Source organism: Macrotis lagotis, chromosome 8 (assembly GCF_037893015.1).
Source record: "Macrotis lagotis isolate mMagLag1 chromosome 8, bilby.v1.9.chrom.fasta, whole genome shotgun sequence".
Classification (NCBI taxonomy): Eukaryota; Metazoa; Chordata; class Mammalia; order Peramelemorphia; family Peramelidae; genus Macrotis; species Macrotis lagotis.
Window position 1 is genome coordinate 192,352,722 of NC_133665.1, and position 269,025 is coordinate 192,621,746.

A 269,025-nucleotide genomic window follows, 5' to 3' on the forward strand; every position below is an offset into this window, starting at 1 on the left:
ATTTTCCTCCCCTCTTTACTTTCTTTCCTCTCTTCTTTTTCTCTTTCTTTCTTTCTTTCTTTCTTTCTTTCTTTCTTTCTTTTCTTTCTTTCTTTCTTTCTTTCCTTCTTTCATTTCTTCCTTCCTTCCTTCCTTTCCTTTCTTCCTTCTTTCCTTCCTTCCTTTCCTTTCTTTCCTTTCCTTCCTTCCTTCTTTCCTCCCTTCCTTCTTTCCCTCCTTCCTTCCTTCTTTCCTTCCTTCTTTCTTTCCTTCCTTCCTTTCCTTCCCTCTTTCTTCCATTCCTTCTTCCCTTCCTGTTTTCCTTCCTTCCTTCCTTCTTTCTTTCCTTCCTTCCTTTTTTCTTTCTTTCTTTCTTTCTTTCTTTCTTTCCTTCTTTCCTTCTTCCCTTCCTTCTTTCCTTCTTTCTTTCCTTCCTTCTTCCTTTCCTTTCTTCCTTCTTTCCTTTCCTTCCTTTCCTTCTCTTCCTCCTTTCCTTCCTTCCTTCCTTCTTTCTTTCCTTCCTTCTTTCCTCCCTTCCTTCTTTCCCTCCTTCCTTCTTTCCTTCCTTCCTTTCCTTCCTTCTTTCCTTCTTTCTTTCCTTCCTCCCTTCCTTCTTTCCCTCCTTCCTTCTTTCCTTCCCTTCCTTTCCTTCCTTCTTTCTTCCATTCCTTCTTTTCCCTTCCTTCTTTCCTTCCTTCCTTCTTTCTTCTTTCTTTCTTTCCTTCCTTCCTTTTCTCTTTCTTTCCCTTTCTTTCTTTCTTTCTTTCTTTCTTTCTTTCTTTCTTCCCTTCCTTCTTTCCTTCTTTCCTTCTTCCCTTCCTTCTTTCCTTCTTTCTTTCCTTCCTTCTTTCCCCTCTTTCCTGCCTTCCTTCTTTCTCTTTCTTTCTTTCTTTCTTTCTTTTTCTTTCTTTCTTTCTTTCTTTCTCTTTCTTTCTTTCTTTCTTTCTTTCTTTCTTTCTTTCTTTCTTTCTTTCCTTCCTTCCTTCCTTCCTTCCTTCCTTCCTTTTCTCTTTTTCCTTCTTTATCTTTCTTTCCTTCTTTCTTTCTCTTCTTTCTTTCTTTCTCTTCTTTCTTTCTTTCTTTCTTTCTTTCTTTCTTTCTTTCTTTCTTTCTTTCTTTCTCTCTTCCTCCCTTCTCTCTTTTCTTCTTTCTTTATTAAATTCTTTATCATTATTCTTTAGCTCTATTTTTATCTACTTAATTACAATGTAAGAGTATGAGGTTCTTCTGCTTCTGTAATTTTTTTTCTCCTTGAGAAATAGTGTTACATGCAGAGCTTCAGAAGAGATTGATAATTTGGGGGAATTACTATCTATAATTGACAAAAAGTGATCCCATGTGACTTTAGGAGACCTAAGGGTCTCTTCCAATTGAACTATGTTGAAGTTCATCCCAGGAGAAGTGGATCTAAATTGTAAATCCTATGAAAATTAGCCCTGAATGAACCTAAATGAACTTCACTCTGATTGAAAGGAAATTAAGTGGAAGACCAGTGAGAAGGTTAATGAAAATTGAATTGGAGGATTAGCCCATTATGGCTGCTATTGACTGAATAAAAAAAATTATTATATACTTATACTAATAAGAAACATTTATATCAAATGTTTAAAATTTGCACATCATTTTACTTGTATGATTTCATTAGCTCCCCAAAATGACCCTGAGAAATTGGTTTCTACTTTTATTTCCATTGTGCAGATGGGGAATTTGAGGCTGGGAAAGGTTATATTCTTTGCTCAGGATCCCAGAGACAGTTATAACTTTCCAATCTTGGTTGCCATATTTCAGTTGTCTTCTTTCTCTGCCTTCACAGACCCCCTTCACCTTTTGGGAAGTTCCTTATCCCATTCTGCTTTTCAACTAATTTCCTTTGCTGTGCAGTCTTCTCCATCTAGAATGTTCTCTCTGAGAGCAGGAACTTTTATTTGAGCACTTAGCATTGTGATTGGGCACATAATAGATGTCTAATAAATCCTTTGTGAATTGAGTAGTTAGCTAAGGTAGCACTGAGCATATTTTCATGGACTTATCATTCTAAAAGAATTCCCCTTGGAGGGCAATCCCATCCAGGAAAGAGTGTTTTGGTGTAAGAAGTCATGGGGATTGTGAGCAGGTGCAGAGCAGTTGCCAGAAACAATTGTAGATTCAATTATAACACTGGGTGGAAGGAGGCAAGTGTAGGATAAGGGGCAGCCTAGAGTACAGAAGGCAAAGAGGACAAAAGGGAAGGTGGAGATGATGATGTCTGTCCCTGGGACTGAGCATCAGTCCCAATGGCTTAGCCCTTCCCAGGGATGCTTTCTGGTGGTATGGTTGGTGGACATAGGTCACCAGGGTTCATTAACATCTTGAAAGACCCTAACCAAGACTTCAGGAAGAGCCAATTTTTCAGTTGATAGGATTTTGAGAGACCCTTCTGCAAAGTCAGAATATACAATTTTAATATCTATATAGACAATGAAAGTTAGGCTTCCAGTCTTCCCAACCACTGAGAAAGAATATTCCATTAGCCTCATAGACTAATATTTAGTTAGTCTGTGAAAAAATATTCTTGTTTTATTTGGGGCCATTATCTATTTTACAATTTGTACCATCTCTCTTATGCTTCCTTGTATTCTCAGCCAATGCCCTCAGCCTGATGCAGGCCCTCATCACCTCTCACCTGGACCATGACAATAGCTGTTGGAAGTGAGGGGGGATCTCCTTATCCCAATGCTTCCACCCTCCAAGTCATCCTCTACTCAGCTATCAAAGTGATCTTCTTAATGTGGAGAGCTGACCATATCACCTTCCTATGCAATAATGCCAGTGACTCCCTATCCTCTTCAGGATAAAATAAGACTTTTTTTGCTTGACTTTTAAACCCCTTCCTACCATTCCAGAATTCTTCCATCTTTGCCTCCTCACACCCCCTCTGTGATCCAAGGACAATGACTTTCTTGGAGGCTGTTCCTAGGACAAGATACAGCCATCTGGAGACTATCCCCTTGTCTGGAAGGCTTCCTTCCACCTTGATGCCTCTTGGCTCCCTTCAAAACCCAGTCAAAATCCCAACTTCTTCAGGAAGCCTTTCCCCATCCCCCTTCATCCCAACGCCTGTTGATTATTTTCTTCTTAGCCCATGTCTGGCTTGTCTGTACACATTGTCTTCCTCATTAAGCTTCCTCAAGGACAAGGACTGTCTTTTGTCCTCCTTTGTTTCTATAGCCCTTGGCAGAGTACAGGCAAATAAAAAGTGTTCAACAAACATTACTGACCCACTGAGAGCTTCTAATTGATGAGATTGGCTCATCTGCTGCCCATAATGATGCTGCTTATTGCAGATGATAGGCAAATAAGAAGTAAGTGCTCATGAAGGTCAGGTCGGGAGCTGGGACAAGACATAGAAATGATGAGACTTTTGTGATTTGCAAGGCATTTACAAAAGAGTAAAATAAGTTCCTCTCAAAAGTCCCCTCCTTGTGCATTGGGGAAATTGATGGGAATGACTGCTGGCTCTCAAGTCAGAAGACCTGGCTTCAAATGCTGTTCTGATGCTTCCTCTTAAACCTGGGTGACACTGAGTAAGGCATTTGGCCTCCTTGGGCCTCAGTTTCCAAATCTGTAAAATGAGAATTGTATTCTTATACTAACTGCTTTAAGAGGTTTTGTGAGGAAAATGCTTTCAGCCTGTGTCATTCCATAGATACATGGGTTCTTAGCTCTAGATAAGACCCTTGGCCATGGGCACCTGTAGAAATTCATGTTATCAAGGACATGGGAGACTAGATAGAGGAGTATGTGATTGAATCTTAGTAAATTCATCAACACCATTAGAAAATCTACTCATCATGGATTGTGGGTTACAGTCGCAGCCCATGCAATGGAATGGATGACTTATTTATACAATTGTTGAGGGTTCCGTGGCAGTCAGTCACTGCCCATCACCATCTTCGTATCCCAGAATGCTGCCTCATTCTATATTGATAAGGAAGTTTTAGAGTAGAGGGAGAGAAGACTGCTCATAATCAACACGAATCGGTTTTCCAAGATATCATCTCTTTGGGACTGAAAGTGGGATTGACATTATTACGTGAGTGGGATGGCAATTTCAGACTCTGAAATACAGAATCTCAGAGATCATCTGCACCTATCAGTCTGGACAGAAGACATTCTCAACAGAGAATTTTTTGATGTCTACTCTAAGACTTTGAATGGTGGCTGGGATGGGAAGGATTCAGTTACCTCTGAAAATTCAAATGCTTTTTTCTGACACCAAGCCTCAAGGTGCTTCTCTGTCCTCCCCTGTTTACTCCTCAGAGAGCCAAGTAGAATCAGTCCCTTCCCTCTTCCACTTGGCAGTGATTCAGATGCTTGGAGACAGCCATTTCATCCCCTGCTACACCTCTTCTCCAGGTTATGAGTCCCCATTTTTCTCTAACCAAACTTCTGTTGCATATTCCTTCATGATCAGCCTCTTACTGTTCTGGCTATCCTATTAGTAATAAGAGCTAGCATTATGTGACACTTGGAGGTTGGCAAATCACTATATATCTACAAATTTTATCTTTACAACAACCTTGAGAGATGGAACCCATTATTATACTCATTGTACAAATGAGAAAACTGAGACAAACAGAGGTTGTCCAGTGTCACAAAACAAGCAAGGGGTTGGATTTGAATTCATCTTCTTGACTCTTGGTCCAGTGCTCTATACAGTGGTCATGTGGATGTTTCTTCTTTGCTCTCTCTAGCATCCCAGTCTATTGCCACCTAACCCAATGCCAAGTGATCCTGTGACCAGGGCACCTTATGAACTTTCTTATCAATTCTGGGAACTCTATGTTTCAACTTAATGTAGTTCAATCTATCTCATTTTCCAAATTACTTTTGACATATAGCAGTTAAAGTAAATCTATAAAACTGGCTTTATCTTATATTCAGCACACACACACACACACACACATATACTGCTGCCTTCATTGGCAAAGAATTGAAGGCTTTCCTACTCATTAATTCATTTTAAATTGCCCTGTGACACTTGGGTTGCCCCAAATTTCTAAATACACACATTGATTTGACTAAAGCAAAAATGTGGATTTCTCTTAGATCTACCAAATCCTTCACCTTTGAATTCCCTTGTCTTCTCAAATACTTGCCTGGATAGGCCAAGGCTGAGAACTGCTACTGGGTAAAGCCAATTCTGGTTGGCCTCTTGACAAATCACTCATCCTTCTAGGGTAAATCAAAGTTGGTGCAGCCAGAATCCCAGTGAGTCAGATTACTGGGGATTGGGCCTTTCTCTCAGAACCATATCAGAGAAATGGAGTAGTCAAAGAGCAGGACAGGGAGCATGAAGATTTGACCCAGATGTTCCCAGGAAAGACTGTCTTGGCTGAGCCTTCTTCCTCTGTAGAGTTTGCCAGCCTGCAGCTGAAAAGAAAAGGCTCAGGATGATGGCAAGGGAGAGACGTCAGTGCAGCAGAGGAGTTGTCTTGACAAGCATCTTAGTAAAGTATGAGCTTGGAAGGAATGTTGTGAGGGAAGGGGAAAAGAAGAGAGCACTTAGAATTTACTGTGTGCTAAGTATTTTATAAAGATGATCTCATTTTATGCCTACAGCAACCCTGGAAGTTGGATGTTCTTGTGATTCCCATTTGAGGAAACTGAGGCAGACAGAAGTTGTGACCCACCCAGGGTCCCACAGCTAGAAAGAATCTGAGATTTAATGTGAACTTATGTCTTCCTCACTCCAGGTTCCTTCTTCATGGTCATTGCACAAGAGGGATTAGCCTTGTCTGGTTTGGTCCCAGAGGAAAGAATTGGGAGCAATGGGGGAAGTGGCTTGGAGGTTGATTCAGCTCATTGTCAGGAAATGAATCTATATTGAACGGGCAGGTTGTGGAAGTACAAGGTGGTGGGGAATAAGGTCAATTGTTGAACTGGAAGACCTTGGAGATTTGATGACTCTATCATCATTTTGCTTTCCTAGGGCATTTGGAGGTTATTAAGGGCACAGGAGTAAGAGAGCTGAGAGACACATAGGCTGTTCTGAGTTCCCAGTCTTCCTTAGGGCAGACCCCTTGGGCCTCATATTTTGAAATGCTTATGCTGGGTTCAGTCAAGGTTACTTTTCTCCATGCTTTATCTTCTCTTCTCTCTAAATCTGATTCCCAACATGGGTTTGGCTGCCAAAAATGGGAAATATTTTTCTCTGTGCAGACTCTCCAGCTAAAATGGTGCCTTTTCTCCTTTGCTTTTTTACCTAATCTATATGTGTATACAATTAGCTGCATCAACATCCAACTAGTTTGTTTCTACCGAGCAGAACCTCTTCCCTCCCTGCCTGCCCACCCCACTCTCCTTGCAGATGCGTGGAAGGGTTTCTTTCATCCCTTCCTTTGAGATTCAAAGCCACTGGGACCACATTTCCACATTTCTAGTCTAATCTAAGCACTTTAAATGCAAGCTAACGACTTGTTTTTTAAACAAATTCTCTTGTCAGCAAAGCTTCAAATTTCTCTGGGTTTGGGGAATACTAGAGCCGAATGCTTTCTTTTGGAATGAAAACATATTGACTGGTTTCAAGGCAACTCTAAGGAAAGATGAGGATGCAAGATTGTAGGAACTGGAAATGATGCCCAGATTGGAAGTGCTCACGAGCTGTTACCACATCAACTTTATGGAGTTCCGCTTTTCTTCCCCCAAATCTTAGCTATGCTAACTTTCATTCATTGCTTTTGTGTAAAAACTTGTTTAGTTGGTTTCCCCTATCATCTCATAAAAGAAACTAGTGGAAGCAAAAAAAAATTGTAGATGTGAATAGTGTCCATGGAAGGTACTGGCATGAACAAATGCTTGGGAAACTAATTTTTAAATTGTGTTATTATTATGATTTCCCTTTTTGTGGAAAGAACACAATGACCACAAGAACTCAACCTTACTACAGCATTCTCCCTTCCTACTGCCATGACTACCCAGCGATCATTCAGTAATGATGGATGGTTTTACAAGAATGGGTTTATGTGGGATCAAGAATTCCCAGGGGCACTTTCCATGTGTGACCATCACAATGAGGTGAATGGGGTGAGCTTGATGGAATGCCAAAAGGTCTTATGAAGGCAAACTCCTTGAGGCTTCTGGCTGAGGTTGGAATTAATGCCACCTTTAGTAGAGGAGGGGTTCCTGAGGGTATAGCATCTGAAGACCCCTTCATTTGACCTCAGAAGTTTCTTTTAGCCACTGGTCATTCAGGGGTCTTTCCCCTACATCATATAGTTCCTACTGAGGAAATGAAAAAAAATTAACTTTCCTTCAAGTCTGCATATTTAACTCTCAAGCCTAAATAGAAAGAGGCCAACTTAAATATCCTTAATCCTAGTTACCTATATGACATCTATCTAAACATTGTTGGAGTTCATTTGACTGGTTTAAGATTTCATTTTCCCAAGTAGTTCCTCAAAGTACAGTGTTTCTCTGTATTTGTATATCTGTAAGTGGGTGGGGGAGGAGACTGAGGTAGGAGGGAGGGGCTCAGGGCTTTGGGAGGTCTGTGGATTCTGTTCTTTCTCTATGTGATGTCACTGACGTTACTTGTTGGGATCCATGCTGAGTTAACCTCATTGGCCTTTTCCCCAGGAATTGATGCGCTTACACTTGGTGGGTCATTATGCTGCTGCACCTGTGTAGTGTAAAGGTCAGTGTGTTTTTCTGATTCTAAGAAACCATCCATGTCATTCCATTATAAGTCAATGACTCACTACCATTCATAATGGAATGCACCATGACCCCTGGTCTTGACGGCAGGTCTTGCCATTCAGGATCCATCCAGTCACCCCCTCCAACATCTGTGATTTGGCTTGCATGCTAAGCCCCCTCCCCATGACATACAGAGGGGTCCTCATCACCATGAGCAATTACATTCTATTCAGTTGAAGCCGACAAGTGTTGATTAAAAACTACTTACTCTTTGCCAGGCACTGGAGACTCAAAAGACAAATTGAGCCATCCCCTGCCCTCAAGGTAGTTGCATTCAGGCATGAGTCTTGGTTACCTTGACACTTGGGAGTTTTCCTTCTAAGGAGGAAAACCAAAACGTCATGGGTCTTCAAGGGTCCTGAGACTCATGTTGAGGCAGACCAGGAGTCACATCTGGTCAAAGATACTGACTAGTCATGTGCTTCCTGGCCCCCAGGATGGTCAGTCACACCCACTGAAGCACCAGAGTTCTTCTTTACCTGGTTGGTCCTCCCCACCTCTCTCTCCCAGGCCTCCTCCTTGCAACCCTTGAAAGGGCTAAAGGGCAGCAGGCCTCCTATGCCCTCCTGGTCTCTAACTTCCACCTAGGCAGTCCTTGATACCTTTTTATTAAAGTCATCTATCCAGACAGACTGCTCACTGACATGAATTTAGATGCCACAGAGCACTGGGGTCTGAGTCTGGAAGACCATCAATTTAGGTGAGACCCTCCCAGACTATCTATCTATCTATATGTATATATATATATATGTATATATATATATATATATATATATATATATATATATATATATATATATATGTAGCTCAGCCATAGATTCTCTCTATTTAGGATAAGAGCATTTAAAATGTGCATAGAAATATACTAAGCTATTTCCAAGGGAGGAAAGGAGTACTGGAAGCCTGGGGAAAACGATGTGTGTTGGGGGGGGGGTTGGGGGGGTTGTTCAAGGAAGGTTCCATAGAGAAGGTGACATTGGTGTTGGACTTTAAAGAATAGGTAGGAATTCAACACATGAAAAAAGAGAAGGCAGACCTTGGACAAAGAGTCCAGAGGTGGGGAAAATACAGAGAATCCTGAGAACAAAAGCAGTAGGGTCTAGATGGAGCAGGAAGGATGTGTGTAGGACAGCAGCATAATCATGACTCAGTTTCTCTGGGCTTCAATTTCATTTTCTATAAAATGAGGGAAGGGGGATAACCTCTAATTCCTTCTCAGTTTTAACTCCATGATCCTATGAACCAACCAAAAAAGCCCAAAACTTGGGCAGAGGAGTGATGACAACCTAACTATGTAGAATAAAGAAAAGTCTAACAGTGGTATAGATTAAAAGAGGAAGACTATGTAGGTCAGAGGGTCTATCTGGAGTCTATTTTGTAAGAAATAAAGAGATTGTAAAATCATAGAAAGTCAGAAATGGAAGGGAACTCAGAGATTATAGTCTGGTCTGTGTCTACCAGGACATTTATATCACTGGTGACTAATCATCCAGCTTCCTTTTAAGGAGAAACACCTCCCTACTTCCTAAGCTGAGTTATGACCCTGACAGGAAGACTTTTCCATCTATTAAGTCCAATCTTCCTTTTCTATAACTTCTGTGCATTTGCCACCATTAAGGATTTCCAAATGGATCCGACACTGGTCCATTGGTTTGATGAATTTTCAAGTTATTTCATATCTCATCAAATAAATACCAACTGTCTATATTATATGAAGGAACCAGCCAAACCTTCATTTATACTGTAATGGTGATTCTTTCAATCCAAAATTATTACAGGAGTTTGGACATGGGAGGGAAAGGGCCCACACGAAGTGTGGTCTGGCATACAGTAGGTACTTAATTAATACTATTGATAGAGACAAGAATATGGAAGCAGAGTGGGTTAGGTCTTGATTAACTGGGTAAGTAGTGTAAGATAGGGCCAAGTCTTTGAATGTGGGATACAGGGTGGTACCACTGAAAAGCCTAGAACTATCCCTTAGTGATGGCCTTTCAGAAAGCCAGGCACTAGTCCTCTCTGCTAACATGGGCTCCTTTTTTGATAAAATGAGTACCTCTACATGTCAAGCTTATGAGAAAGTCACACAGATCTATTGGAGACCCTTACCTTCTGTCAAAGTCTAAGGCAATCCAGGGGAATATGTTACCTTTTTATACCTATCTATAGAAGATAGCCAGATAATTCAAACTCTAGGTAAAACCCATTTTTTCCAGCTTAATTTTTCTTAGAAACAAATTGAAATGTTCAAATAATATTACCTTTTCTTAGGACATTGAGGTGTCCAAAATATTTTTCTTAAGGGAGAGTTGAATAGCACAGTGATTAATATTAACATTTTGTAGATAGAGAAATGAAAGCTCAGAGCAATTCTTAAGCATCTTGGTTATGTCCACAAAGCGGGACTTAAACCCCAATCTCTGAATTTTTAAGTCCAATACTTTTTTGTCCATATTCCATAACATCCTTTTCAACTAGAATTCTTTTTTTTAAGTTTTTTTTTTTTGCAAGGCAAATAGGGTTAAGTGGCTTGCCCAAGGCCACACAACTAGGTAATTATCAAATGTCTGAGACGGGATTTGAACCCAGGTACTCCTGACTCCAAGGCCGGTGCTTTATCTACTACGCCACCTAGCCACCCCTCAACTAAAACTCTTAATCAGCGCCAGCTTTTGCCCTTTCATTTTAACCCTAAATATAGAGAATTATTCTTCAGAATGCCCAGTGGAACTATTTCACATTTAACTGAGAGCACAGCACTGCCAGACCGCCTCCTTTATATGCAGAAGATCTCTGGTCCTTCAGTAAATTCATTTTGTTCCCTTAAAGCTTTCTTCCTCCTCTCCCTATGGTTCATCTGAATCTTTAAGTCCTGATGGATGAGCTCTTAAAGTTGTCCTTACAGTAGTATGTCATAATCTGGGCCATAGCTATTCTTCCACTTTGTTTTTCTAGAATGGACAATTAGAGTGAACACTGATGAATGCCGTTCCAGAGTATACACCACGCTCAAGGGCTCGATGAAATCGTTTCAGTGCCATTGACCAATAGAGGAATCTGAGAGACTTCACCAGTTCTGGATATCTCTTTTTGATAGACTCTTCACAGTTCATGAATTTTACCCAGTTGACCCATTGGGGAAATGTTGGTATCACGAGTGGCATTCCTCAGTGGAAATGATTGATCAGTGATTGTCTCCTGTATTTCAATGAATACTCACCTACAAAACAGCAGTAGACATTTCCCCTCAGTCTAAAGGAAAGGAATACTTAGGGACTTGAGTTTGTGATCTATGAAGATGACAAAGTCTCATCCTCTCCTGTCCCAAGGCAGTTAAGTGTAAAGAATGAAATGATGGACCGCAACATTTTCATATTCTCATTTTCATGGAGAGTAGATGTTCCATGCCTTTTTAGAACATTGATCTTCCTATTTAGCACTGAATCAAAAAGCTGGACACATTCTAAAATGACCCAAAATGTCAAAGACTGAAGTGATGTAAGAGGAAATTAGCACCCATTTTCCTTGGTTGACTTGATGTCTTCCTGATGAGAATTGGGATTTTTTTTAGGGCTTATAGCATCTCCCTTTTGTCCAGTCCCAAGAATAATCCCCCCTTTTGATTCCTCATACCACCAATGATCCATTTGGTATTTATGGTACTAGGGTCTCATGGTTCTAAGTGGATCAGCTTCTCAATATCAGGGCTTTGAGGAACCTATGGACTTGGTTCCCAGCACCAGAGTTTCAAGACTGCCTTAAACTCAGTGATGTCACTAAAAAAATAGAAACTTCAACTCACTGAGCTATTCTGGTTCTCCCTCCATGGCAATGGGACCAATATTACAGAGGTAGCAGGCTCAGTTATTAGTAATGCAGAACAGAACAAGAGCCCCAGGATCCAGATCAAGGACCTAAGCAATGAATAATTCCTAACTTTGTTCAGCGAGAGAAACTATTTATCCATTTTCAATTTAAAAACCCTCCTACTGTTTTCAAGGTAAAGATTTTGATTGGGTGTCCTTGAACATTTGGTTCCTTCTTTGCCAAGAAAAGAGAAAGACACATGTGTTGTCCCTGAAGCTCATCCTCAGTCTTTCTCTCAGAGAATAAGGGGAGAAATTCTTGGTGCTGAGCTACCTACAGCTGGGCAACCAAGATGGTATAAGCATTGTCCCAGGCAAGCTTCTTCCTATGGACAGACACATGATGATACCCACACTGTGGAATCTAACAGCATGTTTGAGCAGGGCTTACTTTAAGTACAGTATGTGATTTTACTGGAGGGAAAAAATGTGGCATTATTATTAAATGCATTAGTGTATGTGTGCATTGCCCCCCCCCCCCCAGAAACACACTCTTCTTATTTGGCAGCATTAGACAGAGTCCAAGACTTTTTTTTGGTCAGAAATTCCCTTGGCCGTCTTTTTTCCTCTCATTAGTATTTACACGTCATCATGATGACCCAGAAAAAAAATCACATACTGTACATCAGTTGCTATCATCTGACAAAATAATTGCCCATCAGCATGTGTGGGTGCATGACTGACATTCATTCAATTGTGATTTCCTGATAATGGCATTTCTTCTTATCAGTTAAGGAAAAAACAATGAAGGGTCACCACTGAAGTGGTATTTTCACGTATGTCACTAAGACGGTGCTGTGCAGGGGAGTGCCACTGGGGCTACCCTGTTCCTTTCATGGAAGATTTGTTAGCAAGGTTATTATTAGTTTAAAAATAACATTGTGAAAAGTGACTTTCTGGGGATAAAGGAAGATGGGGGGAGGAATACAACATTTTCAGATAATTTTCATAGAGAAAGCTCAGTTTTCTCTATCTCCATGTGAAAGGTGTTCAATTAAAGCAAACTTTGATACTGATCAGTATGAGAGCCAACCAGTGTGCTGAAATTAGCCCGATTTCTCAGTTAGCTAAGGTTATTCGTATAAGCATCGAAGACATACGGTCCTGGCTCTTGTCTGTTGTCAATGCAGCATCTAAAACGTTCATTTCTCTCCTCTACTCAGTACTACCCCTGGAGAGCCAGCAGAATGATTTTCTGGGATCCTCATCCCTCATTTTCTCTCTATGAATGGGGGGGCCATCAATATTCTCCTTTCACACACAGTTTATAAATTATGTCCTAATTTGTGGGGATTATGGGAAGACTGAATCCTTAGTCTTGAGTATCTCTTCTTCCCTGCCTGGACTTGTGCTAACCCTCTTTTCAGGCCCCTTTTGCCATAGTTGGTGCTTCTCATTTAGTGATTCTCCAGCCTCTTGGATATTCATGATGATGGTCCAAGGAGTTCAAGCAACAATGACCAGTAAATCTGGCAATGATTATCAAGACTCTTGAACACCAAATTAAATTACCCTAGGAGTTCACAGCATATTATCGTTGTTTAAAGGGGTTTGTGAAATGGAAAACACTGGGAGCTGCTGGTGTAGGCCTATAGTTGCCTTTAGCCCATTTCCCTTAAGTCCATATTATTTCATTTGATCTTTACAACAACCCTTGGGTTAGAGCTATTATGATCACCATTTTACATATAAGGAAACTGAAACAAAAAGAGGTTAAATGACTTGTCCAAGGTCACAAAGCTAGTGTTAAAGCCAAATTTGAACTCATCTTTCGGACTCCAAGGGACAAATAGGTGGAAAGGTGGCACAGCAAACAGAATGTTGGACTTGAGTCAAGAAGACCTGAGTTTAAATCTGTCATCAGACATTTATTAATTATGTGACCTTGGTCAAGTCTCTTAATCCTGTTTTCTTCATTTTTTGTCAACTGTAAAATGAGGATATGGCAACTGTCCAGCATCTTTGCCCAAAACAAATCTCAAATTGGGTCACAAAGAGTTAGTTATTATTGAAATGAGTGAACAAAACTTTCTGGTTCCAGGTCAGGGACTATCAATAGTGGTGCCCCACCCCCTAGGCTGGTCAGTGTAGATATATTCTGTTGTCTTTATGCAGATTTTCTCCAAACTTCCCAGTATCCAAATACCAAAACCCTCTGCCATCTACCATGAAAATGGCAAGGATGGTCAGTCCTACACCCTCGTTCTGATGTGAGACCTTGGCAATTCTACATTGCATAAATTTTTCAGCAAAGTTTGATCTACTGTGCAAGACCATACAGGATGCCTTTATCTTCATTAAATGCCATCTAATTTTTCAGAATGGAACTGTATTTTGAAGGTCAGTTGGGACTACATGTATCCTTCCTGGTGGCAGTGGGGAAAAGGAAGAGTTGAGGCATTCTCATAACAGTCCATAGAGACCATATGCTTATTTCTTTAGAATTTCTCACACCTGCCCTTCTTCAGAAGCACCTTCCTCTTCATGATTCTGCATATTGAGAACCAGACAATGCATTCTATGTTAGGGTCAGACTAGCTCTTTAGGCAGCTGTGTTGCATAATTCCATATCTGGGGGAGAATTCTAGACAAAACATCCTGATAGGATTTCAGGGAATTATGAAAATGCTGATAGAGACAGATAGTCCGACAGGCAGATAGGTAGCAGACAGACTGATAGACAAACACAGATAGATAGATAGACAGAAAAACAAAAACAGAAAAGTATAGCATGGATGAGGAAAAAAGAAAATTAATAAGAGTCTAGGGAAAAAAACATGCCATCACAGCCCAACATCATTATCTTCTAGAATGCCATTGTTAAAAACTTTTTGAGATTTCCTGTAATTTCACAACTTTGAGAATAAATAAATAATGGACATGGCTAGTGGAGACTTGACCTGAAGTCAACAGTATGGGTTCACATGGTACCCCTGTCTCAGTCCAGTCAGCCGGCCTTGAGAGCCCAGGAAAGCATCTCCCATATCTTTGCTTTGGGTTCTTCTCTAAGACTAGAGGTTGCAGACAAGCACTGACCTATGTCAGTAGAGAGTCACTGTACTGGTTCCTTCCTACATGAGTGAAATCATAGGTCTCAAACCTCTTTCTCCCTCTCCCAAAAGAAAGTGTGAAGAAGAATAGTCCTTTGTGACTTTCCTTCAAGAACTAAACAAAAGGCCTCTGACTCCCTATCCAAACCAAGTTCATGCTACTTTGTACTGAGCCTGGACTCAGGAAGCTCTGAGTTCAAATTCAGTCTCAGACTAACTTTGTATTCATAGGCAAGTTACTTAATCTGTATTTGCCTCAGGTTTTTCATCTGAAAATAGTGATAATAATAGCAGCTTCCTCCCAAGGTTGTTGAAAAGATCAAATAAGGTAATAATCGTAAGCATTTTGCACATTTTGAAGCAATAAATAGATATAAACTATTATTATTTTTATTACTAGTAAAAAAGTTGCTATGAGACAACTGCCACATAAATGATGTATTTATGTAATGCATTAAACTTTATTGATACATATGGAGGCATCAGACATCCATACACTACTGAATTAATATGGAGGCTTTGGGGTGCAGTGAAAAGAACACTGATCCAGGAATCGAGGCCCTGGGTTCCAGTCCCACCTTTGCAGTTAACTACCAAGAATGCCCTTGACTAAGTTACTTATTTCTCTGAACTTCAGCTTCTTCATTTGTAAAATGAGCTGAAATTGGGTACTTTGGTGATATCATTACAGTTCTATGGGTTTTTGTTCTCCCTTAAGTCTCAGAAAGTCTCAAGGGGGTGGGTGGGGGAGTTTACAGGAGTTATTTTTTCCATTTTATACATGAGAAAACTGAGACCCAGGGAGGTTCACGTACTTGCTCATGGTCATATATCTAACGTCAGATAGATGTCAGTCCAAAGTCTTCTTGATCTAAGTTGGGTTCACTAACCATCTTGCTACATGGCCTCTACATACAGCTTTTAGGTGCCCTCTCTCATGGTCCCTTCCAAATCTAAATCTATGGTCTTACAATTCTATGTAGACCCAGTCTCCATGTTTATTTAGATTTCAATCAACACTAAGGCTGAAGGGACTGATTTTCTGAATTCTTAAAAGTAAATCATTAGTTTTCTTTTAAAGGGCCAAGTCTTCTATGGGTTTTGATAATTAACAATTCTTGGCTACTCTGCACAGCCATATGGAGGTCCAGTCTTTTCAGCTAAGAGACCTGCTCCTGCTTAATTGACTATTTTTAGAAAACATTTATTGAGCAATGGATTTATTACTGAACAGATGGAGCAAAATGCCCAGGACTCAATATTCACAAAATCCCAATGCAAAGAGAAGAAACAAATGGTGGTTCAGTGTGTTACCATCTATGAGTGCCATACTTGAGGTAGGGAGTCTATAAAGGAAAGAACCTCTGAAATATCTAAAAGTCTTTTGCAGGAAAATGACTCCTGTGTGTGTGTGTGTGTGTGTGTGTGTGTGTGTGTGTGTGTGTGTGTGTGGTGGAAGAATTGCTTGGTTTTTGCCTCCCTTAGCAGAAAGACATTGCCAGATTCTTGTTTTCTTGTTGGCTTCATCACTCTGAGCAGGTTCTTGATGTTAACAGCCATCCAGGCCATGTGAAGTACCACAATGAATACTCGAGCTCTCTTTAGCCAAGAATCCCATGCCTCAGTTCATCAGCTTTACTCAACAAACAAAAGACAAAAGTCAGCCAGTTCTTGCCCTCAAGTAGCTTACATTGTAAGGGGAAATAACACACAAATATGTATATACAAAGGCACCAAAGATGCCAAGAAGGAATGGAGTTGACTGAAGTTTCTGCTCCCTACTCTTCCCCAGCCTTTTACTAGCTCTGCTACCAAATGGAGAAAGAAAAAGCCTCCCCTGATAAACATCAGAAAAAGAGGAATCACAGCTTCTCCGGTTCACAGATGGGATGACTGTCCCTTAATAATTCAAAACAAGCTTTAAGTAGATGCTTAAGGAGAAAGTGAGCCTGATTCTGTCTCAGAATTTACCTCAGTAAGATTTATCTTGGGGCTCAAGGACCATACCTTGCCTCAGCCATCCAGTTCAGGAGGAGTAGGGAGAGGAGAGGAGAGGAATATTTCTGGGAAGGATTGGATTTTCTGTTCTAAATAAATTCTGGTTTTGTGGCCAGTATTTGCATCTCTCCCCTGATTGGCAGGTTCTAACTAGAGTCCACCCTGCTTTGCTCAATAGTTTAGTCAACTCTATGTGACCCCATGGATTTGAGATTTTCTTGGGAAAGATACATTAGAGTGGTTTGCTAGTACCTTCACCAGTGTGTTTTCATTTTAGAGATGAGGAACTGAGGCAAATAGAGATTGATAGGGGATAAGTGACTTGCCCAAGGTCTGGATTTGAACTCAGATCTTCTGATCTGCTCTATTCACTGAACCTATTATTTAAGCATCTGCTATATGCATGACCCTGTCTTAAGTGCTGGGGATACAGAAGCAAAAAACCAATAAAACACAAGCACACACAGAGCCTATGAATTCAAGGAGTTATTGAAGGAAAAACCATCGTCACAGTATGTGCAAGTTGAGGGAGTCGGGGACAAGTTGGGCAAAAGCCATCAGGACTAATGAGAAAAGGCTTTCTTTGAGAGGTGCTTCATAAGCCTTGAAAGATCCCAGAGCTCTGAACGGGCAGGGGGAGGAGGGAGGGCATTGCAGGCATGAGGGACAGCCTTGGCAAATGCCCTGAAGCAAGAGATGAGACCCAAGAAGTGCCTAAACTGCAGCTTCGCATTCCCACTTGAGACCCTGAGGCTGATGGAGGAGAAATATCTTTCTTGTTTTTTTAATATTAGAAAAGTATTGTTTGTGCCTGTCTGATTTTTCTGGGGGCTCCCTCAGCAGTGTGAGCCCCAATCAGACGCAGATTCCCTCCAGCTGTTCAATGTGACTTCACTGTTAAATTTCAATTCACCAAGATAAGAGCAACCTCAGCTCATCCCTCTATTCCTCCTCTAGTTCCTTGCCTTAGTCATACAGAGGGTGTGGATACCCCCAGGGGTCCCTCCCACCCCCCAGGTGGGTCCTGCCTTTAACCTGCTTCTTTCTCCCTGACTCTTCTATGCCCAGGAGGTGGGCAAGACTGTAAAAGTTTGGTCCATACTCCCCTCCAAGCCGGATTCTGAGCCCAGTCATTTCCTATGTTTCTCTCTCTCTCTCTCTCTCTCTCTCTCTCTCTCTCTCTCTCTCTCTCTCTCTCTCTCTCTCTCTCTCTCTCTCTCTCTCTCTCTCTCAGGCATCCTTTCCTAGACCTTTGTTTTTCAGACTGTCCTTAAGCAACTATCTCTCAGGACAAAGTTTAATCTGTGAACCTTGCAGGCTTGTGAAATAAAACTTCCTGAACTTTCACTCCTCCAGGGCTAGTCTCCAGTTTTTCAAGGAGGGTTCCAAGAGCTCACTCCCCATCCACAAGGCTAGGGGGACTTTGAACTTTACCAAATTCATTCCAGGGCTTCAAGTCCAGACTTGGATTTGTTGGTCCCATTCAGAGTACTGTTACTGGCTTTTTTACTTCCCAGGCTCTCCTGGTCTTCAGAGAAAGTTCCAGAAAGTGGAACTTGGGTTTCCTTCCAGCAGTTCCGATTGTTTGGTAGGCAGAGGCAGCCCTCAGAGGATCCTGTGATGGGCACAGGCTTTAGAAGCCAAGCCCAGCCCTGCCATATATGCCTAATATGACGACTGGTCTTCGGTGTGCCCTCCTCTGGAATGCTGCTTTCAAGAAGCCAGTTGGAGATTAAAAGCCCCAAATTGTGTTCTTCCTTCACACTTCTCAGTTTCTGGCATGTGAACAGAGAATTTCATGACTCTCAACTTTAAAGCTAATGCTAAATCTTACTATTTCCACTTTCACAGCAGCAGTGCTCCCTTTTCTCCTTCACATTCCAGCTTCCTATACTTGGCTCCCCTCCATCAAGCCTGCTATCCCTCATAGACTGTCATGCAGCAGTCATAGTCTTCCGGCTTTCTTCCCATAAAAATATTCCCATTCTCCCATGGGAGAGTCTAGTGTTCCATTCCCATGCTGTTGTACTGATCACCACTGCTCCCATGCCAGGAATATTCTCTCCTCCATCTCTTAGAGTCCCTGGCTTCCTTCTGAACTCCCTATCCACAGAAGCCTTTCTCTGGTGGCTCCAGTGGCTGGTGTCTTCCCTCAGCTTCCCTTCCTCTATTCTCCAGGAATTTGTCTATACCCTCCCATGTTCAAGGTTCCAGATTAGAAAGTAAGCTCCTTGAGGGTAGGGACTGTTTTCACAGTTTTTTTTTTTATATCCACTGAGGATATGGGGAAAACAGGACTTCAGAAATCCTCCTTGGCTGATTAATTCCATTGGGCGCGTCCATTTGCAGTCACGGTTCCTGATGATCCTGTCACTGGATTCAGAAGAGGTTCAGCAGCAGACACCTAACTCTTCAGCTAATCCATCTCTTCCATCTCTAGGATCTCCTCAACTTTTCAAGCCCCTGCAGCTGAGAACCCTCAGATCGCCTGCCTTCCAGGTAGCAGGGATGACAGGCTTTGTCATCACACCCACCTGATACTGGTTTTCTCAATCCAAGAAGAGGTTTAAATTCACTTCCCATTGTTCTTTTCTTTAGACTAACTGGGGTCTGTCGATTTGTTTAGATCTTGCTTGTTCTGGCCAATACATTACGCATTACCCCCAATTATCTTTTATCTGAAATCCTAATCAACATACCTTAGCCAAAATCAGTGCTAAGACTGTTAAACTCCACAGGGCTAGTGTAGACAAGGCTCAGTGTAAACAAAAAAAAATTGTTTCGATTGGTCAATTTACTGGGGGAAATCCTTCAACAGTGCAGTGGTTGGAGGTTTGGAGTCTGGTCCTAGATTCAAATCCTGGCCTGGCTCTATCACTTCCCCATGTGCAAGTCCCACTCTGACCTGTGAAAGGAAAGGATGCTTCCAGCATTCCGCAGTAGAGGACTGCAAAGGCGAATGGATGGCTGGGTTGTTGAACTCAGAGATGGATGAGCATTTCAAAGAGGGGGCTAACCAGTTCAAAGAGGAACTATCCAAAGGGGCCAAGCCAAGGCCCCAAGCAATTCACAACCAATTAATGCCTCCTGATTAATATTATGATAGGAAATATTGGGCTAATGTATAATGAATGGGGAAATAAGGAATGTTGAGCAGGTCATTTTGGAAATAGTTGCCAAGGGAGCAATCCCTCAGAAGGAAGAGAACCGTGGTAGAAAGAAAGGTTTCCACATAGGAGAGCCCTCATGACACCTGTCTTCCTCTGATTCCTTCATCTTATCCTGAACCTGAACCCCTTCCTTCCTTCCTTGCTCCCTCCTATCTTCCCTCCCTCCTGCTTTTCCTTCTTTCCTTCCTATTGTTCTTTTTCTTCCTTCCTTCATCTCCCCTTTTTTCTCCCCCTAACCCCCTCTCTCCCTGAGACTGGCAGTACAACAATCATTCATTGTCCTGATTCTACTGCTGATCAGCACGGGAGCTTTGACTTGCTCCAATTTTAGCCTGGGCTGGTTCCACCCTCCTTTGGCAAGCTGGGAGCCCCGCTCACCACATGGGGGTTGGACTAGTCCAGACATCTGATCTCACAACCCCTGCAGCTGAGAACTCTCAGATTGCCCCCACCTTCCCAGTAGAGGGATTACAGGCTTTGCCATCACATCCACCTGATACTGGTTTTCTCAATCCAAGAAGAGGGTTAAATTCACTTCTCATCTTTCTTTTCTTCAGACTTGACTCCTAATTGGGGTCTTTCAATTTGTTTAGATCCTGCTTGTTCTGTCCAATACATTGCACATTACTGCCAATTATCTCTTATCTGAAATCCTAATCAACATACCTTAGCCAAATCAGCACTAAATTATTAAACTCCACAGGGACAGACATCAGTTCCTGGAGCTCTCCATTAAAGACCATCTTCCAAACTGGTTTCAGCCCCTTCATGATGACCCTTCTGGTCCAGTCTTTCTACCAGTTCACAAAATTGGAACAACTGGAAGGGCCATAAATGTAGTCATCACCTAGATGAAAGGACGCTTCACTCTAAATACCTACCAAGTGGTGATCCAGCTCCAGCTTGAGCCCCTCTAAGGGGAGGGACTCTTCCCCTCCTGAAGATGCCTATTGGTTGTGGGATTTCCTTCATTGTTAGGAAGGTTTGCCTGACATGAAACCAAAATGGGGATCTCTACAGCTTTTCCATTCAAGCTAGGGCAGCTAGGTGGTGCAGTGGAGAGTACTGCTCTTGGAGTCAGGAGGGTGGGAGTTCAAATTCAGCCTCAGACACTTGCCATTTACTAACTGTGTGACCTTGTGCAAGTCACTTAGCTCTGCTTGCCCCACATCCAGGGCCACCTCCAGTCATCCTGATTCCTATCTGGCCACTGTACCCAGATGGCTCCGGAGCAGAAAGTGAGGTTGGTGACTTAGCACAGCCCCACCCCCCCACCCCGACTCAAATCCAATCCCTGTGCTTGTCATGGCCTCACCTCCCTGGTGTTGTGGCCTTCTTCGAAAATGAAGCACAAACATTATTATTCAAGTTCCAGGTGGAGTCCTCTGGCACCACATGGAAGAAACCCAATTCCTTAATCCCCAATCCATCTAAGTTTACTTCTAGATCACGTCTTTTCTTGTTATAAGAGCCTTTGTTGCATGCTTTGCTAAAACTCAGTTTAACACTATCTAGGAGAGTCTCCAATCTACCATACTATATGGTAAGATTGTCAAAAAGGAAATAGAGTTATCCTGGCAGATGTTCCCTAAGAAACATGCTGGCTTGGGGACCATTGTTTCCACCCGTCTCTTGGATAATCATTTCCATCGTTTCTCCAGGGATAAAAATCCAACTCACTGACCTCTGATTTTAGACCTGATTGACTTCTCTTCCTTTTAAAAATCTGGAACAGTATTTGCTCTTCTCCCATTTTGATGGCACTTCTTGCTCTCTCTACATTCTCAAAACCCACTGATAGTGACTCAGAAATGGCATTGGCCAATTTTTTTTCCAGTGCCAGGAATATGTGGTTCATCTTGGCTTAGGGACTTGAATTCATTTAGAGCAGCTAGCTGTTTATATATTATCTCTTTCTTCATTATGGGTTTTCACTCCCTATTGGCCATATTTGTATTCTTTTTCAATCCAAAGCTAGTTCTCCTTGGCAGAGAACATAGAAGCAGTAGAAGAGGTGAGTCACTCTACTTTCTCTTGGCAGTCTGTGACCATGGTCCCATCTCTCCTGAGCGCTGATGATAGCTAGTTCTTCTTTGATCTTTCTTTTTTCCTCTATATAGCTCAAGCCCACTGACTCTCCTGGTTCTTGTTAGTTGGTCCTGAGCTTTAGAATGGTGACAGCATTCTGAGACACTGTGCATTCTCTTTCCTGTATTTACTTCAGTCATGTAGACATGTCTCTTTAAAGCTAAGTTGGATTGTGAGCTCTCCTTGCAACCACACTGATTTCTTTAAACAGCTATCCCTTTGCTACTTCAGTAAAATTGTCTCTTTTTATCTTAAGAATGTCAGTCTTTGAAAGTTTCCCATCCTTTCTGGGGAGCCTTTTTCTGTAGAATTTAGGTCATAGGATCCTACCTGCACATTCTCTGAAATAATCTCTCCCCACAATCTAGGACACATGTCACAATATGTTCACCTTTATTTTCTGCAGTCACAAATTTTAAGGGGGGGGGGGTAAGATCAAGATCAAGCTTGTGCCCTGACCTTTCAGGGGAAAGGACTGAAAACTGGCAGTCCAAGTAGGAGTTTTTCAACCCTAATTTTAGGGTTTTTTTGCAAGGCAATGGGAGGTTAAATGAGTTGCCTAAAGCCACACAGCTAGGTAATTATTAAGTGTCTGAAGCCACATTTGAACTCAGGTCCTCCCGACTCCTGGGCTGGTGCTCTTTTCACTGTGCCACCTAGCTGCCCCCAAGTAGGGGGTTTTTGCAACAGCCAGTTGGAAGGCCGTGCAGAGCTGGGCTTAGGTCATGTAAAGAGAAAAGAAGGGAAGAAAGAGTAAATGTTGCAAGGAGTTAGATACAACAGGACTTAGAAATTGATTGGATATGGAACATAGAGGAGAAGAAAGAATCAATTATGATGCCAACCTGAGTGCCTGGAAGGATAGTCTCCCAAGGTTCCATAGAAACTGGCATATTTGGAGGAAAAGTAGTTTTATAAGTGAAGGGCATGACATTTGTTTTGTATGAATCAAGTTCTAGGTGCCTCTTGGACATTCAGATATAATATCGAGGAATCATCTATATGGGGGTGATAATTAAATCCATGGATATAGATGAAAACTGAGAGAAGGGATATATTTAAAAGAGAAGAGGGCTTGAAACAGAGCCTTGATGAAAGATGTGAATATTCTTGTATTTAATAATTAATAAACTAAATGATTAATAAATTAAAGAGCACATAAAAAGGCAAAGGGGCAAGATACAGATGCCAAATCAACAAAAGAGACCGAGGGGTGGTCAGGAAGGTAAGAGCAAAAGGAGAAGAGAAGGGTGTTCCAAAAATTCTGCAAAAAAAGACAATGTTCAGTATCAGGGAGGATTCAACAACACTAGTCTAGAGAAGTCCAGAAAGTTGAGAACTGGGAAAAAGCCATTAGCAAGCATTTCTGACCTTGAGGAGAGCAGTTTCAATGGAATGGTGAGTCAGAAATCAGACTGCAAAGAACTGAAAAGTGAGTGAGAAGAGAGGAAGTAGAGACAAGGCATGAATAGAGTGTTTATCTCCAAGTATTTGTTTATCAAAACAAGATATATAATCATAATAACTTGAGAGGATGGGGGGAACAAATGAAGTATTGTTTTCTAAATATGGGAGCACCTGACCATGTTAGTAGGTAGCAGGGAAGGAACCAACATAGATGAAAAGGCTAAAGACTAGAAAGAATAGGAATCTTTAAGGAGCAATCTTCAGGAAAAGGACAGGGAAACTTGTGAATAAGGGCACAGGTAGACATTTCACTTTGGGGGTAAGAAGGACCGCCTCCTTGTCACAGACTAGAGCAAAGGAGGAGAGAAAGGGGAAGCATTTGAAAGAGTCTTGAGGAGTGGGAGATTGGCAGCACCAAAGCTCACACATGGTAGATTTTCCCCGTGCCCCTTCTAGATGGGCTGCATGCTTGGCTAGGAGCCCACCATTGAAATATATTTAAGTCATGAATACTGTTCTCAGGCACTGTCCATTTCCAAATCTGCCTTTCTATTTTAAATCTTGATCATGAATGGGCAGCAGTCAGGAAAATATCACCTCTTTCCCTTGGGCCTCAGTTTCCTAATGAGGACTTCATAATTTTTGGAAGACACTTCATCCTTGGCCACACTCTCCAGGGCTAGGTGTCTCTTTCCTGTGACCTTGGCCAGACACCATGAGTCAGGAGGAAGAACTGGCAGGTCCCTTGTTCCCACTAGACCTTCTGGATTCTCTTTTGTAGCATTATCCAGCAAACTGTCCTTGGTTGAGGTTTACTCCATCTTTATTACCTGGCACTAAGACTATTGCTAAAATGGAATAGGGATTTTTAATCTTTTTTTGTGGTCCAGATCCCTCTGGCTAGTTAATGAATTCTAGGGACTCCTTAGAATAATATCTATAAGGACATTAAATAATTATGCAATATTTAAGAGAAATTGGTATCATAAAATAGCTCTCAAACTATCTTTAAAAAACAAACAAATTAGAGGCAGCTGGGTGGTGCAGTGGATAGAGTACCAGCCCTGGAGTCAGGAGGATCTGAGTCCAAATCTGGCCTCAGACACTTAATAATTACCTATCATGTATATCAGAGGCATTCCCTGGGTACACTCAGAAAGTCACCAGTGCATGTCCCATTCCCATGGGATATGTTTCCAAGCAGAGCCATGTCCCTAGACCATCAAGAGCACCCTGAACAATGTCCTTTTGAGCCCCAAGAGGATGAACCTACCTTCTCCAGAGGAAACTCATTATGCTTTGGAGAGCACTAATGATGAGAATCTTTCTGCCTCTGGGGCCAAGGAGGATAAACTTAACCCCTCTTGCATAGGTCAACAGTGGAATGGGCAGCACAGTGGAGTGGATGAGGTGTCACCTTGGAATCTGGCAGACATTGGCTCAACTCTCCCCTCAGTTACTTCCCAGCAGTCTTCTTGATTGACGATCCCTCCTTTCTAAAATGAGGGTATTGAACTCAGTGGTGATGAAGGGCTTTTCCAGCTCCAGATCTTTGACACTGTGAACCTTGCCTCCTAACTCCTAAGTCCAGGAGATTCATAACAGTTGTATACAAAGTCAGATCCCCAGAATCAGACACATCTAGAAATACAGGCTACATTTGCCTGGAAATGATTTGTTCAAAGGTCACAGATGTTATCTCTCTCCTTCTTCCTTTTTGATAACTGGAAGCTTAGGTCTTCTGGTGAAGAGACTCAGTAGACTTTTCTAAAGTTCCCCAAGTCAGTTAAATGTATACAGTTCCTCATAATATCTAGGACCAGCTATAAAACCTTCTGTTGATCATTTTTGCTTGCCATGTCTATCTTCTTAGGCATTGCTCCTGTTCCTTCACTCTAAGTCAGCAACACTGGCCTCTGTGCTGTTTGTTCCTCTTTTGAGACACTCCAACTCCAATCTCCAGGTTTGTTTGTTTTCTTAAAGGACTCGATGTTCCTATTCGTGCTAGTGGAAGTGGCTCCTCATTTCCAGTCTTGACCAGACGTGGACACTTTGACCTGCTCTGTTTCTGACCTCAGCTGCTTCTCCTCTTAGGCAGTCTGGTACCCTCACCCTATGAATGCCAAACTTACTACAGACACCTGGTTATCTTATTTCATAGCAATTCTCAAGTTCACAAGATTCACCAACCTCTGCTCCCAGAGACTTGTGTCCCCATATCTGGAATGTTTTCACTCTTCATCTCTCGCTCTTGAAATCTCCGCTCATGTGGTTTCTTCAGGAATCCCTTTCTGATACCCAGTAATATACTTCCCCAACTACCTTGTATTCATCTTTTCACCTTGTAGACAATAGGTTTATGCTCATTCATCTGTGTACACGTTTTCTCCTTGGAGTGGGTTCTAAGCTTTGTGAAGTCGGGTTCTTTTTCTGTCTTTAATGTTTGGACAAACACTCTCATTGGTAAATAAAAGGACTGGATTGGACAGGTGCTAAGAACTCTTTCAGCTTAAAGCCCCATTGCCTTTGGGTCACTCTCCGTTTCTGCTCCTGGTGTGGAATCTGTCCACCTGTAGCTTGTACAAGGCCGTTCACATAAACTGAACACAATAGCTGTCATCCGCTGGTTCGCTCCATGTAAATCTTCTAAATCTAAAGCATGCTCATTCTTCATCTTTTGTAGCATAAGCAGCTATCGCTGGGACTTTGTCATCTCCCAAAGGAATGTCTCAGTTTACCATTTGATGTTTCTGGTTGTGTTGGCCTGTCTTGGATTGAGGAATGGGCTATTCTTGGGGAACTCCCCATTGTCTCCATCGACAGATGAAACATCCATGAAGGGACAAATCTTTCTTATTCTGTCTCCTCTGAGTCCAAGTCATGCTCTGGACTAAACAAAAGAATTTTCCCAATTAAATGGAGAAATGGTAGACTATTAGAAATGTCACCAAACTGCCTTCCAGAGTGCCACATTTTTCTTGGCCTTTCCTAAGCCTCACCTTTTCCTCCTCCATCTCATTCATTTTTTTCTGCTTTCCAACAAATATGGATCTTGTTTTCCCATGTGCATGGCGCCATTTCTAATGAAGTAGAATGATGAGAAAGATGAGGATGAAGAAAATAATATTATCACTCTAGAGTGGACAAACCATTTCCCTCCCTATCACCTAAGAGATATATAATGAAGATATCTTAAGCCCCACTTAACAAATGGAAAACAGACATAGAGGGGAAGGGGAACAGTGAGGGGGAAAGAGAAAGGGAAGAGAAACAGCAAGGGAATAAGCAGTATTAAGGGCTGATTATAGACTGGCATTATCCCCAATTTACAAATGGGAAAACTGAGGCAACAGATAGCAAGTGACTTGCCCAGGATCACACAATTATGAAATGTCTCAGGCCATATTTTACTGAGGTCTTTCTGATTCCAGACCTTGCCTGCTACCTACTGTGCCACCTAACTTAACTATGATAAATTAAGAGACTTGTTAAAGGTGACATATTTTCTAATATCTAGGTCAGGACTTGAACCCAGGTTCTATAATAGTGAAGCTCCTACCCTTTCCTCTCTATAATTATATAATTAAGCTTCATCTAGCACTCTGGGAATATGGGATAGCCACTCCACAACATGTTGATTCAGTTGAATCCAGCTCCCCTCATTTCCTAGGATCTACAATACATCATGAAGTATGTGCAATGCCTAGCTGTAGCTACTGTGTGAGATTCAGGAGTTCAGTCAAGGTCAAGATCAACAAAGAAGAAGCTGTCAGTAGCTTGGCAAGATGACCCTGAGGGGCTACTAAGAGCAGGTGGTGTTTGAAGGCTCAGAAGAGTAATGGCATTGACAGAAGGAGCTCGTGTCTGTTTCCAGGAGGATGAGACAAGGAAGGGGTAACTTAAGGCATGTTAGGAGGGATGTAGGAGTATTAGGAAAAACATGTATCTGGCCATAAACTTGAAAAGGCATGGAAATGAAATATTAAATCAAGCTTGTTCAGTGGTCTTTGATGCAGGTCTTCAAAAGACAACTAGGGCCATCTTGCTCGTAACTCATGCTTTCTCCCTAATTCCCTCATTTCAGCCATGTGTATGGAGGTTATGAGACTGTCACCCTCTACCTTGCACAGACCATACCTGCAGGATATGATATGGCTCTTGGCTGACTCAAATTTAGGAAAGACAATGTCAAGATGCAGAATGTCCAGGAGTTCAACCAGCAAGGGAATGGGTTGGAAGGAAGGCCATGACAGTGAGGATTAATAGGACCCATGGAGATGCAGCCTGAAAAAGAGAAGACACCAGAAGTCAATGGGAGCTGCCTTCAAGTACTTAAAGTGCAGCCCTATGGAGGAAGGATCAGGCACCATCTGTTTTATAGAAGTTTCAAAGTGGTAAATTCAAGTTTGATGTCCTGACAATGAACAGAATCCTAGAGTGAAATGGGCTACCCCAGCATCAAGGGCTGAAAGGGGCCCCTTTGGAGCTATGTCCAGTCTCCAGCCCTCTTTTCTGATTAGAAGATCCCTCACCTGGCACCACTCAGGCCATCCTCATTTCATTTATGGCTTCACTAATCACCCTCTGGGTTCTTCTATCTCAATGGCAAATTTACTCTTGTGCAGATGAAACTCCTTCCATTTCCCTTTCTAGTTTCTCTTTATGTACTAACTTCCCCCATTAGAACACAAGCTTCTTGAAGGTACCAAATGGCTTTTCCCCCCATTTGTGTTCAGATGCTTAGCACACAGTAAGCACCTGCTCAGTGCTCAGTCTCTCTGTCTCTCTGATGATCTGTGGAGCTTTCTGCCTACTTAAGTCCTCTCATTTCACAGCAAAGGAGACCAAAGCCGAGGTAGATTCAATCACTTGTCCAAGACCACATAGCTGGGGAATGTCAGAGGTGGGATTTGAGCCCATCATTCAGTGTGATACCTAGAGAAGCAGGAAGACCTGGGTACAAACTGCCTCTGACATAGGTTTGTGATCCTGGTAAGTCCCTTCATCTCTCAGTGCTCTGGGAAATTTTCTAAGAATGCAAGTTCATAGAGGGTTCCTCATTAGTAGAGAAGCTTCCTCACATGGATGCTCCCAATCACAGGGGAAATCCCAAGTATGATCCTGCTCAGTGACTTCCTCTGGCTCCAGAAACAATTTTCTTTTCCACTGAGAGACCTTGCCCCCTCTAAGGACATCTTCAATCAAGAACACTTACTGAGTCATGGAAGTGATGGGATTGTTTTTTGCTAAGGATTGGACCACTAATGTCCCCTTCTGCTTTGAATTACCTTTCTTTATCTGTAGACTGAAGATAATAATAGCACCTCCTTCCCAGGGTTCTTATGAATGTCTAATGAGATCATATTTGTAAAGTGATTTATAAATGCTGTTTATTGGGAAGAAGGGCATCGTGGGGGAAAATAGTTACTGGGGTGGGTAGGAATGGCCTCTGGTAAGAGCTGGTGTTTTAGTTGAACTTTAGAAGAAACTCAAGATTTCTCTGAGGCACAGGTGAGGAGGCAGGACATTCTTGGCCCAGCATTTGTAAAGGTGTGGGGATGATAGGTCAAAGGTGTGTGAGATGGCACACTGCAGTGTGTGCAGGGCAGTAATGGACACTAAGCCTGGAAAGGAAGATTGATACAAGGTTAGGAGAGCTTTCAGGGTCACACAGAGAAGTTCGTCACTGATCACGGAGGTACTAGGGAGTCCCAGAGCTTCAGGAACAGGGGAAAACCTGGCATAGGTTCTGAACTGCTAGAACAAGAGGCAAGTCCCAATGGTGGGAGAGGCAGGAATTAGAGCACAGTGTGAACACATCTGATGGAATTCCAAAACAGCATCTGCTCCTGATGCTGGGAGGGATGCAGGCCTGAAGACCTGGGACCTATAAAACCAGACTTCTCCTGTCTCCTCCTGGAGATGAGGCATCTCTCAGGCCCCATATCCTACCCCAGCTTTGACAAGACTGACACCTTTCTGGAACTGAGGCCATGAGAAGGCCCCAAGAATCTTATCCAACACATGTTTCCAAATGATGCCATTTATAATAAAGGAATTAATCACTTTTTCCAATTTCAGATTTGTCTTCAGAGTCTTAAGCTAGGGATCAGCAGGATCTCTGACCATGGTCCTGATATTGAAAACCCATCTCTAGAAGTTCTGCAATTCCCTAGTCCAGAATACCTTCAGAGATGTAGGCCAGAAGAACAGACAGAACTGGAACATTCCATGGTCCAGAGGAAGACCTCCAGGATAACCTGGAACTGTTGACCAGAACTGACTGAGTTCCAGCTAGGTGACCTGGTCAACTCTGGTCTTGTTGGTATATCTAAGTTTCCTCATAGGAAAGTGATATTTAGATCATTGAGAAAGTCTCAGATCATGAACATTAGTTATGATCTCTGGTTTGGAAATGGACCAGGGACATTCTTTGATCCTTTTGCCTCTGGCATTGGTACATCCAAGAGAAGAGCAGAAGATCCCTAATGGGTTGTCAAGGATTAAGCCATCATTGACACTGGGATATAATCAACACTGCCTAGCCCTGTAGTCCATGTGCTCTCTTAAAACTCATGCTAGAGTTAAGACGACCTAAGTTCAAATTCTGTCTTATGCATTTACTAGCTATATGACCCTGAACAAGTCACTTACCTCTGACTGCCTCAGTTTCCTCAGCTGGGATAATAATAGCGTCACCCTCCCAGGGAATGAGATATTATTTATAAAATGATTTAGACAATCATCGGTGTTCTTCATAAACAATTGCTTCCTCCCTCCCTCCTTCTCTTCCTTTCTTCCTTCTTGTAGCCTAGTTCATGAAGCACACACAATATAGCACAGACATGTGGAAGAGGCCAGCTCTGTCTAGCTTCCCCAAAGCCACACAAAACTTCATCCTGGCTCTATCACTTAATACGGTCTATCAGTGAAGTCAGTTCTGGATACTAAATGCATGCTGAAAACAGAAACTAGTCTGGCCAGAGCTGGTCAGGTTATTAGAGGTTGGACTGGCCAGGTTATTAGAGACTGGGCTGAGCAGGTTATTAGAAGCTGGACTGATCAAGGCAATAGAGGCTGGACTGGCCAGGTTACTTGAAACTGCTCATGGGCATCTCAGAGGCTGCCATTCTTATCAGGCATCTCAGCACTAGCTGCTGTTTTCTAGCTCCACCGACCCATTTTCCCATCTTGCTGCTTGGAGCAGCAGTTTCCCCTTCTTGATCTCTGTCTTCGCTTCTCTTTCCCTGGGGTGAGGAAAAAAAACGGGGCAGTCTGGCCTTCTTCCACATCCCTGGAAGAAGCAGACTCACAGGAGCAAGGGCACAAAGATCCATCCACGGCTATTTACTGACCAGTTTCCTTAGTACTAGCCCTTCTGCCCCTTTTAAGTCCTGGACCCCAGACTGAATGTCCTCTTCTTAAGGTTTTCTCCTTCATGACTTTCTTTTGAAAGGTTTGATGGGTCAGTGGTCACCCCGTCCCAAACACCTCTCTCAGATCTTTGTTCTTTCAAGGGTCTTCTAAGAGGGGAAACCCTCCCTCTCTTCCTGCTTCTTCCTTTCTTCATGTGCTTCTTCCACTTCCCTAACATCTCAGCTCAAATCCCACACTCTGCAAGAAGCTTTTCCCACTATCTAACAATGCCAGAGTCTTCCATCTGGGTGCCTCCAATGAATGCTCTATCTCTCCTGTTTACACAATCCTGTGGTCATTGGCTCCTTCATTAGAAATAATCTCCTGGAGGTAGTCAGGGACCTTGGTTTGTTTTCCTTTGCCTATATCCTCAGAATTTTTTTTAGTATTTTGCAAGGCAAATGGGGTTAAGTGGCTTGCCCAAGGCCACACAGCTAGGTAATGATTAAGTGTCTGAGTCCAGATTTGAACCCAGGTACACCTGACTCCAGGGCCGGTGCTTTATCCACTGCACCACCTAGCTGCCCATATCCTCAGAATTTAGCAGAACCGAGCCCATAGTAGATGCTTAATAAATATCTGTTGACTTGATTCCTCAGCTTAGTCCAGAGTCTGACATTTCAAAGTTCTCTCTCCTGGGGTTTCTTCTTACCCTTGGACTGCCCTACTCCCAGCTAGGAAGCTCCCTCCCCCCCTTGTCACAGTTAGATTGTCTCAGATCCCACTGTCCCTGAGAGAGGAACTTATTTGGTCCTGTAAGACCTATAGCTGCATTAATCTGAGCGATAATTATTTCACAGGGAGAAAATGCTTTTCCAGAATAGGAAGGACTTCACAGCCCATTGGGCCTAAATGCCTTATTTCACAAATGAGGAAACTGAGGCCCAACATCATACAGGTAATAGACTTCAAAGCTGAATGATGTAGTCCTGCTCTTTGTACAGATCCAGAAGTGGAAGGGGGCTTTTCCCAATGCTTTGGAAGATTGACAGTGTTCTGATAGGCCCAGAATGAACTGACTGAGGCTAACAGTCAAGACAGGTGCTCCTTGGAACACACAGATAGGTCTCCCCAGACACCAGTCAGAGCATGGCTCTTATAGACTTATCGGCTTCCCACCCGCATCCCTCCACCTCCACTCCACTCGGCTACAGTGATCAGGGAAGAAGTGACAGCTGGGCTGTAACCGTCGAGGTCCTAGAATTTTTGGCACAGATACAGAAGAGAAGGAAGGACAATGCCTGGAAGGAGCCATGTCAAGGACACAGCTGCTACTGCCCCTGGGATGCATCCTCAGCATCGCCCAGTCCCTTGGTGTGCTCTGCCTCCAGCAGCCTGCAACCCACCCCTGATCTCAAAACCAATCAGACTTAGGAGTGATCCCAGGGTCCTTATCCCAGCCCATTCCTGTACAGGAATCCCACTGCCAAATTCTTAGTCTCACCTAAAGACCTGCAAGCATAGGGGTCTCTCCATTTTCAGAGGTAGTCTTTGGGATAGCATAAACACAAATACATGGAAAATGGAACAACAAAGCACTCCACGCCTCCCCCCCCCCACAAACACTTGAATTTCCCAGCTGGGTCACATGTTTAGGAATAGTTTATATTGCATGTCATTTAGAGATAATAATTCACTTTATTGCAACAGCCCCAAAGGACAACCTAAGGATTCCAGCCCCTCTGTGATCTTGCTCTTCTTCCCATTTCACTGATGAGGTAAATGGGATTGGTATCCAGTGTCCCATAGTTAAATATAGGAACAAGGAATCGAGCCCAGGTTTTTGCCAATGCTGAGGTCAGCACCCATTCTATCATATCACGCTGCCTTTCTCGAAGGCATCTCATCTGGCTCTTATTTTCCTTCTGGAATTAATGAGCTGATTTGGAGGGCCTGACCCAGAGGCCCAGGCAGCAGCCCTTGAAGGAAAGAGGGTGAGTATCCTCCACCCATGAAGCAGCTACTGCAGCCTCCCTTCCCAGAGCCATTACCCTAACACCTTGATTGTGCCCGAATTGTTTCTACCCCACTTATTTTCATAGACTTTGGCCTCAAATCTTCCAATCTCACTTAATTTGTTGCCTAATTGAGCATGGGACAGTGAGTTATGGTGCTTGGGATCCCTGTGGGGTTTTTATGCCACCAGAGAGCAAAGGGACCCTAGGTAGGGTGTCCATATGAGATGTGATAGGCTGTCTTTGCAAGCATGCTGATGGAATATTTATCAATTATATACTAGCAACTCCAGGTATAGGAAATGGAACTGAAGGTCAGAGGGAGAAAGAAGAGAAAAGGACAAAGTCACACCCGAGATGAAGGCTCGGCTGATCTGCATCCACCCCTTTTTTCTTGCTGACCCCGTGGGGCACTCTAGCCTGCTAATGAGGATTGGCTCCAAGGAGAAAGCCTGGCTTCTCCGAAGCTGTTTCCCATCATTGCTGCCATAAATACTCCTGGTTCCCCAGCTCAGTGAGTTCTCAGAACCAAAGATAGAAGGAGGAGCTTTAAGCTCCTCATTGTTTTTGGTTTACAGCTTACAGCTGCCTTGCCTATCTGTGGCCAGCAGCTGCTCCACTTTAGCCAACGTGGTCTTGTTGCCCAGTGAGCTTGTGGGCGATCTGGTTATGATTTGTCATTTATTCCAAGAGAGAAACCTGAGAGGCAATTTTGAGCAACTCAGTCTGTTGATCTCTATTTTGTTAAGCACCTGCTATATGCTGGGCACTATGCTAGGCACTGAGATAACTGAAGAGGCTGGAGAGGGGCCCAGAAGAAATGTAACCTGTCTCATGAGGGGCAACATGGCCTGCTGGGGAGAATTCTGGACTTGGGATCATAAAGGGCTGAGTTCCATTCCCGTGTCTGACTCTTACTAACTCGGTGACCCTGAGCAAGGGAGGGCATGTTCAATACCTCAGTTTCCCCAACTGTAAAATGGGCAGAATAATAGCATTTTCTTCACAGAACTGATGAGAGATTCAACTGTAATAAAAGTAGTTGAATAAACTGGTCAATACTAAAATCCAGTTATTCTGAGGTTATGGCTCAGTCACTACCACACCTAGCCCAGTAGTATGATTGAGGCTGTGAACATGGAGACTCTTTCTGATAAGATGAAGGTAGGTTCCCAGAGAGCACGTTTAGAGCAGCTTGTAAATAAAAATCAGGTAAATGAAGCATCATACAGAAGGCCTCTTAGGAGGTGCCAATAACCAAGTGACTGGCATCATTGGCAATGGGAGGACCATGTTATAGATGGGTTGCTAATGAAGGAACTAAGACCCAGGGAATCTAAAGACCTATTCAAGGTAATTCAGGAAGATTTTTGTCAACTGCAAAATTTAAATCAGATAGTCTCACTTTAGAGTCAGTGCTCTCTCCCATGTAACCTGCTTTACCCTGAGAAATCAGCCCTTACTTAGCATGGAGAGATTGGGATCACTACGTTACATCACAAAAGACTATAAATAGCAAAATCATTAAATTCAGTTTTTAGACAGTTAATTCAGCTTCTTTTAGTTTCGTGGTTGTTTTAGAGGGGAGTTTCCTGAACTTCTTATTTCATGAGGATAGGGAACTCCCAAGGAAGAAAATCCCTCCACAGATGCAGAGCAACTCATCTTTAACTTAGAGTGATGCCTAGGGGACTGAGAAAATTAAAGGCTTTGCCCAGCATCACACAGCCAGATGTATGAAAAGCAGGACTTAAACCTCAGATTTTCTATCTCTGTCCAATGCTTGTTTTATTCAGTTGGCTCATCTCTCACCTGAGTACCCTCTCTCCAGCCTCTGGTCATGATGCTGATGAGATGACTGAACAAAACTCCACAAAAGGAACCTTTATTTAAACAACTGGCAAACTCAAAGGGCCCAGCATCCTAACAGTCACCTGAGAGGAGATTGTATAGAAATCTGGAAACTTCCAACATTTAATAATTTATGTTTTTTTTCTTTTTAAAAACACCTATCAGCTTTCAGAAAATAGTAACAAAGTCCTTCTAGAAGTGGCTGCTTCCTCCAATTTTGTGACTGACACTGGTATATATGGTTGTAATTAGAGCACTGATCATTTCTTTGGTCCTATTTTCTTCACTTCAAGCTTGGTGTCAGTGTCCTCATACTTCTTCATACTAATCATTTCTTCTAGGACAGTATCATATTTAGAGACATTCCTTCATGGTAGATAGAGCATCACCTGTAGAATCAAGAAGACCTGAGTTCAAATTCTATCTCAGACATTTACTAGCTGTGGGAACACAAGTTCCTTCATTTCTCCTCAGTTTTCTTCTCTCTAAAATGAGAAACTTAGACTCTGTGGTCTCTAAGTTATTTTCCAGCTCGAAATCTCTGATCCTATCATCTATGAACCTGAACCATTGCTCAGTGATTGGAGGCTCTTATGAATGTTTGTGGAATAAATAGTCTTTTTGCCCCCTCTCATTAGCATCCTTGAGGTACCCTAGTGGTGTAATCACTATGTCAAATGCTATTAGCAGTTTTAGGGTTCCACTAATATGTGACAAGATGTCTTTTCTAAAAGAAGTGACAATCTCCCCGCAGAAGTGTAAGAGTGTGCATATTTTTCCTCAGTCTTTCAGCAGTGAATTTGATTGCTTTGAAATATTGTTTTCCAATTTATTAGGTGCATGGTGGTAACTTGGAATTATTTTCATTTGGGTTTTTCCAATTGATGAAGAGTGTGAAGAATTTTCCAGGTGATGATGGATCATTTGTGATTCTTCTTTAGAAAAATACTCTTTGACAATTTAAACTTCTAAAATAATTCTTAAAGATTTTGCATTAATTCCTTACCAGTTTGGGGTGTCAAACTTCTACCAGGAATATATATCATGATTTCCAATTTTTTATTTTCTCTTTTTATATATTAGGAACAATACAAAGTTTTATGCATTTCTTGTCAAATCCATCTTTTTTGGCACATAATTTCTTCTATTTATAAACACTTAAGAATGTATTGCCTCTCAAGTCATGACAGATATAATGTTATCTGTTATTTATGTTTAGGTAATTGATTCACTTTGCATGTATGGAGATACATGTAGCAAGTAATAACTCTTGCCCCATTTTTTCACTGTAGTATTGTTCAATTTTTCCAATTATGTTTTATTCCTGGTTTATGATGTTTAACTTATCAGATATGAATCTATTGTGCTCACTTGTTTCTACTTTGAGGTTAACCAACATATTCTATTGATTTGTTTTTCTATCTGATGTCAAGTATTTTACTAATCATTACATCATCACATAATTTAAGATGTAGATGGAAAATTCCTTTTCCTCCTTTTATTTCAAAATTTCCTTTGATATTCTTTTTCTTAGGTTTTTTTGGCAAGGCAAATGGGGTTAAGTGACTTGCCCAAGGCCACACAGCTACGTAATTAATGTGTCTAAGGCTGGATTTGAACTCAGGTCTTCCTGACTCCAGGGCTATCCACTGTGCCACCTAGCTGCCCTCCTTTAATATTCTTGACCATTTGTTTTCCCACTAAATTCGATCATTCTAAATCTGGGTGGCTTTCTGTTTAATTGATCATCATTAAGCATATATGGGTATTTGCATCATATTAGGATCTTCACTGATTTGGCTTAACTAGCTTCACATCTTGACTCACTAATTATTTGATTTTTCTTACTTTAAAAAGTGATTCATTACTGTTTTCAGGTCAATCTTTGGCACAAGATGGCATGTGGGCTGCTCTGTGGTAATTGGTTTAGGGAGTGCATGAGATCCCAGATTGACACACAGGACTAATTCATTTATAGCAATCAGAAATGGAAGTCCAAAGGATAGAATTTGCAAGGGTTTCATAGGAGGGGGCATTTAGGAAGCCAATCATGCTTTTTTTCCATCAACAGGACAATATTAACATCTACCAGAAAGGTTGTACCATTGACCACTGGAGCAGGAAGACAGCAGCTGCAGCCAGTAGCTCTAATCAATACACCAGCTTTTCCCCCATCCGTTGGCTTCCAGTATCCAAATGTGTGAGCCTAGATAGCTGGACCAGTGCTTCTAGCCCAGGCTCATTCTCTAGAGTTAACTATGTTGCCAGGAGAAAGAGATATAAGTGAAAAACTAATTTAGCTCCAGAAGGTCTGGTCATCTAGAGGACTCTGTATTGGTGCTTGTATTTGAAATCCCCTATTTTGTGGGTGCCCTAGAGGGAGCCTCATGTAGTTGTCTGTGCTGACCATGGTTGAATATCTTAGGATAGAAGAGACTCCAAAAGATCTGGTAGAAATCCTGTTAGATCACAAGGACGGGGATGTCTGAATCCTTCTCAATCCCTTCAGAACCTTTCCATATTCTCTTTGGCACACTTGTGTTAGAGTTCATGGGTGCTTGCAAACAGAAGTCAAAGGATCTTGGAAAACATTTTTTCTTTAGGAAACTGAACATGGTGGAGGAGAGGGAGGGAAGATGGGAAATTCCTCTCCAATATGAAAAGTGAAGGTATATAAGATCCCTGAATTTAGGGTGGGGGAACTTGAGGGAAAACTAGAAGATTGGAGTCACGTGGATCTTCACTTTTCCCTTTGTAGCCAATGGAATCAAGTGTATATACTTGGCTCCTTCAATGACTCATCCGTATTTCCTCCAACAGTGCCAATAATATGGCGACCAGACCTTGTCCTGTGTGACTCTTGGACATGATGTCTCATGAAAGCTCCATAGGTGGGCTGCCCAGTGTGAACGACTTCCCTTTAGGATTTCTGACATTCCATAGGTACCATTGGCCTGCATGAGCTATCTCACAGTATTCTCTCATTCTCACAATTTAATCAAGTCTTTACATTCCTTGCTGTCCAACAGAGCTCTTTGAAAATATCTTTTATTTCATATTGGTAATATGCCATGTACATGTCACATGTATATGCACCATTGAAGTCTCTTCAGTGACTCATAGCTTAAAATCATCAGAGAATATGCTCTATAGCATCCATAGGAGAGTGCTGGAGTATTGATATTGTGGTGGTTGTAAGGAGAAACTTCAAGTCAATGAAAGCCTTTCCCTTACTACTATGTGAATAGTTAAGGACCCACTTCATTTGAAGACTCCAGTGTCCACTGAAGATGTGTGTTGATATCTCAGCTCTATGGACAATGCCTTCAGCTCCAGAGAATAGGATCATGAGAATCCTTTTTCATCCACTTGGCTGGTCTTGAGTGACTCGTAAGATGAACCTTTTTTGAACAATGATAGCTCTCAATTGAGAAACTTCAAAACTGCAAGGGCTTGTTGCACTCAGTACAAAATTACCTGCAGATGTGACTGTCTGGCTCTCCCTATTTAGAACCCACGTTCTTTTTCTTGTCTATAGTGATCCTGCTCCACGGCACTGACAAACCATTTTCTCTATTACGCATGTTTTTTCTTCACAATGTATTTGAGGACAGAGGATGCCAGTTATCTGTATTATGATAATAATAGTAATAATCATAATATTAACATTTATAAGGCACTTTAAGACTTGCAAATCACTTTACATCTAATATCTCATTTGATCTTCACAACTACTCTGGGAGATGAGGGTTATTTTCAATCCTCATTTTACCGATGAAGAAATTGTGAGAGAGATTAAGTGATTTGTCCAGTATCACACAGATAGTAAAATGTCTGACTCACTGGGAAAGGAGAACATTCAACTCAGTGTTTTTCTTTATTTAATTAAGTGCTTTTTATAGTCAATGAACACACCGGATGGTGGGATCTTGTTTTTTTCAAACTCCATTGTTTTTCTTTTGTTTATAGTATTAATAATCTCTTCAATTTTCCCCAAGCTGTTGACAGTCTTATCTTTTTCAGCTATATTAAGATCTAATCCCTCTAATTCCTAAAAATTAGTTTCTCCCTTCTTCTCTGAAGATTTGGTTAAATTTTACAAATTGATCCATTCTTGCTTTCAACAATGCCATTTCTTTCTCTAATATATAGTGTTGTTAAAATTTGCTTCAAATGACCTTCATTTTGGCAGGTAATGGAATACCTTGTGGAGAAACCTCAGTTGCTTTGATTCATATTTATTTTATTATGAATGATTGGGAACACTTTTTCCTGGGGTTCTTAATAGTTCATAGTTCTTCCTTTGAGGCTTGTTTACTCCAAGCCTTTGCTCACTTGTCCATTACAGACTGGAAAAGCACAGTTTAGGACACTTCAGAACTAAGGATGCGTAGGATACCAGTCTCTTGGGGCAAACAACCAAAGAAAGATGGGAAACTCTCAGGAGTTACTAAGAAACAAAGAATGCTGATGAAGAAGAAAAATGGGAATGGCTTGAATCCACTGATGTAGATGCATAGAGAACTCACCAACCATTTTAGAGTTTCAGATTTTTTAAGGTATAACAAATGGAAGCAAGGATAGGTAGCAGAGAATGAATACAAAACTATGATGTGATGCTGAATGGAGCCTTACAAAGCCAATCATAAGAAAAGGCTTTAGACTATTACTACCATCTTCTCATGGACCCAGGGTCATTTTGTATATTGTCTTGTTTTCTGAGTTTCCATGGGCAAAGAATTAATGACTAAGTGGTCAGCACATTGCGTCTTCAGCTGGTCTGGGTCTTGGAAAGCAGTGTCTACCATCCCTGGGACTATACTTGGAGAACCTTCCAGAGTCCACCATGGTGGGCATAGCCTTCCAATCTGAGACCCACACCCATGTCATGGGAGTTCTGTGTCAATCGCTTCCACTGCTCATAGCTTCTTCCCTTCTAATCCATTTTCAACAACATTGATAAGGTGCCTACTATGAGCCAGGCTCTCTGCTTGATCATCAGATTTCTCTTCCAGTGCCATCTTCTTCAATGTTGGAAAGTTCTCAGTTACTGAATGGAACCAAAATAAGTGGATACATATTCTGATCTCTTGCCTCACCTATCCAAGTGAGTTCCTATTATTTAATCCTCAGCAATGATTCCAGGCCAGCCAAGGAAGAACAGGAGGAAATGGACCTTTATTAAGCACCTACTGTATACCAGCTACTTTATAGATATTATTCCTTTTGATCCTTACAATAACCTGCTAAAGTGTAGTTAGTAGATTCATGTTACAGTTGAGGAAACTGAGGTGGACTTCATTGAAATGACTTGCCTGGAGTCATCCAGCCAGTAAGCATTTGAAACTGGTTTTGAAGTGTTTTCCTGACTCTGATCCCGGTGCTCTCTGTGGTATTGCAGCCCCTATCAGCCTAAATGAAAAATCATTGAATTTTAGAATCTGAAGAGACCTCCATAGCCACCATCTATTCCAACCACATTAAAAGAAGTTCCTTCTATGATATACTCAACAAGCGGTCATCTGCATTGTATCCAACAAATGGTCAGCCATATTTTGCCAGAAAAGTCCACCAGTTCTCCAGGCAGGACAACACTTTGGGACCATTCAGATTGTTAGGAAGATCTTACAGAAGACAAGCATCAAAGTGTCTCCTTCCACCTACCACTCATGGCTCCTGGATCAATAGAATAAGGCAAATGATCATTCTTCCTCATGAGAGTTCTTTATAGAGTTCTTTAGAGATCATAGACTCAGAGGTAGAAGAGACCTTTTCAGCCACTGATTGTTACTGCTGTCATTTACAGATGGGAAACTGAGGCCAAAGAGAATGTGTGACATGTCCTGGGTCACACAAGTTATATATGTGTGTGAACCAGGATTCAAACCCAAGTCTTCCTGACTCTGTGTCTTGAACTGTCTCCATTGACCACATGCCCCTGAATCTTCCTTTTTTTCAGGCTGAACATAGAGTTCATTCGCCTGCTTCCCATATGAGAATGCCTCTAGGCGCTTTGTTGTGCTGGTTACCTTCTCCAAATATTCTTGGTTCATCAATACCCATCTTACACCGTGGGGCCCAGAATGAAGCACAATGCTCCTTGCCAGCCTAGGCCAGACAATGGGTCCCACCAGCAGTCCCAGCTATTGCCCTCATTCCCCTGCAGGAGTCCTGGGGGACAGAACTTGTTCCTGCTTCTTTTCATCATCATAGGCTCCTTTCCAGTGACCATTTTATCCATACAAAATCCCACTCTGGGCAAAACTCTAGTATCCCTACCCTAGGTGTGTGACTCTACTTCCAACTCTGAGGTTTTCCTGGTGCTGTGATTATGTGAACCAATGGAGTGAGTGTCCACTGGACACATGAGGCCTCCATTGAAATAGGCTCCAGTGACTGTTTTCTGGATCAATGGAATTTTAAGTATTAAAGGTGGAGGGAGGAATTCTAATTCCAGAGCTTTGTGTTACTTAAGTTTTGGAGGGCACCACCTCAGCTCTGCACAGAAGTACAGAAGTCTTACTTTGTGTCTGAGGTGCCTTCTGCACTCTCTCAGGGGGGTAGTTTGCTTCCTATTGGTGGCGGGGGGGGATAAAATTCTCCATCTTTGGTGCACTATAGACTCTTAGATTGAAGTTGATCTCACTTGGTAGACAGCCCAGCATAACAGGTAGAATCTGGACTTGAAATCAGAAAGTTCTAGGTTTAAATCTCCCCAGTCACTAGCTATGTGACCCTGGATCAATCACTTACTTCTCTAGGAATCAGTTTCCTCATCCAAGGAGTGGGAATAATAATACCTGAGGAACCTGGTGCATAGAGCTTTTTACAAGGATCAAATGCGCTAATGTCTACAAAGGACTCTGGGAGCCCTCAAGCCCTAGATAAATGTCAGCTATTCTTCTTGTGGGCTCTTGTACACATTCCAACCCTCCATGTGTCAGGTTCCATTTTTAAAATTTATTATAATCCCTGTATGTCAAACAGTTTTTATTTGTACAACTTATGCTTCACCATGAAGACAAACATGCCCCGCCAGCAGCAATCTCTATCAAGGTAAAGGAAGAGCTTTTAAATCCCAGTTGCCAGGGAAAAGGGAAGCAGAAACAATGCTGGGGCATTACAAGAGGGATGGGAAGGGAAATAGCTGGTCTGGCCCTGCAGTCTTAGGGTGACACCTATGGCATCATATCAGAGGCAGAACTTAGTGCACAGGAGCCATGTTTCAGCAGACAAGCTATTGTCCTCTTCCTTTGCCCCTCCAAACCCACCCTCATCCCATGCCTTGCTTCTCTGTGTCCCAACAAGGTGTCTTTGAAATGTTTGAGATTCCCTCCAGTGGTCTATTCTGGGCTTGTCTGAGTGACTCTGGGATTTCCTCTGCCAAGAAGCATCCCTGCCCTAGATGAGGAGCAACTCTGTCTGGATGATAGGGATGGGGTTGAAGGTAAATCCTTACTGTCTTCGCTCTCAAGCAAAATCTGCTCATGCATCTTCATCCAAGTTCTCCTGCAAATCTCAAAGGGACGGGAGGGCAATGCATCATGAATTGGAAATAAGCCCTTGGAGAACTGAATTTTATGGATGTTCTTTGGTAGCTTGGGGTGACCTTGAGCAGATGGGACCCTAGGGAACCATAATCCAAAAGAGACAGAATATCATTTCTCTAATAGGCATGTCCCGTATGCAAAAGTACTTTTTGTACATTTTGGGAGTCGGCATGCTAAACTTCCTTACCACTGGGGCTTGTAGATATGGGAAGACATTGGCCAATAGGATAGCTGTTCAATTCAACTGAAACAATATTCATGAAACATCTATAATGGGCCCTCAAAGGGAAAAGACCTAACCTCTGCTCTCTCAGAACTTACTAACTAAAGATATACAGGTAAGTGTGATGAGAGGTAGGTGGAGGAAAGAAAATTACCATCAGCATGGAAACTAGCAATCAATCTTTGTAGGGATTTGTGTTTATCAGGAAACTTTAATTGAATCCTATCACTTGTTCCCACTATTTGTATTAGGATGCTACTTTTGTTTGGGATACTCTACCTCTGAAACAAAGAGAAACCAAGGTCTGTGAAGCCTAGAAGCTTCCAACTGGGAATTTTTTTTTAAGCTAGGGCCCAGGGACTTTTATCCTGCAACCTTTAAACTTTTTTTTTAACATTTGGATAGTTGTATGTCAATACATGAAACAGATAAAGTTAAGAACTCTTGGCAAAGAGAAAGTGAAGGCATTTATAGCATGTCTGCCAAATGTTCCAGTCTTCCAGGATTCTGGAAAAGTCATTGTCCAAAACTGTGAGATTGTCTTTGGATGACACACATTTTTCACTCAACCCCTGTGGCCAATAAAGAGTTGAGGTGCCAGGAAAATCAGGGCTTGAATTCTGAGTGATACTCACTAGCAGAGTGATCCTGGATAAGTCTTCAGACATGCTTCAGAGCTTGGTTTCTTCATCTGTAAAGTGAACTCAATAGCAACCAGAGTATTTGTGCCACCAGCTATGCTGTGAGGCTCAGATAAGATTCCATCCAATTTAATTTAGCCACTATTTTGTGGGCACCTACTGTGGGCAAAGTGCTGTGTGCATTGGTAGACACCACTGCAGAAGCAACAATTTTAAAATACTCTGACTGTTATTCATTGTCATTGTTGTGATTCTGTTTGTTAAGTGATTCCTAAACATGCTTTGGGTTCCTCCCCGTCCTTGTAATGATCAGCCCTCCAGAGTCTTCTGTCTCTGGACCAATCAGGGGAACTTTACTTCCCTTTAGCATCAGAACACAATATATGCAAATCTTTCTGAAGGGAGACAAGCAAGATTATGAGAAAGATGACAGACCCTACCTCCATAATGTATTGTCCTTACCTCTATAATCTCCTTCTTGTTCATCCATATTGCCCCCCTTGCATTCCCATGGCCACCACACTAGTTTAGGTCCTCATAAATCCTACCCTAAAAAATCCTATACTTTGTACATGATCTCTCTCTCTCTCTCTCTCTCTCTCTCTCTCTCCCCGCCCCCGCTATGAATTGACAATGCCATTATTATTTGATCATTTCTTTATGTTTATCCAACATTCTCTACTGTTCCCAGGAGGCAGAGACATCCTCATTCCTTTCTGGAATCTTTGGTATCTAGCACCAGCATTGTCTGGAGCAGAGGAGATCCTTGATCTGTGTCAGAACTTCTAAGTAAGTGTTAGAAGGAGATGAACAGGCTGTTCATCCAGTCTTGGGAATCTTTTGAAACTCCTCCAAGGCTGGGAAGCAATGGAGCACAGTGGAAAGACCACTAACTATGGAGTCAGATAACTGGATTCCAAAGTCACCTCTGATACTCCCTGAGGAACCTTGAACAGGTCCCTTAAACACCTTGTAAAGTGGAGGACTAGACCTGATGATGCATGAGGATCACCCCAAACCTATGATCCCATTTGGTTAGGATGTGGTAGGCTTGGGGCGGCTCTGCTAAATCACCAGAGCTCCAATACAGAACTCATGAGCTTGCCTTCCATTCTTGCAAATCTTTCTCTTCTGGATTTCCCTATTTCAATGAAGGGCAGACCCCCATCCTTCCACTCACCCAGAATTGTGTCATCTTAGTATTATCAGCAGTCAGTCAGCAAGCATTCATGAATGCTTTCTCTATCCCGAGAGCTAAGCTAAACACTGAGGTTACAGAGAAAAGTCTGCCCTCAAGGAGCTTATACTTTAACCATTTGCTCTTCATTTCTTACCCTAGAATAGATTTCATCAGGAGGCAAATCCTGTCATCTCTCCCTGCGTCATTTCTCTTACATTCATCCCCTTCTTTCCATTTGCCCAGTCATCATCTCATTTCAGAAGCCAGAATATTGCATCAATTCCAAACCCTCATTTAACATCTAGAGAAAGTGAGGCACAACTGTCTTCACAAATTATAACAGCCTGTAGTTTTCTTTTTCTGCCTTATCTTGGCATGTTTGGGGATCTGAATCCACACTTGCCTTGTGGAAAGAATTAGGGAGAACGATGTCTTTATTTTTTAAAACAGTTTATGTAATAAAGATGTGACCATCTGGTCCTGGTGCTTTTTTATATATGGATTAATTAATGATCTCTTTAATTTCTCCTAAAATATGTTCCATTTTGTCATTTGGCTTTCTTTATTATAAATATTCATCCACTTAATTCATATTCTCAGTTGTCTTGCCATATAACTGTGCATACAAGTCAATCCTAGGTATATTTATTTATTATTTGACATTTCAGTGGACCACCTGATGGGCATCTCCGGCAACTGTCCAAACAGAGCTAACAAGCATGGTGTTTTGTGGTGTTCAGAATTAATGACTCTATTGGAAAATCACCTTGATGGGGACAGGTCCACCAGATTACTTGTATTTTTGGTTTCCTTCTCCATGGGAAAATCATTGCGGGATTTTGCCTGAAGCTCTTTCCAGGGAGGGACTTTGCTTTAGGCTTCTTTCTAGTTTCTCCCACTGTCCACAGACCATGATAGGATGTTCTACAAAGACTTGTGGAAGGGAGGGAGGAGTAGCTGGGAAATAATGCTTTTATTGACATTGAGAGTCCTTCTCCAGAAGAGATAAGAATGAGGAGAGGATGGCAGTGGGAGTTGGAGGGCTCAGAATAGAAGTCCTGGCCTAGAGGCTGAAGCAGCTCTAATGCTTCCTGGTCCCTGCCCTCCCCCATGGAATAGAAGCAACCCTGGGATGGGCTGGCTCTGAACACTCCTTACTTTGTATTTGCTGCCCATGTGCCTTCCACAAGATCTCTCCGCTTGAACCTCCAGTCAGAGAAGCCACAGGGACATTCAGCCCTGTCTGATTGCTTCTCTTTGTATGCTTCTGTTCTTTGGGAAATGCCACCGACCCATCAAAAGCATCCCTAGTGTGGCCTCGGGGCACTGGTCTGCTTTGTCCTTGCCCTCATGTGGGGGCCTGGCCTTGTGCCTTGATTTCTTGTATTCTGTTTGCTTCTTTTTTTATCCACCATCCCCAGGCCCTCCGCGACATGGCTGCCATCTTCCTGAAGTCATTCCTGTTGCCTCACTAGGAGAACATGAATATTCCTATTTATAGGATTCTCTCTCACCCTCCCCCCCACCCCACAATTCAACCAAATCCCATCCTGGATTAGATTCTATCATCTCAGTGATCTCCTGGCCTACTACCCCCTCTGGAATTCTGTTTTCCTCCAGGACCTTACAGGGACTGGCTCTTCTCCCTGCCCATGCCTGGAACCAGCTCCTTTTCCCGATCCTTCCAAGCATTACTGTTCTCTCCTTCAGATCATCTTGTACTTACTTCTCTCTCTCTCTCTCTCTCCCCAAGCCCAGCAGGTGAGCTCTCTGGGACTGTCCCTGTGTCTCTAGCCCCTAGCTCAGTGGCTGCTGTCAGAGTGGGCATTTCATAAATGCACCTTCCTGGGTAGTCTGGAAAACCGTCCCTCTTCCTCCCTTCATTTTCAGAATATGTGGTATCATCAACAGTAATGGCCCCTCGGGTGGGGAACCTGGGTTCAAATCCTGCTTCAGACATGAACTGTAGGACCTGGGGCCAATCTCCAAGCCTCAGGCTCCTTCTCCTTAGAATGGGTGTCGTCCTGCCTTCTTCCCAGAAAAAGGGAATGTGTCCAACCAGTGCCCCGGTGATCAGGGTCCTGCCTCCAGCAGCGAAGAGGGTGGGTGGCTTCTAGCTCAGGGACAGGGGCACTACCTGAAGGGAGGAGATAATCCACCTAAATAAACAGCCCCCCTCTACTCCTGGGCCAGCCCAGGATTTTGACAGGCTCGGAAACAAACTGACACGTTGATTTATTCATGGAAGATCCTGGTCCCCCTCCCCCGGGGCCCACTCTGCTCCTCCTCATCTCCTTTACAGGAAGATGGAACCTTAAAGCAAACACACACCGCTCCGTGCTGCTTCCAGTTTTAGGAGGAAAAAACAAACAAACAAATAAAAAAAAACAAAAGATTGCAAGAACAGATCAGTTGATTAAAAACATTGCAAATAGAACGTTTTCTTTACACACGCAAACAAAGCCAGCATCGGCCTCCAAGACATTCTTAATGAAAGCTTCCCAACACGCACACGCACACACACACACACTCCCCCCACCCCCTTCCCTTGTGAGTCTGTGTCAATCTTCTAAGCTAAGATGTTTACTAGCTCCATTTTGTCTAGCCCACGTTAGATAAAAGGCGAAAGAACTGGGTTCTTTGGCCTGGGGAAGGAAAGGCATGCCGCAATGGAATAATTGCCTATGGCACATGTGTGTATCTATGGGAATAGACCTGCGCTTGTGTTTTGCTCTAGGGGGTGGGGAAGTCAAAGGGTTTGACCTGGGATCACAAGTGTGTCAGGGACTCCTTGTATGAAGAGATGTGATGAGCGACCTGGGGGAACTGAGACAACCCATGCTTGACCCAGGTGGCACGCTAAAGTGTGTTGAGGCCAAACTTGAAAGGAGGTCTTCCTAATGACAAAGGGGCTTCTCTCCCCTGGATGCCTTGTGTCCTCTCCCCTGTGTTTATATATGATGTACAAAGAAGGGCCACCTACCATCTCGGGGGAAGAAAAAATAAGACAAAGCAGGAGGACTAAGCTAAAATAGGAGCACAAAATGAAGGGTTTCTAGCCACGGCCTGTCCCTTTAACCTCATACCCCCCCCACACACACATGGAACTTCTACATATTCTTACCCAATTCTCTATTTTATCAAATGGAGCATAGGAAGCAGCTGATGAGGGTTTGGCCAAGTATGGCCTCAGTTTCTTCATCTATAAAATGAGGCAGTTAGATCATAATCATTCCATCAGTATTTATAAACTGTGTGTACTAAGCTAGTGCTGGGGTTGGGGGATACCTAGAGGACAGATGGTGCAGTCCCTCCCCTAGAGTACCTTAGAGCCCTTCTTTTGGGGTGAAAACAATACAAATAATTATCACATAGAGTGAGAAAGGCCAGCTCTCTGAGAAAATTTCTGGGCAAATACAGAGAGAGAAGCCACTCACTGGGTGAGCTTGGGTCAGCTCCTCGGGTGGGTGGGTGCGGGGAGTCAGAGAGGCTACAAGCTGAGGACAGGCTTCAGCAGAGCATGGAGAGATGAGGAAGGTTCTCAGAGGAGCCAGGATTTCACTGCCAGAATGGGGAGGGGGCTGGTAGACTTGCCAGGCCCCTCAGGGCAGAGCCCATCATCTCACCTGATCTCTACCTAGCCTAAGAGTCTGTGATTCAAGATTTTAGGAAGAATTGGATTAGATTGGGGTTATCAAGATGGAGCCTCTTAAAATGTCTCGACCGTTAAGGGCAGGTAATTCTGAGATGATAAAGTTGCAGGACAGGTGCCTGCTGCATTAGTGGAGAGTGTATCATCTCTGGGCGTTCCCCCAAGAGACAGGGTGGCTTTTCTGGGTTGGACATTGTTTGATGCCATCCTCTCCGGCAAAGAAGTCCCTGGTGCCATCGCTTGCTGACACATCACAGACTGAACACATCCAGATGTGACCCAGGTAGTTGTGGCCCCTGTCCTCAGAGGGTATCCAGTCTGTCTAGTCGGCTGTTGCTGCATGAGAGTCCAGAAGAGGAGGCTGCCACTTGGACAGGAATCAGGGAGGGCTTCCCAGAAGAGGCAGCCTTGGAGGGCAGCTTTAGTGGGGTAGGTGGTGACCTAGAGGGAATGAACATGAATAGCATGAACATCAGCAGGGAGGTAGGACAGGGCCCATCAGTGGATCTGGAAGCACTTAGTAAGTCCTGCTAGGGGTGAGACAGGATACAAGGGGCCCGAGATATGAGGGCAGAAGTAAAAACAGCCCCTGCCCTCACTGTGCAAATGGGGGAGATGATGCGAGAGTGGGGAGGGACCCCTGGGCCAATCCACAGATGAAAGCCGGAGCCTGCCAACTGGAAATCCTGTGGAGTGGACAGCATCCCTGGTTGAGGACACATCTGTGGGTGAAGACACATCCGTAGATGAGGACATGTTCATTGTGGGTGAGGACAGGTGAAGAGAGATGGGGAGAAGACAAAGAATTTTGGCAGAGTATGGGCAAAGCCTTCTGTGGAGTGACTGAATGTGTGCTTGAGTGTGAGTGTGTGCACACATGTGAGTGTGTGTGTGGGGATATGGGCAAGGGCAGTGAAGCTTTGGGTAGCCACTGAGTTAGGAGTGACAGAATCAGTCAGGGAGAGCAGAAGGAATGCACTTAAGCTTGGAGAGGCTACACACGTGGAACCGGTTAGCACCACTGGAACCTGGCTTCTTGGGGTCTCTATCCTACAGAGCTGGGCTCTGCCTCACTGTCGCCTCACCTCAGCTGGGAGAGGACCCTTTTCTGGACCCTTTTCTCTCTTCCCTCCCCCATTTACTTTTAAGTCTTATCCAGAGCATCCAGGCTCCAGGCCAGTTCATCAATCTCAATCCTTGTTCAATACACTTCATCTCTGACCAGGAACCCATCATCCTGTCATTCCTGGACACCATTCTTAAAATCCTTCTGCTCACTTGCCATGCCACATTGTTTCTTGAAAGTCCCTACCTTCCATGGGAATGGAAAGAGAACACTCATGGTGGTCCAGGCTGCCATTTTCAACAAGAATGGTTTGAGCCAAGGAAACTTAACCTGTCTTGAGAGAGGATCTTGGCCCTGTTGGCGGAGGGTCACATCCCTCCTCCTCCTCAGCAGGTCAGTTCCTCTGGGAACACATCTTTTCCATCTAGAGCTAGATATGGACACACTTGTTCTTGGGTCGACTTGGAAGTGACGGCTTCCTCTGAAGAGCGAGGCTCACCCCCCAGAGGAAATCCCTTGAACCCATTTTCCACCACAGACTTAACCATTCTATCAGGGGATCCTTTCACCAAAGAGTCTCCTCAGCAACACCCCAACCCTCTTTGGGTTTGAATGGTCAAAGACCTTGTCTCTTTAGAGAAGAGAGTCACCTCATGTTAATAGCCTTTCTTTCCCCAATCGCTACTTGACTGTTAGTCATTCCATGGTTCCCATCCCTGACCCTGATGGTCACATCTCAACCAAAGGTGCACAGGGAATGAAAAGCAACCTAACATCCAATAGCATCGCACATTCAGAGCCCGACCCGCCACCGCCATACTTACATTGGAAAAACCACTCCACCCCAATGAATGGAATTGGTGACTTGTCGGTTTTCTGAACTTTGAAGGAATGGTTGGGGGAAGACTTGGGCCCTAACATGCTGGGATGTGCCCAGAGATCAGCAGCTGGGGGTTGAGGTCATTGAGATCATTGAGATCATGTCCTGGGAGGGCAGGCAGAAGGAGCTGGGGATATTTAAGCTGGAGAAGAGAAGACTGAGGGGCCGTGCCAACTGTCTCCAAGGAAGAGGCCAGTTTAGACCCAGCAGCTTGGCCCCAGGGAGCAGGAGGAATGGGTGAGAATAATAGCAAAAACCAGGATAATAGCAACTGGCATAAATACATGTGATATGTTCATGGCTGCATGTATACATACTATGTTGCTTGCAAAATGCTTGATATGTCCTATTATGACATTTGCTCCCTGGGAGCTAGATGCTCTTATTAGCATTTTAAAGAGGAGGAAATTGAGGCAGTCAGGAGTTAAATGATTCACCAGAGTCAGAGTTAGTGTCTACGGTAGGATTTGAATTCATGTCTACCTGAGTCCAAATCTGGTTCTCTACCACACACCTTAATTAGCTGCAATCCAGAAGTCCCAGAGAGGCATATTTAAAGTTCCTAAAAAATCTGACCTACCCCAAAGTATGAGGAGCTACCTTGAAGGGCAAAGGGTCCCATCTCGACACGGGTCTTCAAACAAAGACTGGGCGGTTACTTCTTGGGACGTGTTCAGCGGGGGTCATTTTTCCCATCATGTGTTAGAATTGATGGCCACAGAGGCTCCTTTCAAATGAGAGCTTGTGTGATTTGGCAGAACAAGCCTCGCGCTTGGGTAGCTGTCTGATCCATCTCACAGTGTCCCAAGTCTACCTTGTGACCCCAAGGCCAGGTGAAGGGCAGTTGAGTGAGCAAGGACCCTCCCGCAGAAGGAAGGAGCCGTGCTGCTGAGCTGATGGTCAGAGCCAGTACTGACAGCTGGCCTGGCGGGCCCCCGGCGAGGCTGGGCCTCTGCCAGTCTTTTACAGATCAGGGGCATCCTACAAATATTGACTGATAACCATAGTGTCTCCATATGAGGATTTTGACAAGTTAAATTTAACTTCTCTGGTGGCTTGTTCAGATGTGGTTTTTCTCCCTCTCCTATCTTTGGAATCATCCATTTCATTATTTTTGATTATTTTAAAAAATTTTATCCGGGTCTGTTGTTTTGTCATTTCCTGATCGCCCTCCTTCCTCACCTCCCCCTTCCCCACATGCGAACTCTTGCAATGAACCTTCCTTTGCCATTAAAAACCAATTAAGGAAACCTGCCCACACATCCAGAGGATGGTTTGGAGGGGAGGCACAGGGTGGGGAAAGAGAAATGCGGCCCGCCCCAAGGCTCATTCAGCCCAGTCTTGCTGATCTCAAGTAGACCCGGAAGAATTGAGGGCCCACCCACGTTAGGGCACCCTCAGAAAGCATGGTGTGGGCTCAGGCTGTTGCTGTGGGCCTAGGCTTGTATGACTCCAGACAGGATGGCCAGACCCTCCTGTGGAATCCTTGTGGCAGAGCCTGCCCTTTGGGGAGTCCCAGCCCCCCCCCGGCAGGCCCACTTTCCTCCTTCAGGAGCTCAGCTATCTGGAGTTCATTCCTCAAGTGTCATGGGTGTCATCCTGATACCCACAACCCCAAGCACATGTAGGAGCTTCACACAGGCTAGCTGACTGTGGGTTCCTCTGTGGACAGTGGCCAAGCATGACTGGGAGCTCTGAATACCATCTCTGTCTCTTGTCCTCCCAGAATCTCTACCAGAACCGATTTCTCGGCCTGGCCGCCATGGCCTCTCCATCAAGGAACTCCCAGAGCCGGCGCCGGTGTAAAGAGCCCCTCCGGTACAGCTACAACCCTGAGCAGTTCAACAACCTGGACCTCAGGAACGGGCCCCACAACCCAGTCACCATCCCCCGGTCTACCAGCGACACAGACCTGGTCACCTCCGACAGCCGCTCCACACTTACGGTCAGTAGCTCCTGCTACTCCATCGGCCACTCTCAGGATCTGGTCATTTACTGGGACATCAAGGAGGAGGTGGACGCCGGGGACTGGATCGGCATGTACCTCATTGGTGAGTACCCTTGGTAGGGCCGGCCCTCTGGGCTGAGCTGCCCAACCTGGCTGGAGGGTTCGCTATGGTAGAGGGAGCCTTGGGCCCCCTCAGGGTCTGAGCCTGGAGCTAGAATAGGAACTCTGGGGAAAAGGAGGAGAAATTGGGAAAAGAGGAATGTCTATGACTTTTTGGAAAAAACTTAGTTGAAATATTTTTAAAAACCCATAACTTATGAACCATAAGATGTAAGGGGGACAGTGATTCCAACAGGCCAAGGAGTATGGAAGGTGGAGAAAAGTGACTGCAGCCAACTGAGTTAACATGACCAGAGCCTAGGTGGTCCAATGGTTAGAGCTCTGACTTCAGGGTCAGCAGCCTGGGGTGGGAATCCTGGCTTTGCCATTGACTTCTTATGGCCATGAGCCCTTTCCCTCTCTGGGAACTGTAAAATGAGGGACCCTGGGATCTTGCCAGCTCTAGAGAAACTTCTCACGGGGTCCCAGCACCTTGGAGGGATAGGGTTCACCTTCCTAGCTTAGGGATCCACATATAATCTATGGGCAGGGCTTGTGAGCTCCCCAGGATCTGCTCTGTACTATGAGTTGGAACTGAAGTGAACAATGCCAGGGTGGTCTGACTTTGTGGGCCCTTGTGGGCCTTGGATGATCAGTGTTCAAGCCGGAGTTGGTCACCTTGGATAGAGAGGGGAAATGGGATTGCCTCAGAACAGCTCCTGGCAAAGTCATTCCTGCCAGGCTCTTAGAGGCTTTGGCTGGTCAAAGGGAGCCACCTCCTGCCACTTAGAGGGCAAAGCTCCCTGACCCATGAAGCCCAGGGGCTGCAGGACACTCATTGCTTTGTGCTTGGGGCACCAACTTGTCAATCACTCCATGGTTTAAGAGGGTAAAGAAGAGGCCTGGGAGTCCCAAGGCTTTGGATCTGAGGGCTCCCCAGAAGACAGTGGAGAAATGGAATTCAGAGCTTCTCAATGGCCCCATTTCAGGAGCCAAATGGACACAAATCTGCACTGAACCCCTCCTCTCACTCCTCCCCGGCAGCCCTGCCCTGGCTGGGAATCCCCCCATCACCCCAAGTCCAGATCCCCTTCATGGGGTTGGAGGGGACGGATTGTCTCATTTTCTTGGACTGGTCACTTAGCACATAGCAATTGATTAATACATTACTGAATGATCTTCTGTTGATCCCTTCCTCCTGACACCACATGGGCCATGGGGCTGCCAACCAGCTTTGGAAGCTGAAGGGCCAATTCACAGCTGTCTCTTCTGGGATAAAGCCTAGGCATCGGGGTTTGGGGGCATTGACTCTCCCCCTGTATCAAATGAAGGCATTCCTGAGGGCACAGCACCCTCAGTTTGGAGCTGGGGCTGAGGGGGTCAGCTCTTACACTGTCAGCAAACCCAAAACCTGTTTTACAGCAACCAGAGGAAGTTAAATGACTCAGGGTCCTAGGACCCTGGATCTGTCACTGGAAGGGACTTTAGAGAGTGTGGGGCCCAATTCCCCTGTTTTACATATGAGCAAAATGAAACCCAGAAAGATAAAGGGAATCGGTCTTTGGATGACTTCTCCCAGTGGCAAGTGATTTACAATAAACATCTCATTTGATCCTCTCAACAACCCTGGGAAGGTTAAGGCTAGTAGAAGTGAGGCAAATTGAGGCAAAGTGACTTACTCACAGTCGCACAATGCATTGGTGTCAGTGTCAGCTTTTGAACCCTGGTCTCTGGAGTCCCACCAACTTTTCACTGTCCTACCCTGTCCCTTTTCCTTCTGTAGTTCATCTGGATCTCATTTCTTCTGGATCAGACCTGGAGACCAAAGATTCGGCCACTTGGCACAGTGACATAGAGAGTGTAGGGAGGAGAGGCCACTTCATGACCCGAACCAAAGCTGTTTCTTTCCCTCAGATTCTGAGCTTATGGCCAAGGGCTTCTAGGAATGTCTGATGATGGGAGGTGATGGCTCCCTCCCATCAGACCTGAAATGTCATTGGCATTGAGGACCCACAGAGAGGGAACACTCTCCTCTGCAGCATCAGGCCTTCTAAGGGTGTTCAGAGTCACACAGCTCCTCTATCACCCCAAGGCCAGGCTCAAATCCAAATGCCCTTGACTCCCCTCTTCATGATGCCTCTCACTATGAAGTAAAAGAGGGAGTAGTAGGTCAGCCTCAACAGTACAGGGAGCCTGGCCCTTCTCCTGTGGGAGAATTATGGCTGAGAGCTCTCAGCATTTGGGGCTTGGAGACCCTAAGGTGGGTCTCCTGCAGGAAGTGGGTGAGCCAGTCAACATGGTTGCCTTCTCCATGAGTGTGTAATTGCTCCCACAGAGAGTCTAAGGCCATCAGCCACTTCTGGGGCATGAAGATAGAGCACTAGCCTGGGAGGTGGGGGTCTCTGGATCGTACCCCAACATTCTATTTAGGAGCCATGTGACTGGGTGGGTCACAACCTAGGGAAACCTCGTGAGAGCTAAGCCCGCCAGGTGGGGATCTGTCTAGACCTGCCTTAGGAATCTGCTTGTAGGGACAGCCTTGAGTCTCCAGACCACCTCTGTTCATTTTTATACAGAAAGAGCTTCTTGGTAATTGGAGTCTAAAAACTGTCCTCCTAACATTGACATCAGAGCAGCGATGGTCCTGGGGTGCCCCATGGATGGGTCCTGTAGCCAAGAACCTCTCTGGAGCCCCTCGATCTGAAGAGACCACCCCATCTCAAAGGTCTACCAGTAGGGAGGATCTGGAAGGATCAGAATAAGAATGGGAGGGTTGGAGGGGGCAGCTAGGTGGCGCAGTGGATAAAGCACCGGCCCTGGAGTCAGGAGGACCTGGGTTCAAATCCGGCCTCAGACACTTAATAATTACCTAGCTGTGTGGCCTTGGGCAAGCCACTTAACCTTGTTTGCCTTGCCCCCCCAAAAAAACCTAAAAAAAAAGAATGGGATGTAGCCTGTGGGAGGAAAGATCCTGTGAAGAATCCTGGGGTTGAAGTCAGAAGACTAAATTTGAACCTCACTTTTGACCTGTATGATCTTGGGCAAGTCACTTCCCTTCCTGGGGTCTCATGGGTAAAGTGTAAAAGAGGCCCCCTCCTCATCTGCAGAGGGAAGGGTCAGTTAGTCTGCAGCGTGCCCCGCGATGAGCAGGTTGGATTTGCGCTCTAGGTCCGTGCCTGTACAAGACAGGGGCTGCCGGAGAGCAGGGTCCGTTGTCCAGATGAACCTGAATCTGATGAGTAAATGACCAGCCGTGGGGGAGGCTGGGCATCTCTCTAGCAACATCTGCAGGGAAATGTTGAGCAACCAGCTCTAGGAAAACAACATAGTTATTTCATTTCATCTGCATCATTACGTTTTCTCCATCACTTTCTTAAGTCTAGACAATCAGCCAGACGATAAGCCGAGCCCGGAATTGTGGCATTTGCTGCCTACCAGTGTTCCCAAGGAACAAGCTGGTTGGAGCTGGCTCCAGCACAGCTTATCTTCTCCTTGTGCACCCCGTTGCTGTCCTGTCCAGCCCAGAATCTATGATCACTTCTCTTGGCCCCCAGTAGGAAGTTGGACCCAGTCATTTCCTCCTGCATCCCTGCCCCCCTCTCCTCATCCTCCCCAGAGTCTCTCACTCTTGATGTCTGGCTCTGGAGCCATAATCAGTTCCCTGGCATTGACCCTGGCAGGGGGCCACTCAGATTTCCCCCAACCAGAGGAATCCTTTCCTCACCTGTCTGAATTCCACTGCCTCCCTTCTGGGGCTACCTCCTTCCTTCGACTCTTTCTGGAGCTTATAGATGAATACATGATCTTGTTTTCAAACTGTCTCTCCCCTTAGAAGGCAAGTTCCCTGAGGGCAGGAGTCAGACTTTTGCCTCTCTTTGTATTCCAAAGGGCCTGGATTAATAAATGCTTGATGACTGACTTTGGGTAAGTCACCTCCCAATCTCTGCCTCAGTTTCCTCATCTGTGACTTAATGACTTCTGGGGTCCCTTCCGACTCACTTTTTCCCAGTTCATCCGATATTGTTTTCAGTGAGCCTCATTATCCCTTAAAGAGTCAGAATTTGAAGTGTGGATGTTTCTGTGGGTTGTCCCCCAAAAGACAAAGAGGATTCCTTCCCCCTCTCCCCTCTCAATACATGACTGCCACAGAGCCCTCAGGCGGCAGAGTGGGATCTGGGAAGCCCTTGGAGGCCATTTCATTCTATAGATGGAGACACCAAAGGACATTGGGCCAAGGCCACATAAACACTAAGTAACCAGCAGGCTTTGAACCCAGGTTCCCATCAGACTAATGTCCATGGTGACCACCCTTGGGATGAGCATCTCATCACCTCCCTGAGCTGGTTCAGGGATAGTGCAGTTCTGACCAACTCTCTGCGTTGCCCTTGGGTCAAAGAAGCCCATTCCTCAGCTACTGGGGGCTTCTGGGAGGGGAGGAGGAGGAGGTGAAGGGCCCCCTCCCCCACTCAGCAGTCCTTTGCTAGAAATGAAGATGCTCTGTCCAAGAAGACCTCGGCCCTTGAAAGCCAGGCCTGGGGAAAAGGTCTTTGCATCTCTTGAGGTGAGAGAGCCCTTCTAGCCAACAGAGATTCTGAGGCATCCTCCGAGGGTCCCCCAGCCCCAGCCCCAACTGGCCAAGGGCTAGCCTGGTCACTGGCAAAGTGCATGGCCTCCATCTGTGGAGCCAGCCTCTGCCACGTTCCTGCAGTGTTGGGGACGGCTTGGAGTCTGAGAAGCGGCCCGGCTGTTTCTGTAGAAAAGAAGCAATCGCTGCAGAAGGCCAATTATGCAAACAGCTGAGGAACCCAAACAGTGTGACAAGAAGCTCCCGTCCACACGTGCTCACAGGCGGGCGCTCGGAGGATCTCCAGGCAGACATAGTTTGGAAACAAGTGAATTCCAGAGAGATACAAACAGCTATTACCATTGGCCATGGAAATAGAGTTTTGGAGAAGTAGCTGGGTAGCATCCCAGGCTGAGAGCCGGGCTAGCTCTGGGTTCAAATCCTGCCTCCTTGTGTCACCTAACCTCTCTGTGCCTCACTTTGCTCATCTGCAAAATGTTTATAGCCCCTCTCTCTGAGGATTGTTGTAGGTTCACATGAGAGTACTTTACATAGTCTCTCATTATTTTTTTATTTTTCTATGGTTTTTGCCAGGCAATGTGGTTGTGACTTGCCCAAGGTCACACAGCTAGGTAATTATTAAGTGTCTGAAGGTGGTTTTGAACCCGGGGCCTCCTGATTCCAGGACCGGTGCCCCATCCACTACACCTCCTAGTTGCCCTCACAATATTCTCTTGGGCTGCTATCACAACCAGGTCAGCCACAGAAAGGATACTTGACTAGAAGGTAAAAACAATCACCTGAGCCTGGCTGTATCTTCTGAAAAGTCTCCACTGCGATAAGACCTCGAGCTCTTCCCCTGACAGTGAGCCCTGGCTACCTGAAGCAGTTTGCATCTGCCCATCCCGGCCTCACCAGCCCCCTCCCACATAGGTCTTAAGATGGGCCGATAAGACTGGCCCCACAGAGAGTCAACCCAAGCCTGGTACTTTTGAGTGTTAATGCTAATTCTTCACTCTAAAAGCATTTAGGCTTCCAGATGTTCCAAGACTCTGGACAAGACAAAAGACAAAATTGAAAGAAATGAAGAGCTGGACAAGACAATGTAAACAAATGGATTACAGAAGAGAAAGGAACAATCATTTATTAGGTACCAATTAGGCTTTACAATAAATTATCTCATCTGATCCTCACAATAATCCAGGGAGAGAGGTTCTATTTTTATCCTCATTTTGTAGTTGAGGAAACTGAGGCAAATAGCACTGAAGAAGCACCTTTTGATCCTCATGACAATGCTGCAAATGCTGCCATTATTTCCCCATTTTTTGAAGATGAGGAAACTGAGGTGAATAGAGATGAAATGACTTGTTCAACTAGAGGTATCTGAGGCTGGATCTGAATTCAGGTTTTCCTGACTCTGGCCCAGGCTCCTGTGCTGTGGGAATCCCAGAATACCTACCTCTTTCAAAGCTTTTCTACCTTTTAGCTTAGCCTCTCTGCTCTAACTTAATAATGCTGCCCCAAAAAGGAGTAGTCTGGCATGGTCTGTTCTTGAGGAGGCCACCAGCTCTTTGGTTTTTCTCCACTGATCACCCCATTAATGATTCGCTCTGGAATTTTTCCCAGAGATAAGGATGACCACACCTACCCATCAGGTACAGATGCCATTCCTTCCACCATCCTCCAGTACAGGGCTGCTTCTCCCAAGTCCTGTAAACTTCCAGAATCCCCCAGGATTGCTCACCAATCACATGTGCCCATTGAGAAACAAGCAAACGTCTGAGCATAATGACTTGAATCACAGTTCTTAGGAACTTCTTACTTCTCTTATGGCTCCATCCTCCTTGATGTCAGAGAAGAATCGATCACCTCTCTACCATTTGCTGTCCCACCCCCTCCAGAAGCAGCCTTAGCTGCGGGCGCGCGCACGCACACACACACACACACACACACACACACTCACTCTCCTAACCCCTCCAGACTGATCCCTTCCTTGTAGCATAGAAAAGAATTAAGCAAAAATGAGTAGGGGATCCAAGAATCTGCCCAGGAACCCCCTCTTGCTATAGAGGAGGGAGGGAGGAATTAGTTATTATCTATTCTCCTGGACCCTCCTTCCTTTCTTTGAGGCATCTTGTCATTTAGAGACATGGTGAATAAGGAGCTTTGGTATACATGTCATTAGTTCCTCATCAGTTCATACAAATATTCCCATATTTCTGTGAATTTCTCATACGCATTATATCTTACGTGTACATACTACAGGCTTTTTTCCCCACCACTGTGCAGCTGAGAGGCACCTACTTTTTTTTTTTTGCTAGCTCAAGTTCCAGGCTATATAGGACTTTTGTTTCTGTCTTTGATTTCTTAGATGGTTTGAAGAGTATAAACAGCTGAGTCACTTGCTTTCAAAATTCCAAACTGATATTCTGAATAATTAGGTCAACTAAAGGTGTCACTAACTTTGTTAATGGGCCTGCCGATTTCTCTTTTAAAAAACTTCTGGCTGCAAGGTGATGTTTCAGAGTTATTTACTTTGCATTTCTTTTACTAGCAATGATTTAAAATCTGGGGGATGGATATTCATATAGTTCTTTATAGTAGCAATTTTCACTGGAAAATTATTTGCCTTCTTTGATTGATTGGAGAAAGACCCTTCCATATTTCTTCCAATTGTTTATATAGCTCAGATTTCAGTTTTTAATGAGAGAGATTGGATGCAAATCTTTTTCTCATTGAGCAGTTTCTCTTCATATCTTGTCTTCATCAATCTGTTTGTACAAAAGCTTTTTTAATTTTAAGTAATAAAAGTTGCTAATTTTGTCTTTTATGATTTCTTCTGTCTCTTGATTAGGCAAGAATTTTTACCATCTCCATAATTTGGAAAGATTCCCCCCTTCCAGCCTTCTCTATGTTCTTTCTGATTTTAATATTCATATTATATATCCATTTATTCAGATTATATATCCATTTAATATTCAGATTATATATGCATTTATTTTGGTAAATTGTGTGAGATACTGGTATTAATCTAATTTCTGCCTCAGTTCCTTCAACTGTAAAATGGGGATATAACAGGCCCTACCCTACACTGAGACTTGTTTTGAGGATCCAATGGGATAAAATCTATAAAGGACATGGTAGATCTTAAAATAGAAAAATAGAAATGCCAATTGCTATTAAATTTCTTGTTGCATAGACTTTGTGCATTTATATTTGAGCAACTGAATCAGGGAAAATTTTATTGTCCTTCCTTCCTTGGATTATCGGACTTTTCCTTAGGTCCAGAATGGCTGCCCCTCCTCATACCTTTGTCCTAGAATGCTTCTTTTCCTCCAAGGCTCAGCTTGGGCATCACCTCCACCATGAAAGTTTCCATCGTCCCTTCTTGCTTGGTCCTTTGTCTCAACCACCCCAAGTTTCTCTTTGATTATTTCTCTGTGTTCATGTTGTGTCCCCACCCCCCCACCCCACCTAGGGTTGGGGGAGTGTAGACATATCTGTACATACGTAGGTCTCCTTCCAACCCAGCACTTTGCCCCTTTGTCATATTTAGAGACATTAATTGAATATTATTGAAGTCTCTCACTCCTGGATCCTTGACTGTCTTACAAGACAACATCGCAAGTGATCTCTGGAGTCCAACTCTGACCTTGTGCCTCTGGTCGCACTTCTGGCAGGACTTGGACAGCGTCCGTAAAGGCCCTTGGAAGTGGACTTCACAGAAGACTGGTTTCCTAAAGAGCTTGCTCCAGTGAACTCGGCTCTCAGAGCTGGGCCTTCTGGAGGAGGCAGAGATGTGAAGGCAGCAGATTTCCATTTTCTGGAAGTGTGATTTTCATTAATAATGGAGTCTCTGTAATTGGCTTTTAATGACTTGCCCTGCAAATTAAAAAATAAATCAACTTGAGGAAGGGAGATTTCTACAAGAAATTGGAACTAGGAGATGGGGGGGTCAGCAGTTCAGGGGGAGGCTCAGTTCTGAATCCTCTTAGGTCCATATAGGAGGCAGAAGTGGCTTTGCATTAACTCTATTCCCAGGCTATCCCAGGAATGGTGCCGATCCACAGAGCACTCATCACTTCCAAAGTATTTCCACCACAATGCCCTAGCAGGTAGCAGTCATGCTGTACCATCATCCTATCTCTGACACAGAGACAGGCAGACCTAGCTTTAGGTTCAGCCTCTGACATATCTTGGCTGTGTGACCCTGGGCAAGTCCTTTCATCTTTCAGTGCTCTCTCTTGGACTATAAGATTTTTTTAAATTTAATTTTCTTTTATTCTCAAATCTGAATTCTTTCCCTCACCTTTTCCCCCCCATCCATTAAGTCAAAGAAAGCAAAAACCATTACAAAGATGTCTAGAGATACAAAATAGATTGCCATGACTAATGTAAGCAATGGGGGGGGGGCAGGCAGAGAAGAGAGGCAGAGACAGGGAATATAACTCTTAAGTCCATCAGCTCTAACTACTTCATCTTGAGTCCTTCAGAACTGTGGTTATTGTGTAGATCAATCATTACATCTTTAAAAGATGACTATCGTTACCAATTGCTGTTACTGTACAAGTTGTTCTGGTTCTAGTCAGTTCCCATCAGGTCATATCTCTAAGACATAAACTGCATAAAAAGTGCTGAGCTCAGTGGGAGGAGTTTCTTCCCCGGGTCCAGTTCCTCTCTCTGTCATCATCCCATTTTGTAGATATGGAAATGGGGGCTAAGAGATGTTCCACAAAGCAGCTGGGTGACATAAAATGAGCCTCAGAGTTAGGAGGAGCAGTGCTCTATCTTGCTTCAAACACTTACCAATTGTGTGACCTTAGGTGAGTCACTTGATTTCTATGCCTCACTTCATTCCCTCATTTATAAAATGGAGATAATAATGACACCTACCTCACATGGTTGTGGTGAGAATCCAATGAGAGAATATTTATAAACTATTTTGCAAACCTCAATATTCTATAGAAATGCTATTCATTATCATTATTAGTTTTTTCTGTTTGAGAAAAACACAGGAGGTTTATGGGTGTAACATGCCATAAGTGAATAGATGAAGCTTTTCCAGTAAGCTTGAGCTGGCTTTGCAGCATTGTGCCATAATCTTTTCTGGATAGTCTGATAGATCTCCTTTCTCTCTCTCTCTCTCTCTCTCTCTCTCTCTCTCTCTCTCTCTCTCTCTCTCACTCTCTCTCTTGCTCTTGCTCTTTGGCTCACTCTCCATCCCTCCCTCTTTCTGTCTGTCTCTGTCTGTGTGTGTGTCTGTCTGTCTCTCTCTCTCCATCTCTCTCTCTCTCTCTCTCTCTCTCTCTCTCTCTCTCTCTCTCTTTCTCTCTTTCTCTCTATCTCTGTCTCTCTGTCTTTGTCTCTCTCTTTTTCTCTTTTTCTCTGCCTCTCTCTCTGTCTCTCTCTGTGTGTCTCTGTCCATTCCCTCCCATGAACACAGATGAGGTCTTGTCCGAAAACTTCTTGGACTACAAGAACCGTGGAGTCAGTGGTTCTCACCGGGGTCAGATCATCTGGAAGATTGATGCCAGTTCCTACTTTGTGGAGCGTAAGTATTTTTATTCCTTGTCCTGTGGGCCTTCAGAGGCTGGAGAGTGCTTTGTCTCTCTGTGTCTATCCCAATGCCTTCTGGAAATGCCCAGTGGAAAGGGGGGGGGTGAAGTGATTGACTGAGCCATTTCCATAGTAGCCTCCTGGTGTGAGGTGTGGCTGAAGGGGTTGGTGGGTCCAGATAGATGCTGCCTCGTGATCTCAGCTTCCCAGGCAGGAGGAGGGGGACCACCAGTTCCCACAGTTGTGCCTGTCAAACTCAGAAGATAGAAAGGAATGAGGAGTGGGGGGGGGCAGGGGAGGGACATGATGCCTACCGGCGTGTGAGACAGTCAAGTGTCATTGTGCTAGGCCTGAAATCAGGAAGACCTGAGTCCAAATGCTGCCTGAGGTACTTACTAGCTGTGTGACCTAGGGCAAGTCACTTAACTCCTCAGTGATGATGCCTCAGCTTCCTCATCTACCTATTTCATGGTAGCTGTGGGAATCAAATGAGATAAGATATATAAAGTTTTTTCCCTACCTTAAAGCAATATGCAAATGCTATTATTACATTATATTATTATAATTATACAATATTATAATATGATACACAATTCTATTATATCATAATAGAATTAATGATATTATTGTGTGGCTTCTTTATAGAATTCATGTGCAAAGTTTCTTAGTTGGGTTTCCTTCAGAGTGTAAATGCACACTCCCAGAGAGTGGGTAGAAGGAGCTACCACTAAGAGTGACAGCCAGATAGGAGCTTCAGTCTGGGGAATCAGAGGTCACCTGAAGAAGTTACCCGCAAATTAATCCTGGGCATCTTTACAGAGAGCTCTTTGTTGAATCCTGAGTGGGGAAGGGAGTACCCACATTTCTAGTAAGTTATTGAAGTTTTAACTTTATTCGGTTGACTATAATTAATAGGAATTTTTATAAAAATCACCTAGGATGGGGTGGCTAGGTGGCACAGTGGATAGAGCACTGGCCCTGGAGTCAGGAGTACCTGAGTTCAAATCTGACCTCAGATACTTAATAATGACCTAGCTGTGTGGCCTTGGGCAAGTCACTTAACCCCATTTGCCTTGCAAAAACTAAAAAAAAAAAATCACCTAGGATTGACTAACTTCGAGGACTTGCACCCTGAGCCTGGATGCAAAAGGTCTCCAAATTCTGTAAACATTGGAAGTCTGCCTAAATGAAGAGCCTGTGATCTGACACACTGACCATTCAAGTCAACGTTCGGTTATCCAAGGGCGGGATGGGTTTGTGGACAAGTGCTCAGTCTGAGGAAAGGCAGGGTCCCTCTGTCCTTGGTGCTGGCACATCTCAGCAGGCTTCAGCGTGAATCCACCACTTCTTGTCTATCATACAATGATGAGGATGAGGTGAGAATGGATGATTGGCAAACAGAAGTCATTGTAGATGTGGCATCATCCACATGGAGAGCTTTGAGAGAAGGAGCAAGGACTTCCGCCCTGTTTCCTGCAAAGGGCAGTTTGAAAGATAATACTTTTTAAAGAGTAACTAAAAATTTTGAAAATGGACTTGGAAAAGAGAGATCAACTAGGCTGGGTAGTGGAAGATGAGGAAAACTGAAGAAGACTGTAGAGCACGGACCCTTGATCTGTTTGTGTTTTTGAACTCACCCAGTCAGTCCAGGACAGGCACCAAGGGAGCCCTTCTCAGAATCGTGTTCTTAAATATACAAAGTCACATGTGTAGATTTACAAAGGAAATAAATGAAAATGGAATCATTATCAGATTTTTTTAGTGAGACATTTGTAGACCCCAGATTAAAACCCCCTACTTCAAAAGGAGGTAAGAGTTTGGATGCAGGAGGAGAAAATACTAGGCTTTGATGAGTAGAGAAGCAATATGATACAGTGCAGGGGTTGACACTAAGAATGACTATAGAATTTGGAGCCAGAGGACATGGGTTCTCTAGGGGTTTGGCCACAGAAGGCAGGATCTGGCACATTGGGAGGAGGCAGAGATGTAGAGAAGCCATGGTACAAAGAGAGCACCCCAAAGTGGGAGGGGGAGGGGCAGGATTCATGTTTGGGACAGATGGGTGAGTTGGGGGGAGGGGAGAATGCTTGGATTCTGTGTCTCCAAATCCAGACAGTAAGAGAAAGCATGGGCTCTGAGAAGCTGTCTAATGGGAAGAGAATTTGAGTTCATTGGCACGTCCTTAGGGGCCTCCCACTATCGTCTAGAAATGGAAAGATTTCAGAGACACTTGAGTAGAGACCTTAAAAATAGATGCCAGACAGGCTAGAGTCATGACAAGTGTGAGTGAGTGACTCAATGAGGAGGGTGATTGATAATTCTGAACACTGCGGAGACAGGCAGAAGGATGAGATGGAAGAAGGATTCAGCAGCTCGAAGGAATGCGAAATTATTTATCCCTTAGCTTAGGATAATGGGGCTAAACCAGTCAATGTGGGCCAGTCAGAGGATTTTTGCAATGTGATTGAGTCAATAATGCAGCAGTGTCTTGTTTAGAGTGAGCCCTGCTTCCTAGGAGCAATGCAGTTAGCCTAAAATACTCCTTGCCAACTCTGCTGGAGGAGTGGAACAAAGGAAGAAAGGCATCCTAGGTCTATGCTTCTATGACTTTAAGGAGCAAAAAATCAATTTTGTGTAGAGCAGGCCTTGGGGCAGACTCAGGCAAATGTTCTCTGGATTCAGAATTTCATCTTAGTCCATTACTTGAGAGTGGACTGATAATTGTTGCTTAGTGTCCTTAAGTTGTTTGGGGACGAGGATGGGAGGGATAAATAATTGTCAAAGGGAGAAGAAGGAGAGAAGGCATCCAGGAGTTTCAGCTCCTTTTTCATTCCCCACCCACGACATGGGTGCCATGTTGAAGTCAGCCCCTCGAGCCTAGGTGCCCTGCCTTGGCAAGCTCCCTGGTGTGCCAGCTGAAGATAAATGGCAGAGAGCATTGGAATAAAGATAACAGGCACATCACAGAAGTTCCCTATCGCTGAGACAATTTGGAGGACATCTGACAGGCCTCTGCCTGGCAGATTGCCTCTTTGGAGTGGTGTTGATGTAAGTGGAATCATGAGGGCATCTCTTCCACGTGCTTATCTGTAATGCTTGGCCAGGCCTTACATCGTCCATTATTTTTCTTATGATATGTGAACCCTTTGGGAAAAAAAGATTTATGGCTAGTTCCCAAACTAGAGAATAGACATATTATTGCTAAGGGAGGAAAGTGAGAGTTTACAAGGCTATTGCTGTCTCTCCAGGGGAGAAGTGAGAGCTTGAGGAACCCACCCTTCCCACACTCCATCTCTTACCACCTGCCAGGATTCTCTTCCTCTTCTGCCATATATATCTCTCAAGAAAAGTTGAAATATTCAGTTGATTTCCATTTGTACATATGAGTCAAGTGACCCTTCTCTATTTTTATGCCCTCACTTTACTAGTGAAGTAAAGTCAACAAATGATGGTTGAGTGCCTACTGGGCATCAGTCCCTACTGGGATTGTTCTAATTCCTGGAGATACAAAGAAAGGAAAAATAATCCCTGCTCTCACGGAGCTTCCAGGTTCATGGGGAAACAATACGCTAGAGAAAAGGTGAATGAAAGTTGCTCGTTAGAAGAAGGCACTGGCATTAAGGGGATCAAGAAAGGCTTCTTTGTAGAAGGGAGGATTTTACTTGGGACTTGAAAGAAGCCTGAAGATGAAATAGAGAGAAAATTCTTGACATGGGGGCAGTCATGGAAAATGCTCAGAGGCTGGAGATAGAGTGTCCCATCTAAGGATCAGCTCAAAGGCCATTGTTACTGGGTCACAGATTTTGTAAAAGGGATTAAGGCAGAAGAATTCTGGAAAGGCAGCAAGGGACCAGATCATAAAGGATTTTATATTGGAAGTCCAGGGAGCCACTGGAGGTGATTGAATAGGGGAATGGCATATCAGAAATGCTTTAGGAAGCTCAATCTGACAGCAGAGTGGAACATGGACTGGAGTAGGGAAAGATCTGAGGCATAGAGACAACCAGAGGGCATGAAATGACCCATGCAGAGCTACAGAGATGAGACGTGAACTGATGGAATGCCTCAAAGAAAGCAGAATGGTCAGAACAAGCCATGTGCAATGAGCCTGCAAATGGCTGGTGGAGCCATGGCCTCTCCTTCCAGCCCCCCCTCCCAAGTATATTCCTTCACATTAGACACCCCAAGATTACAGCTTAGCTTCCATTAGGTACATTTTCCACTTTATCTTTTCCTATTTACTTCTCCATTATTGACACCCCCTTCAGGGCTAATCCAGCTTGAGCGGGGCTATTAAAGAAAGGTCTTTGCAATGGGCCAGCTTGGAGACAACAAACATAGTCATCCACCCAACTCAAGCACAAAACTTCAGATTAGTGAAGAAACTAGCAGGGAAGGAAGCAAAGGAACAGGTGAAGGTACCAGTGACTGGGAGCCTTATTTTTCAGAAAGACCAAGCACTGATAGAAACATTTGCAAAGAAAAAAAACAACCAAATGTCTAGAATTTTTTAAACATTGAAGAAGACACAATAAATGGAGAAGGAAATTTTTTAAAAGTTTTTTTACCTATATTATTAATAAATAAAATACACTTATGATTCTTAAGATTCAATCCAATGAAGTTTAGGAAGCACCTCTTGGGGATAATGCTGAGCTGGGCATGAGAGGCACCAAGGAAAAATAAAGGAATAAGAAAATCATAGAATTTCAGAATTGGAAGACTTTATTTGGGTTTTGATTTATTTTATTTGTGTCTACAGATGCAAAATATTTCTTCTGTTAGTTCTTTTTGATGAAGTAGGTTTTTTCTCCCTCATTCATGATAGTCACTTTAAAAATCTGTAAGCAATGTCCTTAAAATAATCATAATATTGAGAGCTCGAAAACATTTCTACTTTAGAATGCATTCTGAATACCCAGGCTCAATGACTATCTGGTAAAGTCTTTTAACTGGAGACACCACCTGAGAACTATCTTCTCATAGCCCAAAGGTCACCCAGATTCTACCTGGGACTTGTAGTGAGGTTCAACCCATTTACTACCTCCCAAGGAACCAGTCTCTCTTGCTTTGTAGTATTTTCTTTCTTTGCATCTCTCCTGTCTCTAACTCTGAGCACCTTTCTAGCATTTTCCTGGTTCTGATCCTTGCATCCCTTCCCTAAAGCATTTCCTAGGTATTGTTAGATCATTAGCACTGCCTCCGGGTCTGGTCATTGCATCCACTCCAAATCTAGCACCATCATCTAGTCCAAAGGCTCTTATGGTCCTTCTGCTCCACTGAACCCATGAACCAGGGATGGTTCTCACCTCACGAATATAGTAAAACTTTATTTTAAGATGTGAAGTCCATTCTTAGCTCACCAACTGTGAAAAGCAGGCAGCGGGTTCCACTTGGCCAGCGGGCAGCAAACTGACTCACAGAGCTCCACATTTTCCAAAAGGACAGTTTAAAAGACCACAACAATCACTTGTATTACATTTCAGGTAAATGGGTTCTCGTCCTCATCCATAAGACAGGCAAGGAGAGATAAGGAGCTCCCAGAGAAGAAGATGCCTTCTGCCAGGGAAGATTAGCATCTTCTCTTTACTTGTCGTCTTGGAGAGAAAGTAGGCCAGAGCCCTGGGATTAAGGCAGATGACTTTTCTAGGGTCATATAGACAGGGCGTATCTTGCTCACAAACCAGCATTTGAACCCAAGTTTTCCTGGATTGGTTGCCCCTCTGCCAGCTCTGTTATGGCAGTCTCTCTGCCAGTCTAGTCCAAAAAGAGGAATACAGTTCTATTCCTAGTATTTCCAGTGAAGCCCAACTGGCTTTTCATGGTCTCTTTCTGTTTGTAGGTGGTGAGAAACCATCGCTTCCATTGCTGAACCCATCAGCATGGCTGTTTGGAGGCTCTTGTCTTCCTCTTTTTTATATAAGCTCTGGATAAAGGATGTCCCCAAAGCTTACTTAGCTGAGGCATCGAACATAGCGAGCTCTTACTAAATGCTGGTGACTGCCCTTGACATTCCATCCTAAACATGGGCCTCTCCTCCTCCAGTTGGTGCTTGTTGACCCTTTCACTTGGAATGCTCCTTGTCTCTAAGCCTTTCTCTCCCTTCGAGGCTCTCTCTGGGTGCCCCCGAGTCCATAAAGCTTTTCATGATTCTGCCAAAGCTCTCTCTCCTCAACTTTCCTTCTAGAATTTTGGATCTCTCCATCTCTTTGGGCTAAGGGGCTTTGGTAATGATCAGTTCACTGTGGAAACTTCTGCACTCCTGCCAATGCAGAGTGTGCCCCTGGGTGATGGCACCCCTGGGTGCCCTGTCAGAAGAATCTGACTTGAGGACCAGCTAAGTATTCACTTCCCCTAAAAGCATAATTCCCAGACAAACAGAGCAGGGTCCACCCTCCCACCCCCAGAAAGCAGGCTTCCTGGTCAAGCCTCCTCTCAGCTGCTGGGGAGTGCTAGCCAGCATCAAGTCAGCAATATGAAAAGAAAGCCAGTTCCTCAGACCTGGCCCTTGTTCTGGATGGAAAGAAAATTAGGTGATAAAGTTTTAAAGAGAGATTTTTTTCCCCTTGGGGAACTGGCTGCTGGCTTTTCCTAAGACAAAGACCAAGGGACCCTGTCAGCTAATCCAAAAGAGCAAATCCAAAATTTAGTATTAAGATAAAAGTCTTGGGATGGAAAGAAACTACCTGGGCTCATGGGGAAAGCACTACTGGGGGAAGGATGGGGCTGTAGGTCAATTCTCTTAAGGGCTCCTCTTCCTCCTCCCCTCCCCTCCCCTCCCCTCTCCTCTTCTTCCTTTTCTTCTTCTCCTTCTTCCTCCTCCTCTTCCCCCTCCTTCCCCTCTTCCATCCCTTCCTGCCTTTCCTCTTCCCCCTCTTCCTCCTCCCCTCCCTCTCCCTTCCTCCTCCCCTTCCTCCATCCCCTCTCTCCTCCTCTTCCTCCTGTCCCTCTTCTCCATCCTCTTCCTCCTTATCATCTACCTCTTCCTCCAATGCTCTGCCCAGGTCTGCTGTGGGTTGATTGCCTGGGGCCACCCCTGGGCGTCCAGGCCCTTCTTAAGGGTGCGTTATGTTCCCAGCTCTGGCCAAGTGAACTCTGCCCCACGCTTTCCTCACAGAACTTACATTTTAATGATGAGGACAGCACGTGTGCATCTCAAGGACTGTGTGGCTTGTTGCCACTTGCAAATGGAAAGTAAGATGAGGAGGCTCCAGGGGGCTTCACTATGAAGAGGTTGTTCTGGAGGAAGTGGATTCTCTGTGTGTTAATCCCAGTACACTCCTCCTGGGATCAGATTCAGATCCAGAAGACACCTTCTAGGCCAAAAAGCCCAACCCCCTCATTCTACATATAGGGAAACTGAGGCAAACAGAGGTGAAGTGACAGCCAGGGTGACACAGCTACTCAATGTCTGAGAGATGGATTTGAACTCAGAGTTTCTGCCATCCCATCTAGAATGCCATATTCCCTCAAGAAAAGGCAATGGATTTTAGAGGAACAGTCCACTCAAGTCTTGTTGAGACCTCTCAGTTTGAAAGATGAAGTCCAAAGTCCTCTATCTGGCTTTCTAACTTGGCCTCAGTCTACCTTCCAATCATGTTATTAATTACTCCCCATCCTGCATCCAAGGTTCAGTCTGCCTGACCTTCTCACCATTCTTCCCATATCATCTCCTTTCTCCAAGTCTTTATTTGACTAGAGTTTGGCCTTTCCTCATCTCCAGTTCCGAATTCCTAGCTTCCCACTGATCCCCTCTCCAGCTGCTTGTGTCCTCCCTGCCTTTATTTTGTCTTTGGATGCCCAGCCTCCAGGACAGTAGATGCTTACTTTCTAATGGACAGCCCAGTACAACCACTAACTGGCCAAGGTTTGGGGAAACTGCCCCAGTCTCACTGAGCCTCAGCTTGAATCAACTCCCCAACTAAATAGGAAGCATCTAGTGTGGACAAAAAGGGGTCAGTGATATAAACAGGGAAAGTAGCCAGGTCCCAGCCCTTCGGAGGTTACAACTTAAAGGATTCCTCTGAGGCTCTGGAATTTTTGTCTTTGAACTGTCTGGCACATAGTAGGGGTTTTAAAGATGGCATTGGGAGGATGAGATGAGATAAACCCACAAATCACCGTAATAGAATACATTGACCCTATGAAAGAGTGGGCTGGGAGAGTTGGAGACAAATATCCACAAAGAGGGAGACACCACCTGTCCTGGGGCTGAAAGAAATAAGAGAAAGCTTTCTGTAGAGGGTTACAGTGCTGCAGGGATGAGGGATCGTGAGTGCAAGTATGTGGAGGTGGGGGAGAGCACAGGTCAAGGTCAAAGACCAAGGGAGCCATTGGATATCTTGGGAGCTCAGAACACATGGAGGGGAGTAGTGTGGAAGAGTCCTGGACAGTCTCATCTTCAGCTACATTCTGGGTTTCATAGGCTCCCGTAGGCTGTCCTAGGAATCCATATACAATTAATTTATAGCATGGTTTCTATGGGGAAAGTCTATTCTGGGTTGACTTAGAAACATAATTCTCTAAAACAACCTGTTGGTTCACAAAGGACTATGGGAATTTTAAAAATTCTGTTCTGCCTTTCTTTGCCCAAGGATTCCTTTCTTAGATCTTTATCCTAGAAAGGATAAAACCAGATCACGGAGGGTTTGAAGTGAAAGCAGGATGTCACTCCTTGGCAATGAAAAGCCCTGAATATTTTCAGCTGCGGAATGGCATCAGTGGAATTGAGAGGATTTCAGTAGCTGTGTGGAGAGAGGGAGAGACTGAAGGCAGGAAGAAGAAGAATAATAATGGTAATGTTTGTCCTTCATTTTTGAAGAACTCCATGTCATCAGGGAGGTGATCCCATGACAAGTACGTGAACTGGATTTGGGTGAGAGGAGCTCCCTTTCTCCTCCAGAGCCGTGTGGGTCCAGTGGCCAGATAGGAATCAGGACAACAGGAGATGGCCCTGGATGTGAGGCAATCAGGGTTAAATGACTTGCCCAAGGTCACACAGCTAGGAAGAGTCAAGTATCTGAGACTGGATTCGAACTCTTTCTCCTGACTCCAAGGCCAGTGCTCTAATGGCTAAAGTGTCTCAGAGCAGGCAAGTTGAGGATTGGGCAAGGACTGGGCTGAGGCTGGGAATAGAAAACAGGGAATAAACGAGGAGGATGTTGCAGAGGTAGAGCCAACAGTTCTTGGGAAATATTCATGGGAAGAGGTAAGGGTGGCTAACAGGTGGGGAGTCTTTCAGGGTCTGCTAGTAAGGTAGAATGGGGGGATCAGACCAGAAAGTCTAGGAAATGACTTGGCTCTAAAGTTGGAAAGATGGAGCCACTGGAGGCTAAAGTCAGCACATAACCAGAAATCAAGACAGAAATCCGCAAGCGCGTGAGTGGTTTGTAAGCCAGCTAGAAACACATTCCCATAGAAACCATGGTTTAACTTGTACACAGATGCCCAGGACAGCTGGAAAAAGCCCATTGGACCTAAAATGGGACTAAATGCAGACCATTTGCAATGGAAAGTACAGGATTTAAAAGAAAAGACAACTTCTAAAAATATACTATTTTGTTTTCAATCCAAAGAGTTAGCGGTACCTGGGATGTTCTGCAACATGGATCCCAAGGCAAGGGCAGCCAGGCTTTTGACAGGTTTCAGGCCCCGGCCAGATAGGGACTTGATGTCCAGAAAACTCTGCAACAATGAGAGCCACCAAGAGGTCACACTGCTCATATGAGGATTCATATTATCCAGATTGGAGTGGATGACGGTGGCCTCTGGGGTCCCTTCCAACACAGTGATTCTGTGACCTTCATGGATCATTCTGAGAACCCTCCAATTATCCTGGTTCTTACTCCTTGAGTGACCTTGGGCATATCACCTCACTTCTCTGGGCCTCAGTTTTTCATTTGTAAACTAGGGGGACTGTTGAATTCAATGGTAGCTGCTGCCCCTTCTGGCTCTAATCCCATGATGCCCAGGATCATGATTAAATTTAGTCTGTTCATCTCATCCTTTGCAGGATTCATAGAACCCCCCCCCAATCTAAACCCAGGCACCAGCCAGCCAGCCTCTCGTGCTTAGCTTCCCTCTGCCTCCTGTTGCCTCAAACTGAGTCAGTGAAGAATAGTCAAAAGAGGAATCCATCAATAAAATAACCCACATGGATCTCTTTGGCTTGGACCTTGCCTAGGCTTCCCTCATATCCCTTACCTCACCCCCTGCCAGAGAGCCATCCCCTATAACAAATATTTGAGCACCAACTACTCTATCCTGGAGACACAAAGACCAAAATGAGATGGTCCTTCCCTCAAGGAGCTTCTACTCTGCGTGACCCAGGTGACTCACTTTCTCTAATGAGACCATCACCAGAAATGGCTCACTGGGGACTCAGGATTTCTGTCACCTTGTATGGGGTGATATCTGACCCTACCTTCCACACAGATGTTCATTCACACCCCCACATACAGACACACAGACAGATACGCACACACACACACACACACACACACACACACACACACATACCACACCCTACTTACCTATACTTTTAACTAGGGGAACATGTCAAATGTCATATTTCCTGATTAACCCCTCCTCATTCATACACATATGTGCATTCTTGTATGCATATATATATGTGTCTACATACATATACATCTTCATTCATAAATGCCTAGAAATATATAAAGACATAGAAACATTGCAGGAGGGACAGGCAGGGGGTGGCTGGGAAATCAGGCTTGCAAGAGGTCAGGAAAGCAGGGAGAGGTAAGCCCCAGGTAAGACCGGGCAGACATGGAGTCCCTAGTTGGACCATCAAGATCCAGGAATATCCTGCAGGCTGGTTTGGCAGAGATGGGAAACCCTGGGAAGGAAGGTTGTGAAGGGGGTCTGGTGCCAGAGGCAAGAGGGAGCCACCGTGAGTTCGAGAGCCGAGGTTTTGAAGGGGTCAGTCTTGGGTTGTCCGGGGAACCTGCTGGGCTAGCTGGAGTTTTGTTCCTCTAGCTGCCCTTTGGGCTGAGTTCCACAGATGCCCTCTAGCGGTTGAGAAATTCCTATGGCTCCTTCCAAAACTGGGTTTTTAAAGGATCTCAATAGTATATAAGGGGAAATTGCAGGGTCTTAAGTGGAAGAGCAGCTTTTGGCTTTCCTTTTGAAAATGGAGCAAAACGTTTCTTCTTCAGAGACCAAGGGGAGCAGAAGGAGCAATTTGCTCCAGATTATCCCCAAGTCGTAGACCCAGAAAAGACCCTCTAGGTCCGCCCGGCCCAGACAGACCGTCTTCTCTCCAATATACCCAGCGAGAAAGATGACCTTGTGTGAGGACTTAACAGAGGCAGAGAGGAACCTTTCTTCCCTCCCCCCTTGCCTATGTGCACTTGACAGAGTTTCTTCCCACCGTCCTTCTGGAAAGTCTGACGGCCATTTTCTCCTCAGAGATCAATAGTTTAAGAGCCATAACGCAACTTTCCTTTTTAAGATAGATGGTGGCTGTTTTCCTTGTTTTTCCTTTGCATTCTTCTCCCCGCCCAGAGAGGCATTCCTTATAGCAATGAATTTAACCAAAGAAAGAAAAGAAAAAACCAAATTCAGCAAAACCAATTAACCCATGAAAAAAAATCTGTCAACCCTGTAATATTACAGATGAAGGAACTGAGGCCCAGAGACAGATGTGAAGTGACTTGCCCAAGGTCACAAAGAGATGAGGAAGTTTCAAAAGAGTTTATTTCATGAGATTCCCTGTCCATTCATTGTCTCCCCCGCCTTCTTTTCTCCATTCTCTCTCTGCAAGACTCCTCTCTGTCTCTCTGTCTCTCCTCTGTCTCTCTCTCTCTCTCCCTACCCTGGTTCCTCACCTTTCACGGATGTCTTTTGCCAACACTTCCACCTTGGAGCTGCCTGGGCCTCTCCTGTGCTCGTGGCGGCCACTGTGGATGGCCAATCTTCCACTGAAGCAGGACAACCAAGTCCCTGCTTGTCTCGGCCCCGTCCTCTTGTGCTGTTCCCTTCCCAGACTCCTGTCCTGGGGTGTGACTCTGGTCACCCCTCAGGTGGGACTCTGCTGCCTCCAGCTCTTTGTGTTGAAGTTGATGTCCTTTGAGTTTTGTGTGCATGTGGGGGGCATGAATGTGTCTATATGTTTGTAAGTGTGTGAATAGGTGGGCCCAAGTCGAAAGACCCCTGCCAGTGTGTGGAAGCCCCCTGATGCCAGGCGCAGTCCCCCCTGCATCTTGCCCAAGGCTCAGCGCACCCTTCCGAGATGCCTGCTGCCTCGCTGACTCAGATGGTGATCTGGGCTCACTCCAGCCAAGGCAGGAAGTCTCCATTCTGGACCCAGCAGCTGCTGCTTGCAGCGAGTACCCCCAAACTCAGGCACAGAGGGAGGGGGTGGCCTACCTGATCCCTTCTCACCCCTTGACCAGTGCTGCCCATATCCAGCCCAAATCTCCCCCTGCTGCTCCCCTCCCTCACCTGCCCCCCATTGCTCCTGGCTCTGTCCCCCCCCCAAGGTCAAGCAGAATGAACTTGGGTTCCCTCCTGATACTTGAAGACAGCCCCCAGCGCTAGTCTTCTCCTGACCGAACAGACCCCATTTCTCCACTCGATCCTCATGGGATATGGACCCCAGACCCTCCTTCACTCTCCTGGAGTCACGTACCCCTCCCCACTGACTCATCATTGCTCCCACCATGGAGGCCGGGGCCTGTTGCCCTTATCCTTTCCATGCAGCACTGTCTAATGTGACTGGAGTCTTGTCTGCTCCTCTCTCTCCTCATCCCCTCACCCCTGTGCATTTGAACCCTGACCCATCTCCATCTCCAGCCTTCTCAGCCTTCCTCACTGTGCCCTCTGGAAAGATCCCCTGGCTCAGCCATAGTCAAGCTAACAGCCAACATGTAGACACCCCACAACCACCTCGGGAGGGAGATGCTGCTCTAGCCCCATCTTATGTATGAGGAAACTGGGGCGACAGAGGTGAAGTGACTTGCCCAGGGCCACAGAGTCAGACAGGGCCTGAGGCCAGGTCTGAACCCCGTTATCCAAGCTCTTCTCTTGTCCTAATGTAAACCCACCATCTCTGATCCTTCTACATAGACATGTCCAGTGACTTACCCTCTTGTGTGTAACAAGGTCTCAGGCCACCCAGTCCTGTCCACTAAAGGATCCCCTGGTTCTCTGGTTAGCCTCGGTCATACAGAAAGCTCATTCTCCATCTCTGAAATGATTTTCCTAACTTCGGCAACTCTATTCTTCTCAGATAAGCCTTGCTGGGGGGGGGTGTCTCTGTGGCTGTATGGGTGACCTCACCCAGAGAGACGGGGATTCTAAGAATCCACTGATGCCAAGAAGTGTGGGCTGGAGAAAGAAGGGAAGGCTGCAAGGAGAGGGCGATTCACGCCAAGAAGCGACGGCTGCCGGTTGTGCAAGGCTTTAGCACAGACCCCCAGCTTGATGTTTACAGGCTCACTGGAGCCTCACCAGCACCGTGGGAGGGAGGTCCTCCAAGGGAGAGGCATTTGCCCCAAGCAGGATGCTTCTAGAGCCTGGGTTCAGACCCTTCCCCTTCTGCTGGCTTCCTTTGGGGCCCTGGGATTCTCCTCCTTGAGCCTCAGGTTTGTCGTTTCCTTCTCCAGTTCATCTTATCGATGAGGAAATTGAAACAAAGATAGTTCGGTGACTTACCCAGGGTGACACAGCCAGTGTATGTCGGAGGCCAGATTTGAACTCAGGTTTTCATGACTCCAGGCCCAGTGCCCCCTATCTGCCCCTGCAAATCCAGTTCAATTCAACAAGCATGTATTTAGTACTGTATGCCGTTGTGCTAGGAGTTTCTATTCCCTTGGTCGATTTAAGAAAAATGGATTAGTAAATACAAGGTTATTTGAAGAGAGGGCCCCAGTAACCCACACAGCACTGTAGGAAGCATACAAATGGCTCTCAAATGGGTTCTCACTGAATTGAAACAAGGTGATTTTTGCTGGCATTTTCTCGAAAGTTATCAGGGATCTCTTCATTGCTAAATCTAATGACTGTTTCTCCATCCTCATCCTTCTTGGCCTCTCTGAAGTCACTGACACTGTAGGTCACCCTCTCTTCCTGGAGTCCCTCTTTGGGACATGACTCTCTCCTGGTGCTCCTCTGACCCTCAGTCTCCTGTTCTGGATCTTCATGCAGATTATGCCTTCTCTCACCTCTGGGAAAAGTGAACTGGGGAAAGCAAAGAGTTGGTTAAGGCAAAGGTCGGGGACTGGGGTTTCATTCCAAGAATTCAGATTAAAATTCTGGAATAACAGTCTCATGGTCAAGGTCAGGATGCATCAAACAAGAATTGCTGGGTTCCACAGGGTCTTGGTCCATGAACCATAGGAGGGAGGAAAGAGAGATAACCACTCTGGACACCTACCAATTTGGAGATGGCCAGACAAAAGAAATAAATCCGAGGACCTCACATGTCTGTGTACAAATGTGTGCAGTGTGGGAAATAGGCAAATCAAGAGAGATCCTAAGACAATAGGCATTTAATAAGTGTTTACTGCATACCAGTCACTGTGGTAAGTGCCAACAAGCTGAAGATCCCTTCTAATGGGAAGACAGAACATAAAAGGAAAGAGATGAAGGGCAGGCTTGGGGTAGGGAAGGTCTTGGTGAGTCAGGAGGTTATTCTGGAGATGGGAATTCGACCCCATCATGGTGGAACTCCAAAGCACAGGAATGAGAGGAGAGAAGGTCATCTGAGAATCGTATGATAGGAGATGGGCTAGTCCCAGGGCAAGAGTGAGCAGTGACAGGTGGAGACCCTCCTGATCCCTGAACAAAGTGATGAGGTGCTCTGAGTGGACCTGCCGAAGGAGCAACTATGGAAATTGGGGAGGAGAAGGAATGGAGTCTCGCATCATGGGCTCAGAAGGACCCTCAATGTTGGGGAACAAGCAGAATGAATGCTCCAAATCAGTATAATCTTGGGGTTCCATATGGCAACCCTAGACCCCTGAGGTATTACCCCAGTGGAGATCAAAAGGCTGGGAGCAGCATGAAGACAAGGGGTCAGGGGTGAAAGACCAAACGGCAATGGCAACTTACTTCTTGGAAATCATTCATGTTTATAGGAGTGCTATATTGATAAGAGTGGGGAAGTGGAGGGCTTGACTGGAGTCAGAAAGACCACCCTCATTTCAAATCTTTACTAGCTGCATGACCCTGATCAAGTCACTGAACCTGTCTGTCTCAATTTTTTTCATCTGAGAAATGGGGATAATAATCACGCTTGTTTCACAGGCTTGTGAAGTGAATCTTGGAGTGCCATATAAATAATATGGTTGTTGGAATTGTCAGTGCATCGACTGTCATTAGACAAAGCTGGCATCAAGCCTCAGGCCAAGCACACACACACATGCACAGACACACACACACACACACACACACACACACACAGACAATAGTTTGATTTCTTTCTTTTCTTAGTCTTTGCTTGCTGGCTGAGTTATATAAATACTTGCAGATTGTGAAGTTTTTAGATAGTTCTCCCAAGGGAGGCCTAAAATACTCTCTTCTCCGGCCTCTTTTTTCCAGAAATATTTCTGCCACTCAGAGATAAACTCCCTCTGCACGGCTGTTCCCCCAGTCCCAACAGTTTTATTTCAAGGGAGCAGGGATGTGGACTCCCCATTTGGGACTCACTGCATGGTGGACCCCCCCCCCCGAGTCCTGGGGGCTGCAGGGACTCTCCAGTGACCTGCTGATGTGTCCTGCTTCCCCACTGAAGCAGCAACGGACCTCAGTTTTTATTCTCAAATCAAATGAAATAGGAATTAGATTCAGAGTCAGATGAGAGAATTCTCCTGCTGCCTCCTCAATTCTTCTCTCAATCAAGGCTGACATCTCATCTGCAAAGAGCATTCCTTTAGTGGGGGGGGGGGATAAGCATCTATTATGTCTACTGTAGTGAGTATTTTACAAACATAATCTCATTTTATCCTTGCATGAGGCTGTTGCATTGTATTGTATGAGACTGGTGCAATTCTCATCCCAAAGAAACTGAGGCAGATGAAATGAAGTGACTTGCTCAGGGCCACACAGCTTGTAACAATCTGAAGGCAGATTTGAACTCAGGTCCTCTTGACTTCAGGTCCTCCATTCTCTCCACTCTACTATCATGAGCTGCCCTAATATCCATTGTCCCTAATAAAGCTCCGAACACCCTAGCCCCACCTCCAAGGGGGGAAAGAGGACAAGGAATCATGCCAATCAACTAGGAGACCTGAGGGCACGGGACAGCTATCATGGGAAGGACTATCCCATGGGAGCAGGATTAGGCTTGTTCAGCTTGGGCCCATGCAACAAAGCTAAGAGTAATGGGGGAGCACAAAGAGGCATCTGGCTCTTAGGAGAAGCATCTTAGCCATAAGAGCCACCCAAGCCAAGACTGGCAGTCAGGAAATAGGCACCAGGTGGGCACTCAGAGAGACATAAGCCTCTTCTTTAGAGAGTGAGTGACAGCATCCAGGCTTGGAAATAGTTCAGACTGACAGTGGAAGAACCAAAACCCAAGTGGAAGATTTGGAGGCTTCAGAATTGGGTGGGACAGATGCTGATGGAAGCTTGAAAGATAAAAAGTCAGAAACAATGGGAACACCTGGGCTACCTCTAGGCAGCAGAGACAACAGCTCCATCTCTTTGTAAGAGATAGCATTTGTCCTTTTCTCTCTGCATTGCTATTTACAGAATAGAACCCCAGCCAATCACTTCTACAGGTCAGGGTCCAATGTCTTCTCAGGTACCCCTGGTCACTCCCACACCCTTCCAATGAGGTCACCTCAGCATGTCCTAAAAACATGGAACACATTTGATTTTTCTGCTCATTAGTGAGCTTCGGCTGTTTACTTGTCAGTTTCCATGGAAATCTCCATGAAGAGTCAGAATTTCATCATATCAACTCATTTTTATTAATTTATTGAATAAAATATTTATTGGACATCATCTATGTCAGGTGCCCTGAGTGTGGGAGAAATGATGATGCCTGTAGGGCACCTTTAGGGATGAACTGAGTGTCCAACTGAATTATTCACTGTCTGTCAAGATGGACCAGGAGGTCGGGTTATTTTTCATGAGTTAGTTTTTGCCCTTCATGTCTTTGGGCAGAGGGAGGAGACCGAGTAGAATCTATCTACTTGTAATGAGGCAACTGTTCCAACTGTCTCCTCACACTGACAAGCAGGGACCCTCAATGTGGCTACTGCATCCCTTTGTGGATCTAGGCTTAGCCTCGAGAGGTCGAGATGGGGCATCTTTTAGTTCAAGAGGTCATAATCCCCCACGGGTGGCTTCCCACCATAATTATCTGTTGATATCATTGGGTCAGCAAGACCCATTTAGCTTTGAGAAAGGGTTCTGCCCTTACTAAAGTAAGAAAAGTTAGTACAAAACATCACCCCCAGAGTCTGGGATATACCCTCCCATCAATAATTCAGAGATCCAAGAAAGGGAGCTCAAGGGGCAAAGGGCTATCTCATGGCTCCCAGAAGTTCTTGGCCATGTCTCCCTCAGGCATAGGTATAGCTTTTCTTCTGGCTCTTTGTAAAGCTAGAATCAGGAAGGCCTGAGTTCGAATCCAGCCTGGAATACTAGCTGTGTGAATCCTGAGTGTGGAGAAATGGTGATGCCAGTAGTGCACCTTTGGGATGAGCTGGAAGTTGAATTGAATTATTCCCTGTACAATGGTATGGGCAGAGACCATGCTATTTTTCCGTGCCCTTCATGCCTTTGGACGGGGGAAGGGACTGTGCTGAACTGAATGGAGTAGCTCTGCTTGTCAGCAGGTGCACTCTCACGTGTAGTGACGAGCAGGACTGAGCATCTTCAAGAGACTCTCCCTGTGGGGGTGGCTAGGTGGCGCAGTGGATAGAGCACTGGCCCTGGAGTCAGGAGGACCTGAGTTCAAATCCGGCCTCAGACACTTGATAATGACCTAGCTGTGTGGCCTTGGACAAGCCACTTAATCCTGTTGCCTTGCAAAAAAAGAGAGACTCCCCTGAGAAACTGCCTGAAATCCATCTAGTTAGAAGCTCCATTCAGTGTGAAGGAAGCAACAAGAAGTATCTGATGGGAAGGGCAGGCAATAAGCATTTATACAGTGCCTATTGCATACTGGACATTATCCTATGTACTCTACAATTATTTCATTTGATCCTCACCAACAGCTTGTCAGGAAGGTAGTTTGTCTCCACCATTGAGAAAACTGAGGCAACATATTAAGTGACTTAGAGTCGAACAGCTGAGGTTGAATTTGAACTCAGGTCTTCCCACCTCCAATTCCAGGGTTCTCCCCATTGTAGCAACTCCTTTGGACTTTGTGCAGGATCCTCTCAAAGTGATGGAAATACCCTAAACTTCACAGATCACCTTAGAGGTTGTCAGAGATGAGAATTCAGGCATTCCCCAGAGAAGGGAAGGGACCTGCGGGAGGTACCATGGAGGGCCACAATTCAGTTCCACTAATGACCAAGTGACCATCAAGAAGGGTCTAGGGGAAGACTTCCCTCCTTCTGGGAGGAGCATCTATCAATCAGTTGAGGGAATACTGAGGGCCACAAATGCATTTCCACAGCACGGTCGTGTTGTTCTCACCATTATTTGAATTCAGCTCGGCAAACAGCAGCACCACAAACACAACCATTGCTGAGAACCCACTGTGCTATGTGTGGCACCAGGGAAAGACCTTGGGGGTGGGGGGAGGGAAGGGTGTGAAACAACTTATTAAGTGCCTTAACAACTTTGGAATTGAGTTTAAGTGGGAAGCCATCTAATCATGAGGACATAATTAAAGAAAACAGATTTTCATGGCAGGAGAGCCATTTTGGTTCAATCAAGGAGCAGTTTGATGATATGCAAAGGACCAGCCCATTTGTCCGTGTGGGGAAACTCTGGCAAGTGACAGCAAGTGAAACTGTCTGTAATTTGTAGTCTTTGCTAGGTTCATGCAACAACTAAGTGTGGGAGGTGACATTTGAACCCGGATCTTCCTGAGGCCCTGGTCTATGTAGCGCCATATCCATCACTGAAATCCCACCCTGATCATGTATATGAGGCATGGGGCAGACTGTTCAGCATGGCATCCCCCTTTCCTGGCTGGTTGAGGAGAGGGAAGGGCACTGGATTTTTGACCCCTGGCTCCCCTCCATCACTGAAGCCTTTGTCTCTCGGTTGCTTCTCCGTGGCCTCTGATGGGCACAGAAGAAGACACCAAGGCTTCCTCTAGACCACAGTGTCGGGAGGACCCTTCAGATGTTTAGCAAAGAACAATCACCAGGCATTTATGAGGCACCAACTGTATATGGCAGTCACCATGTGGGAGGTAAAAGCATAAGAGATGAAAGACTTCCCCCTCACAAGATTATATAATAACAGTTGGTACTCAAAACAGCCTGGTCACCCCCCTGCCAAAGAAGGGCTCCCACTGAATTGGACTTAAGGGAAAACCACTCCTCACCTTGGGAAAGGAAAAGGGAAAAGGAAAAAGGAAAAGGGAAGGGAAGGGAAGTAAAGGAAGGAGGGGAGGGAAGAAGAGGGGAGGAGAGGAGAGAAGAGGGGGGGAGAGTACAGGAGACAAAAGGAGGAAGGGAAGTAAGAAAAACTCAGCCTTGTCTAATTGATAGACTCCTTACTAATACAGGTTTAGAGTCAGAAAGGCTTCTGCTTAACTGATGATGATGTTGTTTATCCTTCCTTCTTGAAAAAGACCGTGACACCAGGGAGGTGAGGCCATGACGTGCACCTGAATTGGATTCGAGTGTGTGTGTGTGTGTGTGGGGGGGGGGGGGTACTCTGCTAAGTCACCAGCCTTACTTTCTCCTCCAGAGCCACCTGGGTCCAATGGTCAGATGTGGAGATGACTTTGATGTGAGACAATCAGGGTTAAGGTCACACAAGCTAGTAAGTGTCAAGTACCGCATTTGAACTTGGATCCTCCTGATTCCAAGGTCAGTGCTCTGTCCATTGTACCACCCAGCTACCCCACAGACAAATCATTTTAAGACATTGAGTCTCAGATTGCTTTCCTGTGTTTTGAGGCTCAGATGAGATGCATTTATAAAGGTCTTTGGAAACTCTAAAATATTGTCTTCCTGCCAGTCCTGGGCATGGCTAGAGGAAGGCCCAGAGAGATGCCTGGCACCTTGGCCAGCCCCTCCTTCCCACTACCTATTTAGGCTCACAGACAAGGAGAAGGAAAGGAAAGAGACACCTAGAATACTAGTTCTGAATGCTAAATGATCCTCCTCTTTTTAAACCCTGGCGTTGCCAGGTTACTTTATGGAAATGGGAATTGTGGCGTGTGGAAAGAGGGGAAAAGTTCTAAATGACAGTCACTGGAAAAAAATGGGACTTGAAGCCTCCTTGTTATCCCAGCCTCCAGGCACTTCTCAGCTACTGCGGCTTCAGAATACTCCTGGTACTGGCCTTGGGTATGGGGGAGTGAGAGCCCATGAGAATGTGGCACCACCTAGAACCTTTCCAGCCTTCCCAGATCAGGTGGAGGTGATATTGTTGGGATCTCTCTGTGGGAAATAGCCCTGAAGACAGACCAGGGACTCTGCAGCTGGTCTTGGCATGGCCCCTTCTCATGTTCAGAAATTCCTGTGTGTATTAGGTCAGCAGGACTCTGGGAGCCCTGGTCGTGTCTTGAAACAGTAGTGGGACAAGGATGAGCTCCGAGACCTTTCTTGACTCTAAATTTCTGAGGCTTCGAGATCACTTCTCCTCAAACATTTCCATTGATCCAGTTCAATCCATAATTACTAAGCATCCTTACATCAGGTGCTTGAGGAGGCCCCAAATTTCCTCCCATGCCCCCTTCCTGGTTTCCCCAGGTGTGTTCAACAGCCCATTTACCCATCACCTCTCCACAAAGGTGTCCATAATCCCCCACATTGGCCTGCCCAGCCCCAGAGCTTTGCTCCCTCTGGCTTTTCCATCATCATTGTGCCTTCTGCCCTGAGACTTGGAGAGCATTAGAGGGGCAGGGTCCCTGGCCAAGCTCAGCTTTGTTTCTTCCCTGAACTGGAGGATAGGGTACCTGCCACATGACAGACAGTCATCGCTTTAAAATATTCATGGAATCAATCAATCAGTTGCCAAGTCTTTATCGAATAACTGGCTGACAACTAGGTGGTGCAGGAGATAGAATTCTTGACTTGAATTCAGAAGACTTGAGTTCAAATCCTACCTCAGATACTGTGTAGCTAGGTGACCCTGGGTTAGTCATCTGACTTCAGTTTGAAAATGGCGGAGCTGTTGTAAGGATCAAGTGAAATAAATGCTTTTTAATAGAGCTTTGTATACTAGACACCAAACACTGGCGATAGCAGCACAAAGAATGAGACAATCCCTGCTCACTGTGGGCTTACATTCTAACAGGGAGATGAGGACATGTCCAAATATGAGAAGAAATATAGATAAATAAGAAGATGTTGCCTACAAGGGGCACTGTGTGTGTGTGTGTGTGGGGGGGCTTCATGTAGAGAATGGCGCTTGGGAGGAGAGAGGATGAGAGGATGCTAAAAGGTGGAGGTAACAAGGGAGGGCATTCCAGGCACCGGGGACAGTCCAGATAAAGGCCTGGGGACACTCCAGATAAAGGCCCAGGGAGGAGAGCCAAGGACAGTGTGGCTGGATCACAGGATGGGAAAGTGTCTGAGTCGAGTTTCAAAGTCAAACCGAAGGTCTTGTCTTTTATCTTAGAGGTCACTAGTGTTGGTTGAGCAGGGACGTCACATTGCACTTAAGGAAAATGACTTTCCCATCAGTGTGGCTGGTGGAGGGGGAGATGGCACTAGAGGCCAGCAGATCAATTAGAAAGCCATTATAGTAATCTAGGTGATGGGCGTCTGAGTGGGAGCTGTGTGACTGGGGGAAGGTGTTGGACAGAAGAGCAACTGAGGCAGAAACAACATCTGAGTTGAAGATACACTGAGATTACAAAGCCAAAGTGTTGGAAGGATGGTGGTACCTTTGACAGAAATGGGAAAGATTGAAGAGGAGAAGGTTTGGGGGAAAAGATGATGAGTTCAGCTTTAGACATGTTGAATTGTGGAAGTGTTTGGGACGTCTTGTTTGAGATGCCCGATGATCCTTATCTGGCATAAGGAGCTGAAACTCAGAAGAGAGACTAGGACTGGATATATGGTCTGGGGTGGGGGGGGGTCCTCTATATGGAGACACTCATTCAACCCTTAGAAGATGCCAAAAGAAAAAAGATAAAGAGAGATCTAAGGCAGCATTGGGGGGAATATTGACAGTTAAGAGGTGATATGGAGATGATGAACCAACAAAGGAGCCTGAGGAGACAAACCAGCAGAAAACCCAGACTTGCAGAATATGCAAGAGGAGAGGGTGACTTTTGCTCCGGGAACAGCTGGGCTCCTTGTCTTTCCTCACACAAAACCCAGCATCTCCCAACTCCAAGCATTTTCCCAGACTATTCGTGTCTCCCTCCCCACCTCCCCTTCCTGGCTTCCTTGGCTTCCCAGGATTCTGCCTCTCCTGATCCCTGCCTCCCTCAGTTGCTTGTTTCTGATTTCTCCTATCCCTCACTTGTGTGTACTTAGTTATTCCTTCACTCCATTAGCTTGTGAGCTCTTTTAGGGCAGGGTTTGTCTTTTGCCTTTCTTTGACTCCCCAGAGCCTAGCACAGTGTCTATCACATAGTAGGGGCTTAATAATCTTTATTAACTGGTTGCCTGGTCAAAAATGCCAAATGTTGAGAAGGAATGAGGCTGAAAAAAATGCTGTTAAATATTTGGGCCAGGGATGGCAATCTTCAGCTCTTTTAGAGCTGGAGGGGTTCCTGGGCTTCTCTTACTGGATTGCCATGATCAGATACCACTGTGGGCTGATGATCCCAGGAAATGGGGCCAGGTGGTACCCACCTACAGCACCCTCACCTGGCCACCAGGGGGAGACAAAGTGCTATGATTAAGAAGTCACCCCAAACCTTACTAGACAAGAAACTCTTGTCGATTGATATCTGGGCTGGCAGGCCCCCCATCTCTGATCTCAGCCCCGATTCTGTTTTCTTGCAGCTGAAACCAAGATCTGCTTCAAATATTACCATGGAGTGAGTGGGGCTCTGCGGGCGACCACCCCCAGCGTAACGGTCAAGAACTCGGCGGCTCCTGTAAGTCTCCCATCCTTCAGGCCCCCTTAGCTCAGCTTCCTTCTTTCCCCTTTTTCTTCCTCTCAAGTTTCTTTCAAATTTGATTAGCCCCAAGTGTGGGGGAGCAGCGAGAAGATCAACCTGTGGATGGAATGGTTTTAAGGCAAGCCTCTTGTTCTTTAAAAATGAATAAAACAGCAACAATAATAGTATTTCAGAGGTTTTGCCAACTGGGAAATGCCTCTACTATGGAGGGAGTGGTGAATCTCAGCAGCAGCAAGAAAGAAGAAGAGAGTCTGCAGGACGCATTTTTCTTTCAAATTGTCATAAAATCTTAAAGCCTTATTTGGTTCCAGTCTGCCTTTCCTCTATCCACTCCCAGATCCAGGCTTGGTCTGGTGGTTTTGGCCAATGTATCTCTTCTGAGGACCCCACTGCATTTTGTATGCAGGCATCTAGTCTATCTATCCCTTGGAGAGGCAGCTTTCCTAAGACTATGGCCTCCCATAAAATGGGTTATGGATACTCCCAGAACCACCCCTAGAAATAATTTCACATTTATGGATTCACCACCCTGCATAGTTGGCCTTCCTTTTCCTATTGATGATGGCTCATCCAAAAGGTGGGTTAGGTCTGGTTACAATCATAGTGAATGAGATCATGGATATCATAGAGTCATCAGGAGAAGTTGTTTGGTGACCTCTCCTCTGGCTCTCACAAAAGAAATTTTTCCTCAGCTACAGTCAGCAAGGAGTTAGCCAGCCTGGATGTAAAGAGCTTTGTAAATTGTAGGGTACCTGAGAGACAACCCAGCATGGTGGGCAGGCTGTGAGACTTTGAGTCTAAGAACCTTGAATTCTGCTTCTAACACTTACCAGTTGTCTGTCCATGGGAAAAACATTGATTTCTCTGCCCCTCAGCTACCTCACCTATACAGGGGTTATGTTAGCCTGGATACTCCCTTGAAGGGATCTGAAATGAGACAATGTGGGTCAAATGCCTTCCAGATGGTACCCTACAAAGGTTGGAGACAGCTTGGTCCAGAGAAAGGAACTCAAGTCAATGAACCTTCATTGAGGTCATCCTTCTAGAGTTAGAAGTGGATCTATAGAGGCAGCTAGGTGGCACAGTGGATAAAGCACTGGCCGTAGAGTCAGGAGGACCTGGGTTCAAATCTGACCTCAGACACTTAATAATTACCTAGCTGTGTGGCCTTGGGCAAGCCTTTTGCCTTGCAAAAAACCTATAAAAAGAAGTGGATCTATCTAGAGTTGGATGAGCACTGACCCTGGAGTTGGGAGAAAGGGAACTTCAATCCAGTCTCAGACACCTGACTCTTACTGTGTGACCTTGGAAGAGTCACTTACCCCTGATCACCTTGCATTCAGGGCCATCTCCAGTTGTCCTGATTCATATCTGACCACTGGACCCAGATGCCTCTAGAGGAGAAAGTGAGGTGATGACAGCACAGTCCACCCCAACTCAAATCCAATTCACTTGCTTGTCATGGCATCACCTCCCTGATGTCATGGTCTTCTTCAAGAACAAAAGACAAACATCATCATCATGATGGTTATTTGGTGTGCCTTGGACAAGTTACTTCTGCTTGGACTTTCAAAGCATTGTAAAAGGAGAGAATCAGACAGATCTTCTCTAAAGGCCTTCCCAGGTCTAAGTCTGATCCTTTTGTAAGGAGGAGAAGGGAATTAATGAGTGAGCATCAGCTACCTATGTAGTAATCCCATAATGAGGGATAGCACCTGGACCGAGGCATTGTCACTGGTACGGGGTACTTCTGTGTGAGGAAAATCCCTCTACTAATTCTTTGTGGTTTAGTCTTAGAGAGCTACCAGGCTCACAGAAAGGCTAAATGACTTATCATTGGTTACATTCTCAACAACCGTGACATCAGGGAGAGGATACCATGACATGCAAGTGAGTTGGATTTAAAGGAGGGGGTGTTGCATTAATCAATAAACATTTTATCAGATATCTACTGTGCTGTCAGAGGTAGGACTTGAACCCAGGCTTCAGGGCCAGCTCTTCGTCCTCCATGGCAAGCTACTGTCCTCTGATAGTCATTACCTTCCTATTAGATTTCACAATCCATCATACCCATGTTGCATATAACTCTGTAAAAGAGTCCCAGTGATAAAAATCAGCAATAATAATACCATCAGTCAGTCATGCCCCACCCGCTAGTCTGGCTCCAGGATTCAGAAAACCTCCCTTGATCTCTCCTATAAAGACAAAAGGGAAGTTGAGTCCCTCCTAAGTGCACAGCCCTTTATAGTTATCTCATTCTCTGGAAAAAGAGATGATTCCTATGAAGTCTGAATGGGAGACCCTGAGCAGATCCATTCAATATGTTCAGGAATGGTTCTTAGGGCTCACCCACTTAAGATGCTGGAAAAGTCCATGAAAGCATCTGTGACATTGGATGATGGGATCTTCAAGCAGGAAATAGCCTTCAAATCTCAGTGCTCCAGAAACTCACAATGGGGATTGTCGGAGGTATTTGGTCCAAGGAGACCTGAACCAGAAGTCCCCTACAACTGATAGTGGTCATCCAGCCACCACCCAAGGCATCTAGGGCAGGAGGCTTGCTACTCCCAAAGCAAACCACTTCGCATTGGAACAACTTTCCTTGTAGCAAGCCTGTCAGTTAAATTCTGGCGTGCTAGGATGTTTTCATCAGCAAATTGTGGCCGGCTTCTTGGAGGAGAACGCCCTGTTGTTGGCTGTCACCCATTTGATCAGAGGAGCGCGCCCTGATTGCCCTCCATGCCAATTGTTCTTCTTTTCTCAGTTTCCTGGACTATAGCATTTGCTATTCATAGTTTGAAATATTTGAGGCTTGTTCCTATGAGTAGAGCAGGAATCTCCTAAGTAATTCACCCTGGCTTCCTGATTAGGTGATCCCTTGTGAAGTATGTGCTGTCAGCTCTTCTGAAGGCTTCCATTTCTCTTTGGAAATCATGACCCCAGGGGTTATTTGCCTGCAGGTTTTTCCCTGAGCAGGCCCAGACTTTCATCCAATCCCTTCACAGAGCAGCTACCAGAGCAGCCCCGCACATTTGTTCTATGCATTGTCCCCCACCTCCAGACCCAGCTACCGGAAATGCTGCAGCTGTTGAACCCCTGCCTCATCCTTATGGATGAGCTTGAGCCCGGGGCATAGAACACGTTAGAGCAGCCCTGGTTGGACCAATCAGCATTAGGGAAGGATAGAATAAAATGAATGTGAAGTCTCATGATGCGGTTTAAGAAAAATTCAGATCACTGATGGGAAGGTCCTGGGGAAGCTGAGAAGTAGGGTGCCAGCTAGTACTGTGAGGCATGGTTCCAGGCAAACCGGCCATGTGTTTGCCAATGGGCCCAGTGTTCTGGAGAGTTCCTTGGATCCTCCCAGGGCGGATGGTTTCAGCAGTGTGACTCGAACTGCCCGCCTTCCTTCACCCTGTTCATCCCCCCCAGCAAGCAGCCTAGTGAGGCATCACCCTAAACTTTGCCATCCCAGTTCTCTGAGACAGATAGGAAATCCATCCTTGGTTCATCAATGATTATTCAATCAACAGGTATTTATAAAGCACCTACTCTGCATTAGGCATTGTGGGTAAGCTCTGAGGGTACAAAGGAAAAAAGAAAAGCTATCCCTGTCCTTAGGAAACTGCCCAGCCAGTGGTGAAGAGATGTACATAAATCAGTAAAAGGAAGATTTATAGATATATAGAGTCAATACAAGGTAAGGTTGCTAGCAGCTGGAGCTACCACCTCTACATGATGGAGTTTAAGTTGGATCTAAAGGAAATAAGGATTCTAAAGGTGGGGTGGGGTAAGAAGGCATTCCAGTCATCAGCCAAGGCAAAGGTTCAGAGATGGAAGATGGCATATTGGAAATGAGAAATGGCAAGTATGGCTGCAATGCAGCATGTCTGAAAGGGAGTAGAGAAGACATCTGGAAGAGACTGGGCTGTGAAGGGCTCTCCATGCTGTTAGCTGGAAGCTGCTGTTAGCATCAGAGCTACCCATGCTTGCACTCCTCTGGGAACATGAAGCTAAGACCACACCTTCCCATCATGAGGCATTAGAGGAGAAGGTTGGTGCAGGCCTAGAGAACAGAAAAGAGAAACAAGGTAGACTCTATTGCAAGCACCCAGGTCCCGTTTCTTCTAGCTTCTCCCTATCAGAAACTGATCTGGGAACTTTCCTATCTGCTAGGGTGTAAGGGATTGATAACAAATTAAAGACTTAGCCCTTCTGGGAGGCATTAGACAACAGCCAGGGGAAAAGGTAAAGAAATGAGGTGCTCCCTCCCTGTGAAGTGGCACAAAGGAGGCAGCTGCCCACATCTAAACGCCCTGCACAATGACTATCACACCACCAATAAGAAGGAGATCTTTGTGGAGTCTCCAGGCTCTTGTATTATCTCCTAATGCCATTTGCCTAGAAGAGGCAGGTTATACTTTGTCAAAATTAATGTAAATTTCCAGTTAATTCTGTGGTTTCTTAAAGGTTATTGGAGATAACCTAATATGCCCCCAAACTAAGCTGATCCAGAGGAAACTGAGGTAAGGATGGTAAACCAATCATCTCCCAGAAGACTTAATAGGACCTCAATGAAACAATTCATGCATTCATTCAATAATCATTAATCTTGCATTGTCTATAGAATATCTTGAGAGTGTTTAGAGAGATAGGAGGTTTAGATAAGAGACAGGTTCTATTTTCTTCCTTTTTTCCTTCCTTCCTTTTCTTTAGAGGTCGCTGAGGTTAAATGACTTGCTCAGAGTCACACAACTTGTTAAGTATCTGAGGGTGGATTTGAATTCAGATCCCCAGATCCACTGCCTCCAGGGTCAGTGCTCTATCCACTGCAGCATTTCGCTGCCCCCATGTTGTTTTCAAGGAGTCCAGTAGAGGAACAAATCACAAGTCAAGAGAGAAATAATTTTCCATGATAACTGCCTAGGAAAATTATAGAGAAAAGTACGTGGTGAAGTCCCAAGGGCAAGGTTGTTACTGACCCACTACCTTTCCTCTCACAAAGTAGGCAGCATTCAAAATGGAACCGAAAGAAGTAGTAGAAATTGAAAAGGTGATGATAGAGAGGGAGGATTTTACAAGTCTGGAGTAAGCAAAAGCATGGAGGTGGGAGAGCATGGAGCATATTCATAGGCAGAGTACAGTTGGATAGGAGGGGAGAGATAATGGTTATTTAATGAGAGACAAGATTTAAAAAAATGGTCCCCTGTTTTCATAGTCCTTGAATGCCAGGCAGAGGAAGTTGAAATTTTACTCTGAAGGCAAAAGGGAGCCACTTAACACCTTGAGCAAAGGATGACCTCGTCAGATAATAATGATATTAGTTGAGACAAAATGAAATTAGCAGTTTTTGGCTATGAAGTGTTTTCTATATATGGAACCATTCTTCTGATCAAGACAATCCTATGAGGTAGATTCTCCCATTTTACAGATGAGAAAACTGTCTCCGAGATGGTCTTTCTCCCGGTACAAAAGTACTATGAATCAAGAGAGAACCCAGACTCTCCCCGCTAGGAGTCCAGAACTCGAATGGTGACATGTTGGATGAATTCAGGGATAGGCAAGTGGAGGTAGGCAGGCTGGTAGGGGGCTATTAGGAGATCTGAGTCAGGAGATGAGGTAGGTAATCAAGGCCTGGAAAGTAATCGACTCTGTGAGGCAAGGGAGAGAAGAGAGTCAGAGAAAACTCTGAAATTTGTAACATAGGAGATGGGGTCAAAGTTGGTGTCACTGAGAAAAACACATCCAAGGAGAAGCAGGAGAGGCCAGACAAGACCTGGTTTGAGACATGCTGAGTGGGAGGGGTCATTGGGCTGTCCAGGTAGAGAGAGCCTGGATTCCCAAAAGAGAGGTAAAGGCCCAGATCAAGAGACCTGGAAGTTGTCTGCAGATGGTGGGAACTGAGCCTATGTAAGGAAATGATTTTTCCAAGGAAGAGAACACAGTAAAGGGAGGGGTGAGGACCAAGGTAAGATCTTAGGGACACCTTAGTTTGGGGATCTGGGGAAGGAGGAGGAAAAGTCAGCAAAAGATAGAAATAGAGAAAGGCACATGAACTCAGAGCTGTACCTAAAGCCAAGGGACAAGTGAGAAGGGTCAGGGTTTCTAAGGATTGGTCAAGGGCCTTGGGTTTGATGATCAGTTACCCATTTGTGACTCAGTCCATCCACGAGTCTTTTTCAGTGGTTCCTAGATCTTCCTAGGTTTTTTGTGTCCTTCTCACCAGGAATATCCCTCCAGTATACCAAACCTTCTTTCACTGGCGTGTTCTTGGAGAGGGCATTTGACCAAATTGGATATTCTTCTTTGCTCTGCTTCTAAGTTTTTGGATTTCCACCAACTCCCATTTGTGTGTTGTTTTCCCTCATTAGAATTTAAGCACCTTGAGGCCAGAACATAGCTTTCTTTTTGTTTCTCTTGGTTTTGCCAATACTTAGTGGAATTTCTGGCACACAGTAAATGGTTGTTGCCCTAGTCTTGCCTACTATGTACTAGGCACCCTACCCAGTGCTGGAGATGCAAAGGGCCCTCTGGAGAGCTGACATCTAGAGGGGGAGATAGCATGTGATTTTCCTCAGGAGTTGGGAGAAGAAGCTGAATCACCAAAAGGTAGGGAGGATGTAGGGGCCACTGGGCATCAATAATGGAGAAGACATGGAGGAATGACTGTGTAGACTAGAAAAGGCAAAAAACCCAGAGATGTCATGATATGGGGAAGCATGGTCTGAATCCCAAATCTCTGGGAGCCAGTGCTCCTGGAATATTATAGGTCCTTGAAGCATCAGACAGACAGAGAGAGAGACAGAGAGAGACAGACAGACAGAGACAGAGAGGGAGATGGAGAGAGCCCCCCCCACACACACTCTCAGAGAGAGAGAGAGAGAGAGAGAGAGAGAGAGAGAGAGAGAGAGACAGAGAGAGGAAGAGAAAAAAAGAGAGACAGACACCCAGACACACAGAATCCAAGAGACAGACAGACATGGAAACAGGCAGGAGAGAGATGGAGAGACAGAGAGAAGCAATAGGAAGAAACAGATAAGGAGAGAAAATGGAGGAAGAGACAGAGAGACAAAGACAAAGAAATGGAGGGAGAGAAAGACAAATAATCACACAGAAGAAGAAGGCAGAGAGAGAGAAACAGAAGCAGACAGAGACAGAGAGAATCAAAGAGGAGATAGACAGACATACACAGAGAGAGAAACAAGGAGAGTCAAAGGGAAAAGGGAAAACAGAGGAAGAAAGAAAAATAAAGAGAAGGAAGGAAGGAAGAAAGGAAAGGAGGAAGAAAAGAAAAAAGAAAGAGGAGAGAGAGTGTGAGAAGTTGGGGGGAGGAAAGGAGAAGAGAGATTTAACAGAAAACATGAGGCACCTGGATTAAGGAGAAATTTTCAGCTCAGTGACAATCTCATAAATTTTGTTAGGTTGAGTTATCAAGCCCATGGGCTCCTAAGGGAAATTTTCAGCTTAATACAAACATGCAAATTTATCAGAATGATTCCTCCTTAATGAAAATAGAATTCTTAAAGAGCCCTCCTATGGAAGGCCCACAATGACTTCTGGAAGAGGAGAGCCAAGGACTGCCTCTTTTGGTCTCAGATGGGTTTTCCCAGACATGAATCAAATGGACTTCCTCACTCCTGAGAGAGAAGAGAGAAACCAGCCCTCCCTTCCTGCTGAGCCCCATCCTCATCTGTGTGACCACTGGCCCCATTCTCCAGAAGAAACAGTGGGTGATAATGACCTAAGCTTCTTCTGTGGAGACAGAGGGAGAAGAGAATGTGTGGACCCACGCCTGTGGCCATCCGCCATGTCAGCATCTTCCATTACAGGTTAAGCTCCCTAGGGCAGAGACTATTGTATCTTTTATCTTTGTATCCCTAGCATCCAGCACAGTGTGTAGCATACAGTGGGTGCCTAACAAATGCTCCCTGCTGGATTGATGGGTCAGTGGGATCCAAGCCTCCTCCTCCTCCTCCAAGGGCAAGCAATAACAGGACATTGAGAGGGCTCTGTATTTAGAGCTGGGAAAGGTCTCTAAGGCCATCTAGTCCAATCACCTCCTCTTAGATGAGGACCTGATCCAGAGAGGTGACTTCACTTGGCCAAGGTCACCCAGCTGATCAAGGCCTAGAGAGTGATTCCCCTGGTTCCATTTTGGCAGACCCTCTCATATCATGCTGCCTCAGTTTGAATAGTCCAAGCTTGGCCTTTTGAGAGTTCAGTTTGATCCTGAGGTCATCCTGCCCCAGAATGAACAGAGTGCCACTTCTGCAGGTCAAGCTGCTACGCTCATTGGGGTCAAGGATTTAGAATCAAAGGGGTCCTACTCCATGGTGATGGAAGCTCCTGAAGTCTCAGAGCCCTTAGTGCTCTTTCCAGGGACCCAGGGACATGACCAGAGGGAGACAAGGGACCAGTGGCTATTTTTCATCTGTCTCCCACTTCAGATGGGTGGAAGGCATCAGCAGTTAATATTAGGACTATCAAGGAGGCAGACTGGGAACAGTTGTGTATTTGTAGGCAGATGGGATGGGCCCAGTGAAGCGTGGTCTTATAGGAAGTGAGTTCCCCATGGGATTAAGGGAGCAGAAAGAGGGATTAGCATTAATGAGGACTAGAGACTTGTCTTCTGTGACGGAAACAGAGGAAAGACTGAGTAATGATGCTGAGGATTAAGGAGCAGAGGAGAGGATCTGAAGGAACTCATGGGAGAGTATCACCAGCTTCTCAGTGATGGGAGTTCCCTGGAAAATGAGTACAAGGAAAGCAATGATACTTATAGACATTGTAATAATAATAATAATAATGAATAGAAACAACATGTAATAATGAAATAGATAGCCGGGGAGTCAGGGGACAAGGGGAAACACACCAGCTACGCCATTATATGGCTGTGAGACCTTGGATTTTTGTTTTGCATCTCTGACCTCTGTGTCCTCATCTGTAAAATCAGTGGGTTGGATAGGATGGTATCTCTTGTCTCTTCCAGACAAACTTATGCTTCTATGGTTTAAGCGGGGAAAATCATTTCAACCGGCCAGTCAATCCTCAAGTACTCATTTCCCTGACTTCCCTGAAGAGTCAGTTCACAACCCACCAGAGGTCTCTCCCCTCCAGCTACTCATGGCTCCCTTTCTACTTACACCTGTCCTATAAGTACCAAGGTGTTGTCTCATTAGACTGGGAGCTCCTTGAAGGCAGGACCATCTTTTGCCTAGACTTTATTATCCCCAGATCATAGCACAGTACCTAGCAAGTAGCAGGAACTTATTAAATAATTGCTGATTGAATGCTGGGTTAGGCCACTGATGTATGTCAGACGCTCATTGCACCAGGGGAGTTATATTTCAGCTGTAGCAAATTACAAAAGGAATTTTTTTGTGACCCAGAGGAGTTGCAATGCACCCTAGTCAAGGGAGCTCCCAACCATGATAGCCAAGACCCTTGAAGTATTGATTTCAGAGAACTCAACCATTTTCTTCGGCCCTTCCAGAGTGATCACACCTTACTCTGCTTCACACATTCTTGGATCCAGTCAACTGATCTTCTAACTATTTCTCCTATGTCATATTCTACTGCCCATGATTGGGATTCTCTCCCTCAGCACCACCCCTTGAAAAATCGAGTTCCCTTCAAAGTTCAGCTTATGGTATTGAATTTGCTATCTCCGAACCTCCAAATTCCTGTGTAGTTTCTTTTTGTTAATGGGATCTTTCATTCTGGTCTTTATATTCCTAGTGGCTCCCATACTACATGACAGACAGTCGACATTTATGTTTTTTCATTGATTAATCTGACTGAGACCTAGAAAACATAACACTCATAAAAAATCCTTGATTTTGGTCTTGAGGAAATGAATCCACCCCACAGAGAACCAGATGCGAGCTACTCTTGGTAACAAATAACATAAGGACTAAAAAAGGAAAAAATGTTCTGTCAGCCCAAGAATAGTTCCTAGTAGTTTCTATGAAAAACATGTGAACCATTGGAAAGATGATAATTCTGCCTTAACAGAGTTCAGAGGGGTTGTCCTTGTAAACAGGAAAATGAGCTTAAATCCTGCTTCAGAGCTTTTACTATGTTGCTATGACCAAGCTATTTTCCTTTGCTGAGTCTCAATTTCCCCATCTGTAAAAAAGGGATAATAGTGCTGACTTCAACAGATTGTTGTGAAGATAGAAGAGATATATGTTAAGTGCTTTTTAAATGTAGAATAATGTCAAAGTGGATGGTGATGGTGATGGTGATGATGGTGGTGGTGATGGTGATGGTGATGGTGGTGGTGATGGTGGTGGTGATGGGATGGTGATGGGGATGGGGATGGTGACGGTGATGATGGGGATGGTGACGGTGATGATGGGGATGGTGATGGTGATGGTGATGATGATGATGGGGATGGTGATGATGGGGATGGGGATGGGGATGGGGATAGTGATAACAGAAGTGGTGGTGGTAATTATGGCAATGATGATGATGATAATGATGATGATGATGATGATGAAATCTAACCTCCCATTTTATAGTTGAGAAAACCAAGGCCTAGGGAAGGGAAATGACTAGACCAACCTCACATGGACAGTAAAAGTAGTAGAGCCAGTCTACAAAAACAGGTTCACAACCTCCAAGTACCTGACTCGTTCCAAAGGACCATACTGTCTCCACCTTGGTTCAGTGAACATCTATTAAGTACCTGCTGTGTGCAAAGCATTGGTCTACAAGTGAGGAAGACCTTCATCCTAGGTACATAGGAAAACTGGGGGTGAGGATGACTTTTACATGCCAATTCATCAAGAAGCTTTCATTTAGTACTTGCTATATGCCAGACAGTATGTTAAGCCCTGAGGCTCTGGTTGGGCTGATTGAATAATTTCCCAAAGATCTCCAGACACCTCATATCCTATTTTAATTTCCAAACCTTAATTCAGTGTTCTGAAAAGCTCTGCCTGCTCAAATCCCCGAGATACCCTCCTCTATTCTAAAGGAAGTCTAAAGAGATTAGACGGAGTTGTGAATTCCCCTCTGGCTCATTTCATCTCTTCAAAGGGGTTTTCAGTGTTATCCCCCCAGGGAAGGATTCCAGGCAGTGTGTTTGATCAGTGGTAGCAGCTCCAAACCCTATGGGTGACATATAATTAGCAACAGCCTGAGTGGTTTAAATTCTGAAGTTTCTACATTTCTGTTGAAGAAGCTCCAGAAAGATAGATTTCTTTACATCAAGGACATCAAAGGGCCCACACAGTTTACTTGGGATTTGGGAATCATTTTAGAAACAGTTAAAGACCAGAATGTGGATGCATTTCTTGACAACAATCATAATATTGAAGAAAATTGTTGGGGGGACGGGTTTAGGGGGGAATTCAAGAAAACTTATTGCCAACAGTGTATATAATTTTAAGTTCTGTCCCTACCATACTTTGTTGATAATGAGGCAAGAAGCGAGTTTCTAAGAATGATTGGAGATAAACCTGGTCTTCCGGTAGACTAGTCAAAAGTTTCTTGCTCACAGGGATGGTGTCATTTCCATCCTTGTAATGTCCCCACCACCCAGAACCATGTCTGGTCCCTGGTAAGCTCTCAAGAAATGTTTTTGAGTGAATCAATGGTTATACTGTGACTAATGATAACTCAGAAACTCCCTCTATGTTGTATTTCTCTCCCCAAAAGACAGGCAGACAACCTCCTGGCAAGATGTTGCTCCAGTTTCTGAGTCTCTGATTTGAATCCCCAAATCCCTCCTCTCTTCCTCCAGAAGTACTGAGGGTCTGTTCCTCAGTGACAGTGTAGAGACCTGAACCTTGGACTTGATGCAGAACATCCAACTGCATCTGCATGTCTGCCCCATAGGAATCCCCAAATCAAGTGTGTAGTCTCTTGCCTCCCAACACCTGCAGCTTTCTCCTGTCTACAACTCCAAGCCACTCTCCTCTCCAGAGACATATTTGCCAGCTCTAACATTCATGTTTTAGGCTGAGACTTCTAAATTGAAAATCAAGAGGCCATTTGGGCATCTAAGAACCAAGGATGTTGAATGGAAAGAGAGAGGTGAGCAGCATCACCTCCCAGGACAAGGAAGTAACTACCTATTGCCCACCTCATTCCCCAGTTCAATCATCATTAAAACTGATCCTCTTGGCTCAACACCAAGTGCCCTGCCTTCTCCTCCTCACTGCTATTTGTTTCCTAGAAGCCCTGTTAACCAGTTCTTTGTCCTCAAGTCCCTAGGACTTGCATATCCCTATATGTGTATCATTTGTCTCTCCTATTAGAATGTAAACTCCATGAGGGCAGGGCCTCCTCTATTTTTGCACCAACACCTAGTTGAAGGCATGGCACAGAATAGGCACTAAAGAAATGTTTGCTGATTGACTGAATGAATAAACTGTTCTTCAGGCCTTCTACCTATATTCTTATGTTCATAGAAATATGACTTTCTCTGGGAGTCACTCTCTTTCATGATCCCTCTCATAACCTCCAAACTATACTGGACCACCAGGAGGTGTGAGCATTATCCCTGATCCCCATGGACTCTCTTGTTGGTGCCATTATTTCTCAGTCTCTTCTGCTTTGTGGCTCACTTTATGTGTCTACTATTTGCTCCTGAAGCTTGGTGTGAGCATCTGCCACCCTCTTAGTCATGCTCCCGTCTTTTAAAAAAATTTAATTGACACTTTGTTTTTAAATCGGTTTCCTTCCTACATGTCCCTCCTTCCTCTCCTACCCAGAAAACTGTCGCTTTTTTTTTTTCAAAAAGAGATGAAAGAAGGAAAAGTAGTTCAAGAAAACGAGCCAACCCATCAACCAGGCCTGACCATAGATGCTCTATTCCTAGAGAAATCTTCCTGAGGAGGTCACCAACCACTTCAGTCTTCTCTTCCACCCAAAGCTTGTCAGCAGAGATGAGGCCTCTTTTGACATATTCCAAAGATGATCTCTCCAACAACCAAGTCCTCCAAGTCCTTCAACTGCCTCAGTTTCCATGACCTACATTTCTGGTCCATCCCAACCACTCACAGGTGTGTCCTTCCTTTAGGCCTTACCATTTTATGAAACTTCAAGATCATGAAGTCTGAAATTCTCCTGCTTGAGTATAATCTGCATTCCTTCCATCTCTTTCTTCCTCTCTGGTCCTAAACTCATTCTTTGCCCTCATTGAAATTTCTAGTCTCCTGCCTCTGTTCTGGCCTTACTTTCCTCTACTCATGTCTTAACCCCAAAGCTTACTAGGTTAGCTTACCCATGAGTCCCTTTGTATAATTTTCATATAATCTTCTCTTTCTATTCCTTGGCCTTGGTTCAATAATAATCTTGTTAGTATTAAGTATCCAAGTAATGCTTTATCTCATTTGGCTCAAGCGTTCTTTCTTTTTTTAAATTTTTGATAATGATGAATGAAGGAGAGAGACAATGATTGGGATCTCGAAAGAAAAAATAAATTAAAATTGTCTTTAAAAAGGCTGTTGTATTTCCATTAGTCTTCCTGTTGTTTTGCTTTTCTTCCTGTGATCCTGGCCAGGTGACCGCCACGGGAGATCTTGTGACCCTTTCCATAGCTTGGGGCTTGCTTATACCAAACTTGGCTCAGCTAAAAGCCTCCCGCAGGTCTTCAGAACAATTAATGCTTAACTCTTAGTAGATCATTAGATGTCCGCTCCCACAACCATATCCCTGGTAACGTGGGGGAAGGCGGACAATTGCTATGTCCACTCTTATGGTGCCAGGACTCAGTTCAGTTAGAATTCCAATGCTACTAGCAGCTCAGAATCCAGTCTAACCATCTTGTCCAAGTGTTATCCTAATCCGGAAGAGCTCCAGATAGGTGTACTCTCTCCCTGGGGAAGGGAATGGCCCTAAGAAAGCAGAAGCTCTTAACTGAATGAAGTCTGCCAACATGCCTCCAGGGATTTAAGGCCCCTTTGCTTGCTATCCTGATTGCATGGGGAAAGCTAGAAGCCCTCAATCCTGATGCCTCTGCCCATTCCTGGCTTACTCAGGGCTTCTGGGAATTTCCCCAGCAGTGATGTTGGCCAGGGAGATCCTGGTAGAAGAACAACAACCATGGCATGCCCAGAAGGGGACTGCCTTCCAGAACAGGTTAGTAGAACTTTCATATGTACCTTTGTGTGGGCATTCATGTGTGGACAGCCATGGGAAAATATGACATGTGAGGTAGTCTGTTTGAAAAGACTCCATTCCAGCCAAAGACCCATAAATAGAGCCAATCTGGAGTGGACATGCCTGGATAGAACATATCTGGAAGGTGTAGCTGTGTTTGTTACTTGATTTGCCCCTGAGATACGAAGAAGCCCTATCTTTTCATCTAGTAGTATTCTTGTCCCTATTCAAGGGCAGCTAGGTGGCACAGTGGATAGAGCACTGGTCTCGGATTCAGGAAGATGGGAGTTCAAATCCAACCTCAGACACTTGCCACTTACTAGCTGTGTGAACTTGGGTTAGTCACTTAACCCTGATTGCCTCACATCTGGGGCCATCTCCAGTCTTCTTGATCCATATATGGCCACTGGACTCGCATGACTCTGGAGGAGAAAGTGAAGGTGGTGACTTAGCACAGCCCCCCCCCCGGCCACTCAAATCTAATTCTTGTACTTGTCATGACATCACCTCCCTGATATTGTGTCTTCTTTGAAAATGAAGGACAAACATTGTCCCTATTCAAGAGACAGACTGTCCCATTCCCTCTGAAGGTCTTCCTCTAGGTCTTTGAGCATCCCATGCCCATCAAGACAGCTTTTAGACGACTTGTCTTTCAAAGATCTCATTTTTGTTGCTCAAGTCATCTGGGGTAATATGGATAGCATATTTACAACCTTCTTCAACACAGCCCCTTGTGATTTGGCACCAACCGCATAGCTTCCCTTCTCTCTCTCTCTCTCTCTCTCTCTCTCTCTCTCTCTCTCTCTCTCTCTCTCATTACCAAGAATCTCTTTAAAGCTCAGTTTATGAGTTTATGGACCTTTTCTCAGTCCCTGTCCTTCTGGACCTTTCTCTGATTTTCAGCCCTATGGCTTATTCCTTCCCTCCAGACACTCCCCTTCCTTGACTTCCATACCATTTTCTCTCAGTTCTTCCACCTACCTGAATATCATTCCTGCATCCCCTTTGCTAGATAACCACTCATCTCATTCCTCCTAATTTAGGGGTATTCTCCAGGGTTTTGTCCTGGGTCTCATCTCTTTCTACATCTAGCTCTACTTTGCCATCATTCCTATCTGAAGGTTTCCCAGATAGCTCTGTCTAGACCTAGGCTCTCTTCCATGCTTCAGCTGTCTCTGGACATCTCTTAGATGTTTCATAGACATCTAAAATTCAATTTCTCTAAATCAGAAATCATTACTTTCCCCTTAAATCTGACCCTCCTCCAAGCCTATACCTTTTAAGGGGCCTATCATAAAAGCTGCCTTTGTGTGACCACGATGAATTCAGTCCCAATGCCATAGTTTCCTGCAGATCCCAGAGGCAGGTTGTGGAAGAGATTGGAAATGGGGGAAGTTCTTAAGATTTTATTTTCATAGAATCCTTTTTTTTTTCTGCCAAATTAAATCTCTAAAACAGGGGTGGGAGGACCTTTTTTCTGCCAAGGGTCATTTGGATATTTATAACATCATTTTAGGTTATAATTTGGCCAAATATTTAATTAATTCCCCACTACAAAAGCACCTAGATTTATTGAATTTCAAGTCCCAACTGGGGGTGCCTGGGCAACACCAGACCAAACAACTTTGGTCCACTGGCCAAAGGTTCCCTGCCCCCACAAGAGGTGCTTGCTCCCATTTCTTGTATTATCCAGTACTGCTCTGGTGCTTATCCCCTTATGGAGAATTTCTATCATCCTTCTTTAAAACCTCCAAATGTCAGAGGGTTCAAAAAGATTCAGGAAGTTATCTCCAAAAAGTGACAAGTGACATCTCTTCAGAAATTCAATTGGTGAATTAAAAAATGTCACCTTTTTGGGGAGTTATTTTGTGACTTTGTTTTGTTTTTTGCAAGGCAATGGGGTTAAGTGGCTTGCCCAAGGCCACACAGCTAGGTCATTATTAAGTGTCTGAGGTCACATTTGAACTCAGATCCTCCTGACTCCAGGGCCGGTGCTCTATCCACTGCACCACCTAACTGCCCTAGTTTCCTTGTGACTTTGGGGAAATCACTTCACCTTTCTAAGCCTCTGTTTCCCCATATCAAAACTGGAAGAAATTAGTACTTGAACTGCTTATCTAGGAGGCTGCTCACAGGAAACACACTTTGTAAACTCAAAAATACCATCAATGTGCCATTGTCATTATTGTAGGAATATTATCTTAGTGATCCATCGTGCCCATAGGATGCTTTAAGTTTTCCCAAAGTCTTTTCCCCCCTCACAACAGCCCTGTGAGATAGGGACAAGAAGTATAATTAATACTTGTTTTGAAGATGAGAAAACTGAGGGATTGTGAAGGATCATGCAGGTAAATAAATGGCAAGGATAGGATTTGAACTCAAGCCTCTTCCATCTAAACCCTGTGCTCTATGCTCTAAGACACACTGAAGTTGTTCCACCTTGGCTCTCTAGATTAGTGCAACACTTGTCCAAGAATTGCCAGTCCATGGTAGGAATGTGGAAAGTTAGATGGAAGCGGCCAGGAAGTCTGAGTAATAAGATCTCCTCCTTGGTCCTTTCTGTGCCAAAGTAGTGTCATTCATCTGAGGAAAGAACTAGTCTAACCAGAAGGACGTTTAAGGACAAAGTACAGCCCTTAGCCAGGTCCCCAGTTGGCCATAGGGGTTACAACATAAATGAATCATTTTAAAATTGATGTGTGAGTTAACAAACAATGGCAAGGGGAAATCAGGTTGACCCAAATACGATGGTGAAAGACCCCCTGCTGCTGGACCTACCCCTGACCATAACCCCCTCAATCTCAGTTTTCCTTGTCTGTAAAATGGGAGTGATACTATCTGTAATACCTACCCCCCCCCCCCATATGAAAGATTGGAGATGGAGATGCTAGTAGCCAACATTTAGTCCTACCCTGCAAGGAACTTTCATTCTCCTGAGGGTAGAGGATAGCTTGTTTTAGGCAGGGAAATGTTCTAGCTCTAATGCCAAGCAGTCCAGGTCTGAATTCTAGCCTCTTCACTTGCCACCTCTAGAACTTAGATGTCTCTGGACCACAGTTTCCTCATCTGTAAAATGAAGGAGTTGAACTCAATGACCTCTAACTCTAACTCTTGCGAATACACATATAAATAAATAGAAATATACATGGGAAAAGAGGATCCACATGAGGGTTTTTAAAAAGACAGAACTAACAAGACTTAACAACTGATTGTTTGGAGCTGGGAGAGACTTAAGGGCCACTGATGCCACAGTTCTCTCATTTCATAGGGAGATTCAGTGACTTGCCCAGGGTCACATAGATAATAATTACCAGAGAGATGGGATTCTCCTAAGGGAGAGTGAAAAATGGAAGATGGGTCAAGATGACAGAGAAAAACCAGGAAGTTGCCTGAACTTTCCTCAGTTTCTCTCAAAAACAACATTAAATCAAGCCTCTCAAGAGATTCAGGAACAATAGAAGTTACAAAAAGACAGTGAAGCCATTTTCTCGCTTAAAAGATCTGCATCATTAGGTTGAAGGGAAAGCATAGCACAGACTAGGTAGGGGGTGGACAAGTCAGCAGAATGCTCTTAGCCATAGTACCCATATAAAATAACAGCAAGAGATTATAGCAATTTATCATGACGATAATGCACCGTGACTGGGGGGAGTTTGTGCAAGAAATGCAGTATTAGGAAAACTATCAGCATAATTGACTATGTCAATAATATTATTATCACAATAGCTGCAGTAAAAGCCTTTGACGAAACACAGCAATCTTTTCTATGAGAAACATTAGAGAACCTAGGAACAAATGGAGTTTTCCTTAGTATTCAATATTGTACTAGAAATGTTTGCTTTAGTAATAAAAGAAGAAGAATGGAGAATGACTTTCCCTCAGTTTCTCCAATTGTAAAGTTTATGGATCCTAAAATCTAACTCAGCTCCAAATCCAATGACCATAGTGGGCTTTTTAGTCTCACTATTGCCTCCTTCCAAGAAAGACATCTTAGAACATGGGGACCTTGATGAGACCTGAGATATCAACAAAGCCAGATCCTTTCTTTTGCATCTGAATTTCTGAAGGACCTTATCCAAGATCACATATGAAGCCACTGGTAAACCCCCAGACAGCTGCCTCATTCTTGATTCCTGTGAAGGGTCCACCCTTGGTAGACTAACCTAAAACTCTCCAGGTACTCCTGAATGAAGTCAAGTTAGATAGTGAAGAATGATCTAGAACTCTGCTAAAGTTCAGGGAGAATCTGTTCTCTTACAAACAATCCCCATGAAGACTTGTAGACTTACTTCTTGTTGTGTGACATGGTCTTTGATCATGTGTTTGTCCGGGTCTGGCACTGTGATAAAATACTAAAGTTGATGCTGCCATCTTTGGGAGTGTTAATGAGGCTGCCAGCATAGTGACTTAATATCTTGAAAGTCATAAAAATCAAATTGGATACCAACAAAATAAAATGAGAGAGGCAGCTAGGTGGCTCAGTGGATAGAGCACCAGACCTGGAGTCAGGAGGACCTGAGTTCAAATCCAGCCTCAGACACTTAATAATTGCCTAGCTATGTGGCTTTGGGCAAGCCACTTAACCCCACTGCCTTGCAAAAAATTTAAATAAAATGAGAAAACATCCCTCTCTTGGGGTGTTGGGAGCAGGGATGGGGCTCCACGGGGGAGAACCAGAGTCTGTAGTGCCAGGCTTTTTCAATGGTGATTCTGCTGACTGTTTTTTCACCTTTTCTTTCACTTTAAAAATTCTTTGTTATAAGAGATACCTCATTGGAATGGAAAGATTGGAGAGAAAGGAGATGTAAAGGCAAGTTATTCATTGATATATGTTTAAAAATAAATTGAACACAGCAGAAAAAAGGAGAGGGTGATCTCATGTGTGCAGATGCACAGTGTCTACACACACACACACACACAAACACACATACACACACACACACACACACACACACACACAGAAACAAACTTGCTAGAGAGCTCTGTGACTTTGGAACATTTTTTAACTCCGTGATTCTGCGGAGCGTGAACCCTGGCCCCTTTGTTTTAGAAGCATTTTCTCCCTGCTCTAGCTACTTGTTTAATGGCTAACTCATGCATGAACGTGGATCTCCATCTCCTGTGTGGAAGTCATCATGGATGTCATCACCATGTGACCGAACAAAAAGTGTGTCAGCACTTAGCATAGATCTGTTTCTGGAAGAAACTTCATATATTGTCCAATCTCAGTCCCTCATCTTACAAAGAAAGAAATTAAGGTCCAAAGGGGATAGAAATGGAGACAGCAAGTGACAAAGCTGACATGCAAATTCTGGTCCCCTTACTGTATCCGCCTCCAGTGCTCCCCCCACTGCCCCACAACACCTCCCATAAGGGAGGGGAAATTGTTTAGTCCTTCTAACAGAATGATGCCAAGATGATTCTTCATTTTCCCAGATGTAAGGATGATCTTGTTTTGGGAATGACCCATATCGTGCTGGATGACTAAACCATGGTAACAGATCACCATAATCCTTGTTTCTGGTGGGGTTTTAAGAACAGCAAGATGTCTTCCTCTCAATGATCCCATAAGGTGGACAGAGCATGTTACTGACCCCATTTTGTAGAGGAGGAAACTGAGGCTCAGTGAGAAGGAGAGACTTGCCCAAAGTCTCTAGGCTAGTAAGATTGAAGGTTTCGACTGGAATCTAGTGTCCTGCCATAATGTCAGAGCCCTCCCTTCTACTGTACTTTGTAGCTAGCTAGAGAAGAGTCTTTCCCCTTAGCCATGTGTATGGGTCATATTTTATGCTCTTTCAGATAGTCTCACCACCTCTCTTAGGATTTCAGTGGGTTATTACTAGTTGTCTGTGCTTTTAAAAACTGTTGCTATGTGGTTGTGTTAGTGGGTCAGATGGTGGGAGGGACATCTTATGAACTGGGCCCTGCATCTTCCCAGAGCTCAGGGGGTTTGGCCATAGAATACTGGCATGGTTGGGATGCTTTCTTCCTGGAAGGCCATGTTTACACACACACACACACACACACACACACACACACACACACACACACACACACACACACACACACACACACACACACACACTCAACCACCAGTCCAGTATCTCATTCATCACCCCTGGGCCACCTCCTTCAAGGCCTCAGTGCTATGGTGCCCCTCTCTGTTGCCTTTCCAACTCATGTAGGAATGAAAGTTGATGTCTCTGGCTTAAGCAGCACTCTCCTCCCGGAGCGGCTGCCTTCACAACTTGGGACTAGTGCAAAAGCACTCCCTCCCTCACTTCAATTCAGCTGAATTTTCCCCAAGTGCTTAGTTTCCTACTCATAACCCTAGGACCCCCAAGAGCCCTATAAGGCCACCAGGAAAACACAGCTCTCCCCGGAGAACATGAGAATCATGGAATGTTTTCTCAACTCCTGAGTGATGAAAATGAGCAACTTTTGACTTGGGAGTACAGCCTGGGACTGCAGAGCCAGCCTCAGTTGTCCCCAGAATCCCCCAGCATTGAGGGCGCTGAGGAGGGGAGGAACAAAGGGGCTTCAGGGAGGTGAGAGCTCAGTGGAGGAGGAGGAGGTGAGAACTGAGGAGAAAAAAGAGACAAATGTATCAGTGTCCACACGTGTAGATAAAATGTATAGGTGTGTGTCTCATACAGACTATGTATCATGTAGAATATGACGGAAATAGTGTTGGCTTGTAATATACTTTTTTCCACGCCTACAAACCCTCCCCCCATCCAATCAGAATCCTCCCTGGGAAGTGGGAAGAACAATGAAGTAACCCCCAGCAGAGTAGTGCCCCCCGCAGTGCAGGCTGCATTCTGCCCCAGGAACCCTTCCGCAGGGAGGGAGAGTGCCACAGCTGTTCTCCAGAACCAGGGGTTTGGGGTGTGGTTGGTTGATTGGTTCCCGTTCTGCCATTTTTGGAAGACTCAGATGAAAGAGAACGGTCGGTTAGTCCCATTTTAGCCGATATCAGTTATATGCTCAATGTGCGTTATTATTATTACTTCCCTTTGAGGTCTCAGTGGGTCCTGGACACTTCCCTCTAGAGTCAGGAGTCTTAGCCCAACCCTCAAGATCCAAGAAAGGAGGAGCAGTCTTGGAGATCCTAGACTTGGGCTCCAGTCAGAGCTGGGGTCTCCTCCTTCCCATCTCACCTCTCTAGTCCATGGTCCAGTGCCATGGACAGTGTGGATGAAGCCTTCAGCTTTAGACCAGGGAACTCCAAAGCCCTCTGGGAATCTGCGCCAGACCCAGGAAGAGCCAAGGGGAGGATTCAGAAAGTAAAGGAGAGCAGAGGTGGGCTGGCTTATGTAAGGAGAGGAACAGTCAACCTGTATTTACAGGCGTTCAAATATGGCCTCAGACACTTGACTCTTACTAGCTGTGTGACCTTGGGCGAGTCACTTCACCCTGATTGCCCGGCATCCAGGGCCATCTCCAGTCATCCTGCTTCCTATCTGGCCACTGGACCCAGGTAACTCTGGAGGAGAAAGTGAGGCTGGTGACTTAGCACCGCCCCTCTCACTTAAATCTAAATTACGTGCTTGTCATGGCCTCCCCCCCCCCATGTCATGGTCTGCTTTGCAAATGAAGGCCACACATCATTACCAAGCTGCCCACTGTGCCAGCCAGCATGCTGGGGGCTAGAGAGCTCGAGATGGAATTGCCAAGGTCCCTCCCCACCCCCCACCCACCCAGGGCTTACACAAAACCCAGAAGAGTCAATTCAAGATTAGATGCTGTTGGCCTTTGGGAGAAAAGAAGCCTGGGGGGGGGGGGACCTGGGCCAGGCTGGGATCCCCTCTCTCAGCCTGGGCAGCTCTGTGAAGAGAGCCCTCACCCATCATGTCTCCTTACCTGTTTGCCCTCAGAATAGCAAGCGCCCTCCCTTCCCCTCCAGCTGCTGTCCCTGCTGGGGCAGGAGAGGGGAGGGAGGAAGAGCTCTGCCAACTGGGCTTCCCTCCTACACACACAATCCCATTGCCTCAGTTCACTCCATACATCTGAGGGAGGCTGAAGAAGCTGAAACGGAAAGATTGTATGAATAATAACAAAGCTTATTTGTGGATGTAAACAAATGTGGAAATCTAGACATAAGCACTGGTGATGTCAGCGGCAACTGAGGAACTCCCTCGACATCATGAGTCAGAACTTCCTTCGCAGTATCAGGTCATAGAGAATCACTTAGAGGGATGGCCCAGGGTGAGCCAGCCAGTCTAAGGCAGGATTAGAACAGGTTTCCAGGTGCTGGGGCCAGCTGACTTATTGGCTTATCTCTCGCACCACCCTTCTTCTGAGGGTTTGTGTGTGTGTGTGGTGCGTGTGTGGGGGGGGAGGGTGTTTGGGGTGGTGTGTGTGAGTGTGTGTGTGAGAGAGACAGACAGAGAAGAGAGAGGGAGAGGGAGAGGGGAGCACAGTTACTTGGGGGACATCTTATCTCTAGGCACATCCATGTTCACATATGCCTGCATGTAAAATAATTATAAAAGCTGGCATTTCTGTAAAACTTTACACTTGACAAAATGCATATGTATATTCTGGTCTTCTTTGATCCTCCCCACCTAACTGGATCAGTGCTGTGTGCGTGCCAGTTTACAGAAGAACCAGAAACCAGGGAAGTGACTGGCCCAGGGTCCCAGAGTTCCTAAGCCCCTGAGGATGGGTTCAGATTCAGGCTTCTCAGACTCCAAACTCAAACTCTCTAACCACTGAGCTAAGCTGCCTCTGATGATTTCCCTAGGGTAGAAGACTTCTGGTACAGAGATTCCCTGAATGGGTACCTACATGCATGCATTGCATTTACAGACAGACGTGTATATCCACATCCTTTCTAGGGATAAGCAGGTATATTTGCAGAATAGATAAGATATCGGACGGTTTTTTGCAGAATCTACTAAGGTAGAATAGACTAGAGGAGCTAATCTCTAGAGGCTCCATGAAGTGTTAGGATCTGTCCTTGGACCCCAGATGGTTTTCAGTAGCTCAGCGCAGCCAGGTCTTGGCTTTGCCCTGGGGCACTGGATTTAAGGGGCACCATATTTAGAGGCCCGACAACAGGGGAACCTTGGCAGCATGGAAATGGCAGGACTTCATACATCCTTAGCAACCACCACCAATCAAACAATGAATAAAGAGTCAAGGGAGGCAACCACCAGGTGGTGGAGGATGAGCTCTTCACCCATCAGATACTGTTCCTGCCCTCCCACTGCCCCACTTCCTGGTGGGAGGTTGGGGCTGGGTCTCATGATCTCACCAGGCTCAGCACCCCACCCCAGGGGTTCTAGCAGGCAGCCCTGGAGAGTGGTTCCTCCAAGCCACCTGATGGGGAAGGGGCTGGCAGACTTGCATCAGAGCCCCAAGACCTGCTTTTAGTTCTGCTAACACACAAGTGTTCATATAAGATCCCCAGATTCTAGACCAGGGTCCCCAAGAAGTGATCCAACTGCAGTTTCTGGTAAATCTGCATTCTCAGTTGTGCATGGTTTAGCTGGAGGAAATTCCTTAAAAGTAGTCCACCTGAACTCACCCTTCTTCCCATTTCCCTTCTTCCTACAGATTTTTAAAACTATCGCCAATGATGAGGTTGCCCAGGGCCAAGGAAGCCGGAGGCTGATCAGCTTCTCTCTCTCAGGTATGGTGTGCTGATGTGGGTAAAGAAGTCCCATGGCAGTCAGAAGTCCCAGGCCCAGATGTTCCCCTGCTGGCTGTGGGCCTTCAGACAAGTCACTATCCCCTTCTGGGACTCCCTTTGGGAAGCAGGGAGAGGTCTCCTTCCTCTGAGCATCAAATGGGATAATTTCTGGGAAAGTGGTTTCTTTCTAGAAAGAAAGACTGACTTCTCAGTAACTAGGAACATGTCAGAGGTCATAATCAAGGTTCTAGCTCATTCATGCATTGTCATCATTGGGAGGAGCAGCTTAGGGAGGCAGCCCCTGGGACCAAGATCTGAAGAGAAGTCTGAGGGTCCTGGGTCCCCCCCCCCAGTAGCAAGCAGATCCTCAGGAGAACATCCTAAGACCCTTAGATGAGTCTGCCAGAACCTGGTTCCCAAAGCAGGGATGTTTCTGTCCAAACTGGGAAGCACATGAGACCAAACAGCACACATAGAGGCCACGCCTTGACATGCTGGGGCATTTTCCCAAATTTATAATCACTGATATTTCAACAGCACAGCGATATAAAGCTTCCGGGGTGCCTTGCATCCACTTTTTCATTTGATCCTCACAATGTGCCATGGATAGATTATCCCCATTTTGCAGATGAGGAAGTGGGGACTCAGACTACTTCTATAACTGCCCCTGGGCACACCACCAGGCCTCGAACCCAGCTCCTCCTGACCTGATGAACTGCTAGATCACATTGCTCATCTCATGGAATGCTATTTCCATGAAATAAGCCAGGGTCCAGAGCTTTGAAACCCCAGTCACTTTGTTAAGTTTGGCATCGATGCTCTCCGTTCAATGTTGTGAGAAAGGCCTTGAGGTTTCATGTCTCCTTTTGTATCCAAAAAGAAGTGGAGGGAACTTTCTTCCAGCCCTTCAACTTTTAGGGACAGTTGTGGATGACTCAGACCACTGTGGACAAAAGGAGAAAAAGCAGGAAAAAACAGGAAATGATTAAACCAGAGACTGGGTCATTAGTTAACCCCAGGGTCATGGAGACTTGGCTGAAGTGACTTCAAGCCCAGCCAGCTCATCAGTAGGGTGTTTGAAGCATCCTCATGTGTTCCACTGCTTTCCTAAGTATTCTTTGCAGTTGGAGAGGAAAAAGGGGGGGGCAGCTAGGTGGCACAATGGTTAGAGCGCTGGCCCTGGAGTCAGGAGGACCTGAGTTCAAAAGAAGAGGGACCAGTGTGGAGGGGGAAGTATTCACTTATTACCTGCATTAGCTTCCTACTGACTATGGACTTTTCCTTCTGGAATAGTTTCCCCTCATTCCCTACCAATCAACCAATCAATCAGCAATGGGCATTATGAACCCCCTGCTCTGGGCCAGGATGGATGCTCACAGGTGCTGAAGATCCAAAGCCAAAAAATCTAGTCTCACACCTCCTCAAACTCAGCTCATGCTGGATTGGGAGGCAGAAAGACAGGGGTTCCAAAGCAACCTTAGGCCTCTGGGATCCAGTTTCCTCTTTTATCAAATGAAGCTGTGAACTCTATTACCTCTAAAGGCTCTTCCATCTCCAAATATTGAATCTTACAATCTTTCATGGCCCTATTCAGACCCTGCCCCCTCCCAGAAGCCTCCACTGGCTTCTTTAACTCATCCTGACCTTTCCAGGCTCTGAATGATTCTGGAATAGATATTCATGGCCCCTAATCTACATAGGAACCTTCAGTCGTATCATATTCCTTAGTTGTGAGTCTTCTTAGATGGTAAACTCTGTGGAGGTAGGGCAATGCCTTCTAATCCCAGAGATAATCATAGAGCCCTTACAGTTTCCAGAGCTCTAATTCATGTGAGTGTCACCCCCACATGAGTTTGGGATGTCAAATGTTATTATGTTGTCCCCATTTTACAAAGGATGAAATGGAGCAAAGTGAAGTGCTTTCCTCCCATAATCATGGAGAAAAAGTCTGGGGCCAACTCACAGGCCTTCTAATTCCTGTGACCCGCCCTTTCTGTGGCATCTTGGCTTCATCTGATCTTCTCTCTTCCTTCCCCAGTGCTGAACCCCCAAAGGGAAATCCCTTTTGATTCGCATAGAGCAAACTGGGAGACAAACTCAACTTCTGGGGACTCAACGTGTTCTCACAACAGCAAAGTCTCCATTCAGACCTCGGGGGCTTCCATTATGAAGATGGAACACCCAAGCCTGTTTGGGAGAACTTCATTCTCCCTCTTGTTCTTGAATGCCTTAAGATTGTTCCAATTTCATGGTCATTGAGGATCCAGGAAAGACCCCTTGTGAGTCACTTAAAAATCTACTCTAGAACAAAGAGCTAAGCTGGCCCTGTATAAGATAGGAAAAAGCCCATTTTGTTTGTGACATTCATGGCCAGAGGAGAGCCTGACTGCAGATCTGTCTGCTTTTCATTGTCGGCTCCCTTTGTTCGGTGGGAAAGGAGCTTCCAAAGAGGTCTGTTCTAATTCCGAGCAGCCAGCGGGCACCAGCCAGAGTAGTTCTCTTGGAAGACTAGCCCCACCCCAGATTTCCAATCCAAAGCCCTGTTTTTGTTACCATCTAATTGACTGCATGAAATGTTACATGCAAAGCTGAACTGAGGGATTTTTGCTCCTGGGGCAGAGCAAACTGTGCCAACCCTAGGGCTTTGGTGGGCTTCTTCTGGGCAGTTCTTTGTTCTGCTGAAAGACTAGAGGCTTGGGGAGCCTTTTAAATTCATTGCCCTGCTGCAGTAGCTCTGCTCCTCTGCCTCAAATACTGACAACGACTGACCTGAGAACAGGAAAATTCATATTCATGAGGGCATCACTTTGTTTGATTCCAAGGACACAGCCCACTGGGAGGCTTGGTTTGGGCACACTTCCACCAGTTTCTTCTGTTGCCATTTGTCAAGTGCCCACTGGGTCAGACCCTGAGTGCTTTATAAATATCATCTCATTTTTTTTCTCACAACGACCTTCTGAGGGTGGGGCTGTTATGATAGCACTATTTTACAGTTGAGGAAACTGAGGTGGGCAAGGTGGGGTGGCTTGAAGCTCAGAGAAATCGAATGGCCTTCTGCTCATGGCCAAACAGGTAGGAGGTGTCGGAGCAAATGGCTCATCTTTCTTGCTGAGACAGTGGGTATCTTTCCTCCTCCATCTTAGTGCCTCCCCAAATCTGGAAAGCAAGTGGTCTCCTTCAAATCCGTGGGGCTCCCACTGAATTCTCCCCTCCTAACACTTCATCCATCCTAGGTTGCTGGCTGGCTCCTCCCATTTCCCTCTTTTCTGTTATCTCTCTGTCACTGTTCTTTGATAAAAGGCCTTGTGAGCGTTCCTGAGGCTGATATCCCCTTCTCGGTGAGGGATTATGGGGTGCCAGTTTGAGAAGGAATGGGTTGAATGGCAGGAGGGGGTGTGACAGGTTGGATAAAGGAAAAACCTCGGAGGAAGTTCTTAGATTGTTAAATATTGACAGTGAAGATGAAGGAAGGCCATAAAGTACCCTTTCCCAGGGAACTCTGAGAACTGAATAACTGAACAGATTGAAGTGAAGTGGGGGAGGTGGGAGAGCTCGAAGGTCTCACCAGTGCCTTCCAGAGGACAGTGAGTCCATTTGTAAAGAGAGAAGACAGGTAGGGGAGGAGTGGGGTTGGCTGGAGAGACTGGCACCATGGCTTCAAGGGAGGGCACAGGAACAAGAGGAACCTTTCTGGAGAGAGCTGTGCGTGATTGGCCCATTTCAAGGAGGTTGAAATGTAAAATCTTACACTTAAGTTTTTTTTAAAGCATTTATCCTTATGTAAACTAATGCAAAGTGGTATAAACAGAGGCAGGGAACCAACCCACTCTTAACTCCAACAATGGAAATGGAAAGAACAGGAGTCCCAGGATTACAACTGGGTGCTATGACCTGACAAGGACCCCAGAGAAAAGAGAAAGCAGGGATGCTCCCAATCCCAGCCAGGGCTTGGTAGAAGTGAGGGACCGTGGGTGTGGAGTGCAGCATAGAAAGTAACCTGCTTCAAGATGTTTCTGAGTTTGTTAGTTTTTCTGAGTCTTGTTTTTCTCTTTTTTTATTCCTGTGATAAGGGAAGGTTCTCTGGCCTGGCCAGGCAGAGGAGATCATCTAGTCCAATCCCACATTTGACAGATGAGAAAATTGAGTTTCTGAGGCTGGCTGACTCACTCAATTAATTAAATAGCTAATTAATGTCCAGATTGAGATGGAAAAATTTCTGGATGCCTTCTGGAAGACCCAAATTTGAGTCATGATAGAGACCTCCTGACCTTATGCACAATCACATGGTAGCTCAGTCTCAGTTTCTTTGTCTCTAAAATGAAGGCCATTGGACAAGATGACCCTGGAGGGCTCTTCTAACTCTCAGTCCCATTATCCAAGCCCTTTCCTAAAACCATGGCACCTGGAGAACAAGCCACCCTAGCTGATGTGGCAAAGCACCTCCAGAGAAGGAGGGGTATGTGATAAGAATACACTAAAGAAAATTTTCAGAGATTGGTCTGAGCAAAAGAAAGTTTGATTTACTGTTCTTGAGAAATGGGTGGGCAACCTCACAGACACACCATGATAATGTCTCAGAGAGCCACACTGAAAGCACAGAAAGTTTGGTTTATATAGATCTGAACCTCAATTTCCCCACCCTAAGTCTCCTCCCCTTTAGCCCATTGGCTGGGTTTCAGGGGATACAGTCTATTCAAGGAAATCCTGCCCAGCAACAGACACAAAGAAAGGAACGTAATATTTTCAAACTATGGATCTCACCAAATGGTGGGGTGACGTGTTACTAGATCTTCTTAGTTTAGAGGTTCTGATGACCTTCGTAACTGTTTTGACTAGAAAAAGTAGGATTTTCATGATCAATGCCTCAGTTAGCAAAACAGTCTTATTGCAAAAGCAGGATGTCGTGAGTCCCTTGGAATACAGGTTTTTCTTGACATAAACATTTCTTTAATCCCGAGAGGATTTCACCAGACATTTTCCTACACAGAGGTAGCCTCATGCCAGGCAACCCTCCACTCTCATTCTGGGTTAGGGCTGTTGACTCACAGCCCTGCTCTGATGGGTTGAGAGGGAAAGGGCTGTGAACTCAAAAGAACTGCCCTTGGAGAGTTGTCCCAGGCTCTAAAGGAGCTGTCCAGGTATTCCCCGGCTCTGGTAATTGGCTTTAAGAATCCACCTCCCAGATTTGTGACAAGTGTGTCAAGATTTATGAAGGGGAGAAAAATGGATGAGTTGTCTTCAAGTGGAAAAGAGAAATAGCATCTGAGTCATGAGAGAAGGTATGATTGCTTAGAGAGTGATGTCACTACATGGAAACTGAGAGAACGTGAATCAGTGCGAGTGGCTGGTGGCATTGTTCAGGAGGGGATTCTTGCTGAGCAAGTTCTCTCAAGGGTTGGGTTTGCTTCCAGGATAAGCATCAGGAATGTGAGAAGTGGTGTCATTTGCTAGCTGGCCCCCCTCCAGCCAGAGTTTCGAGCCAGTCTCTACATAACATCCAAGGGCAGCTAGGTGATGCAGTGAATAGAGCACTGATCTTGGAGTCAGGAAGACCTGAGTTCAAATGCAGCCTCAGATACTTGACACTTAGCTGTGTGACCTTGGGCAAGTCACTTAACCCTGATTGCCTTGCACCAGGGCCATCTGTAGTCATTCTGATTTATGTCCAGACAGCTCTGGAGGAGAAAGTAGGGTTGGTGAGTTAGCACAACCCCCCTCCCTCAAATCCAAGTCTTGGTGTCACCTCCCTGATATCATGGACTTCTTCAAGAACAAAGGGCAAGCTTCATAGACCACCTGAGTGATTCTGGTATTGTAGGGGCAGTGATGAAAGAATCCTGCCAGAGATGGCATACCTATATGGCATAAGTTAGAGTTTCCATATGGGGGAGAAAAGGATACCGGATAAAGAGTGAGAAAAAGAAGAAGGGAGAATAAGCCAAGCAGTCCCAGAGACTGAGCCAAATCAGGGAGGGAGTGGGTCTGCAATGACCATCCTAGGAGAATATTTTGGATGTGTTTTTTTTTTCCTCTAACACTTTGCCTCACACTTCCCCACAGTGAAATTCATCTGCCCACTCAAACAGCCTTGACAATTTATTCAGACAGCCTTCACATCATTACCCAGAAAAATCCACATTATCAGAAAACTCTGAGATTTCACTGTGCACTTTTTCCTTCAAATAATTTATTAAAATGCTAAGCATTAAAATGTTCAGTACCATTTCCTTACTCTTTGAATGGTGTACATAGAAATCTTTTCATTTAACCCTAACCATAATTTACAATTTCGAAGGTGATTTCTATTTACATTGCTCTAAAAACCATGGTCAGCCAATTTTTAAAATAGTCTTGCATGAGCAATCATTTTCAAAATCTTCCAAGTCTCGATTGCTTGTATCCATAAATTCCCTTTTGCTGCCATACTTATTTCAAAGGCACCTCAGTAGTAGGAAAAAACATTTGGCTTTTGGGCTAGTGACCTGGATGGTGACTGAGCATCAGAAGTGATTCCCTCTTCTGATACATCTTGGGTGGCCAATGATTTATTTCTCCAAGCCTTGGGAAGACCTTTGATCAATTAGTTGCATCCTTACATAAATAATAATTTTTCCCTTGATAAATTTTGTTTGCTTAAGTGTTTCGAGATTCTGTCCTCTATTTGACAATTGTCCCTTCTTGCTCATTGAGACTGACCAGTTCAGATTGGGTGTTTGCAGCAAGAACTAGTGGTGACAAGTGAAATGGAGCCTTCCTCCAGTCTCTGCACATTTTACAGGTTTGGTTACAGACTCTTCTGTCTCTAAGATAAACAGAAAGCGGAAACTAAGGACAACCATACACTCCCAGATCACCCTAAAATGTTTTGTGTAAATTATCTTCTTTAGCCCCATCAACCTTGCTAGACATTTTGCAAAATTGACTTCCATTTTACCCAATGGACAATCAATTTATTGGTTGCCCATTTCCTACCTGTTATATATACAAGAGGAGCCAGAGCTGTCCTTGGTCCTACACAAGCCTATTGTGCTCTTCTCAAAGTCATCCCATGAGCTGCATCAGGCTATCTCCCTCTCATATAGCAAGGGTCCCACCTAAGTCTGTCCTCTGAGCTAGAACTAAGATGTGGTGACTGGGGCTTTGTATAGGGATGTAAATTTATTGGTTATTACTAGTACCATGGGATTGGGATTGTGGTAAGAGTAGAAATCGCTTGCTACTGGTATAGAGAAGAGTGACCCTCAGCTCCAACTTCACGAGATAAGTGAGGAAAGAGATCAGAAGCTGTAGCTGTGGGTCCTGTGGGTAGAGATTCATGACCAGTTCCAGCCACATCTGGTTAATCCCCTAGTGCTGACAGTCCCTATATTTCTTTATGTTTCTACTTTCTAAAGAAAACAATCTCATTTGTCCATCAATCTCTCTTGACTGGCTCTTTTCTCTTTGACTTCCCTGTGTTCTCCCACAACCCACTGGCATTTCTACACCTGTCAATGAAGATGGAGGATATGGCCCTCCCTTCTCCCCACTGATAGCCATTAGATTTGTCTAAAATCTGTACCTTTGTGCAAAGAATTCATCAGATCCCTAATCTCCTTGATATGGGCACTCCTTCCAGTGATGCCAACTTAACCTATTCATGCCTATCCTTCCTACATGATTCTTGTTCTACCATCCCAGCCTTCCTTCTTCATACTCTCCTGACAAGATGAGGATCCCTGGGCCCTGGATGTCTATCAGGCATCTCTCACTCTTGCCAAAGAACAAAGTCATCTTTTCATGCACATATTTCTTTGATTACCACCCTTCCTCTGTTGCTTCTCCATAATCCCTTGTGTTTTCCATATTTTATCTGGCTTCAGCCATTGCCATGGATCTATCCACCACTCCTGAGCATGCTTCATAAAGCCTCATAAGCCTTATAACAACACTCCTTTACAAGAACTCAAGCAACATTCTCAATTCTGAGAGCTTTCCTAAACTATGATCTGACAACTTCCCTTAAGGTTGCTAGGAGGTGTGTGGTGAGGAAAGCTAGATGAATTCATTTATCACAAGGATTTCTGACTGTGGACCAACAGAACTCTCTGGCAGCTCCCTAGCCCCAAAAGAGTCACTTGATTCAATCCAAAGAACTTTTATGAAACACACACTGAGTATTCGCAGGCACTGTGCCAGATGCTAGGGATACCAAAGCACAAACAGGAAGGCTACCTGCACTGAGGGAGCAAGAAGGCTGGGCCACTGAAGAAAACCAAAGTCAGTGGGAGAGAGGGATGGCTAGGGAGATCAAGATAAACTTCATATAGGAGTGGCATTTGAGTTGCTTCTCAAAGGAAGCCAGAATCCTCAGAGAAGAGATGAGGAGGGGAAAACATTTCAGATGAGGAAAACCTGTGAAGGAGCTCATGGTTGGCAGACTGATTGTTCCTCTTGGATAAGGACCAATCCATGCGTGAATTCTTCAAAAATAAATTTCAACTTTTGAACTTTTGTCCTTTACTAGATTTTCAGGCCATGGGACTGAAGAAAGGGATGTTCTTTAATCCAGACCCTTATCTGAAGATTTCCATCCAGCCAGGCAAACACAGCATCTTTCCAGCTCTTCCTCACCATGGCCAGGAGAAGAGATCCAAGATCATATGTAACACTGTGAACCCCATCTGGCAAGCTGAGGTATGCACACAGAAGGGAGATTGGGGGGCCTGGAGAAGGGGAGAGGTGACTTCTAGGAAAGCAAGGAGAGAGATTAAGGGCAACACGTGCTGACGGCCCAACACTTGCCTTCTACTGAGTTTGAATGCTAAGTGAATGCCATATGACGATATTGTTTTCTCGGTGACCTGCTAGGCAAATAGGCACATTCAGAGATTATGTCTTATTTCGAAGCTCCCTGTTGAATCCATGAATGAAATACAAACTTTTTACTTCTCACTAATTTCTCTCTATGGTTTCATCTTACTATCAAGCCAACTATAAACAGATCCAGAAAACTGGACTAGAAACCAGCATCCTCAGTGCTTGTCTAATCGATGGGGATCTGTCATCAGGTGCCAGGGAGAACCAGAGCTGATGTTTCTATAGCTCTTTAAGGTCCATAAAGTGTTGTATAGACCCTATTTGAGACAACAACCTTGGAAGATGGGCGCTACAGGCATGACTATTGATGTGGAAACTGAGGCAAATAAAGGTGAAGTCATCTGTCCATGGTCATATGCAGGTAAATGCAGAGATGAGATGGAATGACAGGATTGGTGGCCTACTTAGTACTTAGCAGATAAGAACCAGAGCATTGTCTAATACAAGTGTGGAGAAGGGTTTAAGAATTCTTATGATGTCTGAGAGCAAACTGTGGACATTATTGGGGTTAGTCAGGGTCTCCTAAGCCATGGTTGCTCCCATCCCTGAATTAAGGGAAAAAAACCTTCATTAGAACAGTTACATAACCCTCTCATTCTTGTTTTCCATCTCACCTCCCTCTAATCATTCTCTAATCATTGACTCTCCTTCCATTTACTCTTATTTCTTGGTTCCTTGTCATGGGGCTTCTGTCCTCATCACTCACCTGAAGGCTGACTTTCCAAAGGTTCCGATTCTTAATTACCAGCTGCATTATCTTTTCTAAATCCTCCTATTAGAGTTTTGTAAAGCATTCGATCCTGTTGAGTACTTTGTCCTCCTGTCTACTCTCTTTTCTTTGGGATTGTGGAGCATCTCTCTCTCTCTCTCTCTCTCTCTCTCTCTCTCTCTCTCTCTCTCTCTCTCTGTCACTGCCTGCCTGTCTCTGTCTCTCTCTCTGATTTTTCTCTGTCTCTGTCTCTGTCTCTGTCTCTGTCTCTGTCTGTCTTTGTCTCTGCCTGTTTCTCTGCCTCTCCATCTCTCTGCCCCTGACTCCCTTCTCTTGTCTTCCCATTCCCCTTGGTGGCTTCATCATCTCTCATCATTTAATTATTGACTGGACATTTGAAACTGGATACTCCAGAGACACCTCAAATGCAACAGGTCCAAAACAGAACCCATCATCTTTTCCCCAAACTCACTCATCTTTTGAGGTGTTTAAAGCAGACCCTCCTTCCAGTTATGTACATCTGTATTGCCAAAGTTATCCTGTTTCCTACTTTCACTCGCCCCCCCAATTGTAAAAGTCACCAAATATTTTCATCTGCACCTCCACAGCAGAGACTCCTTTGTCATCGGAAGCCCTTTCTATCTTGTCTCCAGCCCAAACTTGAAATTCTTATAACACATGACCCCTCCCCAACCACAATATGCTGAGCATTTGTCCTGACTGGCCCCTAGGGCTGCAATGCACTCCCTCTTCCCTTAAGCATCACCTTCTCCCTGAAATCTTTCCCGATCCCCTCCCTTCTCCAGAAGACAACACCCCTCTCATCATCTGGATCTATTTGGGGATTGCTTCTATCTGTATCCTCTCTGTCCTGATAGGATGTAAACTTCTAAACATTTATTAAGCCCTTGCTATATGTTAGAGGTAGCTAGGTGTTGCAGTGAATGGAGCACCAGTCCTGCGGTCAAGAGGACCTGAGTTCAAATGCAGTCTCAGACACTTGACCTTGAGCAAGTCATTTAACCCTGAATGCCTCATACCCAGGGCCATGTCCAGTTGTCTTAATCCATATCTGGCCACTGGATCCAGACGGCTCTGGAAGAGAAAGTGAAGCAGGTGACAGCACAGCCCTGTCTCACTCAAATCCAATTTACTTGTTTATCATGGCATCATCTCCCTGATGTCATGGTCTTCTTTGAGAATGAAAGCCAAACAGCAACCACCACCATATGCCAGGCATTGTTTGAAACAAAGGTAAAAGGTTGGAAAGCTTACAATCAATGGGGCAAATTATGGACTTTTTACCTTGGTGTCTCCATTATTTGGCAAATAGTAGGTGCTTAAGTAATGCTAGTCCATTGATGGCTAGATTGCTCATCTTGGCTGCCTCTCAGGGGAAGTTTGAAGGACACTCCAACCAGAAAGAATTAACTTTAGACTTTGTTTTGTGAACATGTAAGTCAGTGAAGGACCGGGAAATGTTTAGCCAGTGGTTGAAGGACTGGCCAGTGAAAGAAAGGACAAAAGGAAGAGGCGGGGGTGGGGCAGGGGAGGCTATCAAGAGGCCTATTTGGACTCCATGTTGGGAAAACCATCTAAACCGCAAGATCCAAATGGAACCAGAAGGGGCTACCCAAGGGGAGATGGTGAGATCAAAGCAAAAAAAAGGGGGATAACCACCTGGGATCCATATGGGATATTTCTGTGGACTAGAGGCTTCTGTGGTCTCTCCAAGTTGGTAATTCTCTGTCATCCAAACAAAACATCTCCTCCTCCTGGCTTCCTTCAAGTCTCATTTAAAATGTAACTTTCAGGAAAGCTCCAATCAACCTCCTCATGCCTTCTTTTATTGATTTTGTTGTTACTGCTGTTCAATCATTACAGTCAGGTTGACTCTCCAAGATCCCATTTGGGGTTTCTTGGCAGAGATCCTGGAGTGGTCTGCCATTGCCTTCTGCAGCTCATTTGACAGAGGAAGAAACTGAGTCAAACAGTGGGAAATGATTTGCCCAGGATCACATGGCTAGTAAGTGTCTGAGGCCAGATTTGAACTCAGGAAGAGGAGACTTCCTACTTTAGGGACCTGATACTTTATCCACTGAATCAGTCAGCTGCCCACTTCCTTTCTTTCTCCCAAATGCTGATATTCAAACATACACATTTTCTTTTTTAAAAAAACAACATTTCTGAATAATGCCTCTCTCTCTTGGGGAGCTCGTTTCTCAGGCTCCTGCCCATTATAACTCTGCTTGAATGTGAGAAATTGCATCCCCCAAACTCTCTCCAACTGTGAAGCAGTCTTTTCCCCACTCAGATCTCCAGTGGCAATAAGCAGGTAGAGCTGATGGTCATGATGGAAGTTTCCTGTTCCCCACATTCTGAGAACTGAAGAAGAGAGGGTCTCAGATTCTATGTGGGTCTGCTTTGAGAGCACAGTCTTTCAGCCTAAATCCTTCTTTGATGAGGAAATGTCCCATAAGTAACTCTGGCTCCTTTACCACACCCAGCCCCTGTTCTTTCCCTGCTAAACCATTTCTCTATTGCAGGAAATGATGCTTTCAGCCAATGTTTACTATAACTTCACCTCAATCATGAAGGTGAAGGAAGATGCAATGGGCTTCCATTCCTTCGGAGAGCTGGTGCCTCTGGGCATTAAGAAAACACACTCTGACTTTTCCAGAATGTTCTTATCTTCTAAGAATAATCAAACCTTGTCTTGTGGCTTATGTGGAAACTCAGCTTTCTGAAAAGCATCGTTCTCCTCCACATCTTAAAAACCATTAGGGAGACATTTCTGTCCCAGGTCTCAAGATCAGAGATGAGGGTCTGGGATGCATGAGTGGCCATGCTGTCAAGAGAGATGGAAGGTCAATGCTTGATAGCCATCGTTTGCTCTTGAGCCTTCTAGGATGGGCAGGGCAGGAATGGGAGAGGATCCTCTAAGGTCATGGCCAACCCATGCTTCGAATCCCCACAATAAAGAAGGCATCCTAAGTTCTGCAATAGGGACAGGAATGAGGCCCAGCAGGAAAAGCTCTGGCTCTGGAGTCAGTATATCTGGGTTCAGATTTAAACTCTGTCATTTTCTAGGGGAGACCTCAAGGTGGCCTGGTGGAAACAGTGCTGGACCTTCAGTCAGGAAGACCAGAGTCCAAATCCAGCTTTGACAGTCACTAATTGTGTCACCTTGGGCAAATCACTTAACCTCTATTTGCCTGGATTTCTTCAACTACAAATTAGAGGTGATAATAATAGCATCTCCCTCAATCGGGATAATCAGTCCAAAGGGGTTAGCATTGTACCTCACCCATAGTACAGAAAGGTGAGCTACTAATATTGCCATTTGTAAATGCTCCACACACAATCCCTGTCACTGCCACTGTCACTATAAGCTCTAGCACTCCTAGCCAGAATCATTATTTCTCCCTGGGTGACCCCAAGTGAGTCACAACATTCCTCAGCCATCCAACGAGGACTTTGGGCTCCACCGAACCTGAGAATCTGCTTAGCCTCAGATTTTTAAATCTGGTCTCATCAGTAAGTTGTGACCAAAATCTGATTTTCAAATATAAATAAAATTATAATTTGAGAAACAAAAGGGGGAATATAAAGAGCAGTTCTCCTGGCTTTCCATTTTCCTCTACCACCCAGCTTCCAAATGCATAGAGCAGAGGTCAGACTACATCTCTCTCCTGTTCAAAAGACCTCTGTGACTCCCCATTGCCTCCAGGACCAACCTCAAATGCCACTTTTGTCATTTAGGACATTTTACCATCTGGATTCAGCTGCCTTCCCTTCACCTTCCCTGTCACACTTTATACTCACACACTCTATGCTTTTGCCTTAGGTGCTATATCTATTGTGCGGACCACCTCTAGGCCTTTGTACAGGTTGTGTTCCCTGCCTGGAATGCCATCCCCTCTTACTTCCCTGCCCCTTGGAACCAGTGAGATTCTGACAATATCCAACTTTGAAATTCTTTGAATGCCATTCAGGAGCTGAAGATTCTTAAGGAACCAAGTGTCCCGGTCAGGGTCCAGATTCTTTTCTTAGGTCCAAGTCATTTAGGCCCGTCTCCTATTAAGATTGCACAAGAGAGAGACCTCAGATCTCTTCTCTTTCCCATGAATAATAAACACCCGCATAGGTAACAGAATATCATATCATCATAGAAAGTGGGTTGGATCTAAAGCCAAGAAAGGTCTGGATTTGAATTCTGTCTCTCACACTGTTGTGTGAACCTGGAGAAATTGCCGAATCCCTGAGGCAGAGTTTTCTTCTCTGTAAAAAGGGAATGATGCCTGTGGGCCTCACCTCAACATGATGTGTGCCAGTGTTCTGTACCTGGCTGCTTCAAGAATTGTTTTGTTAGGGGCAGCTAGGTGGTGGAGTGGATAAAGCACCAGCCCTAGAGTCAGGAGGACCTGGGTTCAAATCCAGTGTCAAACACTTAACAATTACCTAGTCGTGTGGCCTTGGGCAAGCCACTTAACCCCATTTGCCTTGCAAAAACCTAAAAAAAAAGAATTGTTTTGATTTATTTGAAAAGGGGAGAAAAATGTTCTTCAAGCTCCTCCCAATTACTCCCAATGTCCAGCACCTTTTTCTCAATCTGAGGACACTTTACAATTGGTTTGAAACTGGGGGGGAAGGGAGGGGAAGGGGACATTGTACCCCCATAGGAACGCCAGTCACTGGATGCCCTGGTTACTTCCTTCATACTTTTCCTGGGGGACCGTTCATGGAAGCAGCAGCAGGAAGAACACCCAATGCTTCCCAAGCTTTTTCATAAGTCACCTGTGCTGATAGCATCCCTCTCCCCTTGTCATTCTGCATGATAATGTCCAAGCTTTACTGATAGTCTGGAATCTTCCTCCTCCTCCTCTTCATTTTTTTTGCCTTCCCAGACACCTTTACTTAGAGGCCACCTGCTCCCAGAAGTCTTTCCTGCTCCATCCGGGGCCTCCCTTGACCCTGTGCTCTGTCCATCCGCTGAAGATGGAGAACCCTGGGTGTCATTCCTTTTCCAGATGGGGAGCTCTGCACCAGCTGTGGCTTTGTTTCTCCCAGGACTCTGCACACAGAGAAGGCTAATCAGTGTTTGGCAAAGGGAAATAATTGTGGCCAGCATTAATTAATTAAGAGAGTAATAATAGCTAGAGCACTGTAAGTATCTGATTGGATTCTGTAGAGCAGGTGTCATCATCTTCCTTGCCTTATAGATGAGGAAGCTGAAGCAGACAGAAGCTAAATGACTAGCCTGGCCCCACACAGCCAATGTCTGAGGCTGAATTTGAACTCAGATCCTCCTGATTCCGGGTTCAGTGATCTAGGTGCTGTGGTGGCCCCCTTTGGCCTCGGTGAATAGAACAGATGTGAGTAGACTGGCACAAATGGGTGTGATGGAGATGAACAGGATGGTCATAGAGCCCTGTTCTGAATGCCCTCCCCCAGGTTCCAGATCCCTGCCTCTTCCCATGGCCCTCCCCTCCCCCTCCTCAAGCTCACAGACCCAGTCAGAAAAGCCGACACCCACCATGTGCTCCTGGGCTTTCTCTGGGGCTTATTTACTGAGAAACAAGACCAAAGTTTGAGTGTGCTTGACTGACACCTGTCCATCAGAAGCCTGACCTAATGGATCCAGAACCCCTCCCAAGGGGCTTATTCTAACTATACCCAACTCAGAAATTCTTTGAATTCCATTCTGGGACTGAGGATTCTTAAGGGACCAAGGTCTCATGACTAACCTGAGGTGAGGGGTGGGGGTGGGGGCTTCATTCAAAGGCAGTTTATTCTGGGTCAGATGCTATTTGTGCCCAGACCAGTGCATCCAGTTTACCTTCCATTAAGTGACCACTATGTAGCTGGCAGACCCTAAACTCAGAACCCAAACATCAGATTTTGGTTCTTGCCCTAATGAGTTTGCTTTCCCTGGGAGATATAATATCTTTGGATCCAGAGAAGGAAAAAAAAGAGCACATACAAGTGGAACGGGGGGTGTCCCTGTGGATGAGACAATTGTCCCACAGCTTTCTGCCTGAGAGGGGCAGGGGAAGTGGGGAGGGAGGACTTGTCCTCCCCAGGTTCTGCCAGTCTGCAACCTGAAGGGTATTTCTTTGACTACCCTCCCCCTCTAAAAAAGAAGGGAGACAGTTGGAAAGAAACAAGGATGACACCATAAGGGGGTGGAAGGCGTGTATGTCCCAAGAAGAGGGAATTCAGGGAAGTTCAGATGATAGAAGTCAGAGCAGGGAAGGAAGAAAGGAGTGTGTCCTCTAAGTCTGAGAAAATCAGAGTGGAAAGGGGAATTTGGAGTTACCCTCTTGTCCAACAATCTTCAGCCCAGTCAGTAGTCCTCCAGCCTTGGCTCAAGGTTTTCCAATTTTGTTCCTTCTTTTCTTCCTTCCTTCCTTCCTCCCTCCCTTCCTTCCTTCCTTCCTATCTTCCTTCTCTCCCTCTCTCCCTCTCTCCCTCTCAGTGAAGCCCAGGTCACTTTTCATCTTTCAGGACAAGGACCAGACCCATTATTTCATTGCTCTAGGGACCTCCCAATGAGGAACCTCACCACCTTCCTGCCAAATTAAAGTCCTAAGAGACTGCCTGGAGGGAAGGAAGTCCCTTAACCAGGCAGGTACCCATCTTCCTGGAGCAGGTTGCATTCTTAGGAAGTGACTTTCATGTCTGAGTCAGGACTTGAACTCAGATCTTCCTGGGTCTGAGCCCAGCTCTCCCTGGCTGCTTCTCTGATTATAAAGAAGATTTTTCTTTTTGTTTGTTTTTGTAAAACAATGGGATTAAGTGACTTGCCCAAGGTCACACAGCTAAGTCATTATTAAGTGTCTGAGGTTGGATTTGAACTCAGGTACTTCTGACTCTAGGGCCAGTGCTCTCCACTGCACCACCTAGTTGCCCCTGAAGAAGATTTTTCTTGACATCAAACCTACATCTTGTAGTTTGCTCCCATGACGGTGCTCATCCTTGTCCTGCCTCTCCTAGCCAAGTGGAGACATGTCGAACCCCCTTTCATGTGAGGATGGCTTCTATGGCCTCATTGCCAAGATGAGTATCTCCTGATTCCTTTGTCCAGGCTGCCTGCAGCTGGACCTGGGTGACCTTACCAGAGAGGCCTGAGATCCTAACCAAAAGGTTCTTGCTTCTCTAGGGGCCAAAAGGGCTGAGAGAAGCATCTCTGGCTGAAGCTAGGAATGCAAAGGAGCTCGTATATAGGAGGTTCTGATGAGCTTTCAGATCTCAGAGCTCTCTTAGCTCTCAGCTAGGGCCCCCAATCATGAGAAATGGGGACCCGTGCTCCTCCTGGGAGTCCATTCTGGAAGAAGTGAAAGGGGAAACATGGTGGAGAACCAGGGCAGAACCCACAGGGATCTGACATCCACCATGACTACTCTGGGTAAGATCCTGTGCTGCCCACTAGACATGCTGGCCAAAAGTTCAGGACCCAGAAACTGGACAGCTCCCTTATCCAGCCAACCCAGGAAGGATTTTTCCATACGTTGGTTCTTGGGTTCATAGACTAGAAGTCCTTAGAAGTCCTTCAGTTCAACCTTGTCACTTTAAAATGAGAGAAACTGAGACCCAGAGAGGGAACATAGAGACAGGATTTGAATTGAGGTCCAGTGACTGCACGCAAAATGCTCATGTGACTCACACAGCTCAAGGTATTCCCCTGCCCTCTTCCATCTCCTCAGCCTTGTCCCAGGAAGGGCTGGCAATCCAGGGCCCCCTCAGGTCACCCACTTGGCCTCTTGTTTTTCTTCCAGCATTTCAGCTTCGTTTCCCTTCCCACGGATGTGCTGGAGATCGAAGTGAAGGACAAGTTTGCCAAGAGTCGCCCCATCATCAAACGCTTCCTGGGCAAGCTGTCCATGCCTGTGCAGCGGCTCCTGGAGAGACATGCCATTGGGTAAGTGTCTAATTTAATTGTGCAGTGCCCAGCTGGGGAGCCCCTGCCCTGGGGAGTAGGCCTGGGGCTGAAACCCCCTCTGTAGCCTCTGAAGCTGGAACCTCTGAGCAAATCATTCCCAATGGTTCCAATTTTGACTAGGAGAGAGTCAACTGCTCCAGGTGACCGGGAAGGGCCCTGATTCATAGGGTGTTTGTGTGAGAGGCCAGGGAGGATGTAGTTAATTGACCATTCATTCTCTGAAGTCTCTTCCATGCATATGAGGAACTATCTTGAGGAAGCTTCTTGGGAAATCAGGATCTTGGGAAGAGCTGTGGATGATGGTATTTTCCATCATCAAACCAATACTCAGCTGGGAAGGTTTTGTGTGTGTGTGTGTGTGTGTGTGTGTGTCCATTCTTCACATGTGCCCTTGTATATTTTCTCTGCACCTTGAAAGAGCTCTGGGATCCACTTCCTTTACTCTTGCCCATCTTTTCTTCCCAAATGTGTTCAAAGTGACTTCAGGAAAAGAGTAATTTCTTGGATGGCCTTATATCCCTTGAGGGGGCTCCTGGGATATACAGGACAATGCATAGAGAGGCAGCCTGGCAGACCCTTTTATTAGAAAAGACCTGGGTTCTGATCTTACTCAGGAATACTTAAGAATTGTGCAATTTAGAAAAAATTCCATTTAAAAAGCAAGTAAAGCAAAACCAAAAAAAATTCCCAACTTAGGACTCGCAGATTAGGGTCAGGATGGGGAAAGGGTTCGTTGTTCTCAAGTTTTAAGACTCAGTGGGTCTGTGAGCCTCCATGGGTGAGTTACATTTAATGGTCAGCCATAAGACATATTTAGCTCAAAGCAAAAGCATTAACTAAGATGATGTAATTAAGAATGACTACAGAACATTCCCATCACAGGCCTAGGGTACTCTCTCACAGAGGCAGCACCCAAGGGTGGGCACACACACTTAGAATTCATTAATAGTGAGACTCTTGGTTGAGAAAGATCTGTGACCAATGTAGTGATGGACCTCCTGCCCCCGACAGAACAGGTACCAAGGTCTCTCCTCTCCTCATTTCTCTCCCTTAGGTATGTTGTCTCTTCTTGGTGAGACACTCAGGTGGGTTCTTTGCGTCCTCTCACCTTTGAAGCTTGAGTCTAATTTTCATCCATTATAAACTACCTAGCTGACCTTGGGCAGATAGCTTAACCTTTTAGGGTGCTGGTGTCCTCATCTAAAAAATAAGAAGGTTGGAGTGAAGCATTGATAATCATGGCTAATATTTCTATATCATTATAAGGCTTGTAGAGAACTTTAAAAAATTATCTCATCTGAACCCCACAAAAGTCTGGGAGGCAAGTGCTGTTATAACTCCAATTTTACAAATGAGGAAACTGAGAATCACACAGCTAGAAAGTCTCTGAGGTGGAATTCTAATTCAATTCTTTCTGAATCCCTGACCAGCATTCTGTCCACTATAGTGCTCCCTAACTGCCAGTTGTCTCTATTTGACCTGTAGATGTCTCAGTTTAATCTGTTTCTGAGGAATTCAAAGCTCTTTACTCAAACTTGTGAAAGGAAAAAAAATGGCCCCATAATACTCTTGTGGCAAACCTTGCAGACTGTAGGCCAATGTTCCTCCTAATTATTGGTACTTTCTGGAGAGCAGCATTTATCACACTAACCAGTCCTAGCAGATCCCCTTAACTGTCTTATATGTAGGCCTTCCAAGCTGGAACATAGTTGGCATCCTTGAATGGTCCTATTGCTGCGTGTTCAGTATTCCGCTTGTGAAGAATCACTCTTTGACCCAGGAATGCAAGTATAAAAAGAAAATAGAAATTTATTAAAAGAAGTTACAACACAAAAGGAAGTAACAGGAAAGTTAAGAAGAGGTGAAAGAAAAAGCCATGTGGATTGCTAATTAATCTTGGCAGGCCAGCTGCCAGGTTCAGCAGGAATTTGGAAAACAGAGAGCCTGAGCCCCTCCCAAAATCTCCTTAAATCCTCCTTCGGGGTCCATGGGAAGAGGTGATGACTTAGGAGTTGTCAAAGTCCTGCATTGGAGAGTTTGCCTTTTGGGAAGGGACTCAGATTCCAGTCTGGGTGATCTCTTGGATGTGGTTTTAGCACCTATGCAACCTAGCTGCCCCTTACCAAAGAGAGCATGGCCAAGATTGGACTGAAAGTCAAGATGGAGTGAAAAGGAAAAGTGGGGATTTTTATTTTAACAATGCAAACAAAAGACTTACAAAATTTGTTTCCAATTGATTTCAATATTCCCCATGGCCATGGTTCTCTGGATCAGTCCCAGGTCCCAAGATATGTCCTTCCTTGTCAATGAATAGATCTCCAGGTCCTTGGTCCCCAGGAAGAACCCAACCCTTCTTGATCCTGGGGGTGTGTGCTACTAATCACCTGGGATTTAGTGTCACTTCTGTCATTTCTAACTGACCAGGAGCCTGGAACCCTCTTAGAACTTCCTTTGGGTTCAGACTTAATAATTAAAGCCCTGAACAGTTCTCCTGGAAAAACATTCTTCTTCATTTTTTAAGAAAAGAGATCTTAGATCTTTGAAAATTAAGCATAGACTTGGAGATCTCTTGAGCAGAAGAGTGAAAGAAGAGAGTCAGTGAGCAAAGCAAGCCTCCTCAGCCACCTGGACTCTTCTAGTCTTGGAGATTTTTCTACCTCCCAATCTCCTGGCATATATGTCCTCTCCTCACTATTCACATAGCGACCCCTCTAGGGCAGGCCCCCATCAGACTCCACTGGGACTGGGGGCTCCTCACCTTCCAGACTTGCCTTCTCCCTTTTGTCCTCTGAGCAGCTGCCAAAATAATTTTCTTAAGGTCATGTCTGAATATGTCACTTCTCTCTCCCCAAATTCAGTGAACCCCACCCCAGACCTTTAAGAAAAAAAGACTATTGTTAGCTTCCAGTTAGACTAGCTGCTCAGGAAATGTTAGGTTCCTGCCGGCTAGTTTATCCTTACCCAGGAATGTTGAAGGGGCAGGAGACAAAGATGACAAATTCTCCAAGATCTCCAAGATCTCAGTTTATTAAAACAAATACAAGTGCTTCAATATCCTCCCCAGTCTCTGGTCCACTCCCACTCCCATGGCACTCTCCAACAACCAGTAAAACAAAGCTCTTGTGCTAGAGGACACCAGGTGATGAAACTTTACTGTACTCCCCGACACAACAGTCCCTTACATATCCTCCCCCTTTTGGGTTTTTTTTGAAGCAAAATTCCTTAATGCAATTGCATAATGAATGCCACATAAGTTGTAACGAAAAGTTCAAAAATAGTATAAACAAATATCAATTAAACAATAGTAAAAACAACTAAGCATCTAAGTCAATTAGCATTAGTTATTAAATTTTATAAAATACTATTTCCATCCTCATGTTATTCATGAATCCACAGATTGATCCCAGAAGGGGGTCATGATTTGGGATATTTCCCTTACCATGACTGTGTGATGATAGGTGAGACAAAGATTACAAACTTTTTCTTTTGCCAACAAAAATCCTTTCAAAGCAATCAAATTCACCACCCAAACTAAAAGGAATATTTAACTCAGGTAACTGTAACTATTTCAGATCTGAATTACACACACACAAACACACACACACACACACACACATATGAGTTTAGACACTAAAACAAACACAGGAACAATTCTCTTGTATCACATTACCAAGCTGAGATTGATACCCTGGCCAGTACCAGATCTCAGAATATAGAAACATCTTTCCGCCTATCCAGGCCTGTAGAGAGATGTGAAAATGTCCTATTGATAATTAAATACACATATACACACATGACACACCAAAATCTTAACCATAAGCACTGGCTTCATTAACAGATGAAATCTGAATTTCCCAGTCCCAGAAAAAAACGTCTTCTTCCTCTTTTTTCTTAACTAATTGACCATGAAGCTTCCCAAATAATAGCCTAAGAATAACATAGTCATTGCCTAACCCCCCCTCCTCCCCAAACTAGGAAGAAGGCATGGGGGTCCCTTGATTTCTAAAATAAGCTTTTTGAGACATGGGTTTAAATTTCGAAGTTCCAAAAAAGGAAGATTTCTCTTCTCCCTCCCCTCTCCCTCTGCAGAAGGTGGAGGTGGTAGTGAATGAGAGAGAGCCTTAAAATTACTTAAGTTGTTAACAACAATGAAATTTAGAGTTGTTGAATTTTCTGAACAGTAGTCAACACCATTACAAACTGTCCAATAGCATGTGACATTTTTGCTCTCAACACAGGAAGTTAGTGTGTACTTTATGGTTTTTCTGGTGCTGGAGCAAGAGTCGTGGCATGCTTGGTTGTAGGCTGGAGAGTGAAATTCATTGTGGCTTCGGGAGTGGAATTCATTGTAGGCATCAGGGTCAGTGTCAGAGTCTGCAGCACCGATGAAGAGTCTCTGCAGTTGGTCGTAGGTTTAGGGCTTTGGGTCAACTTACACATAGTACAGTCAGGCAGCCAGCAGTGGCCAAAAGGAGCAGTCAGCAGGTCCTCTTCATCCCATTCATGGCACTGGTGTTCAGTGGCGGACTGCTGCTGAGAAAGAAGCTCCATCCCCTATGGTGCTGCCTCGGAGACTCCACTTTCCACTGGCTCCTCAATGCTGAATACTATTTGTTACTCCTTACTTTTGCTTTCCTTCACATGTCCTTGTTCCAACTTAAAATCAGCCCCTGGTAACAATCAACCTGTTACCTCTCTGAAGTTCTCTGCTCTGGGATGTCACCTGGAATTTCTCTTGCTTGTATCTGCTGGTCCTTATCCCAGACTTCACTCAGGTCTGTCTGCCTTTGTGTCCCTGTTTGGGAACCATTTGTTAGGTTCCACTTTGACTAGCTGCTCAGGAAGTGTTAGGTTCCTGCAGGCTAGCTTATCCTTACCCAGGAGAATGTTGAAGGGGCAGGAGACAAGGATGACAAGTTCTCCAAGATCTCGGTTTATTAAATCAAATACAAGTGCTTAAATATCCTCCCCAGTCTCTGGTCCACTCCCGCTCCTGTGGCACTCTACAATCAACCAGTAAAACAAGGCTCTGGTGCTAGAGGACACCAGGTGATGAGACTTTACAGTACTCCCATGCACAACAATCCCTTACAGACCATCTCCTTTGAGAGGCCTTTGCTTCCAACCCACCCAGACTATTGGCCACTTTTTGAATAAAAACTTCTAGCTGCCACTTCTGGGCATTTGTCCAGACCAGCTCCCCACCTGGGATATATTTCCTTCTCATCGTTGCCTCTCAGTGCCCTGACTTTTCAAGGCTCAGCTCAGGATCCTTCTTCTAGGGAAGCCTTTCCATATCATCTCTCCCTCACTCCTCTTCCCCTCTCTCCCTCTCTTCTCTCCTCCTTACCTTACTTTCTCTTCTCTCTTCTCTCCTTTATCTTTCCTTAGCCAGATACCTCAAAACAAAGCTCCTTGAAGACAGGGATGGATTTGTTTTGGTCTTTACAAAGCCTTTCCCATACTTGGTATTTAAAAACTGTCTGATGACTATAAGGTTTTCCTTCCCACTACAATTATTGTTCCCAGTCTGAATCGATGACCCAGAGCATCACTGACCATCAGATAAATCAGTATGTTGTCCTCATGCCCTCTTCTGGGGAGGGGGAGCTATTGGCAAAGCTCTTGGGATCCAGGAGGGGGATGTTATAGATGATTCTGTAATGGATGATTCTGCTCAGTGAGGAGAGAGCATACAATTAACCGGGTACATGTTTGTGTATCCCCCAGGGACAGGGTGGTCAGCTACACCCTGGGCCGCAGGCTCCCAACCGATCACGTCAGTGGACAACTACAGTTCCGATTTGAGATCACCTCCTCCATGCACCCAGGTAATGCCAGCCTCAGCCTCTGGTTTCAATTGGACGAGTGACAGTCATTGCCCTTCTTTCCCAGGCCCCCTGGAACTGGCTGAAGTGGCCCAGGATTTGACTTCTTTTACCTGAGGTGCAGAAGTATATAGTGCCTACCGAGAGATCATCGCAAAGGCTATCTTCCCCATAATGTGTTAAGTTCTACAACCCAGCTCACTGAAGATGAAGAGCCTTGGGCTCAGAGGGAGGGAATAGAGAAGCCATCAAGTCCAACTCTTCCTGTTACAGATGTGGCAACTGAGGCACAGAGATGCCCAGCATCACAAAACTAGTTTTTGAATTTAATCCTGGGTCTCCCAACTCTCAGGCTATATGTTAGAGATGAAATGACCATGCCTAGTCACTCAGTCAATATTGATCAAAGGCTCAGGATTTCAAAGCCAGTTCTTTTGTCTACTGTCTTTGGAATCCCACCCACACTTAAATTTGCAGCTGACCTCTATTAAGCACATATTCTATATTAAGTGCAGGGGATTCCCTGCTCCCCCTCATTCCAAGGAAACCCAGTGTCCACATCTGCAAGGGAAGAGGGTGGACCAGATGGTCCCCAAGGCTCCCAGCATGGAATCCATGGGTTTGGGAAGCTTGGTGCTCACATCTTGCAGGGATTCCTCCAGATCATCCAGGTTTGCAGGTTGGACTTTGGAAAGGGTTTGGTGTCAGGGATGGCTTGGTTTCGCCATTGCCACAGATCTGAAATTCTGGCAGCTCTTCAGTCTTTCCTCTGCCCACAGGATGCCTGTTGGTGATTCTGGCATTCTCAGCTCCCACTGTCCTAGGCACAGTGTTCCTTGAAAAGACCTGGGATATGTAAAAGCCTTTCCTCTCTCTCTCTCTCTCTCTCTCTCTCTCTCTCTCTCTCTCTCACACACACACACACACATCAGTAACAGCAACCCCACGCTAATCCTTAGCCCAGTGAGCTATGATAAAGTGAAAAATCTGTTTCTTTGTTTTTTTTGTTTTTTTTTTTTTTATAGCAGATGATGAGGAGATCTCTGTGAACACTGACCCTGAGCCGGCTCTGCTTCAGGAGAGCAGCCTGACCAATCTCACGGAGGTCAGCCTCCCTGAGGAGGCCACAGGCATCCCGCTGGAGGGGGAGGAAAGCAGGGAATCGGATCAGCCAGATGGGGGTGGCGAGATGAATGGTGTTGGGGACGACAGTGTGGAGGTCCCCAGGCCACCTGAGGAGGCCAGCAAAGAAGCAGGAGAGGATGGCGAGGCTCCTAGCGAGGGGGCCGAGCTCTCAGAGGCCCAGCCAGCTGAGGAGCCACCCTCACCCAGGGCAGAGGACCTTGATGTGTTTCCAGACAGTCCTCCCCCTCCTCCTCCCCCCTCTCCTCCCCCACCTCTGGAAACCAGCAGCGACCTGGAAGTCCTCCCAGATGATGGTGAGGCTCCCCCCAGTGCAGAGGACCTGGGGGTAGAGGAGGCTGAGCCTGAGCCCTTGGCTGGGGAAGCCCAGGAGGAGGAGGAGGCTGGGTGGGAGGAGGAGGCCGAGGGGGAAGCGGAGGCTGAAGGGGAGGAAGGCCTGCCGGCCCTGCAGCCAGAGAAGGATGGGCTGCCCTTGAGGCCTTCGATGCCAAGGAAAAGCCGGCCCTGCTCCCTGCCAGTGTCTGAGCTGGAGACAGTCATCGCATCGGCCTGTGGTGAGCCTGAGACCCCACGCACACATTACATCCGACTGCATAACCTACTGCACAGCATGCCCTCGGCCCAGGGGGGCCGGGGGCCGGCTGAGGAGGAGGAGGCTGAGGCAGCCGAGGAGGAGTCCACGGTCAAGGATGTTTCAGAGAAGGAGGTGCTCAGTGAGGCTGAGACACTGGCCCTAGAGCCCCTGCAGCTTGAAGACGGGCCCGAGGCCGGGGAGGCCGAGGTGAGCAGTGCCAGCCCCACGGTCCAGCGGCTCCTGGACCTGACCAGTGGCTCTTTCAGCACGGGCAGTGAGAGTGACTCAAGCCCCCGGCAGGGCCGAGACCACGACTGTGAGGGCTGCGACACCTCGTGCTACAGCACCTCATGCTACAGCACCTCATGCCACAGCACCTCGTGCCACAGCACCTCCTGCTACAGCACCTCCTGCTACAGTCCCTCCTGCTACGAGAGCAACAACCGCTTCGCCAGTCACACACGCTTCTCCTCTGTGGACAGCGCCAAGATCTCCGAGAGCACCGTCTTCTCCTCGCAGGATGATGAGGAAGAGGAGAACAGTGCCTTCGAGTCTGTATCGGGGTCAGTGCCCAGTCCAGAGCTGGAGAGGGAGGCCGGCGATGGCACGGCAGCCTGGCCAGATGAGCTGCTGGTCCCCCAGGGGCCCACCACCAGAACAGCAGATGGGCTGGAGTCCCCCACTGCTGGCCCAAGCAACCGGAGAGAAGGTTAGCGTGCCAGCTTCCTCCTACAGCAGAATAGACGTACCAGCTGGTCAAATAGGAAATGATCAATGTAGTGGCCAGCCGATCCTCAGTCAGGGTGGTCTCCTGTCTCCTTCCTATAGAACCCTGAGCCCACCCATTCTCAGATGGGAACTAAGAGTCACAAATTGTTGGATGTGGGCCTGGGCACGCGTGAATGACAGAGCTGAGAGATGCTGCCAGCCAGCTAATCTTGACACTGCCCATGATGGGACCACATGGTTTGAAACAAAATGAGCCTTAGGAGACAAAGGTCTGTCTCCAATATTGATTGGACATTGTTAACATTAGATGGCTAAGAAGGGTTTTTTCCTTCCTGACCTTGGCTATATTAGCAGCCAAAGAAGGCTGATTTCTACTCTAGGCAGGCCATACATGCAGGTGACCAATTATAACTCTCCCATGATTCTTACTTAGGTTTCCATAAAGAACTGCCATATAGTCAGCTGACCATTTTCTGAGCTAACAGTGCTAATAAGTGATGTGGACATTATAAAATCCTTCCAAAGGGAGAAACCACAGCCTTTGCTTAACTTGTATTTCTTATTAATTTCCTTAAACAGAAGGTTCATCTTTCAACATATATTGCATTAAATGTTATTTAACATTAATTTACATTTCCTAACCAGAGATTTAAAAAAATAAAACATATTAATAAAGATCAATAACCCACAGAAGAAAAAAGTTGAACCAAAATGATAATTAAATATAATAATGCCTCAGAGGTTCAGAAAGCTGTGGAATAAATACATCAAGTCATTTTTCATCTTAAATTTTATATCATGACCCATTCACAGAAAGTACAAAAGAAGCATGGAGAGAGTTGATAGAAAATAGAAAGGATAGACAATGACAGAAAGAAAGAAATGATGAAATGAAGACAGAAAAAGAGAGCAAGAAATAACATGCCTACAGAAAGAGGGAGAGAAAATAGACACATGCACAACACACATACACATATAAGCACACACGCATGATCTGAAGGAGCAATGGCTCTAAAACTGAAACCTTTTAAAATAATGTCACAAAAGAGCGCTAAGCCATGTGTGTTTTCTTAGCGTGGGCATAAATTAAGGCTCGAATGCTTGAATGTGATCGTATCAAGAACTGGGTCTAGACTTTAGGTAGGTTTCTCATCTTTCATCTGGACAATATTCAGCAACAAGCTCCATTTATTTTACATTTTACTTAGTCTTGATAAACAATTATGACCCCAATCTGTACTGATCTGTGGCTACTCCCTCCCCCACCCCATGGTAGAAATGTACAGTGCAATTAAGCTGAGTTGAATTCATTCCTGCCTTAAGATGCCACCAAATGACAGCTGGGCGGGGGGAGGCTAAAATCTTGCCTCAGTTCAGTCATCCAACCATAAATATGGAATTGAGCTCTGGGTCTAAGTGTATAGATGGGTGTATTTGGTGAAGATATTTTGTTGATTTGTCTATGCTATATTTCTCTGTATACATGTTTTGTCTATTCTGGCTTCTTTTCTCTACAATCACTTCAGAGGTAAGGAAGGAAAAGTAAGTCTTTGGAAGCTCCCAACAATGAAGACAAGGCAAGTCCAAAGGACAGTGATTAAACCCAGTGGATACCAAAGTGTCTGGCCACTCACCAAAAGACACCAAAAGAGAGCCCTTGGATAGACATTCCAATATTTTATCCATCAATGGGCAGTCCAATGGTAGTGAGTAGTATCAGGGTACTTTCTTTGGTTCTCTGACCCATAAAATTGGGGTAAATTTACATGGCAGAGAGAGGGATTGCCTTCTTAAGACACGGAGGACTCTGAGGATATTTTTTAGTGATTTGGAAAGATTTCTCAACTTTAAGAAAGTTGTGTCATTCAGTCAATTACATACACTGTGCTTAGTGCTAAGAATACAAAGTGAGGCAAATACGGGCTCTGCTTTTCACAGTCCAGTAAGGAGATGCCATTCAAACAATGATGGTCCTGGAAGGCCATCATTTCCCAGCGGCCGACAGGGTTAACTAGTAGTGGACTTTTCTAACAAATAACATCACTTCAATTCTGAGTTTGAAAATGTCCCTTTCCTGAGCCCCAATATGCTGCCATTTTCTAACTGTGCAGAACACTGTTATTTCTCCTAAGGATCTCCCTTTGGCTCAGCTCTGGGTCTCTGATTGTTCCCCCCCTCCCACCTAAGTTTACAAAAGGACAAGGTATGGAATCTCCTAATTATGCCACTCGACCCCACTGGTTCCTAAATCTACTCTCATCTGAGTGAGAGACTTCCCCACAAGGATCCGATAGACAGCTTTGTGTCTGGGGGCAGGGGAATCTGTGAGTAACCATTTCAGTGTGCCAGGGTGCCATGTTTTCCATTCTCCATCCTGCTCCCATTCTATTGGCTGAGATATTTGTCATATCATCCCATTGGCTGGAATCCCCAAAGCCATTAAAATCCATTCCATTCCCCATCACCACTACTCCTAAGCAAGGGACATTGTTTCAACTGCTTAGTTAATCATCTTTGACTTTTATGGTAGACAGAATTAGAAAGGAGGGAAGATTTTAAAACAAATCATAACAAAACAAAGCACAAACCTTCTAAACCCTACCACTGGACCCAAGATCATTGTCCCTGTCCCTTTGGGATATTCTAACAGGAAAACATTGAGAAAGACTCCAAGAAACATCCCTCCCTCCCTGCCCCTGAAGGAAAGAGGAGCACAACAGAATTTCCCAAAGAAACAACTTTATTCCATTAATACTTAATATAGGTCTCCTGATTCCCATGAGAGATGTGCATTGGTCTGCCCATTGTTCAGGTTTGGTGTTTGCACATGAGCCAATAGAATGGAAGAGGTGATAGCAGCTTATCCGCCATCCTGCTCATTTCATACCTGACCACGGAGCAGAGTGATTGGTTAGGATGGGCCAGTAATCTGTAGCTCTTCCTAGGGACAACCTGGGAACTCACAGAGTTTTCTCACAAAACTCAGCTTCTCTCATTTTGGAGAAATGTGATAACAGAATTCACTCCCCTCTCCCCAGTTCTCCTTCCCCCACCCTTATTTACAAAAGTTTTCTGAGGAGAGGGAAAGAAAGAAATCCACCCACCTGGCTCTGTATTGTCAGACTATGAACTATAGACTTGAGTCAGGAAGGATCAAGTCTGATGAGAGCAATACAGTGACAGTCTTAGATGGCCCCCTCCATGTCTGTGCCTCAGGCCCTCCAAATGGCCTGGGCCTCCCAGAAATTCTTCAGTAGGCATCATAGTATGATGAAAAGGGATGAAGTATCCCCCAGTGCTTCACTGAGGCTATTTGGAAGTCTAGCCTGGCAGGAGTCTGACATCTTCACTTGGGGAATGAATAGAGTATATGAAGAATTTTTAATCTCTCTCAGGGTTTCTGTCCTTTTACTCCTCATTCAATACATTTTGTTGTATCCAGTTCCTTCCTGTCTTCTGTCTCCCCTTGTCTCTTGCCTTCCTCACCCTCCCTGTGCCAAAGCAGCCTCGTTTACCTGTTTCCATCCTAAGAACAGTCCAGAGTCCAGTTCCTATTTCATACAATGCCCTGGGCTTCTGTCTCCACTCCTTGGTCATTGAACCTCAGGTTCTTGGCAAGCCAGCCCACTGGCCCCATCTTAGATTGACTTCATCTGAGAAGTTCATAATGAAAAACCAAATCCCGAATAATAGACACAGGTCATAGCTCTCAGATGCTACCCATCCAAAGCCGGAGGTGTGTCTATGGAAACACCAAATATGACTTCAAAACATACCTTGCTTGACCCCAATGTGACAGTTTGACTCCCAGCAGGCTCTGCTAATATTCTCTTACCTCCTCCTGAGCCTTTTTCCCTTTAAGAGAAATCACCCCAATATAATCCCTAAAGGGAAGCGTGTCTGATTCTATGTTTTGATTTGAGTGGTTGATTACAAGCCTTTGGGTTCATCCTTTTCCTTGTTCCCTGCCACATGAATGTGGGTTACCATGGCAAAGCACCATGGGCATAGGACCTCCAGTCTCACCCTAGTGGTTTACCTGACAGAGGTGCTTTTGAATGACTTGAAACAGCAATGCGTGATCTGAATATCTTGACTATCTTATCCGTAGGTGATTGCCCTTTACTCCAAAACTCTCAGCCAGTCGGCCTGCTTCCCTCCCTGAGGCCTGACCACCATCACTACCCTACTATCGATGAGCCTCTTCCACCAAGTAAGCCTTCATTTTTAACATTGATTTCTGAACCCTTCCTGTCAAGTTCAAACAGGTTAGTGTGTCCTTTCTGAACCAACCCTGCTCAAGCCCAGCTTCCAAAGAATAAGGTTTCCATTGTGTGATCACAGGGGATTAATTGGGGACTTGTGGTCCTCGCTACCACTGAAAACTGGGACAGAGTATTGCCTAAAACCTCAAAAGCCTGGTGAAACTAGGAAGTCTCCCCCAAATCCTGGGAGTCCTCAAACCCAAGGAGCCACTGCTATGGAAGGGAAAGTCTGTCCTTGGAGGCAAAGGCTGCCCTTTGTGCTCTGGTAGAGGAATGGCATCCTTACCCTTACAGTAGGACGCCACAGTCTACTCTTCTGGAAGTCGTCATTTGCAGGCACTGGCATTGGCTATACCAGTCTTGGGGTTTGTTAGACATTCCTAGGTGAAGTGAGTTCTTCCTGGCCAGACAGAAGTTATGTTTGTCCTGAGGTAACAGGAATGGAGCAGATAAAATGACTCCTTTGGTGGCAAATCTCCAGGGACTAATTTTGGGTTCAGGTTATTTTCCCAATCTCTGCCAATTTTCATATTCAGTTGTCTAATTATTTAAAAATGGGTCCTCTAAGATGTAAAGAATGGACTTGCCTATCATTGTTTGTTTCCATTCTTGCCTCCTGTGCCCATCTAACCCCATGATGGTTTTGGTGATGAAGACTATCCATCTATCAGTACAATGGAACCCAGGACAGTGAGATGGATAGTTCAAATCCGGCCTCAGACACTGAATAATTACCTAACTGTGTGACCTTGGGCAAGTCACTTAACCCCATCACTTTGCCGGAAAAAAAAGGAATCGCTTACCTTGCTCTTGAATGGTCCAGCTTTTCTGCCTATCAAACAACAAATTATATTTCCTTTTCAGGATATGGTTTATCAATTAAAACCTCCCAACACAACCCTATAAATAGTATTCTTTTTAGCCAAGAATCATGGCCCTGAACCAATGGCACTGGATTCAGGATTTGTCACTTAATCATTGGTTTAGGACTATACCCCAAATAGAAAGCAATACAAGTAAATTCCAATCCCCCAAGAGAATCCAACTTAGGATTTACCTAAAAAGAAGTACTCTATATTTTTCACTACCTGTAAAAAAACCCTGATTATTTCTTTAAATCCTGTGCCCTTCTGTGCCCTCCCTGTCTGCTTCTGCCCTTCTTCCCTTTCCCCTTCTCTTCCTTCCCCTTCCACTTTCCCTCTCCTCCTTTCTCCTCCTTTTCTCTTCTCTCCTCTCCCCTCTTCTTTCCTTCTCTTTTCCTCTTGCCTCTAGTCACACACTGACAATGGTACTCACACATAAAAATATCAGTTACACAGTGGAATGGGCAGCTAGGTTGCACATGGATAGAGCACCAACCCTGAAGTCCGGAGGACCTGAGTTCAAATTTGGCCTCAGACACTTGATACTAACTGTGTGACCTTTGGCAAGTCACTAAACCCTGATTGTCTTGTATCCAGGACCATCTCCAGTTGTTCTGATTCATATCTGGCAACTGGACCCAGATGGTTCTGGAGAAGAAAGTGAGGTTGGTGGATTAGCACAGCCCCCTCACTCAAATCCATTCATGTGCTTACTATAGCACCATCTCCCTGGTGTCCTGGTCTTCTTCAAGAACAAAGGACAACCTAGCTTTGTGACCTTGGGCAAGTCACTTAACCCCACTGTCTTGCAAAAAACAAAAAAGGACAAAGGACAAACAACAATAGAGCAGAATATCCCTTTCTATTTTCTAAGAATATTTGGGAAATAGATGTTTTTAAATTGTTTCCCAATGGATAGAGCACTATCAACCATTGCTGAAAATGATCATTCCTCAATACATATTTAGCATCTCTTAGACAATCCCAAATAACAAAGGGGCCATTTCATTCTAACCAGATGATAGTTACTTAAGAGACTTCAGCATCATTTCCCCCTTACAGAAGGTCTAAGACCAGATGCTCCACTCATACTTCATACCTCTGTATCTCAGAACATAGATATTCAACTCAAGAAATGGAGGACTGTTGAATTGTTGCTAAGATGCAGTGAACTGGACACAGAGGGACCATGCAAAATAGTGACCTTACATCACACCCAAAGTCAGAGGACTCTCCACCCTGAAGATACTCTCCACCAGAAAGATATCTTTATTTTTGTTCCCCAGTTCCTTTTATGTCACCAGTTTTACCATCATGATAGAGGAAGACAATAATGACCTGGCATAGCCTTAGACCATTTTCCCAATACCCAACCATCTCTGATCTTCTAAGAAGCACATTAAAAGAAGAGACTGCAAAACAATTTTCCACACATATCTCTAAAACTTTATCATTAATAAATAATATTACATAGGAAAAATTGACATGGAGTTAATGGTGATGATGCTAAACCTGGGTCTTTTGACTTGAAAATCCAACACATTTTCTAACATGCCACATTGTCCCTTCTCTGAGACTCAAAATTCAGTATTAGTGTGACCTGATCAACACCCTTGCAAACACAAGTATGTATGCTATGGTTAATGGTCACCAATGATCTTCTGGATAATGTTGGACACTATCCAACATTCCATTTAAACTAAAATACCAAAAAATGTAAAAGAAAATATAAACCTCAGATTCTGAATTTTTTTGTTGAATGATGAAATTCAATGTGGTATTTGTTGGTATTTGGGTTTACATGAAGTGTGAAGGGGTCAGCCCATCACTGGACCACATCTCCATTGATGTGTAACTTAACTTGTGACACCAAGCCATGAACTTGGGTCAACTATTAAGTTAAATTGTGTATAACAGTGATGCTACCTTTGTTCTGTCCCTCTGGAATGTTCCAGCACAGTGACCTGTGCCTGTTCTCCCTCCCAACACCATGGCTATTTGCTTCTCTGCTCTCTTCATTTATTGCTTTATCCATCCCTGGACCTAATACATTTCTAGAAGAATTTGTCTCATAATGCCCTTGGCCTCTACCATGTTTATAATACCAGCGTCTGGCTGTGTAGGCAGCAGGAATGCTCAGCAACATGAATCCCCGAGGTCAGAAAGCCTCCAGATCATGTTACTACGACCTATGGTCTACTTGTGGAGCAATAGTTTTAGTTTTGGATTAAGGATTTAATCTTTTGAGCTGGTCTCCCTCTAGTGACTGCGATGGGTACTTTGTCCCCTAAGCAACAGCCAATGGATGGGATGTGTGTCTAGATTTGCCAGTGATTGGGTGGACTTTTTCCAGAACAGTCCTACAGGAGCTGCCTTCCCTGTCCTCCTGTACAGTGGATGCAGAACTCTTAGTAGGGAATAGTTGGACACCTGTCCATTCCAACTTCCACTCGGATTGATGAAGTCTAACATTGTTAAATGGTCTTTTGGCCATTTTCAATAAAACATCTGGATTGCTTTTTATCATGAGAACATCGAGATTTCATTCCTCTAGACACCCCAAGAGCATCCGGCTGATTTAGCAAAGAAGATCTCTTCCCGCCTGACTGGTTCCAGTTCTAGTCCAAATGGCTTAGCCAGCCCTTGGAAAGTGGATTATAACCAGGTCCTTCTCAATCAAGACTTAAATGTGTAACCCTCATAGTCAGCACTCTGTGTTTTTACTCAGAGTCAAGTAACTGTTTCAGGTGGGTCAAATCTGGAGGCAATAAACCACGTCTCATATGGTTCATGCCTCACTTTGCAGAATTGTCCCCTTTGGTCGTATGTTCACCTCTCCCCTTTCAAATGTTCAACAACGCAAACGAGTGTTCATGAAGTTTGGTTTGGTTTTGATTCCCGGACCCCTTGGGAAATCAGCTTGGTGACTATGGACCACTTCCTTCTCAGAACCATAATGTTAAATAACCAAAATAAAATATTCTGGATTGTAAAGGAAATTTTAATGATATAATCATTTAAAAAATTCACAGATCCAAGTTAAGAACCTCTGTCCTGGAAACTCGGCTGAACTATACTAGATAACCCAGAATAATGGCACATCTGGCCAGGTCTTTGCTCTATCATGGTATTGTTTATACAAATTATGCAAGTCTGAGCTCCCTTATAAAACCTTGGACACTGAATTGAGCCAAAAGTCCCCAGAAGTCATCTCTAAGAGCTTAGGGCAAAGGCTGAAGACACAGTTCCTTATAACTAGTGGACCCATGACAATTCCAGGCATCTAGCTGGTCAGGTAATAAGGTACCCTTGCTAGATGAGCCCACATTCTCTGATCTAAGTTAGGACAGTACACCCGTGGGAACAGGTGCATATAGCAAATTCAGTCTGGAACCCATAGGTTGGTGGGAAGTCCTCAGAATCCTTACTCATTTTCTTTATTTTTGTTTTCATTAAACATCAGACTGGGAAGCTCGTATCGACAGCCATGGAAGGGTCTTTTACGTGGATCATGTCAACCGAACAACCACGTGGCAGCGGCCCACGACAGCAGCCACTCCTGATGGGATTCGTCGATCAGGATCTATTCAGCAGATGGAGCAGCTCAATAGACGGTTAGTGCCAGAAGAAAGCCATGGTTGCACCCACCCCTCTCCTTGCTGACTTCTCACAAACTCAGGGGCCTTTGAAAAGGATTGAAAGTCACATGGGGGCCTTTGGTCACCCGGAAAGTGATGGCTTTGAAAGGGGAGGGGGAGAAGGATCCAAAATTAAGATTTAGGCTTCTCTTCAGGAAATCTGCTCTTAATGGAATTGTGAATCATTTGCCCAAGTCCAGGCTGTTTGTGTGATTTACAAAATGGTCTAAAAGTTGTTCTGGTTCTTAAATCATCCCCCTATTGTCTACCAGTAATCAGGCTCTCCAGACTTACCCTGACCAGTCCTTGGACAGTCACCCTATGATCACTCCTCAGAACTCTTCTTGAAGCTTCTCCAACTGGCCAGGACCTGACAGCACCCATGCTCCAAGACTGGCCTAGCTTTGAAAAGCCTGGTCACCTCCAAGCCCCTATGGCATATGAGCAGAGGGGCCTGTCTGATATCCTCTCTATTCCCACTGCCCAAATAATACCATTATCTCTCATTTCCTCTGCCCCACCTGTCCTTACTTCTCTCCTCTCCTTGAACTTTGGAGCTCCTCCTTCCAGGCTAATCTTACTTGTTTGGAAGTCAGATCACATCCCTCCTCTTCTCAAAAATCATTCCCTGAGCAAGGGACTAAACCTCTGTGCTCTAGGACCAGCCCTGTCGCTCATTGAGGGACAATGTTGGATAATCAGTTGATCAACTGATCAATCAAATCAAGTCAAAACTCCTAACTATGTGTCAGTCGCTGTGCAAAGTGGGGGGGGGCGAGAGACTAAAGGGGACCCCCCAAATGCCAGGGGGAGGTTCACTCCTTTAGTTATATTGCTTCAGCTATCTGATGATGATGATGATGGTGATGATGATGGTGATGATAGTGATGGTGGTGATGATGATGATAATAAAAACATAAAACAGATATATCTAAATCGCTCTTAAGTTTTAGAGTCCTTTACAGGTATTACCCCATTTAAGCCTCTGTATAGCCCTAAAAGAACAAGAGGTACTAGGTAGTTTCTTATCTGTTTTACAGATAAGGTAACTGAGGCACAGAGCCATTGAGTGGTCTGCCCCTAGGGACACAGCAAGTGCCAGAAGGGGGATTGATTCTGGAAGCAGAGACCCTGCATCCCAGTGCTGGTGTACCCTGTGGCTTCCCATGGGTCTGCCAGTTACTGAATAGGTTCCTAAGCAGCCCAGGCCTCAGATCCTTCCTATTTGTGTAGCAGGAGGATATGGTCCCAGGGCAGACCCAGGTCTGCACAGGCTCACATCTCATCTCAGGAACTAAGAAGTGCCAGTCTTCATGGGGACTACTAGGGGAGAACCCTCTAGGAAGTGGGACTTCTGGAAGGCTAGAAAGGGAGCCTGGGGGGCAGGGGGCAGCTTGATTATCAATTGCATTTTCAAACTTACTAGAAAGATGTTTATTAATTCCTATGAACACACACACACACACACACACACACACACACACACACACTTGCACATCCTTAAGACTAACTTCGGTGCCACCTTTACCAGGAATCTCTTAACAGAGGAGAGTTTAGACTTCTCTTTGGTCACACTGGAGAGAGCCCAAAACTTTGAGTTTAGCCCTTAGGGCAAGGAAGGGGAACTTTTTTTCTGTCAAGGTCAATTTGGATATTTATAATAAAATTTGCTGGCTATAGGTGATCAAACTTTTAATCAATTCACCTCTAAAAAACTCCAAGATTTACTGAATTTCAAGTCCTGGCTGCAGTTGCCTCGGTAGCCCCCGACCAATAAGGCCAATCCAGTTCCCCACCCTTGCTTTAGGAGAATCCTTTAAGCGAGGTGTGGATGCTGAGGCCAGAGAAGAGAAGGCTGAGGAGGCCCCCAGGGACATGGAGGACTGCCCATGAGAGGACGATTAGTCTGGATCTACTTGATAGAACCAGGAGAAGCACCACCAGGGGTGGGGTGGGGGGAGGAAAGAGGAGGGGCGCTAAGAGACGTCAGCTTTGATGTCCTGGAAAACTTCCCTGAGATGAGAGCAAGTGCAGAGTAGGTAGAGCAACCCTGGAAGGAAGTGAGATCCTTTAATTGGGGGGGGGGGTCCTGGCAGAGGGCACACAGCCACTGGTGCATAGTTTACATGAGGAATTGTTTGGAAAAAGCTGGACACCTCTTGAAAGTGCCCCTAGCTCTAAGATTTGGGGTTTCTATGACTCCACTACTACTACCCCCCCAGCTGACTCAGCCTCTCCCCTCCTCAGGTATTTCAAGAGTACCATAGTGCTTCTTCCTCTCTGCCCCCTCACATGCTCTGCCCAGTCCATGCTCAATTCTCTGGGGGCTCCTGGTGCCCCACCCCAGAGGAGAACTTAAGTTGCTGGAGGGCAGGCCTGGGCTGGGTGTCCTTTTGGTATCCCATAGTCCCCAGCTGGGGCTTAATCCCTCATAATGGTAACAAAACTCATCCTAAAACTACTGGAAAATTCTTTCTCATGCCCAGCAGAAATGGTCAAATGGCTCCCAACGTTTTGTTTTGCTACTTGATTTAGAAATTGCTGAGATTCCAGTCAATCAGTGAAGCCGTCTAGTTCTGAGGAGCCTGTGTGCCGACCAAAGGGCTGGCCCTGGTCGGAGGGAGGGCCAGACAGAATGGAACCACCAAGATGGCGCTTCTGCCCACTGCGGCATCAGGACAAACAAGCTATGACCCCACATCTGACCCAGTCTTTCCATTTTTCACCACAAAGGTACCAGAATATCCAACGCACGATCGCCACAGAACGCTCCGAAGAGGACTCTGGTGGTCCAGCAGGCCCTGAGCAGGCCATCCCAGCAGGCGATGGAGGTGGCGGCAGTGGAGGTGGAGGAGGGGGAAGTGACTCGGAGGCAGATTCTTCTCAGTCAAACTTAGGTGACCGAGGAATCTGAAATGGTCTCTGGGGCTCTGGTCTATGGACATAGGGCTGGTGGCTTGGCTCTCAGAAAGGAGGCTCCAAGCAGTGGTTCCAGAGGGAGGGAGAAGGATGGTCACCCCTGCTCCTTCTCGTTCTGAAGGCAGGAGGTTTGGGAACTCTGGTTTTGTACACACATAACCACAGTCTTGGGGAGCCAGTCTCAGAAGGCTTGAGCATCCTCTGTTAACTGTACCTGGGGACAGTGTCCACATTATAAATCTGTGGTCAAAGCGTCCTGGGCCTTGGAGAGGAAAGGGCTGCAGAGTCTGTCTGGTCCAATCTTCCCATGTCACAGGGGAGGTACAAGAAGGACAAGGAGCTCTTCCAGTGTCACGTAAGAAGAAAATAGTAGAACTGCGATTTGAACCCAAATCATTTAACTGCTAAGTCAGCACTCTTTAGACCGTGTCCCACTGCCTCCCTCTGAAAGAGGTAGAGAAGCACGTTTGGTGGAGAGGGCCTCAGAGTTGGAAGACCCAAGCTTGTCAGTCTCTGACACACTTTCTGGGTGGCTCTGTATGAGGCATCTGGGAGGAAGGGAGGGAGAGAGAGAGAGAGAGAGAGAGAGAGAGAGACAGAGAGACAGAGACAGAGAGAGAGAGAGAGAGAGAGAGAGAGAGAGAGAGAGAGAGAGAGAGAGAGGAGGGAGGGTGGATCCAAGGAGTCACCTCCCAGACCTCAGCACAAGTCCCAGGTAGCCCTGTTTTCCTTGCTTCCCTGCCCACCTTCTGCATAAAAGCTAGTCAGCTCCAGAGACAGACAAAAATAAAATCCTATAAAAGAGTCTGATAAAAACGGGGGAAAAAGCACACTGACTGAAGGAGGTAGGAAGACAGAGACCCTGGGCCATCCTTCTGCCCTTAGGTGGGAGTCAGGAAGGCAGAAAACTAAGAAATGCTGATTCAGCTCCAAGACCAAGGTGGAGAGCTGCTACCTTAAGGATATATCCATGAAATCGCTGGCTAGGCCCCGATTGTGTGGCTTGTTGCCTCTCTGGTTGCTGGGCATGACTTAGCAGGCCAAGTCTGCTTTCCAAATGGGTTTAGTGGCTTTGTTCTCCTTCTTCCAGAGCTGGGGAGAGAAGGGGCCCTTTCCCCTGGGAACTCTCAGAAAATCACGTTGCTGCTTCAGTCTCCGGCTGTCAAGTTCCTCACCAACCCTGAGTTCTTCACTGTTCTGCACGCCAACTATGTGAGTGTCCCGAGAGCCCAGGGAGGGCCAAGGAGTTGTCACTTGCTCAGGGCTAGTTCCTCTTCATCTTGGGCAAGCAGAGATGACTGCTCATTGTCTTCACTTTCCTCTCTGACTGCCTCCTGTGATGGAGGGAAAGCAGTCTAAAAATGACGTGGGGTAGGGAGGGTCTTTGGAGTCATTGTCATACAAAGCCGTGAGACCATGTGGAAAGAACATTATGTCCTTGAGACCTCATGTCCGATTTTGCTCTGAGCAGCAAAGACAAGACTGGGTTCAGGCCAGTTAGAGGCATGTTTGAGAGGCTGTGCACCTAGTTGAGCAAACACGGAGCAAGCTGGCTCCAAGAGTAATGGGATCCCCTCCCTCAGGCCAAGAGAGGGGAGCTCATGGTGACCCCAAATGGAGAGGAGAGGTTGGTCAGGGAAGGGAGAGACCATTTGACCTCTGGGAAAGGCCAGCATCAGAAAGTGTTGGCATTTTTGACCATCAGCCCATGTGGGTTACCTTTCATTTTCTTTTCTTTTTTTTTTAGATTTTTTTTAGGTTTTTTCAAGGCAAATGGGGTTAAGTGACTTGCTCAAGGCCACACAGCTAGGTAATTATTAAGTGTCTGAGGCCGGATTTGAACCCAGGTACTCCTGACTCCAGGGCCGGTGCTTTATCCACTGTGCCACCTAGCTGCCCCTTACCTTTCATTTTCAAAGAAGATGCTGGTACCCCTGGCAATGGTGATTGGCACTGCCCTGAACTGCAAATAGCTCCTTAAAGCTGTTCTTTATACACTCCACCAGTCCCTTGGGACATTCCCAGGAGCTGTTTACTGGAGAATGTGCAAACGAAGACTTGAGCTTTATAAAATGATGTCAGCAGCTCTCTCCAGGTAACTCTCAGGCAGAAAGGGACACACATTTGGAAGCAGAAAGACCTGAGTTTATGTCTTGCCTCAGAGACTTAACTTTTTTTTAAAGAAAGGGCCTGCCTAGAAAAACCAGTCCCAAAGGGGAGCTTTGCAATGACCCCAAGGCTTCCCCAACAAGAAGAGGCTGTCTCCAGGAGGCCTGGTCAGAATGGTCCCTTTCCCACCCCTAGAAAGGCTTCTTTGTGAGATATTTTCCCTTTCCTTGAGCATCAGAGGGATGAGGCAAGGAAAGATAGGTGGATGCCATGTCTCTTTCTCTCTGAGAGTAGCAAAGCAGTATTTGGGAAGACCAAGGTTCAAATCCAGTCTTAGGCATTTATTGGCTGGGTGATCTTGGACAAGTCACTTAACTTTTCTTAACCTCAGATTCCTCATCAGCTAGGGGAGGGTAACTACCCTCTCAGAACTGTTGTGAAGAGAGCTATATAATATCATGTCCCTAGCAGGGGCCTCCCCTATAGTAGGTGCTCATTTGTTGTTTATTGACACCCAACACCCTGGCTAGGTATCAGTCACCCAAGAGCCGCAAGGTTTACTGGTGAATGGAAGCATTGTCTCCTGTTTGTTCTCCTGGACACATAGGCACCCAATGATGCTTAGTGACTTAAATTGGACAGCACAATCTTGTATGGGGCGAGAGCCTCCAAACTCTAAAGTCCCAGGAATATTCAGGAAGAAATCCCCTGTGGTCCAGCAGGATAAAGTCTTCCCTGAGCATAGCCAAGGGGCCCTGAATCAACATATTGGAACCCACCTGTCACTGAGCCAGAACACAAGTCACAAGGAGCCATGGCTTGTATTCTTCTGGCTAAGCCCTGGGGAATGGCACAGAAGCACTGTGCCTCAAAGGAGGCCCCTGGGAAGCAGAATTTTCTTGACAATCTTTGCTCTACTAATATTTAAGGATAATTCAAATGCATTCAAATAGTCAAGGGTTACCCTCAGGATGTCAAGAGAATTGGAGATGAACCAGGAGACTCTGAAAGGAGCTTCTGGAGGACATGGGGGAGCCTCCCCACGATGGGATGGTCAGGAGGAATGGGCTGCAGTTTTTGTCTTCCACTGAGGAGGTCGGAGATCCAGTGGAGTACTAAAGTAAATCAAGAATATTTGTGTATTCATTTCCTGCATTTTCTTTTGAGAAATCCAAAGCACTTTGGAAATAAATTCTCCCTTTTGTATGAACCTAGGCCTTAGGCTCTATCTCCCCATCTCTGCACTCTCATCTTACTGTGAAAGCAAGGTCTTGGTTCAGCCCCTTGTCTCTTCTTTTCCCTGATGGGGAAAGCTGGTAGAGAGCATCAGATCTGAAGCCTTTGGCCCTTTGCTATCTGGCTGGCCTTGTCTAAGGACCTCAGTTTCCTCATCTGTAAGATGAAGGGAAGGTCCTCTTAGCTTCCTTCCAGCTCCAAATCTAGGTGCTCATTCAGGGAGGGCATGGGATGCTGAGAGGGCTTCTCCACAGAGTCTCTTTTCTCCCTGCCCCCCAGAGTGCCTACCGCACCTTCACCAACAGCACCTGCCTGAAGCACATGATCTTGAAGGTCCGCCGAGATGCTCGCAACTTTGAACGCTACCAGCACAACCGAGACCTGGTAAACTTCATCAACATGTTTGCAGACACCCGCCTGGAGTTACCTCGAGGCTGGGAAATCAAAACTGACCAGCAGGGCAAGGTGAGTGGGAGAGAGCCCAGGTCATGGTGGCCTAACCACTGGCATTACTGGCTGGCAACCTCTGCTGGGGATTAGGGAGAAGGAGGTGAGAAGAGAGTGGGCACCTCAGAACTGTGTGGGGTCACAGGGGTTCATGGTCCAATTTCCCTTTGCTCTGCGCTGGAGGAGTGAAATCCCAGTCCCAGATACAGTCACATCCCAGACAGTCCATTCCCCAATTATCTGAATACTTATTTACTCAGGTCTTCCTCTTAGAAGGACCTCAGGAGATGGAGCCCTAGCCCCAGGGCTTATTCGGGGCTTTGCTTATTAGAATTTGCCTTCCTGAGCCCAAATAACAAGTATCTTGCTTTGAAAACCTAATGGATGGAGAGAGGAAAGCTTAGACCCTTGATCTTTTCCGATCATTTTCAATCATGTCTGACTCTATGTGACTGCATTTGGGGTTTTCATGGCAAAGTTACTGGAGTGATTTGTCATTTCCTTCTCCAGCTCATTTTATAGATAAGGAAACTGAGGCAAATAGGGTGAAATGACTCAGACAATGTCACAGAGCTAATCATTGTCTGAAGATGGATTTGAACTCAGGTCTTCCTGATTCCAGGTTCAGTACCCTACCCACTGTACCATCCATCTGCCCCTGATCTTTTTTGAGAGCTCCTTGTTTTAAGAGGGCCCCATGAGCTCCCACTCCCCAAATCCCTGATCTTTCCTCCAGTTACAAGTTCACTGGAGCATGCAGGAAAATGATAATTGGCCTCTCAAAATCCCTTCTGGACATGCTCTTATTTGAGTCTCACAACCACCAAGGAAAAGGTAACTTCTCTTTTGACAGATGAGGTTCAGAGAGGTTAAAGTATTTGACCAGAGTCACCCAGCAGGCATCAGAGGTAGGATCCAAAATCAGATCTCTCTGACTCCAAGCCCATCATGTTTTCCTCTGGACCTTCCCTCCTTCCTAAGAGTAGTCATCCAAAGTGACCTCCCTTTCTCCAGGCTGGTATGGACACTCAGACTCTGGGGATCAGTCACTGGAAGAAAGCAGTCAGACATTGATATTCTGTAGGCATGATCCTCTGAAGGCAGGATCCACTCCAAAGAGGAAGGTTTTGATGACCATGATAAACTTTTTTCTTGATCCCTGTTAATAAGTCATTTCTCTGAACCCAATTATATGAGAGGGTCTCCTTCCCCACCTTTAATTTGAGCAAATACATGAAAGTTAGAGACCGGGGGAGAAGACGGCCAGGGCCCCAATGCTTGCATGTTCTTGTGGCTCTTCTGCTGAATATAGGTTGGATTTTTCTTTCCCTCTGGCAGTCATTTTTTGTGGACCACAACAGCCGAGCAACCACTTTCATTGACCCCCGAATCCCTCTTCAGAATGGACGTCTACCCAACCACCTGACCCACAGGCAGCATCTCCAACGACTGCGCAGCTACAGCGCTGGGGAGGTGAGTCCACCCAGCCCTAGGAAATGCAACGGCAGAACTCACTTCTGGGGGGGGTGGAGGGGAGAGGGCAATGGAGTAGTGACTTTCTCCCTTCTATCAAGCTTCTTCCACATCACCTGGGAACCTAGAAGCCATCATCTTGACCATATGACACTTAATAATATCTAATCCAATTAGACTTCCTATATGTGGCAGTGTCCTAGGTAAAAAACACACACACATGAAACAGGTTCTTCCTTTGAAGAGTTTATATCTAACAGAGGCTACATGCAGGTAGAGAAGTCAATAGAAAATGTAGAAAACCTTACCAGTGGAGCTGGGGGGGATATTGATGAGTTGGGAGAATGTTTAGAAGAGAGGATACCCAAGCAGATGGAGGGCTGCCATAATATGAAATGAGCTGTCAGGTCAGGAAGTGAACTGTCCATCAGGAAAGGATTTTCAGCATAGGCTTGATGACTTCTTGGCTCACATGTAAAAGGAGATTCTTGCTCAGATCTAGGGTGATTTAGAAGCACAAAAAGCTCCCTTTCATCTCCAATATTCTGGGATGAGCCATGTTCCCAATCATGTAAGGTGGCATAATAAGTGACCACTTAATGTTATGGGATGATTTTCCTGGTAATCAACTGAAAACTCATCTGAAAGCAATTTAAATCACTTTTTTCCCCAGTGTGGATAGAGATAGGTTTTTGTCTTCCCAATGGAAGAAGCCTGAGGAAGCATCATTCCAGCCAGATGAGTTTCTGTCAATGCTCAAGTCTGCCAGGACAGGGGACTTTCTTTCTATTCACTTTGGTGGCACCAGGACAAGATTTCAGAAAGAGCAAAAGTTCTAGCTGGACAAGTGGACAATATTTTGTTATCTAACTGAAGGATAGAGAGAGAGAGAGAGAGAGAGAGAGAGAGAGAGAGAGAGAGAGAGACATACAGAGAGAGAGACATACAGAGAGAGAGACATACAGAGAGAGACATAGAGAAATAAAGTAAAAGAAATCAAGAAAATAGTCAAAAGTCTGAAAAAATAGATCAAGAAGAGCTAATTTAAGATTTAGTGGACTTCCTGAAATCCATAACAGCAACAAAAAAATCCTAGATGTGATATTTCAACACATCTTTTTTAATATCATAGAACCAAAGGTTAAAGTTGAAATCAAAAGATTTCTGTAATCTCCTGAAAAAAAGACCCAAAATGAAAATTTTCAGGAGCTTTATAGCCAAAACACAGAGTTCCCAGGTCAAAGAAAAAGGTGAGAGAAAATATTCAAGTACCAAAAAGTCTGAGTCAGAATCATGAGGATATATAGAGCCCCTCAAAACTAACAAGGGTTGTAGAGGGAGTATAATGAGACCAAGAACCTGAGAGTGGTGGTGGTGGTGGTGGCTGATCCTTTGTACTGAAGAGGACCAATGACATCATGATATGCAGCATGTGACTGGCTCAGAAGGCTCTTCCACAGGTTGGGTATAAATAATTCATTTGAATATTTGAGAGAGATGTTTCTAGATTTTCACATCTCACATTTCCTTTATGATACTAAAGAATAGCATCCTCTTTGATGGTATGAATCTGTGCCTGCATCTCCCATGTCTCACAATCAATACTAACATTCTCCAGAGATCTTAAGAGTGTCTTTATACCATTTCTCCAGACTTTTGTGTGAGCACTTGCCTTGTGCTGTTTCTCCATTCAGGCCAATGTCTATTTGGTATTCAAACAACATGGCCAGCCCCTCAGAATTGCACTTTCTGCAGTAGAGTTTGAACGTTTGGCAATTCAGCTCAAGAAAAGGACTTCAGGGTCCAGTACCTTATCTTACCAGGGCATCTGTAGAATCCTCCTAAGACAATTCAAACAGAAGCAATTCCATCTCTTGCATGGTGCTAGTAGACTGTGCAGGTTTCACAAGCAAACCATGAAGTCAGCACAATCTTTTCAGTTGGCGGACACCCTACCCATTTACTGATCTACCCTCTCTTTTACTGATGAAAATATTTAGAGATAACAATTTTCCCCTAAGTATAGCTTTGGCTACATCCCCAAAACATAGGTGTGTTATCTCATCCCTACCAGTCCAGCCATTCTGAAAAGCAATTTGGAACTATATACCAAAAAGTTAAAGAATGACTAGTGATACCTCTACTAGGTCTATACCATAAAGATATCAAAGAAAGAGAGAAGAGACTTAAATATGCAAAAATAGTTTAGCAGCTCTTTTCATGGTGGCAAAGAATTAGAAACTGAGGGGATGCCCATTCAAAGGGGATAGCTAAAGAAATTAGGGGACGTGATGGAATACTATTGGGTATTCATATAATGAAATGATGCAGGGTATGGTTTCAAAGAAAACTGGAAAGACTTAGTTTTTTTTGGGGGGGGTTGCAGGGCAAATGGGGTTAAGTGACTTGCCCAAGGCCACAAAGTTAGGTCATTATGAAGTGTCTGAGGCTGGATTTGAACTCAGGTCCTCCTGACTCCAGGGCCAGTGCTCTATCCACTGCTCCACCTAGCCACCCCAGGAAAGACTTAGTTGCAAAGTGAACCAAGAACCAAGAAAACAATAACAGCAATACCATAATAATAAGCAAGCTTAAAAGATTTAGGAAATCTAACCCATACAAGGATCAACCCCAGTTCCCAAGGGTTCATGATGAAACATGCTGTCTGCATCTAGATAGAAAGCTTAATAAATAATTAATAAATAAATAAATAAATAAAGCAGATTCCAGAACATATTTTTATGAACAGAGTCAATGTGGGAATTGGTTTTCCTTGACGATGAACATTTGTAACAGGTGTTACTGTGGTTTTCATTCTGAACTCATGGGGAGAAGGACATGAGAGAAAGAAAATTAAAAACTGAAAATTACAATTAATTTTTTAAAGAAAGAAAGTCTAGGAAAAGAAGTGGTCCTACCAAATTCCTTGTATGATCCTGATACTTAAGCCAAGGAAAATCAAAAACAGAGAAAGAAAACTCTGGACCAATATCCCTAACGATTGTTGATTTAAAAATTAAATAAAATTTGCAGGGAGGCTAAAGGAAATTATCACAAACATCATACACTAGGACTAAACTGGGCTTATACCAGGAATGTTGGGCTGGTTCAATATTAGGTAAACTATGAACATAATTGACCATATTAATAGCAAGAATAACAAAAACCATGATTATGAGAATGCTTCCATACTTTGAGTGTTCAATTTGCATGTTAATAACCTGTTGAAAAGGTGACTAAGACACTTGATTTTCCTCAAAAATTCTTCCAAAACATTGTTATTCATGCTTTCCTTTAGCACTTGTGTTAAGGGTAGCTAAGTGGCATAGTGGATAGAATGTTGACCTTGGTGATAGGAGGACAAGACTTCGAATATGGCCTCAGACACTTGACTTAGTAGCTGTGTGACCTTGGGCAAGTCACTTAACCTTGGGGCCATCTCCAGTCATCCCGATTCATATCTGACCCGATGGCTCTGGAAGAGAAAGAGAGACTGGGGACTTTGCACAGCTCGTCCCCCTCACTGAAATACAATTCATCTGTTCATCAGGTGGCCTTCTTCGAAAATGAAGGACAAACTTTATTAGCACTTGTGTGAAGAGATCAACAAAGCATAAGACAGAGAGCTACCTTGATGACCAAAAGACTGAAAGAACAGGTCAACTCTCTGATCTAAATTTGTCAGGCTTAACCTGGGCAAGTCAATTAATATCTCGGAGCCCCCTAGTGCTCTCTAAGGCCACAAGGGATAGCCCTTCCTAGAAGCATTTTCAATCACTTTCTATGTACCTTGAAGATAATATGCACTCTTTTATTGAGCCAGGATGACTTGATCCAGCTGTTGTTCCACCCCGAAGCAGATGATCAAAGAATCCTCGAATTGGGAACCGAACAGTGACACTGGTCAATGGCATGCTCTCTTGTTCATTTTTTTAAAACTAGGCATCGGAAGTCTCTCGGAATCGAGGTGCTTCCCTTCTGGCCAGACCTGGACACAGCCTCATAGCCGCTATCCGGAGCCAACATCACCACGAGACATTACCTCTAGGTAAGCCCCCCTCCCCTCAGAGCCCCATGCTGCCTCCTTCCCTCAGGAGACCTGGGGCTTCCTGCAGTCAAGGCAGCACCTCTCTGCCCCACTGCACTCCCCATGTTGCCAACCTCAATGCCCTTCTCTTCATGTCGGTAAAGTCTGGGCCTTGGCTTCTCTCCCCGGGTGGACCCATTAACTTCTCTCTTGGTGACAGTGCCACAGATGCCTTTCCCAAACCAGCCTGCCTCCGAGCAGCATATCATAGGCAGTGGGGGTTCTGGCAGAGGGAGTTGAGGGGGGCGGCTTGGGGCTCCCGAGGGGAGGGACCCACATTACTGCTCTGCTTTCCTGCACTACCTGCAAATGATTGTCTCTGGAATCTTCAAAGACTGGAAAATCATAGTCTGAGACATAGAGGGAATTTGGAGGTCTTCCTGTATAAGCCTTCATTTTAAGTGAAGAAACTGTGTCTCAAATGGATTTCAGTCTCTTGGCCAAAGTCATTCAGGTGCTAAGTGGTGGAGTGGAATTTGAACCCAGGGCCACCTCAGAAGTGCAAACCAGCTCACACCCCACCCAACCCCAATTAGTACCAAAGACCTAATGTGAAATACAAGGGAGGTGGATTCCCTCTCTGTACTGAAGGGTCCACTCCCTCAGCTCTGGTCCTGGCCCACCTTGGTGTAGATTTAACTCAAACCAGACTAATAATAGAATGCTGCCCTGGAGGATGACTACCCTGGTATGGTGCGTTCCACTGATGATCTCATAGCTTCTGCATACATCTGGCCTCATGGCAAGCAGCACTTTTCCTATCATCTGAAAAAATTCTCTGGCCAGTAGATTGAAGTGAGCAAGCCATCTGTGTTCTCTCTCCTGCAGCATATAATGACAAGATTGTCGCCTTCCTCCGCCAGCCAAACATTTTTGAAATGCTGCAAGAGCGCCAGCCAAGCCTGGCCAGGAACCACACACTCAGGTATGGGCCTGTTTGTTTACCTCGGTAGCTCAGGCTCTCCAGGTGGCAATCCTCAGAGCCAACCCACAGTGCCAGCTCCCCATCTGCACCCCTCTCAGTGAATCCCTGATACACGTGGAATGACCCCAAAGTACCATGGGTATGAGTGAGAAATAATCTCAGACAACATCAGTACAACCCCTCATGCCAGCCTAGGCCTCGCTTCCTCAAGGGAAGTGACTGGCCCATGGTCACACAGATAATAGAAATTCAGATCTCTGGCTCCAAAGCCACTGCCATGTGTAGTGTGTTTGTGTGTGTGTGTGTGTGTGTGTGTGTGTGTGTGTGTGACAGAGAGACAGAGAGAGAGAGAGAGAGAGAGAGAGAGAGACAGAGACAGAGACAGAGACAGAGACAGAGACAGAGACAGAGAGATCAAAGCTATTAGAAGCAGAGGAAACTCTGAAGAATCCCCCATCTTTCCTATAATCTTTAGCAGACCTGTCCATACCCCAAATCTGTTGGCAACCAGGGTCAACTAGACATTGAAACCTGAACCTCACAAAAAAGTCTATGAATCTGATCAAGAGAAAGAGAGGGAGGTACTTAGTGGAGACCAGAGATTATAAGGGCAAACATTGCCCAATAGTGACCCAGAAACTTGTTATTACATTGAATTTGTAAAATCTCCCACTAAAGTGTTCTGGGCTTGTGTTGGGCTAATCAGCTACAATTAGATACATCATACCAGAACCCCAACATAGTGATATCATGTGGGTCCTCTTCAAAAGTGAAGGACAGCAACCACCCTTGGAAACTTTTTCTAGCTGCCGGTCCCTCCAAGGTTATCTTCCATAGACTCTGCCTTACTTCACGGGGCTTCCAGATACAAGGAACCACTTCCTAACAATGAGAGCTACCCCAAAGTGGGGTGAGTGGCCTCTGGCAATAGGGGGTTCCCTCTTCCTGAAGGTCTTCAAAAGAAGATGCTGGGTGACAAAAACGATATCAACAATCTATATTTTTAAGAAGGATGGATGACGACTTGTTAGGGATATCATAGAGGGGACTTTTGTTATTCTCCCCTCAGCCCAGAGATTCTGGGATCCTTTCTGGTCCTCAGTTTCATCTTCTTTAAATAAGAGGGCTAGAGCAGCCAACCACCCAGCTCTATGATTTTATGATATTCTTTCATAGATTGAGACCTGGTGCTATGAAAGATGAACCTGATCATGGAGGAACTTTATCAAACCTGACACCACTCTCCCTAGGACAGGAATGGGGCTGGAGAGGGCAGAAGTAGCTTAGTCATCCTAAGAGACAGAATTAAACATTAATAAAATGTTACTCATTTACTAAACCAGAAGTAATCAGATATAGGAAAAGTTCCCTCTATCCTCAAGGTATCCAGGCAGTACAAAAAGCTGATGGTAACCCTTGGATCAGAGGTCTCTCTCTCTCTCTCTCTCTCTCTCTCTCTCTCTCTCTCTCTCTCCCCCTTATAAATTATCCTATTAGAATATGAGCTCCTTAAGAGTACATATTATCTTAAAGGTACATAGAAAGTGATTGAAAATGCTTCTAGGAAGGGCTGCCCAAAAGGCTTCTCCTTTCCCTGCCCCACCTAATTAATCTGATAACTTTATTGGAGGATCCCCGCATGGGCAGCTCTTCTCACAAGCACAGAGGTGTAGACAACCCCCCCCACTTGAGAAGCTTCATGAATAGGCATCATATCCCACAGAAAACTCTCCCCCAGGCCCCAACACGAGGGCTAGGTTTTCTCTTGAACCCTCCCAACACTTTCACTGGTTGTGGCTAAAGCAAAGGAAGTAGAGGGTTTGTCACTTCCACTTTCCACAGTCCCTCTGGCCTCCCTCTGCTCACTCACAAGGATAGCAGCTCCAGAGTAGATCCCTACTTCCCCATCCTTTCAGCTGCTCACTGAGCCCCTCTAAGAGGAGATATCTGGGGTCCCTGCTCCCTATCATGGTCAACACCCCCATTTTTCTCTATCTTCAGGCCCATCTCCTGTAGTCCTCAGGAGCTATCCTGACTCTCTCTGGGTCTTGCCCAGAACCTGATTTCCTCCCTGTAGTAGTCCAGAACTGCCAGTAGGTGGGATCAGTTCTCTTTCCCAGGAGATCAACTGTCTTTGGGTAGAGGGGTCCAGCATCACTGGCCCGGCCAAATGCGTTTGCTGCTCCCATTATACCCTCACACCCGCCTAGAGCCCTCCAGAAAGCAAAATGGACTTCAGCAGAGTGGGCCAGGGGCAGAAACTGTAACAATGAACTTGGCTTTTCCACTTACCACATACGTGACCTGGACTAATCTCTCTCCCTCTTTGAACGCCAGGTTTTTGATCTATAGAATGAAGGGAATGGACGGGATGGTCTCTGAGGTCCCTTCAGTTCTCTGGGATCTTAACTGTTATCTCATATGTCCACTTTTCAGAGGGAAAAGGTGCTTGTTCGAAAGTGAGAGATGCTCTGCAATGCTCCAGCCAATCCTGAGAGACAAGGGGCAGCTTCTGCCTTCTGCCCCTCCTCCCACTTCTTTGCAAGAGGAGGAACCCCAAATAGCATTTCAGACTCTTTTGTGAACGAAATTACTATTTCTGAATTGTATTTTCTGTTCTTTTTTACACTCTGTGACAACAGCAAATACTTCGCTTCCATATTCATAGATAACCTTATCATCTATTAGGTTTCTAGACAAGAAGCATGTTCTTTTGTTTTTTTTGCAAGGCAATGGGGTTAAGTGGCTTGCCCAAGGCCACACAGCTAGGGAATTACTAAGTGTCTAAGTCCAGATTTGAACTCAGGTCCTCCTGACTCCGGGGCCAGTGCTCTATTCACTGTGCCACCTAACCGCCCCCAAGAAGCATTTTTGATCACTTTTGATGTACCTTTAAGATAATATATACTTTTAAGGAGCTCATATTCTAATAGGATAATTTATAAGAAGGAGAGAGAGAGAGAGAGAGAGAGAGAGAGAGAGAGATCAATCTACATATCTACATGCACATAGATGAAAATGTAGTGTTATCAAAATAGAAGACATCAACAAAATGTATTTTGAAATAAATATACATTATGATGGGGAAACAAGAAGACTCCTAAACCCTGGTAGGATGTTTGACATAGAATTGTCTTTGCTAACTAGAAAACACATTGGGTGTGTGACTATGAATGCAGCTGCATTGGGAAGAAGGAGCAAGAGGAGGGATGGATTCATTGACTTGGGCTATGAGACTGAATGCTTCCTTCTGGTGTCTGCCACCACAGGGAGAAGATCCACTATATTCGCACAGAGGGTACCCATGGGCTTGAAAAGCTGTCCTGTGATGCAGATCTAGTCATCCTGCTAAGGTAAGGGCCCATGGATCCTGGACCAGAGCTGATGAATCCACAGGACAGACCCCCTTCCATGGAGCCAGGCTCTAGAGAGGGGACAGGAGACTGAAGTCCAGTCCAAACCCTCCTCTTTCTTTGTTTGGGGCTTTCTCCAAAGCCAAAGTTTAGAAACGACCAAATGACAACATCTGGTGGGAATTTTGTGGGAGCGTTAATTAGTACTTAGCAGTCCTCAGGCTCTGAGATCCTGGTGGGGAAGATTTGGAAATACCCAGGTGTATTCTCCCCTGCCTTGATCAGATGGCGCCCATTAGAGCTCTTGCCTCATATTCTCCATCAGGGCCCAGTGGCCCTTGACAGAGACAGCCCTGTCTTTTCCTTGTTTTTCAGCCTCTTTGAAGAAGAGATCATGTCCTATGTCCCCCTGCAGGCCGCCTTCCACCCCGGCTACAGCTTTTCTCCACGGTGTTCCCCCTGCTCATCACCTCAGAACTCTCCAGGTGAGCTTGAGAGCATCAGCCATTCTGGGAAACTGCACCTCTCCAGATGTTCAACAAAGCTGGGGAATGGGCTAATGAGTTTGTTGGTGGTTCCCCCTTGTGCTAGCATGTAGTGATCTGTGACTGAAGGAGTCCCATCCCTCAGAGAAGCATTATCACCGACAAAGGTTTGTACCCAAAGCTCCCAAACTCCACGGTGAGCAGGGAGACGGTTCCTTACATTTGCCCTGGTCCGACCCTGTCTGGGGATGGGTTCAGCTCTGGGTGTCCTCTTTGAGGAAGAATGCTGTTAAGTAGACCCCACAAGAGAGCAACCAACTTGTGAGGAGACCATTAACCTTGCCACCAATCCAAAAATTCAGGGAAAAAACTGAGAAAACTTTAGCATTGGGAAAGGAAGACTTGGGAGGCCCATGAGGGTGTCCTAGGCATTAATGAGTTTTCATAAAGAAAAGGGATCAGAACTATCTGACTTGGCCCCAGAGAGCAGTGGGGCAGAGTTCAAGGATCAGTATCCTTCTGAACAAGTAAAGTTGGCTCCAGGTTGCTTCTAGACATCATAGGCGCCATGTCCCTGTGGTTCAATTCATCAATCAGCCCACAAGTAAATATTTGTTAAGCAGGCACTGTGTTCTATCCCAAGCTAATGGAGGAAGCCTCTGTTCATAAGGAAACAACAAAAGTATATATAAAAGCATGGACAAAATAAATATCCAATATTTGGGGCAGTTGAAAGGATCAGGAAAGTCTATAGAAATTGATGAGATTTAAAACAGAACAGACAGCCTCATCACAACCCCACAAGAGCTCTGTGACAGGCACTCTTTCTCATTTACAGATAAGGATGCCGAGGCACAGAGGATGTGAGTGATTTGTCTCTGGTGGTATAGCTAGTGCTGGGGACAGAATCGATTTTCTGGGCAGGGACCCTCAGTCCCAGCATGGCTTCTGATGGGGGTTGGCTGGTAGGCAGGGTGGGTAGAAGAGGGGGTGTTTCCAGTGGGTCTGCTCCATCAATTTCAGAATCCACACAATGTATTTATAAGTCAGCCTTTGCATTGTTTCTGTAGGATGAGGCTGCTAACTGAAGCTTGGCTCCATTCCCACACAAAGTTTGGAGTCTGTTCTCAGAGTTTGATTGCAAACATGTCAAGTTCAAGAAGATGCTGGGACATTTGGTTTGAAATGTCCAGTAGGCAACTGGTGATGGAGGCCTGAAGTTTAGGATATGGAGATCTATCTGGATATGTAGGTCTTGAAGTCATTACATAGAGATGATAATTAAACCCACGAGAGCTGAACAGGCCACCGGAATAGTGAGTGGAGAGAGGATTAGCCGTCTAGGATGGAGTCTTGGGTGACACCTCTAATTAAGAGATTTTGTTAAATGATGACCCAGCAAAGGAGACTGAGAAGGTGTAGTCAGATGTAGGAGGCGAATGAGAAACAAGTTGTATTAAGAAAGCTCAGAGAAGAAGGTGGGGGGGGCAGTGGATAGAGCACCAGTTCTGGAACTGGGAGGACCTGAATTCAGATCTGACCTAATAATCCGACTTAATAATTATCTATCTGTATGACCTTGGGAAGTCACTTAATCTCATTGCCTAGAAGGAGGAGGAGGAAGAGGAGGAGGAGGAGGAGGAGGAGAAGGAATAAGAAAGAAGGAGGAGAAGGAAGGAAGGAAGGAGGAGAAGAAGGAATAGGAGGAGGAGGAGAAGAAAGATGGGCAAAGGCATCTAATGTAAGAGACAGGTTGGGGGCAGCTAAGTGGTACAGTGGATAGAGTACTGGCCTCGGAGTCAGAAGTACCTGAGTTCAAATCTGGCCTCAGACACTTAATAATTACCTAGGTGTGTGACCTTGGGCAAGCCACTTAACCCCATTGCCTTGCAAAAACCAGAGAGAGAGAGACAGACAGACAGACACAGACAGAAGACAGACAGAGAAGTTGAAAAGGAAGAAGTCATTTCCATTGTGTAGTTCACTAGAACTGACAAGATTTGTAGATTTGCACTATAACCATTTTCCTCTTTGAATTTTTGTAGAAAAGGTGTATTTATATCTCTTCTCACATTACTTTCATTTCTTTTTTTAATATTTTTAGAGCCACTATTTATTTTTAAATTTTGAGTTCTCAATTCTTTCCCTTTTCCAACCCTTCTCTCCCACATTGAGAAAGCAAGCAATATGCTATCAATTATACATGTGAAATTTTGCAAAATATATTTGCTTATTAGCCATGTTACAAAAAAGCAAGAAAAATAAACAAATTTTTCAAATTATGCTTCATTTGCACGCAGAATTCACCAGTTCTCTCTCTAGAGGTGGCTAATCTTTTCTATAATGAGTCCTCCAGAATGGTCATGGATTACTGTAACAATCAGAGTAGCTAAGTGATTCATAGTTGATTATGAAGACAATATCGTTACTATGTACAATGGTCTTCTGGTTCCACTCACTTCACTTTGCATCAGTTCATACAAGTCTTCCCTGGTTTTTCTGAAACTGTCCTGCTCATCATTTCTCAATCACTCTCATTTCTTAAATGCCCTCTCTCCTTGCCAAGGTATGCATATATAGGGAGTATACACCCCCCCCCCCCAGTAGTCAACCACCTTTGCAGAGAAGAGAGAGTGATACATTTTTTTACCTCTTTCCCAGGACCAAGCTCAGCCTCTCTGATTACAAACCAGTCAGCTTCAGGGTTTTCTTCTTTGTGGTTATGTGACTGTAATCACCGTGTAGATTGTTTTCCTACTTCTGTATGTTTAACTCCAGAATCATTCCTAAGAGTCTTCTCAGCCGGTGGTACAGTGTACACAACTTGCTAATGGAGTGAGGAAGGTTTGGATTGAAACCCAGCCTCAAATGGTTCCTCGCTGTATGATCCTGGGTTGTTAAAAGAATAAAATGAGATAATATGTGTTTTAAAAAGTTCAAAAATGGGGCGGCTAGGTGGCACAGTGGATAAAGCACCGGCCTTAGAGTCAGGAGTACCTGGGTTCAAATCTGGTCTCAGACATTTAATCATTCCCTAGCTGTGTGGCCTTGGGCAAGCCACTTAACCCCATTTGCCTTGCAAAGACCTAAAAAATAAAAATAAAAAAATAAAAAGTTCAAAAATGAAAGTGCTGTATAATTACTTGGTATTATTTTTCTTGTGCATCTCTGAATTCTTTATAGATGTCCTTGCTTACTTTCCCTTGAATGTGAACATTGTAATTACAACTTTGTAAGATATTTCCTGGGTGAGGTTTTCCCCTGTTCTCATTCATTTTTCCATTTTAGTCCAGTGCCATTAACTGTTCGTCCAGAAGTCAGAAGGTGAGGGCAGTTCATGTTTTCAGCTTATACTTCTTTTATGTATGATGAAGAGAGTCATGAAATCTAGATGTGCAAGGAGCCCCTGAGGCCTCTAGCCTAACCCCTCCCCCAAAGAAACCCCTACATCCCATCCATGGCCACAGCCTAACCAGGCTATGTCACCAACCTATTGCCTCCCACAGTGGGTTATTCCAAGGCTGGATAATTCTATTGTTTGGGAAGTTTTCTCATCCTTAAGCCTAAATAGACCTTTCTGTGAAACCCATTTCTTCTGAATCTACCTTCTGATACCAACAAGATGAATGGCTGTACCTATGGCAAACCTGTAATTCCTTCCTTTTCCAACTGAACCAACCTCCTCCCAATGATCGACATCTCCCCTCTCTGCAGAGAAGTCAGGAAAATGAATGAGGAATGATGTCTGCAACAGCAGGCATAGTCACTGTTTTACTAGGCTTCTTTGTTAGACAGAAGCATTCTACAGAGAATGACTATGGTCTAAAAAAGTACCTAAATAATATTTTAAAGTCTTTTCCCTCAAAAAACTATTTTAAAGATTCTTGGTTTTGTCTCATAGGCTTGCAGAGAGCCAGTGTGAGAGCACCCTCACCCTATAGGAGAGACTTTGAAGCCAAGCTCAGAAATTTTTACCGAAAACTTGAAGCCAAAGGATTTGGGCAGGGTCCAGGGAAAATAAAGTGAGTATCTGAATGCTGCCATCCGCCTCCATTGGCAAGCTCTGCAGACCTTGCCGATAATTCAAATTTTCAATTCAATAATATTGATCAAGTGCCTGCTATGGGTCAGCACTATGCTAAGTGCTCAGGATAAAATAGGAACCAAACAGTTTCTGCCCTTCCAGGGACTCACACTTTATTGGGGGCAAGACAACACGGAGGCTAGAAAGTGGGAGAGAAACAGGGCCCCAGGGTATTCAGTAAGCACTTAATAAATGCTTTTTGACTTGATTTGAAGACAGGGGAGGGAGACAGAGAAGATAGAAGCCTGGAGGTTCTCTATTAACCTGTAGGTAGGTGCTCTGCCTCCAAGGGCTCCACCATGCTGCTTCTGTATCTTTACTAGGCTCATTATACGACGGGACCACTTGCTGGAAGGAACCTTCAACCAAGTGATGGCCTATTCCCGTAAAGAACTCCAGCGGAACAAGCTCTACATCACATTTGTGGGAGAGGAGGGGTAGGATGCCAGCCACTTTGTCCTGAAACCCAGCATGGGAGGCAGAAGAGGGCCGAGGGACCCTCAAGAGAACAGGCAGTTGAAGTGGGAGCAGCTCAGGATGGCTCTGAGGCTTTGCCCCAACTCAGGGCAGAGTACTTTGAGGGTTTGTTTTAGCATATCTGTCCTTGGGCTCTTCAGGCAGAAACCAGGGGTACCCAGTCTGAAAAGGTATCATGTAACTATGTATCTATTGGCAAGGATCAACCAAGTTTAATTCTGTAGGCTCACCACAAAGAAGTTAACCATTGGGCACTTGACTTATTTAGCTGCCCACTATGACAATGCAAGGCTGCCATCCATCAGGAAAAGGAGGGCCCACCCTGAGGAAAACATGGATACTTTTGGAGAATATAGGTTTTCAAAATCCCATGTTCCTCTTTGGCATCTTCAGGCTCTAAGAAAGTGACTGTCAAGGTTGAGGAGCCATCTCCTCCTCTGCCCATCCAGTGTAGGTAACTCTGCCTACTGCTGGAGCCCTCCAAGGCATGCTAAATGATAATGCACCCCTCCACAAAGGGACCAAGGTTATAGTTGCCATGCACTCTGCCCTCAGAAATCAGAAAAGCAAAAATGATAGCCCCAGACCTTGAGAAATTCGGCTTTCAGTGTGAGCCAAGAGAATGACCCACCCTCTGCTTTTGTTCCAGCCTGGACTACAGTGGACCCTCGAGAGAGTTCTTCTTCCTTCTATCTCAGGAGCTCTTCAACCCATATTACGGCCTCTTCGAGTATTCTGCTAATGACACGTATACAGTCCAGATCAGTCCCATGTCTGCCTTTGTGGAAAATCATCTTGAATGGTACAGTCTTCCTCTTGCTGCCCCTTTTGTGTTTACATATCATTTGGGTGGGGATGGAGGGAGTGAGAAACCAGTTGTGTGGGGGCTATTGGGAGGATGAGCCCTGAAGCCAACATTATGGAGGGTTCAGGGTCAGGGAGAGCAATGTCGGGTGAGATAAGCAGTCTTCCTGAAGGATCTGAAAGCAAAGCTGGCAGGGGTGGGATAACTATGTCCAAGCAATGGCATGGGCCGCTATGGGAGGAGGGAGACAGCCTGTTCTTCCTGACCCCGAGACAGAACTCAAAGTTGTTGTAGGGGAGCTTTGGGCTTTGGTGCCATGGAAAATGTTGTTTTTACATTCATTCTATAGCAATATAGATAGATAGCATAGATTGTTCCTTCAGCAAGACTATAAGATCACTGAGGTCAGGGATTGTCGCTCTCTTACCTGTGTGCCCTTGGGGTCTAGTCCAGTGTTTGTCATACAGTAGGCACTTAATAAATACTTGATTGCTGTGGGACAGCGTGGGTTTGTCCCTCCTCTGACGTCTCAGGTGGAGGCTGAATGACCACTTGTCAGATACATAATGGTAGGAAGCTCTTTTGGGATTAGCCTGGAAGAGAAGGTTGCTGCGGTCCCTTCCACCTCTCAGATTCTGTGACCTTCGTCTACTGGAGGAGACAGGTTTTCCCCATAGAATGGCACCCCTGGGAACATGTGAACAACTGGAAACAGATATGGTATAAATTAAGGTTCTGAGTTTTGAGGGGGAGAAGAAGGGAGGATAGTGTTAGATAAACTACAGAATGTGGACATCCCAGACTCACCCGGCAAGGATCTGATGGGTATGTGGGCTGTGGGAATTCCTCCCTGCCCTACTTCCTCCATAGACACCCCACTTTCTTAGTTATTCCATGGGATTTTAGGGGCTAATTCCCCTAAGAAAATTCAGCCCAAGGTTTCAAATAGCCAGGATGAAGTCTGATTTCTACTGGGGTTGGGCAAACCTTCCATTTCTCTCTTAAGATATGTGTATTGTTGTTCAAGACTTTTTTTTTATTTAAGGCAGTGGGGTTAAGTGACTTCCTCAAGGTCACACAGCTAGGCAATTATTAAGTGTCTGAGGCCGGATTTGAACTCAGGTCCTCCTGACTCCAGGGAGGATGCTGTATCCACTGCACCACTTAGCTGCCCCATTCAAGACATTTTCTGATAGAACTGGGGGTTCTGGAGAGAAGTTATAATTGAACATCCTGTTCTAAAAGATTGGAGAGCACAGTGGATTGAAAGCACCAAGGAATGGGTTCCTCCAGGTTCTCTCTGTGAGTAAGTCTCCCAAGGAACTTCCCAGTGAGAGAAAGCCCGGGAACAGAGACCTACAGAGAGCTCAGAGAGACTAACTGAGAAAAGAACTCCCCTGGCCTGTGCCAGGGGAGATTGGGCAGCAACACCCAAGTCAGGGTCTGGAGGGATCCCTGGTCTCCCTCAGTGTCACCAAAGACTCTACAATGTTCAGTTTCTGGAAAGGAAAAGAAATTGGGTCTTTGGAGATAAGTGGTTTCTGCTCCCAACCAATTGTTGGTCCTACAAGGACCACTTGCTTTGGATCAGGTCACTGAAAGCAGAACTAGAAAGAAAGCATCATCTCGTGTCAGTGTTTGTTCTGTAGCATGAGCATGTTTGAAGGGCTGAATTGAGAGGAACGGCCCTCTTACAAGAATAAGGGAAGAAGAAATTCCTTTTGGTCGGTCAGGCTGACTGGCTCTCAAGTCCTGCCAACTCTAGATTTGTGTTCTCTATCTAAACTGAGTTCAAGGTCTCAATTAGCTTGAAAGAAATTCTGCTTGCAGCGTGTCCACAGAAAGCTCCAGTAGACTTTCTGGGCCAGGTGCACAGATGATGCTAATCCCCCCACTACCACCCCCAACAGCTCCTGTGATAATACAGGCAGTACATAAAGTGCTGTCATCTCCCTGGAGGCTCTAATATGATGCCAAGTCTCCTTATGGATTCCTCAGACTGGAACTTGGGATGAGGCAGAGGTGGGAGTAAAGGGAGAAACAGCCCCCACAGCCTCCAGCACACTTAGCAGAAGCTGCCTCTGAGAAACCAGAGTCTTGGGGATGGTCTGATGGGCATCCTTGTAGTTTGGGTAGTTCCTGTGTTGAGATCCCAGTGGAAGGAGAATGGTGACTCTTTGGGCCCTTTCAAATGAAGAGGAGGAAAAATGGTTATTTCAAGCTCTCTGTCCTGAGTGATCCCAAAGGAATGGAAGAAGCTTTGATTGTCACCTATCCAAGAACCTGTCATGGGAGGCAGAGTAGTGCCATGGAATGAGTCCTGGGCATTAGAGCCCTGGGTTCAAATCTTATCTTTAAAACTGTGCTGGAGAGGCAGCTAGGTGGTACAGTGGATAGAGAATGGCCCTGGAGTCAGGAGGACCTGAGTTCAAATCTGACCTTGGACACTTAATAATTACCTAGCTTAGTCACTTAACCCCATTGCCTTGCAAGAAAAGAAAAGAGAAGAGAAGAGAAGAGAAAAGGAAAAGAAAAGAAAAGAAAAGAAAAGAAAAGAAAAGAAAAGAAAAGAAAAGAAAAGAAAAGAAAAGAAAAGAAAAGAGAGAAAGAAAAGAAAAAACTGTGCTGGAGACAAGACAAAGACAAAAGTGAAGTCATCCCTGCCTTGAAAGGGCTAATATCCTATTTATCTCATGCACATAGATAGATAAATACAAAACACAGACTATGGACAAATTGATGAAACTTTCCAAGTCTCAGTTTCCTCATTTATAAAATGGAAATGACCATTCACTATTCTCACAGAAGCTCCCATTGATGTTGTGCTTTAGATTTTGCAAACTGTTCTCTCTCTCTCTCTCTCTCTCTCTCTCTCTCTCTCTCTCTCTGTGTGTGTGTGTGTGTGTGTGAAGAAACTGAGACTCAGAAATGAAGTGACTTGTCTAGGGTCATATAGTTCAGTCAGTACCTATCTAAGGAAATACTAAATCCCTGACTGTCCAAAGGCTGCCCCTCCTAGTGCCCACTCCACGGGGCTGCTGGAAGGGAGATGGCATGATATAGGAGGGGAAAGAATTCTAACCTCGGAGTTGGGGACCCTGGTTTGGCACTGTTGCTTAGCCCCTCACACCCTGTTAAGGAACCTCTGTTTTCCCATCTTTAAGATGAATTTGGGGGTCAGCCAAGAGCACTGCTGGGGTCCTGTCTAGTCTTATGTGAAAAGGGATTCAGAAATGGGGGTGAATGCAGGAACCTTCCTCCTGTCCTCCCAATCAGTGGGGAGGAGGACAGGGCACATGAGTCCTTCTGCTGATGAGGGACAAGCCCAGACAAAGCTAGGAGGCTTCTCCCATGGAGAGCCCCCCACCCCACCCCAGGCAGGGGAGGGAGGGAGCTGGGAGGGGCCCCTGCCACCACTGAAGGGAGACTTGGCCCAACCACCTAGGTCAGTTTACCAAGCCAGTGGCTGGGAGCTGGAGCCCAGCAAAGGCCTCCAGGCACTGGGTGGGTCTGGCCAGGAGAACTTTGTCAGAGGGAGAATCCCAAGAATGTTGTCCGACCAGCAGAGCTGGAATGTGAGCTTGTGGGAGCCTGGAGGCTGCTCCCAGGAGGCAGGGGCAAACAACAGGAATCCTGAGTCTTGTCTTTTGGCCCATTGGAAGGCACTCCAGTGCAGAGCAACAGAAGTTTGGGAACCTACAGCTCTAGAGGTGGGGAACTGGAGGGGACCTAAATAGCCAGAGAGTTCAATTCCTCGTTTTTACAGAGGCGGGATTGGAACTCAGCTCTTCCTGACTCAAAATCCTAGGCTCTGTTGTCTGGGATCCTATTTGGGCTACCAGAGTCCTGAGGGAGGCAGAACCAGATTAAAATGTCATTGGGAAATAGTTAACAAAAATGAATCCATCTACAATCAAACATAGATACCATTACACTTTAAGATTGAGTCCATAGACAAGCTGCAGGGCTCTTTCTGGACAGATCCCTGGTCCTGTGAACCTGAGCCAGGTTGCCCCTCACTCAAGAGAAGGTCCCCTCTCAAAGTGGTTCAAGGCTCTTGACATTGTCCACATTAACCCAATGGGACTCTATGGGAGAGTTTTTAAACTTCAGCCTAATGGGAAACCATCTAGGGATGACTTGGCCGGAAGAAAAGGAGACTTTCCCAAGACCCAGTGATAGCCTTAGGGTATTGGAAAGACTGTCAGATGAGAGGGGAATGAGCTTTGTCCAATTTGGCCCTAGGGAGCAGAACAGGGAATGATAAATGGAACTTTTCAAGGAGGAGATTTGGGGATTGAATAGAAGGAAAAATTTCCTAATGGCTAGAGGGGGATTAATTCATATCATCAACATCACAGAAGATATTTTTATCATAACTTTCTAATAGTGCCATAACATTCCACTGGGAAAAGACCATTGGGTTCAGTGGCCAGGGCATCTCATTGTTTGATCTTTACCTTCCTAAAATGAAAATGGTCTTTTCCCAGTGGAATATTATGGTGCCCTTGGCAAATGGAATATCAGAAGCTTCAGTCTTAGCATCCTATTTTGTCCTGTTCTGCTGATAATGGTGCCAAATCTAGGAAAGACTCATCAGGAATTCAAGAAATTCCTGCTTTCACATCAAACCCAAGTCTTCCTCCAACTCCTTGAGGACTTATTTCAAGGAGCTTGGACAGCTGGGCTTTCCCTATCCTGAATGAACCCCCCAAAGCAATCTCTCAGTCCAAGGGAGATAAAAAGAATGCAGAATGTTTGACATTTAGGAGATTCTTTAGTATCTGACAGTGGGTGCCATATTTGGTTTGGTTAGGTGCATGTTCTGTGAGTTATCTACAACAGCCAAAGTGGTCAAAGGTTTCTGAGTGGTCTGTTTGTATGGAGTGGCCATTTGTACTTCATCAGAATTAGAGAGGGATATTTCTCTAAGAAGTCTCAGTGGTGATACTGGATTTCTCCTCTTTGAAGTCCTGTGACTCTGTTCCTTTGATGTGGTCAGCAACAAACTCTAGGATCATCAGCACCTTGTGGTGGATGGAAGAAGCCAAGAGGCTAAGATTTGCTCCAAGCTTTGACCTCCCTCCCCACTGACCAAGAGGGCTTTGGGGGAGGATACCATTGTCCTAAGATTTTCATCATATAGTTGGAATCACAGCAGAGAAAGTCAACTGTGCCACCCTCACCCCACCCCATCCAAGGGTCATTTTTAGGTTAAAAGAAAAGGCAAAAGTCATCCAGAACTAGAAGATATCTAGTCTCATTATTCATTTTACAGAGACCAGATTCAAACTCAATTGAGTGCTATAATAATTGTACTACACAGTCATCTCTACAAAGAACAGAGCTCTGTTGGGTATTTCCCCCCCCCCCCGAAAATCTCTACATTATCTTAATCATTCAAAGACCCAGGACTTCCATGGTGTGCATGATCCTTTCACCCATGAGATCATCATCATCATCTCTACATTTCTGTAGACAGTCTTCATGGTTGCAGAAGCTAAAATAGCTCATTGGGCTCATTGGTAATGGGCAAGTTTCACCTCAGACTGGTCCCAGCCTAGCCCAAGGCCATTGCTGGACATCTGCCTAAAGGCTACCATTTGGTCAGCCCTTGGATCCCAGTCCTCCAACCATGGAGAGCCCAGATCACCCCATGCCACAATGAGGTACCCAAGAAGAACCTTGGCCAATGAGCCAAGGAAAGACATCCTCAGCCTCAGCAGGGAAACCAACTGCTGTGACTTCCTACAGATGTGGCAAACACCAGCCCTAACTGAACCTCACTTTCCTCAACGGTAAAATAAAGACAGCTCACCAAAGTAGCTTCAAAGGTCCTTCCTGGTCATAACTATTTCTCTGATCACATCAACTCTGCTAAGTTTCAATGACCCCGATAGTAATGAAGATAGCAATGATTGTCCCACCCAAAACATGATGGATATTAAATGTTTGTGAATCGTGACTCTCATAAATACATCTATTAATAATCAACATCATTAATAATCAACATCAAGGCCTCAAGGAAACCCCAGGCATCCTTTGGTGGCTCCAAGGGGAGATTCTCTGATGCCTTGGACTTTAGTGAGGTTGCTTCCTTTTGTATCCACACAACCGATGTAACAGATGCTCCAGATTCCCTTGGGGGACAACAAGCCTTTCTGGCTAAAGGGAAAGGTAGTCAAGGGACAACAGATAGCTGAGACATTGTACCCCTAGCAAAACTAGTTTGTGAGCACAATCTATTTGGACCCAGTGACACTAGACATGAAGTAAAGACAGCCCTAGACTTGGAGACATAGGGCTTGAGTTCAAATCCTGTCCCAGACCTATACAAGCTCTATGATCTTGATCTTGGACAAGTCTCAGCTTCCCTCTCTGTAAAATGAGGCTAGATTCTATGTGCTTTGGGTTCCCTTCCAGCTCATGGTCTGGCGAGGAGGTAACTCGCCCTTAAGTGATTCCAGTGGGCAAGTAGGATTTATTTTCTCCAGTTAAAAACCTGGGCTGGGCTGCCATAAACTGAATAGAACCAATGAACAAAATCTAAGCATCTGCCTTGTTTTGGTCATTTCCAAAAAAAGCATAAAGCCCTTAGAAAATATTATTGTAAACCAAGCCTCTGTTTTCCAGAATGGGAATAGGCTTGCGTCTATAATGCCTTCATACAATCTTATTGAAGAAGAGAAGACTTAATGTTGAAATTAGGTTTAAATGTCAGACACTTCTCCAGAGGTACAAAGTAGACTGGAATGGAGGCACCATCTGCCCTGTGGCCCATTTGGAGAAAAGACTAGTTTTCAGGCTTGAGGTTATAGAGAATCCCTATCCTACACATCTCTAATTGGTTAAAAAAGATAGAGATAGAGATAGAGATAGAAAGAGAGAGAGAGAGAGAGAGAGAGAGAGAGAGAGAGAGAGAGAGAGAGAGAGAGAGAGAGAGAGAGACCACCAGAGCTCAGGAAACTTGTTTAAAAATTATCTGCAAAGTTGGCCTTTCTTGTTTCTGGAGGTTTCTTTTAATAGCTGTTTTCCAGTCCTTTGTTTTGCTCCCTGTGGAGTCTCAAATCCACAACTATTCAAAATTCAAAACCATTTTTCAACTATCCGCCAGTGTCCAAACACCACATCAGCCCTCCTTCTGGGTCATCACAACCAGTTTTCTGTCTGGCTTCTAGTGTGCCGGCTCCAATGGGTACCTCCAACGTGGAGCCTCCAAGGCTTCTGTTGAATCACCACAGGTGATGATGACTTTATCTCCAGAAACATCCCTGTCCCTTTCAATTTCTTGCTTGACTTACTTTAAAACTTTCCAAACAAACTACTTTGGTGGTATTAAAAAAAAAAGAAAAGCAACCTCTCCTTGGCAGATGCCCCCTGCCATCCTAGAATAAACAATGCAACTGTTTTGTTACATGACAGAGGATGCATGTGGACTTTGTTCCAGATCAATACTGAAAATGACAAGGCTGAGCCTTTGGGTGCATGGGGAGAATGTGCCTCAACTTCTAACCAGTGACTCATGGGGCAAAAGCCTGGGTTCACTGGCTGAATCAGAACCAGCCTTGTCCTCTTAGCTGAAATGGGCTCAGCCTCTGGCCTGGCAGCCTTGGATCTGACCTCCCTCAGTGGATCTTCCATGGATTCTCCCATGTTTATCCACAAGTCCCCATTAGACTGTGCACTCTCTGAAGTCAGGAGCTGTCTTGTGCCCATCACTGGATCTCCAGCACTTGGCACAGTTGCCAGTGCCAGCAGACATTTGATGGATATGGGCTGGCTGGCTGCCTCAGAAGACTCCGGGCAGCCTTTGGGCAAAGACAAGCAGTGGAATAGGAATGACATGCCCACTGGGCAGAGAGTGCATAGCACTATTTGTTAGCACAGAACCTTGAATGGTGCCACTCTGGGTGTGCCCCAGGAGTTGTCTGCCATTGGACTATAATTCTCATGGAGCAAAACTGGAGGTGCCTCAGGGCACCCATATGGGCAGTCTCCCAAATGGCACATCTCTATGCATTCTTCTGAAGGCACAGGCACAGTGGGGCAGAGTTCAAGCACCCCTGACTCTGCAGGGAGGAGTTCTGAACTCTGGCGCAGAGGCCCAGATTTTGAACAGGAAGGAAGCTCCAGGGCCATATCCAGCCCTTCTTCTGAGAGATCCAGGGATCAGAGACTCAGAGAAAAGGGTGAGTGACTCACCGCAGTCCACACAGAGCCCTCAAATCTACAGTTTTTATCACCTTCATTTCTGGCTGAACCCTGTGATCTGGAACATGTGACCACCAGAACAAAGCAACTAGAAGTTGGGGCCAGATAGGTCTCCACCAGCTGCGCCATTCAGCAAGTGACTGCGATCCTCACACACTGTCCCTTCCAGACTATTTCTATCTGGGCTAACTCCTGGAAGAACCGCCTCCTACCTGTGTGACATATTAGGCAAGCCAACAACCTCTCTGTTCCTTCAGTTATAAATAGCAGGGTCCAGTCCAGGCTCTTGGTCCATGATCATTCACATATCTAGAGCTGAAGGGGACCTCAGACACTTAACTCCAGTAACAGTCTAGGAAACTGAGACAGAAGGAAGAGGTCATACAAGGGGTGAGATCCAGAGGCAAGATTTGAAGACCTCAGAGTTAATATTTTCTCCTGTACCTTGCTGGCTTCTCTTTCATTTCCTTGAACAAGGCCCCTCTAAACCCAGGAACATTTGGGAGCTTCAACTCAGTTGGGTTAAGGTGACCTCATGCCAGATAGCCCTCCAGATCTTTTTCTAGGGTCTTCTTAGTGCAAAGATCCCACCCAGAGCCCTGCCTTAGATCCCTCTTTCCATTTTCCTTTAGAAAAATATTGAACTGATCTCTGCAATTAAATAGTCAAGAGTTTGCTGAGTGACATTTGATGTCTTAAAAATGTCCAGACCCATGACTTGTACAGAGAGCTGTCCCTGAGGTCAGATGAATGTTACTCCCAAAAGCTGGGCCTTTTTTTCAAAAATGGGAATGACTATTTGAGTACTGAAGGCCGGTGAAGTTGCATGGCCTCTTGGGTTCTGGGGTTTCCTTTGCCCCACCTCTGATGCCATGAATGCAATCACCTTTGGACCCTGTGATGTAGGGGTGTAGCCCCATGTCTTCCCAAGGCTGGTGGGGAGGGGTTCAAGAAAGAACTGGACTGTGTGACCTCTGGGGTCCCTTCCTCTTCTGAGATCCTAATTCTAGGATCTAAACTCCCCTCAAAAGGAGGAAGATCCTAGGTCCAGACATTGCCTCATTTTTGCATTGAGTTTAATTAGAGTCAGGACTTGGGGGTGGGAAGCTTCCATTCTGCTCCCCTCACTGCCCCCTCAACTGCTGCATGGCCACAGTGAATGGCAGCTACCTCTCAGCTCTAAATGGTTGGATCTATAAGAAAAGAAGCCTGAGGAATATGGAACTCTTAGATTAAGTCTTTTCTGTGGTAAGTGAATGAAGATGACTGGGGGGGGGGCAGCCTCAATCAGGGTCAGGAGAGTCTGAGGAAGCAGACAAGAGACAGGAGGAGGAGCCCCAGGAGGTGGTCATTCACTGTGTCTCTGAAGGTAGAGGAAGCAGACAAAGGGGAGAGGGACTTGGAGAAGGGGCTGCACCAGCCTTGGAGTCAGGAAGATCTGAGTTCAGATCCAGCCTCAGACACTTAATAATGACCTAGCTGTGTGACCTTGGGCAAGTCACTTAACCCCATTGCCTTGCCAAAAAAGGGGGGAGGGCTACTCGCAGAGTCGAAGCCCATGGAGAGCTTTGTTGTCATCCTTGGATGACAAAGATGGAGAGGGGCATTAGATGTGATGAGCCTATCCCTGGTGGCCTTTGAAAGGTTTTAGGAGAATGAGAAGGGGTGTGATAGACATTGTTGGTGAAAGTCAGGCATGAGTTCTCAGCCTGCTTCCAACTCTGAGAGCCTGGGATTTGACCCCCAGTTGTCAAAGGCAGCAAGAGATCAGATGGAGATGACCTTCTTGTTGGCTGGGTAGAAATGCCTGAGTAATCCTATGGAAATACAAGCAAGTCAGATGGACCTGAGATAAAATCCAGTCCTGAGCAACCTCACCCCCCACTCAGGTCTCCTTTCATCCCCAGGGGAGCAGCCAATTAAGGCCTGGAAGAGCTGGGGCTGTCTGCCCTCCAGGCAAGATGGGTGGACTGCTAAGGAGGATGGGCTCCTCCTAAACAATCCGAGGTTCCAGTCTGTAATTTGTCTGGCCCTGAGACCCAGCCAGCAACTGCAACCACAGAAACAGAGATCTGCCAAAGCCAGGCAAGGAGATGGGGGGAAGGGTCCCAGGAGATCCCTGGGTCTCATCTTGGCAGCCCTGGCTGTCTCCCTGGAAGATTCTGCCATTAGGAAGCCTTCTAAGTTCAACTCAACTGATCTTTTTGAAGCATGTTCTCTGGGCAGGGAGCTTCTCTCTCCTGCCTCTCCAGTCCAGCCAAAGGGAATCAACCTCCAGTTCTCCAGGTCCACTCTCCAGGCAGTCTCCTCCTTGGCTCATCACAAAGGCTGGTGTCTCCCTGGTCTTCCCCTCATCTCCATCTTCTGGTGACATCTTCCTCCAAGGTCTGGGATAGGGAAGCAAGAGGGTGGCCCTAGAACAAGGTTGGGATGAGAGGTCAGACAGAACCTGAATTAGATCCTTCTGGAGACACTTAGCACCTGTTCCAACTTGGCCGAGCACAAGAAGGAGCTGGCCATCAATGTAGAGATGAGAATGTTACAGCAAGCAGAGTCACTGGCCCTTCTAATTCAACCCAACTCAATAAACGAATGGTGCCAGAAACTGTCCTGAGAGCAGGGGAGACAGAGAGGCAAAAGACAGACCCTGCCCTCAAGGAGCTTAAGCTGTAATAGCAGAGTTGTTCAGTCCTTTCAGTTGAGTCTGACTCTTCATGGCCCCATTGGGGATTTTCTTGGCAAAGATACTGGAGGAGTTTGCTATTTCCTTCTCCAGCTCATTTTGAAAATGAGGAAACTGAGGCAAACACAGTTAAATGACTTGCTCAGGGTAACACAGCTAGAAAGAGCCAGAGGTGGAAAGGGTAGTTTCAACTGAAGGATGAGATCAGATGCAGGATTGCAGAAGTATGAAAAGTTCATGAGATGGGAGGTACAATCAGGAAAGGGAAGAATTAAGGGATGACATCCTGAAAGGATGGCAGGGTGTCGGTAAGATCCTCAGAGCTCACTGGTAAAGCTCACATTATCTATGTAGTTTGGGTTTCCAGAAAGAGATCTGTTCTAGGGGTAATTTTTCAAGTGACTATTCTCAAAAGCCCCTATCAGCATGCTCACTCTCCATCAGCCTCCTGAGTAGACTCTATTCTTTAGCAAAAACATTTACTCAAATGGCAGAGCAAGGACAATGGTTACAAGGCATTTCTCCTAAGACTCAGGGGCACATGCCCCCCCCCTCTAAACACATCAGGAGCCCAGGAGAGGAAGAATGGGCACAAACTCAAACTCCAATGGCAGGAAATGACTCCCAAGTCAAATCCCCAGGGTCTCAAAGTCCTTTCTGTCTCCAGAGGGTCCTCCTGTTCAGCTTGGCTTGCCAGCCACTCAGTAAGCATTTACAAAGTGGCTACTAAGTGCCAGGCCCTTGTAGGCACTTCCAGGCTCAGACATTTACTAGCTGTGTGACTCTGGACAAGTCACCTCACTCTGTTTGCCTCAATTTTCTCATTTGTAAAATGAACTGAAGAGAGAAATGGCAAACCATTCTAGTATCTTTGTCAAGAAAAAAATCCCAAATGGAGCCCCAAAGAATCAATCACAGCAACTGTGGTGAATGAAGGTTGGGTTGGAGTGGGGAGAGACATAAGTCAAGCAGATCTACCTTCAAGTCCTGAGTCTCCAAGTCTTCCACTGGAATTCATTGAGTAGGGGATAACATGGTTGGACTTGAGATTTATGAAGACCTCTTTGTAGACTAGGGGAAAGAAGGGCCAATCAGCAGATGGGCTGGTGGCTCCTCATTATGATATTTCTTGACTGTTGGACTTTGAAGGCACCCCTCTGAGATGGGTCTGGACTCACTCTTCAATGGGCAGCCATAGTCCTTTTCTACCTCCAATCACAGGCTAGGTTGGAATCTCCTGGGCTCTGCTCAGAGAGTAAACAGGATTTTCAGTTTTGGACAATTCTTCATCACTTAAGCAGTCCCTAATACTCAGAGTTCCTCAGGTCTTTTTAGTTTGGTTCAATCCTCTTCACCATCCATGAAGATGGGTGAATGAAGTCTATCCCCTAGGACATAGTCTTAGGCTTGTTGGACTCCTCATGGAGTCCAATTTAAGTTTTCCAGACTCTCCCCTTTCCATCTGCAGGCCTTTCACAGTCCCAACTCATGTTCTCATTAAGACTTTCAGGTTTGTTGAAGTCTCATTAGGGTTCCCCTCTTAGATCAAGCAATGGAGAGATTGGGACCTATTTTGACCAGTAGGAAAGGAGCTAGTTGATAGGGAAAGATTATAGATTTGACATGGGAAGGGAGAGAAAATGAGGAAGGGGATGGGATAAAGGGTACATTGGAGCACTGACTTTGGCAAGCAAAGGGACTCTCTTTGTCAGAGACTGGGGTGGGGGGGAGTGACCAAAGATGTCAAATGGTCTTAAGTTGAAGAAGATGGATGAGGAAGGAGCTTATGGGATGACCTCCATTTTTTCCAGTAAAATAAGAGACAGGATGGAGGATGCATTTCAGGAAGAAAGAGAATGTTTGGAAAAGCTTCTGTGACAAGTGAGATAGGGAATCAATTAGGGAAGATTAAAAAGACAGCTCCACGGCAAGGAGGGCCACTTCGTCTTTGGATGATATCAGTTTGTAAACATATAAAACCAGCATGAGCCCTCCAGCTTCATTTACCTGCTCATGAATCGCAGTGAAGGAGAGTGTGATGAGAGTAACCTAGGGCTGAGGTTTTAGAAGAGACGATCAGAGATAGGACCATTGTAGTTAAAATGGTAAACTGTTGGGTTAAGGCTGGAGACAGAAGAGAGTGAAGTCACATCAAGGGTGATGCTTCAAGAGGGTTTGATAAGTAGCAGGAATGCAAGTTCTAATGAGGATAAAGAGCAGGTGGAGGAGGGGGAGGGAATGAGAAACAAGGGGGAGACATGGCCAGAGAAGAATAAGAGGACGTTATGGTCTGAAAAGACGATGTCCAAAGGGACATGGAACTCTCATGGGTAGCAGCAAGACTGGCAAGCGACCATCCCTGTGTATGGCTAAGGTTAAAGAAAGAAAGCCGCCATGGGATTTAGGGAAGTGAAGGCAGGAATTGAGGACAGTGAGCCAAGCAATGGAGAAGGCCTTGAAAAAGACCTAAAAGTCAGCAGATTCCGGTTGTCCAAACTGGGAGCTGAGTAAACATTTTACTTGAATGGACTTCCGAAAGAGGAAAGGTAGCTTGTTCTAGTCGTTCTGATGAGGCGCCCCCCTCTACAATCAAGGTTAGGTAGGAAGGAGTCCAGGGAGGACAGTTGGGACGTTGGGGGAAGGGGGAAGGGGAGAGGCGATTCCTCCAGTCGGGAGAGACCCAAGCTATTCCTGCCATGGAGGCAGAGTGAGAGAGGGGCAAGAGAGGCAGACAGATAGATTGATGGGTGGATAGATGAATGATGACCCCAAGGCAGACCAAAAATGGTAGCGGAAGACCTCACCCAAGGCCTCAAGCAGAATCTCTTGTAGAACAAAGATAGGATCCTAATCTGGGATGAGAAAGCCTTGGAGAGTTGTAATTGCCATGGGTGAAGCTCAGACACAGCTAGGGATAGATATGTTATAAATAATGGGCACAGGGGGAGTCTGGGTTGTGATGTCATCAGAGTGGGGAGCCCTCGGTGTGGAAATGTCACACTTCACCAATGAAAGTCAGAAACCTGGTTTTTATTTATCATCTTAGAGGGCGGCCTGGATCATGGAGGGATGAAGGGACCCTCATAGCGTCCGCCAGTCTGTGTGTACTTAATGGGTGACTTGAATCCAGATCATTGTAGCTCCTAGACTGGCCCTCTATCAGTCCTGTCACTTTGCAGGTCTTTCTTTGGGTTGGAAGAGTGTGATAACCGAATTCCACTGCACCTTTGCCCTCATCACCATGGATCAAGAAGCAGCCCAGTGGAGTAGGTAGATAATTAGACTGTAGCAGACGGTAGATGAGCCCACTGGCCAGGAAGTGGCGAATTCAAATCCCCGCTTAGATACATATGATCCTGTAGTGGAACCTGAGATTTAGCCTTTTGGGGGCAGTTTCTGCATCTGTAAAATGGACACGAGACCCCTTCCTGCTCCGTCTCTAGGAGGTGGGGATTCTAGAATACATCAGGACTTTACCAAGCAATGGGCCACAGAGAGAGCAGGAGACAGAGTCCTAAGTGAGGAGAAGGTATGTAGAGGGGAAGTAGGAGAAGGGAGCTAACCATAACAATGACAATGATGCATGATGCACATAGTAGGTCTACATTGGTGATGGTGATGAAGAGACTGGCTGAGCTTCTGCCCAGAATCAGCAAATGGAGAGCAGGCTGGCAGAATGAAAAGGAAAAGAGAAATGACTCCAGTGGAAATTTGTGGCTGTGCTCATGTTGTGTGTTGTGTGCCCCACAGGTTTCGCTTCAGTGGCCGCATCCTGGGCCTCGCCCTCATTCATCAGTACCTGCTCGATGCCTTCTTCACGAGGCCCTTCTACAAGGCCCTGCTCCGGCTGTGAGTGTGGGATTCTGGGGTCTTCTCCTTGTGCCCCTGGCCCAAGAGATAGATGGTTGGACCCTTGCTTTCTGAAGCCTGGCTGGGCCTGAAAACCACCCTCCCACTCACATCTTGCCATTATTGTCATCCAAATGCTTGGGGGCTCTCAACCAGAAAAGATCAGCCGTCATATTTAGAGGTTTGAGTGTCAAGTGTCTCTGAGTGGGAAGCTGGGGACTATGGAGCTTGTCTCCTCCATGCTCCATATTCAGGTTTTCTGGGTTAAATTCTTCTCATTGGTTATTAGTTGTTTAGCGCAGAGTTAAGCCAAGTCAAGCCAAGAATCATTTATTAAGGCCTACTATGTGTCAAACACCAGGGATACAAAGAAAGACAAAAATGACCCCTGCCCTCATGGACCATCCAGGCTAAAGACCAGAGGCCCTGAGTTCAAATCCCAGTTCTGTTACTCACTCCTTATATCACCCTGGGCAGGTCACTTAACCATTTCCTCAGTTTCCTCATCTCTAAAGTGAAGATAATAAATATTATGATATTATGAAGGATCTCTATACCTGATACAGAGAAGGTGTCAATCTGTATGGGTAAAGGGACTTTCCAAGGGTTCCCTGTCCCACTGAAATGATAGGGCCAGTTCCTCCCCATGTCCTGTATATCCAATAAATTAATACTGGAGGCTTAGAGGGAACCAAATGCAGACAAGGCCCAGCCAAGGTTTCTGAGGGGAGCCTCCTGCATATTAGTCATACCCACAGTGACAGCCTGGTACTCCCGGCCTCTCTCCTTCTGACCCTTCCCTCCAGGCCTTGTGACCTGAGTGACTTAGAGTACCTGGATGAGGAGTTTCACCAAAGCCTGCAGTGGATGAAGGACAACAACATAACAGATATCCTGGATCTCACCTTCACAGTAAATGAAGAGGTGTTTGGACAGGTCAGTGTCTCCTCCAGAAAGCCAGGGGTCATGTAGGCAGACTTTGCCAGCTGGGTCTTGGGAGGCATGCTTGCCCTCAGAATCACCGTTCTTAAAAACACTTCCCTTTCCTAGTCCCTTCTTTATATGCAGGATGGATATTGTCTCCTCCTCCCTGGCTCTTCTAGCTTAGGTGGGTGAGGCAACTGGGCAGCAGCCCACACCTAAGCACCCTCCAGGAGGAGACGCTCTTCACCCTCTCTGAGAAGCTAGTCACCCACTGTTTGCCTTACAGCAGCCATAATTCCCTTCTGTCCCATCACATGAAGTAAGCTTTAATCCGACAAGACCTGCCTTCCTCTCCAGTATCTCAGTGACCACCTCTCCATGGGCTCCACCATTTTGAAGGAAAGTCCTTCTTTTCCCAGTCAACAATTTTTTTTTAATGAGTACACAGCTTGAGGACTCACTGGGCTGTCAGACCACACACCTAATGAAAAGGCAAAAATGATCCCACTGGCATTACTGCTACCAGTCCTGGCCCACTACAATACCCATCCCTGCTCCTCTACAGAGTGCACATTTTGCTAACCTGGTTCTCCCTGGAGTGAGACCAAATTAACCCTCACATGTGGCTTCAGGATATTTCCTGTTTGTTCAGTCAAAGAGTGGCTTTCATTGTTAACCATAATTCAAAATATGCATTTCCTAACCCAAGGGCAAGAGTTGGGAGTGATCACCCAACAGCTGGTGAATAAGGAATAAGAAATTCTCGTTAGCCACCAATGACAGAAAATGTTTTAAATTAGGTGCTCCTGAAACTGAGCCCAATATACAAGGCCAGTAGGAAAAGGTTCTGCCCTGAATATAGCCACTTCACTCTCAAAGGCCTCACCAAGAGTTTCCTTCAGCCTTCTCTCCCCTGGGGTCCCTCCTTCAAGATGCTTAACCTGAAACACTCCGTGGAACACTCGTTGGTTTATGGTCAGAGACCTTGAGTTCCAAGCCCACCTCTGTCATTTCTTTCTTACCTGAGTGAGTTCTGACAAGAAACTCTCTTTGTCTCAGTTTCCTCATCTATAAAATGAGTTACAGTTAGTGGCACCTAAATTTTCAAATCTATGCTGCTATTATTTATGTTTCTTTCTCATAACCAGGTGGTTCCTTTCTTTGAGTAAGAAAAGATGCTCGAACCAGTCCTGGAGCAGAACCTTTTTGCTTACTTTACCTTTTCTGGATCTTTTCTAGAAAAAACCAAAAAGCTCATCTTTGAAGCCCACATCCAACTGGGAGGTGAGCAGATGGGATAAACCTTAACTACTTTTCTTTTTCTCTAAAGGTAACAGAAAGAGAGTTGAAATCTGGAGGTGCAAATACCCAGGTAACAGAAAAAAACAAGAAGGAGTATATCGAAAGGATGGTGAAATGGCGAGTGGAGCGTGGGGTTGTGCAACAAACAGAAGCCCTTGTCCGTGGCTTCTATGAAGTAAGCCTCTGGGTTTCTTCTTTTTCTCCTCTTCTTTTCCTTCTCCTCCTCCTCCTCCTTCTCTTCTTCCTCCTCTCCCTTCTCCTCCTTCTCTGACTCTTTTTCTTCCTTCCTCTCATCCTACTCTTCCTCCTTCTCCTCCACTTCTTCATGTCTCTTTTCTTCCTCTTCTCTTCCCTGTTTCTTCTTCTCTTCCTTCCTCCTCTTTCTCTCCTTCTTCCTTCTCTCCCTCCTCTTTTTTTCTGAGTCCTTCTCCCAGGCCTAGCCATGTCCTTCCATGGCGGGAGGGCCTCGTGGAGTCCTGCAGGATGAAATTCCAGTTCCCAGGGAGGAATCAGAGAAGGACAAAAGCAAAAAAGACAGTCTGCATACCCCAAAGGATTGAAACATGGGCAGACAAGAAAGACAAAAGGTTGAGCACAGGAGGGGTGGGAGGCAAATGGCTACCGGAGTCATGAGCTCCTTCTCTTTAAGGCTCATAGCTAAGGGAATCTTTTTGTGTGACGCCTACAGACTAGTAGGGAAAGAAGCTGCCTGGCATCTGTGCTTGGAAAGACCTGTCCAGGGGGAATTCTGCTGAATTCAGACCATGGAAATGAGTTATGTGTGGGGCAGAGAAAACTCTCAGGTCATGAGCTGGGTAATTTGTAGACTTGTTCTGTGCCAGGCTGAGGCATGGAATTAATTGACTACATTAGGTCTTGGTTACCCTTCCCTTGGAGCATGCTATTCTTTTTTAAATATTGATGCAGTTTAGTCAAGTCAGGGGGGCTGAAAATCCTTTTCTGAATATTTGAGGTTTATGCTTCAGGGTTTTATCCTGAGTGGGGACTGAAAGTCAGGCTTATCCAGAGGACTGGCTGTCCCCTGGTGAGAGGGTGGTGATTCTGCCTCCAAGAACTCAACTCCCTGAGGGATGACCTTGGGGAAAGGGTGGCAGCTTGGATGAGCTCTGGGGCAAGTTTCCACCAAATGGCTACAAGTAGCAGAAATTAAGTTCCTGGTGAGAAGGGGATTCTTAGAGCTTTGATAACCTTATGGGATGCCCACAATGGGGTTGGAAGGGCTTTGACCTTCCAGGCACTTTTACTTAGACTTCTCCAAAATGGATATTCAGTTTGGTCCCAGCATTTCTCAGAGATTAGGTAGGAGAAGTAGCAAACAGTGGAGCAGAGAGGTGGGTAGAGCCAAAACTGGAGCGACTTTAAGTGCCCTCAGATCAACTTTGTAATTTCTGATTGTTAGAAATCATTTTCAGGGGTGGCTAGGTAGCACAGTGGATAGAGCACTGGCCCTGGAGTCAGGAGGACCTGAGTTCAAATCCAACCTCAGACACTTAATAATGACCTAGCTGTGTGACCTTGGCAAGCCACTTAACCCCATTGCCTTGCAAAATTCTACAAAAAAAAAAGAAAGAAATCATTTTCAAACTTTACTTGAATGAGTTAATGTTGTTGCCTTCCAGCAGCGCCTCCATCACCCAGCACTGCTATCACAGTCCGCAGTCCAGGGAGCGGGTAGTTGCCTTCCTAAGGTTTCCTTGGGACCAACAGATGTTTGGGACCCTCTGCCCATTCTCTAAGAGAAGGCAAGAAAGTTCCCAGGACAGCCACCAAGGGCTAGCTTCCTCCTAGTGTAGCTGAAGAGAACTGTGCCTTCAATGAGAGCAAGGTTGCATTGTGGAGGATGGGATCCATTCCTCGCAGCTTCCACCCACACTCCCCCCCTCTCCCCCAGGGCACACCCCATACTCTCGGGGCCAGGATGTCTGACAGCTCCAGAGTGGGGTCAGCATCTGTGGGGCTGCAGCCTTAGGAGCGGGGGCAGCCCGGACTGGGCAGCCTCAGCAGAGGGGATCCCTTTGCAATGGTCTCCTCCAGGGCCAGGCCAGCCTGCCATTTGCTTTTTCCCAAGACATCAAAGCTATGTGGTCCAGTGCTCCAATGGAGAGTAAACACCCCCAGCCCAGTGATGAAAAGGCAAAGCCCAGCAGTTGGCCCCCTGTGCTCAGGACACTTGCTCCAGGCCAGAGCTCACTTTCCATGCTTTGAGTCGGGGTTTGGAGGCTGAGCAAGCCCAAGGCCTTACCCAAGGGCCCCAAACTCCCATTAGAGAAGGCTGCTGCCCACCCCAAGGCAGCCAGGCAGGGAAATGTGCCCCAGGGACCGGGCCTCACCCAAATGACCTTGCCCTCCCAGAGCTTCCAGAGCCTGCTGCTCCAAACAATCCCCAGTGTATCACCTGGACACTAGCGGAGGGGGACACAGCAGAGGGCAGGATGCCTGCAGGCTCCCGGGGAGCTTTGGGCAATGGTGGACCCTCTTTGGATTTCAGGTTGTGGACTCGAGGCTTGTCTCCGTCTTTGATGCCAGGGAGCTGGAGCTGGTCATCGCTGGCACCGCAGAGATAGACCTGAACGACTGGCGCAACAACACAGAGTACCGAGGTGGTGGGTATCTTCACCCAGAGAGATGGAGGTGTCCATGATCCTTAAAGTGTGGCTAGCTCAGTCAAACCCACTGACTGTGTTCCAGTGACTTTGTAGAGTATATCCTGGGGTCACCTCTATGCTACACTTAGGCTTCAGGGCCTCTTTTTAAGAGTCAAAAGGGGATAAAGGGACAGTGCTCTGAGACTATATATTTGCTCTATGACAAACATGGATTCTCTCTCCTCTTCTCTCTCGCTCTCTGCTTCTCTCTCCTTCTGTCTTTGTCTCCCTCTTTGTCTCTTCCCCTCTCTGTCTCTCTCCATCTTTATCTTTCTCCATCTCTCCATTTCTATCCATCTCTGTCTCTCTCCAATTCTCTATCTCCCTCACTCTGTCTTCACCCTCCCCCCAATTTTAGGTTACCATGATGGGCATATTGTAATCAGGTGGTTCTGGGCAGCAGTGGAGAGGTTCAACAACGAACAAAGGCTAAGATTACTTCAGTTTGTTACTGGAACCTCAAGTGTACCCTATGAAGGCTTTGCTGCTCTTCGTGGGAGCAATGGGCTCCGTCGATTCTGTATAGAGAAATGGGGGAAAATAACCTCCCTCCCCAGGTAAGAGGGCACTCTAGGTGGTGGGAAAGTCAATAGTGGAAGGAAGGAAGGATGGAAGGGAGGGAGGGAGGAGAGTTACCAATTATCAGGTTCTATGGCTATTTATCTTTGGCATTTCCTTGGACACCCAGTACTCTCACTTGTGCATTAATGGATATGGTCCCTCTGATCTGGTTTGGAAGGTGAGGCAGCTGTGACAAGCCAGATAACTCCCCTCCTCTTCACAGGCTGAGGGATAAGGGAGAAGTCCCCAAGTACCCAATGGACCTTGTAGCTCTGAGTCTTCCTCTGCTTTGGGGGAAGCTGAGCAGAGCAAAGGGAATTTATTTACAGTCACCAGAATGTTAAGTTGATGAAGAGAAAGTCAACTGTTGCCTTCCAGAGTCAAACAGAACTTGTTTAGGAGCTACTTTGGGATCTCCTCACCCTCTTAGGGTCATTTTAGAACAAATAGCCAAGGGCTGACAGTTCTGGCTTGATTTGGCCTAGACTTGGAGCATCTGTCAGGGGAACCCAAGCAGAGGAAGTTCCTTCCACTTTAGATTGACTGTAACAATTCTGCCTGGGCCCAGAGACGGAGTGACTTGCCCATGGTCACAGAGTCGACTCTGATCGGTATTGTCCACTCTATAATGGCTCTTAACAGGAACCACAGTGAGTTAAAAGTCAAAGAAACAGATGTTGGTGTTGGTGTCATTTTCCAGTTCTTTCAGATTCTTCCTGATCCCTTTTAGGGCTTTCTTGGCAAAGATACTAGAATGGTTTGCCATTTCCTTCTCCACTTTGCAGATGAGGGAATTGAGGCAAGCAAGTTGAAGTGATTTACCCAGGGTCATAGAGAATGTGTCTAGGCCCAGATTTGAACTCAGGTCTTCTTGATTCCGTGTCCAACATTTTCTCCATTGTACTACCTAGCTCTGGGAAAGAAATGGTAGATGAAGTAAATTTTTTTTTAAAAATTAATTTTAAAAATTAACCATGGCCAAAGTCATTAGGCCAACATTAAGTTCGTCAAAATGCAGCACAGAGTCCTCCCTGAAAATGGCAGCTCAGGCCCAGCTGAGGTTTCTTCTTTTGTTTACAACTAGGGTTCCTTATGGGCTGTGCCCCAAGTTAGGAAGGCAGACAGAAGTTATTTAAAGTCCACAGAGTGACAATGCTGTCCGACATAATTCCAGGCTCTATGGATGGCTTGGATCCTCTAGGTCAAGTGGCTGCAAGGGATTACATTTATGTTTTTAATTTATTATTTTATTTTTCCCCAATCACATGTAAAAACAATTTTAGCATGCCTTTTTTTTTCAAATTTTGAGTTCTAAATTCTTTCCCCTTCTCCCTCTCATTGTGTAAGTACGTAATTTAATACAGCTTATATATGCACAAACATACAAGACATATTTCCATCTAAATCATGTTGTGAAAGAAAATAGACAGAAAACAAGGAAAACAAGAAAAGTTAAGGAAACAGTCAGCTCCAACCTGCATTCCGACTCCTTCAGTTCTTTCTCTGGAGATGGATTAGCACAAGGCCTTCAACTAGGCCTTGGATCACTGTTTGGCTGAGAACTAAGCTAGTCACAGTTGATCCTAATACAACGTTGCTGTTCCCACATAGTGTCCTGGTTCTGCTCACTTCACTCTGCATCAGTTCACGAAGAGCTTTCCAGGTGTTTCTGAAACCACTCTGCTCCTCTTACACAATAGTGTTCCAACACAGTCATATTCCATAACTTTGCAGTCATTCCCAACAGATTCTTTGTCACCAGGAAAAAAAGCTGCTATACATATTTTTGATAGATCATTTTTCTTTTTGTTTTTTATCTCTATGATACAGACCTAGTAGTACTGGGGGCTTATATCTAAGAAGGTATTTGGGGAAATAGTTTCATAGGATTGTTGATTTTAGCCAGAAGGAACCTTAGGGGACATCTGGTTCAACTTGATGTCTCCAGGGACAGCCGAGAGACTATGCACAGGGCACTCAGCCTGGAGTCAGGAAGATCTGACTTCAAATCCAGCTGCAGACAATTATTGGTTGTGTGACCCTGAGCAAGTCACTTAACTTTGTCCCCATTTCCTTAACTGTAAAATATGGAAAATAATAGCTTTGATCTCCCAGGATCGCTGTGAGGGTCAGTGTGCTTAACTCAATGCTTGACTGTAATGTAACCCTGTCCCCCCACCCCAGTTTTCCTTCCTGATTATCTTCCCTAGTACATTACTGGGAAACTCCTCTAAGAAGAGTTCACAGCTATATGGAACATCCTGTCCATGATGCTTCCAGACTAGGTCATGTAGGGACATCATGGTGTCCCTCTTGGTGAAGGGATAGACCGACAGTTGAGTAGGAGGCTTCCCGTCCCTTCACAGCCCTGGTGGCCCCTCCCCCGTGATGCATTTCTGCAGCTTAGGGAAGCTCTAGGTTCATGCCTGCTTTGGTCCTTAGAGTGAAAATCTCCAGATCCTACTGCTGCCCTCAAAATGAAATCTGTGATCGTCACTTCCAACTTCCAAACTGGGTTGGAGCTTAGTGATGGCCAATCGTACTCTCACCCATTCACTTCTCTCCTCAATTCAGCTCATACAAAAAGTTCCTCAGATCTCGTGTAAGCACTGATATTTTTTGTCTTTCATTCTCACGGAGGGGATGTCATGCGATGAGAATTGGACTGAGTGAGGAGATGCTGTGCTAAGTCACCAAGCTCATTTTCTCCTCTGGAGCCCTAGAGATAGCCCTGGGTATGAGGCAATCAGGGTTGAGTGACTTTCCCAAGGTCACACAGCTAGTATGTGTCTGTAGTCACATTTGAACTCAGGTCCTCCTGAATTCAGGGCTGGTTGTCTAACCATTGTGTCATCTAGTTGCCCTCATACAAGCACCAGGGTTAACAAAACAGAGATAGAATAGGCTTTATTGAGGATGTTCAATGATAAGCTTCCATTTCTGAGCCTATATAGTTAAAATTCTTCTTTCCTCTCCTATATGGCTCCCCTTCCTCCCTCTTTCTTCCACCACACACACACACACACACACACACACACACACACACACATTAGAGTTCCTCACTAGCCCTATTCTTTCCCCCCACATCTCCTCCTCTCCTCCTCTCCATAGCCAAGGGAATGTCCTGTCCTCTTTCTAGTGTGTTTCCATCCAACTCCCCATTGGAATGTCACCTGTTGCTAGTTCCTACATGTCCATGATTCCCTGGAGGACTAAAGAGGCCCCTCAGCCATGAAGATATTAAATCTAAACCCTCTGTCTGATCTCACTTTTATAGGTCAAGACTAAGGGCAGAGGACAGGTTTGTGAAATGACCCTAAACAAAGGCCCCATCATTGGAACAAAGCCAAACCAAGGACGATGGGACTTGCCCCAAGCACACTCAATGCAGGGTGGTTTTATGTTCCTTAGTAATCTGGTAACCATTGTGATTATCTCTACCACCTTCAAGAAGAGACTGGGGGATGCTAGTAAACTGGTGAGATTGGCAGATCCCAAGGAAGTGGCACTCCTCCTCCCCCCAAGAGCAGGTTCTATATTATAGTCTGAGTGAGAAAACAGAATGGGGAGATGGGTTAAGCCAGTCTCAATGGGACTAAACAAAAGGAAGGGTCTAGTCGAGACAGTAAGGATAAGATAGAATGGTCTGTTTTTTAAAAAAATCTCTTTTGAGGGTTCCATGTAGCTTTGCTTCTTTTCTGTATTTCTGCTGTTTTTTTGAACGTTCTGAAGCTCCCCCACCCCCACCGGCCATACTCCAGTAACATCTTCTTGCTGAGTTCTCAGAAGTCCCACATCCAAGATCATTTTGTAATGTACACAACATAGTACTTGGTATTTAATACATGATTGTTTCCTCCCTCTGCTTTTGCCTCTTGAGCCGGTGGCCTACTAAGACCCCCAGACTTCTTTCATGTAAACTGAGTCTAGTAACTGAGGGTCTGTTCTATAATTGTATGGAGTTGATTTTGTAAAACTTCAATGCAGCACTTTCCCTTTGTCACTACTATAGGGAATTTAGGTCTATTCAGGAGACAGCTAGTGTCTAGACTTAAAACCTTAAGACCTGAGACTGAATCCTGCTTCCAACATTTACAAATTGTCGGACACTGAGAGACAAGGTTCCTCTTTGGGAATGAGTTTTCTCCTATATAAAGTGGGTGGATACAGGGAGATGGTAAGACTTGATGACTTCTAAGATCCTCCACTCTGTGATCTTATAACTCTATGAGATCTTTGGGGATTCCAATTCTGGCCCTTGGGGTTTTTGTTTTGGAAACAATAATGTGAACCTCTAATGTGAAGCCTTCTGGTTTCCTTCTTAGACTTCCCCAGGCCTCAAGACTTAGCAAATAAAGGCATAAGAATTATTTGTATCAACAGAATATTTCAGGGATCCGGAATGGAGAACTGAAACCAGTCAGTCTTTCTATTATACTGGTTTTCTATAAAAAACAAGTCCTTTAAAGGAATAGAAAGAAATTGCACAATTGTAGAGTCTCTATTGCCCTCTCTACCCTGTTGATGTCTGCCATCGAGAAGACTGGGTCGCTGGGTTTGGAAGATCTTGGCCCTAAAGGAGTTGTCTTTTCAGCCTTGGTCCTCACACTGACTTGGCTCACTTTTTCTTTTCCCCTTCCCTTCCCCCTCTCAGGGCCCACACATGTTTCAACCGCTTGGATCTTCCACCCTATCCCTCCTACTCCATGTTGTACGAGAAACTACTGACTGCCGTGGAAGAGACCAGCACGTTTGGTCTGGAGTGAGGAGGGGGAAGGACCATGGCCACTGGCACCACCCTTTCTGCTCCCTTCCCGTAACTTGGGCATCTCATGATTTTGTTTTCAAATCAAATCGGGATTGACAAAAGCTGTGCATGAAGAACTAACTGCCTTCTTCTCCAATGTCACCTCCAGGCTTCCATCCTATCCAGGTTCTCAATGGCCTGCTAGCTCGTATGCAATATTTACGAACAACCATCTCGAGGTCTGCGTGTATCTCTCTGCATACCTCCATACTAATGATGAAATGCGAATGCAAGTCATGTTACCTTCGACCACGTTACTCAGTGTTTACTTTGGTCCAGACTGATTAGAGACAAGATGCACCTCCAAGAGCATTCCAAGCTTTCCCGTGCCCAACCCTTCTGACAGAGCCACCATTTGTCCAGTCCCTTCAGAGAGTGGGAGCTGGCCAGTAGTTTCTTTCCTCCTTCTTACTTTGCCTTGTGTCTACCCTATCCATCCAAGGGACAGCTCTTGGCAAAACTGACATTTTTATACATTGAACTCGTGACCCACCTGTGTGGCATCCAACCCCTTCACTGAAACAGACCCAAACACATGGTGCAAATAAGACATTTTTCAAACCAACAACAAATGTTGTGTGATGCAATGCAAAGCATCCCCATGGTGGTGATGCCTGTGGTTTGCTGGTGACCAACAGAACTTGCACTTCCCAGTAGGTTCTCAGGAGTGGAGATCTGGGGAGGGAGGGTTGCTGGGATGCTGACCATGAAAAGCACAAATGTGCACATGCCCAAGAGGGAGATCCTCCTATGTAGCAGAAAGGACCAGGCTCCGACCCCCATCCCAGATGGTGGAGACAATGTGATGAGGGGAATGGAAAGATGCACATTTCACTCTTGTTTTCAAACCTTCAGGTCCTGTCAACTGGTTTTTTGAGCATCCAGGGTTAGTGCTACTTCCAAATTGAACAATGTCTAGACAATCCCATCATTCCTCCAACACCATGTATTACTTCTCTAACAGGGCTAACTTTTCTATGTTGTTGTTTCTGTTTGTTTGGGGGGAGGGGGTTGGCATGGGTTTTCTTTTCTTATCAAGTGCACATCTCCAACCCCTCAGAGTTGAATTCCTGAGGAACAGAACCCAGGGAGGCAAATCTGTGAGAATGGTGCTGCCATTTAGGTAATGAGGGTAGGATAGCCCCCTCTTTTGAGTTTGTCATATGTTGTGATGCCCCTGGAGTAAAATTTCACTGTCTCGGGGATGTGAAGTTTTACCAAAATGAAGAGCCAGTTCCTTTCAACATTTCACCAACAGAGGTCAGGAAAGTCTATGTTCAGAAAATCATTAGAAAGGTGAGCTGAGTTTCTCGATGGGGATTTTTGTGTAGTGGTTGGTTCAGAAACTTTTTGAACAAATCCAACTATAGTTGTGAGTCTTCTGGTTCCACTTTACTCCATAGTTCCTGAAATGTGTCATAAATGAAAGTGTTTGTCTTTACTGGAAAAAAGGCCCAAATACCCCACCCCATCCACCTGTCGAAATACCAACTCTTGTTTTCTCATCTTAACTTCAATTCCCTACCATTTTCTAACCCAAGGAAACAAATAAGAGACAAAAATCACTTGCAGTCAACCATGGGCTTATATCAAAAAAAAATGAACCTGGTTATCACCAAATTCATCCATTCTGTGTCTAGGTATCCAGTCCTTTGGGGCTACTTGCAGAGTAGCCTTGAGGATGACTCTTTTGTGGGGTTACTCAACAATTCCCATCGACATTTTTCAATCAGAATGAACATTTGTCATTATTCATCTAAATGACTCAATGCATTTTTAGAAGAAAAGGTCCAACTATGACTCAGATTTCAAGAAATCTGAAACTTATATTTCAGTATCTGAACAGCCAAGCCCTGAAGGGTTTCTGAGCACATAGCTTCTATTAAACAGAACAGAGGTAACCAGGTCACTGTAGGAAAGTTCTGGGGTTCGAGCTGACTCAATGTAGGAGGTTGTTTGGGCTTGAGGAAACACACAGTGGACATCTGTGGACATCAAAATTCATCCATCCACATTCATCCCCAAATCCATTCACTGATCATCTACTTTGAGTTAGATGCTGAGGGGAAGGCACACTGGGACAAGACTCTGTCTGACCTCCTGGACAGTACAGCCTAGTTGGCAAGTCAAGGTACCAAAATGGATTTATCTTGAACCTTGATCTCCCTATGGAGAGAGGGAGTGAGGGGTGTGCTGACGAGAACTTGAGGGCAAATGTCCTCCAGTTTTAGGGTCTTTCATCTTATCTGATTGGAACTGCTGTATGCCATCCCAAGTCCATTCAGATCACATGTCACAGACAACAAGCATGACCTTCATTAATTATTCTGATTGTCAGCTTTCCCATGGGGAAAGACTTTCCTTTCCTCTAAGATCATAGATTCAGAACAGAAATGGACCTTAGGGATCCTTAGGGCCACATTTTCATTTTATAGGTAAGAAAACTGTAGCAGCCCAGAGAGCGTGTGACTTATCTGAGATCATATAGCTAAGTGACAGATGTAAGATTTGAATCCCAGGCCTCAGCTACTCCCTCATGCTGCTTGGTGTGCACAAGCCTAGATGACTCAGGGAATGTCCCCAACATCCTCCCCTCTGATGTGGCAAGGATGCTCAAGAAAATACCTTGGAGAAAGGGAGAGGTTTCCTCAGAGTCACCCCCCTCCCTACCGATGACATTTGTTTAGACAACACAACTGTGGGACTAGAAGGAGAGAGAATCCATGCAAGGGGAGAGGACTCCCCAAGAACTGAATTGTTTGCCATTCTTTTGACCCCTGGAACAAATTTGAATCAGTCATCAATAAGATTAGGTGTCTTCTAATCACAATGAAGAGACTAATAGCCAACAGACTGGTCTTCATTTGGCCAAAGACCTCAACTTCATAAATTTAAAACTAGGAAAAAATTTACAAATCTTTTCCAGTCGCCTCCCTTTACGATGAGGAAACCAAGGCACAGAGAAGGATTATTCCTGATTATGCCTGATCAAAACCATGCAGTTGAGGTCCCCTCATCCCAAAGCCAGCACTCTCTCCAGTAAAACACATTGCCTCCCCCATCCAGAACAACTTTCTCCTTAGTAAGAGAAGTGCGAAAGGAGGTGAAGGAAAAATAAGAATGACTTTCTGATTTTGAGGATACCAGGGATTTAAATTGATATTTATTTAAAATAATTAGGCATAACTGAAGGAAACCTGGGTTTGGGGTTGTCTGACTTCCTCTACTAATTCGGGCTACTGGGCTGGCTAGTCACCATCTGAATCCCAAAGGGAACCAAAGGAATCTAGGAATTCTGGATCTTGCCACAAGGCCACCACCTCCTTTCCTCTTTCCTCACAGTCTCAGGGATGGCATGCAAGGCCAGCTAGATACTAAGGGTACCTCCTTGCCCAGGTCAGCCTCAGCTGAGGGGTCCTGCCCAAAATATTCCCTCCTTCATCTAAGTTTATAAAAAGCCCAAATTTGGGCATGGGGTGGGGTGGGTTGGGGTCTCTGTCCATTTCTTTCTAGTCTGGTTGTCCCAAAGTGAACTATTCTAGAACTGAAAGCCAACCAAGGAAAAAGAGTCTTTTTTTAATCAGCTTCTTTTCTCTAAAATCAAAACCCAAGTATTTTGCAATTATTCCTATAAAGATTCAATGTCACACTGGTTAAAGTTTACCCCCTCTTCCTTCTGTAGCATTTGTTTTAGAGGTTACTTTCCCCCTAATTATAAGGAGCTCTCACCTGCCTGGCCATATGTGTCCTTAGAGGCAGGTTTTTGAGCCCCAAGTCTTTCTAACTCCAAGGCCAGCCTCTCCTAACATCACATAAATATTCATATAAATGAATGGTCCGTTTGGACATCATAGAAAGGTGATTTTGACAGACAGAGAAGATGTCCATGACAAACTGGAGAATGATTTCTGAAAGACCAAGACTCAAAGTGATAATCATCTTTAACAAAAGATAGTTTAGGGAGGTGGCAAGGACATGAGAGTCTGGAGTCCAAAGACCTGTGTTCAAATCCCAGCTTTGTTACTGAAGGCTTCTGTGGCCATGGGTAAGTCAATCAATCACTCTCTCTAGGTCTCAGTTTCCTCATCTGTAAAACTCAAGTCACAGAACAAAATCATTTCAGAGAGCCTTTCCATTCTAAATCAACAGGTTTAAAATCATCCTTTGTCCTGAATATCATGATTCCATTCATGTGTTGGATTTTGCTTGGGGATTGAGTAGAGCTGCAGAACTGAATTATATATCTTTGCAGATTCAAAATAGCTCAAATAAAGAAGTCTTGGTCATTTTTTCCGGTGTGAACCTCCACCCTCTCCCTACAACTCATTAATTATCGGTCACCATTTCCAGGCAAGATAAAACACTTTCAGAGAAAAACAGCTAGACCTTTCTATAACAAATATGCTCCTAGATTTGGCTAATTTCTGACCTTGGAGCTTTTGAGATTGATTATAATATTGTGTCACAGAAATCTGAGACCAATTTTCCAGTCATTGTAAGATCCTAAAGAGAAATTGTTATTTTCTTGTTAGTGAGCCCCATTGTCCCTTTGTTTCCATAGACAAATAGGCACGTGTAGATAGTGTATAGGTAGATTAGCTAGTGTGCCCTTAGCCTAATTCCCCGCAGCTTCCAATTTACCTAAAAGAAATGTCGACTCTGGTTTTGTTTAAAAAAAAAAAGAAGAAAAAGAAAAAAAAAGACTTCCTACTTGTCAATGGCGGGAAAGGTCCTCACTCTGGGGCTGATTTTGCGGATACTCAGGCTTTGCCTTCTCTTCACTCATATCACCGTAAAGGAATGTCAATAAAACCTCTTTGTTATGGCACCTGGTGTAGACTCCTGATTGTAAACAGAAAGGTCTCCAACATGGTGGCCTTTGGATGAATGCTCTGGGGGCCCATGGGTTGATGATTTTCTTGAGGTTGTCAGCATTCCCCAGCTGAACCCCACTTCTGCCCTTCAAATCAATGACTGGCAAGAGCCAGAGGTAGGGTGAGGTTCACCCACATCTACTAGCGGAGATCAACCGACCAAGCAATTTGTTAAATGCCTGTGCTGTGCCTGGCCGAGGTGTTGAAGATCCAAAGGCAAAAGGAAATATATTTCCCTGCCCTCAAGAAGCTTACCTTGAGGGAATGGGCTTTCCCATTCAATTTAACACATAGGAAGTGAGTAGAAAATGCTCCCTGGCCGCCTAACAGGCCTCTCCTAGCATACTTATAAAAGGATAGGAGAGTACAAAATAAATACAGGGTCAGCGGGTGAGAAAGGTGTGAGATGGGAGCGCCTTTGGAAGAGTCTAAAACACTGAGGTGAGGAGGGAAGCATTCCAGCCAGTAGCGACGAGCAGAGAAAAGAGATTGAATTCTGGATCTGAGATCCAGTTGGGGCTATAGAATTGAGGAGCCGCGGTGTCTGTCATGGGACTGGACTGGTCGCCTGTGGGAGTCGGCTTGTGGCTAATGGCAAACGGAGGACAAAAGAGAAAACAGGCGCCGTGTGTGTGAGGCTGCCGATGAGCAGCCTGCTCTCCAGATGTAAAACAAGGATTTGGAGTAAATTATGCTTTTCACACTGGGAGACCTGCCGGCCCTGCAGCTGGGAGTTCTCCATTCAATCCTCTAGACTAGGGGCAGTTAGGTGGTGCTGTGGACAGTGTGCTGACCCTGGAGTCAGGAGGACCTCAGTTCAAATCCGGCCTCAAACACTTAATAATGACCTAGCTGGGTGACCCTGGGCAGGCCACTTAACCCCACTGCCTTACCAAAAAAACCCCAAAACAAACAATCCCCTAGACTGGAATCAATCCCACTCTTTCATATTGAATGGGGTCTTGGTCAAAGCTGGGGCTGCATTTCTAATTTCTTCATTGTCAGGTTAATGTAGACCTACATGGGCTTAAAGAATCTAGTCTGTGACTGGTCCTTATCACAGAACACGAGACGCAGGGACTGACAAGAACATTATAGATAAGTGGATGGGAGATGAGACTGGACTAGGGAAGGGTAAGCTGTAAGCAGCCTTTGGCTTTGGGTTACTTCCCACCGCTACCCCCCAAATAAAGAGGTACTGGAGAGTGGGTTCACTGTTCCTCATAGGTGTAACTAGATGACATGATGAGAGGACAGAACCATGGACAACCACAGCATTTCAAAAGTGGAAGGGGATGAGGCAGCAAGGTGGTCCATGGGCTAAGATTCCATCAGGTGTCCTCCAGCTTCTGCTTGGTCTTGCTGTGCACTCCCTTCAGAGGTAACCTTCCACTTTGGGGCAGCTCCAATTCTTGACCTAAAACCTAAATTTCCTGCCTCCCACCATTCACCTATTTGTCCCAGGCCTGTTGCTAGGGAAAGAACAAACCTAATCCCTGCTCCATGACAGCCCTTCAAGGACTTGGACCCTTCTACCATGTCCAATCCCTCCGGCCTCCAAGTGGGCCTCCTCTTCTCTTCAGCAGCTCAATCATTCAAAGCTCCTTCACCAGTTGCTCCTAGAATCTACATTCCAGACTTTCTGAAGGATCACTGAAGGTTCCATAAGGTGTTTGAGGTTGTTTCTCAGAGCATAGGCCTTTAACCTAAAGTCCACAAATGTGTTTGATTCAACTATTTTGATAACTCCATTTTAATATCATTAAATTCTTTTGGAATTATCTGTATTTTATTTTATTTTGTACATTTAAGAACCTTAGCAGTCTTCTTTCTGTGTGGAAATAAAAACCTCCCATTCATCATTTGTGTTACTACTGGGGACGCTTTCATTTACCCACTTCCTAAAAAACCTCTTGGGCTTTCCAGATCACAACAATGTCATTAATTAGCAGCTTTTCCCAGGTTATTGAACCCCCCCCCCAGATTTGTTTCTAGTGTAACCTGATATGTAGTTACTCACTTCATAACTGCCCTTCCCTGTGTGCCCAAAATGACGCTAGCCTTTACATGTATGTGGTAAAAAAATGCTCCATGACACGGTGAAACGTCAGAAGCAACATTGCTTCTAATCAGCCTCCGGGATGTTGCTCCCTTCCGAGGTGGGTGCCAGGCCAAACGCCTGAGACTCATCAGCAGCGAAGGCTGAAGCTCGTCTTGGGGATTCCGCCAGAGACCAAGGATGCAGCGACCCAAGAAGCCGCTCTGAGACCAACGACGCCCTAAGCAAGAACCCAGGGAGCTTGGGCGCACAGGCAGCCCCGCGGAAACAAGGAGTTTGAGCAACTCGGTCTGGGAGCTGAGGAGGGAAAGAATGGCATGTGGGTCTGTGAGCCAGGGTGCCACATGAAGCAGGGGTGGGGGGTCGGCCCGAGGGCTGAGGCCCGTGGCATCTTTTGATCTGGTACTGCCGTGCCAGCCGCGGGTAGGGCAACGTGCAGGAGCTTTTTCATTCAAGTTTGATCAAATTTTTAATTGAATGCTTGAGCAGACATAGCGGGCTAATTTTTCATCGATGATTGTTTTGTAAGGCCCTCGAGTGATGTCATATCCCAATGAGCCTTGGCAAGAAAGGTCCGGCACCCTGGGATAAGGGGGTGGCGGGCACTTGGTGGGGGACGGAGCCGTCGGGGAAGGCGAGAGGAGGGGCCGGGGAGGCCGCCGGGCCGGAGGGCGCCGGGCCGGTGTGGTGCGACGGCTGCCCACGCGGGCACGAGTGCAGGTGCCAGCCTGAGGGAGCAAGCTCGGCCGCAGGGCGCCCTGGGCATCTGCTGGGGCGCATTCGTGGGCTGCCCTGTGCGGGGGCGCCTGGGCACGCGAGGCGTGGCGGGTGGCAGCGTCAGGGGGCATGAGCCTGAAGGGCGCCCCGAGGGCCCTGAGCCCCGGGCACAGAGCGGGCACCGGGCCCGGCCGCTGCCGCCTGCCAGGCCTCTCGGCGGCTCGGGGCTTCGCGCCGGTGCCAGGCTGGCCCGCGCGCTTCGGGGGACCCCGGCCGGGGGACCCCCGGGACGGAGCCCCGAGGCTGGCGTGGGCGCCCCCCGCCCCGTGGGGCGCGTGTGCCCGGCCCGCCAGGCCGCGCAGGCCCGCCAGGGGGCGCCGCCGCTCGCCGGGCGGGCTGGGGGCGGGGCCTCGGGGCGGGGGCGGGGCGGGGCCTCGGGCGGCGCATGCGCGGGGGCGGGCGGCCCGGCCTCGGGGGCCTCAGTGTGTGCCGGGAGGCGGCGGCGGCGGGTGCGGAGCGGGGCGGGCGCGGAGCGGGGCGGGCGCGGAGCGGGGCGGGCGCGGAGCGGGGCGGGCGCGGAGCGGGCGCGCGGCCATGCTGCCCCCCGAGGCGGCCGGGGCGCCCCCGGAGCGGGGGCTGCTGCGGCACATCCGCACCCCGCTGCGCCGGGAGCCCTTCCACGAGCGCTACGGGCTGAGCCCGGGCCGCGAGCTGGGCAGGTGAGGCCGGGGGCCGGGGCGCGGGGCCGGGGGCCGGGGGCCTGGAGTCCGGGGGTCCGGGGGCGCGGGGCCGGGGGTCCGGGGGCGCAGGGTCCGGGGTCCGGGGTCCGGGGCGCGGGCCCCGCGCAGCTCGCTCACGGCCGGCCCCCAGGGGCCAGTCCTCCGTGGTCCGCAGGTGCGTGCAGAGGGAGTCGGGCCGGGAGTTCGCGGCCAAGTTCGTGCGGAAGCGGCGGCGGGGCCGCGAGCGGCGCGGGGAGATCGTGCACGAGATCGCGGTGCTGGAGCTGGCGGGGGGCCACCGGCGCGTGGCGGGGCTGCACGAGGTGTACGAGACCCCCGCCGAGATGGTGCTGGTGCTGGAGTAGTGAGTGCCCGCCCAGGTGCCCGCCCTGGGGGCGCGGGGGGCCGGGAGCCAGGCCGCGGGGTCACTTCTCCCCGGGACACCCGCGGGGCGAGGGAGGGGGCGGGGCGGGCGGGGTGGCCCCGCAGCGGGCAGGGTGGCCCGGCCAGGGTCTCAGGAGCTGCCCACCCTGTGCCCCCAGCGCGGCGGGCGGCGAGATCTTCGAGCAGTGCGTGGCCGAGGGCGAGGGCGCCTTCACGGAGCGGGACGTGCAGAGGCTCATGCGCCAGGTCCTGGAGGGCGTCTCCTTCCTGCACGCCCACCGCGTGGTGCACCTGGACCTGAAGGTGAGGCGCCCGGGGCACAGGGGGTCGGCTCCCCTCCTCCCGCGGGCACCCCAGGCGCTGGCAGCCTCGCCCTCCCATCCGCTCTGCCCAGCATCTTCTCTGCCCCTCTCCGGCCTTCCCTGACCACAGCTTGCTTTGTACATGACATCTGCACCGTCACCCCCGGGCCGGGGCTCGCCAGCCTCTCGTAGCCCCAGCTCTGGGCACAGGGCCGGGCCCACGGCCCGCAGGGCCATCACCGGTATGGACCGCAGCCGGACGGATGACCGGCAAACGTTGGCTAAATGTCGACTGGGAGCCCACCAAGAAAAGTCACCCTCCCGTTCAGGGGCAGGGGCGACGGATGCGGGGTGGCATGGTGGCCCACTCTGGGAAGGCGGCGGTTCACCAGGCCCCAGCGTTCCCTCCGCTGTTATAAGAGACGGCTCTCATGACCTTTGTCGTCTCCTTCCCCACTGCCACAAAACGAGGCAGTTTCTGGCTTTCGTTCTTTTTTAAAGAAACTACACTTGTTCCTGCCCCTTTTCACCCACATACCAGCTGGGTGAGGAGATGGGGGGCTGGGCCATGAAGGCCGTCCCTGCCCGCAGCCGCTGCTGAGCCTGGCCCCCCAACCCCTGCTTACAGACAGCAGCCCTCCCTAACTCAGGACTCTGCGGCACACCTCCACACACCCCTCTCCCCAAGGGCTCCTGGGGTCTGCAGTCCGGCTCCCAGCCTCCCCCCCATTGAAGCCACTTCTCAGAGATCTTAGTCTCCCTGTATCAAGCTAACACCTCAGACCCCCAGTCTTGGAGTCAGTCTCTCCTGCCTTTCTCCTGGGGCTGACCATAGGGGCTCTCCAAGTGGGGGCTCACCTAGCCCCATACCCACGCCACCAACTTCTGAGTCCATCCGTCAAAGTATTTCATGTTCTCCCCCCCATCCCAGCTTGGTCTCCCCGGCTGGACATGACCCCCCTAACCTCCCAGCTCCCTTCTTCTCTGCCTCTGCTGTGCCCCCCCCCCCCCCACGCAGCCCCCTGGCTGGTTCCCCACCCAGGACGCCCATCCTCTAGTGCTGCCTCTGATGCCCTTCCCATGGACTGTCACATTTCTCCTTGGCTTTTTGTCTCCTCCTTTGGAAGGGTCGGGACTCTGCCTTGCTTTGGACCCCATTCAACACTTAACCACAGTGCCAAGGACCCCCCTCAGGATCTGGGGGTCCAGGGGGCCCTGCAGGAATGGGGAGGTTCTGATTAGACGTCACTTCAAGACTTGGGCTGGGGATGGCTGGAGGCTGTGAGGCAGACGCCAACTTCACATTACCGAGTGTCTGTGTCGAAACAAGTCCGAAGGTGCCAGGGGACAGGCAGACCCCTGGCTCGGAGCCCCGGCTCGGCCCAGATGGTGCCCATGAGCACTGGGGGCAGAGGAGGTGGCTCTGGAGGGTCCCAGAGCAAGATCGGGCAGGATCAGGAGCTGTGTGGTTAGAGGGGGTCTTGCAGGCTTGGGGACAGCCCAGGGGCAGCCTCAGCCTGTGCCCAGGTGCCCAGGCCCAGAGGCAAGCTCTTGGGGAAGCAGCTCCTGAGCCAGCCTCTGCTTGGGTGCCCTTGGGTGGGCAGTGAAAGCCTGGAGATGTGGGTGAGGGGGCCCCAAATCTCCACAACAGAAAAGGTCTTGCTTTTTAGCAATCCAGACTAGAGAAAGCGTTCCTTTTGGGGCAGTTTGGGGTCTTATGGGCAGGAACAGCAGGTGACCAAGGAGGAAAAGTACCCCAAAACCCTTTGCTGAACAAAGACATGGGGGGGGGCTTGGGATGCTGCTGGGCCACAGGCCCTCTCAGAGCCTCAGTCTCTTCATCTGTCCCTGCCAGGGCTAAGCAAGGCAAGCCTCACAGGTCACATAAATGATAAAAATTCCTTCCTTGGAGTGATTTGAAGCCCAACAAGTTGATTGTTGCTAAATAAACTCAAGCACTTTAGAAATTGCCATTTTTATGATGTTTTTGGAAATTATTTTCTTTTAGCCTCAGAATATCCTCCTGACCAGTGGATCTCCATTGGGGGATATCAAGATAGTTGATTTTGGCCTTTCAAGAATGATGACAAGCAACGAGGAGCTCAGAGAAATTATGGGAACCCCTGAATATGTGGGTAAGAATCAAGAGAATTCTAGAAGAAAAGGGCCCACCCAAGGCACCCCCCGCCCCCAATTTCCAGATGAGAAAAAGAGACCCAGGGAGGGAAAGGACCCCTCCACGTCAGTCAGTGAGTACTTGGTAAGGTCGCCGATGAGCTGGGCACTGCAAAGGGAGGCAGGAATCAGGTCCTGCCTTTGGCAAGCTTACCGGGTAGAGGAGGTGCCAGCAAATCTGACCAGATGAAGTGTCCATCCTGAGAAGTCTTGTTTGTGCAGGGTCACTGGACAAAGTGGGGGTTGGGCGAGTTAAGGGGTGAAGTGACTGCCAGTGTGGTTGGATTTGAACTCGGGTCTTCCTGATCCCAGGACCAGTGCTCTAACCACTCTGCCCCCCAACTGCTGAAAGAGGAGTTTGGGGGTTAAGGTCCCAGCATTGGCAGAATGAAGGGATGGTGAAGATGGTGTGGCTCAGGAGCCTGCGTCTGTGTGCCTCCCTGGGCAGGGGGAGCCCAGGCGGGCATACGGGCAGGGTGGGCATCTCATGAAGAGGCCCTATGAGAATCTATTCAGTTGTCGTTTTCACTGAGGACTAGCTCATTAAAGCATCCTACAAGCTCTTTGGAGAATGCTTCTGTGCCCCCCGAGAGGATTTGGGAGGGGGATTCTCTGCCCCTCGTTTAGATACTCTGTGAGGCCCCCTTGCCTGCCTTCTCCTATGGAAGCATGAGCTCTTAAGAAATGTCCCTGACTTTGCCTGGATGGCAGCTCCTCCAGGTGCACCCCCCCCAAGGGTCATCCCCAAAGCACCCCCGGCCAGGCCCAGGGTTATTCTGTTATCCTCACAGCTGATTTGTTACCCTGGCTTACTTGGGGGCAGGAGGTAAATGTAAAGGATTGAAAGACGTGGTGGGGTCTCAAACAGCTCCTGGCTCTTGGGCTGGCATAGGCCAAGCCTCTGGGGTTTTAGGGGTGTCTTGTCCATCATGTGACTGGTGCCCTGCTCAGTGGGACCCTTCGGTGGGGGTGGTCTCTGTAGAGGACAGAGGTGTGGTTTGAGACCTTTAACCTGGAGCCAGCTCAGAATGAAGGTAGCCTCAGATGCCCAGTCTCTGGGCCAGGCTGGGAGAGCCAAAAACCAGGGGCACTTTGGTTCCTAGTTGGGGAAGAGAAGGTAGAAAATGGCAGCATCTGTCCCACGGTGGTCAGGAAAGCCGACCAGCTTGACTGTCTCTCCTCAATTTCATGGGCCCAAGCAACTCCCTGAGTATTTGTGGAGAGCACTGCTTCCCCGGTGTGTGTGCTGGCCAACTGGGCCTTGCCTCCAACTGGTCACTGCTGACCCTGGCCTGGGTTCTGACCAGTCCTTTCTCTGCTTTCTTGCCCAGCCCCAGAAGTCCTCAGCTATGACCCAATCAGCACAGCGACCGACATGTGGTGAGCATCGGGGCCCCCGGGGCTGCTCTGGGCTTCCTCCAACACCTGCCCCCCCATACTGCTGATGCCCTTTTCCTTCATGTTTTCTCCTCAGGAGCATTGGGGTCTTGGCCTACATCATGCTGACGGGAATCTCTCCCTTCCTCGGAGAGGACAAGCAAGAGACGTTCCTGAATATCTCCCAGATGAACATCAGTTACTCTGAGGAGGCGTTGGAGACGGTGTCCGAGGCGGCCATCGACTTCATCAAAGCGCTCTTGGTTAAGAGACCCGAGTAAGTGTGTCTGCCAGACGGGTCACTCTTCCAGTAGCCCGTAACACGGGGCTTTTGCCGTCTTGGAAGGTGGGATTTCCCATCGAAAACTCCCCAGATTTTGAGGAGCCTTCCCGGCCTAGGCGGTCAGCCTGGCCAGGCCACCAGAAGGCCTGTCTTTCCTAAGTGCTTCTGAGATAACTGACCAGGAGTTCGGGTGTTATCTGGGGGGTGTCCTGTCCAAGCTCCTGGTCGCCCCAACTCCTTGAGGTAAGAGAGAGATTTCCTCATGCTTGTGAATGGCCTTAGGAATTGAGAAAGTTCATAGGGGGGTGTGGTGTTTATTGACTCAAGTCCTACCACGGTCCTCCCCCCCCCCCCAGCCCTGCTGACCCTCAGGTACATCCCCTTAAGCCAGAGGGCCTGATAGGCTGCTGTTGGTTTGACACAGGGATCGGGCCACCGCTGAGGAATGTCTGAACCATCCCTGGTTAACCCAGGGCAATGGCCCCGAGTCTCCCCTACGGCTCAAGGGTTTCCTGGAAGAGCCGGGCGACCCCCAGGAAGAGGAGGCTTCTGTGCCGGACTCGCCGGCCGAGGCTGAGAAGCCAGAAACAGAGGAGCTGATTGTGGTGGCGTCCTATACGCTGGGGCCCTGCCGCCAGTCAGAGGAGAAGAGGGAACCCAAGGCCAGCTCCAAGCGGTTCAAATTTGAGGGACCGCCGCTGCAAGAGTTCATCTATTGAGCAGCTCTGAGGTGCAGGGCCTGGTGGGGTCCAGGTTACTCGCAGACCTGGGACCAGATGTTCCTTGTCCCAAGGAGAGGTCTCCTAGGCCCAGAGGATGGTCAAGCCCAGACTGGGGGACCGAGCTTCGTGAGCAGAGACGTCCACTAACTCATTCTGTATGGAGGGGGCCGGTGTCCGCACTTTAGTTTTTTAATACACTTGGCGCTGCTCTCTTCTTCATGAAGACTCTTTATCTGAAAGTGTTGGTTTTTTAGGGAACCCTCAAGTGCCAATTACCACTGGAGAGAATTTGCCAGAAGTTGGGGTTCAGGAGGGGTCACTTCATCCAGAGTGGGCCTTTCAGTGGAGACTTTCTTAGCATCTTAATTTAATTTAAAGGCACAAGGTCTTACCTTGGGGCTGGGCGGCAGTTGGGCTTTGTTTGGGGGTGGGGGGGCAGGAATGTCCCAGTTTGTTTCCTACTGTTCCACTCTTTGCTGGGCTCCTCCTTGGGTGGGTCATCAGTGAGAAGCCCCTCTCCCACTGCTCGGTGGGTGGAGGGGTGGTTCCACTTTGGGGGAAGAGACTGAACTGATGGTGATCCAGATTCATCGGTCCACAGGGTTGCTCTCCTTGCTTTCCCTCCCCCAGATGAGGTCACTTGGTACAGGGGTCAGTGTGATCTGACCAATATGGCTGTTGGTCAGTGAGAAGACCCTGTGGCTGCCCCAGGAGGCTCCAACCCTGCCATTTCCAGTAACATCATCCCAAAGGTTCTAGAACCTTGATTGGCTTTGCCTCTAGCAACTTCCCCACTGCAGGTTGGTGTATTGGAAAGATGATCCCCAGTTATTTTAATTGACTAAAATTGAATGTCTATTTGTGTTAAAACTTGGTCGGTTCTTAGAACGCCATAGACATGCTAAAATCAAGTCAGCCCCTTCCATCGGAATCACCCATTGGAAGCTGCTCCTGGAGCCTCAACAGCCTCTGTCTTCTGGGAACCCTGAAACATAGGTTGTGTCCTTGTGTGGGACCTCAGTATTATTAAGTCTTCCCAGTGTTGCTTTCCTTTTTAATTTATTTTTGTTAAATCTGTGACTTGTCCCTTAGGCTGCTTAGAATTTGTTTCAGGTGAATGGCCAGTGTAGATAACCACAACCAGTTGCCTGAGGCTCAGCTCACGTTTTGGGCTCCATTTTCAGGCTGCCTCCTTGGCCCGTGCCCAGGCCAGGGGTGTTCCCCTGGGGACCCTCCCAAGGAGCAGAGCTTCTCCCTGTGGGCTCCCCTTGGATCCGGGCCTTTTCAAATCTTGCCCTTAAAAACCCGCTCTTTAATAACGCTCAGATACAAATGAGGAATTTCTCTGATTTGGAAGTGCCTGGGCTTCGGCGGGATCACACCCTTCAGATCTTGTCTCGTTTGTGTTTCTATTGCTAAATAAACTTATTGACTTGTCTTTAGCGAATTTGCCAATTTTCTTTAAACTGGCTGCTTCGCGATTGGAAATGGCCTCTGATTTGTTAATATTTTGTGCCTTAAAGTTTGGGTTTTTGTAAGTATTTTTGAGTCCATCATTTGTGTAAAGTTATTAAAGTTTATTGTTTCTAAGTTATAATGGTATGGAAAGTCTTTTCTGAGCACAGCAATTCAGCATTTCTATCGCTGCTTCAGGGGACATCACTGACTTGTTTCCTAACGCACAGAGTCCGGTGTCATAGTTACTGAAAACCGTCGAGCCGCTATTCTGTTAGCCGGTCCAGCACCGAAGCCCACTCCCTCATGTGAATCTCCCGCCGTTATACGGGGAACCCCCCCTTCCACAGGTGTAACAGCTGAGCCCCGGAGAGAGAGATCAGTCTCTTACTCCCAAAGCCAGCCCTCTTTCCACAGTGGGGGCCTGCCATCCTCACTAAAACCAAGGAGCCCACCGCCTCCAGGAAGCCATTTGTCACCAGCACACTCCCCAGCTGCTGGCTCTGGCCTCTTCTCCATACTTTCTGTGGAACCCACATTCACCTCCTCCACCCTAGGATGCTCCCCACCCCAGGACCCTTCCTTCCCCAGGGTTAAGATCCACCTGGGCTCGCTCCTCCCCCCACCTGAAGTGTCTAGCCCCAATGTCTAGGAATCCTATCTCCCAAGGAAGAAGCATTTACTGAGCCCAAGCTAAGAATTCAGAGACCACCCTGGGTGTGCTCCATGGAAAGGCCTCCCTGGTGGCCTCAGGACCCCCAAGTGAGGGGGCCCAGCCTTTGTTTTCTGACTTTGATGGCTCTTTGGGGATCCACTGACTTTGACTAGTCTTTCTCCTTCCCCTTCTGGGTTACCCATGGGGTGCATTTTTCCCCTAGACTAGGGAAGGGGCCTAAGATCCAGCCTGGGTGGGGCTGGGAACCTAATTGCTCATCCCCTGGGGTGCAAGGAGTTTGTCCTTCTCTAGGGCACCATGGCATCAGGGAGCAGTTGTGCAAAGTCACCCTCTGGCTCCAGTGGCCATCAGGATGACTGGGGATGATGCTGGATGCAGTGGGAGACCTTGGCCTTTTCAAGCTAGGGTCTTTCACACGTCTCTCTTTGCCTGAGATTGTGTCCATTCCATGATGAAGGTTAGGTAAGAAAGAATGGCCTCTTTAATTTAGTTTAAAGGGGAAAAAAAATCAATCTGGGAGGGGAGACCCCTCAGGGTTTCAGGCCAAAACAATTGCTATTTACATTTCAATCTGAGCCCCAAACAATGACCTTGGGCTTGGCCTGGGACCTCCTGTTGGTCGACCTATGAGAGCCAGAGTGATTTGGGGCTGCTAAACCCCAAGTGAGTCTTGGCCAGGTTCCAGTGATCCAAATTTAGGTTCCTTTGGGCAGAGCATCAGCAGGTGAGGGTACGATGCCCTTTGGGGACAGAACCAGAGAGGAGAGGGGTGAAGAACGGCAGCAGGTGATGTCAAGTCCAGGCAGGTGCTAAGGAGTACTGGATTGTTGGAGGAGAGCGGCCGCAGACTTGTGAGGAGGTAGTGAATGGAACCCACACTAGGAAGGGATAATGGCAATGAAGAATGTCCCTACATGTACATAAGAGACCCAAAGTCCCCTGAGCATCCAGGGTCCAAGGGGAGATGAGTTCATGTAGAGGACCCTGCAGCCTGATCTGAGAAGGGGCAAGTGTATCTGAGCAAGGACCTTCCGGGTTCCTTCATGGGCTGAAGTCTCACGGGGAGGCCATTAGGTCAAGGGGGGACCACAGAGAATTGTTCTGGTTCCATCCATCAGGGGGAAATGGGATTTATGTTAAATGTTCAACCAAGGTCCAGAACAACCGGGGTCAAGAACACACTGGTGGGATAGCCACTGGGAAGAGAAGAGACGTGGGTCTCATGGGCTGGTCCCAGGCCAGACAGCGAGAGGTCCTCGAGGCCTGCCCAGAAGGTTAACAGCTGCCCACGAGCCAGTCAAGGGGAAGAGGATCACTTGGGTTTTGGTGGAGCTCTGTAGATAGATAAAGCACAGTCTCCACAAAGTGAACTCTCCTCTCCGCTTTGCCGGTCACAGACATTCCAAGAGCCCTCCCCACTGACTCAGGAGAGATAGACCCTCCGTTTGGCCAGCTGAATCATCCCACCAGCTGCTCTTGGTGGGGTTGCCCATCAAGATGGTGACATGGTGGCTTCGGAGACACTCACCATGGCCACCGAAATCAAGTCAATGGAGCTAGACTTCACTGCCCTGCCAGCTACCATCTTCACTTTAAAATCAGCCCTTTTTTCATCATTCAGAGGCAAAAACACGTCATTTACTGGACCCCCAGCTCATCTTTACCTTTGTTATAAATGAGATTCACTCATTTATAAAGCTTGATAGAAGTGCCATTGGTGAGCCACTGGGATTCAATGCAATGCAATTGACTAGACATTGATTGGGCACCTGCTGAATGCCAGTCAAAACTCTCTCCTGGCCCTCTAGCCTCTTCCATTCCATTTGCCAACAACCACATGGAGGCAGTTGTAAAATTCAGAATAGACACCAGTCAATGCACTTCATTTCCAAGGAGATCAGAAGAGCCCTAACAGCTGGGAGCCCGAGGGAAGCCTCGGGGCAGGAGGAGCTGAGGGTTGAGGGTGCAGCAATGAGGGGAGCGTTCCCTGCATGGGCAATGGGCTGGGTGAAGGAAGACACTCTAGTGGGAAATAAGAGACAGTCATGGACCAGGAATGGATTCAGCTGGATATCCAGGGCCTGAGGTGGCGGGTTGAGGAGTCACCCTGGGAGGAGAGCTTAAATTATTTTTAAAGAACCATCTGTGTTTTATCTTGGGAAAGTAGGGAGCCGCTGAAATGCTTCTTGGGGGAAAAGGTTAAACCAGGGCTTTAGAAAGATCAGCTTTCTGCTATGGAAGAAGAGGGGTCTAAAGGATAACAGTGGCTTCTGTAGTGGTGGTGGTGGTTCAGCCGTCCAATCATGTCTGACCGTTGGTGTCGTTTAGGATTTTCTGGGAGGGATTTGCCATTTTCTTCTCATTTTACAATTGGGGAAGCTGAGGCAAACAGTGAAATGACTTTGCTCAAGGTCTCAGGTCATCCTTAGGTTCAGATCTGCAGCCCATGCCTCCAGTAATAACAAGTAGCCTGCATATACATGGATTACTTCATTAGGTTCCATTTGACCAATTAGGAGACTTCAAAATGGTCCCAGAGAGAGGTAAGACCTGTGCAGCTTTGAATGGAGAGATTTTGAGAGATGTTGGTGAAGTCAACATTTGGTAACCAGACAGGGGAGGGGGCCTAAGGGATGCCTACAAGGATGCCAGCAAGGATGGTGGCATTTCCAAAGCTCGGTGACTGGAATGATGGTGGGGCCCTTAGCAGACATAGGGAAGTTAGGGAGAGAGGTGGACTCTGGAGGACAGATAATGGAGGATGCCCAGCACCTCCGGGGCTTGGGCCACGAGAGTCCCTGGCCCCAACATTCACCCCCACCCAAGTGGGAAGCCCAGGAGCCTCCTGGGGAAAACCTGCCACTCAGCTTCACCTGCCCCTGGCTTCAGGTAGGGGCAGTGGAGCTTGGAGGCCACTGTTTGTTTCTGAGCTCTCTCACCCCATAGCAACCGGGCTTGCCCAGAATTCTTTCAAGCCGAGCATTAGTCACCTTGCAGAGGAGGAAGAAATGAGGTGATTCAGGAGAGCAGGCAAAGGTGGAGTAGCAGGGAAGGCTGGCTTCTCCAAGGGGGGGGTTCCCTTCTTGAGTCATTTCCTCCTTTCCCCTGGAACTTGCACTGCAGAATGGGGGTGAAGCAGGAAGTCCCGCTCAGGTCCAGCCAGGTGTGGGATCCAGCTAGGTGTGCCTCAAGGCTCCCACTCACCTGAAGCCCTCCCCACCCTGAGGAGGCCGGTGGGACTCGGCTTCCCTACAAGGGCTCCATCCTGTAAAACAAACAAGCAGGCAGTTCTAGCGACAGGCCTCTAGAGCGGCATCACACCAACATGCACAGGGAGGTGGAAATCAGAGGCCTCTCTGGCCTCTCTGCTTTGCTGCTCAGAGCCCCTCTGGTCAAGGGCAGCCGGACTAGTCACTGCCATCTCTGGGTGATCAACCAAGTGAGGGCCCGGAAGAGTCCTTAGAGCCACTGAGGCCAAGTCCTGTGTGACAGAAGAGGAGACTGAGGGCCAAGAGGCTTGCCAAGCTCACCCAGGCAGTAAGGGTCAGAGGCCAGACTGGAACCTGGTCCCAGATTCCAGGCAGGACTTCCCCTTGGGTCACGCCAACTCCATGCTCTCCCATGGTTTTATTTCTCATGCTAAAGATGAGTGAAAAATGGCCCCAGGGCCGGGGCAGACCATCCATGGGCAGACCATCCACAGGCGGCCCCAGGCTTCCTGCTCTTTTTAGGGCACATAGCTTTTATAGGACCAAACATAGGTTTGTTGGTACCTCCTCCTCCCAATAACTGAATGCTGTCACCCAGTAAGCATCACTAAGCGCCTACTGAGAGTTGGGAAGACAAAGAATGATCAAAGACATCTCCTGTTTAATGAGGGGATCCCACGGTCACAGCCAATGAGCTTGAGACTGACCTGGCACTAACCACCAGGGAGAGACCCTAGAAGACAGGGAGATGGGGAGGGGCTGCTGCAGAAGGGAAGGAGTTGGGAAAGCCTGGGGAGGGGGATGAGAAAGGAGAGAACCAGAGAAAATCCTGGGAGGCAGGAAATGACTGGAAAGGATTGAGTATGGGGCGGTGGAGATGTCAGAGGACCCCAAAGGGAGCAGGGAGCTTGTGGTGAACCGTGGTGAACCACTTTCACATCGCCCACAAGCATGAATCTGAAGGGCATCCTCGGGCAGGCAGTGAGAGGCTCGTCAGCTTTGGCATCCTCACCCATTGGGCTGGACCACCAGCTTTCAGAACTATTCTCTGCATAATGTCGTCTTTGAACACACCGGTCTAATCCCACCCACTTCCTTCTTTATTGGGTCGAAACCATCGTCCTCCATGTCCTGCCCGTGAGTCATCCCTCACAGTCCAATGATTCCAGTGCGTCCATAAGCCGTAATCTCTCACCAGGGTCCAGTGGAAGTGGGCTCCTCCTGTATAAGGAGCTGCTGGTCTCTGGGAGGAGAGCAGGGGGGTCCCAGAGGAACTCTCAGAGCAGAGCTCCCAGGTCGGTCAGACCCGTTCAACAGCTTCTCATAATCCCTCCAAAATTTGTCAGTTTTCCTTTGGGCATCTGGACCAGGCTGGAGGGAGTTCCTCAGAGCTCCTTTAATGTGCATTTCCAGAATTATTACAATAATACAATTATTAATCACATGTTTATGGCTCATATTCATACTTTGAAATCTGTTGTTCACATTTTTAACCATTTATCTATTAGGGAATGGCTCTCAGTCTCACAAATTTGTTTTTGTTCCTCCTATTTCTTGGCCAGGAACCTCTCTCAGAACTTGCTATAGGTATTCCCCCACATTGCTTGTTTCTCTTCTAGTCTGAACTATATTTGCTTGTTTGTGCAAAAATGTCTACACTTTATAGGATCACATCTGTCCATTTTATATTCTGGGATCCTCCTCCTCCATTATTGAGCATTCCATCGTTGCCTCGTCTTGGACCTGAAAGCCGATTCTTCCTCATCCTCCAATCTGCCTCCGAGGCCATAGTTTTATGCCCGAATCATGGGTTCTGTTGGACTTATCTTCACAAATCAGGTGAGGTTTCAGATTTTCCCACAATTTTTTAACTAGAATTGCTGGTGGTCACTTCCTGTGACTTCAAGGGTAAAAGAACAATCAGGAAAAAATAAATGACCGTTGGGATGGTCGTGCTCTAAGGCCGCCACACGCTCTCCCTGGATGATGGCCCTCATCATTCTCTGACCCAGAGACAGTGAATGCAGCATCCCAGTCCTGTGGACCCCCACCTCTCCATGAAAGGAATGGACCCATTCTAGAAAGATTTTTGATAACAAAGACTGAAAACATGAGAGGTTTGAGCCTCATGGGTTTTTTTTTTAACTCTTTCTCTGAAAGAAAACCATCAAACACCAAGGATCATGCACAACCTCATCTCTAAATAGTGAAGGTTTTGGTCTCAGAGGCCTTTCTTTGACCATGCCACCTCTCCACCCCCCCACCCCAGGCTCTTCCCTTGGGTCCTTAAGCTTTCGATTGAACTGTTTCTATGTCATTGGTTTACTTTGCATGAATTTAAGAAGATGTGTCCGTGGGTCCCCAGATGGCTTGTGGGGTGGTTGACCCAAGCAGGGTGGAGACGCCCTCCCCTGGCCGAACTCATGGTCACAGTTTCACAACGCCTCAGGTCTATCCAGAGTGGGAAGCTGACATCCATCCCACGCTGGCCTGGACAGTCCCCATGGGAAGATGTCCACTCCTTGTCAAGAGTTGAAATGACCTTCCAGCCAAATGTGGTGTCTTGGTAAGTGAGACTTTTTTAAAACAACTCATCAAACTTAGCTGTGCAATGACAGGTCCATAGGAGCAGATCTAAAAACTGCAGTGCACTTCAAGCCACCTTCTGCTGTGGCTTTTATGTGCCCATGTGTAACTGAATGGTTTCCATTCCATGTCCTTGCTGGGGCCTGGATGTAGAGGTGGGCAGGGATAAGTGTGGCCCCGGACCTCTTCAAAGCCTTGGGGGGAGGACCACTCCTCACATCCACGTCTTCCTGGGGCAGCGGTCTCTGGGGGGTTGGGGGAGGGGGGTTACAAAGGCATTGATTTTAGCCCCCGTCCTCCCGGGATGGCCTTCTGTCCAGACTGACCAGAAAACCCGAGAGGATGGTCATCTGGAGAGTGGAGCAGAGTCACGGTTCTGAGCTGGCTCCCTCGGTCAGGGCGACTGATAGGCTGGTTGTGGACAGAGGGGCAGCCCGGGAACTCAGGACAGGGGCACCGGGGAGACCGAGCCTCTTGGGGGGGACCTCGTTCCTTCTCCTGAGCCGCTTGTGGAGGGTCCATGAAGCATGGCAGCTCTAATGATATCAATGGAAAGTCTCCATGGAGTTTTGAGGATTCCAAGTGCTTTCTACATGTGGCTTCATGGGGTCTGTGTGGTGGGGATTGTTATTATAGTGAAATGGGTTTTACAGATGGTCAAACTGAGGCAGGCCTTAACTAAGTGACTTGGCCAGGGTTACGCAGTAAATCCTGAGGCAGGATTTGAGCTCAGGACCAGGCCTCTATCTGTTGGACTGCCAGGCCATTTGATGTTATTCCCTTAACACACACCCAATATCACCTCCCAGAGAAAGGACTTCTTCCCTGACAGTCGCCTCAGGAGGCCCCATGCCCTCTGTTTACTGTAAATATAAATGGCACACAGTGCTTAGAGCATTCAGGAGCAGGTGGCACAGCACCCAGAGGCACCCAGGGACCCCAATGCAGCTGGAACACAAGACCAGGAGCATTTCCTATACCCCAAAACCTCTCCCTGACTGTCTTCCCTTTGCCTCTGCTCTGTGGCCTCAGATGCACCTCCTGTTCAAATCCATGACATCAGACTCCATGATGGGCATCAGTCACCAGGTTGGCATGCCAGGAACGTGGGCAGTCAGCAGCGTCTGCGTTGTCTGAAGGCCCAGGATGCCGCTCACTGGGCCTTCCCCCAGAGCCCTGGAGGGAGGTGTTGGGGAGGGAACAGCAGAGTGGGGACCCTGTGTCTCCTTGGTGGTCCCCCTTCCCCCTCCCCTTCCCCTTCTTCCTCTCAATTCTGCCCATGAATGGGGGACAGCTGTGGGCTGGAAGAGGTTTAAGGGCTTGTCTATTCTGAGCCCGACTCATCAAACATAGGGAAACTGAGACTGGGGGGGGCTGGAAGCCATGAACAGAGGCCGTGTGTGGGTTCCCTTGGCCTTGGTGCAGAAGCACCTCCTGTGCTGACCGGCGGTTGCTGGGCACAGCCTATGTGTCAAGTGGGCAGGGGGCTGGGCAGAGCTTTGGTCTCCTGGCCCCCGCAGCCCCGCTGGGCCTGGCGAGGCTGGCGTCCTCCTCCTCCCCCATCCGGGCTTCCACTCCCTGTCTCTCAGGCCACAGCGGCATCCAATGACCTTGGCAAAGGCGGCACGAAGGACCTGAGAGCGAGGGGGCCATGGTCTGGCCCTGGCTCCCACTGCTGGCAGAGCAGATGACTTCCTGTTCTGAATTCTTCATTGAGTTAACTGGACAAGCCCCCCCACCCCATGAGCTTCTTTGTCCTCCTGCCAACAGTCCCAGCCACTCACTTCCGCCATGGAGACCTTTTCCAGAGCAGACTGGCCTTTGTCCTGGATACGGGCCAAAAAGTGGCCCTGAGACCGCAGTTATGCCCCGGTCAGCCCCACGCTCTCTGACCATCCTTCAGGAATTAGGGTGAGAGGAGACCGTAGCCCCGGGCCTGAGGGACCCTCCCTGGAACCCTGGAGAGCCCAGGACCTGGCTGCCCTTCCTCTCCTTCGTCATCCTCTCTGGTCATTCTGTGTTCTCACCCCAGTGGGCTGAGAAACCCCAAAGCGCCAAGGGGGATGATGCTGCAAAGCTCCAAATGAGTGAATCAGTGCCCAATGTGTCGGGGCTTGGACTCATTGCACATTTAGCTGTTGGAAGCCTTGCTCGGACCAGGTGGTCTCTCCAGGATGTGCTCCCCAACCCAGGAATGCCACCAGAGACCAGAAAGTAGATGTGGGGGGGCAAGGCTTCCTCAGTGGGGTGGGGACAGCATGCCATGAGCTCCCATCATGACCCTTGGCCGGCTTTTCTGAGGAGATGAAGGTCCAAGGCTCCATCTCCTTGACCATTCCTGGATGGGGAGTGGGCTCTCCTCGGCCAGGCCAGGACCTCATTCCATCCATTATCTTCCCTCACCCCTCCCTCAAGCCCCCACCTCTCTTTACCAGAGGTGCCTTCCCTCCTCGTCCCTCTCACTCCTTGCAGTCTGGCTTTTGACCCTTCCATCCTGACCCTGCTCTCCCCAAGACTCGTCTCTGGCCTCTTCCCCAACCCGATGGTCATTCATTGCCTGGGTGTCCCCCTCCTGGACTTCTGGGGGTTGCCCCAGGGGGTGACTGGCCATTCCCTCAGTTCTCAAAACACTGCATTCTTAGGGCGCCTCTGGTCTCCCGTCCCCTCCCTCCCATCCTCCTTCTCTGCCAAGGCTCTGACCTCAGGCTTGGGTGACCTCACGGCCTCTGTGCTGAGGTCCAAGATGCCTCCCACACCATCTCCACCCAACACTCCAGTTCCAATCCTGCGTTTCCAACTCATTAGCGACTATCTCCACCCCGACCTCAAACACGCCATGTCCTGGACCAAACCCACCCTTCAAAGCTGAGTGGAGGATGGGTTGGAGAAGGGGGGAGGGGAGGATGCTATTGCAGGAGCGCAGACCCCATCCTTTCTGTCTGGACAAGGACACTCTGGGGGATTCAAGAGGAGGAGCAACTTATTATGGGTTTTAGTCCTTCATTCTCGAAGACCACAACACCAGGGAGGTGACCTGTGATCAGAACATGGATTGGATTTGAGTGAGGGGGCTGTAACCCAGCCTCGCTTTCTCCTCTAGAGCATGGACCCATGGAGTGGCAGCTCACAGAAGGCAGGCCACGTTGGCTTCCCTTTGTTTTCCAGGCTCTTCTCAGTGTCCAACCCAGTGCTTGGTGATTAAGTGAGGGAAAGGAAAAGGGTTGTTCCCAAAAGGGAACTGATTTTCTTCAATAAATTTTATTTCAGTATTTTCATTTCACAGGCAAAACGGCCAAGTTGGCCTTGGAGTCCGGAAGGATGTGCCCCCCCTTCCCCAGTCCCCGGGAGGTTCTGAAAGACCAGATTACAGAAAAGTCACAGTCTGTCTCTGAGGAGGGAATCTTCCCATTAGGAATTCTCTACATAAATGAGACCACAGGTCAACTTGCTGGGCTTCGATTTCTTATCAGGACAGATTTATCTTGCAGTTTTAGTCGTTAAAACAATGAAAATAGATTTTAGCTTTCACTATGCTTGTCGACTAACTCATTAAAATGGAATATTCCCATATGACTTGAGATTTTGATAGGAAGCAGCCTTCCAGAATCTTCAGGGTGCCAGAGGCCCTCTTTGGGACCACCTTGACCCCTGCAGTCCTAGGAGGATGGAGGAGAAGAGGGACACCCCTTGTCCGGCTCCTTCCTGTCTCTGGACAGTGACCTTCCAGGCTTTCTGCCAAGTGGACGGCATTCCAGAGTCTGGGGGAGGAAAGCCCAGACCTTGGCTTTCCTGCCCATTGCCCCTGAATGACCCCCAGTGTGCCCAACTTGGGAGACTTGGCAGTACCAAGCCCACCAGGAGGTCACTTCCCTGATGGCCAGGGAGCTGCTTGGACACGGTCTCTTCATCCCCATTAAACCCAAAGCAGAGTATGACCAGGCAGCCACTGGCCTCCGGGAAATGACCTGAGTCCTGAGTTTCCCTCCCATTTATGTCTGAGAATCTTGGGGGGCAACCCTGCCCGGGCTCTGAAATGAGGAGCCCTCCCTTCTCAGCTTTCCCTATCCTTAAAAAAAGGTCCAGGGTCTGATGTCAGTGAAGTCCTCAGACATCATGTGCACAGACCTGATGGCCCTTGTCTGGGAAGGCGGGAGCCCAGATCAGATAGACTTGGATCCCTGGAAAATGGGCCCCTGAGCGTGGATTGATCACAGACAGATAGTCATCCGAGGCATCTCCTCTCAGCCTCTGAAGGAAACATTCCCCTGGGCAGAGGAGCCAACCCGGCAGTGGCAGAGGCCAGAGATGAACGTCTTTACTTTAAAAAAATTCATTATTTTCAGTTGAAATTCCCTGCCCCCCCCCATTGAGAGAGAATTGCCACTGTCCACAGGAAGTCTTGCAAAACATTTTGCTGAAGACCTTCCCAAAGCAACTCATTCGTCACCCAGTGACCCTTCAGAGGGGGCCGGGTCCCTGGCATGTCACTGACCGCTCCCACACAGAAAGGGACTGCCGGCACCCTGCCTCCAGGAGACCTGGAACAAGAGCATCAGACTTGATTCTGGGCAGCAATTGGGCCTCACTGGGCAAAGAGAGAGGGAGAGCTCAAGGGAGAGGAAGGCCTTCGGCCTCTCGGCTTCAGTCTGGAATACTGATGCTCTTCCTAAGGCCAAAGAGCCGACACCCTCCCCAGGGTGGCCAGAGCCCAGCCACTGGTGGGGTGTCTTGTTCTCCCTGGGCTGCAGGGGGGCAACAAGCCTGCAGAGAGCTTGGCAGAAGACCCAAAAGAGCCAGATCCTCCAGAAACCAACAACAAATGAGCCAACAAATGGAGCCAAACTGGAACAGATCAGCCATAATATCCACAGCAAGCTGAAGATGGCAGAACCCACGCGTCCCCCAGAGGGGAGCAGGGACCTGGTGGTGGCACGTCAACAGTGAGCATAAGAAAAAAGAGGCACAGGAGACCCCTGGGAAGGTTTGTGGGAGCTGATGCAGCCAGAGCAGGACCAGGAGAAAATCTACACAACTATAATACAAACAGAAGACAACGTGGGGAGACTTTAGGAAGCCGGTCAGAAGGATCCTGACCAATGAGGACATCCAAGGGCTGGCGGCCAAGGCGGCCTGTCTCCTGCAGAGAGGAAACGGATGAGAGGTTCTGGACAGAAGTCCTTTAGAGCGACCCATGGGCTGGGGACACTGTATGAGGTTCGCATTGTGGAATGGACAAAGGCATCTTGGAGGGGATGAGTTGGGGGGACATCTGTGGCTACTTATGGAATTTAACAGACCCTTCAGAAATGATCAATGTTGGAGGGGGTGAGCAAACTGGAACACTACTACATTGTAGGTGGCGTTGCAAGCTGCTCCGACCATTCTGCAGAGCAATTTGGAATTTCACCCAAAGACCTATGACATTTTGCAGAGCCTTTGATCCAGCATTGCTGGTTATTTATGGCAGCTCTTTTGGTTGACAAGGAACCGGAAATTGAGGGATGCCCATCAATTGGGAATGGCTGAATGAGTTGTGATATATGGATGTAATGGAATACGCTTGTTCTATAAGAAATGAGGAGCAGGCAGCTTTCTGTAAAACCAACTAATGTCGAGTGAAGAAGCAGAGCTGGGGGATTGGACACAGGAGCAGCCACGTTGTCCAGTGACGATGGACTCAGCTCCTCTTGGCAGGACAAAGATCCAAGACAGTTCCAGAGACTCACTATGCAAAAGATTACTTATCCACATCCAGAGAAAGAACTTTGCAGTCCAAATGGAGACTACAATAGCAGATTGTTTGCTTTTTAAAATTTGCTTTTTTCCTTTTCATGTTTTTTGCCCTTTTTTGTTCTGATTCTCTTTTCACAACATGACTAATCTGGAAATGTGTTTAACATGACTGCAGATTTGGAACCTGAATCAGATTGTTTGCTGTCTTGGGGAGAAGGAGGAAAGGAGGAAAAGGAAGAAAGGAAGAAAAATTTATTTAAAATAAATGTTGAAATGGAAACAATATAAAGACTAGCAGACTGCCTTCTGGGGGGTGGGGGTGGGGAGGGAAGCAAGAGTAGGGGAAAATTTTAAAACTCAAAATAAATAAAATCTTTCTTTTATTTAAAAAATACATGTTGAAAAGTATCTTTACATGTAATTGGAAAAAAATACAAAACAAGACCCTTTAAAAATTGTCTCTAGGATTGTCTACAGTTCATATACAAACCCATACTGTACCGTAAATATTGAAATATTTGTAGCTTTCTGTTATTAACAAATAAAAAAGAAAAAGAAAGAACCCTGAATTTGGGATCTAAGCCAAGTTCTGTCACTGGCTCCCCCTGGAAACTTGGGGCTCAGTCTTCTGTCTGAGCTCCAACCTGGACTCCCCCAAGTCTAGGAGAGGGATGCTTGCAGAAGTTTGTCCAAGACAAACTGGACAGAGATAAAAACCAAGATGATGTCATATCGCATGCCAAGAAACCAGGAACAGCGCCCCAAGGGGAGTGCCGCCACCCTCAGAACAAAGGGGACGTGAAAACAATCTTTGGGCATGCAAGTCCACAATTGATTAGGCCGAGCCCTGGACGTAGTGCTGGGGAGATCTCCAGGGCAGCCGTCCCTTCTGAGAGTGGGCAGAGCCTAGAGTCAGCGTCTGAGGCTGGAAGACCTGGGTTCAAGGCCCGCCCTTGGCCCTTCCTGACTACCTGACCCTCTCTGGACTAAGGGCACAAGGGAAAACGGGGCTGGAGGAGGGGGGGTTCTTCCCTGGTTCCCAGAGACCAGTTAAAGCATTAGTTCCCAATTCCCCTGACCTGAGAATGGACTGATCCTGCTCTGGCTTAGCACCTGGGGGGCATCAAAATGCCCCCCATTTAGTTTAATAGCTTTTAAGCAACTGAAGCTTAAAACTGCCTCTCCTATGAGTCTCACAGAGAAGGAAACTGAGGCAGGGGTGCCCACCAAATAGCCTCTTTGGCACCCCAGATTTTCATGATGAGCTGCCAAGACGGGGAGCTCATCACTTCTCTGCAGTCCCCCTTGCTTTGGGAGGCTCTTTGTTAGGAAGCTCTTTCTCATCTCAAGCCCCATTTTCCTCTTTACAAAGTGCTGTGGCCATTAGCAAGGGGTGAGTTAGGGGGTGTCCAGCCCAGGCCAGTGAAGACGCCCCCCCCCCAATTGGTGTATGAAAATGATTTGTTCCAAGAGCTCGAAGGTGGGAGAAGAGGCCAAGGTCATCCAGTGTACCTGGGCCATCATCAGGCTCCTGACTGGGGAAGGGCTTGGGGACAAGGCACCTTGGGGGGGCATGAGATGGGGGGGAGTGGGAGAAATGCCCCATAAAGAAGGAAAAGAGGAATAGCAAAACATGGGGAAACTAAGAAGGAAACCACAAGTTTGGAAAAAGTGGAGGGGGTGTGGGAAAACTGGAGCACTAAGACATTGTAGGGGGGTCTCCCTCTCTGTCTCTCTTCTCTCTGTCTGTCTGTCTCCTCCCCACCCCACCCCCATTTGGACCAGCTGCCTGTTTGGTAAAGATTTCTATTCCTCATCCATGGCATTGATAAAACCACTGACCCGCCCATGCCCAAGTTCAGGTCCCGAGGACCCCCCACTGGAGACCTTGCTCCAGGTTGAGGGCAGTGGGCCGTTGGCCCAGTCTTCCAGGTCCAAAGCTAGTGAAGCATCGGTCAGCACTGCCAGAGCATCCCCTTCCTCTAAGAAGAGCAGCCGGGCCTGGCAGCCCTGGCAGGCGTCCTTCACCCTGGGGATGATGTATTTGTTCACTAGAGACATGAGACCCAGAGCAGCAGTGTCGTCATCCCTGGGAGCCTTTTGGCAGCCAGGATGTTTACCCAGGTAAGGGTAAAGTCATCTGAGTTATGCAGCAGGGGCGATGCCAGCGCCCCAGAGGGCATGAGTCAGGTCTTGTCTCACTGGATGCCCCGGGTGGAGTTGAGAGCCTGGGCCAGCCCTGGGAGGGACACCCTTGCCCCAAGGTGTGCCAGCTGCAGGTGAATGGGCAGGAGAAGCTGCCCAGCTGCCCAGGGATCACTTTCCTTTGTGAGCTGAGGGAGAAGCCAGGCAGGCTGGGGGGACCAGGAAGTTGCACCTTGGACCTGATCCTGCCTTTGGGGATCACAGAGGCAGGTCAGGGCAGGATGTGGCCTTCCAGACTTACTCACCTGTCCAAGGTCCACTGTACAGGTGAGGAGGCAAGGAGCAGAAATTAGCCCAGGCCAGGATTCGAACCCACTTCAGCTCTCTGGCAAGGGCTCTGTTCTTGCCTCCTTCTGGACCCTCAATTCTAATTAAGCTCCGCGGGAGGGCCGGCCACCCCCAGGCCACTATTTCAGAGGTCAATTCTCTGAACAGACAAGCTGGCCTGCAGAGGTGATGGTGGTGGGCAGGGGTCGGAGCCAAGGGGGAGGGGGGGTGATCCCATGGTGCCCATAGAAACCAACAGAGTAGGGCACCAAGCCAGGCAAAAGGGGTTTAGAAGCAGCATGGCCAAGTGGGTGGCATGTGGGACTTGGAATCAGAAAGACCCAAATTCGAATTCCACTCAGACACATAGCAAATGCGATTTCTGGGTCTCTCTTCTCTCATCTGCAAAATGTGAGAGTTGGGCTCCATGGCCCCAAAGTTCCTCCCAGCTCCCAGCCCCGACGTCACCCCCACCCTCAGGACTCAGTTTCTTCATGTGTAAAATCACAGGGTTGGATTTGGAGGGCTTGGCCGCATTTAGGGAGAATCTTCAAAGCCACGTCTGGAGCATTCATTAGTGGAAGTCTGACCATCAGAGCGGGGGGCGAGCAGAATCCCAGATGAGCCGAAATATTGCCCCTCCCCTTGGAAAAACCCTTTGGGTTTTCTCCTTTCTCCTCCATTAAAAGAAATCAAAACCAAATTAAAAGCCCCTCCCCCCACCCCACTGGACTTGAACCCTCACTAGGTTGTGTGTAGCCTCTGACTGCAAGGAAAGGAAGGGATGGAGAGACCAGAGGGGAACCAGCCCGGGGAAAGGGAGCCTCAGCCTCCGTGTGTGTACGTGTGTGTGCGTGTGTGCGTGTGTATGTGTATGTGTGTGCATGTGTGCATGTGTGTGCATGTGTGCGTGTGTGTGTCTGTGTGTAAGGGAACACTTCACAGCTGCCTTTCCTTGAGAACGACTTCTCACCCCCAAATTGCCTTAGAGTCGGGCATTTATGCCCATCTCGGGACCCCCTTCTCCTGCCAGATCTCTAAGCTCCAGGAAGAGTGTAAAGGGGGGTGACCGAGCACCACCCCCATCTCCTCCTCCGGGGTGTCCTGCCTAGTCTCCACAGAGAAAGGAGGGAGGGTGCCTCTCACTTGAGGCCCCCCCAGAGGTCACCATTCCAACCCTATCCCTCAACCCCTTCTACCCAGTCCTTTCTTCCCATGCTCCTCACCCCCATCCCAAAGCCCCTAAGAAACTCTGGGGTCTCCAGATGCTGCTGCTGCAATCTATTTATTCAGCTTCCCTGCTGCCCTCTAGGCTTCTGTCTCTTCAAATAGACATTTTAAACTCTTAAACCCCACACTACCCCCGCCCCCCATGCCACCTTCCCCATCTCTCTAGAAGTCACCCACTCCCTCAGGCTCTCAATACAGGGATCATTCTTGACTCCTGACTATTTAATATGGGGCCAAGGTCTGTCAACTCACCCCGTACCATCTCTCCCATATGCCCCCTGTCTACCTCGACACTGCCCCCCCCTTTGGGCAGACCCTCATCATCTCATGCGGAACTGCAGGGATGGGGTTGCGCCCAGGGTCACCCAGCTAGGAAGTAACTGAGATGGGATTTGAACTCGGCTCCTCCTGACTCTCCGCTGCACCACCTAGCTGCTCCTGGAACTTTCTTCATGCCTTCAATGTCTGATTCCTATCTTAATTCAGCCAATTTCTGAGATGTACTGGGGATGCTTCCAGGCTCCTTGGACATTTCTGGTGGGGGTGGGGGAAGGTGCCTATCTAGTGAACATATCTTTAGGTCCCACCGAGCAGAAGGATTGTCTCCACTTTTCAGATGCTCCGAACCACTGGCCAGTATCTACAGAGCTGGCCTCTGTGTTCCTGGGGAACAGACCCAGGCTGCGGGTTCAAGAGTGAAGAGAGCCCTTGCAGACTTCCAACTGGACAATTTAGACAGGCCTCGTGGACAGGCAGAGGTCCAGAGTCAGGGGGCTCCCTTCCTTGGGATGGGGGCCCCTCCTTGGGGCTGGGAACTTTCTTTCTCGAGGCCTTTGGGATCGGGACCCCCAACTCGGGGCCAGTTTTCCGTCCAGCTGATATGGGGGGTTTCCTTGGTGTACAGTGGACAATAGGATTCCTTCCAGAACTCACAATTCTAGGCTTGAGCATTTGAAAGTGAGTGTCCAGAACTGGGCTTTTTTGAACCAAAAGCCCCCCAGGAGCCAGAAGCCCCCCTCCCCCAGCAGGAAGGAGCCATGGAGGCCCCCGAGTCCATCCCCCTTTCCAGACAAGGAATCTGAGGCTAGAGAGGCTACATGACTTGGGCAGACCAAGGAATCAGCAGGATTTGCCCTCTAGACTTCCTGCTGCTTCTCAATGTCACTTCTGCCCCGCTCAAGGTTCCTTAGACCAGCTTTGTCTTCTCCCACAGACTCCCTAGAACAACGGCCACCCCTGGCACCAGTGCTGAGGGCACACTCCTCCCTGCCGCTTACCCCGGGTCAGGAGGTGTGGACTCCCCACGTATGGAGGGGGCTGATTCCACTGTTTCCCTCAGTGGCCACTTCCAGCCCCTCCTTCTACCTCCATGTTTCCCTTCACCACCATCACATAGCCAGTTCTCAATGAGGGCACCTTCTGACCCTCAGGCCATCTTCCCACCCTTCTTAAGGAGGTTCCTGTCCCAGCCTCATCCTCAGGGACTTCAATTAACAGATCACCATCCCCTCAAACAGCCGGACCTCCCAGTTCATCCACGTTCACAGCGACCTACATTATTATGCCACCTCAGCCACCCAGAGGGATGATGCCACCCTTGGCCCCACCATTATGGAGAATGGAGGCAAAGCCTCCTCTTCCATGATTAAGAACTCTCCACTTCCTCTGTCTAATCACAACCTACCTTCTGCCTTCCACTTTCACTCTCTCAGCCTCAGTCTGGGAGCCCCCGATGATCCTCTTGTCCCCTAAATTCCTCAGTGCTCCCCCTCCCCAGATTCATGGACAGCTACGAGAGCCTTCAGAGGCCAGCTTGGCCAAGGTTTTCATTTTACAGAAGAGAAAAGTGAGGTAAGGTGACATGCCCAAGGTCTTCGCACTTGGGCCTGTGGCTTCTCTCTAAGACTAACCAATAGCTATCTGCCTCAGTACAGTGGGTAGTTCTCAAAGTAGGGGCATGTGGGAGGGAAGGGGCCAGCTGGGAGCTCCCAACTCAACACTATTTTCATTATAATACCAGGAGGGTTCAGCTTCTATGAAGTACCTTTGATAGATTCAACATATAGAAAGAAAAGCCATTGGGGGGGGGCCTTAGTTATTTGGGGAGCCTAAAGGGTTTGACTGCTGGAATAGTGAATTCTGCCTTTCTGAAATTTTAGCAATTTGGTATGACCTTGGAGAAGTCACTTGTCCTTACTGAGATTCAACAGATTCAGCTGTAAAATGAGAGGGGCTAGACTGAAGGACCTCCGAGGCCCTTGCCAGCTCCGGGCCTTTTGTTTTCTTTTCCTAGATCAGTGAGGCCCAAGGTTTAACATTGGGAAGGCCTTGGAGCCCAGGTATGGACTGATGTGGGCTGAGGGGGGTGGAGATTGGGCCCAAGGGAGAGTCGGGGGCTGGAGCAGGAGAGACTGCAGAGTCCTCTGTCCAGAGGGGCAACTGAAGAGAGAGGAGGGGTCCCAGGCAAAGTTTTGGGGGTCACTTTTGGGGTCTGCTCTGGGGAAATTGTCTCCCACCAAGGGTTCCTCAAGCAGCAAAGTCCCTCTGCCTTGGGGGCTTCAGATTCGAATCCTGAATCCTAATCCAGCCTGGGTTTGACCAGGGAATGGTCCCCCCCACCCCCACCCAGAAGCTGGTTTAAAGAGAGGCAGAGAAAGAAGCTCATTCTTCCATCATGGAACTATTTGTAGCAGGGGAGAGGAAGGAACTGGGAGGGGGCCTCAAGGAACCCAGGAGATGGAGAGCAACATGGGGCTGTTAGGAGACAAAGGGGGAGGCAGGGAGGTCCAGGGCACCAGTGACAAGGACCAACTGGGTGGCTGTGCTAAGTGACCTCCCTGGGAAGGTGGGACTCAGTGGCCAGGGGGCTCCTCCCCAGATTGGTGATAGGTAGGTGCTCTCAGGGGGCCATTATTGGCCCCCCCATGAGGAGCACTTACATGTGATACGTGGTGGGGAACCAGCCCACCTCCTTGGAATGGGTAAGCCCAGGGCCCCTCCGGGAGAGCAGGTGTGTGCATACATACACCTGGTGGGGCGTGGGGATGGGCGGAAGGGGCAAAGCCACCAAACAGAAGCTTCTGCTGCAAGTTGAGTCCCTTGTTAAAAAGGAAAAAAACAAGCCTGGGGTGGGGGAGAGAAGAAGAAAGGGTCCCTCTCCAGGCCACGACCCCACTCTGTAGACCAGGCTGAAGTTTAATCTCCTTGTTCAAGGACATCACTGTTTACTTTTCAAGTGAAAAGAACCTTCCTTTCTAACTCCTGTTCACTGAGGGCTAATAATAGGATCTGTACAGCCCATTTCCATGTGGACTAGTTAACTGTTTAGGAATGGAGAGACTGGGTGGAAGCCTCCTTCTGCTGTGTGACCTTGGGCAAGTCCCTTCTCTGGGCACCAGTGTTGGCTCACCTCAGGATGCAGAGGCCAACCTGCATCTCCACATCAGAGAGAGGACCAGTGATGAGACTCACCACCCTGTCCCCAGAAAGACTTGCAATGCCAACTGCTTGGGGATAGGCCAATGTGGGAAACGTCCTGCTGGAGGGCACCATATTGGGGGGGAGGGGTTTCCACAGCTACTGTCCAGATGGGAAGGGGGTGGAGTTGGAAGGAGAGAAATTGAATGAGTGTTGATTTTTTAAATTTAAAGAGATTAAAGATAAACCAAGTGAGGGGTTGGACTTCATGCTTTCTAAGATTCTCTGCAAATCTAGAATTCTATAATCGTGCCTGGGTTCCCTGGGGCTGATCATGGTTCCTAGGGCACTGTGGTCTGCAAAGCACTTTATTTACCTTTTCTCTTCCATTTCCTCATAATAAACATGTGAGTACATAGGACATGAACTAACACCCCATTTTAGGGATGGGGAAACTGAGTCTCAGAGAGGTTAAGGGGCAGGATTGGAATCCAGGTCTTGTCTGACTCCAAAGCCATTAGGACCTCAGCTGAGGCCCAGAAGCCTACAAAGGGCAGAGTAACTGGAGTTCTAAAGATCTGGGGTTAGGGGTGAGAAAAGTGGGGGCACCTTGTTTGGGGGGGGAAGAGAAGATGCAATAATGAAGCCCCTGCTCGAGCTTTATAAGGCCCCACTGGCTCTTCCCCCCCAACTCTGGTTTCACTTTTAAGGGGCGTTGGTTCAGTGAACGACTGAGCCCAGTGGGGATCATTGGGCTAGAGGGTGTGATCTGTGACTAACGTCTCTGACTCGACGACGACGGGCTCCCCTAGATGAGTCAGGGGCCAGCTGTGCCTAAGCTCTAGTCAGGGCTTGCTGGGCTGTCTTTTTTAGGGTGAGCTTGAGCAAAGTTGGAGTAGAACGTTGCAGGTCATGGAGATTAGAGTTGAGTCCATTAAGTCCAATAAGGCCCTCATTTTAGATAGAAATGGAGACTGAAAGACATCAAGTAATGAGTCCATTGTCATCCAGCTAGTGAGTGTCTGAGTGGAATTTGAACCTGGGTCCCAACTCCAGTTTCAACTCTCTATCCCTCACATCACCTCCTGACCGAAAAATGCTGATGGGTCAAGTTTTCTCAGGTCCTTGGAGTGCTGGGGGCTCTTGGCTGCCTTCACTCAGACAGCTATGTTCCTCTGCATCAGTGGTTATCTGGACAGCCTGGACCGTGTGGTGTCTTGGTTACGATGAGCACAGTGACCCCCCACTTGGGATGAAGCTTATGGGAAGACAGTTGGAGGGAGGTTTGAATGATGAAGCTGCTCAAGGAGGACTACGAGGACTTCCTTGCAGCTCTCTTCACACTCTGTGGTCCGACCAAGCTGATGTGTTCCCCATTTCTCACATGCTCTTCTCCATGCCCAGACCTTTGGAATTCATACATTTCTTCTTCTCTATCAGCTCTCAGGGCCCTTAGACTCCTTCAAGGCTCAGTTCAAACCTCCCTCATAACATAGCTCTTGCTTCCCAAATTTATTTTCGATACTTTCCATCCCTCTGGGCTTCCCTTGTGTCTCTTGAAGGGTGAGCCCCTGAAGGGTGGAGACTGCTCGGGTTTTGTCCTTGCACTCCTAGCCCCTGGTTTGATTCCTGTAGGTAATAGGGGTGGTGGACTGCTGCTATCTGCTCCTTGGGGTGCCACGTATGACTACAAGCTTCCTTTCATTCAAATGGCATGCCCCACCAGACCACCCTCGAGAAGGGAGGAATGCTCTCCCTTCCTGGGGTCATGAAGGCAGTGATGAACACAGGGAGCTGGGAATGATGTTCTGTCACCCTGTTCTCAGAAAATGGTGGGGAGAGGCCCCAATTAGCTCTCTGGCAGGTATTGTGCTGCTGAAGCTTTGACCTAGCTAGACTGCAATTGCATCCAATCTATCGTTCGTTAAATAAGGAGAGGAATGCTTTAATTAGTCCCAGGGCCGCCATTAGAAAGCAGAAAAACAACCTTCACGCTGTCTGACAGCCAATACAAGGTTTAATAAGCCGGGAAGGGGGGCGCCAGATCCCGGGATTCTTTGGGTGCCCAGAAAAACATCAAGAACGCCCCTCTTCAAAGTCAGTGACTGCCTAGTGAGTGGCTGCTCTGTGTTCAAGAACTGAGGAAGACAGAAAGCTTGGAAAGAGTCCAGACCTGCAGCTATGAGGCCTGAATCCTAGCTCTGCCTGCACGAGGCAGGCCAAGTCATGAAGATGTCCAGCCTCCTCCTGTGTGAAGTGGAAGGACTAGATGGGATGACCTCGGAGGCCCCCTTCAGCTCTACATGTCCTGGTCCTTGGACAGAAACGAGAATCTCAGCAGCCTGCAATTGGAGGATTCCATTCTGACCAGAAATTATCCCAAGATGATGAATAAATCTGCCTTACAGGAATGTTGGAGCTGACTCTCTTTTTGGAATAAGGTGACATCTGCCTTTCTGCGAGCCTCTGGAACCTGCCTCCACCACCGCCATTCTCCATGATGGTTCCAAAATCCCCGAGAGTGGTTTATCAGTCCCACGGCCAGATCTGTTGGGACCCAGGAAAGAACTCCTTGAGGACATCCCCACATGGAGCAGTAGCTCCTCATTACGCATGTGCACCAATTCCTCCCCATTTAATTTAATAAACTTCTATTTAGTACCTACAACAAACAGCCAACTCCATACAAATCAAAAGCTTCTTCCTTTCCAGTCCTTGGCAGAGAAAGAAGCAGCATTTCCCTTTGTGTCCCCAGACTTTCATTCTTGAATATCTACCATCTCTTCTAGGTCACCTTTTCCTAGAGACTCAAGGCCTTTCCTCCACTTTCTCTGAAATCTGCTCTCCCCCAAAGCAGAGGGGTGTTCAGGGTTTGACTTTCCTCTCCTTCAGTCAAAGTTCTAAAAACCAGAGTCATCTGCCTTTTAGGCCTTCCCTGTTCAATCAGATCCAGAACAGATTTTCCTCTTGTTGCTTTGTCCACTTCTTGAAGGATAAAAAGATCACCAAGGCATGCCATGACATTCAATGAGCTGTTCTATATTTGGGCAGAGTCAGAGCTCCAGAAATTACTCCAAGATGATGAAGTAAATCCTGAAGGTGGAGGAGCCTTACAGGAATGTTGGAGCTGACTCTTTCCCCTCTTAATACACCATTACTAATGCTTAATTAGAGGACATAGACTCAGTGCTCCTTCAGCACAGTGGGGCTCCTTTTCTGCTAAAAACAGACTCTTAGCATAACTCTGGGATCCCCCGAGGCAGACCAAGCAATCTGCTGACTTTCCTGGGGAACAGCAGGGGCCCACTGGTGGTATTGCAGATGTCCCTTCTCTTTTCGGGCCCTCAGTTTCTCATCTGTGGAAGGAGAGTATTCTCTGAGTCCCTTTCTCTTAATGGGTTTCACTTTCCCTCCCTGTGAAGTGAGAATTTTAAATGACATGACCTCTGCCAGTTCCACCCCAGGGGATGCCCATTGCCTCCACATTTGCCATTGATCAGTAAGTGCGAATGATTACTCTCTAGCCATAGGAGAGCAGCGATTGTTTTCATTCTTTGTTATTGCTACCCCAGGGTTCGGTGTCTGGCAAACTGTAGGGGCTCAATAAATGCTTCTTCATTGAAGGAAGGAAGCCTGCATTTATTAAATGCTTAAACTGTCTCAGCCACTGCACTGACAGTTCAGGATACAAATATTAGCCACAAGGGCCAGCCCTCAAGGAGCCTCCATTCTAACGGAAGAAGACAACATACAAAAGGCTTCAGAAAGAAGGAGATGGAAGTACGTGGAGCAGATCATGGCTCTGAGGTCAGGAAGTGAAGGCAGAAGGAGAATGAAGGCAAGATAACTTCAATCCTTTCACCAAGAAGCATGAGGGAAGGGCACAGGCCTTATGCAGCAAACTCCGGGGTGAGTGGGCCACAGGGATGAGAGACTGTTCCACTCAGAAGCGTTGAGTCTTTGAGGAATACTCATGGAGATGTCTCCAACTTGACTAGGAAATTCTGCTCCCAGGTTCTTGCCTAGGTCATAGGATTATAGCTTTAGAGAAGGATCTTACAGAGAAGTGTGTCCAACCCCCAAAGATGAGAAAACAGTCCTGGAGAGATGCGGTGATCTTCCCAAGACTACACAGATCACAGGGAGCAGAGCCAGGACTCCCATTTCATGTCTTCCATTATATACTCTGTCCCAAAGAAGAGAAACTCGGGTGGGTAGAGGAGGCATGGCAAACTCAGCCCCCCAGGCAGCTGTCTTTCATCACATCACTGTTTGCCTAGACTGGCCAATAGGGGGCATAAATGGTGTCCTTATAGGAGACGAGAACAAAGCCTATACTAACAGGCCCTGCGGTCGGCCCAGCCTAACTTGGTGGAGAAAGCACAGCATTCAGGTGCAGGGAGTTCTAGCCTCATATACTTAGATGTGTTATCCCTAACAAGTTCCAACCCCTCTGAGCCTCAGTTCCTTTCTCTGCAAAATAGAGATGACAAAATGTTTCTGTTTCAGGCTAGTCCCAAGGTTCAAGAGAAAGTACTCTACAACTTTGAACGTGTTACATACATGCCAGCCTCAATTACTTGTTATCGTCACTTTTCTCTTGTCTTTTTATAGGGATGGAGGTCATGCAGGCCAGTCCCTCCCCTTGAGATTACCCTGTCATAGTCAATGTTCTGCAGACTACTGCCTGGGTGGAAAACCACAACCGAAGTGCTTTTTGTGGGTGAATAAAAGTGTGGCTGTATTGTCCTCTATCTGACATCCTTTAGCTTAGAAGGGGATTTATCACCCCCATTTGATGGAGAAAAGGAATTGAGTCTCAGAGAGTTGAAGGGGTCCCCCAGCTTCTGTGTGAACACAGGTCTGTTGGCCAAGGGAACATCAGAACCACAATTAGCAAGGAGACAACCTTCACCTTCCTCTGCTTTCACTCTGGTGGAGGAAGGAAGGACTAGCCCAAGGCCCTGGGGGCCCTGGGCAAGGTTCCCATTTTACTCAGGGACAAAGACTCTAGGGCTGAATGATCCCTCTTGATAAAGTGTTTCTTCTTTTGAAAGGTTGGCCTATAGTCAAGAGAAGGAAGGGCTGGGAAAGGAGGAGGGGGCTGATCTAGCTCCGAGGCTTGAGGAGGCTAGCGTGCCCACCCAGAGTCCAGGAAGAGATTCCCTCTGAAGGAGATTTCTATTGAGTAACATCCTGCAGAGAGGATGGAGAAGTCAAAGGCAAGTCACTGAGGGAAGTTTCAATGGACAGTCACTGCCTGCCCACGGAGGCTTTTCAGAAAGACTTATTTTGGACAGCATGAACCTGGCTTTGTTTGCTCTGTTGAATGAGAAGAAAAGGAGGTGGGGAGAATGGGCTGAGAACACTTAAGCCAGCCCAGGCCTCCATCTGGCACTCCCTGGCCTTAGCAGGGTCACAGATAATTCACCAACTAGCTCCCGGCAAAGGACTGCCCCTGTTTTTTCCAACTGAGGATCAGACTGCTAACTTCACAGGTGATAGGTTTCCATGAGAGAGACTAACAGTTATCTTAGATGAGTGTGGGTGATGGGTGTACAAAAGGGGGAGCTCCCCCAGAATGGCAAACCTGACCTGCTGCTCAAGGGCTGGGGCAGCTTAGAAACTGGGGCATTTCTGACCCAAGTTCCACCTCATCCAAGGACAAGGGGAGGGGGTGAGCTCAGCTCTCTGCTGTGGGGTCCCTCACACATCAGGAAGTCTGGAGACCAGCAAGCAACCCCTCAGGGTCCTTGGTACTTAACGGGCTACGTCTTGTTATCAATGCTCTCTCTCATTCCACTCCCTGCGTCTTCCAAGCAGAGTTGACCTGCTCCAGGCCCCCAGGCCACTGAAGGCATGACATCATCCCTGGCCCCGAATCCAGGCCTGGCCGCTCTCTGCTTCCCACCAATAGGAGCCTGGCTGGCAAGGAGAAAAAGGTCTTTGTGAATAGGAAGGCTGGAAGTCTCCATTCAGCCATCACTGAGAAGAGGAAATAGCCACAAGCAACCAGCCTACTGGAAAAGATGTGGACAGGCCTTCCTCTGAGGCTTCTAGGGACCTTTCTCCAAATCAGGATGTGGGAAAGGGGATCATCTGAGCGTCCAGAAGCTTGGTAAATGAAGTGGTGTGCAGCCCGGGTCACAAGGTTTGGGGGTACAGGGCCCAGAGTCTGAAGCCCCATCTCAGACACTTCCTGACTGGGTGATCTTGGGGACATCACTCCACCTGCCTGTGCAAGGCAGTGCAAGTGTTCAGACACTCCATCTCTTGGCCTTTTCACAGATGGGGAAACTAAGGTTCTGGGCTTGATGATTCAGTTCTTCAGAATGTTCTCATCCTTAGACTATGTTTTTCATCACCTCTTCCCTGGATGAAAAAAGAAGGTGCATGGGGAAAGTCAGAGGGGGAAATTCTACTGGCAGAATAGCTGGGTTTGAGTCATCTGTGACCGGAGATATTGTGGTGGAACAGATTTTTGCTAATCATGAAAATATTCTGACCTTTAGAAAGTTCCCACATGAAACAATGCTTTTACCAGAGACTGAATTGGTTCACTTTAAACATTTGGGTGTCTCTCTATAGCATCAGAGGCCCAGGAGCAGAAGAGAGAGAAAAGTGAACTAGGCATCAGGAGGACCCTGGGCTTGGCCTCCACCTCTGACAGCGCCTGGCCCTGAGGTGGTCCCTGAACTTCTCAGAAATCCGGTAAATGGAATCTGCTGCTGCTGCCCCTTGATTCAAGGGACTGTCTGGGTGACTCCTGCAGGTTCATCTAGGAGAGCCCTCAGAAATCTTAGAGTTCATTTGGCTTCTTTTTCAGAAGAGTAAACTGAGACCTAGGAAAGTTACTCAAGGTCAGACAGGCAGCAGGGGGCAGAAGTACCCTGAACATAGCCCTAGAGCCCAAGCCTCTAAGGTTTCCTGGTTCATCCCCCTCTGAGGGTTTGAACCCTCTTGGTGGGGCAGATGTGAATTTTGTCCAGAGATGGGTCAGAAGCAAAATTGCTCCTTTGGCCCTCGGACCCCTCCCAGGGGTGGATTCACCTGTGAATCCTCTCCTGGTCTTTTTTCTGATGGAAGTTTCCCCAACAATTCAAAGCCAGAGAAGGAAAGATGACACAAGGCCCCAGGTCACCCGACTGGTTTTTCTAGTGGGCCCAGGGCCTAGAAGACAGCCAGCCCTGGTAGTCCAGGAAGGTTTTTATAAAAGTGAAGCCAGGCAGTTAGCTGAGGCCCATAAACACCATGACTGGACCTTTGAAGTGGCCTGACTCCATCTCTCTGGCTCCGGCCCCTTCTCTCCTGGGGCTCGGTGCGGGAGGGGGCTGACTCTGGAGCCGTCTCCAAGTCTCCAGCTGACAATACTATTCTCCAAGGGAGGGTGATGACCAGTGCACCGCTGGCCCCAGGGGACAGAAAAGAGGCCACAGAGAAAGGGAACTAGGTGAGACAGAATTGAGAGTCCTCTCTCATTCTGCAGTTCTAATTAAAACTCATTTCCTGCCCCCCAGACCTTTGTATCCCACTGTCTCCCCCACGAGGAATGCACTGTGTCCTTCACTCTCCCACCTTTTAACTGAGACTTTTCCAGATTTCCTCCTCCCCAACCTAAGCCCCAAGTCTCCCCATTATCTTGTATCCATCTTCCATGGCTGCCCCGTTAGAATACAAGCTCATCGAGGCCAGCAGCTGTTGCTGGGCCACTTCTTTAGTGTCCATCAATAGCACCTGGCATATGGCAGACACTCACTGAATCCTAATTGATGGAAGAAAAGGCTCCGAGGCCTTGTTGCTAAGGAACTTGTGGAGGATTCTTGTTGCCAGGGATGCCATGGGAGTGAGGCTGCCCAGAGTCAAGGGATGGGCTGGAGGAGCACAGTCTGGCCTTCACAGTCAGTCAACTGCTAAGAGGTGGGCACAGTGTTGTGTGAGGATACAAAGAAAGACTGAAGCCCCCTCCCTGCCTGCCCACAAAGGGCTTCTGTTCTAATCTCTACAAATAGTGAGATCCAACAATGTTGAAGATTGGCTGTGGGTGCACTACTCTGTGAGTCGGAGCAGGGGGCAGGGGCCGGGTCCCCTTGGCCTGGCTCAGATTTCTGGAATGGGAACAAGGGGTGACCTACTTTTCACTTTTGCCTGGGAAACAAAGGGACTTGACTCAGTAGCTGAGATCCAGACCCCTGGGGCTGAGGGGCAGAGCCTCATGCCAGAAAGGAAAGGCAACAGACAAGAAAACTGTCACCTGGCCCCAGTTCCAAGACCCCAACCCTTCTTGACACCCCTGCCTGAGGGATCTTCCTAAGGAAAAAAAGGGGGTGCTGGGAAATGAGCCTTTTGCAGAACTCATTAGTGAAACCTTGCTTATTCGCCTTTTGTCTATCACTTTCTAAAGTCTGGACAGTCAACAAAAAGACAAATTTGTTTGTTTTCCACAACCTTCCTGTAATCTCCCTTTTCTGGGCAGATTTCCCACGACTCCCCCTACCTCATCTCAGGATCAAGCTGGCCTGCCTCTAGATGATCCCCACATCCAGGCTTCCATCTCCTGAAATAAGATTACTATTACTACTATTTTTTTTTACTATTTATTACTATTTAGAGGTTTTCCCATATTGACTTGAAAACATGCTGCTCCACCCATTTGAAGACCAAGCTGGGTTCATTTTGGCTTTGTAGACTCCTCTCCCAGAACAGTGCCCAGCCTCTTAATTTCTGTTGAGTTCCATAGCCACATTTTAAAAAAAATGCTCTAAATCACCAATAATTAGAGAATCAAAACAATCTTTATTGGAACTTTATTTTTCCAATGATATGCAATAGGAGCTTTTCAACATCCATCCATTTGCAAATTTATGAGTTCCACATTTTTTCTTACCACCTTCTATTCCCTGCTCTCCTCCTCTTGGAAGGAGACAGTTTGATAAATGGACATTCGTGCTTAGCATATTTACAAAGTAGTTATTTGAATCAGAGAAATTAGGACTAAGGGAAAAGGAAAACCAATGAGATAGGAAGGAACAACACAAGAGAAGTTTTTAAAATGTGAGCATATTATACATTCGGCTTCTGTGAGGCCCCCCCTCCCCGGATGTGGATGGCATTGTCCATAACAAGCCGCTCAGAGTTGTCCTTCATCTGAACTGCTGAGAGGAGCAGCATCCACCTTAGCTGATCAACTCACAATGTTGTTAACGTGTATACATCGTTCTCTTGGTTCTACTCCCGTTGCTCAGCATCAGTTCATGTAATTCTTTCCATGTTTCTTTAAAGTCCAATCACTCATGGTGAAAATCAACTTAAAAAACCACCTCACACCTATCAGATTGGCTTGCATGACCAAAAAGAAAATGACAAATGATGGAGGGGTGGGGAAAATAGGGACACTATTACACTGTTGGTGGAGTTGTGAATTGATCCAACCATTCTGGAAAGCAATTTGGAACTATGCCCAAAGGGCAATAAAACTATGATTTGATTCAGCAATACCACTATTAGGGCTACACTACAAAGAGAAAAAAAGGAGAAAGAAAAAAAAGAAAGAGGAGAAGGAAGAGGAGGAGGAGGAGGAGGAAAAGAAGAAGAGAGTCCACCTGGGAAGACTTGTATGAACTGCTACAAAGTGAAGTGAGCAGAACCAGGAGAGCAGTGTATACAGTAACAGCAAAAACTGTGAAGATCATCAGGTTTGAAAAACTTAGCACCTCTAAACAATACAGTGCTCCACCACACCTCTAAAGGGCTCATGATAAAATACGCCACCCACCTGCAGGTAGAGAACTGAAGGACTGAAGATCGAAGCATATTTTGCTCTTGTCCTCCTTCCTCCCTCCCTCCCTTCCCCAGTCCCTCCTTTTCCTCCTTTCTATCATGGCAAATGCAGAGATTTCTTTTGGACAACTCTCCGTATTTATACTTGGCTTGGTTTTTCTTGCCTTCGTAGTAGGTTGGGGAGAGAGAAAGAGTAGGAGAGAATTTGGAACTAAAAAGAAAAAAAAACTGAATTAAAAAAAAATTTTAGTTGAATTGAGCTGGATTGTTGACATTACCAAGTCTTCTCCTCTCCAGGCCTGTTTCATTGTCCTTAGGCTGAGTTGATGATGTGAGATACCTGATGGTGCCCACATTGCAAGAAATAGACTCTTCCAAGCAGGTTAAGGGTCTTTCTTTCTCCCTACTCTGGAGACCTGAAGGTGGGACATGAAAACTTGTCTCTAGACCATTGTTCTGCCACTAGGCCCTCCATGGTCCAGAATGAAATAAAAGAGATCTTTCCAGTAGCTAGTGGAGATCCCTTTGCCAAACCACCCAGCAGCAACATCAACAAAAATCCTTGGGGATCATTTTGGGGAATAAATAAACCCACAAAATACCTTTTTAATCTTTACTTAGAGTGGAAAACAGGTTTATAGTTTTATTTCATTGATAAAGGTTTTGACCATTTAAATTGATATATTAAAAATATAAATTTAAAACCCATCCTAGTCATTAATGTTTACTTTTTCATCTCTATTTCAGGGGAAAGGTTTCTAAGTAGTAAAAGACAAACTGGATTCAGAAAGTACAAAAAATGAGATTGTGTAGGTGGAATAATTTTTCTTTATCCCACAATTTTTTAAGGACCTTGAGAGGTGCTAATGATTAAATGAAATCTTAAAAACCTTCGACCAAGTCAAGTGTCTGGCACCCGTGACATAAGAACATCAAGTCCCATAGGAAGGGTCCCTAAACCCAGGGTCTCTAGCCAGGGCAGGCAGGTCTGGAGGAAGGACTTTTCTGGGCATCCTGAGGTTGAGGAAGGTGGTTGCTGACAAGGAACACTAAAGCATCAAGGGATGGTCATCACTACCTTTGTACCAAGGAATTGTTCAGGCACTCCCAGGATGCAGCAGAAGGAAGGGGAGGGAAGTAGAGAAGTATAAGCCAAGAACTAAGAGGAAGACCTCAAGGTCAAGGTTATAGAAGGAGTCTGGGAAGAATAACAAGCCTCCCTCCATTCAGCCACTCAATAAATAACTGATTAAGTGCCTATGTGTCCCAAAAAAAGACAGTCCCTGCCCTCACAGAGCTAACACTCTAATGGGGAAGAGGGGCAACAAGCAAGTAAACACAAACTAAAGACAGAATAAATAGGAATGAATTAGGAAGGAAGACATAGAACTGAGAGGTTGGGGAAGGTTTCCTAGAGAAGGTAGGATTTTAGTTGGGACTTAAAGGAAGACTTGGAGGTCGATAGTTGGAATAAGGAGAAGGAGGCCTGTCCCCTAGGAAATGCCTGGAGCTGGGAGATGACATGTCTTGTTCTTGGAATAGCCAGGGGGTCAGTGTCATTGGATGGAAGGGAACATGTTGGGAAGTAACCTGTAAGAAGACTGGTGAGGTAGAACGGGGTAAGTTCTAAATGCCAAACAGAAATTTTGTATTTGATCCTGGAGACCATAGGGAGTCACTGCAGTTTATTGAGTAGGGAGTGCCATGGTCAGAGCTGAGCTTTAGAAAATTCACTTTATGTGGCTGAATGGAGGATGGATTGGAGTGGACAGAGACAGGGAGGCAGACTTCTCAACCACTCCTGCACTAATCCAGGTGGGAGGAGATGGGGGTCTGCTCTGTCAGAGAGAAGGGGGCAGGCAGGCAGGTACTCTGAAGCGCCCCTGCCCTATGAAGTGCCCTGTACTGGGCTCCTGTCCATCTGGACTCATCTGGGTCTCCATGGGAGATGGCCACTGGCAGAAGTGTTGGGGGTTGGGGAGGAGAGCAGCCTCCGTGGGAACTCCCAAAGCTAGCAGTGCTCCTCCTGGAGAGTTGGCCAGCTGCTGCTCCTTTTCCCTCAACTAAGGTGCTTATTAGGATGTCATTAAAAGTCCTTATTCACCTTATTAATTACAAAGCTGTTAATTATGGTGGGTGGGGGAGGGGGCCGTGGGATCTGCGGGGTTAATGTGGAGGTGTTTGCAAAGATGACGTCTTTTCCCTCGGAGTAGTTATTAGCTCCCTGGACTGGTATTGGCGGGTTTCTCTGTCTCCCAAAGGTGTCTCCAGGTTCTATCCTGCTCCTGTCACTGGAGACAAGGCCAACAGATGATTCTCACCTTGGACATGTTCAAGGGAGCTCTTTGGGAGTGTCTTCCCTTGAGTCCTGCCCAGACTGTCTCTAGAGAGCACCTAATTAGCCATCCTTGCAAAACCAACTCTGCCATTGAGTCTGTGACCATAGGCATCTGAGAACTAGGTAGAGAATCTCCTGGCCATGAAAAAAAGGAGATAAGATCTAAATTCTGTAAACCCCGGGGCTTGAGACAGTCTTAACTGTAGCTTCCATTTCTGTCCTTGTGATCCATCAACAAATTATCAGAGTCCACCTCTTTCAGGTTTTTCATGAGTTTGTTCTCTTATTGATGTGAGTAGACCCCTCCCAGGATGCAGATCACGCCTCCTGAGTTACTCTTGATCATACCTTCCCACAAGCCCTTCCAGGATTCTGGAGGCCACTTTGAGGCCTGAAATTCTTCACCTTTTCTCTATCGTGGACCTCCATGGCAGTCTGGTGAAACCTAGAGACTCTTGTTCCAATTCATGTTATTTTAATGCATAAAATAAGATACATGGATCACAAAAGAAACCAGTTATATTAAAATACAGGCATCAAAATACATATGTATATTATATGTAAAAGTCCATGAATCCCAGGTGAAAAATCTTGTCTCTTAGCCTTCTGACGTTCCATGGGCTCCAGCACGGCCCCCAACCTGCTGGTCTACAAGACCAGGCCATTCTCTTTTATTGATCGCACAGCTCCCCACTAGCCTGGGCACCATTTTGAATGTTTTCTTTGTTTTTGAGTCAGCCGAGACCAAAAGCTGCTTTGAATTTATCCAGACTGGTCCTTACCAAACGGACAAGACTCAAGGCCTTCCCTTGTCGGAAAAGTTTGTCAGAGCAGCAATTGTCTCCTCCAACCTCGGGGTCACCATCACGCTCAGATGAGTCAGAGGAAACTTCTGTGAATTCTACTTACTGAAGAACGGAAAGCATAAGATCATCAAGGCGGGGCGGGGATTTGGAGACACCCAAGGGCTGGGAGCCTCTAGGTCCCAAGGCAGTCCACCCCACGTTGGGGTAGCGCTGAGTATTTCTTCATGTGCATTTGTGCACAGGGCTTATTTCTTTTTTGAAATGGGGGAAGGGAGATGTGGAAAGGGAAAAAAATAACTCTTGTTAATTGAAGGGAAAAGTTTTGTTCTTCTTAAAGAAATGATTCCCTTTCCTGTGTCCTACCGCCTACATAATTCATGACCAACTTGACCTTAAAAGAGAAGGGAAACTGTGCTGGGGTCTGCCAGTTTAGAGCTTGTGCACCCCCTGGTGGCAAGGGCATTGACTGCTCCCCGTGACCAGAAATGACTAAATCCTGGGATCTAAGGATCAGAAACGATAAGTATAATTCGGGAAACCTTCCCCCTCCAAGGTGGGAATCCTGGGCTGGGGGGGGGGGATGAGGGATTAATGTCTGTAGGGCGTTTCCTTCAGATACCCTGAACAGGAACTGGACTGGGAAGAAGCAAGTCCCAGAAACGGGCTATTTCCTGACCCTGCCATTATTGTGGTCTTTTCTTTGTTCCTTTCCCTTCCCATCTCTTGTCCTCTTTTCTTCTCTTAAGGCATCAGACAGGTCCTCCCATGTGGGGTGAGTTTCCTCCTCAGCCACCCTGACAGAGGCAGATGTTCAAGATTTGCTAAGGAGGCGTTGGGCTTCTCAGCCTGGACACTCTTCCTTTCCCCACTGCCCCCCCCCCCAGAGGGGTCCAGGTGGACCAAAGTAGCTGATTCTCCACCCAAATGGTGGGCTCACTTGTGATCGTTGCTGCTGGCCCATCACCTGATGAGGGGTCTGATTCTTGCTTCTCCCATGGAATCCCATTGAAGTGATGGAAGGAACAGAGGTCAGGATCCTCCCTCCCCCAGATGTCTCCACACGGTGATGCCGTCCATATGGCAGATGCTGTTTATCTTCTCCCTGATGCATTCAATGTGTAATACACCCTCCTGCTTCCAGTTTCTCTATTTCCGTCCCAGGCTCCTCATCAGCATTATCTTGGATGATTCCTCTCCCCCACTTCACACCACCGGTCAGTTGTCAAATCTTGCTGTTTCTACCTCCACTATATCTCTCACCCTTGACCCCTTCTCTCCACTGCCACAGCCACCATCTTTTGTTCAGGTTAGATCTGACTGTGTGGTTCCCTACTCAACCAGGGTCTCCCTATTGCCTTTAGGATAAAAGGGCAAATCCTCTATTGAGTTTTTCAATCCCAACATGTCTTGAGCTCAACCTGCCTCTGAAGCCTCATTGGTTGGCCCTCCCATCCCATTACTCTATGGTCCCTCCAAAGGAGCCTCCTCTTTGTTCCCCACCCATTGGCCCCTGCATGAAAGGCCCACAGACCTGTATATGCCTGTGGATGGTTGCCTCCGGGGATCCCTCCTTTCCTTTTAAGTTGCACTCCCTATTTCCAACCAATGGGGTCCTCCCTCCCCAGCTGTCTTGGAATTAACTACTTTCTATGTATTGCTCTTTACTCACTTATACTTGTGCTATGGATGAAATCACATGTGTGCACATCTCCCCTATTAGAAGGGAAGATCCTTTAGACAGGGATGGTTTAAATTCAGATCCCAGTCTCAAGCACAGTTCATTCCACATATTAGGTGATAAACAGCTGATCCATTGATTGATGACAAGATGATGGAAACAATTCCATTTTTCTTCTGATATGTCCTGGTCAGATGAGCTTAGCTTCACGATGGTGTGGAAGTCTTGTTCTGTGAATGTTCTGTCCTGGTGTGGACCCACCCAAGAGTCTCCAGGCCTTGCTGGGTTTGCCTGCAGGGCTAGGGGCCTAGGAATGCTTTTCAACAACAGACCACTCCCATCTTCCCCAGTGGTCAGTCCTTCAGTCAGTGCATCTATTAGGCTCCTACTGTTGTCAGACATTGGGGATACCAAGAAAGGTAAAAGACAGATGTAATCCTTGACCTCAATCTAGTGGAGAGATGACAGGCAAACAAGATCTAGAAAAGAGACCTGGAGAAGACTTTTTATGGAAGGTGGAACTTTAAAGGAAGGGAGATGGCAGAAACAAGAGGCCAAGGGTTCCAGGAATGATGGACAGCTGAGGAAAATGCCCAGGAGCTGCAATGTCTCATGCGAGGGGCAACAGCAAGGTGGCCACTTCACTGGATTGCAGAGAATGTAAGAAAATTAGAAAAGTAGGAAGGGCTTGAAAAGTCAAATGGAGGAATTTATCTTGATCCTGGAGGGAATAGGGACCAAATGGTGTTTGTTGAGTAATGGGTAACATGATGTTTTAGAAAAATCATATTGGTGGCTGAATAGAGGTTGTATTGGAGGAGGAGAGACTCAAGGCAGGCAGATCCCCCAGCACCTTCTGAAACAGTCCAGGAGTGAGGTGATGGGGGTCTGCAGCAGGGTGGGGGCAGAGAGAAGGGGTGTACTGGAGAAATGATGTAGAGATGTAACTGGAAAGGATGGGGGTGGAGAGGTGAGAGAGAGGTTGGGAACCCAAGGATGGCAGGATGGGATCACCCTCCACACTGGTCAATAAATCCTTTGGCCAGAATGATCAATTAAGCAAATTAAGACCACCCAAAGACTATTCACTCTTTTAGACCATCCAGAAACATGTTTCACTGTCTGGACCTAAAAGGGACACCTTGATCCCTTGACTAGAGAATTGAAACACAACGAATCTGTTTGGCATAGAGAAAAAAAGGGGGGGCAATAGAAGATTTCCTGATGATCTTCAATTCTCTTTTATTCTAGGGGCCATCTGGATGATGTACAATAGGTAGGAGTGGAAAAATCACCACAGTGACCAGCCAAGTACGTATTCCTATAGCGTTTAAGGTTTGCAAATCCTTTTACAAAGATGATCTCCATTGGTCCTTACCATACCCTACGAGGGGGTTGCTGCTTTTAATCCTCTTCTCCCACTGAGGAAACCGATGCCAAGAACAATGGTGACTTGACCAGGGTTCCACAGGTAAGAGTCAGGAGACAAGCTCCTGCTTTTCTGACTGTGACTCCAACATTCTTCAGTTGTTAAATTATGGAACAAGGGAGAGAAAATCAATGCTTTCCACAGCAGAGCTGAGTGAGCCCTTTCATTTAATTTCCAAAGATATCACAAATAACACACAGCAAACTGGCCTGTGATTAGCAGGTTCATGGCATCTTCCTCAGGGAAAGATGAATGCCACACCATCCCATTCTTCATTTGGCTTTGTGGGTATGCACCCATACATATGTGTATGTGTCTCTGACTGTGTGTTGGTGTATGAATGTGTGTGTATCTGGAGGCTGAGGTTGAGAGGGTGATGCTTTACACACAATATTAACAATAAGTTCCAAGATGGCAGCTCCTTCCAGGCTGACAGGGTCCATGGCTATCCCCACAGCCCTTTGACTCTTCCTGATTGACCAGGCTCAGTCACACTCTCAGTTCCTCCCCTAATCCTACTAGTCAAGATAGTTCAATGACCTTTGGAGCAGAATTCAAATCCATTTGTTTTAGGCCATATTTCTCTTTCTCATCCTGGCCTAGATCAAGCTTTATGGGCTGTTCTGGTTACAGCAGTTAGTAAACATGTGACTGTGTGATGCAGTGAAAATATTTTTCCTTTTTTTTTCCCCAAGGTAATGGATTACCATTTTTTTTTGTCCAAGGTTACACAGCTAAGTAAGTATTAAGTGTCTGGGGCTAGATTTGAACTCAGGTCCTCCTGACTACAGGGCAGATGTTCTATCCCCTGCACCACCTACCTAGATGCTCCCCTCAGTGGAAATATTAAATGAGAGCCATTGTAGAGAGCTAGAAAAATGGTCAGACTAGACGTCACGAAAACTGGATTTCCAACTGAAGTCTGTGGCCTCTGCAGGTTCCTCATTCCCCAGAGCTTCCAAAATACATACTCCCTCGGCCTTGGAAACCCCTTTCCGGTCTGGCTCCAGCCTCCCTTCTTAGGGCTCATTTCTGCCTGTCTGTTAGCCATTTAATAAGCACCAATTATATACCAAGCAATGGAAAGACAAAAACAAGGAAAAAGACAGTCCCTGACCTCAACAGGTCTTTGAGCACCAAGAGAAGGATTTTGTAATTTATCCTGGAGGATTTTGTAATTTATTGGCTGCTGCTACTGGCTTCCATTGCCACCCTCTTACATAGCAGTCAAACTGGCCTATTCTCCATTCCTCAATATTGGCATCTATTTCCTGAGTCCTTCATAGCAGAAATGTCCTCACTCCTCAGCTTTGACTCACAATCCACAGCTTCCTTCATGGCTCAGCTCATGGAGCCCCTCTTGTAGGAAGTCCTCCCTGATCTGCTCAGTCAGATTGTTCTCTTCCCCAAATGATCGTGAATGTTCTCTTCATGTTGCACATTGTATTCCCCAACTGTAAAATGTTTGAGGGTAAAGGCTTTTTGCTTTTCCTTTGTATCCCAAACCAGAATCTCAAACATCATAGCGAATGTTTGTTGGATTGCAGCTAGGCCTCAGGCTCCTATTTAGTCACTGATAAGGTGGGACCTCAGTGAGCCCTGTGGTCCTAATCAACTCTGTCAAGAGAGTCTCTGGTCAAGGAGGGAAAGTCCTAGGTAAGGTGAGACTAGATCCATGTCAGACTGCTCAAGCCCTGGGTTGTTATGAACACACACTAGGTCTTCATCCACTAAAGGTCCAGTTAAGATGTCAATTGGACACTCAGTTTGAGATATCTGAAAGATAGTTGGAGAGTGAGACTGGAGGTCAGTGGAGAGTTTGTGAAGCTTCAGTTCCTCCTGGAGGAGGTAGCCCAGAGTAGGAAGGCCAAAATCTGACCAGGCTGGCTGCCCTTCCAGCAGCTCCCTGCAGGCTTTGGGAGTCTGGCATAAAGAACTGCGGCTGGGGTGCTGTGCGTACCCCCTCTCTTCCCAGGAATCCATCCACTAGGGATTTATCTGAATGGGTCCTGCTGAGTTCAATCTTAGGGAGACCTGGCCTCCAAGGCATTGGACAAGGTTCCTTTTTCTTCTGTTCTTTGGTTCATTTAATTCTCCCTCTAATGACTTGTGGATGAACACTTTGAAAATTTAATTGCTGCTCATGTCTAAGGTTTTCCCCCAAAAGGGGAGCATTCAGATGCAGTTGTGGGTATATTAGACAGAGCTGGGGCCTTGGAGTCAGGAGGACCCCAATTTGCATCTTGCCTCAGACACCAAGGTGGACTACACCACTTCCCTGGTGAAATAATTTTGGTCTGTTCAGTCAGTTTCCTTATCTTTAAAATGGGAATAAAATATGGGAATAAATGGGACATAAAATGGGAATAAAAAATAGCCCCTATCTGGGGGTGGCAGCAGAAGGATTAAGAGAGAGAGATGAAATGTCATAACAGATGCAGATTGCTTTGCTAAATTTAAAATTCATAGAAATTCTATCATCATCATCATCATCAATTATCATGAGATTTAGGGCAGGTTTGAGGTTCTCCCCCTACACACAAAAAATGCTAATGGACCCAAATGGCTTACAGAGTACTAAAGTTCCTCCTTAGATTTTCCCAGGAAGAATACTCAAAGGTGGACAGAATAATCAATCAGTATATAGGTTACTGAGGAAATGGTCCACTTCCCACCTTGGCTCTCTGCTGCCCAACAATTCTAGTCCATGTCTTCAGGTAAAATGGGTTTAACTTGGGTCAGTCCTCTTGGTGGTGGTCATCTCCTTCAAAAATGCAGTAGTGGGCATTGAAGACTCTTCCCTCACTGCCAGTCAGCTCTAACCTCCAGACCTCTTGAATTTACAGGATTTGCCCTAAACCTGGGCACACATACCTTGTTGTATAGATACTCATCTACCTAAGGCCAAGGAAGAAATAATTTTAAAAAGGCAGCCTTCAAACTCATGTCAACTTAGTCAGGAGGCATGGTCCTTACACCATGTGTTTATGGTGAAAGATAGGGTCTCTCTCCCACTCTCCCAAGTCTTGGCAGGATGAGAAGCCTAAAAAGAAGAGAATTATTAAGATGCAATTGCTTGCCTTCAATAATCACCAAGTGACCAGCTCCTTTTGTTTATCAACCAATATTAGCTCAAAGCACCAGGCCCAACATGGCCAGATTAGCAAAGAGGGCAATTGGTTCTAAAGGGCCTAAGAGCTGAATCACCTGGAAGACTCTGATTCAGTTCCCACAAGAGTAGTATTTAAATGTGGGCTTGGTGACTGAGTGAATGAATGCTCCTGGCTCCTCATGAGTCAGCTAGGTGACCTTTGCCTAAACATTGAACCTTTCTTTTTAAGTTAAAGTAATGTCATTTACAAAATGAGATAGAAGTGGACCCCTACATTTTGTGACTTCTAATAAAAATGGTTGCTACTTATCTAAGAAAGTGAAAGAAAAGACAGTGAAGGAGATTGAGAGGGAGAGAGAAGGAAGGGGGAGAGGAAGGGAGAGAGGAAGAAGGAAAGAATGACACAGACAATGGGGAGAGAAAAAGAGAATGGGGTAGGGAGTAGGGAGGGAAAGGGGAAAAAGAAAGTGAGAGACAGAGAGAGAGACAGAGACAAAGAGAGACAGAGAGAGAGAGAGACTGAAAGACAGAGAGAGACTGAGTCAGAGAGCTGTCTTCAAATACCATGGGAGCTGAACAAGTCTAATCTTTGACTTCTGTTTGTTCAAGGTGGGGTTTTCTGACAACTCCCCGATCTTTCAGGCAGTGACAGGTGGCCAATTTGGTCCTTCTGGGTGGTCTAGGGAGTTGGAAATTTCTCTTGATCCCCTTTTCTCTTTATTGTCTCTTCTTCCTGGGCCATTTCACTGCTCAATAGAGCATCTACTTAAAGGGTTCAAGCAAGACTTCAGGGAGAAGGCACATCCTTTGTAATGGGTGATTAAGACCCATTACAATGTTTACCGACTTCCTTCTACACAGCTTGGAGGGACAAGAATTCATTTTCAGGGACAAATAAGCCAAACTCTCCAGCCCCTGAATAAACACCATTCCAAACCAGGAAATGTCCTAAATTCTGAAGTAAAACTTACTTTTCCTTCTTTGATTAGAAGTAGGGAGAGTCTCACAGCTGCAGCTCTGATCACTCAATTGAACCAATCACAAGAACCCAAAATTCTGTGTGTCAACCAAGTCACAAGAGTTTAGTAAGCACCTACTGTATACCCAGCCCTGTTCTCCAGGAGCTTCCATTCTACTGGGAGGAAGCAATATGTTCACTTACAATGAATCAGTTCAAATTAGATCCAAAATAAAGGCAAAGGAATAGGGAGAGTGGAGATGCTAACTGCTGGGGTGATGGGAAGAGGCCCTTGGAAGGAGGTGGTCATTGATTCCATAGTATTTTGACTGTAGTCCACTTTGGCTAATGTCCCTTTCTGGCCTTGGGTTCCTGACTCCATGGATGGGATTGAGGGTCCTTACATGGAAGGGTTGAAAAGTCCATCTTGTAGAATGACATCTACAAGACCAAAGTCCACACTAGCTGGGAATCACACCTGAACTGTTTTTTTAAATGTTTAAAAAAATTTATTTATTTTGAATTTTACAATTTCCCCCAAATCTCACTTCCCTCTCCCCATCCCCCAGAGGAGGCATTCTGTTAGTCTTTACATTGGTTCCAATGCTATACGCTGATCTCAGTTGAATGGGTTGAGAAAGAAATCACATCCTTAAGAAAAGAAAAGAAAATATAAGAGATAGCAAGATTACATAATAAGATAATGGTTTTTTGTTTTTTTTTAAATTAAAGGTAATAGTCTTTGGTCTTTGTCCAAACTCCATGGCTCTTTATCTGGACACAGATGACATTCTCCATTGCAGACAGCCCCAAATTGTCCCTGACTGTTGCACTGATGGAATGAGCAAGTCCATCAAGGTTGATCATCACCCCCATGTTGCTGTTAGGGTGTACAGTGTTTTTCTGGTTCTGCTTATCTCACTCAGCATCAGTTCATGCAAATCCCTCCAGGCTTCCCTGAATTCTCATCCCCCCTGGTGTCTAATAGAACAATAGTGTTCCATGACATACATAGACCCAAGTTTGTTCAGCCATTCCCCAATTCATGGGCATCCCCTCAATTTCCAATCCTTTGCTACCACAAATAGCGCATCACACCTGAATTGTACCTATGTCTCAGGACAAAAGGAAGGTGGGCTCTGACAGGGGACAGGTGGCCCATGAACAGAAAGGAGCTGCAGCAAGGATGGAGCCACTTGGATCCAAACTTGCTTCTGTTTACCAGTCACTGAAGAGTAAAAGCCTAACAAATTTTGGGTTGTTCATTTGCTTCTTTTTTCAATAGAGGTTGGGTCCTGGGAGGGAGGAGTTCTTGAATTCCCTGAATCAAGGCCAGGTCTGTTCCCAAGAGCAGCAGGGACATAGGAAACAAGCTGGACAAGGCTTGGAATGCTTAGAGCTGAGATTCACGAGGGTGGCCCAGAAGGCATCCTGATCCAATCCAGAATGGGGTCCAGGCTGCAGGAGGGACACACAGAAAAAAGGCTGGGGGCTTCCAGAGGAGGCTTTGTGGAGCGAACATTTCAAGAGGGAAGGAAGAATGGGCAGGATTTTGACCACGGACAATGAGAAGGTGACAAGTGGAGGGTACTGCATGAAGCATGTATGGAGGTCAGCAACTACAGAGTCTATTCGAGCAGCACTGAGGGATCTGGAGCGAAGGCATCTTTCCAGGGTTGAGTATGTCAGGCCTATTTTACAAACAACAAGATGGTAAGGAGGCCTGGGTCATGGATGGACAAAACAGGTGACAGGTCAAGGGTGGCCCTCTAGCAGATCATCTCCAATAACCTTCTTTGTGGACTGTTCCTCTCCATCTTCTCTCACAGCTCCACTGGCTGACAGCAAACATTCCCAGGAAGGAGGTGTCAATTGGCACATCCTGGGAGGGAGGTCCACAGAATCTTAGTCTAGAAATCCAACTGGTCTAGCCTTTACCCCAATGTCCACCAACACACCATCCAACCTTGGCTTCGAGGAATCCTTTCACAGATCTTCCTAGTTGTAAAGATGCCTGTTCCCATGTCTTCTGGGCCCAGTAGGTGCTACCCCTGAACACAATGGCCCCACAGATACCTGAAGAAAGGTATTAAGGCCATCAATTGCCCTGGGGCCTGGAGCAGAAGTCCAGGACCTAGAACAGCACCTCTCCTCAGGGAGATCATGGGGTTTGGTTTCAGTACAGGGGCAAAGACCAGAGAGGGAAGCACTTTGGGGAGACTGTGTAGACACTGGCTAACTGGTTCCAGTCTCCTAACCAGTAGAACATAGGATGCTCAATGATAGGCTGCAGATAGGTTCTGCACCAGTTGCCATCAGGTTCTCTTCTCCTTGTCTCCAGTTGCTTCTGGTGATGACTCCACCAGCTTCCAGCTTCCTGGGAGAACCAGTGCTGGTGGGGAGAAGCTCCTGGGACCCTGCATCCTTGTGAAGGGGCCCAGGCCTAGGCCCCTCTGCCTTTGACTTTTTCTCCTATAAAGGAAGGCGATTCATGCCTCTGACTTTGTGAATACAAGAAACAGGTAGGTTGTCCTGGGTTTCTAGAAGCAGTGTAGCAACACCACACCTCACAATAACCCTGGTAAGGTAGGCACCATTATTACCCCCATTTACAGATGGAGAAACTGAGGCAGCTAGCATGACTTGTTCAGGGTCACATAGACAGGACAGATTAACACTCAGGTTTTCTGACCCAGCAAGTCCATCCACTGTACCACCTACTCAACCCTCATCAACCCCACGGTTGATCTCTGACTCCAATCTAGTGCTTTTCTCTTGACATGGGTGTCCTCAGTTCTTTTAGTCACTCCTTATAGGGTCCTCATCCTGGGGTAGGGGAAGAGCCTTGACGAATTCTCAACCTCATGTTAGAGGTTCTGGGTTCCATTTCTACATCTGATGCTCATTACTTGTGTGATGTGTCTTTTTATAAAACAGTAACTGAGCTGTTACATAGAGTCGTATTCCTACAGCTTAAAGGTTTCTGGGAGCAACAAATGACCCTTTTAGCAACATGCTAGTCATGGCAAAAAACAGACGAGCTTGAGCACCAAGTCCCTGCACTTTTCATAAATGGAAGATTTCCAAAGGATTAGCTATGCACCTAGCAGCTGCTGGGTCCCATTGTAAGTCTTCTAACTATGTCCAGGGAGAGGCCTGGCTCCTCTTTACCTTGGGTACGATAACCAACTCCGATATGGTGGTGCAGCTCAGCCTGCCTCAGGACCCTTAGACCCTCTCCTTGGGGTTGGGGGGGGGTGAAGAGCTCCTCTCCAACCTCCATTAAGGAGTCATTTGGGCTTCTCATGTCTCCTTGGTGATATTTTGAGTATTGCCTCCCCTACACAATTGAGAATTTTAAGATTAGGTTGATCTTGTTTGCATTTGCTTCTGCATCCCAAACTTAGCACATAGTAGGTGCTTAAGAATTATTTATTGATTGGCTGATGAGCACGGCAGATGTTCTATGAATGGGGAGATGCTTGTGGCCACCCTGACCACTGAAGGAAATGCCCCTCACTGCTTGTTCTTGCAATGCCAGTATGCATCATATGAGAGAGGTCACTGGGGCAGTTCTAATGATCTCAGGTTCCCTTGGTAGCAGAACCAGAGAGGACTATCCTTAAAAAAGTGTTGTGTGTACCATGGTGTCTTTGAGACCAAAAAAATGACATTGAGTTAAGCATTGGGGATGTAAAGAAATGGTGATGTTGTAGCTCTAGTTTAAATATTGGTGCCTTCCACCCCAACCCAGCCTTGCCCAAGCCCTTCCAGTGTGTCCAGCACCACCATCCGCTTCCCAGAGATTGGATACAATCACACAAAGTGAGAATCTTCTAGCTAGAAGGTCCTGTTCCCAAATCCTAGCAGTTTAAATGTCAAGAACCTTAGAGCTCATCATATCCCACTCCCCGGTTTTCCAGATGGGAGTCATAGCTCTGAAAGGGAAAGATTATAGCCTGTGAGTCCATCAACTCAACCTCTGTGCAACTGGCACCTTAGTGGGAAAAAAGATGGATAGGAATCGGAGTCTTCTGACCCCTGGGTTATTTTTCTCCTTGAGTAAAAGCCCCAAGAAAAATTTAAGAAAATCCTCAGGAAACAGATCCTCTAACTTCCTTTTATGGAATGCTTGGCATGTGTGGTCTTAGTCAGGAAGGTGTGGTCCTCCAAGGAAGCCCAGCCGAGGACTTTGCCTTGATCAATGAGAACATAATAGGGGCGGCTAGGTGGTGCAGTGGATAGAGCACCGGCCTTGGAGTCAGGAGTACCTGGGTTCAAATCCAACCTCAGACACTTCATAATGACCTAGCTGTGTGGCCTTGGGCGAGTCACTTAACCCCATTTGCCTTGCAAAACGTAAAAAAAAGAGAGAACATAATAAATGTGTGTGGAAATGGTGTCATATTAAACAGGAATTGAAGGTGGAGAAGTGGGAAGGACAGTCCATCAGGAAGTGGAGAAACAATTCAGTGCAATTCCCCCCAACATGGGCAGCTGCTGGAGAAAGAATCAAGAGAGAAGAAGCTGGAAGCAGAGACTGCAATTAGAAGGTTGTTCAGTAGTCTAGGTGAGAGGATGAGGTCCCGGACTGTGAGGGCGGCTACACAGGCAGGCAGGCAGAAGAGATGTCTGGAGGTGGAATCATAAAACTTAACAACTGATTCAGTGATGAAGCAAAGTCCTAAGTCAAAGTTGATTCAAAAGATCAATAATAAAGTTTTGTCAGGAATTAATTTCCAAGGTTAAGCACCCAAGTGACTGGAAGTCCTCTACAAACACAGGAAATTTGGGAAAGGGATGGGTTTGGAGAAATGATCTGGGAATTCAACATTTATATGGTACCCTCCCCTCCCCTACTATTTGCTAAGGCAGTCCCATTTGATCCTCACAACCACCCTGGGAGGTCAGTACTTTTATTATTCCCATTTTACAGTTGAGGAAGCTGAGGCAGGTAGAGGGAGAGTGACTTGCCATGGATCACAGTGTCTGCCCAGAGCTCCATGAGAAGGAAGAGTGAGAAAAGTCTCTGGATCTGACAATTAAGAGAGAGGGCATCATCTTGGGGAGAGCAGGGTCTGGCTAAAGGGGGTTGTCAAGTGAGTGTTCAATGAAGTGGGGGCAGCAAGTGGGGATGATTTTTTCTAAGATTTTGACAGAGAGCTTGAGGCAGATAACCTGAGGAAATGGGATGGCCAAGAGAAGAATTCTGAAGGAAGGGAGAGATGGGGGGAGGGCATCTGTAGTCAATGGGGAAGAAGACAAGAGATAGGCAACACTGAGCCCAAGTGAGGAGAGAGGAGCCCAGACCCAGAGCTGAAAGGACCTTAGAGGTCACTGGGTCTGACTCGTAGGAAACAGAGGCTCCTGGGGTGGAAGTGATTTGCATCACCTAGAAAGAGCATCAGTGTCTGAGTTCGGGTTTCCTTGACTCCACATCTTGGGCTCAGCCATGCCAAAGTGGTTTCACAAAGGGTCCTAAAAGAGACAGGATTTGAAGGATGGATAGAATACAGCTGAGGGGAGGAAAGCCCAGGGCTTTGTCCCCATGGAGAAGCCACACAGACAGGAATGTAGAAGCCCTGGAGGGCAGGGAGCAGACCAGAGGCCCAAGAGGGAGGAGAAAGAGGAATTCCAGGATCTTGGAATCTAAAGACTGAAGGGCCTCAGAAAATATCTAGTCCAACCCATCATATTAGTGGAGATAAGGAGTTGAGATGGAAAAGTGGGCTAGAAACCAGGACAGAGATGACTTCTGATGCCAGGAAGAAGTTTGGACTTTTATTGAAAGGAGCAAAGAGGTGGTGATGGTGGAAAACAGCAAAAGGGGAAATCAAGTCAGTAGTGAAAGACCAAGAGTATAACATTGGTGTTGTTGGTAAAATATGAGACTTTTGATCTAAAAATTATTCAGTTAGTCAACTAACCTGTATTAATGTCTGCCTGCTGTTAGATATTGAGCTTGGTGTCTGATGCAAACAGCTGCACAGATAGACACAGACTGGCTAGGCTGGAACCCATGTCCAGTATAGCAATGAGGGGAGGGAGGGAGGCCTGGCAAAGGCTTCTGCAGGACCTTAGCTGGGGATTGACAGAGGCCAGAGGCGGAAAGAAAGAGGGAGAGTGGGCCAGCTCTAGGGGACAGTCCAGGAAAAGCTCAATCAGGAGATGGAATTGTGCTGGGGCCTCAGCAAGGAGTGTGTTGGGGTGTGAGCCACTCTGTGACTGTGTGTGTGTGTGTGAGAGAGAGAGAGAGAGAGAGAGAGAGAGAGAGAGTTGCAAGCCTGGAAAGGTGGGAAGGGACCAGGTTATGAGGGACTTTAAATGCCCAATAATCCTAAGGTGCTGGAGAGCCACCAGTTAATTGAGGGGGGTGGGAGGATGGAATCATGTGACATGGTCAGACCTGCACTTTAGGAAGATCTCTCTAGTGTCTGAATGGAGCCTGGAATTTAGTGGGAAGATACTGGAGGCAGGAAGGACACTTCCCTCCCCCTGCCCCCCTCCAGCAGCTCTTGCAATAATTGAGGGTGAGGGGATGAGGGGTCGAGGGGATACACCAGAGTGGAGGCAGGAGCAAAGGAGAGGAAGGGTCATATCTGAGAGGAGATGTAAAGGTAAAATTGATAGGCCTTGGCAAAGATTGCATATGTGATGGGGGATGGTGAGAGATAGGGAAAGTTGAGGTTGATGCCTAGGTTGGGGGCTGGGTGAAGGGTGTGGCCCTCAGCAATAGTGGGAAACTCAGGAGAGTTTGGGAGGAAGATAATGAAGCTGGTTTGGAATATGATGAGTTTAAGATGTCTACTGGACGTCCAATTCAAGATGGCTAAAAGACATTTGGAGATTCAAGACTGGAGGTCAGCAGAGAAGACAGGATTGAATTAGTAGATTTGACTGTAATTAAATCCATAGGAGGTGATGCGCTCACCCGGTGAAATAGTTCAGAGAGAAGAGGACCCAGGATAGAACCTTGGGAGATCTCATTGATGAAGATGATGATGGTGATGATGATGATGATGATGATGACTAACACGGTGCAGTAGATAAGAGTCCCTAGAGTCAGAAGGACCTGAGTTCAAATCTGATCTCTGACACTTGACACTTCCTAATTGTGTGACCTTGAGCAAATCATTTAACCCTGGCTGCCTCATATTCAGGCCACCTCCAATCATCCTGATCCTGAACTGGCCACTGGACCCAGATGGAGAAGAAAGTGAGGCTGGGAACTTAGCACACCCCCTTCACTCAAGTCTAGTTAATATGATGTCATGGTCCTTGAAACAACCTGCAATTATTACTCTCATTTTACAGATGAGAAAACTAAGGTAGAAGTCAAGTGACTTGCTCAGGGCCACAGAGCTAGTAAGTATCTGAGGTTAGATTTAAATACAGATTTTCCTGACTCCAGAACTAGCTTCTATCCAGGCCATATGAATAAAGATGAGGAAGAAGGTCCACCAAATGAGACTGAGGAATAATGATAGTCATTAGAATTTAAACTGTGTCATAGTGTTGTCTGACTTCTGGTCTCAGCAGGTCAAACAGTCTTCTGACTTCAGTTCACAGCTCTGTCTTCATATCCAATCTCCATGAGGGCCCTCATTCCCCGACTCCCAGCCAGAAGGATCCTCTCTCCAGTCAGTGGCTTTCTTCCCTCTCTGACCTGGAAGCCTCAGGTCATGGGCCTGGCTCCCTCTGCAGGAAAGCAAGGAGGGATTTTGGTTTGGTCTGATTTCAATGGGTATATGCTAGGAGATCCCATAGACTAGTAAAGGAGACAACGTGATCAACATCATTGTTTTCCCTCATAAATCAATACCTAGGAATGTGAGGGAGGGGAATCCTTTTTTATTACTGGATAAAAACATAAGTAAGAAATACATTTAAGTAAAAATAAATGTAAACATTTGAGAAATTATCACAATGTTTAGGATGCCCATAAACTCAAAGGAAGAAGACTCGCTGCATGGTAAAGGAAGAAATAACAACCTGGAATTCCAGAAATCAATTCCTAATATACAGAATCACAGATTTTTGAGCTCTAGTTGGGGCCTTGGGGATGACTTAGTCCAACCCCCTTGTCTTGTGATGGATGAGGGAGTAGGTAAAGGCATGTGAAAGAATTATGATAGCACATCTAAAATGTTACTAGCTTGGTGAGCGGTCCTGGGGTGTGGATGGCCCAGCATTATTATCTCCATTGTACTGATGAGGAAGGAAACTGAGCTCCAAGAGGATAAAGAACATAATAGTTTGGATGAACTACAACTGAGACCCTGGGTTCTCCAAGGCTCCCTCAAATTCCAACCACAAGAGATCAACGATCCTGACTCTTCTCAATAATTCTTCCCCAAGATGACGGCATCAGGGAGACCAGACCGAAGAGATGATTCGGTTAGGCTTTCTCCTTTCACTGATTTCTTTTGGTTTTAGAATCAAGAAGAGAAAGACTCAAAAGAAGAAAAATGATAATAACAATGCCCCCCCATCTGTACATGCATGCACACATATATGAATACTGTGTATCTCTGCATCTGTTAACATATTGTATTCCCTTGGTGCAGTAGGAGCTCCCTGAGGACAGGATCTTCTTCATTTCTGTAAATAGCCCTTCAAGGCCTGGCAGGCCCATAGAAGGCTCTAAAGGAATTTACTGGATTGGAGTAGTTGGCAGGTAGGAGCATATAGTGTAATGTCTTGTCTAGGAGAGCTCCTCAGCAAGGCCATTGGGGTCCCTGCATATTCCCTAAGAGGGTCCCAGAATGTTCAGGAGAAAGCAGCCAAGCCTATTTCTGTCTTTGGAACCCCAGTGACTATCAAAGTGCTGGGTATACAGTAGGGAGTTTATAAATGCTCACAGCTTGACAGATTGATCTTCTGGTGAGCCTCAACTGAAGGCTGAAGCCTAGGACTTGGTTTGGAGACAGCTTCTGTCCTCTCGCCCTCCTGCACTTAGCTTGGTTTTCAACACCAAAATGACCACTTTGCTGCTATTCTTTCTAGTTCAGATATTATTCTCCTTGAAAAGAAAAAGCAGAGGAGGAATAGGCCTTGAGTTCTGCCTTTCTGTCACCATCAGATGAAAGGTTTGCTGGTTTCTCTTTATCTGCTCCCAGCAAAATATTCCCAGTTATTTCCGTGACCATCCCCCAGTACCACATCGTCCCCCACAACGTTTAATAGTAGGAGCTGACTGATCCAACCCATCAGTTATCCACCTTTCATGGCCCCGGTACCCTGCTGAGAAGGAATATATTTTTGATTGAATCAATGAACCGGAGTTGTGCTTCTGGGGTGAACACAGCCTGGGTGCCTTCCTGGGGTAAAAGGAAATCTCTTTGAATTAGTTGAGGGACCTGGTCCTATCTGGAAACTAGTCTAGAATAGGGGTTTTGAGGGTCTGGCTATGGACAAGCAGGTTTGGGGATTTTTTAGAGCTGGGTATGGAGGCTCTCTGGCTGAATTCCAGTAGACAGTGGCATCTGTGGCCACTTCACAGTTCAGGTTTTGGCTGTCCGGTTGACCCCCCAAAGGGCAGAGATGACACCTCAGCCCTCAAGGTTCAGGCCAGCATGATAGGACTTTGCTGCCATCTTGGGGGTTTAGTGCTTGAGGAGGCATCAGGTTCAGGGAGGCCCCTTTTGTCAGTGCTGAGACAGGACAGTCATCCCTGTGGTACAGTGTCACAGCCTGGTTGTGAGGGGCCAACGTGAAGAGGCCTCGAAATCTTTGCCAAACCCTTCAAGGGCTTCAGAAATGCCAGTATTGATGAGAACCTGATGGCATCAATGACATCATCATAAAATCACCACAGCTGGCACTGCTTTGGGGTTTAATGTTTGCAGCGCTCTTGACATACGGTATTCTGTTGTTCTTCTCCTCAACCCAATGAGGCAAGTGCTTCAAGCACCAGTGACTTTATTTTACAGAAAAGGAAACTGAGGCACAGCATGGTCCCACAGCTGGGAACTATCTGAGGTAGGATTAGCACCCAGGTCACTCTGGAGACTGGCACACTAACAGCCTTGGGTCTTTGCTGTACTTGGAATGGACCGTGGCAACATTTACCCACAAAAAGAAGGATTTCATTCTGGTATTAACAGTAAATGTTCAAATCAGATTTCAACATGCTCTTTCTTCTAGGCCCTGGCTAGGGGCCCCAAGAGACCACCACACTTGATGTTCCAGTCTTGGCTCGGCTTTGGCAAATACTTTTTTTTCTGGAAACCCCAGAGTTTCTGGTCATTCCTTGCCTCGGTTGCATCCATCCCACAGACATGGAATGTTAGAGCCAAGAGGGATGTCTGGCTTTGGTTTCCGTTCAAGCAGGATGGACCCCCTTGAGTGGCAGGCTCTTCCTTCTTGGGGGGGGGAGCTCCAGCAGAGGAGGTACAACCATACCAGGTGTGATGTGAGGCAGATTCCTTTCCAGTAGGAGACTAGACCAGGTGATCATTTGGGGGATCCATACACCAAGTGACATGGAATACAAAACATGACTCGACATACAGGAGACATAGAGTTAAAGGCCACAAACCCTTCAGGTGTACCTGACCAGGGTAGTCCAGGAGAGTGCCACCCTTCCCCACTCTGGATTCAGGAGTTCACCTGAGTCCCTAGCCTCATTTTACTGATGGGTTGGTCAAGGCCCAGAGAGACTGACAGGACCAGATTACAATCAGAACTGGTGCCCAGGCATCCTTAACCCTCCCACATATCACACTGCTTCTCTCTCAACAATTATGGGTTCCCCCTTTACCCATGAAAAAGTAAATTACAGTGGGAAGATCCCTGGATTTGAAGGTGGATCCCCTGATGACCCTTGGATGAATTGCTTCCCTCCTAGGCCTCAGAGGCCACCCCTTTAACATGAGGACTTTAGAGGCTGTTGAGTCCCACCCCACCCATTTCTTGGCCACCAAGGCCCAGAATGATCAGTGACTAGCCCAAGGTCACATGGATAGGAAGGAACAGAGGTGAGATTTGAACCCAGGTCCTCAGCATCACAGAGGAGGCTTGCCCCTTCCTCACTGCTCAAGCTCCTCTTGCCAGGTTCCACATGCTCATCATGCAGAAGGAGCCATCTTTGAAGCGGGTCAGCCTGCAGCCACTCTGCCTGCGCCAGGGGCCTTGTTCACTCTCTTCCTTTTCTTCCAGTCAAGACTTGACTTTGACATTGGCTCTCACCAGCAGATGGTGGCAGGAGACCCCAGGTCAGACAGTAGGACACCAGAGGATTCTCTGGCTGCCTAGAAACTGGCAGAGTGGGAGAGTGGGCAGGCAGCCCCTGGGCAGTGGGTGGGTGTGGAGATGGAAGTTTGACAGGGAGGAAATGGGCAATCACCATCATTGGGGGAACCTAGCAAGAGATAATATCAATGAAGGATGTGAGCCAGAAGTGGGGATGGCTGTAGAGAGGGGGCAAGGGCAGTGTGTGGGTGCAGCTTCCTCACTAATTGGAGGCCTTTCTTCAGGTCTTCAGACACAGAGTAGGGTGATCCTCAATAGAGAGGTCAAGAGAATATCCCAGACTGTGTGTGGAGCCAGGGAACTGGCACGTCCCCAGTGCTGGTCTCGATCTTTATGGAGTATCTCCCATCTGATGAGCACAACCCTGGACCATGAAAAAACCTTCCTCCCTGGCCTCTCTCCTCTCATTCTCAAAGCTGTCCCTTTTTTGGCACATAAAGGAGGGTTTCAATTGGGTCTGTGGTCTGAACTCATTGGGTGGCTCAATGGTGGCCTTGCAGTGAGTGTGTCCTTACTTTTCCCCATCCCAACCCTCTAGAAGTCATTCTTGTCCATCCTTCCCAGGCTGAAGGTAATGACCTCTCTTTGGAGGAGAGAGAGAGAGAGAGAGAGAGAGAGAGAGAGAGAGAGAATGAATAAGAGTTGAGAAGTTCAGCCTTTTCCTCCTTGTCTGTTATCACCGCCCCCCACCCCAAGATGTGCTCTTAGCCATCTTTGATTCCTCTTTGACCTCTCCTAGGGAATGGGGACTGGACCTGAGATTTAACTGATACAGAAAACATCCACATTATAGAAGGTGCCACCCTCTCTGAGGCTGGAGTCCCAGGGAGTTTCCCAGGGCACCAAGGTGGGAAATGTCTCCAAGTTACCCAGGCTCTGTGAGTCAAATGAGACCCCAACTCAGGGCTTCCTGCCTTCTAGCCCACTCCCCCTTCTAGCTAACAACAAAGCAAAACAAAACAACCACCTTCCTAGTGGCCACAACTCTAAGCTGGAGAGCCTCTGCCAGCTTGCCCACGGTTCACCCTGACTGGTGCAGCAGAGAGAGTGCTGACCTTGGGGTCAGGAGGACAGGAGTTCAAATCCAGCCTCAAACACTTGACATTTCCTAGCTGTGTGACCTTGGAAAGGTCACTTCACCCTGACTGTCTCACCTCCAGGGCCATCTCTAGTCATCCTGATTCATAATTAACCATTGGACTCTGATGGCTCTGGAGGAGAAAGTGAGACTGGGGACTTAGCATACCCCGCCCCCCAAATCCACTTCATGTGCTTGTCATGGCATCACCTCCCGATGTCCCAACATCAGTCATGACCACTCTGGATTTCTCTCTCCTTGTCTTCACACACACTCTGGTAGAACTGTCATTTGTCTCAGAGGGTCTCATTATTTCTTCTTCAACAGCCATTTTTGCTTTGCTTGTTCAAATCTGGGTCAGAATGATGAGTTTCAGGCAGTTTTCTCTTTCTTAGCTTCTGAACTCTTGTCAAAGGAAGGACTCTAGCAAGTGTCCCTTAATGGCACTTAAGGCCTAACCCTCTCTATGTCATAAATCTAGAAAGGCCAAAATTTTAAAGGCTGCCTTTATGGATTATTCAAAGCAGCAATAAACAGGGAGAGCCTGGGCAAGAGAACAAACCTAGGCAGAGGCTCTGAAAAATGATTGTTGAAGGAAAGTCTCTAAAGAAAAATATGGGAACACTAGAGATTGTAGCCAAGTCAACACCAATATAAATTTATGAGATTCAGCCCAGTGAATTCTTGGAAGAAAACTTACATCTCTACATGGTTAATAAGAGGGAAAAACAAGAAAATGAACCTGCTGTCTGGGCTGTAAGGAATTATAACATTTATACCAAACATTATAATTTATTTAAATGCTCAGAGGCCACTTCATCCCAAGAGGTAAGGACAGTTTTTTTTTTATTGGCCTGAAAATGGTATTTTCTCCCTTGAGCTGTTGGAGCCAAAGGTTTGGAGCCCAGGTTTTAAAGGGGGTGAGCTTTAGAAATAAAGGGTGGGCTGGAGCTTCCATATTTCATCTTCAAATTGGCATTTCATTTTCAGCATCTTCTTGCAATCTTATTTGCTCCAAGAGATGTTTGTGGTGACTCTCACTTTGGAATATGGGGACTTTGGAGACACTTCCTTCTCAGGAAGATAAAGGGACTCGATGCTTTAAAGGAGGTCTTCTTAGGGGAGGTGGTGTGACCTAGTGGAATGGACATAACATTGGTTTTGGCAACAGAGGATCTGGGTTCAAATTCCACCTCTAATGTACTTTCTGCTAGATTTTAAAACTTCCCTTTCTAGATACTCACAGCCACCCCATTTGAAACGCATTTTAGAATTTTGCCAGGAATTAGCTTCAAACTAAAATTTGAATATTTCAGTCTCTCTCTCTCTCTTTTTTGTGGTTCATACCGGTCTTGATTAATTGAAAGTGAAATGCTGGGAGAGGCATCAGGTGCCAGGGAGTGTGGCCTTGTTGCCTCTAATCATGTTCCCCAGAGCTCTGGGGCTCAATGATCATTTTTCTAATAACAGGTTCTATTTAGTGAGAGCTACTACTTGCGCTTTAAAAAAAATTAACACATGAGTGAATTTTACAAAACTAAAGAAACCATGCAGAACAGAGACTCAGGAAAAGGGAGAGGGCCAAATAAGGCATCACCTCCCCACCCCCAACTCCCCCATTCCATAGTCAAATCATGTATCTCTGGTTCTCTTAAAATTGAATGTCAATAAAGAATTCAAAACCTTTTCAATTGTTCCAATAAGGGAAAGGGGTGCTGCGGTTGAAATGAGGAAGAGATGAGGTCTTGCTGAGAAATGGGGAAGTCTAAGGATGTGGGTAGGAGCAGCAGCACAACATCACCTTCTGTTGGTGCCTTCCCCCCTGAAGCCACAACAGAACTTGGGCCTGGGTCCTACCTGAACCCCAACCTAGACCCAGGCAGAGGAGGCAAGAAGCAGGATCCTGGCCACGCAGAAAGGAGAGAGTAGCCTCACCGGGGCCTGGGGTAGAGTTCTCCTTGTGGCTTTGGTTTTCCCATCAGTGGTACTGGGATTTGTGAAGGAGGGGGAGCAGACTGTGGCTAACAGAGGCCTTTGTTTCGGATGAAGGAGGCCTGTGCTGGGCTCTTCTTTAATAGTGGTGACTGAGACAGACATGGGGTTTTTGCTCTCAATGCCAAGGTTTATTTAAACAAGACAATCGGCCAACGAACACTAATTTATTCAATATGTCCCTTGAGCCAGACACCGTGTTAGTCTCTGGTGATACAGCCATGAATAAAAAGACAGTCTGCTCTCAAGGAGCTTACAGTCTAATGGACAGAACCAACACAGGAGTGAAGGCTCTTATGGTACTGCCTCAGGAGGCAGTCTTCCATGGGCCCATGGAGATGGGCTGGCTGCAACCCCCCACCCCACAGCAGCCTGGGTGAGCCAGGCAGCCAATGGGGCAGACCAGTAGAGTGGCCTTCCTTGTCTCTGACCACATGTTACACCCTCTGAGACTTGCTCGGGATTGGCTGCATAGTTTGAGATCCGGGTCATTCTGGTGAATTTTCTGGCAAGCTTATTTAAGCAAATTAATGTGAAATGGTTATCTAAGAGGCTTATCCTGCTGTCATCTCTGAGAATGGTCCCATACCTATTCTCTACAATGGCCTCTGTTTGGAATGACAGGAAAACACCCCACTGAACTTCTCAGCATATGGCACCCCTAGATGACCTTGAACCTGGCAAAGCCGCTGGCAGCCTCCAAAGTCTTCCATTCTGCCACCCTGTCTATATTGAAGGACTTAGCCTGAGATTTGTGACCCAGTCAATTGCAGAGGAGTCAGATCTGGTAGAGTTTGCAGGCAATGCCTTGGATTCTCCTGCCCCGGCCCTGTGACTGAACTTGGCTGAGGGCCCCCGATGCCAGTGTCTCTCCCCTGGTCCAGTTACTGGAGTTTTTCCATCCTTGGACTCTTCAGCCCCTTCTGGTTGTGCTCCTTCCTCCCTAATTAAGGGAGGCAACCTTCCATAATAATGCCTAATTAAGGCTTCCCAAAAGCCAAACTGAGGCTAACTCACCCCCTTCCCTTCTCCCCAGGACATGGGCAATCCCTCTCTTTTTTCTTTCCAGAACTTTGTAAAACTACCCACACAGTCAAGGAGGAGACGAAAGATGAAGTCATGCCATTTTGGAACATATCCTCCTTCGGACTTCCTCTCTAGCAGTTCAAAACCCCCAAGTCTGGGGGCAGGAAGTGGGGGGCAGATAAGAACCATGAAGGGAGTGGCCTCCCATCATGGAGTGCCCCAGATCCTTCCAGAGATTCTGAGAAGTCAACGGCAGCAAGTGTCTCTAGGGCCAGCCAAGGCTCCCAACAGTGATGATTTCATTCTGAGTTTCTCAGGCATACAGGAAGCCTACCTGTGGTTTCCTATGACCAGCCCAGCCTCTTGTACAGACACCCAAACCCCAAGGTTACTCAGAAATAAAAGAGACAATTGCCTACCCCAGCTCTCCAAGACAAGTAGCCAGAACTCAGGGCTGAGGCTAAAGGGGGAAGGGGACTTGGCAGGGGAGAGGATTGTTAAAGATTCCCCTCCCTATCTACAGCAAAATTATCCTCAAGCCCAATCCTGTGCCCATGAAAGGGAAAGGACAATGAGAATTGGAAAAACTCTTAGCTGGAAGGGGCCACTGAAGCCATATGGGCAGCCCCAACCCAAATTCAGTAAGGGAAGCCGGGTGGTGCTGATCCTTGTTAGGAGGGATTTTAAAACAGATCAATCCATTTCATTCCATTGACAAAGCAGCTGCTGCCTTCACATGCAATGGGCTCAAACTGAAACTTGGGGAGACGAGTCTTCCCGACCCCAGGCCTGGGCGCTCTAGCCACTAGACCACTTAGTTGCCCTAAGTAAGACATAAAACTTAAGATGTTCACAAATGCAGCTGACACAATCAGAGACCTTTCCCATCTTCTCATGGAAATCACTAGTAAAACAGAAATCCTGCCTGATAGTGCCAGCCAGAGAACAGAGGAATCTTTGGTTCTTCTTGGGTGCCCTGCAACCCTGCCCTGGGGGATCTCAAAAAATGAAGCTTCTAGCTTCAGACCTTTTATTACCGGATGGGAAAAAATCTGATGAAAAATAAGAAAAGATGCCAAAAGCCAAGAGTTAGAATTAGTTAGTGATAAATGTAGAATGGCAATACAATGAAAGGAATGAGCCCCCACTAAAGTCAATACTACTATCAGTCACAGAAAAAACAACAAACTGGATTATTCTAGGGGGAAAAACCCAAAGGATAGATGAAATTAAAAAAAAATTATTAAATATTCCAGATACTATGGAGGATACAAAGGGGGGTGGCAAAAGACAGTCCCTGCCCTCAGTGGGCTTCTGTTTTAATGGGGAAGATAAAAAGATGATAAATTGGAGATAATCAGATGGAAAGCATTAGTGAGAAGGATTGGAAAATCTCTGAGATAGGATTTCAGTTGGAATTTGCAGGTAGTCAGGAGATAGTGATAAGGAGGGAGAGAATTCTAGGCATGGTGATAGTTGAGGGTGGAGAGGAGCAGAAAGTGGGGTGGATCCCAAAGTACACTGGAGGGGGGAGAGACCAGTAAGACAATGAGAGAGACAGTGGGTTATGAAGGCACTAGATCCTGTAAGCTAGAGGCACCCTCTGGATAGAAGGAAGGGGGAATAATAGATATCTCGACCTATGCTTTAGAAAGATCCATTTGGAAGCTAAGTGGTGGATGGATTGGAGAAGGGAGAGACTTGAGATGGCAGATCAACCCACAGGCTATTACTATAGTCCAGGAAAGAGATGATGATGCCAGGGTGGGGGGGGTGTCAATGTCCAAGGAGAGAAAGGTTCTGTCACAGGGAGGTTCCTAAAGACATAAATGGAAGGAGTTGGTGATGATTTGTCTGGGTGACTGGGAGGATGTGGACAGGTTTAAGGAGAAAGATGATTTCAGTTTTGGCTGTGCTCATGGGACATCCAGTTTGAGATGTACAATGGGCCGTTGAATGGAGGTCAGGGAGAAGTCAGGATGGGTCATTGCATCCATGGAAGCTTAGGAGGTCTCCAAGTGAAATAGAGTAGAGGACCCAAGATGGAGCCCCAAAGCATGATCTGGAGGAAGAGTCAGCAACAGAGACAGAGAGAGTCATCAGAGACGGAGGAGGAGAACCAGGAAAGGGCATGTCCTGAAAACCTGGAGAGAGAGTGTCAAGGAGACAGTGATGACTGGGGTATCAAGCTGAGTTCATTAGTCCAGAGTTCTCTTCTACACTCCACGGGGATGGACTGGTTGAACGATAGATCGAGTGGAATGATGGATCAAGAACTCTCGATGTCATGGGAAAGTGAGGAAGGCCACCTGCACATGGGAGGGGTCACTTGGGCTGAACTTTAGGGAGGGCCTAAATAAAGTGACATGGGATGAAGTATGAACTGCACATTGGAGAGAACTTCTAGGATGGGAGACCATCATCCCATTTGAGCATTCTGAATGAAATACAATCAAAGCCTGGTAGGATGATCATCATGAGGGTCTCTCTTAGATGAACGTCACATGCCTTCACAATGGCTGAAACAACCTCCCCCTGAGACCCTGGGTCCTTCACTGACCTAGTTTGTCTGTCCCCTTCCTGATGTAGCCTGACAACACTGATATTTGGCATACCTCCAATGGGACTCTGAATATACAATTCAATAATAAATGAACAATAATTTTTAGATCTTTAAGTAACATATGAATGCTGGCTATTTTTAGGAAACTTTGGATGAAAACATTCCTGCGCGTCACTGACTTAAGATGCATCCATACCATCTATCACTTCCTTCTTCCCATGCTCAAGGGACTTCACAATACATCCACAGTATTTTGGAGGGAAAACACTCTTCCCACTCTTTTCATTGGCTTGTCTGGCTTCCATCTTCCTGGGAAAAGTTATGTAAGTCACTTCAGCTGCTTCATGTAAATGGAAGGGAGGACAGGGACTGGTGATTACTGCTAACTTCTTTACCAAAGAGGAAAGGTGAAGCTTCATGTGAGCATAGCATATCAAAATCGGGAACATTTCTCAAAATAAAAGCTCTTAAAAAATAACATTGCTGGTGGATCAAAACAAGCATTCAATGGACCAGATCACCTATGAAGCACAACATGTCCAGGCAACACACAGTGGTCAGAGCCACACAGATTTCATTGTACATAACTAATCTGGATGTTTCATTCTGGAAATAATTTTGAATGAAAAAAACCCGAAAGGTGTGGTGTGGTATGAAACAAACAACGATCACCACCAGGAAAAAGAAACTCTTGATCTGAACTCGGAATTCCTGGTGGGTGAGCATGTCAGGCCAGAGTGTTTTTGTGAGTTGTGTGATGACGACCAACTGAATCACAGAGAGGACCAAGACAGTAGCCATGAGGATGGCGATCATGGAGTAATTGATGACAACCACCGATGGGAAGTTGAGCTCTTGGTAGAAGTGAAAACAGTGATGTGGGGAGAAGTCCAGATGGGTGCCATATTGGAACAGAAAAACCAGGGAGAAAATAAATGTCCCCACCAGCCAGATGGTGACACTCAAGACTACAGCATGGTATTTCTGTAATTCTTGCAATGGGAGCCTCCTAAAATAAATCAGTAAGCGAATGACAATGATGGCCACATAGAAAAGAAAGGTGAAATACATATGGAAGTATACCATGCTGCTGATGACTCGGCAGGTAAGCCCTCCAAACTTCCACTCCATCAGAAAGTAGTAACTGAGGCGGAATGGAAGCGTGACCAGGAGGATGGAATGGAGAATGATGATGTTGGTGATGATGATGGTGATGATGGACTGGGTATTCCTCTGGAACAAGACACAGGACATCATGATGGTCCCAATGGTACCTCCTAACAAGACTAGGCTATAGAGTGTGGCCAGAGCCTTTCTGCAGTGGTTATCACAAAGGGCTGGGTTTTCTGTGGTTTTAATGGAGACATTTGGGTGGTTGGTTGTATTGTAAATATCCATATTTTCTCCTAAGGAAATATTGAAAGAAAAATTTTAAAAGATCTTAATTTACCAGTTTTTTAAAAAAGGTATAAAAGCTTTGAATTAAGTGATCTTAGAAGAAATCTAGTTGCAGAAAGTTCTCAATTTTCTAAAATATTTGAGGGAGTTAAAAGCATGGAGAATACAAAAAATGGATGCTCCAAAGATGAAGTTTATTTGAAGGCATGGAACATAGATCTATCTTATGGACATCAGATTGGAATTTCCAAATGCATCTCTAAGTTACCCCTTTCCCCCACTCCTAGTTTTTTTTAGTACATTTTTTTTGAAATCACTGTTACTGGGTAAGTCTGTACTTTTAAAAGACTATTTAAATTACTCAGACTTGTTTCTGTTTTTTTTAAACCCCCAAACTGTGATTTCATTAATATAAGAATATCATGATATGGAAATTCTTGTATTTAAACCTAATTTCCTGATTCAGAGTCAGTCCTCACTTTATACCATGCTCTTTCCCTGTAACCATTATTTACAAAATAATCTAAAACAGGAAAATAATATTTTAGCCTGAAAAGTAAAGAATGAAAAAAGTGGCCTAATTCTCTTCTACACAGGAATGATACGTGAGTGAGGGAACAAAGACTTGAATTTCTAAATCTATTGATTTGGTAAGCAATGCATGCCAGTTCTATAACAAAGAGGGCCTAGACCTCCTCAACTTGACACTGGGCCCCACATACAGGTAGAGACAGTCTGAGCAGGGACCCAGTGAAAAGAGATAAACAAGGAAATAGAAAAGAGGGAAATACAGTTAAACAATCATAAATTTTGAAGCAAGTTTCTCAACCAGTCAGGATTCGTTCATTCATTCTCTCTCTCTCTCTCTCAAAAATTAGTTGGCTGACTACTCAGGGGAGAGAGAGGTTTTTTTTTTTTTTTTATATTGAAATTCTGGACCTCAACCAGAAAACCAAAGGCCAAAAACTATTTCACTGGGAGGGTTCCTGGGAGAGAAGATGGTAGGGAGATTTCCATTCCCTGGTTTCCCAAGAGAGTTCAAAGAGCATTCATCAGGTGGCCAAGGATAAAGAGCAAGGATGTCACTTTCCAGATAATGAGAGAGGATATGCTTTGTCTAGGAAAGGCAGTTTCCTGTGCTCAGGTCAACCTGTCCATGTCTGCAGTTCTCCCCTGGGCCCCCTTTCTACTCTCAGTAGGAGTCAAATATCAGAACTATCTCACACCTATTGAACTTGTAATGAACAGAAAAGGAAAATAATAAATGTTGGAGGGAATGGAGGAAAATTGAGACACTAATTAACACTGGTGGTGGAATTCTGGACTTATTCGACAGTGTTGTAGCATTTGGAAATTTTACCCAAAGGCCTCTACAACTGTGCATACTCTTTGACCTAGCAATACCAAATCTGGATCTGTAACCCCCCAAAGCTTTTAACAAACACAAAAGGATAAGGATCTATATGTACAAAAGTATTTATACAAACTCTTCTGGTGTAAAAGAATTGGAATTTGAGGAGATGCCCATCCATTGGGGAATGGCTGAGCAAGTTAGAGGATATACTGTTGGCTAGAACAAATGATGAGCAAGGTGTTCTTAGAAAAACCGAGAAAAATCACATGAATTAATGCAGAATGCAATAAATGAGTACAAAGAAAATGGTACACAGTAACAATATTGTAAGACGATCAGTTATGAGTAATAGCTGTTTTCAGCAATACAATGATCCAAGACAATTCTGAAGGACCTAGGATGAAAAATGCTATCCATCTCCAGAGAAAGTACCAATGGAGTCTGAACGGGGATTAAAGCATATTTTTAAAGTTTTATTTCTTGGGTTTTTAAAATTTTGGTCTATTCTTTTACAACATGACTAATTTGAAAATGTTTTGCATGACGATATGTGTGATCTGTAATAATTGTTTGCCTTCTCAATGGTTGGTTGGTTGGTTGATTCTTGTCCTTCATTAGTAAGGAAGACCAAAATGACATCACTATGTTTGAGACAAATGACAGTGTGTCCGACTATTGGAATGCTCTCCCACAGGTCAGGCACAAATAGACCATGTGAACACCTGGGATGGGTGCTCTAATCTTACGTGTGGCACGTGTCCTTTGAGCTGCTTCAATTCTGTCCTCCTCACAGAATTTGAAAATATGTCTTGCATGACCACATGTAATCTAGAACAAATTGCTCACTTTAATGGGAGGGGGATGGGGGATGGGGAGAATTTGAAACTCAGTTTTAAAAACAAATACTGAAAATTTTTTTATGTCTAATTGGGGAGAAATAAAATGCTAACTTCAATAAAAAAGAAAACAATTGCCAGTATATAATCCAGGGTACAAGATTAGGTAATCGGATTAGGGGCTTTCAGAGTTCAGAGAGGAGAGCAAAAAGCTGCAATTCCACGAAGCTGGAAAAAGACACCTTTCAATTGTCTGTTTTCCATAAAAGGAACAAGGAAATGGTAACTGGGTGACCAGTCCAGGGTCAGTTTTCAGATATAACATATGGATTGTTTGATATAGAATGATGAGAAAACTTGCATCCCTCTTTGGATCTGACTGGTTTCTGTTCAGAATAACTCAGATCCCCAGGTAAGGAGATCCCAGCAGCAGGAAGGGGGGTCCAGCTTCCTAGACAGATAGGGCTGAGTGCCAAGGAAGCACTAAAGTTTTCTCACCGTTCCCATAAAGCTTCCTCACAATTCAGACATTTGACTAGACCCATAATTGAAGAGAAAGGGAACAGAGTTGGTGTGACTCACTCAGTCTCCTTGACTTCTAGATAAGTGATAAATGTAGAGAGGAGACTGATCCTTCTTCATGAATCAAAGGGGATCACCCAACTTTTAGCATGCCACCCCGTAACTCAACAAGCTATCACCTCCAGGCTCAAATAGACAATCCTCTGTTTGACATTCAAAGCTCTTCCTAACCTCCCACTACTCTTTCCAGTTCTCTTGAACCTCCATCTAGGAATACTGGCCTCTTTGATACCCCACGAATGACATTTCTTGGCTCTGGCCACTTTTTCTGTCTCTGCCACCCCCCACCATTCCTGGAATGCTCTCCCTCCTCATCTCTGCCCAATCACACTGCCCTGGCCTCCTTTCGGTCCCACATGAAACCTCATCTACTACAGAAAAGCTTAATTCCAGGGCCTTCTCTCTCTTAAGAATTTCCCATGGATCTCATCTGGAACTCATTTGTATATGGTTGTTTGCTTATGGTCTCCTTTAGATGGTGATTTCTTCAAGGGCCACCAGGTCTGCCTCTTCCCTTCTCTTATATCCCTTGAACTTAATCCAGGGACTGGCCCAGAGAATAATTTATGAATAATTCCTTATTTTTTCCCATTTCATTTAAGAATAATTTTTAACATTTTTTTCAAATTTTGAGTACCAAATTCTCTCTCTCCTCCCTGACAGAAAGCAATTTGATGTAGATGATACAAGTGCAATCCTACAAATCATATTTCCATATTAATTCTGTTATAGAAAAAAAAACAGATTAAAAAGATGTTAAAAAGATAAGGTGAAAAATAGCATTCTTGAGTCGCATTCAGACTCCATCAGACTTCCCAGAGAAGGCTTTTTACTTCTTGTCATCAGTCTCCTCCCCCACCCTTCACTCTCAGTGTCAGGGTTTGTTTGCTTTTTTCTAAATAAATCTCCCTTTTTCAGAAAGATTGTGAAGCAAACTCCTTGGCTTCCTTTGACACTGTCTCCCACTTAGACTGCATATACAGGAGGGTTTACATATGATTTCCCCCATAGGAAGGTAAACTTCTTGAAGGGAGGGACTAGTTTTTTCCCCTTTGGTTTCTCCTCTGCTCAGCTAATTGACTTTGCAAACAGCTCAGCATCGGCCTACCCAGACACCATTGCTCTCAATAGTCTTCCTCATGACTTACTCAATGTACTCAATCCTGAAGTCCTTCAGAGTCAGGGCAAGGAGCTTCTGCTGGTCAGCAACAATGAAGAATTATCTCCTCCTTGGACAAGTTGGCATATCCCCAATGGTCTCACAGGAGTCCAATGTTGGGTGAAAATGTTAAGAAATGGAGGGGATCTTTCAACTGAAATTATCAATCAAAGCCATCAAGACAGATGAATCTGAAATAAGCTCCACAGATACTGGAGCAGATGTGAAAGCAGCTGAGTAGGTAAGGAAGTGAGCCCAGGTCACATGGGTTTTGTGGGCTGTGATTTCAGCACAGCTTTATCTGTTGTCTTCAAAAGAAAGGAAGAAAGAACACAGCCTCTATGTCTACTTCAGCATATCCACAATCTTTTGCTCTCAATGAGCAATTTTTTTATATTTAATTTTTTTTAATTTAATCATTCAGATCTAACAAATTCAAAAAAGGAAAATATTTCCATACATAAAGTAGAAAACAAAAGGCATGTGAAAGAATTCATGTTTATTATTTACAGCTTGCTTTTTAAAAATTA

The 269,025-nt window shown here is 46.3% G+C and overlaps 3 protein-coding genes across 6 annotated transcripts; 2 read left to right on the forward strand and 1 right to left on the reverse strand.

Annotated features, from left to right (window-relative positions):
- Positions 1-98,714: 98,714 nt before the first annotated feature.
- Positions 98,715-194,221, forward strand: HECW1 (HECT, C2 and WW domain containing E3 ubiquitin protein ligase 1). 4 transcript variants are annotated; one of them, XM_074199232.1, is made up of 25 exons: positions 98,716-99,155; positions 108,738-108,813; positions 117,320-117,489; positions 126,160-126,302; positions 132,054-132,154; positions 133,177-134,577; positions 138,709-138,810; positions 143,189-143,339; positions 146,097-146,260; positions 147,373-147,494; positions 149,907-150,092; positions 151,413-151,547; positions 155,490-155,595; positions 156,463-156,559; positions 159,829-159,912; positions 160,288-160,397; positions 164,299-164,419; positions 164,805-164,918; positions 165,608-165,760; positions 180,408-180,506; positions 181,313-181,442; positions 182,761-182,907; positions 185,242-185,356; positions 185,757-185,955; positions 190,614-194,221. In XM_074199232.1, the coding sequence occupies exons 1-25, from the start codon at positions 99,027-99,029 to the stop codon at positions 190,723-190,725; spliced, it is 4,467 nt and encodes a 1,488-aa protein (XP_074055333.1). In that variant the 5' UTR covers positions 98,716-99,026; the 3' UTR covers positions 190,726-194,221. The 4 variants fall into 4 exon arrangements, with proteins under 4 accessions (XP_074055336.1, XP_074055333.1, XP_074055334.1 ...); XM_074199233.1 differs by having other exon boundaries at positions 133,180-134,577; XM_074199235.1 differs by lacking the exon at positions 138,709-138,810 and having other exon boundaries at positions 98,715-99,155.
- A 4,776-nt stretch (positions 194,222-198,997) lies between these two features.
- Positions 198,998-205,991, forward strand: STK17A (serine/threonine kinase 17a). The gene is made up of 7 exons (XM_074199237.1): positions 198,998-199,135; positions 199,287-199,499; positions 199,678-199,822; positions 201,830-201,956; positions 203,328-203,376; positions 203,471-203,650; positions 204,081-205,991. Exons 1-7 carry the CDS (start codon positions 199,011-199,013, stop codon positions 204,373-204,375), a joined length of 1,134 nt encoding a protein of 377 aa, XP_074055338.1. The 5' UTR covers positions 198,998-199,010; the 3' UTR covers positions 204,376-205,991.
- Positions 205,992-258,333: 52,342 nt separating this feature from the next.
- On the reverse strand, positions 258,334-268,705 carry LOC141496658 (putative G-protein coupled receptor 141). Its single transcript, XM_074199238.1, has 2 exons — positions 268,485-268,705; positions 258,334-264,572 (listed from the first exon to the last, which is right to left on the reverse strand). Exon 2 carries the CDS (start codon positions 264,562-264,564, stop codon positions 263,671-263,673), a length of 894 nt encoding a protein of 297 aa, XP_074055339.1. The 5' UTR covers positions 264,565-264,572; positions 268,485-268,705; the 3' UTR covers positions 258,334-263,670.
- Between the last annotated feature and the right edge of the window lie 320 nt (positions 268,706-269,025).

What these genes read in the sequence shown, in the direction of transcription:
- LOC141496658 (XM_074199238.1), bottom strand. Translation starts at nt 264,564, where the DNA reads ATGGATATTTACAATACAACCAACCACCCAAATGTCTCCATTAAAACC.
- STK17A (XM_074199237.1), top strand. Translation starts at nt 199,011, where the DNA reads ATGCTGCCCCCCGAGGCGGCCGGGGCGCCCCCGGAGCGGGGGCTGCTG. An exon ending in CCGGGCCGCGAGCTGGGCAG is followed by an intron (nt 199,136 to 199,286) that starts GTGAGGCCGGGG and finishes GCCGGCCCCCAG; the next exon opens with GGGCCAGTCCTCCGTGGTCC. An exon ending in ATGGTGCTGGTGCTGGAGTA is followed by an intron (nt 199,500 to 199,677) that starts GTGAGTGCCCGC and finishes CTGTGCCCCCAG; the next exon opens with CGCGGCGGGCGGCGAGATCT.
- HECW1 (XM_074199232.1), top strand. Translation starts at nt 99,027, where the DNA reads ATGCCTCTGCCCATTCCTGGCTTACTCAGGGCTTCTGGGAATTTCCCC. An exon ending in CCACGAGACATTACCTCTAG is followed by an intron (nt 155,596 to 156,462) that starts GTAAGCCCCCCT and finishes TCTCTCCTGCAG; the next exon opens with CATATAATGACAAGATTGTC. An exon ending in TTGTCCGTGGCTTCTATGAA is followed by an intron (nt 182,908 to 185,241) that starts GTAAGCCTCTGG and finishes TTTGGATTTCAG; the next exon opens with GTTGTGGACTCGAGGCTTGT.